This window comes from Lacerta agilis, chromosome 14, assembly GCF_009819535.1.
Source record: "Lacerta agilis isolate rLacAgi1 chromosome 14, rLacAgi1.pri, whole genome shotgun sequence".
NCBI lineage: Eukaryota > Metazoa > Chordata > Lepidosauria > Squamata > Lacertidae > Lacerta > Lacerta agilis.
This window is the reverse complement of record NC_046325.1, coordinates 35502100-35778108: the sequence shown is the minus strand read 5'-3', so window position 1 is coordinate 35778108 and position 276009 is coordinate 35502100. Positions and strand designations below refer to the sequence as shown.

The 276009-nt window shown below is 47.2% G+C and overlaps 10 protein-coding genes across 24 annotated transcripts; 4 read left to right on the top strand and 6 right to left on the bottom strand.

Moving 5' to 3' along the window:
* Positions 1-8154: 8154 nt before the first annotated feature.
* Positions 8155-26604, bottom strand: SPIB (Spi-B transcription factor). The gene is made up of 6 exons (XM_033170850.1): positions 26567-26604; positions 20710-20737; positions 20188-20275; positions 11980-12182; positions 9653-9800; positions 8155-8582 (listed from the first exon to the last, which is right to left on the bottom strand). The coding sequence occupies exons 1-6, from the start codon at positions 26587-26589 to the stop codon at positions 8284-8286; spliced, it is 789 nt and encodes a 262-aa protein (XP_033026741.1). The 5' UTR covers positions 26590-26604; the 3' UTR covers positions 8155-8283.
* Positions 26605-32575: 5971 nt separating this feature from the next.
* POLD1 (DNA polymerase delta 1, catalytic subunit) lies at positions 32576-65592 on the bottom strand. The gene is made up of 27 exons (XM_033169344.1): positions 65495-65592; positions 63443-63642; positions 62757-62870; positions 61984-62124; positions 61749-61874; positions 60978-61146; positions 59505-59619; positions 59104-59233; positions 57901-58067; positions 55629-55733; positions 54894-55034; positions 54633-54743; positions 53110-53301; positions 51498-51586; positions 50398-50514; positions 49219-49332; positions 47333-47480; positions 45494-45589; positions 42702-42839; positions 41501-41676; positions 41078-41230; positions 37547-37649; positions 36579-36711; positions 35487-35600; positions 34344-34396; positions 33770-33867; positions 32576-32914 (listed from the first exon to the last, which is right to left on the bottom strand). The coding sequence occupies exons 2-27, from the start codon at positions 63630-63632 to the stop codon at positions 32818-32820; spliced, it is 3330 nt and encodes a 1109-aa protein (XP_033025235.1). The 5' UTR covers positions 63633-63642; positions 65495-65592; the 3' UTR covers positions 32576-32817.
* A 20282-nt stretch (positions 65593-85874) lies between these two features.
* Positions 85875-106241, bottom strand: NR1H2 (nuclear receptor subfamily 1 group H member 2). 2 transcript variants are annotated; one of them, XM_033169943.1, is made up of 10 exons: positions 106094-106241; positions 103827-103958; positions 101915-101992; positions 101591-101710; positions 100460-100729; positions 97456-97700; positions 93254-93433; positions 90275-90374; positions 87434-87642; positions 85875-86499 (listed from the first exon to the last, which is right to left on the bottom strand). In XM_033169943.1, exons 3-10 carry the CDS (start codon positions 101952-101954, stop codon positions 86353-86355), a joined length of 1311 nt encoding a protein of 436 aa, XP_033025834.1. In that variant the 5' UTR covers positions 101955-101992; positions 103827-103958; positions 106094-106241; the 3' UTR covers positions 85875-86352. The 2 variants fall into 2 exon arrangements, with proteins under 2 accessions (XP_033025834.1, XP_033025833.1); XM_033169942.1 differs by having other exon boundaries at positions 85876-86499; positions 101591-101713; positions 106094-106240.
* Positions 106242-108825: 2584 nt separating this feature from the next.
* BCL2L12 (BCL2 like 12) lies at positions 108826-122385 on the top strand. Its single transcript, XM_033170728.1, has 7 exons — positions 108826-108993; positions 109995-110224; positions 113439-113815; positions 115398-115562; positions 117184-117290; positions 119465-119716; positions 121360-122385. The coding sequence occupies exons 2-7, from the start codon at positions 110070-110072 to the stop codon at positions 121405-121407; spliced, it is 1104 nt and encodes a 367-aa protein (XP_033026619.1). The 5' UTR covers positions 108826-108993; positions 109995-110069; the 3' UTR covers positions 121408-122385.
* A 1896-nt stretch (positions 122386-124281) lies between these two features.
* On the top strand, positions 124282-139554 carry RUVBL2 (RuvB like AAA ATPase 2). Its single transcript, XM_033169883.1, has 15 exons — positions 124282-124391; positions 125860-125908; positions 126748-126803; positions 127542-127683; positions 128767-128896; positions 129314-129380; positions 129518-129624; positions 130160-130253; positions 131243-131366; positions 132147-132241; positions 132371-132489; positions 135283-135402; positions 135562-135691; positions 136734-136848; positions 139437-139554. Exons 1-15 carry the CDS (start codon positions 124377-124379, stop codon positions 139460-139462), a joined length of 1389 nt encoding a protein of 462 aa, XP_033025774.1. The 5' UTR covers positions 124282-124376; the 3' UTR covers positions 139463-139554.
* A 465-nt stretch (positions 139555-140019) lies between these two features.
* On the bottom strand, positions 140020-157436 carry PNKP (polynucleotide kinase 3'-phosphatase). Of its 2 annotated transcripts, none has more exons than XM_033169194.1 (17): positions 157378-157436; positions 156541-156680; positions 154257-154303; positions 153653-154102; positions 152889-152968; positions 151822-151879; positions 151582-151689; positions 150018-150089; positions 149317-149365; positions 148560-148630; positions 146156-146248; positions 145045-145141; positions 142693-142754; positions 142454-142563; positions 142264-142351; positions 141193-141254; positions 140020-140379 (listed from the first exon to the last, which is right to left on the bottom strand). In XM_033169194.1, coding segments are annotated over exons 1-17 (1710 nt in total). In that variant the 5' UTR covers positions 157380-157436; the 3' UTR covers positions 140020-140258. The 2 variants fall into 2 exon arrangements, with proteins under 2 accessions (XP_033025085.1, XP_033025087.1); XM_033169196.1 differs by lacking the exon at positions 157378-157436 and adding an exon at positions 157195-157371.
* A 3425-nt stretch (positions 157437-160861) lies between these two features.
* Positions 160862-193767, bottom strand: TRPM4 (transient receptor potential cation channel subfamily M member 4). Its single transcript, XM_033169193.1, has 25 exons — positions 193559-193767; positions 193382-193449; positions 187804-187981; positions 187529-187709; positions 183502-183668; positions 182053-182230; positions 180423-180487; positions 179226-179408; positions 178912-179011; positions 176937-177052; positions 174943-175281; positions 173508-173636; positions 172771-172900; positions 171406-171551; positions 170944-171056; positions 170533-170616; positions 169442-169798; positions 167059-167191; positions 166045-166219; positions 165394-165562; positions 164997-165178; positions 163821-163953; positions 162899-162971; positions 162047-162143; positions 160862-160950 (listed from the first exon to the last, which is right to left on the bottom strand). The coding sequence occupies exons 1-25, from the start codon at positions 193583-193585 to the stop codon at positions 160946-160948; spliced, it is 3528 nt and encodes a 1175-aa protein (XP_033025084.1). The 5' UTR covers positions 193586-193767; the 3' UTR covers positions 160862-160945.
* LOC117058193 (40S ribosomal protein S26-like) lies at positions 191337-191768 on the top strand. The gene has a single exon (XM_033169197.1). The coding sequence runs from the start codon at positions 191360-191362 to the stop codon at positions 191705-191707; it is 348 nt and encodes a 115-aa protein (XP_033025088.1). The 5' UTR covers positions 191337-191359; the 3' UTR covers positions 191708-191768.
* A 9841-nt stretch (positions 193768-203608) lies between the features above and the next one.
* Positions 203609-211413, top strand: HRC (histidine rich calcium binding protein). 3 transcript variants are annotated; one of them, XM_033170638.1, is made up of 7 exons: positions 203609-204615; positions 204703-205018; positions 205396-205472; positions 208637-208705; positions 208840-208891; positions 210117-210153; positions 210586-211413. In XM_033170638.1, exons 1-7 carry the CDS (start codon positions 203812-203814, stop codon positions 210620-210622), a joined length of 1392 nt encoding a protein of 463 aa, XP_033026529.1. In that variant the 5' UTR covers positions 203609-203811; the 3' UTR covers positions 210623-211413. The 3 variants fall into 3 exon arrangements, with proteins under 3 accessions (XP_033026529.1, XP_033026530.1, XP_033026528.1); XM_033170639.1 differs by having other exon boundaries at positions 203610-204612; positions 204721-205018; positions 205393-205472; XM_033170637.1 differs by having other exon boundaries at positions 203610-204615; positions 205393-205472.
* Positions 211414-218611: 7198 nt separating this feature from the next.
* Positions 218612-273384, bottom strand: PPFIA3 (PTPRF interacting protein alpha 3). Of its 11 annotated transcripts, none has more exons than XM_033169080.1 (30): positions 273151-273384; positions 258614-258933; positions 249452-249553; positions 247009-247173; positions 245879-245953; positions 244965-245045; positions 244568-244780; positions 242541-242687; positions 241955-242089; positions 241728-241811; positions 240626-240757; positions 239456-239518; positions 237913-237992; positions 237136-237280; positions 235575-235774; positions 233361-233583; positions 232506-232669; positions 231912-232057; positions 229993-230086; positions 228991-229072; positions 227598-227798; positions 227398-227460; positions 225692-225718; positions 224149-224324; positions 223288-223385; positions 222965-223140; positions 221968-222036; positions 221696-221867; positions 219942-220016; positions 218612-218792 (listed from the first exon to the last, which is right to left on the bottom strand). In XM_033169080.1, exons 2-29 carry the CDS (start codon positions 258848-258850, stop codon positions 219958-219960), a joined length of 3609 nt encoding a protein of 1202 aa, XP_033024971.1. In that variant the 5' UTR covers positions 258851-258933; positions 273151-273384; the 3' UTR covers positions 218612-218792; positions 219942-219957. The 11 variants fall into 11 exon arrangements, with proteins under 11 accessions (XP_033024971.1, XP_033024974.1, XP_033024970.1 ...); XM_033169083.1 differs by having other exon boundaries at positions 235575-235759; positions 273151-273383; XM_033169079.1 differs by having other exon boundaries at positions 218613-218792; positions 232506-232672; positions 273151-273383.
* Positions 273385-276009: the final 2625 nt, after the last annotated feature.

Genomic DNA, 276009 nt, shown 5'->3' with positions numbered 1-276009 from the left:
TGACACAAAACTAAGGAAACCATATTGGCCACAAGAAAATCCTTTAAAAATAATAATCATAAATATTTTTTTCCTAATAAAAGAAAGAAATTCCTTTAAAAATCCACTGCTTACATACCCACCAACATTTCTCCAGTGAAAATAGGGACGACGACGACGACGACGATTATTATTATTATTATTATTATTGACACAAAACTAAGGAAACCATATTGGCCACAAGAAAATCCTTTAAAAATAATAATCATTAAAAAAAATTCCTAATAAAAGAAAGAAATTCCTTTAAAAATCCACTGTTTACATACCCACCAACATTTCTCCAATGAAAACAGGGACTTCCTTATTTATATTATTATTATTATTATTATTATTATTATTAAAACCCCACCCATCTTACCGGGTTGCTCCAACCACTCTGGGCAGCTTCCAGCATATACAAAAACGTAATATAACATTAAACATTTAAAAAACTTCCCATGCAGGGCTGCCTTCAGGTGTTTTCTAAGGTTGTACTATCCTTGGCTCAGGGGTCGCATAACTTCATATCCTCCAACATTTCTCTGATGAAAATAGGGACATTCCAGGCTGAAATCAGAAACCAGGACGGCTTCTGCAAATCCGGAACCGCCTCTGGAAAATACTGTTGTGTATTGATTCAAGGGTTATAATATCTGTATTACTATTGTCTGTATTCACATTAGGGGAAAGTAACTGCCTTCCTGTTCCAGAAGGAACAGCTACTATTGGTTCATTCAAGTTGCTGCATTTGGATCCTCAGTCTTATTGGTTTCCACCAAAAGGCAGCTTTGTGATTGCTTGAGATTGTTCCCTCCAAAATGTATCCTTTCTAGCCAGTCTTTCTGTCCCTATAAATGTAGCATCCCTCTCCTCAGTTCCCCAGTCTTGTTTGTCTGAATAAAGAGTGTTACATGAAGAAACTTTCTCCTGCCTGCTATGTCAGAGCTGAAATCACTTGCTGAATCATGATCCCCACATTACAACAAATACACTTGGAGGGTCTGTTTATCATAAAATAGCAAGCAAGCTAGGAGCGAATCAATATGAATAGCCATTGAATTCTAGGCCCAAATTAACAGGGCAGCATTTGAAATACCGTACATGTATAATAATGATGGTGCTGGGCAAGTGCAGTTATTAGGGCAAGAGTTTACTCTCTAGGGCGTCACCACAGAGAAGGCCTTACCTTAAGCAGCCAAATATCTGATCTCTAGGCAAGTAGGACACGTAACCTCCATGGAAGATCTTCCTTCTGGTACAAAGGTCGTAGACGTAGTTGGGCTCTGACACCTGTCAGTCACAGGCAGTCTTGCCAATAGACAAGAACGATGGCAAATGGGGTTCTCAGTCCCCATGGCCTGAAAAACTATCATGTTCCTTTCTTCTTCAAATGGCATTCGATGGTGCATTAGCCCTGGTAAAGAAAAGGTCACTCACATCCACGCCAGACAAAGCACTCTTATACCACTTGGACAGTCACGGCTCTCCCTCCCGGAATTATCTTGGGGACTGTAGTTTGTCACGGAGCTACAAACTCCATTTCCCAGGATTCTTTGGGGGAAGCATGACAGTGATCTGTTTTTATAAGACACTGCAAGCTTAGCGATTTCCATTAAAACAATGCATTTTTGTGCGTTGTATGCGCTTTCAGGCACACTTCTGCCTATTAAACACATTTTTGGACACACTGGTTGCAGACCCTCCAAGTGTCCCTTTTTCCAGGGACAGTCCTGGATTATCAGAGGCTGTCCTGGTTTCTGATTTGATCCTGAAATGTCCTGCTTTTCTTTAGGACGTCCCTATTTTCCCCACAGAAATGTTGGAGTATGGAGTTATGAGACCTCCGAATCAAGGAACTATACAACTTTCAGAAGATATCTGAAGGCAGTCCTATATAGGGAAGGTTTTTATGTTTAATGTTTTATTATGTCTTTCTATACGTTGAAAACAACCCAGAGATCCTGGGGCAACCCAGTCAGATGGATGGAGTATAAACTAATAATAATAATAATAATAATAATAATAATAATAATAATAATAATAATGGAATAGGATAGGATAGGACGTCCCTATTTTCATCAGAGAAATGTTGGAGGGTATGTGGTTGGGGAACAGCATCACACAATTCAGAGATGTGCAGATTTCAAAGGCTGGCTGTGTTTTTGGTCCTCATTCCGGTTTGAGAAGTGCACAATAGGTAGTTTCCCTTTAAAATTTAATTTGCTCCCACAAGGAGGCAGTGGTGGCCGCCATCTTGGATGGCTAAAGAGGATTAGATGAATTACCGGTAATGGAGTTAAAGGCTCTCAGTGGCTCCTAGCCATGATGACTATGCTGTGCCTCCATAGTTGAAGGCATGTTTGTGAACATCAGCTGCTAGAAACCACAGGAGGGGCTCTCTCACTTGGTTCCTCTTTGTGGGCTTCCCATAGGCATCTAGTTGGCTGCTGTGAGAACAGGATGCTGGACCAGATGAGCTGTTAACCTGATCCAGCAAGGCTCTTATTAAGTTCTTAAAATGAAAACAAAAATAAATTTCTCCCCTTCTCCCTACTCCCAGCCATAGGCTCAGACCCTCTGAGTGTCCCTATTTTCCAGAGACAGCCCCGGATTTACAGAAACCATCCCTGCATCATGGACTACTGCCATGAAGTCTTGCAATGATAATGATAATAACAATAACAATTTATATGCCACCAGCCACTCTGGGCGGCTTGCAACAATTTATTAAAAAAGGAAAAAAAAACCACAGCAAAACATTCAAACATTAAAAACAGGCTTCCTCAAACTCTACCCTCCAGATGTTTTTGGCCTACAACTCCCATGATCCTTATTTTGCAGGACCAGTGGTTAGGGATGATGGGAATTGTAGTCTCAAAACATCCGGAGGGCCAAGTTTGAGGAAGCCTGATTAAAATCCTCCCTAAACAGGACTGCCTTCTAAAAGTCAGATAGTTGTTTATTTCTTTGACATCTGATGGGAGGGCGTTCCACAGGGCGGGCGCCACTACCAAGAAGGCCCTGTGCCTGATTCCCTGTAATTTCACTTCTCACAGTGAGGGAACCACCAAAAGGCCCTCAGAGCTGGACTTCAGTATCTGGGCTGGACGATGGGATGGAGATGCTCCTTCAGGTATGCAGGGCCGAAGCCCTGTATAATGGTCCTAGTACTCATCCCCTTCTCTGCCTGAGATCCCACTGTTGTAAGAATTTCAAGGTCTTTCATATATATAATAATTGTTATTAATTTACCAAACAAATAAGGCCACATGTCCGAAAACAGCACAGAAAGACAGGCCTCACTCCATTTTGTCTCCTAGCTGGCCAAGTGTTTTCATCTGCAGGGAGGAGGTGAGAAGTCTCTGCCTGAGGATGGGCCATTTCCCTCACAATGGACAGCCATTAGCCCTACTGGCCAGGGAGGAGGAAACCTTTTGTTTTGCAGAAATTTGTGTCTGGGAGGGTCAAGGAGAGATGGCACAGGTGTGGAAAATTCCCCAGTTACCTCCTCTGACCCTCCCCAATTTGTGATGCAGCTCTGATGTATCTGGGGGGTGGGGGTGGTCTTGGGTTACACCTGTGATTGGATGCTGTTTCTGGGGGTGGGCTAGACTCCAGGAGGGATTTTGAAACAAAATAAAAAAAAAAATCTTTCCAGTAGCACCTTAGAGACCAACTACTGTTGGTCTCTAAGGTGCTACTGGAAAGAATTTTTTATTTTGTTTTGACTATGGCAGACCAACACGGCTACCCACCTGTAACAGGAGGGATTTTGAAATGTCTTTAAAAGAGCATGCCTGCTTTGTTCAGGGTCTTTCCCCCTGAAAAACACCGTTGTTGCAACAGCTTCAATAAAGATCAAGCTTACTAGCTGCTTTGCTTCTCAATCTTCTCTGGTTAGCCTCTGTTTTTTACTCCTACCAATGGAGAACCTGCAAAGGACTTTGCAAGGGCTCTTGTGTACCCCATAAGGGAATAAGGGCAGATTTTTTTTCTTATTACACCACAAATGCCACAGCCAGTCAATACAAGACAGTTTGGGGGCAAGACAGGTCCATGGAGTGACAAGGTAGAAGTCAGCTTCGTTCGCAGCCCAGCTCATCTCCTTCACCTGCATGAACAGCAACGCCAGGTAAGCCTTACAAACGCGCCAGGTAAGCCTTACAAACGCGACAGGCAAGGCCAAGAATGTAACACCATTACAGAGAAAGGGCTTGTCTGTTTCAACAGAGGCCAGGAATAGCCGGCATTCTCGCTCGCGCTGCCAAATTATGGGACAAGGATTTGAAGCTTCCTCTTGGAGAAGATAAACATATGGAAGGTGGAAGCAGGGAAGGAGGGAGGGAGTGGGGCAGAACAGCCACATTTACCCACTCCCATTCCCTGCCAGGATCCTGTTAGACCGCCATCAAAAGAAGGGATTCTGGTTGTGGAAATAATCCTTCTTGGTAGACATAGTTTTTTGGAATCCAGACTTCTGCGAGGGATTGCATCAGGTTAGGATTTAGTGCCCCCGTGTGGCCACAGGAGAGCATCTTGCTGGGAAGCCACGAGTAAGCGCATGCAAAACCAAAGGCCAGTTTCTTGTACATATAGCAGAATAATCAAGTGGCAAGAAGTTTCCTAGGTTCCTGGTGTATATGCTCCAGCTGTTCCTATTTACCAGGCATGGACCCTGCTTTCTAGCAGCTACCCCTGATTTACAGCTGACTTTACCCACTTTACAGAAGACAATAATCCTCTTGTGGAAGGGCTCGCGGATTTAAGTCCGCTTTGAACCAGGAGCACAAAGTTAGAACCTAGAGAACAGGCCAACTCGCCTGGTCTCCGTTTTCTGCCACAACGGTAACATGGATTGTATTCCTGTTTAACCGATGCCCATCGTGTCTATGTTTGCATCTATCGGTTGTTGTTGTTCAGTCGTTCAGTCGTGTCCGACTCTTCGTGACCCCATGGACCAGAGTACGCCAGGCACGCCTATCCTTCACTGCCTCTCGCAGTTTGGCCAAACTCATGTTAGTAGCTTCAAGAACACTGTCCAACCATCTCATCCTCTGTCGTCCCCTTCTCCTTGTGCCCTCCATCTTTCCCAACATCAGGGTCTTTTCTAGGGATTCTTCTCTTCTCATGAGGTGGCCAAAGTACTGGAGCCTCAACTTCAGGATCTGTCCTTCTAGTGAGTACTCAGGGCTGATTTCTTTGAGAATGGATAGGTTTGATCTTCTTGCAGTCCACGGGACTCTCAAGAGTCTCCTCCAGCACCATAATTCAAAAGCATCAATTCTACGGCGATCAGCCTTCTTTATGGTCCAGCTCTCACTTCCGTACATTACTACTGGGAAAACCATAGCTTTAACTATACGGACTTTGGTCGGCAAGGTGATGTCTTTGCTTTTTAAGATGCTGTCTAGGTTTGTCTATCGGTACCAATTAGCATATGCAAATTGGTGTTCTCTTCTCTATGTTGGGGGCCATGCCTTCACAGAGCCGTCTTTTCCATTGGGTATCCTGGCGCATTGCGCCAGGCGCCGGCCTCTCAGGGGCACACCAGTGAGTGGGGGAGCTGCGTGGCTTTGCTGCCGGCCTCCCCTTTCCCTCCTGCACGCCCGCCAGCTGCGCCCCGTCAACCATATGACTGGCGGGCGTGCATCTTGCCTCCCAAGCCTCCGTGGGAGGAGAGCGATCCCCACAGAGGCTTAGGATGGAAGCTGCACCCCGCCAACTATACGGCTGTCAGGTGTGCAGCTTCCTTCCCAAGCCCCCGCGGGAGGAAAGCAATCCCCGCAGAGGCTTGGGAAAAGGTCGAAGAAGAAGAAGAAGAGTTTGGATTTGATATCCCGCTTTATCACTACCCGAAGGAGTCTCAAAGCGGCTAACATTCTCCTTTCCCTTCCTCCCCCACAACAAACACTCTGTGAGGTGAGTGGAGCTGAGAGACTTCAGGGAAGTGTGACTAGCCCAAGGTCACCCAGCAGCTGCATGTGGAGGAGCAAACCAGGTTCACCAGATTACAAGTCCACCACTCTTAACCACTACACCACACTGGCAACAACTCTGGGAAATGTGGGATGGGGGCACCGGAGGGATCTTTGCACCACGGCTCTGGATATGCTTAAGACGGCCCTGTGCCTTCATTTTATAAACCGCTGCTCCTACTTTGCCTTTTTGGAAAGACTGCCAAAGTCCTCCTCTACATGCCAGATAAATCTCTGCCTCGTCACTGCATATGCACTATATATTTAAAGCATATGGATTCACTCAAAGAATTGTGGGAACTGTAGTTTGCCCCTCACAAAGCTACAATTTCCAGTACCCTTAAGATTCTAAAGTTCCCAGAATTATATTTTTTGGGGGTGGGGGGGGGATGTGTGTATGGTGTGTATGCAAGGTAATAGTTCAGCTTTTTCGGCCAGGGGGCCACACTGCCCTGTTGCAATGCCTCCAGGGAGCTGTGTGACCCGAGTGAGTGCAGTCACACACACACACACACACACACACACACACACACAACATGCACATGCACACATGCTATGTTTCCCCTCCCAGCTCATCCTCAGCTGATTTGTACAAATCCGTAGCATGGGGGGAGGGATTCTTCCCCCACTGCAGTGCTAGCCTGGTTGCAAGAGGTTCTTCTCCATTCAGCCCAGCGTCATAGAGAGAAGGGGAAAGTGCCGTCTCTGCTTTTCAGATCAATCTGAAAAGCAGAGAGGACGATATTTCCTCCTCGCTATGACAATGTGTTGGGAGGGAGACAGTAACTTCTCTGCCCAACCCGCTGTGTAGATGCTAAGTCTCAGGATATCTCCCAAGGGACAGTGGGAAAAGCTCGTGGTCATGCAAGGATGCCAAAAAGCCTTTGCACAATCCGCTCTGGAGCACTGAAAGCATATCTAAAGACAAGTTAATCCATAAGAATATTTTTGTAGTCTCGCTCAGCAAAAGATCTGGAATTAGATGTAAGCCGGGATGGAGTGCAATGTTTAAAAAAAGAGCCCCCAAAATAGAATCCCTTACATGCAATGGTGTAGTCTTGAGCTACTAAGCATCTCGTTCAAAGCTCGCCTCTGCCATGAGTGTACGAACCAATTCCTAGAGGCCGAGGAGGTCCCTCCACCCCCACCCCCACCCCACAAAATATTTGAGGGAGCTCACCCCCCTCCAAAGTTGATGGACACTGCAATTCACAGCCTCCCACTCCCCATCGCTCCAGAACAAGGTTTTAACGACCCCCTCCAAATTAGCCAAACCCCTTAAAAATTTATTTGCAAATTTTACAATTTATACAGAAGAGATCCATTTAAAAAATAACAATCAGATTTTGTACAAAAACAAACAAACTCTTCAGGAGATTGAAATCCAACCAAACCCCCAGACCTTATAGCATTAAATAAACATCTTGCCTACATATATTTATATATATATATACAGAGAGAGAGAGAGAGAGAGAGAGAGAGAGAGAGAGAGAGAGAGAGAGAGAGAGAGAGAGAGAGAGAATGAACTCCTGGACAATAATTTTTGGTTCTTCTGCCCCACCTAAGCAAAACAATATGCTGCTTCTAGAAATCCCAGCACCTTGGATAAATACTCACAAAAGCTCCTTCTGTTTTAAAACTACCTGTTTTAAACTGCTAGCCAGGGTGGAGGAGGGGGCAGAGAGTGACCTCAGTGACACCCCTCTGACCAAACTTTGGCCCCAGCCCAGCAGAGCAAATCCACCAACCCACACAGAGTACCACCACCCACCTGGTTCCTATTTCACAGCTTAGCCCCCCACCACCTCATCAGAAGGCAACCACATGGACCCCTTTGCTTCCCTGTACTGTGATTAACCTCCCCACACACCCTTTTTTCCCCGTACTCCACCAAGGAAAAATATGGCCCCCGAAAGAGCCCTCCCTCCCAATCAACCCAGGCAAAGCCAATAGCCTCCTAAGGATCCCAGAATGCTTCACTCCATCTCTGCTGTATCATACTTTACCCTCACCCTACCATAACAGTCCAAGTAGCCCGATTCCCACTAAAGTGCATATCCCCCACCCCTCTGGTGGAGGATCTCGGTGCCTTCACACCTGGCCTCTCTGAATGCAACCTGCTGGAGACCACCCCACCCTGATTTGGGTCTTCACATCTCTTCCCACCCAATCTAGATCCTTTGGTTGAAGGCACCAGAAAGCGGGTGGTCTGGAGAAGGCAAAGAATGGAGGTCCAGTCATTATTAATGGCCCCAGCCCAATATTCTTGCAGCGGGTTGGTGGGGGGAGTTTAGGAGGTGGCCGACTGCGCCAGCAGAGTGGTCCCAAACTGGTAGGTGAGCTTCTTCTTGACCTTGCGAATTTCGCCTGTCTTGCTGTAGTTGCGTAGCGCCCGAGCCATTTTCTGGTAGGTCATCTTCTTGCGGTTGCCCTTCTGCTGTCCCCAGCGATGCGCCAGGAGCTCCTTGTGCTTCGAGGAGAACTGGAAGATCCCTGCGTCGCGGTGAACCCACCACACGCATTCCTTCATGTCGCCGCGCTCGAGGAGCTCCAGCAGGAACTGGTAGAGGCGTAACTTCCGTCGGGAGCCTGCGGAGGGCGACAGACAAACAAAAATCGTGAGCGCAATGCTCTCCATGCCCAACAACTGGCGTTCAGTGGAGTAAGAAAATAGCCATCACTGAGGGTACCTGAAGGAGCGTCTCCAACCCTGTCATTCAGCCCAGACACCGAGATCTAGCTCTGAGGGCCTTCTGGCGGTTCCCTCACTGTGAGAAGTGAAGTTACAAGGAACCAGGCAGAGGGCCTTCTTGGTAGTGGTGCCCGCCCTGTGGAATGCCCTCCCGTCAGATGTCAAGGAAATAAACAACTATCTGACTTTTAGAAGACATTTGAAGGCAGCCCTGTATAGGGAAGTTTTTAATGTTTATGGTTTTATTATGTTTTTATATGCTGGTATGCTGGTATGGTAAAGGTAAAGGTAAAAGGGTGACTGTGGAGTTTTGGCACTCATCTTGCTTTCAGGCTGAGGTAGCCGGCGTTTGTCCACAAACAGCTTTCTGCGTCATGTGGCTAGCATGACTAAACCGCTTCTGGCGCAACAGAACACCATGAAGGAAACCAGAGCAGCGCATGGAAACGCCATTTACCTTCCCGTCACAGAGGTACCTATTTATCTACTTGCACTGGCCTGCTTTCAAACTGCTAGGTTGGCAGGAACTGAGCAGAGCAACGGGAGCTCACCCCATCGCGGGAATTCCAACCGCCGACCTTCTGATCGGCAAGCCCAAGAGGCTCAGTGGTTTAGACCACAGCGCCACCCACATCCTTTTTTGGTATAGTAAACAAAGTGTTGACTCCAGGAGTTGGTGGGATGTTCAGACAAGGCACCCTCTCTGGGCCCATTTTAGCTGGGAGATCAGAGACTGCAAACTCAAGGACTCTTTCAGGCGAAACACCATTTTCTTGGCAGTACCCTAAAAGTGGTGGCTCTTTTGAGGGCAGGGGTCAACGCACAAGCCTTGGGCAGCAGCATTCTCTCATCTTCACTGATTTACTTCTTTGACACACAGTGAGTATTTCTGCATTTGTGTGAAGACACATACACACAAGATGCACTGTCTCGCTGGGTGCTAAAAACATGGGATGGAGGCACCCACCTGAATCAAAACCAGGCGAGAGATTCTCATCCAAGTCGCTGTCGGAGGACACCTCCAGGTTCCGACTCTCCCCGTGGAATTCCTCTTCTTCCGACGAGGGGCTAGGCACTTCCCTGGGAAGAGGGTACTGCTCGTAGGGGAGGTAGATCTGTAGATGTCCATAGGATGGAGGGGTAAAAAAAAACATACCAGTCATTAGCCAAAGAGGAATGTCCTTGCCCAGGAAGTGAGGACGACCAAACTACATGTTACACAGGAAAGCTGTAGTGGGATTCCCCTACTGTTCTCATTCATTCATTTAATGTCTATAGTGCCCAGATCACAGGGTGGTTTACACTATAAAAACACAAAAATACACAACACAGTAACAATCAGAAACAACCCCCCCTCCACCTGAGCCTTTGGGTGATACAGGAGGGGAAGAAAAAGGGGTTATTTTTTTCTTCCCCATACAAGACTCCTGATCTAGGCCGGCCGGAGGCCTAACTGAGTCCTCTCATTAGGGACTAGGAACATTTTGCTTGAGTGTCACTACGTGTTAGGACCAAAATGACACATCACGCAGGAGAACCGTGATAGGATCTTCTTGGTGCTTCGTTTACTTTTTAACAAACAGTAGCAGGGGCTGGGGAGAATGGGAGATAAGGCGATTGTGGAGGATAACACTATCAGTTGCTGCTAGCCATGATGGCTATGCTCTGTCTCCACCGTCAGAGTCAGTAATGCTCCTGAATACCAGTTCCCGGTATTCTCTGGAGGGCAGGATGTTTATTGAGCTTGGGTCATAGCTGTCAACTTTTCCCTTTTCTTGCGAGGAATCCTATTCGGAATAAGGGAATTTCCCTTTAAAAAAGGGAAAAGTTGACAGCTATGGCTTGGGTCCTGCATCTCAGTTTACCGCAAACATCTGACTGGCCACTGGGAGGAACCATTGGCCTGATCTAGAATGTTCTTCTTGAATGTTCTGATGAGAGGGCCTACCAATTTGATCAGAGCAGTGGTGCCTGAGGGGAGAGAGTAGTTAATCTTTCCCCTCAGATGCAATTTTCTTCTTATCAAAACCACTGACCCCCATGGCTACAGCTTTGGACTACAGCTACAGAACCCAGATAAGGCAAAACAGATAACCCCTTTTTTCTGTTTCAAATTAATCTGGCGCCACATCTACACACCAATATACATTTAATGCATGCCTATACCGCTTTAAACAGTTTTTTTTTTTTTTTTATAGCACCCTCATACCACTTTAACAGCCATGGAGAATCCTGGGAACTGTCGGTTTGCTAGAGGTGCTGATCTCGCAGAGTCGCAATCCCCAGCAACAAGAGCAAACTACAGTTCCCAGGATTCTCCATGGCTGTTAAAGCAATATGAGAGGGCTATAAATGTGTGGTCTGGGTTAGGGCTGGGCAATAGAGCAATATTATTGTCCAAAGCCGGTTTGGAAGTCCATATCGTGCTATCGGTTTCATAATTTCTGATGTGGCAATATATTGTGAATCGTGATGTGTGTGCGTGCACTATGCAAAAAAAATCATAATGTGAGGAAAACCGTGAAGCTGGCCAACGCTTCATCTCGATTCCTGCAGCCTCTGTTAACTCTGTCAGCTTAGCTCTCCCTTGCCTAATGCAGGGGGCAGTGAATCGCTGGTGATATATCACAATGTTGAAAACTAGATATTGCCCAGCCCTAGTCTGGGTGTGACCAAGAACTCATTGGCACCCTGTTTATGTACGCTACAACAGCTGCAAGGATACTGCTTGCCCAGAGTTGGAAAGACGACAAGATACCAGCTAGGGCGGACTGGAGGATGAAATTACTGGACTATGCAGAGATGGCAAGATTAACTGGGAAAAGCAGAAATCAGGAGGATCAAAACTTCAACAGAGAATGGGATAAATATAGATTGCATTTGAAGGACCACTGTAAAAACTTGAACTCTTTGGCAGGTTTTAAACAACTCTTTCAATGATACACAGACTCTGGATACAATGGAGGGTTGTAAATTAGATGGACTTATAATATGCAGTTGAAAAAAGTTACTTAAAGAACCCACGGAGGGGAAGAGGGAAGCCCTAGGATTCGGAAGAATCTTGTGTAAAATTTTAATATTTGCAAGAACATTATCTGTTTGAATGAATTTGTAAAATCAAACCAATACTTTAAGATAAAAAGGACTCATTGCCACCCAGCAGCACTTTGCTTTACCCACCAAGCTCAATTCCCAGATCTAAGAACCCAGGTCTCCTGGCTTCCCATTCCCAAAACCCACAGACCCCACTCCCTTCCCAGGTCCTGGCTCTCTCTCGCCCCGTCCCGCCTTCACCTGGGTGCTGTAGTCTTCCTTGGGTGCGAGGCACATGTTCTGCGTGGGTACCACTCCCTCCTGGCTGTAGACAGAATCCATGGAGAGCTGCGGGTAAGAACTATGCAGGTAGGAGACTTGGACATTCTGCAGCTGGGCTAGCTGCCCCACCTCATAGCCTTCGTAGCCAGGCTCCTGCATCTCCAGCCAGTTCATGCAAGACTCTGTAAAGAAAGGCCGTGACGTCAGAAAGGAAACCCAAGAGAACAAGCCAATGAGTCGGGAGCAGGGAACCTTTCATAGCCCAGAGGCCACCTTCCCTGGGCTCAGCAAGCTTTCAGGGGCTGCATGCTAGCGGTGGGCAAATGCCAGCGCCAAATGTGGGTAGGGCAATGGATGTAAACGTTGTACAGTGGGCTAGTTTACATGTACACAAACAAGCACTCCTCTAACCCAGGCAAGCAAGAGATATATTCTCAGAGGACCTATTCCAGCCAGGCAAAAAACCACCTGGAATACTGTGTCCAATTCTGGGCACCACAATTTAGGAATGATGGAACTTGTGCAACTAAGACGATCAAGGGTCAAGAAGCCAAGCCTTATGAGGAATGGTTGAAGGAGCAGGGTATGTTTAGCCTGCGAGAAAGGAGACACAACAGCCATCGCCAAGTATCTCGACAGCTGTCGCATGGAAGATGGAGCAAGTCTTGTTTCCTCCTGCTCCGGAGGGCAGGACTTTCATTTCATTTACTGAATATATATATATATATATATATATATATATATATATATGAATGACCTGGACTTTCTCTTTCAAGGGCTTCAAGATACTAGAAAGGTGATTCCGACTAAACATCAGGAGGAACTTTCGGACAGTAAGAGCTGTTTGGCAGTGGAACGGTCTCCTTCAGGAGGGTGTGGGCTCTCCTTCCTTGGAGGTTTTTAAAGCAGAGGTTGAATGGGGCCATCTGTCATGGATGCTTTAGCTAAGATTCCTGCATTGCAGGGGTTGAACTAGATCAGTGTTTTTCAACCTTTTTTGGGCAAAGGCACACTTGTTTCATGAAAAAAATCACGAGGCACACCACCATTAGAAAATGTTAAAAAAATTAACTCTGTGCCTATATTGACTATATATAAAGTAATTTTCCCACGGCACACCAGGCAACATCTCGCGGCACACTAGTGTCCCGCGGAACAGTGGTTGAAAAACACTGAACTAGATGACCGTCGGGGGTCCCTTTCCAACTCTACAGTTCTATGATTTTACTCTAGGAGGGTGTGAAGCAGGGTGAGTGGCCAGTGCCCCATCTGTTGTAATAGACCAGTCTCTGCCTTTCAAAAGGTTGCCTTGGTAGCTTTCGATCCTCCTGTTTCCCCTTCTCTGCTTTGTGAATCCTGGAGCCTTTGCTCCCAACATCCACTTGGATCTCTTGGGCATAAGAGCAGGAGGGTTGAGGGTTGTGTTACTCAACTCAGGCTACAATGGCTTTTTTTTCCCTGTGTGCAAATGCCTTAAGCCATAGATTTTGCATAGGGAACAGCAGGTACATACAGTACCGGCTGCATGCCCGAAATCTCTCCTCTCATAGAATCATCGAGTTGGAAGAGACCAGAAGGGCCATCCAGTCCAACCCCCTGCCAAGCAGGAAACACCATCAAAGCATTCCTGACAGATGGCTGTCAAGCCTCTGCTTAAAGACCTCCAAAGAAGGAGACTCCACCACACTCCCTGGCAGCAAATTCCACTGTCGAACAGCTCTTACTGTCAGGAAGTTCTTCCTAATGTTTAGGTGGAATCTTCTTTCTTGTAGTTTGAATCCATTGCCCCGTGTCCGCTTCTCTGGAGCAGCAGAAAACAACCTTTCACCCTCCTCTATATGACATCCTTTGATATATTTGAACATGGCTATCATATCACCCCTTAACCTTCTCTTCTCCAGGCTAAACATACCCAGCTCCCTAAGCCGTTCCTCATAAGGCATCGTTTCCAGGCCTTTGATCATTTTGGTTGCCCTCCTCTGGACACGTTCCAGCTTGTCAGTATCCTTCTTGAACTGTGGTGCCCAGAACTGGACACAGTATTCCAGGTGAGGTCTGACCAGAGCAGAATATAGTGGTACTATTACTTCCCTTGATCTAGATGCTATACTCCTATTGATGCAGCCCAGAATTGCATTGGCTTTTTTAGCTGCTGCATCACACTGTTGACTCATGTCAAGTTTATGGTCTACCAAGACTCCTAGATCCTTTTCACATGTACTGCTCTCAAGCCTTTTCACATGTACTGCTCTCCCTATTAGAGGGCACAGTTTTTGAAACCAATATCCAGGCCCTATTTCCAAAGAGTGAACTCAGTTCTCTGAACGTGAATTCTTATCCAATCAAAATGCCATACAGAAGAAAAAGATATTAGAAGGCTCAGAAGATCCCCAGGGTTTGTAGAATACATTTGGGGCTGTATTACCGGTACCTTGAAGAAACAGGAGAACAGAGAATGAAAGGTGAGGGGTAGAGGCCAAAGCCTTGGGAGAAGATGTACCTTTGTCAAAAGCTTTTGGTTTTGTTTTGTTTTTGTTTTGTTTGTTTTTAATGCTGCGTTAAGAGGGGCAGTAAAGCCTAGAGCAGCAAGCAAAAGAGGAACCTGAAACAGAGTAGGGCAAAGTTTAGGCCCCAATCCTAATCCCATTAACCGGGGAATAAAAGCCCCATTTAATTTACTAGGAGCCTAGGGCTTGCTGATCAGAAGGTCGGTGTTTCGAATCCCCGCGACGGGGTGAGCTCCCGTTGCTCGGCTCCAGCTCCTGCCCACCTAGCAGTTCAAAAGCACGTCAAAAGTGCAAGTAGATAAATAGGTACCGCTCCGGCGGGAAGGCAAACGGCGTTTCTTTGTGCTGCAATGGTTTGCCAGAAGCAGCTTAGTCATGCTGGCCACATGACCCAGAAGCTGTACGCCGGCTCCCTCGGCCAGTAACGCGAGATAAGCGCCAAATACGGTCTGAAGCTCAACATCAAAAAAACTAAGATCATGGCCACTGGTCTCATCACCTCCTGGCAAATAGAAGGGGAAGAAATGGAGGCAGTGAGAGATTTCACTTTCTTGGGTTCCATGATCACTGCAGATGGTGACAGCAGTCACGAAATTAGAAGACGCCTGCTTCTTGGGAGAAAAGCAATGACAAACCTAGACAGCATCTTAAAAAGCAAAGACATCACCTTGCCAACAAAGGTCCGTATAGTTAAAAAGCTATGGTTTTCCCAGTAGTAATGTACGGAAGTGAGAGCTGGACCATCAAGAAGGCTGATCGCCGAAGAATTGATGCTTTTGAATTATGGCGCTGGAGGAGACTCTTGAGAGTCCCATGGACTGCAAAAAGATCAAAACTATCCATTCTTAAAGAAATCAGCCCTGAGTGCTCACTAGAAGGACAGATCCTGAAGTTGAGGCTCCAGTACTTTGGCCACCACATGAGAAGAGAAGACTCCCTGGAAAAGACCCTGATGTTGGGAAAGATGGAGGGCACAAGGAGAAGGGGACGACAGAGGATGAGATGGTTGGACAGTGTTCTCGAAGCTACTAACATGAGTTTGGCCAAACTACGAGAGGCAGTGAAGGATAGGCGTGCCTGGCATGCTCTGGTCCATGGGGTCACGAAGAGTCGGACACAACTGAACGACTGAACAACAACAACAAGAATTGCTCTGTTAGCCGTGATGAAAGTATCATTTACTTAGAATACTTATGTCTCACTTTATATAGCCCAAACAGGCTCTGAAAAGCGGCATTGCAAAAAAAAAAAAAGTCTCGAAATAAAATTGCACTAAAGACGGATGTGACAGCTGTACTTGAAGGTTGGCAGGATGAAGACCCACCATCCATTGCTGAGTAGTCTGAAGATCTTACTCCCCCTTTCTGCAGTTGAACGTATAGCTTATCAGCTTATCGTTGTCAGTCTACATTAGATATCTATTTGGGGACACACACACACACACACAATTTGTGTTGCAGGATGGATTATTCTTAACGTGAGCCAATGCTGTTTCATAGAATCATAGAACTGTAGAGTTGGAAGAGACCCCAAGGATCATCTAGTTCAACCCTCTGCAATGCAGGAATATGGAGCTGTTCTTTCTGGGTTATGCCAGCAATAAAAAAAATAGGGGAGGAGAAGACGGAAATGAGAATTTCCTGCCCTCATCCTCAGTCTTCCCTGGTGTCATCGCAGAAAGCAGCTTCCCGCCAAAATCTGAGGTAAGGGAGTAGGGCTGAATTAAGAGAATGATAGAAGGCAAATAAAAGAGAGATAAAGAAGGAGCCACAAAGCGAAGGGTTTGAAAAAAAACAAAAAACAAAAAGGAAGAGTAGCAGATTAAACCCGGATCAGATAAGAGAACGGATGCCTTAGAAAATGGTGAGAAGGATGAGCAGAAAATGGTAGCAAGTCAAACTGGGAGAGAATATTTATTTATTATTACAGCTGTATTCCACCTTTCCTCTGAGGAGCTCAAGGTGGCTGGCTCAAAGTCACCCAGCAGGCTTCATCGCTGAGCGGAAATTCGAACCCGGGTCTCCCAGGTCCGAGTCCAGCACTCTAGCCGCTACTGTTAAAAGGAAGACAATCAACCAGTGCCACCGCAGTGCCCGTCTTTATGAGCCTCCTCTGCGATACGTCTGGAAGGTAGCAACCCCCGAGAACAGGGCCTTTTCCGCATTGGCTCCCTATTTGTGAAATGCTCTCCCCAGTGAGGCTCTCCTGGCACCTTCATTACATACTTTAGGCACCAGGGGAATACATTTCTCTATAACCAGACCTTTGACTGATGAAACATTCTACGGCCTTTTAACTGTTATTGTGGTGGTGGTGGTGGTGGGGATATCGGTTCGTTTTTGTTTGTTTTGTGTTCTCATTTTGTACTTTTATGTTGTGATCTTCGGGTGAAGGGCGATGTAGACGTTTAATTATAATTAATAATTATAATTTAATTATTTAAATTAATAATCACATTTCCGGAGCAGGGGCTGGTGGGGGTGGGGTGGAGAACTGTCATTTTTACGTTTTGCAGTTGCTTGAACAGAAAAGGGAAGGTTCGGGGGGAAGGAAGGACTGAATGCGAGCCCCCAGCATGAGAGAAAAGGAGAACGAGGAAGAGCTATTTTCTGGACAGATTAAGCTTAAGATGACGAGGGGGCATCCAGTCAGAAATGGTAGTGAGGAAGGTGTAGAGTTGCAGGCCATCAGCATAAAACAAGTACATTGTGGGTGTATTTGCCCCTTAAGGAGGGCAAGACTAAAGGAAGTCTTAGGGCATGGCTGGGAGGCATGTGATGAGGCCAAATTGCCTGAAGCTAAAGCAAGTCCAAGCCTGGTCAACGCCTGGAGCGGAGAATGAGTTGTGTGTTAACTTTGAATCCCGCAACAGAAGAAAGGCAAAGTAAATTTTTTAAAAACAACAACTCATAGGTGTGTGTGTGTGTGTGTGTGTGTGGAAAACCACAAGAGACACATTCTGGAGCGGTTTGATCGCTTCAGTCCACTCTCTGCTTTTGGAAAAGATCTTGCAAGTTCGCTCCCTGTATGGGACAGCTGCATATTCCTGCATCGCAAGGAGTCGGACTCGACGATCCTCCCAACGCTCCAATTCTGCGGTGCCATATATTTTTTTCCTCTGACTGCATTCATACGCCTCGCCTTCCCATCCAAGGAGCTCGAGGCAGCGTAAATGGTTCTCACTCCCTCCTGGCGCAGCCCCAACAACAACAACCCTGTGAGGTAGCGACTGGCTTAAGGGCACCCAGTGAGCAGGGCCGTCTTGCCCATAGGCGCTAGGGGTGCGGGGCGTCAGGCCGAGAGTCCGGGGCCTGAGAGTTGAATCCGGGGAAGAGCCCGCCCGTTGGTCAGAGCACCACGGCGGGCTCTTCTGCTGCAGGCGGCTCTGTGGCGCGAGTTCGGGGTCAACCGAGCCAAGGAGACGCTGAGGCGGCTGGCCGGCTCCGCCCTCCTGTGCGCCTGGGACTCGGAAACTGGGGGGGGGGGCGCCGGGCGGATCTTTGCACCCCGGTGCCGCATATGCTTAAGACAGCCCTGCCAGTGAGCTCCGTAGCCAAGTGGGGATTTGAGCCCCGACCTCCCCAGGCCCTAATCCTGGCACTCTTAAGAACCTGACACACTGGCTCACTTATGCAGAGGACAGCCCTGGGTTGGTGTGTGGAGGGTGTTGCTTGAAAGGCAGACGGGTTCAGCCCAAACGCTGAGATCTGGCTCCGAGGGCCTTCTGGCAAATAGCAAAATTATTAATATTATTAATGTTATTAAGGAATAGGATGCCCCTATTTTCATTGAAGAAATGTCGGAGAGTATGCAAGTTTGAGGATCTTGCCAACCTCTATAGCAGGCATAGGCAAACTCGGCCCTCCAGGTGTTTTGGGACTACATTTCCCATCATCCCTGACCACTGGTCCTGCTAGCTAGGGATCATGGGAGTTGTAGGCCAAAAACATCTGGAGGGCCGAGTTTGCCTATGCCTGGATTACAGGGAACCAGGCAGAGGGCCTTCTTGGTAGTGGCACCCACCATGTGGAACGCCCTCTCATCAGAGGTCAAGGAGACATCTGAAGGCACCCGTGTATGGGGAAGTTTTTAATGCTTAATGTTTTATTATGTTTTGTATGTGCTGGAAACTGCCCAGAGTGGCTGTTGCAACAAATAAAACAACAAACAACAACAACAACTATTATTATTATTATTATTATTATTATTATTATTATTATTATTATTATGCACTGCTGGCCAGGAGTGGGAAGGCCCATAAAATTAACCAGGTTGTGAGCTTCTTGGGTGAAAGGCAGAATAAAAAACCAAACAAATAACACATACTGATAAGCTGCCAGACCTACACACCAGCTCTGCCTTGCCACCCAATGCAGCAAAACTACACTGCAGATGTGGCAGGAAGCAGAGGCTGGGTGGGAGGTCGGTCGGTCGCTGGATTAGAATAATTTTATTATGTATACCCTGCCCATCTGGCTGAGATGCACATACCAGAGTAGATTGGCAACTTGGTGGCAGATATCAAAAGTGGCCGGCCAGCCCCAGATTGGATTATCATGATGTTCACGCAACTTCCAGCCTCCCTGAGACTACAAAGCCCGAATGCGGTATCTCTCTCTCTCTGCAAATAATACAGAGTGCCTATCTGTGGCAGGCTCCCACCAAGGCCTGTATAGATGCAAGCACATCCCAGAAATCAGATGGCAGCCGCAGATTAAATGCAGATTGCGCAAGCGAGCGGGGCAGGCAGGGAGGGGGGAGGAAGAGAGAGGGAGAGAGACTCTTCTGTTCTAAACAGGAAAGCCACGCACAGCTCTTCTCCAGGCCGTCTTAACGGCTAGGCAAAAGAGGGTCACATGCAAATCAGCAAGGGAGAGAACAAGAACTTACATTTGTTCATTCAGTATGTCAAGGAAGGGTAGCCAACGTGGTGCCCTCGCAACGTTGGGACTCCCTATTCCAGGCTTCCTCAACCTCGGCCCTCCAGGTGTTTTGAGACTACAATTCCCATCATCCCTGACCACTGCTCCTGCTAGCTAGGGATCATGGGAGTTGTAGGCCAAAAACATCTGGAGGGCTGAGGGTGAGGAAGCCTGCCCTGTTCCCACCAACCCCCCCACCCACCCAGCCAACATGGTCAATGATCAGGGATGAGGGCTACCCCAATATAATATGCCTCCTAGAATTAGTTTGCATGGGGCTGTGCGCACATCATACATTTAGAGCGATCCCCAAATAATTCTGAGAACTGTAGTTTGTAAGGGTGCTGGGAATTGTAGTTCTGCGAGAAGTAAACTACAGTTCTTCCCAGGATTCTTGAAGCTGGGGGCATGGGCGTCATATGCTTTAAATGTATACTGTGTGTGCAACCCTGGTCTCCTGGCTCCTGTAATAGTAGTAATAGTAGTAGTAGTAGTAGTAGTAGTAGTAGTAGTAGTAATAATAATAATAATAATAATAATAATAACAATAATGGTGGTTTTTTTTAGCCAGAACTCAGCTCCAGCACCTCTCAGGTAAGAGAACAAGGGAGACGTTCATGGTGAGCTCCGGCACCTCCTTTTCTAGAAAAATAACACTGATAATAATAATAATAATCTATTACTTATGCCCCGCCCATCTGCTCGAGTTGCCCAAGCCATTCTGAGCAGCAACTACCCACCACTAAGACATGCCTTACCTGGGGAGCTCTCGGGGTCTCCAAGGCAGGAAGGAAACGTGGGTTCTTGTTTGCAAGAGTCCAGGTCATAGATGCAGCCGCTGGGAAACTGGGAAGACGACAGACAGGCCTGTGAGCAACATTAAAACCCCTTCGCTCCACACCCTCAAATGCAGCAGGGACCTAGGAAGACTCCCAGCCTCTAGTCTAAACCCACCCCGGTCTGCTAAACTGACTTTCTTCCACTTAGAAAACAAAAGGAAAGGCTGTGGTTAAGAGCACATGCGAATGCCCCTGGGTTCAACCCCCCTGTATCTCTGGGTAGGGCTGGGAATGCCTCCTGTTTGGAGCCCTGGAAAGCTGCTGCCAGCCAGTGTAGGCCATATGAGCTAGATGAGCCAATGGTCCGACTCAGTGCAAGGCCGTTTCATTGATTTTCCATCTTGGCTTGTGAGCCACACAGCTCCCAACAAAATCCCACTTTAAAATCCTCTTCTCTCACCCAGACCTGTAAAATGCAAGTATTCTGGGACACATACTTACCATATAGCCATATTGGGACCCTTCAAACCTGCCAAGATAGAAGGGAAATTGGTTAGCAGATTTTATCATCATCATCATCATCATCATTAACAGACACGTTTACAGCACCATCCTATATATGCTTGTTCAGAAGTTAATCCCTCTGTGTCCAATGCGTTGTCTCCCAAGCAAGACTTAATTAATCCAATCTACCAACAGCAACTGATGATCAAGATTTGAGTGGCAGCCCTAGTCGCTACTAAACTAGCAATTAAACAAATTAAGGCTTGCTGTTCTGCCAGTTACGTACTATCTGAGTGTCACTTCTTTCTTGCAAAGAGATTTATTGCATTTATCGGGTTTGAATATTTCATCCCGCAGAAGAGGAAAGAAACAAGGAAACGTTGTTCCCATTTTACAGACGGAGGCAGGTATATTGAGGTTTGTAGCACAGGGGGCAGCTTGGTCAAACTGCGCTGCACATTATTTTTCTTGGAAATGCGTAATTATTTCTTCAGGGATGCGTTCTCAATAATACAGCCTCAAAAAGAGGGCACCACCTACGCAGTAAAGCTCAGGAACCTGGAAGGGGAAAAAAGCTTGTAGACCAGGTGTGGGAAACCTCCAAATGTTGCTGAACTACAACTCCCATCATCAAGGAAGGTCAATGGCCAGGGATGATGGGAGTTGTAGTTTAGCAAGAGCTCCCCAGATATGGCATATAGACCTACCCTGTCACCCAAAATTGAGACTCAGGTCAGAGCAGGGAACTGGGTATGCATGTGTGAATTATAAGCGCTCCTGTCAATAAGACAGGTGGGGAACCTGTGGCCTCTAATCAGAGGCCATGTTGCTTGGGGGCACTGTGCAGGTTTCCCATCCCTGCAACCGACAATGTTGAGTGCCCAAATGTTAACTGAGCCAAAACAACTTTCCCTTCTTTGTTTTCCAAGTGAGACATTTGAGCATCTAGGACAAGGGTGGCCAATTTTATAAGAAGAAGAAGAAGAAGAAGAAGAAGAAGAAGAAGAAGAAGAAGAAGAAGAAGAAGAAGAAGAAGGAGGAGGAGGAGGAGGAGGAGGCTGGGTCTCCCCAGCCACTCTGGGCGGCTTCCACCAAACATTAAAATACATTTAAAATATCACAGTTTAAAAACTTCCCTAAACAGGGCTGCCTTCAGGTATTTTCTGAATGTCAGGTAGTTGTTTATTCCCTTGACTTCTGATGGGAGGGCGTTCCACAGGGTGGGCGCCACTACCGAGAAGGCCCTCTGCCTGGTTCCCTGTAGTTTTGCTTCTCGCAGTGAGGGAACTGACAGAAGGCCCTCGGAGCTGGATCTCAGTGTCCGGGCTGAATGATGGGGGTGGAGACGCTCCTTCAGGTATACTGGACCAAGGCCGTTTAGGGCTTTAAAGGTCAGCACCAACACTTTGAATTGTGCTCGGAAACGTTCCCAAGAGACTGCGATCTACTCACAGAGTTAAAAACTGGCAGTGATCTACCCCCTTTTGGGGGGTTCAGGGTCAAAGTTGTTGATCTTTATTTAGGGGAGCCAGTGATCTACCAGTTGGACGTGCCTGATCTAGGAGATAGAAAACTGAGCCTTCACAGCAGATGTGGATCTCTCCCATAGCCAAACGCACTGCCTTGGCCACTGGAAATTTCTCTTTGGCATGTTCTGTTTTGTTCAGGAGCCACGCCTGAAAACATTGTGGAAACCAGTGTGTGTGTGTGTGCAAATACTGATATTTCCTGGAATGTATCTGAAAGCACAACACTTGTCTCAGAGCCCAAAGGTAAAAACCTCAACAGTTCCCATTAAATTATACCTACATACTCATTAAATTATATCTACCCCTTATATTATATATTAAATTATATCTACATTCTCAGTTTGTGCAGCAGCCTAAAAGTTGGCCTAGGGCCCAGTTTCAAACCCCTGATTGCGAAAATATTGTTACCTGTCCCAGGAATATGGTGGGCTTCTCTGGCTTAATGATAACTCGTATCCTGTGCCAAGTACCCAGAAGGCCTCATATCCTCTTCCCTACACTGCAGTAGGGACAGAGAACCCGACACACGCTGTGCATTTTTATAGTTGTGTGTGTTAAACCAAAGTCAAATGCATCTAGAAGGGCAGCCTTGAACTTGTCACCCTCTCTCAGCCTCAGTTTCCACCATAAATCTGCAAAATGGGCGTAGTAAGTGACCTGCCTCGTTGGGCCACTTTTGGAAGATTTCTCACAAAGCGCTTTTTTGGAGCCCTGAAAGTACTAGAGAAACAAAAGCGCCAAGTGATAAAAGTCAGACCGCTTCAAAATGTCTCTGATGGGAAATAGAGATACACAGCAAGAGAGGGAGGGGACTTTAGAAAAAAGATTAAAAAAGGGAAACAGACGGGGAGGGGAGGACAGATAAAGGGAGAGCACAGTCAGAGGTTAAACTGGCAAATACAGTGAAGGCAAGACGTGTCAGGCAACTTTCATGCAGCACACATTTAAAGTGCCCCCTCACTCCCCCCCTGCACAAAAAAAAGAATCCTAGGAATTTTAGTTTTAAGCGCATAAGAAATTTGCACATCTCTGAAGTGTGTAATGCTGTTCTCCAACCACATACCCTCCAACATTTCTCTAATGAAAATAGGGACGTCCCATTCCATAATGATAATTTTACTTATTTATACCCCACACATCTGACTGGGTTGCCCCAGCCTCTCTGGACAGCTTCCAACAGAAATAATATGTTGTTTTCCAGGGACAGTCCCGGATTTGCAGAAGCCGTCCCGGTTCCTGATTTGATCCTGGCATGTCCCGCTTTTCCTTGGGACTGTCCCTATTTTCATCAGATAGATATTGGATGGTGTGGAGTTAGGCAACCACCGAGCCAAGGAGATAAGTAAGTTTATGTTTATATATATATGTGTGTGTGTGTGTGTGTGTATACACATAATAAAACATTTTTAAAACTTCCCTCTGCAGGGCTGCCTTCAGATGTATTCCAAAAGTTGTCAACTTACTTATCTCTTTGGTTCAAGGGGTCGAATAACTCCATACCCTCCAACATTTATCTGATGGAAAAAGGGATGGTCCCAAGGAAAAGCGGGACATGCCGGGATCAAATCAGAAACCGGGACGGCTCTGTGAGGGGCAAATTAATGTCATGGAAATGCAGCTAATTGTTATTTATTTATGCTATTTTTTCCCTACTTCCAGAGAAAAGGTAGGGTTTTTTCTGCCTCAGGTGCCAAAATAGCTCAGCTGGCCTTTATGCACCTTTAATCACAGAGCGTGGGTGGGTGGAGACCATTTCCTGTTCTACCTCAAGCTGCAAAATGTCTTGGGCCAGCGCTGGAGAAAGGGGTGGCGGAGATGTCGGCGGAAATGGGGTATTATTGGTTATGGAGAAATGGGACAGAGAGGTAGGATAAAATATACCAGATGGGGAAATTGGGGCCATGGGTGCTTATCCCTTGTGTAATTCAATTGCTGCAGCAAGAGGAGACCCTAAACAAGAAATAAACAGGGTTTATTTACCTTGAGGGGCTCTCTAACGGGAAGGCACGCTGTCCCTCTCAGTTATTTCACAGGATGCTTAAAAACAGATCAGTGTTTGGTGGCCCATCCATTTAGATCAGTATTGTCTACACTGACTGGCAGCCACTCTCCAGTGTTTCAAATAGGATTCGCTCCCGGCGCTGATGGGGATTGAACCCTGGGACCTCTGGCAGACCCCTGTTCCCTTTCCAGAGCTCCGATTCCCAGCGAAGAAGAACCGATTGTTAAACCACTCTGAAAACTGTAGGTTTGCGAGGAGGTCTCCTAACAACTCTCAGAACCCTTGACAAACTACAGTTCCCAGAATTTTCTGAGGGAAACCATGGCTGTTTATAAAGGGGTCTCGGTCGCACTTTGAAACATACGGTGTCAATGTGGGCCTAAGCTGGCATGTATTAAAACTGGCTCAATCAATGCTTAGGGCAGGAGGGCTGTGGATTATACTGTATACCAGTGTTTTTCAACCACTGTTCCGCGGCACACTAGTGTGCCGCGAGATGTTGCCTGGTGTGCCGTGGGAAAATTACTTTATATATAGTCAATATAGGCACAGAGTTAATTTTTTTAACATTTTCTAATGGTGGTGTGCCTCGTGATTTTTTTCATGAAACAAGTGTGCCTTTGCCCAAAAAAGGTTGAAAAACACTGCTGTATACTATACCCAACATTTGGGATGGAAAAAGCTGGACAAGGAAGCTCCACACCCTCCCCTCATGCAAGGCGCCACCCCACCCCCCTCACAGTCACACTCTTGTGAGCTGAGGGAAATATTCAAATCTAGCTTTCCCCACCTCAGCATTTGCATAACAGGCAAGAGGAGGGGAAGGAAAGTGAGAGGAGAAAGTTGAGGATGGGGTACACTTGGGGTGGGTGAGTGGGTTCAAAAGCACCCAATATTAGATTGCAAATAAATTGGGGCGGAAAGGGGCTGCAAAATTTGGAGTAGGGTTGCCGTATTTATGGCGGCAAAGTCTCTGTGCCTTTCCACAGTGGTGCAAAAAAAAGGGGGGGGGGGGAGTTGGAATTCAGCAACTGAAGTTTTGCCCAGCATAGAAATGCCATGGTGGGAAAAGTTATAACACAGAACTTTTCTCTTTACACCAGATCCTGCCTTGCAAAGGAGCCCTGTTTGAAAATGTTGGCAGCAACCTGCCTTAGAGACAAGCAACAGCCCTAAATACTGGCGTTTCCAGCAACATTCCAGGCATAAGACATGGATCCTGTCCACAAAGTGACCAAGGATAAAGCCCCCCTCCCTCACACTTCCCGCTGCGTGTTCTTTCTCCTCCGGCCCCCTACTTTTCGCAACTGACATTGAATTAGAGAGACCATGTGGTGAGTCGTATTGGGCTTAGTTAGGCAGGAGACGTCCTGGGTTCGTATCCCAAGTTAGAGAATCATTGAATTGTTAAGAGGTGGAAGGGACCCCGAGGGTCATCTAGTCCAACCCCCTGCAATGCAGGAATCTTTTGCCCAACGTGGGGCTCGAACTCAAGACCCTGAGATGAGCAGTCTCATGTTAACACTGACTGAGCTATCCCAACTATCCCATGGGTGATCTTGGGCAAAAAAGCTAACACTCAGCCTCGCCTTCACCGCAGGGCTGTTGTGTGGAGAAGGAGGAGAAAAAGCTTATGGACTGCCCTGAAGTGCTAGGAGGGTGGGATCCAAGCGTAACAATAATATGAAGCGATAGAAGCCTGGCTGTCTTTATACAAAACTGCTCCCCCAGCCCAGAAACGCCAGAAATCCAAAATTCTGGCTCTCGAGCCTTTTTGTGGACTCACAACGTGTACGCAGTACGCTTGATGCAGTTAGTTTTCAGTTGTTCCTATTTGGAGAATTCCCGGGTCCGAACAGGCACCCCGCTTCCCCTGGCAGATTTCCCTCCCACAGAGAACCCAGGAGTTCGGGAACGCAGCCAGCTTGCCCCGACCTTACAGGAGTCCTCTGCTCCTCTCGGGCGCCGCTCCCTCCACCCCTTGAATGAGCTGCGCCTGCGGGGCAAAGACTTTTTGTCCAACTTTCGCAGCCGGCAAGCAACCACCGACGGAGAAGCGAGTTGAGAGAAGAAGAGCAACTCCCAGACCCAGGGATCAAAGTTTTAAAAATGAAATAAGCGCTTGCTTCAAACGCCCTATCCCCAAATGCGGGAGGCGTAGGGAAATGGGTGCTTTGAGGAAGAAAAAAATACTCTGCACATGCTTGGGGACCACTTTAAAGAATTAAAAACAAAAAACAGGGGAGATGATTCCATATATTTGTGTGTGCGCCCCTTTCTCCACAATCGAAAACACTTTCCCCCCCCTCTCCGGTTCACTCACTGCGCGTAGTCTACGTCCAGCATCCTCAGTCCGCCACGATAGCCACCGACCCTAAACTCTCCGTCTCCGTCTGCAGATTGCAACTTGGCGGGGGGTGGGAATTATATAGCATCTCGCGGGCGGCGGAGGGAGTGATCTCACAACCGCGAAATTCCCCCCCGGTGGGCGTGGCCGGCCCGGGACTCTTACGCAATGTGAGGTTTCCAGCCCGGTGCGAGGAAAGGGGCGCGAGCGAGGGAGGGGAGGAGGAGGAAGAAAAGAGAGAGAGAGAGAGAGAGAGAGAGAGAGAGAGAGAGAGAGGGGCTAGGCTGGCAGCGAAGAGGGCACGCGCTTCCCCCTGCGCGCTCCTTGCCCAGCAAAAGATTACCAAGCACATTAGTGCATTTTTTTTTCGCCGCCCATTAAAAAACCGTGTCCGCGCGCCCAGGGATTTGCTGACCATTGGTGTTTTTAGAGAGCAACCTGACGATTGTACTGTACTTTCTGTGTGTGTTGCATTTAGTGTTTTATTGGATTTTTAAGGAACGCCCGGTATAACTTTATACTGGTGTTGCAAACTGTGTGCCTACTCTTTTTTGTTTTGTTTTTTGTTAGTAAGGGTTTTATTTATTTCATTTTATAATGTACTGTGTTATAAAGCAGAGAGAACCATTATAAGAATACAGGAAAGGGGACGACGACCCCCAAAACTTATAGTGTGCTGAAATAACAAAGGGCAGGTAATAGCTGGCGGTGTTATCAGATTATTGGCCCAGATTGTGATGGGGGTGGCCTTGAAAAATATAGTTCTGCTGTATATGTCGAAAAGAAAAGCCTATTAAACGTGCCTGGAGGTTCTAGCCCTTGTCAAAATCCTATACAGTGGTATCTCAGGTTAGGGACGCTTCAGGTTACAGACTCCGCTAACCCAGAAATAACGCTTCAGGTTAAGAACTTTGCTTCAGGATAAGAACAGAAATCGTGCTCTGGCGGCGCAGCGGCAGCGGGAGGCCTCGTTAGCTAAAGTGGTGCTTCAGGTTAAGAACAGTTTCAGGTTAAGAACGGACCTCCAGAATTAATTAAGTTCTTAATCCGGGGTAACACTGTATATACTCTTTAGAAAGTTTGGGGGGGCAGCGCATAAATACTAAAATAAAATTAAATAAGCTCCCCCAGATGTGTGATGAAGTTCACACGGAAAGATTGTTGTTGTTGTTGTTGTTGTTGTTCAGTCGTGTCCAACTCTTCGTGACCCCATGGACCAGAGCACGCCAGGCACACACACTGCCTCTCGCAGTTTGGCCAAACTCATGTTAGTAGCTTCGAGAACACTGTCCAACCATCTCATCCTCTGTCGTCCCCTTCTCCTTGTGCCCTCCATCTTTCCCAACATCAGGGTCTTTTCCAGGGAGTCTTCTCTTCTCATGAGGTGGCCAAAGTACTGGAGCCTCAACTTCAGGATCTGTCCTTCCAGTGAGCACTCAGGGCTGATTTCTTTAAGAATGGATAGGTTTGACCTTCTTGCAGTCCATGGGACTCTCAAGAGTCTCCTCCAGCACCATAATTCAAAAGCATCAATTCTTCGGCGATTAGCCTTCTTTATGGTCCAGCTCTCACTTCCGTACATTACTACTGGGAAAACCAGTAAGAAAGAAAACCACGGAAAGATGCCCCCAGTCAAATACCCCAAGCAAAGTTTGCTTCTTGCTATGCAACAGGCGGTCAAGGACTGGATCCAGACCATCAACACTATTCCTAAACATGCCTTACTTCAAGAAGTAATTTGCCAGCGAGTTCAGCGGGGCTTGCTCCCAGAGTTCAGTGGGCTGCACTCCTGTCAGCAATCGTTCTGCAGCATTCTGCACTGACTGCAGCTTCTGGATCAAGCATGAGGGGAGCCACGCATAGAGCACATTGCAGCAATCCAGTCTTGAAGTAACCAGTGCACGAAACTACTGTGGAAAGGCTTTTTGGGTCCAGGAATGGCTGCAGCTGCCAAACCAGCCGCAGTTGGTAACAGCCACTTTTCGCCACTACCTGAGCCTACAGCGACAGAGCTGGATTCAGCTTTCCCCTTTTTTTAATGGAAATTCCCTTATTCCGAATAGGATTCCTCGCAAGAAAAGGGAAAAGCTGACAGCTATGTTCAGAAGCACTTCCAAACCGCAAACCTGCTCCTTCAAGAAGAGTGCAGCACAATTCAGCAGTGCCGGATTACCAAATAGGTAGAGTAGCCACCAGCCTACGGGCCTTTTAGGGCCCCCGCGACAACGGATCAAAACAGTATTGATTTGATCTTGAAATAAAATTGCAAAAAACGTATAAAGGAGACCATTTGCAAGGTGGCCCCCGAGATTTCGACTTCCTTGGGGCCTCCACAGGGTTTAATCCAGCACTGCCATCCAGGGTTGGCAACTGACCAATTGCTTGGACACGGGAGCTACTCACCCCACAGTGCCAGGATTCAACCTCAGCTTCGTTTTTCACCATCCATTTCACCACTGCATCCAGGCAACAGCCCCAAGGACTGACTGCACACACAGTCTCTCCTCATTCGGATGTTATGGAGAAATAGAACCGAGTGTTTCTTTTTGGTTTTCACGGCTTGTTGTTACCGTTGTTTAGTAATAATGGTGGTTGCTTTTTCAAACTGTTAGCCGCATTGAGACTTTTGGTAGGAAGACAGGGTAAATTCTCATGGGGGAGGGGGGCAATTAACTTTAACTAACGAAGTGTACTTCTTTTACAGAGCGAAGGTCTGGTGTGTGGTCAACTGACCCAATGCCACAAAAGTGACTTTGCATCAGTTGTCAAGTGGGTAGGGAAGCATTAAAGCTGAAATGCACTTGCATTTTCTGTCTTGCGTCATTGTGTGGCTTTCACATATTGCACATGCGGGAAAGAAGAAAAATGCGAGGGCACTCTCGCTCACCAAGTGACAAAGCGGCTAACCTGAGCCAAGGATGGAAGGGGAACACGCATGCCACCACGCCTAAGTCAGACACGAAGGATAAAGCTTAATGCAACGAAGCAAGAAAGTTTACGTAGCCGCGAATCTGCTCTCTTTAAGGTGCTCCCGGACTCACAAAACTTTCTAATGGGTAGGCGAAGGAGCTTTGCAAAATTCACTGAGCGCCACCAGTGCCGAGTTCGGATTCCAGCACAGAATCCCAGAATTGTAGAGCTGACCTCAAGGATGATCTAATTCTAGTGCAATGCAGGGATATGCAGCCGGCAATCTTGGCATTATCAGCACCATGCTCTGATCAACTGAGCTATCGAGTCTGAGTAGTGTCTGTATACCAGTTTCTGGAAACCGGAGAGAATCGTTGCACTGAGGATCTGCTTGTGGGATCTGCTCGGCCACTGCGAGAACATGATGCAGGACTAGATGGGCTGCTGGCCTGACCCAGCAGAGCTCTTCCCTTGCGGGTGCAACCTGGCACCATTCTGCGCCCTCCCTACCTCATGAGGGATGCTCACGTGAACGGCTAGGGAGTCGGGACTTGCGAAAGAATCTGAAAGGCGGCTTATCTCCTTGAGACACCTTTCCCCATTATCTCCGCTGCTCTGACTCCTCCATCTGGATTGGGGGAAGGCCCTGACTCAATAGAAGATGGGGAGGGGGAGTGTGTGGGGGGGGGGAGAGAGCCTGCACCAGCCCCAATTTACTGCCTCCTTTAATCTCTCCCCTCCCCACTCCTTGCTCAAGTTTCTAACTAACTGGTGACATCCCATCTTCAAGGGAGTAGGGCAGGAAGGTGTTACCACCAGCCGCCAGCTGCGGTCAGGCCAAGTTATAAGGAAGGGTCAAAGGTCACTGCCGGAAGCTCCAGTTACTAGCTGAAGTGTGCAACACGGCATTTCATCACATTTTTCACGCCCGGTGAAGTGCCACGGGGCCATTCCCCCACCTTCCCCGTCACAATCCTGCAAGCCCGAGACCCGGTTGGTTCACCCAGGAAGGTCACCAAGTGACCTTGAGCCTGTTGGCATCTCCCAGCATGCACTACCTCGCAGGGTTGTGGTGGATTAAGCAGGCAGAGAACATCCCATGCATGCACCCCTAATTCAACGGCGGACCTGGGGGGTCTCAAGTTTCAGCGGCACCCTGTGTGACGCCAAAATTTGGCACCCATCTCTCCTGCTCCATTCTTTTTTTCTTTTTCGTTTTAGCAAAGGGAAGGAAACCTTTTATTTTCACCCCTAATTCAACAGCGGACCTGGGGGTCTCAAGTTTCAGCGGCACCCTGTGTGACGCCAAAATTTGGCACCCATCTTCTCCTGTTCCATTCTAAATAACAGAATCATAGAATTGCAGAGGTGGGAGGGACCACAAATCATCTAGTCCAACCCTCTGCGTTGCAGGAATCTTTCGCCCAACATGGGGCTCGAACCTATGACCCTGAGGTTCAGAATCTCATGCTCCACCGACTGAGCTACCTATTATTGTTGCGGTTTCCCCAAGGCCAGTATGACCAAACTGGTTGTGCTCCCCTAAATCCGCCTCTGCCTGATTCTCTTGGTGGAAGGGTAGGATAAAATTAGATTTTACAGCTAGGAAACTGAAGCCGAGAGGAAGGCAACTGGGTGTGGGGAGGGGAGGACTGTAGGTCAGCAGCTGAAGACATACGTTGCTAACCTTTGGTCCTCCAGATGTTGCTCCCATCAGGCCTGGCCACTGGCTGTTTGCTGGGGCCGATGAGAGTTTTGTAGAAACATCTGGAGGACCAAAGCTCCCCCACTCCCAAGTTAGAACAGGGTAGCAGCAGGTACTATACCCAAGACTCTGGACTGCTATCCTCAGCTTCAGTATACAATATTGGGCTAGAATAAACAGACTGACCTGGTAGAACAGAGCTTCTTCCTATCTTCTAACTTGCCCCAGAATGACACGTCCTGGCTAAGGTGGGATTTGAAGCTTGGCACTCCTGCGTGCTTTAAAAACAAAAAAAAAGCAACTCTCTAGCCACCCGAGTTAACTGCTTTTATTTGCGTTATTTTGGTCACACACTAAGGTTGACTGCAACCACCTGGTCATGGAGTGCAAGCGGGCAACACCATGCACTCAGCCGGCGCTAAATAAATGTTTAGGAGTAATTTATGGTCCTCCTTATCTCGTTTGGCGAATGACCGTGGCGGTGGAGGAGGGGATCATGAGAACTGGGATGTGCAGAACATGGCGAGGGCAACGCAATGTGCCATCTCGAAATGCCGTCAGGAGATTGCCTTTGATGCTCAAATTTCCATGTTTACCCCCATCATATAAGACAATAAAGTTGCATGCACAAATCTGATTTCATCCTGCTAGGGCATGGAAAGTGGGAGAGGGCCATTGCCCTCTTTTGTTTTGCTTGTGGGCTTCTCACAAGTCTCTGACCGCTGTGGGAAACTAGATAGGTCTTTTGCATGATGCAGAAGGACCCCTTTTATTTACAGGTAGGTAGCTGTGTTGGGCTGTCATAGTCAAAACAAAACAAAACAAAAAAAAATCCTTCCAGTAGCACCTTAGAGACCAACTAAGTTCTTGGTATGAGCTTTTGTGTGCATGCACACTTCTTCAGACGAAAGCTCATACCAAGAACTAACTTAGTTGGTCTCTAAGGTGCTACTGGAAGGATTTTTTTTGTTTTGTTTTGGAACCCTTTTATGTTTGCTTGTTGAATGCATTCTGATCATAGAATCGTAGAGTCAGAGGGGGCCACCGGGGTCATCTAGTCCAACCCCCTGCAATGCAGGAACCTTTTACCTAATGTGAGGCTCAAACCCATGACCCTCAGGTTAAGAGTCTCAGGTACAGGTCTCCTAGGAATAAAACAAAAGCAAACCCCAAAACGTTAATGCAACACCTGGCAATACAGGTCCACGGTGCCACCTTTATAGCTTCCATATGGCAGGTGTTTCTTGAGCCTAGTGGTCCCTGCAGTCACCTGTTCCTAAAACGCATCTGGCCTTCTGCTGTCCTTTAGTCCTCCTCCTGTAGAACTCAGGAGCATATCAGGTTACCCCACATAAGCCACTCGCATGTAGAAAAAAAAGAGAAATCTTTATTGGTAGAAATTCATACAAAACGTAGCCCCCACAATTATCTCAAGGGAGCTTTCCTGATGGTATTTGCCATTGATCCTGGCAACAGAAGCGATGCCCAGAGCAGAACTGGGCAAGAGGAGGGAGCCATTTCCCCTGCAGCATAACTGGGCCTTCCTGCGCCTTTAAAAGACGATAATGGGTGGTGGTGGGTTTCAGTCGGATGAACAGAAGGCAAAGAGGTGTCACCACGTGGGAGGGCCAAAGCGTGAGATCAGCACTTCCTGGTCATCAAGGTCCTTCTGTACTTTCTTCCTCATGTAAAAGATGGGGCAGTCGCGGCTGAAAGGAGTTGGGAGAAAAATTCGTTCAGGGGTGGAAGTGACGGGGAACAGACACTTATTTGGCAGCCTGCATTTAGAAGACTAACAGAGGAGCCTGATGATGCTTGGAAACACTAGCTGAAAAAACTGGGTCTCCACTGCAGGAAAAGGAGCCCAACAGAACCCAGAAATCTTGGCTCACACAATCGTCCCCTGTTTCTGTCGACTTGTATGAGGTGGTAGAATGGGCCGTACTGCTTCAGGCTGCAGGTTTGTGGGCGGGGCGGGGATTCTTGTTTTGGAGCGTTCTTCTCTGCAAATACTCTGCAAGGAAACTAGTGCAGCAGGGGGAAAGCGCTGGGCTTGTCATCTATTTGCAAGGAATTTGGGTTTTTTTTGGGGGGGGGAGTTTAAATGGAACATTCCAAAACAGTACCCTATTCATGCAGAAGAAAATAGTGCAGCCCACTCTGCCAACCTCATAACTTGCTGCTTGTACACACCAGACCATGGTGGTCATTGTTTCCTGATTTACACACAAGTATGTCCCACTGGTATATCCAAGCAACCCCAGCTGATATCTCATGTGCCGGAGCAGAAGGCTGTCTCTCTCTCTCTCTCTCCCTCCACACCCTTGGCCGCTGCCAGCATCTGACAGGTGTTATATTTATAAAGGTAATAAACATCATCAGGAGTACCAGCACCCCGCTAGCTCTCTGTGGGAGCCATCTGTTTGCTGTTCTCAAACCAGCCTGATAAGCAGCTGTAAACACCTGGGGGTGGCGTAAAGTCATATTTTAGCCCATTATCCCGTGGGAACGGGCAAGAGCTGGTGGCTGCTCGGCAAAGGCGGGGTGAGCGGCCAGCCCTTCACCTGGTACACAGCACATCCTCGTGCAGGCTCCCTTGGCACCGCTGGCACTGCGTCCACAAGCGCGAGAACTTCTCCTCCAGAGAGCTCAGATGGGTCACCTGAGGGGGAGAGGGAGAAGAAGAGGCAGGTGGCAGGACCAAGGCACTTGGACCCAATTGTTTCTTGGCCCTTTCAAAACCCACTGACCGCTTCATGCAGACTGCGGTTGTGGATCCTCACAATGTCTACAAGTAGTTCAGCACCATTTGTTCCATATTGCAGATGGGGGCAAGAGAGAGGTAGACTTAAGGGCACCCAGTGAGTTCATGGCAAAGTGAACTTCAAGACAGAGACTTCCCAGGTCAGTCCACGTGCTACTGCACCAGGAAACCCCGTTTCCTATCCACTTAAAATTCCCAGTGGCTTTTTCGCAGCCCCATTCCTCTCCCAGTGAAGGGAGGAATTTCCAAGGTACAAGTCTAATTCAGAGGCTTCCGCCTCAGTCCAGTATGCAGGCCACCTGGGCTCCTCTTATGTCCTTGCTGGTGGAGAGTCACTTGCTCTCCCACCCAACCCAGTGGGCCCTACCACTTACCTCCTTCTGGTAAAGCTCAGACTGGCGGCCCAGGCAAAACTTGCACACAGCACCTGAAGGAGGAAAGCACACCAGAAAGCCGTTTTCCTCCCTATCCCATTTCCACTTTGGAGTTCCTTCCCCGCCACCCCATTCCAAAGGAGGGCCACATCGGTGGAATGGCAAGGCAGCCTGTTTACATTCCTGCTGAGACGATGAGGTGGGATGAATTTTTGCTCATGCCCAGGACCTGACCGGCCTCCTCTGCCTTCGGGTCTGGGGAGGGATTTTCGCTGTGTCGGATTGATCTTAAGTTACTCGTTCTGCCATCTCCTTGCTGCTAGGCACCTGCTTTCTGGTGCAACGCGATCAAGTTTGCAGTCAGAGAGGGCCCTTGTCCCAAACACCTCCTGTCTCTTTCTCTAGTGCATGTAAGACTTTCGGGAAATCTCCGGCAAGTGAACCCAGGAATGAATGAATGAATGAATGAATGAATAATTTATTATTTATACCCCGCCCATCTGGCTGGGTTTCCCCAGCCACTCTGGGCGGCCCCCTACAGAATATTAAAAACACAATAAAACATCAAGCATTAGAAACTTCCCTAAACAGGGCTGCCTTCAGATGTCTTCTAAAAGTCAGATAGATGTTTATTTCTTTGACATCTGATGGGAGGGCGTTCCACGGGGAGGGTGCCACTACCGAGAAGGCCCTCTGCTGCCAGCCGTTCTCCAAACTGCTCAAGAAATTACTCCCATCCCAGGGTACTCAGGCATCCTGGCAGAGCCCACCCCCTTTAATAGTGCCACATATCTTCAAACAAACCCAGAAACTTGGGTTTCAGATCCTCCCCCCTCCTCCCATCTGCAAACTTGAGAAAGAGGGAGAACAGGGAAGTAAGCAGAGGTGCCCAGAGGTCAGGGTGTGTGTGTGTGTGTGTGTGTGTGTGTGTGTACAGCAAAGTTTTCCTGCTGGTAACGAAAGCTCAGTAGAGGCACCGTTTTGTGACACACGCTCCACTCTGTGGCAAATTCCGGCAAAAGGAACTTGCAACATGCGCTGCTGGTTAGAAGCGCATGATGGGGGAGGGGGAGGGGGGGCTTGTTTTTGACACAGACTCTGCAAAGCAGAGGCCAGGAAAGACAGGCAGGGACAGGATCTCACCGTGGTGGTTGAGCACAGCCCGGCAACCGATGCAGGTGCTCCGCTTAGTAGCAAAAGCCATGAGCCCTCCAACTTTGGCTGTCAGGACTGTTTTGCAGCGAGTGTGTTCCCCCTCTGCAAAGGGAAGGAAATTAAGGGTCAAGCACGTATGCCACCTCCAACACAATACAGCAGTGGGGAGGGGAGGGGAGGGTAAAGATCCGTATTCCAGCCGTCTCTCGCCCTGGACCGCTCACCATTACCGTCTATGGAAAGGGATTGGTACCCAGATTTCCCCGCCAGCACCTCCCGTAGAATAAGCCACCTGTGCCTGCATACTCATGGAACTGTACCCAGGGGTCATCTAGCCCAACCCCCAGCAATGCAGGAACCTCAGCTAAAGCATCCATGGCAGATGGCCACCCAACCTCTGCTTAAAAACCTCCAAGGAAGGAGAGTCCACAACCTCCGGAGGGAGACCGTTCCACTGTCAAACAGCTCTTACTGTCGCAGGAGGTTTTACCTACAGTTTTATCCCCTTTTCTGTGACAACGTGAGGGAGCACCAAAGCAGCAGAAGGGGGAGCAGGACTGGGTGGTGGGAAACATATAGCTTCTGCCAAAACAGATGAAGAAAGAGTCTGGGGGTAAGAGTCTCTTTCCGAAAGATGGCCCACACTGCTATTTCCTACCAATTCATCCATGATGAATGGATGGTCAGTCAGGGTCTCTAGAACAGCGTTTCCCAAACTTGGGTCTCCAGCTGTTTTTTGGACTACAACTCCCATCATCCCTAGCTAGCAGGACCAGTGGTGAGGGATGATGGGAATTGTAGTCCAAAAGCGGCTTGAGACCCACGTTTGGGAAATCCTGCTCTAGAAGGATAAGTTCACAAAGTGCAAAGAGGGTGGACCAAACGCAGATACACGGCGACAGGGGTTTGGTTACGGATGCCACCAGAAATTAATCCCAACTTAGGATGAGAATCATTTGGGAGTCTGTAGCCTTTTTGCAGGACCACGGGGTCTATTCCTCTCTCTTCTCCAGAAAGCAGAACCCAAGCCGTGCTTCGGTTTTGCTCGGCGTTGGGAGGCCAGCGGCCACACACACTCACTCAGCAAGACGTTTTGCGCCTTGCCCTCTCCCAAGATGGGCTCGAAGATGCGCAGGAGGGGCTTGGCAAGCTGCTGCTCCAGGTAGTACTGCGTGTCGATGGGCAGGTTATTCTCCAGCACGTAGATGGGATCCTGGAGAAACAGGGGAAAGGCATAAAAGCAGGGAAGGGGAGGGTGGGTGTCAGGTTATGATTGCACCTTGGCACCCAGAGCACCCTCCTCCCTGCCTCTGCAGTCTTGCTGCCTAACCACCCTGGAAACCTGAAGGTAGGCAGTATGTATGGGGGTGTCGGGGGGTGTATATGCACAGGCCATAACATGGGAAGTTCATGGTAGCAGCAGTCAGTTTGATTCAATCAGTGCCTAGAGGTTTTGTCCTTCCTTCCCCGGTTCAGCAGGGAGGAAGAGAGGATATGAAAGTGGTAGAAATAGACCTAGTTACACCTTCCCCACCCCCCACAGATTAACTAACCCAAAACAAGATCCGGCAGAAGCATTAAAGCCAACCTAGTGAAAACCGGTGGGGAAGAGGGGCTCCAAAACTCACATAAGAAATTGCTTAGGAAGCTGCCTTGTACAGTCAGACCACTGGTCCATCCAGCTCAGTATTGTCTACACTGACCGGCAGCAGCTCTGTGGGGTTTTCTAGCCCAATCTGGCGGTGCTGGGACTGAACCTGGCGCCCTGCGGGCCTGTGAAAGCAGGTCCTCTTATCACTGAGCTACGGCTTCCTGAGCCCCACTTTGAGTTCCTGCTTCCAAGAACATTTTCCTCCTCGGAGCCTAATGGTGAATGGCCATCTCCCCCCCCCCCCCCCGAACCCCAAGTATTTTGCAGTGCTAACGGTGCACATTTCAATGCAGCTTTGCACCTGAAGAAGCATACATGTACAAGCCTGAATCCTTCCCCCCCCCCACACACAGTTACTGGTTCCTATTGCCCATCGCATCCCTCTCCCCATACTCACCTCAGATTTCATGTAAGCCGCTACGCCTTTGGCAGCGCCGATAATGACGTACGGAACCCGGTCCCCCAGGTTGGGAGCGCTGCCAGGATCCCGTCGACGCATCCTAAGGGGAGAAGACATGAGGAGGTGTCGCACGATGAGCCAGACTGGAGGGTGGCGCGCCAGGATCGAACCAACCCCCGAGGATGTGTTAAGCAAGAGAAGGCACTGCAGATCGAGACTTAGGAATGATTTCAGAGACAGAAGGGATCTGGGGGTGCATGTGTGTGAGAGTAGAATGACTTTAAAAGCAGTAATTTTGTTTGTTTTATGCTTGATGCACAAAAATTGAAAACCAGGCCACCTCAAACACCCAAAAGAATAGCTGGCAAAAATCTGGAAGGTAGCAAAGATATATATACATACAGAACTGATTAGAGTGAGAGATTATATACGACTTTTTATATGGTTTCATGTATTTTTGTTGTGAACTGTTCTGATATATTTTTTATGAAATAGCGCTCTATACATTTTTATAAATAAACTAAAGAAAAAAAGAGAAAATTTTAAGGTTCTATGGAATCCTCCAACTGCATTTATGAAGAATAAGTGTAAGTGTTGACAAATATAACAGCTTTTCTATGTGGCAAAACATGCATCTATGTATATTAAAGGCATTTATAATGTGTACATATTTAGCTTTCTGGATGTTTTTTTGAGATTTAATAAAAGGTGACTTTACTGAAAATAGACGCATACAAAACAGGACGAGTCCCTCAAAAGGAGGTGGAAGAAGTTAAAATGTGAGCTGCCAAAAAGCCCGACATGCGACCCCCAGGTGCGATAATGACGCTATTAACATATTTTCCAACAGCGGAGGCACCGCTGAGAAACATCTCCAAAAAGACAACAGTACAGAACGAAGCACGAGGGCAAACTGGTACCAGCCCTGTCCCGCAAAGGCGGCCCCGCCGGGGACACTTTCACCACCCAAGCTTTTGTTTGTCAAGAGGCAGCGAAGCAAAAGCAGCAGGTCTGTCACACCGGAACGTGTCTGTGCAAGGCAGATGAAGTGGCGGCAAGTCAGACAGGAAGCCCAGAGCAGGAGGGGTGGGCGTTGCAGAAGGTTCCACTTGCAGCTGCGCTGGCCATAACTATTTCTGCCCTTCCCTTCGGTCATGCCTCACCAGCTGCCCCACACCCACCTTTTTCCGCTGTCCTGAGGGCAGACGGGCCTCGATCGCTCAGGGTAAAGAAACTCGAGGGGGAGGGAGGAGGAGGAAGAGGAGAGACAGATGGTCCACAATACCCTCTTGCTCTCAAAACTCAAGAAAGGGGACCACAGAGCGGCCATAGAACGTAAGGACACAAGGAAAGCCTGCAGGATCAGGCCTGTGGCCCATTTAAGCCAGCATCCTTTTCTCACAGGGGCCAACCCCATGGGAAACCCGCACAAGAGCACTCTCCCCTCCTGCAGTTTCCACAAACTGCTATTCAACACAACCTTTGGAAGGTCCAAGCGGGGGTGCCAACTTGAATTAAATATTGGGCGGGGGGCAGGTACGCCCCACCCCACATAAGCCATCACATGACGCAGTGCACACACATCATTTGCATGGCAATGCCCGTCAACTTTGGGGAAGCCCAGCCCCCCTCAAATATTTTATGGGGGAGGAGGGCGAAGACCCCTCAGCCCCTAGGAATTGGCTCCTATGGGTCCAATGCACGGCATCTCCAGTTATGAGGATCTCAGGTGGCAGGGCTGGAGAAGACTCTGCTTGAAAACCTAGAATCATAGAATAGTGTAGTTGGAAGGCACCCCAAGGGTCATCTAGTCCAACCCCCTGCAATGCAGGAATCTCAGCTAAAGCATCCATGACAGATGGCCCCATCCGACCTCTGCTTTAAAACCTCCAAGGTAGGAGAGTCCACAACATCCCAAGTGAGAGAGTTCCACTGTCAGGCAGCCCATACTGTCAGAAAGTTCTTCCTGATATATAGTTACAGGTGGGTAGCCGTGTTGGTCTGCCATAATCAAAACAAAATCGAAAATTCTTTCTAGTAGCACCTTAGAGACCAACTGAGTTTGTTCCTGGTATGAGCTTTCGTGTGCATTTCAGTGTATCTGAAGAAGTGTGCATGCACACGAAAGCTCATACCAGGAACAAACTCAGTTGGTCTCTAAGGTGCTACTAGAAAGAATTTTCGATTTTGTTTTTCCTGATATATAGTTGGAATCTCCTTTCTTGTAACTTGAAGCCATTGGTTCAGGTCCTATCCTCCGGAGCAGGAAAAAACAAGTTTGTTCCATCTTCCATGTGACAGCCCTTCAAATGTTTGAAGATGGCTACCATGTCTCCTTTTTCGCAGGCTAAACATACCCAGTTCCTTCAACTGCTCCTCGTAAGGCTTGGTTTCCAGACCCTTGATCATTTTGGTTGCCCTCCTCTGCACACGTTCCAGCTTATCAACATCCTTCTTAAATTATGCTGCCCTGAACTGGACACAGTATTCCAGGTGTGGACTGACCAGGGCAGAATAGAGTGGTACTATTACTTCCCTTGATCAGGAAACTATAGTTCTGTTGATGCAGCCCGGAATAGCATCACACTGTTGACTCATGTTAAAGCTTGTGATCTACTAAGGCCCCCTAGATCCTTTTTACATGTAAAATGGTACCTTGGTGCTCAAACTTAATCGGTTCCGGAGGTCTGTTCCAAAATCAAAGCGTTCCAAAACCAAGGCATGTTTTCCCATAGAAAGTAAGGCAAAATGGATTAATCCATTCCAGACTTTTCAAAACAACCCCTAAAACAGCAATTTAACATGAATTTTACTACCTAACGAGACCACTGACCCATAAAATGAAAGCAACAATGTACTGCAGTCACACAATCTATCAATTCAGTAGCTGAACTGGGTTCCACACAGTCACGGAAACAAATCAAAAAGCCACAAAAACGCAAAAGAAATAGCAAAAACAGACAGACCTCAGCGTAACACTCAAAACAGAAGTGTGGCACTCAAAACGGAAGTATGGCACTCAAATCGGAAGCATAACACTCAAAACGGAGCATGTTTGGCTTCCGAAAAACGTTCACAAACCGGAATACTTACTTCCGGGTTTGCAGTGTCTGGGTTCCAAGTTGTTTGAGTACCAAGGCGTTTGAGAACCAAGGTACCATGCGCATGCACAAAGTGTGATTTTCAGGTTACGTACTTTTCGGGTTATGAACGGCAACCCGGAACCAATTAAGTACGTAACCCGAGATACCACTGTACTAGTAAGCCAGGTGTCGTCACCCCACCCACATCTTATATTTGTGCATCTGGTTCTGCCTAAGTGCAGAACCTTGAGAGAGATGCTGCCAGTTAGATAAATGATGGTCAGACCCAAAGGGAGTTTCATGTTCGGTCTAAATATGAGGGGTGTCTTGGGGTCAGGGCAACCACCCTTGTTCTCTTCGGAAGTGATGCATTTCCTTCCCCCTGCCCCCCAACCTAATAAGAAAAGGTGGGGGAAAGTGCCGCCTCTTCCTTTGCTCAACTCACCGCTCGGCCAGCTCCACATGTGCCTGGCGACCTGCGTATTCATCTGCTGTACGTGTCAGTTCCTTGGTGATCACCAGCTGTGAGATGTCAACTCTGTTGCAAAGCAGATCGGAGATCACCTCCTTGGCATGGGCCACGGCACCTGTAGGGTCCCTGCAGAGAAGGAAGCGCGGAATAATCTGAGCCCCTCCTCTCTTTCCCGCAGAAGAGAACCGTCCCCGAATGAATCAAGGTTCTGACCCTACAAGCAGGATACAGAAAGCTGGGACGCTATAGACGGGTTTGCTATTTGTAGGAGCCAGTTTCTAAGAGTTTTGTCCCAGCATCCAGGAATTTGAGATAAATATTGCCCAGCCTCGGATCATGCCCACAACTGCTCGGCAGATCAGGACGGGGCCTCGTCTCAAACAAACACCTACAGACCTATCTATGAGCAGCTTCTGTAGGCAGGTGTTGATGAGGTTTGCCACTAGGGGGCAGTTGTCTCGGCGCACGGTCTCGATGCCTTTACAGTCCATCTTGTCGTGCGTGTCAGGGTTGGAAGAGAAATAGAGGCCAGCATAGCGTTTCTTGTTGATCAGGAGATAGGGGAAGTACACCTGGTGCGCGGACAGATTGAGAAAACAGTAAAGGTCCGTGTTATCATATAGAAGACTTCAGGCACTAAAGCTGGAACTTATTTCAGAAGGTTCTTGTTGGGCAGAAGCTGGATAAGCTCAGTCATTAGAGCATGAGACTCTTAAATCTCAGGGTTGTGGGTTCGAGCCCCACATTGAGTGAATTATTCCTGTCTTAGGGGGGGTTGGACTAGATGACCCCGTGGTCCCTTCCAACTCTACAATTCTATGATTTTATGATTCTAGGATGAACAGAGACTTTTTTTTCTTCCAAATTATGATGGGGAGAATATGAGAACACAAGGGTTAAAAACCTCCTCGGGGTGAGACACAGTTGCTTTTTCAGCTGAAACAATGGATGTTTCAAGTACCTGTTTGAGTGCCACGGGAGGCTTGCTTTGAAATTAAAATAGCATTTTTGAAGAGCTCAATTTCCCCCATTAAGCTCACACAACCTCTGCCCATTCCATGTGGTCTCGAGGGTGCTCAGGCTTCCCCTCGGCCGCCTATTTACATTAACGGAAGATGGGTGCATTAATTGGGGTACATTAACGGAAGATAGGTACATTAATCCGTCATGGATACTTTAGTTGAGATTCCTGCACTGCAGGAAGTTGGGCTAGATAACTCTATGATTCTAATTGCACAGCAGATATCATAGATAACTCTATGATTCTAATTGCACAGCAGATATCATAGATAACTCTATGATTCTAATTGCACAGCAGATATCACGTCTAGCTAGGCCCTCACAATCACAGGGAAGATGCTATCAATGTTGACAAACTTCCTCAACATGTACCAGTGCAAAGGGATGTGCGCCCTTGGTCCTCTTCATTTCCCATCTCCTTCCTCCCTGCCCATCCGCTCCAAATGTCACCTCTATTTCCCACATCTTACGTCAAGGAGCTTCCTAGTGTTATATGGTAATCTTATGGCCGAGGGTTTCCAAAGTTACGAACCCAGCGGGTGGCGGAGGGAGATGGAGAGGCCCTTCTGAGACTCACCTTCTCAAACTCCAGCTTGATGGGGGGAATGAAATGGCTGGAGACCCAGGCAGCTGCGTCCCTGCCTATCTCCATGGCCTCGGCGACCGATGGCACGCCCAAGCGGCACATGACGGAGTCTGTGTCCCCGTACACTACCTGTTAGGGGAGAAGGCCGCAATGAAACTCTGGAAACTGCTACCCATCTCTCCGCGTCTCACAGCTTCCCAGCCGCAGGACAGCTATGCCAGCTGCCTCCACCACAAGCCACAGTGTGTCGCTTTCTCTTCCTCTTGCAGTTTCTGTCTGGCTTGTCTTCTGCCCCGTTTCCCTGTCTGTGCCACTTTCCCAGCCACAAGATCTCTTTCCCTTCTGACTGTCCTGTGGCCTCCCTGCTGCTACTCCTCCCCTACCAACGGCCACTGGGAGCGTGATAAATGCAGCCAAACAGACTATAAAAATGACACAATATCCAAATGGAAGACTGGGAAAAATTATGGAAAGTCAATTTAAAATTTACCGATTGTATACAGTGGACCCTCCGGATTAGAGATGTAAAATTTCCGGAAATTTTGAAGCTCAGAAAAAACCCGTTTTTTTGTGGGGGAAAACGGAAATTTTTGGAAAAATTGAAAAAAAAATGCTACATTAGCACTTCTTTTTTCTTTTCCAGACTGAAAGTCATTCTGTTACTTTAGAAACATAAAATATAACTATGGACAATTTTAACGGGCATAAAACTATCACAACTAGCATATTAAAAATATAGTGTATCTAAACAATTACCTGGTATTACAAACAGAATTTACTTTAAAAATAATATTTATTTGTATTTGTAACAAATGGAGCAACAATCTCCTGAACTGTTTACTAGTTTATGTGGAACAAAAAAAAAAAAACCTCCACAAAACAATTTTTAAAAATCCAGAAGTAACAATTATTCATATTTCCTCTCCACAGTATTTAAAAGAAACATTCTCATAAAAAGAACTGAAGAAGGAAGTGGGGCTAAGTTTCAATGAATGGGCATGAAATTTAATCAGAATCATTTTCTGAGCTGTAATTAAGTATATACTTTCAGGCCCTTTTTGCTGCTCTATATTTTCTTCCAGTGCTTTGAGGCCTAGTGAAGAGGAACAGAACCAATGCATACCACACGCATGCAAAAACAAAACTGAAACCTTTTTCTTTTCTGGTGACAACAGCACCTCCTAAAGGAAGAAATGTATCTTGTTCTTGCATTGGAGAGTTCAGTTTGTAACCTAGGACTTGCTTGTCCTCACAGAAATTAGAATAATCTGATATACCATACATATTTTTTAGAAATGATTTATAAAATATTTGAACCCCTTATCTTAACATATTTTATTCATCATGTTAAAATAAAACATCTATTTTTTTCAATTTTTCCGAATTTTTCCGGGCCTTCACATCTCTACTCCGGATATGAACTTAATTAGTTCTGAGGATCCGTTCGCACCCTGAAAATTACGTAAATAGAGGCGCGCTTCTGCACATGTGCGTGCAGCGAAACCAAGAAATATACAATTCCAGGTTCGCCGTGGCTGTAACCTGAAGATTCCATATCCAGAGGGATACATAAGTAGAGGTAAAACTGTATCGTTAAAAGAGAATTATATGAAAATGATGTATCGATGGTACATTACTGCTGCAAAAATGGCAAAAACGTACAGAACAAGCTCCAATAAGTGTTGGAAATGTAAAGAAAAAGAAAGCACTTTTTTTCATATGCGGTGGAATTGTAAAAATAATTTAAAATTATTGGGAAATGATTTATAATTAAATGAAAAGAATGTTTGAGACAACCTTTGTTAAAAGACCAGAAGCTTTTTTGCTAGGCATTTCAGGTCAAGATTTGCCAAAAGAGAAGAAGAAACTTTTTATGTATGCCACAAACGCGGCTAGGATATTGCTAGCCCAAAGATGGAAAAGCGGCAAATTACCAACTAAAAAGAATGGCAAGAAAAACCGATGGAATACAGTGGTACCTCGCAAGACGAATGCCTCGCTAGACGAATGCCTCGCTAGACGAAAAGCATTCGCTAACAAAAGGGTGACTCGCAAGACGAATTTCCCTATGGGCGTGACTCGCAAAACAAAAACATTTTGCGATTTTTTCCCCGTCAAACCGTTTTTTCCTCCAACCGTGCTTCGCAAGACGAAATTTCCGCTATACGACAGCACTCGCGGAACGAATTAATTTCGTCTTGCAAGGCACCACTGTACGCTGAAATGGCAAAGCTAACTGACTTAAGAGAAAAGGAACAGAGACTTTAAAAAAGACTGGGAACCATTTATGTTGTACCTACAGAAGCAATGTAAAGAAATGGACTCACTAGCAGGACTGGAGTTAAACGCTTACAATTAACAAAACAAATACAGTAAGTATAATAAGTATGATGGTAAAATGACAAGAGTATAAAATTATTTAATTTAAAGAATTTAATATTAAGATATAATGAAGCAAGCAGGAGAAGTTATTATGTAAAAAAAAAACAGAAGAGGAAGTTGAGGGAAGTTGTGGGGGGAGGGGGAAGCCTGGGAACTGCATTATTTGTTATTTGATTTGATGTTATTATGATAAAAATGTAAAGTTCAATAAAAAATTATATTTAAAAAAAGATAAATGCCGCCGAAGACAGTGTGTGAGGTGCCAGAACAAGGCCCCCAAACTGAGGTCGGACAGCTTTAGTACTGGCCATCTTTAACACTACCGCGGATGTCCTTCAAGGGCTTTCCCCAATCTGCACCACCCCAAAAGGAGACAGGTTATCCTGCATCCCCCCTCCAACCTTGGCGTCAGAACTGTAACCGTTGGCGATTGTGTACTTGGATTCCACCAGCTGCTTCGTCTTCTCAATCATCTGACGCCCAAACCCAGTCACGCTCTGGAAAAAGAAGGGTTAAAGCGATGTTATTTCAGAGGACAGACAAAAGGGCTGAAGGAGACTTTTGCTTACCGCTGTCTTAAAAGCTTAACCTAAAACCCCAGCCATACTTTGCTTAGCTATAGGGTTTTCCCTGAGCCTCAGGGATGCTACCGAGTTGCATTGCTTCAGAAACAAGAAGCAGCGCTCCCAACACCCGAGGACCACGGACAAACATCCCTTCCTGTCTCCAGAGTGCTCGAGGGCACCCTAATCTGCATGGAGCCGCATGCCATTTGCCCCAGATGCTGCAGATTGGATCGGAAGCGGGCAAGTCACCAGAAAATACTTTTGTGAGCTGGATCAGGCCTGGTTTAGACACTGCATTGTTGGAGATGCTGTACCCATTACACCCAAACATTTTCCTGCTGACGAAGCTTGTTGTTGTTGTTGTTCAGTCGTTCAGTCGTGTCCGACTCTTCGTGACCCCATGGACCAGAGCACGCCAGGCACCCCTATCCTCCACTGCCTCCCGCAGTTTGGCCAAACTCAGGCCAGTCGCTTCGAGAACACTGTCCAACCATGTCATCCTCTGTCGTCCCCTTCTCCTTGTGCCCTCCATCTTTCCCAACATCAGGGTCTTTTCTAGGGAGTCTTCCCTTCTCATGAGGTGGCCAAAGTACTGGAGCCTCAACTTCAGGATCTGTCCTTCTAGTGAGCACTCAGGGCTGATTTCTTTAAGAATGGATAGGTTTGATCATTTTGCAGTCCATGGGACTCTCAAGAGTCTCCTCCAGCACCATAATTCAAAAGCATCAATTCTTCGGCGATCAGCCTTCTTTATGGTCCAGCTCTCACTTCCGTACATTACTACTGGGAAGCTACCCTACAGAAATAAAACTAGGAAAGCGAAAAGCCATGAAGTTCAGTATTCCGCTTCCAAAAGCGGCCAACAAGATACCTCTGAGCTGCGACCAGCAGGTAACAAACGGGCAGTGGGCTTACCCTGCTGTTTGTTCCCAGCATCTGGGCACTCACGAGGTCTAGGATATGTTGCTTCCATTTATCTGTCACAGTTGATAGCTAACCTGTAGATAGCAGCTCTCTGCCCTGCATGGGTTTATCTAATCTTTCCAAAAACTAATCTAAGCGACTGGCAAGCAATGCCTCTTGTAGCGGTGGATTCCATGAAGTTTAAATTGGGCTTTTTGCAAGCAGTACTTCCTTTTGATTTCCCTGAACTCGCCGCCCATTAACTGCAGAACCTTGTTTCGTTTTCAAAGGTTCAGAAAGTTTGCTTCATAAATTATAGCAGGCCACAAGGATCGACACAACAAGGATGCCTATAGAAATTCAGTCCAGTCAGCTCGCGATAGCAAATGAGGGATAACTTAATAACCAACTGATTTACCAGCCGATCTGGTAAACAGGGAATCTGTAATAGGTGCTTCCCCTGTGTTTCGTTGACACTTGTGCATTGTACAGTCATACCTCGGGTTACGGCCGCTTCAGGTTGCGCGTTTTCAGGTTGCACACCGCACCAAACTTGGAAGTACTAGAACGGGTTACTTCCAGGTTTCGGCGCTTTGCGCATGCGCAGAAGCACCGAATCGCAACTCACGCGTGCGCAGACGCGGCGCTGCGGACGCTGCAGGTTGCAAATGCACCTCCTGCACGGATCGCGTTCGCAACCCGGGCGTCCACTGTACTATAAAACCATAACCTGACAAATCCCCTGAGTTTGAAGGGGGCGGGCAGGCTTACCTGAGAGATCTCAAGGCAAGGCAGCTTGCCCACTTGGGCTCCAGTGAAGCCGTACACAGAGTTGGCGCTGACCTTGAGCGCCAACTGCCGTCCGTCCAGCACTTGGCGCTTGAATGGGTCGGTCTCCTGCTTCAGTTCTCCCTTGGCCCTGAGCCAAAAATGGGAAAGAACAAAGAAAGAGTGAAGAATGACCACAACAGTTCTGTACTGGCCCCTCCCTACCTGCCACCAATGGGCAGGGAAATAATGCGACACCTGAGAAACTCAAATGCACATCCGTTAAGTGAAACTCTTTTTAACGGCCTTCTAAGCCCTCTGGATGGTGGTGATGTATATACCACCCTTCGTCAAAAGATCTCAGGGCGGTTCACGATATAAAAAGACAAGATACCGTTTCCATTAAAGTTTTCAACTATACATTTCCACCGTTAAATATCTATCATTGTAATAACTTTAATAAAACTTTTTTTTAAAAAAAATTACAAGATACTGTATTGCATCTGCCACACTTACGTTAAAAGAATGTAAAAAGAGTACAGTGGTATCTTGGTATTTGAATGTAATCCGTTCCGGGAGAATGTTCGATTTCCGAAACGTTCGAAAACCAAAAAAGCTTCAATACAGAAAACTCAAAACGGAAGACGCGTGGCATGTTCAACTTCTGAGGCACGTTCGAAAACCGAAGCATTTACTTCCAGGTTTACGGCGTTTGAAAACAGAAATGTTTGTCAACGGAGATATTCGAAAACCACTGTATTTGAATTTGAAATGCGGCATTCTTAATCAATGGGCATATGATAAGGAATTAAGGAGTCGCACCCAAAGTGCTTCAAGCTGTGTGTGTGTGGTGTGTGTGTGTGTGTGTGTGTTAATATTATTATAGCAAATTAGAACAATAGGTTGTATGACTTGGTTTTGCATTCCTAATTTGATGAAAAATAAAAACTCTCTTCCCCCAAAGCAACAGAAGTCCAACGTGAAATATTCTCATTGGAGGATGCAAAAATAAGAGGTTCCCTTCTTCCAGTGGTTTGCTTTCCCCCTCATAATAGGGCTATATCCTACCTTCCTTCCCCAATCCCCAGCACTGCCTCGTTTATTAAAGTGCCACTGCCAAATTCTAGATGACATATGCCTTTGCTATAAACGCCCTTCGCTTGCCACCTGCAAAACCAAGCTATACTCACTTCCATACCAGATCTCTAAATACCTTCAGCGCCAGGATTCAAAGTATTTAAGGTATCTCTCCTTCCTGCCATGCATCCCAGACATCCTTTCCTTAGAGCACCCTTGCAAATAAGCCTACAAAAGTTACCAGCCTGAAACGAAACATCACTAGCAAGGAGAGCTCCACTCCTCGGCCAGCATGGGAGCCTTTTGCATTTCTATGCTCTGTGAGGAGGAGAGGGCCTTCTTTCCTCTGGCATCTCCCACGTGGGTAAAGTGGGCAGGCAACAAGAGTGCTTGGTCCCTCCTCCACCAGCCTGATCACTCACCAACGTACACTTCCATGCACTCGCCTGCATCCAATTCCTTGTCGCCTGTGGCTACCAGGTGAGTTCTTTAAATACAAGGCTGCTTAAACCTTATTTCCCAGTCAGGGAAACCAGAACTCCTTCTCCAGAAGCCCAGTCTTGCACAGGAAGATGTCTTCCTATGAGCTGGATTATCGGCCCTTCTAAGTCAGGTATTGTCTACTAGGACTGCCAACAGCTGCCCAAGGTCCTGGTTCTGCTATCAGCTGGAGGTGCTGGGGATTGACCCAGGAACACTCTGTGTGCAAGGAAGGTGCTCAAACAGCAAGTTTTGGGCCTGCCCTCCCTTCTTCCAATTATCTTACACCCAAAAACTTCCCCAGTGCTCTACACATGTGCCTCCTACTTCACCTCTTGCGGGCAGCCAGGAGGTTCTCCAAGATTTCAGGCAGCAGCCCTTTGCGGACGGATTCCTTCACAAAATGGTCCCCAGTTGGGGTGCGGATGAACTGCTCTGCTGAAAGCCTAGTAGGAAGAAGCGACAATCTATCAGAGCCTAGCCACCCCCTTTATGCACAAAGCCACCCCAGTCTCCAGTCCCTCCTGCTATATGCCACATGACCCGGAAGCTATACACCAGCTCCCTCAGCCAGTAAAGCGAGATGAGCGCCGCAACCCCAGAGTCGTCCGCAACTGGACCTGATGGTCAGGGGTCCCTTTACCTTTAATATATGCCATTTGCATAGCTTCCATGGTCAGTCACCCCAATTCCCTGCTCCCTTAATTTTATCTCCCATAAGACCATGCCAGGAAAGAGAATAGCTCTCCCCCTTCTTCTGGGACATCAGTGATACAGCCAAGGTGGTCTCACACATTATTATTATTATTATTATTATTATTATTATTATTATTATTATTATTATTTGTATAGCGCCCTATACCCGCAGATCTCAGAGTGGTTCACAACATAAAATCGCAATATAAAAAACACCAATTACATAATAAAAACAAAAACAAAGACAACTTAACTTGACTTTCCTTCTTACTTAGGATCCCCCAAGTAAAAAAAAGTAAAGGTAAAGGACCCCTGGACAGTTAGGTCCAGTCAAAGGCAACTATGGGGTTGCGTCACTCATACTGCTTTCAGGCCGAAGGAGCTGGCGTTCGTCTGCAGACAGCTTTCCGGGTCATGTGGCCAGCATGACTAAACCGCTTCTGGTGCAACGGAACACCGTGACGGAAACCAGAGCGCATGGAAACGCCGTTTACCTTCCCGCTGGAGCGGTGCCTATTTATCTACCTGTGCTGGCGTGCTTTCAAAATGCTAGGTTGGCAGGAGCTGGGACCGAGCAACGGGAGCTCACTCCATCGCGGGGATTCGATCCGCCGACCTTCCGATCGGCAAGCCCAAGAGGCTCAGTGGTTTAGACCACAGCGCCACCCACATCCCCCATGTCAGACACCAGGGAGGAGCACTTCTCTCCCACCCCAGGGCTGCAAAGCTGGTCCCCTGACTCCTCCCTGCAGTTTAGGCTGTTGTTCCCTTCAATTAACTCTGCAGCCCTTTGTTTCAGATCCTTTCCCACTCACCCATAGCGCTCAACCGCCCCCTGTTGCAGCAGCGTGGTATAGCACAGGTTGTGAGCCATCATGATGGATGGGTACAAGGAGGAGAAGTCCAAGGTCGCTATGGGCACGTCATAATAGCTAGAAGAGAACAGTGTTATGCTCTTCCACCCCACCTTCGTACACAGAAACACAGGAAGCTGCCTCCTAACAATGAGTCGGGTCACTGGTCCATCAAGCTCAGTACTGCCTAAAGTGACCAGCAATGGCTCTCCAGGACCTTAACCAAGGGTCTCTCCCGGTCCTATCTGCAGATGCCAGGGATTGGGCCTGGGTCCTTCTGCAAGCTGTGAGCCATGGCCCTTTCCTGGCTCCAATAAAGTGTACACCTTACCCTAGGCCCCAATCCTTGGTTCCATCTCTCCCACTACCAGCCCCAGGACTCATTCTCATCAGAATCCTTCTCCCAAGGTAGAGCTTATAATAATAATTTGTTCTTTTTACCCCGCTCATCTAACTGGGTTTGCCCCAGCCGCTCTGGGCAACTTGCAGCAAATTAAAACGTTAAGGCACAGTAAAACATCAAACATTAACAGGGCTGCCTTCATATATCCTTTAAAAGTCAGGTGGTTATTTCCTTGACATCTGGTGGGAGGGCGTTCCACAGGGCGGGTGCCACTACTGAGAAGGCCCTGTCTGCCTGATTCCCTGGTTCCCCCTAAGGGAACTGCTAGAAGGCCCTGGGAGCTGGACCTCCGTGTCTGGGCTGAATGATGGGGGTGAAGAAGCTCCTTCAGATATACTGGCCAAAGCCGCTTAGGGCTTTAAAAGTCAGCACCAACATTGTGCTCCTAAAACATTCTGAGAGACAGTGTAGATCTTTTCTCCTCCATTGCTCCCAAAGTGGAATAACGTGGGCTCCAGCTGCCTTATCCTCAGCCCTACTCCTTCCTCCCCCCCCCCCCCCCCGGCTTTCATCCCTGCTCCCAAGATGTCACCCCCAGTGCTTTCCTGCACCAACTCACAACAGCCTGGGGGGGGGGGACCACGGCAACCTAAACCCTCACTCTTGATCCGGGGTTGGGGCAGCACATTTCCCCGCCTTCAGGTCCTGCCGGCCTTACCCTTTCAGAGGTTCAATGACAGTAGCCCCAGCGTAGTCTTCCCCACCTTCTGATTTCACCACCGGCATAACCAGATTCTGCTTCATGGCCTTTGGACAGGAGAGAAGTTGTCAGTTTGGGGTTTGCCTCGGCACTCACCCATCAGTCACAATGGTGGGTCTGTCCCACTTGCCTAATGTGCTGCCTGCCAATCCCTGCACTTCTTATTACTGTCGTACCTTGGAAGTTGAACAGAATCCGTTTTGGAAGTCCGTTCAACTTCCAAAACGTTCGACTTCCAAAAGCGCGGCTTCTGATTGGCTGAAGGAAGCTCCTGCAGCCAATCGGAAGCCCCAGCGGACACTCATTTCCAGTTTTCGATCGTTCGGGAGCTGGAACATTTGACTCCCAAGGCGTTCAGGAGCCGAGGTACGACTCTATATCAACAGAAACATAACATAATGGGGGTGGGGGGGTGGCCTGTTACCTTTCCGCTTTGGTAAGGTGCAGATGGCAAGTGGACATCACAAAGCTATTTCCAGTGAGGCTAGATAGCCCTAGTCAGACCTATAGCTCAGTGTTAAAATTATCCAGTCATCTGGTCACTCAGATTTGTTACATTACAAATACTGATACCACTATGGCCTCCTATTATACATGGCACTCCGTGTGGTTTTCTACACACAGTATTCAAGCACTTTCCTCCAGGTGACTGGGGCTAGCAGACCCAGAAATAAGCTGGCATTTCTTCCTTTAAAATCGGGCGAGGGAGAACCTTTGGCCTTCCAAATATTGTTGAACTGCAACTTCCACCATTGACTATGCTGGCTGGGGCTGATGGGAGTTGTAGTTTAGCAGCGTCTGGAGGGCCCAAATTTCCCACTCCATGCTTTAGAAGGCAGGAGCAGACATGCTTGCTAAAGACCTGAAGCTGCCTAGAGCAAAATGTGACAATGGGAAGTAGAGAAAGGACAAAAGGAAGGAGAGTTATCAGTATTTACTTTTTATTCATTCGCTTGTATCCTGCCCTTCCTCCCAAAGAAGCCCAGGGCAGTAGAAGGAAGAGCCTCCCCAAGCCCGCTTTATTTAAAGAAAAAGAAAAGCAGTGTGGTGTAGGGGTTAGAGTCGGGAAATTAAAAATCACTGCTCAAATGTGAATAAGGTGAATAGGCCCTAGTAAAATGTCTGGGTGGAAGGAAAGAGGAGCCGATCCAATAGGGTTTTTGTGAAGAGTGAGAGTTACAGTGCAATATTATCCACGACTACTCAAAAGTAAGCCCCACCAAGTTCAATGGGACTTGCTCCGAGGTGAGTGAATATAAGACTGCTGCCTTGGAATGCAAAGTGCGTTGCATTTTAGAACAAACATGTGCATGTTTATTAATGGAAAGCTTCCAAAACTCAAATGATTTCTGTGAACCCCTCTCTGACTAATATTTTTTATTATTATTATACCAATGTACATACACTGTCAGAAGAATTGGTCTTACATATATGATCTTAGCAGCCTGAATAATAATTGCAACTCCATGGAAAACAGCCCCGAATCCAAAACTGGATGCTTGGTACCACTCACTCTGGAATATAGCTTTCCCTATCGTCCAACTAAAGAGAAAAAGCCAGGAGCTCTCACCTGCCGGAGGAGCTGGGAGACAACCTTGATTTGCTGGCCACGCGACAAGAGATAGCTGAGAGGGACACCTGTCACTCTGGCCATCTCCATGTAGTTGATGACACACATGAGCTTCTCCAAAAGCCGCAGGGGCAGGTATGCGTCCTTGAGACAGTACACAGCCAGTCGTCGACGGGACTGGTCTGAACCATTCTGCAAGAGGATAGGGGAGAGAAAAGGCTTTTGGATTTGGAAAAAGCAGGAAAGAGACCTTTCCTTCTGAATGAACAGAAACAAAGGGGAGGTTCAGTGGGAGAGAACAGGTTCAGACATCTCCAGGCAGGGCTGAGAAAGACCTGAGAAATCTGCAGAGCTGCCACCACTCCGAATTGACAACACAGAGTGAGAAGGATCTATGGGCTGACATGGTATCCATGGTCAGCTTCCTCTGAAGAGACAAAGGTTATTTGCTTGAGGGATATGGAGAGCAAAAGCTTGCAAATTCAGAAAAAAGCAAATACTTTTGGATAAACGGGAACAGAAGGTGGATAAAGTTATTGGTTGTTCCATACTTTCCCCCACACTTTAAGAGCTATAAGCAGATAGGGTGTTGACAATTCCATTATCTAGTACAGTGTTTCCCAAACTTGGGTCTCCAGCTTTTTTTGGAACTACAACTCCCATCATCCCTAGCTAGCAAGACCAGTGGTCAGGGATGATGGGAATAGTAGTCCAAAAACAACCGGAGACTCGAGTTTAGGAAACACTGATCTAGTAGATTAACGGCCACCAAGAGAGAGTACCCTTGGTGGCGGGCCTCAACATTATGAACCAGTTGCTTGTTAAGTATCACAGGATTCAGAATCTTGGGCTAAAAAACCCTACCTTTTGGACAACCCATTTCTTGTTGTTTATATGCCTTTTGGTTTTACTTGATCTTATTGGCTGACATTTAGAGTTTCACCCCCCCTTATTGCTCCTCTTGAAAAAAAAACATTTAAAAAAATGTTTTAAATGTGCATTTTGGTTGGAAAGTCAGGTTAGAAATTTTCTACGTTAGTGGAGAAAGCACGGGAAAGAACAGATGGCTACAAGAACACCATTCCATAAACAAGAGGGCCTTCTGATGATCAGTGTACACAATTAAATGAATTTCTACAACCGTGAGAGTATAAAATCTGCCTTTTAAAAAAGTTAAGTTTCCCTAAAATCTAAATTATTGCTTGCAAAGATGATGGCTTTTCCAAGAGTCTCCCACGGACCAGGCACTAAACTCTAGGTACTTACCCTGCCTCAGACAAAACCAATATGAACCTAGTTTGTGCATTAATAAGAATCTCAATAAAGAAGCAGTTCTCAAATTCTGTCACACAGTGCTTTGTAAAGACCCTAAACAGATACAGCTTCATGCCAGCTCTTGAGCCCAGGAAACCTCAGAAAATGTTGTTCTGGGAGGCTAAGTGTGTTGAATTGGCACTAGTCACCAGGCGTTTGTTCTACGGAGGAAAGCTGCTAGGCCACAAGGTCTGGCTGCTCACTGTCACCTGCAAATCTGTGATGATAGAGTGTTGTACATCCTCCTTCTGCTCTTGCAAAAAGTGATAGCTGACAGCATTCAGCGTGTAGGAGCGCAGTTTGTAATCCCGCAGCAAAATCTAGTGAGGAAGGAAGAGAAGAAATGGGAGAGTGAGCATGCTCCAGTGGGCAGAATGCTGCTGGCCTCGTATTGGGGGGGCGGAGGGCTTAACATCTCTCACCATCTCTCAGCCCTTCATCTGCAAAATGGGTCTATCAGCCTTGCTCACCTGAAGCAGATCAAACTGGATTCTGCCTTCCATGTTAATGACTTTATTCTCTCGCCGGCCCATCTGCTTGGACTGGAAGGAAGAGTCACGGATGACGGACTTACGTGCAGGAATACGGCCCAGAAAGGGAAAGGTGGTGACCTGGGGTGCGGGTGGGAAGAGATGCAGAAAGGGAAGCTGTGAGCCATGGCAGGAAGATAAAAGCAGTGCAAGGACACTTATACGTAAGGCTGCAACGTTCAATCACTTAACTGGGTTCGATTCATTGAAAGTCCACCTGATTAACCGGGAATCAGATTTTCAAAACCGTTTTAAGTAAAAGGTAAAGGGACCCCTGACCGTTAGGTCCAGTCGCGGACGACTCTGGGTTTGCGGCGCTCATCTCGTTTTACTGCCGAAGGAGCTGGCGTACAGCTTCCGGGTCATGTGGCCAGCATGACTAAGCCGCTTCTGGCGAACAAAGCATTTGTAAAAAGTTCAGAGGGCAAACGCCATCTCATGTACGCATAGAAAAACCTATCAAGGGGTGCAGATAAGCCTTTGCGAGTGTGACAGTTCAGGCATTTACGGTGGGGGGCAGTGGCCAGCACCCACTGTTTCAAAAGATTCCACACTCCTGGCCTGGAACCTGTCCGACAAAGCAAAGTGTGGCCTGTTTTAATGCAGGAATAGCCACAGAACTGCACCTGCAGTGGCAGGCAAAACATGTACAGGGTCAGGGAAAGCTGGGCTCACCTTGAGGGTCTGGGCACGGGTGATGAGGTATGGGAGGTCAAAGTTCTGGATGTTGTAACCAGTGATGATGTCCGGGTCCACTGTTCGTATGAATTCTGCCCAGGCCTGGAAGAAAGTTGTGATATTTGGCTATATGGAGCTGTTGTATGCAGAACCTGTAATTGGGTCTGTCTAGCCCACTATTGTTTTCTCTGTCTGGCAGAGGCTTTCAGCAATCCAGGATCTCAGGCTGAGGCCCTTCCAAGCTTTGCCACTTGTTTGCAGGGGAATTGACCTGTGCATCCATGGACAGCTGTGAATCCAGAATGACTCCCAGGCTGTGCACCTGGTCCTTCAGGGGCACAGTTACCCTGTTCAGGACCAGGGAGTCCCCCACGCCTGCCTACCCTCTAGAAACAGTACTTCTGTCTTGTCAGGATTCAACTTCAATTCGTTAACCGTCATCCATCCTCCAAACCCCTCCAGATACTCACACAGGAGATTCACCACCGTTACTGGTTCCGATTTAAAAGAGAGGTAGAGTTGGGTATCATCCGGATACTGGTGAACACCCAGCCCAAACCCCCTGATGATCCCCCCCAGGGGCTTCATATAGATGTTAAAAAGCACGGGGGAAGAGGACAGAGCCCTTTAGTTCTAAATTTATTAGTATAGGATAGTATAATATGTTTAATATATTTATAGGAAACCCACTCAGGGCAGCTTCCAGCATGTGATCCACAAGGATATAAAGGATAAGTTTAAAACCATGAAACACCATCAACACCATAACAAATAAAAGAACAAGGGTTGGCAATAATGCAAATTGTAAGGGAAATTCAGCCCAGTAGGAACAATAAAATATAAACCAACACTGACTTGCGTGTTCATCCTCTGAGGCCCTTCTTCATGCACCTCCTCCATGAGGTCTGGAGGGTGGCAACACAAGCACAGGGCCTTTTCTGCGGTGGCTCCCCATCTGAGGAATGCTCTCCCTAGGAAGGTTCATCTGGTGCCTTCATTGTATCTTTTTAGGCACCAGGCAAGAACATTCCCCTTCAACCAGGCCTTTGGCTGATTAATATTCTACAGCCTTTTAAATGTGTTTGTGGAAGTGGGGGGTGTTACTGTTTCGTTGCTTCTACTTTGACCATTTCATTTGTGCTTTTTATCTTGTGTGGTTTTATCTTGTGAACCGCCCTGAGATCTTTTGATGAAGGGCACTATATAAATCTAATTAAATAAAATCAGAAAAACAGTAAGCGGTGCCATGCCAATATACAAAGCCAAGTCGTGTCTGTCTTTGAGAGAAAGCAATTTTAAACAAATGGGGCTTCAGGGCCAGGTGAAAGGCCTATAATGACGAGGGCTGTTATGAATTTCAGCTGCAGCAGAGCTCCATAGACATGGGGCGCCTAGGCTGTGAAAGCCCCATGCCCCATACCTGCCAGTCTAATTGATCTTGTGGGCACACAGGTAGGGACTCTAAAAGCAGGTTTCCAAGCGCAGGAAGAATGATAAATGGGTGGAGAAGTCCTTCAAGTAGCCTAGTCCCAAAATCGCTTACGGCTTTGAAAGGTCGACACCACCAGTGCTTTCAAAACTGAGCTCCTCAAACACATTGGCACAGCAACCACTACAGCCGGTACAACATAGGTGTCACACGTTTCCAATATCCTGGGAAGCACTTTTGTGCCTTTAAAAGCAGCCCAAGCATAAACCACAACAAACGTAACCTGCTGAGAATATTGGATGTAATATCTAATTTTATCTCCACACTGGGATGAACAATATAGTAAAATACAGTGACACTCAACAACTCTGTCACATGAATACATATAAAGATTTGTGACAAATGTACAAAAAGGAACCCAATACGTATGGATCCCATAAAATGAAATAAGAAGTCCAAAAGGTACTGTAAGCAGAACAAGGTTTTCCCGGAATAAAAATCAACCTGTTTCGCCTTTCGGCTTCTTCAGCAGCTTGAGACCTAAATGATATGAAATGATGCAGTTGAAAATCTATTCTTATACTGCAGTCCATCCTGGGGGTGTCAATAGAGCGCGGGGTAAATGACGCAAAATCTATTATCTTTGGATAGGCTCACATTTGTTTTTGTAAGTACATGCTGTTAAAAACAAACAAACATCCCCATGGACTGAGCCAGATAGCTTAGTATGTACATCTCCATAAGCAGCATTCCACTGCAACACCCAGGGGCCTCCACCACTGCTCAGATCCTGCGCACACTTATCAAGGCATTTTCTAGCCCCGATATCGCCCCCATTACCTTGAGCAGCTCCGCCTCCTTTTGGAAGCAGAGCACCTGGGAACCCACGATAGGGGCACAGCTCTGCAAGGTGAAGACATTGCGCACGAAAGGGTCCTTCTCCCCCTGGCGGAGGACCATATTGGCGATCTGGATCACTGGGTCCTTCTCCGGTTCGGGGAAAATACCTTAACGGGGAAACGAAACAAAACGCAGGATGGGATCGTCAATGGAAAAACTGACAGCTCCCCACTGCCTTTCAGGGACTGTGGAATTGGCTATCTGTTCTGGATCGTAGCAATGATGAACCCACTGTTATGGTTTAACCCCTTCACTTATAACACCCGCCCACACCAAATAGTTAATCTCACAAGTTCTTCCGAGTTCATACACTGCCAGGGTATCTTTTGCCAACTCTAAGCCTAGAACCTGCCCTTGATAATACACTAAGACTTAGTTAAGTTATTGTTCGCTCTGAAATCTAAGGAACGGCCACCTGACCAGGGAAAATAACAACCCCCAGCTTGTCAGGCCTACTGCACAAACCAGCACATAACAATACACTATTTCTAGTGGGCTGACTCAGATTGCCTGCAAAAATGACCTCAGGAAGAGCCATTTCAGTGTTGAATGTATGCCTTACTGAAAAGGCCTATTTAGACCGAGATATGTTTTAGATAATGTATGGAAGTGAGAGCTGGACCATAAAGAAGACTGATCGCCGAAGAATTGATGCTTTTGAATTATGGTGCTGGAGGAGACTCTTGAGAGTCCCATGGACTGCAAGAAGATCAAACTTATCCATCCTTAAAGAAATCAGCCCTGAGTGCTCACTGGAAGGACAGATCCTGAAGTTGAGGCTCCAGTACTTTGGCCACCTCATGAGAGGAGAAGACTCCCTAAAAAAGACCCTGATGTTGGGAAAGATGGAGGGCACCAGGAGAAGGGGACGACAGAGGATGAGATGGTTGGACAGTGTTCTCGAAGTTTGGCCAAACTGCAGGAGGCAGTGAAAGATAGGCGTGCCTGGTCCATGGGGTCATGAAGAGTCGGACACGACTGAACGACAACAAAAAGTTTTAGATTTGTAAAACCTTGTCATTTGTTATAAAACTTATGAAGTTACTCAGCAGTGTTCTGGCTAACTAGCCTCCCACCTACCAGGACCTAAAAAAATTATCATCATGTCTTGATCCCACCCCACCCCCCAACTTTCCCCGATACCTTTGCGCCCAGCACATTCAATGTCGAAACTGAGCACACGCAAGGGGGCAATGCGCTGCCACTCTCCCTCGGGCGGGTGGCTCACGAAATCCATCCAGGCGATATCAGCCTCCAGTTGACACAGCGACACCTGGGGGTGAGGAGGAAAAGGGAGAATTAACGAGATATTCCTACAGCCGCTAACATGAAGTTTTCAGCTTTAAAGATTTCCTATCCTAAGACTGCACACACTGTGCTGATATCTTCCAGAAGAAAATATCCCCCACTAGGCACCAAACACCAAACTCTGCTCAGGTCCATCCAACTAAAAGTTATGCCAACTCAGCCATCCCCAAACACACCTTTCTCCACCTGCTCAACTCTACACTTTCAGAAACCAGCCCTCTCCCCAACCCCAGCACCTTGGGTGGGTTATCCTTGCTGGATTCTCCAGCAGGCTGTTCTTGTCGCAGGCGATACTTTCCAGCAGGCAGTTCAATCCAGTTGCAGCCAACAACATCCCGGTCCACCATGAACCTAAGTTAGAAGAGAAATCTTGGGTTTGATGGGAGCTGGGTAGAGAAAGACTGGGGGGGGATCACACCTTTCCCCCATCTGCCTCAGATATAATGCTGGAGAGGAGAAGAGAGGAGAGGAGAGGAGAGGAGAGGAGAGGAGGGAAAGGAGATGGGAGCGTTAAGGGAACTGAGGCAAACAGGATGTTTCAGCAGATGCGTCACACTCAGACTCTATCCAGGTGTGCTTGTAACACACTTCTACCTATGTCCCACACTGCAGGTTCACGGTCATTTGATTCTGATGGGCAAGTAATGGCATCTCTGCAAACATACCTGGAAATGTGTGTTAAGACCAAAACTTCACCCTGTCCTCTCACATAATAAATAATAATAATAATAATAATAATAATAATAATAATAATAATAATAATAATACAGTGGTACCTCGGTTTAAGAACAGCCCTGTTTACGAACTCCGCAAAACTGGAAGTAGTATCCCAGTTTGCAAACTTAACCTCGCTCTAAGAACGGAAACCGAAAGGTGGACGGGCACCGGAGGCAGGAGGCCTCATTAGGGAAAGCGCGCCTCGGTTTTAGAACAGACTTCCAGAATGGATTAAGTTCGTAAACCGAGGTACCACTGTAATAATAATAATTATTATTATTCTGGTTGGGTTTTCCCAGCCACTCTGGGCGGCTCCCAACAAAATATTAAAAACACGATAAAACATCAAACATTAAAAACTTCCCTAAACAGGGCTGCCTTCAGATGTCTTCTTAAAATCAGATAGTTGTTCAAATCAAATCAAATCAAATCAAATTTTATTAAACGGTCACAGACCAAATCGTCCTCTTCAGCTAGTTGTTTATTTCCTTGACATCTGATGGGTGGACATTCCGCAGGGCGGGCGCCACTACCAATAAGGCCCTCAGAGCTGGACCTCAGTGTCCGGGCAGAACGATGGGGGTGGAGACGCTCCTTCAGGAATACTGGGCCGAGGCCGTTTAGGGCTTTAAAGGTCAGCACCAACACTTTGAATTGTGCTCAGAAACTTACTGGGAGCCAATGTCAGTCTTTCAGGACCCATGTTATATGGTCTCAGCAGCCACTCCCAGTCACCAGTCTAGCTGCCGCATTCTGGATTAGTTGTAGTTTCCGGGTCACCTTCAAAGGTAGCCCCACATAGAGCGCATTGCTGTAGTCCAAGCCTATGCAGTCTGAGCCTCTGCATATGCCACACATTCCCAAGCAACCGTGAGGGCTAGAAACTGCATTCTGCTGAAGCTGTTTAGCTCTGATTGGTTGAACAGAGCAGGGTGAAAAGTGCCTGCTTTCTGAGGAGGGAAACATGCAAACATGGGGTTGGACTGTCCTACCTGATTTCAAAGTCAATGTTCGATTCGTAGGCTTGATAGTGAAGCACTCCCAGCGTCCCACAGCGTAGTCCCTGTTCCAGCAACCTCTTGGCTGGTGCAATTAGCCGGGGCATTGCCATAGTGATTTTCAGGAAGGGTGCAAGATGTTGCCCGTGGTAGCCGTACATGTCTAAGTGAGCAGGGGAAGAGTCTTAAGGCCCTGGGGGAATTCAGACCTTACCAGAAATCCCTATCTCCTCCCGTTCCTGACATCTACAGCTTTCAGATCTGCATCTTACTTCTTCCCTACAACCTTGCACATCTAGTGGAGACCGCAAGCGCTCCAAGCAGGAAGTTCATAAACATTAGAGTTGTAATGTTTCATAAAGCTATTTACAAGCATAAGGACTAGGATCGGTCAACGACTTTAGAACTCTTTTGCTCCTATTATACATACAACACAATCTTGCCTATTCAGGCCAGACTCAACCGCTACAAACAGCACGGGGAATTGAGCATGAAAAGGCAACACTGTTCCGGGTGCTAAAAGAACAAGGCTGCTGTGATTTTAATGCTCAGCAGGCATCCCAAATCTGGATCTAACACAGGGTTTCCCAAACTTGGGTCTCCAGCTGCTTTGGGACTACAATTCCCATCATCTCTGACCATTGGTCCTGCTAGCCAGAGATGATGGGAGTTGTAGTCCAAGACCCAAGTTTGGGCAACCCTGGTCTAACCCAACCATCTTTCCAGACACAGGGGATGCCTACACACAAACTCTCTTGTGCTCACTTTGCTTGTTGCAGATCTCCACTGCCAGAACAACTTGGGTCAGGCCATCTTTGTTGGATCGCATGTCCCGGATGACAGCCGCATTCAGTTCCCGCTGAAAGTCAGCCAGATGCTCTGCTTGGAATCCTGGGAGAAAAGTTAACAGGAAGAGGAAGGGGAGCAGGAGACTGACTAAGCTGCAGAAGAAAGGAGGGTGGTTTGGGGAGAGCCCCTCCCCCTGTAGCCGAACACTCACCAGCCTGGGCAGGCACATAGAAATAGGGGGCAAAGCCATGGATGTGGCAGCAGATACTGTTGCCGGCTCCAGTGACTCCAAACATCCGCAGGACAGGAACTGGACCCTGGGTGGATCCTGGGAAGCCAGGGAGGTGAGCGCCTGCCTCAAGAAGAGAGAGAGGCTGGATCAGTTGCTGAATGTTGATAATGTACGATTTGTATTTAACTATTTAAATTACAATTGTCTTTCCACTAAAAAAAACATCTCTAGTGAACCATGTATGATATGAACTGAAAAAATGCTCTAGTCTCTTTTAGACCACCTCTGACTTTTTAATATATATTTTTAGCAGAATCGGCCCACATTATTTTTGTACATTTTCCATTCCACAACCTTTAAGGGCTAGCAACTTAACATTTGTTTTCTTTCAAAACGAAAGACTTCACAAGACTTTGTGCACAGATTTCCAAAGATACCTCCCTACAAGCTTGCCATGATACCTTTCCTCAACCCAACCATCAGAAAAATGGGACTACAACTTATCTGGGGAATTCCAGACTTTACCCGCTCTGTCCGGCAAACACGGCTAAGAATATTATGGGGCTATTGTAGCTATCAAAAGCCCCAGGAAGTATAACAGCTTCAGACTTCCCTTTCTGTAGCAGAGAGTTATTGTTCAGTCAGGCAAAGGGAATACCTAGTTCGGCAAACCCCTTCCCAGGAGGAATGGAATCCATTCTGCAGCACCTTCAGGACCTTTTCGTCAGCATTTTATCTGCTTATGCACTCACCCACATAATAATCTAGTTCCACTTGCTGGAAACACAGAGCTTCCTCCTTCGGGTTTATTTTGGGAGGTGGTGGTCTCTGCCATTTTGGATTCTGCACCGATGAGAAGAGATTACCTGAAGGGAGCAGAGAAACTCACATCAATCACGACCATCAATTCTCTTTCGACCAAGTACAAATTTGGAACGGCTAAAGATCTTGCTCCTCCCAAGTTCAAACTGCAAAGAGTAGGAAGAAGAGAGATGGGGCAGCACCAAAAATAAAAATAAAAAGGAAAGGCAAAGTCTCACAGTGGTTTCAGTTGAACACAATATGCAATGTGCTCAATGTTGCTCAACATTACTCAGTGCCACGTCTAGAAGGCCCATGGTTTTCCACACCTGGTTTATTGCTGTAATTCAGCATTCAGCATTTTGTTTTTATGTGCCACTGAATGCTGAATTACAGCAATAAACCAGGTGTGGAAAACCATGGGCCTTCTAGATGTGGCTGAACTACAATTCCCATCATTCCTGGCCACTAGCCATGCTTGCTGGGGCTGATGGGAGCTGTTCAGCAATATCTGGAAGGCCAAAGGCTCACCATACCACCAACAAACATACGTTTTGCTTTGCCGGTCCCCTGCCCAACCTTTCTGACACATTTGCCTAGGACACTCTGCTCCCTATCTGGTACCCATGTAACTCACCAAAGGGGATGACATCAGGTACCAGCTGTGCTTCCTTCACCTCCAGAGCCATCTCAGCCTCTACCTCATCCAAAAAAGCCAGTTCCTCTTCAAACTGTGAGGGGCCATCCTCCTCCCAATCACCTCCTCGTGACTTCTTCCGCTGGGAAAGAGTAGGCTCCCCCACAGAAGCCTTCCGTTTGCTTTCCATATTGGCATTCCTAGAAGAGAGAAGAGCGTCCCACATCAATAGCCAAACCAGTTCCTCATAAATGTCACAGTCTTCCCCAAAGACTTTCCACAACTCCTGGTTACACGATGAAAGCAGACAGGGATCTGTCAACCAGGGTAACCCATGTGGTGCCCTCCAGATTTTGATTAAGGGTGATGGGAGCTGTAGTCCAACAACACTTGGAGAATTATCCCTCATCGGCTATCCCTGACCTAAACTAGGAATATTCCAAAGCCCCCTTTGCAGCCACTGTTCACATTATACATTGCTAAAAGGTCCAGTACTCTCATGGAATTGTGCTTCCCTGCCACGACACCTAGCCACTGCACCCACCCACAAATGTGGCACCAGCTTTCACCTATTCCCGATAGTGACAACCATAATCTGCACACTTTGCCTATAATGATGCACAGCAAGAATATGTAAATCCTTTCTGCTGCATGCATTCACACTGACAGACTAAGTTCAAAGGCCAGTGATTATAATTAAGGCCTTGCACATGAAATAAATAAAAACAAAATTATGTTTGTTTTACTGAAAGGCAGCCTCAGAGGTTGCAATGAGCAAGCTAAGGGAGTCTATTTAACACTTCCCCTGCCTGTCATTTATCCACTCCAAACTCTTGCCCCAAAATGTTTCCCCACCTGCCAGGTAGAAGTTATTCTGAGCAGATAAACAGCAGGAAGAGAAATAGTAAAGCAACTCTTCCTCTTCCAAATTGATCCTCTGCTCAAAATGACAGCTTCAATCAGCTGTTTTTCCAAAAACCACCCACCCCAAACCTGCAAACATATATGCAAAGCTTCAGAATATATATTTTGTGAGTTTGGCTACGAGTTGTCTTTAAAGCATATAAGGATGGTCATACTGAATCAAAGTAATGGGTCGTGAAGATCAGCATTATTTCGCCAATGACTGGCCAGATGCCCCCAGGGAAATTCACAGGGCGGGTTGACAGAAACAGCCATCATCACCTATGGCTTTGCTCCTTCAAGGCTATCAGAGGTAGGCAGACACAACGAAAGCTGCACTGCATGAATTTTACACAATTCTTTTTAAAGCCATTTCCCAGCAGCTATTGATGAACCATTGGGTTTGATCCAGAAGGGAAGCTCTTTGGAGCAAACACGGAACCAGAATCAACCACGGACAAGAGCAGTTAAGAACCATAGGCCAACCACCCGCACACCACTTCCCCGCTCCCCATGATCAAGTCCACCTATCCTACCCCAGGGGTGCCAGCTTTTATAAAATATTGAGCGAGGGGCGAGGTAAGCCCTGCCCCACATAATCAAATCACAAGACACCCTTTGAAAGGAAAAGCCCATTAACGGGGGGGGGGTGGCCCCCTCAAATATTTTATTGAGGGGGCCAAAACGACCTAAGGCCCTAGGAGCTGGATCCTATGCCCAACCCCCACCTTAACATGCTGCCCTCTTCTTTCACTGTATCCTGGTCTAGTTTAATGATGATAATAATAATAATGTTATTTATACCCCGACCATCTGGCTGCGTTTCCCCAGCCACTCTAATTTCCTTTTCCACATTCGTTTTCCACACAACCCTCCTCCCAAGAGCACCCAGCACCCACACCACTCCCAATTGCTTCCAAGAGTCTCCAAGAGTCCACACTTCCTACTGCCCCTAACCCGGATGGGGGGGGGGGACACACAGCCAAGCGGGCCTGCAGATGTTGCTGGACCCCCAACTACCGTCAGACCCAGGCTCCCTGCCTCAGTCTCTGCCCCCAGGGAACCCCTATGGGCTCGCTCACGTCACCCACCCTCTCCCCATACCGGCAGCCCAACCCGCAAAACCACTTCAAAACCGCACACTCTCACCTCACTACCCCCTATTCCCTCGACCTGTCTCTCCCGCCAACAAGTTCAGGGGAGGAGCCTGCCTCTCCACCCCCTTGTTGCCATGCCTACCCTCTTCCCATTGGCCACCGCCTCTGTGTTTTCTTCATCCGGGTAGCGGCGGGAATCCAAACTCAGCCTTCGGCGAGTGGTCAGATGGAACACGCATGCGTAAGACCTACCCTCCGGTCGGCCGCCGCCGCCATGTTTGGAGTGGCAAAGGGGGGGGGCAGCCATACCTTATTGAGCATGCGTCAATGCTGGTGGCCGGGTTTCGGCGGGTGGGCGGGGTGACTGGACTTGGGCATAGGCGAGTACGCATGCGTAGCCTGATTCATTCATTGTCACTTAATTACGTTTATATCCTTCCCAGGGATATAGTGGCAAATTCAGAAGTGCAGGGTCCCTTCTAATATTACACAATAACCTTCCAACTGCACAGTAGAAATAAACGTGATGCATTGCAACAATATATGCAGATCCCCACGTGCTAGATCTTCTATTTTCTGTGTACATCTGTGGGCATGTTGGATCCATCAACCTCTGATGGATGATTTAGAAGGGTTGAGTCCAGCAACACTTTCGCTGCCGGGTGTCCTTGCATAGACAAAACAATCTCAGGCTTCTGTTACTTCTTGAAACTTCTCTATTCTTCTGTTTCTGGAACAAATTATTCTCTCTCACACAGAGAGAGAATATCCAACAGGGCAAATGATTTTGAGCGCTCCAATGTCTCTTTTTCCAAGCGAGTTAAGGTTACCAGATTTTTTTCAATACACCCGGAGACACTTTTCAATTTCAATGGATTTTGTATGGGGACTGATTTGTAAATCTGGGGACTTTCCCCGGGAAACGGGGACGTCTGGTAACCTGAGGTTATGTTTCCTCCAATCGACACACTGGACGAACCCAGAGTGGTTGAAAGGCTCCCCTGTCATGCTGAGGGCAGGGGGCCTCTAGGAACGCTGGAGACAAGGATCCTGCTGTAGAAATAGCAATGAGCCATTGACCCCTTGCAATGCTGCGCCACCACACCTCTGGTCCTGCCTTTACCCCAACGGGACTCAGGGTGGTGTACATGGATCCCATCCCATTTTATTGTCACAATAAGTAATCCTGTGAGGTATGTTAGGTTGAGATTGGGCCACGGTCACCAGCGTGCTACGTGGCTGAGTGGGGATTTGAACCTGGGTCTCCCCAGCCTAAGTTCACCATTCTAACCACTACACAACATGGCCGTAATTCTTTTCTTTCTTGGATGTGGTTTCGCCTCCTTTTCCCATGTGATGATGTAGTTGGGAAGCTGAGCAAGGGCAGTGGCAGCGAGGAGAACCTGCGATTGGAAGCTTTGGCTGAATGGGGCATTAAAGGTACAGTGTACATCATATCTATTCTTTCTGCATCCAGATAAGCAAGGGGCATTATCACAGTTCAAGGAAACATTCCAACCAGGCAAAAGCACCTGATGAGGATGGTAGGGGGGGCTGCATTTGCCCCCCGCCCCCGACATTGGCGTAGTTGCCCCCCTAAATCAAGTAAATAAATAAAAATACTTAACTAAAGGTATAAATTGTAGAAAGGTTTTAACAGATTTTCCTGAGCACTTGGGGTCAAAAGAAAGTAATTTAAAACAACTGTTGAGACATTTCATTCCAAATCTGCTAGACAGAACCAGGCAGAGGGTGACAATGACATGTGGGTGTGCTGCCGCCACCCCAAACATAAATCCTGGCTATGCCCATGCCCCCCAGGACTGATGTATCCCATCCTGGGTTTAGATAAAGCAGCCTCAAGGAAGCTAGCCTTTCCACTTCCTCTCTAGCAGTCTTCCCCCTTTCCTGCTCTCCCCTGCCCCCAACTGAGTGGTTAAAATGACAGCACTTAGGTAGGAAGTTGAGCAATTTCAAAGCACATTTTGTCTCTTCTCTCCCCCCCCCCCAGTACTGTACTGTAGTAGCATTGCAACTCAGTTGGAAATGTTGAATGAATTGCTTCACATAAAGTGGGAGTCAGCAACTTAGCAGCCCTTCGGCTGCATTTGGCCCAGCCTAACTCTCTGCTTCCCACTTGACAGCCCACATTCCTCAACTTATGCACAAATCTTTCGCTTTAAGGCTAAGATACAAAAACGCTTGCGTGTGTAAGCACACAGTACTCCCTGATTTCCCCCATCAGTTGTGATAGTTTTCATACCAAACCTTCAGCTTTATGCACAGTTACTGGGCATAAGCAAGACCTTGCACAGATCTCAAGCAGGCAAAATGGAGACGTAGTGTTGGGGAGAACACGTGGCTGAGCATCTCCAGAAAGCTGGGATCGGGACTCTTTTTTGCACTCATGCAAGGCTGCCCTTCAGAAGCGGAAGCGGTGAAGCACAAGACCAGTGCCAGCAAAGAACTTGCTGGACAAAAGACACACTCCGTCAATTATAAACAATAATTTTTCATGTCTATACATACTTGATTGTCGAACTTAATCCGTTCCGGGAGTCCGTTCGACTCCCGGAACAGTTCAAAAACCAAGGCGCGGCTTCCAATTGGGTGCAGGAGCTTCCTGCACCCAATCGGAAGCTGCATCAGACGTTCGGCTTCCAAAAAATGTTTGCAGTCTGGAACACTCACATCCAGGTTTCCGGTGTTTGGGAGCCAAAACGTCCGAGTACCAAGGCATTAGACAACCAAGGTATGACTGTATTGGATATGGGCAAGCCTCTCTACACAGCTTAGGCATCAACTCCTAGGGGTGAGGCAGTTTTGGCCCCCTGGATATTTTTTCTGAGAGGGTCGTGCCCCCTCAATATTCAGATGACATTACATCAGCCCCCCCCCCAATCCTGTGGAGAAGCAGGCACCTCTGTTACGCACTACCACAAGAATTGATTCTTGCAATGCATTCTGTGTGGGGCAGCCATGCCTCCAGAGATTCCAACTGGATCAAAATGCTGCAGCAAGACTGCTGATGGGGACAGAACATTGCCAGCACATGACTCAAAAGGTTGCATTGGCTTCCCAGATGCTACTGGGGACCAGGTTCAAGATTCTTGTGTCAGATTCCATTGCCCTTAACAACACGGGGCCCCAGGTTACCTCAAGGGCCAACTGATTCCTTATATCCCTACCCTATCACCAAGGCTTTGGGGGGGGGGGAGTTTTTGTTAGCTGGTTGCCTGTGGCTTGGACCACAGAGCTCATAAGTTCTAGAAGTCCTGTGCTCAGTATTGAGGGCCCACTTCTGTGAAACACCCTCATAGCTGAGACTGGTGTAGACCACTGAACTTCCAGTACCTACCAAAAACTTATAAAAATATATATTTTAAAAATCCAGCAGGTATTTTAACTCATTTCTGATTTTGTAATTAGTTTTTAACATGATTAAAAAAAATAGTAATACTTTATTGCATTTGTTGGGCTTGATCTACACCACTTAAAAGCAGAGCTTTCCAAACTTTTCATGCTGGTGACACACTTTTTAGACGTGCATCATTTTGCAACATGTTAATTCAGTTTTACTACCAAACCGGGAGGTTAAACTAACCCCTTATAAGAGATATGGACACATAGCGTGCGACACACCTAAACACCGCAACCGACACACTAACGTGTCGCGACACACAGTTTGGAAAGCTCTGACTTAGATACAGTGGAACCTCGGTTCCCGGACACCTCCGTTGTCGTACATTTCAGTTCCCGAACGCCAAAAACCCGGAGGGAAATGCTTCCGTTTCCATACGTTTTTCGGAACCTGAATGTGCGACACGAATTCTGCCTAGTGCAAGAAGCTCTTGCAACCAATGGGAAGCCGTGCCTCGGTTTTTGAACGTTTCGGAAGCCGAACGGAATTCTGGAACGGATTTCGTTCAAGAACCGAGGTACCACTGTATTATTGTAATTAAGCAGTACGATAAATTGCTGGAATAAACAAACAAGGTTAATGACGTGACCTGTTTTGATAAATGGTGTCAATTTTTGGAAAGACTTGCCTACGCAATACATTTGTGTGTGTGTTTTTTTTCGTGTAAACCCCTAAATTGTGCAAAAGGTTTTTCTTTATTTATTTCCCACTTCAAGTAAAAGCACTTCCTTTTTTCCCCCTTTCTTTTTTTTGTTTTGTTTTTTTGGTGTACTTATGTGAAAAGCTTTACAGTACTCCGAGTGAGGGTGGGGCCTAACTGGTAAGAATTACGTGTAGGAAGGTTATGGGTTCACGTGCTCCCTGTTGCTGAGCGATTGCCAGTATGGCGCAGTAACTTCTTGGGAAATCAGATTCCCCTTCCAATCATAAACCTCACAGGGTTGTCGTCATAAACCTCACAGGGTTGTCGTCAGGATAAAGTGGGGTAGCTCCTATCAATGCATGCCACCCAAACATCTCTGAAAGAAGGCTGAAATACAAATGAGGTTAAGAGTCATAATATAAAGGGTGATGCATGTGATCAATTTTTGTATCTATTCAGCTTTAAAAATGCGGCGAGTGTCCTTGGACAAGGCATTCTCTCATCCACACCATACAATGAAACCATGCAAGCTGGGGCAACCCAGTCAGATGGGCCAATAAAATCATCATCATCATCATGATTTCCAGCAAAAAAATTATAGGAACTGTAGTTCGTTAAGGATGCTGAGAGTCCTTAGAAGTCCTCTAATGGAGCTACAATTCCCAGAATTCTTTGGATGATGACATGATGGTTAAAGCAGTATAAAAAGGTAAAGGGACCCCTGACCATTAGGTCCAGTCGTGTCCGACTCTGGGGTTGCGGCGCTCATCTCACGTTACTGGCCGAGGGAGCCAGCGTACAGCTTCCGGGTCATGTGGGCAGCATGACAAAGCCGCTTCTGGTGAACCAGAGCAGCGCACAGAAACGCCGTTTACCTTCCCGCTGGAGCGGTACCTATTTATCTACTTGCACTTTGACGTGCTTTCAGACTGCTAGGTGGGCAGGAGCTGGGACCGAGCAACGGGAGCTCACCCCGTCGTGGGGATTCGAACCGCTGACCTTCTGATTGACAAGCCCTAGGCTCTGTGGTTTAACCCACAGCGCCACCCGCAGTATGAGTGATTTAAATACATTTAGGCAGGCGTATACACGCTGGTGGCGCTGTGGGTTAAACCACAGAGCCTAGGGCTTGACGATCAGAAGGTTGGTGGTTCGGTCCCTGCTCCTGCCAACCTAGCAAGTAGATAAATAGGTATGCCGGCTCCCTCAACCAATAAAGCGAGATGAGCACCGCAACTCCAGAGTCATCCGCGACTGGGCCTAATGGTCGGGGTCCCTTTACCTTTATACTCTTTATATTTCTGTTGGACTATTAGCAACTGGGAAGCAAGGGAAACAAGGATGCTAACTCTTAATTCTTCCCTTTTTTCATTTTATTTGGAAAGTCTTGTGTGTCTACTTGCCTGGAAAATATGGCAATTGTCTTCAGAATAAAACATCACATGGTTTTGTCATAATTTACAAGTTTTAATTAAAATGAAGAAGGGGGGGAGTGTTTTAAATGTACGGTGTGGAGCTGACCTGATGGTTGTGAGGGAAGCTCATGCTGCAATCCTTTCCCTCAGAGAACTTGGGATAAGTCCTACGCATACTAACCTTTGTGTAAACATTTATCCTGCCAGGCTATATATCACCCTGCTTACTTAGCTAACCGAGGAAAGGCAGGACACCCTGGTAATTAAAAAAAAAAAAAAGTAGCTCTGAAAACCCACTTTTCAATTTATTTATTTTTAGAAAGAGGTATAGTTCTGGGGGGTTCTGAGGGAGTTTTTTTGTTACAGGGGAAAAGGTTCCCCACAAATGTTTAGGGCCTTTGTTAATCCGTCTGCTTAATTTAGGGAATTAACAGGGAACAGATGATGCAATGGGCACTGGCTTAAATGACTTGAGAAGGCATTAGATAAATTCATGCAGGAGAGGTTTAGCAATGGCAAAATGGACCCTCTAGATGCAGAGGCAGTATATCTCTGAATACCAGTTGCTGGGGAGGGGGCAACTATGGGGGAAAGGATGCTGGACTAGATGGACCTGTGTTCTGTTCCAGCAAGTTTCTTCCTATGCTCTTTATTAATGCAACTTGCAAGTGTTTTTCAGTGGGTGGGTGGTATCCACTGTTGTGTATTGATTCAAGGGTTATCATATCTGATTAATATTGTCTGTATTCACATTAGGGGAAAGTAACTGCCTTCCTGTTCCAGAAGGAACAGTTACTATTGGTTCATTCAAGTTGCTGCATTTGGATCCTCAGTCTTATTGGTTCCCACCAAAAGGCAGCTTTGTGATTGCTTGAGATTGTTCCCTCCAAAATGTATCCTCTACTGTCCCTATAAATGTAGCTTCCCTCTCCTCAGTTCCCCAGTCTTGTTTGTCTGAATAAAGAGTGTTACATGAAGAAACTGTCTCCCGCCTGCTCTGTCAGAGCTGAAATCACTTGCTGAATCAGGATCCCCACGTTACAACATCCACTGAATGACATTTACGGACTGAGCCACAGGATGCGTTTAAACCACATGACTTCCCCAAGAGAATCCTGGGAAGGGTCATTTGTTAAGACTGCAGGGAACTGTAGTCCTCTGAGAGCAAACTACACTTCCCAGGATTCTTTGCTGCCCTATACTCCTGTGGGAGCAGGGCACAAATGAAATGAATATATAAACTCACGTGCTTTAAGCGTGCATGGTGCATTGAATGTGGTTTAAATATTCCCCCAGGCCTTTTCAAATGTCCTACCCATTTTATTCCCTCTGTGTTTCTCTCCATCATTCCTCCAACCCTATCCCACAATATCTAGGCTGTATTCGAGTAGACCTATTGAAATTAATTGACCTAACAGAAAACGTGGGTGGGTGGAAAATATTACTACATTATTATAGGCTTCACTGCAGGTGACATGTTCTTTTTTTACAACGATGAATATCGGCGGGGGTAGGATTTTTGTTGAGTGAGTCATAGTCATTACTTTCAATGGGTCTACTTTGAGTAAAGCTTAGTTGAATGCCATATTATGTGCTCCCCTTCCCCAGCAGCCAAGCCCATAGATGATTTGTTTTTCTAAAAGACTGGCACCCAGCGGAAGCCCCTGTCCTACATTTCCCTCTTCCACGGTACATAGTGTGTATATGGCGCTAATTATTATTGGATAATTATTATTTGATAAAGCAATTGCCAGCAAAGTGTCCTTGCCACAGGCTTTGTTTGCAGAAGCTCTTAGGTCACATTTACGCAACACATTTAAGCCAGTTTCGAAGCAAGTTAACTGTCACCGTTTCCTCCAACGAACAAACCGAGGAAACTGACGTTTTGGGAAATTTCTAGTTGCATTCGAAAGGTGTACACCTGACCTTTTTATATAGATTTTACAGTTCCAATGGCTCCTTTTAAAAAAGTTTTTATCTATACTTTTCAAATTTATACATTTCATTAATTTTACAATCGTTTTAACACTTCGAAGTTTTACTTTCTCCCCACCCCCTTCTGCGGTTCCTGAAATTTATTTTTTAATATCTTCTGCATAACCAAATTCATTTAATTTCCTCATTTAATTATCTACTTTAAATATGCTGTATACTGTATCCTCTTATGAAACTGCAGGTTATTACAATAATCCTGCCAATGTTTTTATCTGTTTGCAATTTATCTGTAAATATTCAATAAGCCATTTCCATTCTTTTATATATATATATATATATATATATATATATATATATATATATATATAGTTTGTTATCTGGCTTTGGAATTCTGACAGTTACAACCATTTGACAGTCTGGGACGTAGAGGAAAAGCATTTGCTTTGTGTGCAGAAGATCACAGGTTCAGTCCCCAGCATTTCCCAGGTAGAATTGAGAGACTCTGGAAACCTGTTTGGAGAGTTGTTGCTGCTAGTTAGTGCAGCCAATATTAAGTTAAATAGACCAATGGTCGGACTCAGCATAAGGCAGCTTCCTGTGTTCCTCTGGTTTGCAGTTGTGGCATGTAGACCAAGGCCGGGAAGAGGAAAGAGGAAGCCTAAAGGGTCCTTTCCTCAGCTTCCACACCCACTTACGGTATTTGTGTTCTGCTGGCTTTGTTGTGGTTTAGATGTGCATAATTCGTGTGGATTGCGGCATTTGATGGTCAAAGGAGCTTAACACAGTGGAAAATTCCGTTGAATTTTTCCTCCCCGTTTTATCCTGTGTGGAGTGGGCGATACCTGGTTTAAAAAATCGCGATAGATGACCAGCTAAAACATTGTGATATACCAATATAGCACGGTGTCTGAAATAAGGATGGAGCTATGTAGAGACACTGGTTGCCTCCAAGGTTTTCCCCACTTCGTGATTTTTGCATAGCGCACAAACAAGATTCACAACATATTGCCAGGTCAAAAAGTGATGAAACCGATATCACGTAATGGACTTCAGACAGGTTTTGGATGATAGCTCAGTTGGTTAGAGCATATCCATTGCTTTTCTTCTGGGGGACGACGACGTGGGGGTACGCATACCCCTTAACATTTTGTGAATCTAAGTTTGGCCTCATTTCAATATGAGTAGGAAAATGAGAGTACCCCTAAACATTTTTTTTAAAGAAAAAATGCACTGAGCATGATGTAATGCAAAGGCAGAAACCGCGGGAGGACGATGTGGGTTGGCGAGTGCGTCCGATGGCGCACAAATGAGCAAGATGTTGAAGACACGGGGGGAATCCTAATGTGGATTGGTCTCCATGGAGGCCGTTGATTAGTTTCGGTTAAACTGACAACTGCTATGCTCTCTCAGATGGAACAAAGCACTTATAATAAAAGCAGAATTAGCAATATAGAATGCACAAAAGGTTGGCTTGTTGTTGCAGAAGAGGGGGATTAAAATACGGTCATAAGACAAGAAAGTCCCTCAAATCTGTGTTTGCCAAGAACAACCTCTTCCTTTCGCCTGGCTTTCTGCCCAATGGGCACCTGCGCTTCTTATCTCGCTTGACCTTGTCATCAGACCCACCTGAGATCCCTTGTTAATCTAGTGTAGCTCTTTTATAGCTTGAACGCCTTTGTTCTTGGTGAAATTCACCTTATCGAAAGATCTTGGCTGTTAACATCGCATTTCCCTTACTATTGAATTCCTTTTTTAAATTATTTTTTTCTCCCTTGCCAACCAGTTGAGACCAGTCTGGTGATTGTGTGTTTAGACCTTTTAACCACCCCCTATATAAAATCACACATGACTCAGATATTTGGTTTGGTTTTTGGCAGAATTTAGGCCACAACTTTATTGATTACAATCAAGCGAGTGGTTGCATAGGCTCTGGTTCGACTAGCTCCCTGCACCCTTGCAGGCAGCGCTGACCCAGAGCTCTATTGTAGGTCAGCCAAAGGTGAACACCAGGGACAGCGGAAGGCGGGAACCCCGCCAGTCTGCCACCCTTATGTCCCCTGGACTCGGGCACGGGCACAACCCCTTTCAGGGTTGACCAAACCATTGAGTCCCTGGATTCCTTTACCGGAATACCTTTCACATAGGGATGGCCAGACCTTTCTGCCACCCCATCACTTGAACCAGAGCCTATCCGCAACCTTACAAGTTGTGACGATTTGCTATGCGGCAGGTGAAACCCAAGTGGCAACAGCCAATCAGCCAAATGGGGGAAATTCCTGCCATGCCCCTCTCCCAACGACGGGCGACACACGACGGCATAGCAAGGTCAAGCACAAGCCCTAAATATAGGGAGAGGTGGGCGGGTTTTTCTGATGCACTAGCCGGAAGAGGAAGCTCAGGTGCACGTGCATGGGCTTAAATAGGTCCTTCAATGTCCTTTTCCTGCGTCCCATTGGTTGGATTGCTCCCAGCATCGAGGGACCTACCAATAGGGTGTTGTGGCTTGTCCAGATACTCCCACCCACAGCACAGGGTTTGGTTGCCAGGTCGTACCGCAACACATGCCCTCTTTGAGGGAGGACCCGATTTATAGCGTTTTGAGTTTGGTCATCACAGACAGACAACCTATTGCATACCAATATGGGATCAGTTGATCTCAGGAATCAGCTCTTCTTAGAGGGAGCTTCTCAAAACTTTGCTCCCCTTCAGAGAGACACCCTTATTGTTGCCCCCACCCATAGCTGTCAACTTTTCCCTTTTTCAAAGGGAAATTCCCTTATTCTGAATAGGATTCCTCGCAAGGAAAGGGAAAAGTTGACAGCTATGCCCCCACCCCCTGACAGAAGTCTGGCCCCAGTTTAATTCAAGATGGAAAAAAATGGTGGTACTATATAAAAGTTTTGAATACATATTTATTTGCATAGTTTTAAATACTGGGTCCTCCGGCTCAGTCACAAGGAAATGCCCCTTTTTACCTGTATACCATTGAATAAGACTTTATGCTGAAATGCATTTGGATATTCAGAACACATCTGGTTGCTGCAGTCAATATTTTCTGATACAGTATTGACATGTGTAAATCTCTTTTACTGTTAATTTTAATTATATTTAAATATTTTATCTTTTTTACTATTTTGATTGGTAATTTTAATATTTCTTGTAAAATGCTTAAAGGTTTTATTACAGTCAAGTGGTATATATATATATATATATATTAAGCAGTTAAATTTGAAACCATGTTTATGGAAGGCAATTTTACTTGACTATGAGTGATCATCAAAGAAGAAGAAATAAAACAAAATAAAATAGTTTTGTGCAATTCTGTACAATTATTGCATTTTAGTAATGTGCCGTAGTTATTCTTTTCAGAACATATCTGGTTGGTGCAGACATTATCTTCAGAATACAATTGTTTTGTGCCGCTACATCCATTCCTTGTATTTTGTTCACGCGAAGCTACATTTTATTGTTTGTTAATGTATGCCTATTTCACTTGTTATTTGGCTATAAGGGTCTCTCTCTGTGTGTGTCCTGTGCAGAAATAAATACTGCATCTATTGAGCTTCTTGGCTTCATTTTTTTGCATTTATCAAGTGGCCAGGGAATATATTATCTAGGTTGGTATTGTTTGCATAGTATATACCAGCATAGCACAGAGTGTTTCTAGCTTTATTAGAAAACAAAAACAATCTTGTACATGCTTGCCTGAGAGTTAGGTCCTGTTGAACTCAGTGGGACTTGTTTCTGAGTAGGCACCCACTGCAAATCCTCAACAGGTTTGGCAATTAGGTACGTTTAGATTAGAAGTTGTGAAACAGCGGAACTAACTTTTTTTAATGGAACGAACCGTTCCAAAAAGTTTGACAAATGTTAGGCGATGTTTCTGCAAACCAGAAACCTCTGGATTGCCAGATGTTTATCATCTATCTATCTATCTTGTTGGACTCCATCTCCCATCATGCCTGACAGCTGGCAATGCTGGCTGAAGCTGATGGGAATTGGAGTTCAGCACCACCTGGAGGACCACAGTTCCCCCATTCCTGCCATAAATACTGCATTAACAATTCACCTGTTCGCTTATATGTCAGGAGCCTCCAGGTCACCATTTTAAAAGAGCATCCCCCCCTGTACAGTAAAGTCCAACCTGGAAGGATTGTAAAGTTTTCCAGGTCAGACCTGTACTTTTACCGGTGGATAGCAACAACAGTATCTTCTCTGTTTGGCCGAGCGTCTTGTGGGCAGCCTGTAGCCCTTCTGAGGTTGTGTTGTACTCCAACTCCCATCAGCCCCAGCTGGCATGGCCAATAGTCTAGGATGATGGCAGCTGAAGAGCCACAGGTTTCCCCATCCCTGTGGCTCTAGGCTTGTAATTTATGGCTTCCAGTTGCCGATTCTCATTTCAACCCTGATGAGATACCAGAAGGAGCAAGTGTACCAGAGAGAAGGCAGCTGCCGATAGGGCAAACTTTTTCTAGCAAAACAAAATCGAAAATTCTTTCTAGTAGCACCTTAGAGACCAAATAGTTCAACAGACATATTGTGCCTGCCAGAATCCAATTCTGGCTCCTGGTCTGTGCTCCACTATGCCCCACTTAATCCCACACCTTTTCCCCAGAATCTAGGAAGCCCCGGCCAACCTCATTCAAGGCCATGAAGTGAAATAACAAGCACAGCAGTTTGGAAAGTCCCAAGTTGCAGAGTTTGGGCAGGGAAGAGGGAGGGATGAGGGGGATCCCCTGCTTTCTTTAATTCCCAGAAAGGGAGAAATTGCTAAGAACGGTAGGAGAGGATTAAAGACGTAGAATTAAAACCGAAACATGGGCACTGCATTAAAAACATGGGAGAGGGGTGGGTGGCCATTGATTAGGTCTTATCAGAGAATCAGTACAATGCCACAATGCTCTACTTCCACGAAAAGGAATCTTAAGTGATTCGAAAGAGATATTTGGGGAAATGAACAAGGGCACTACTTAATATGGGAAAGGTCAGACCCCTTGGGTTGTTGTTTGTTCCTGTCCGTTCCTGAACCTGCAGCAAGCAGGGTTATTTTAATATTGTAAATAAATCAATGGTATAAAACAGGGTGTGGCAACCTCAAGTCGTGAATGCGGCCCTCCAAGCATATCTTGGCCCTGGCACTCGACCCAGAACACCCACACTCCCTAGACCACCCCCTTGTCCACAGACCACACCTCTCGCTGGCTGTGCTTTGCACTCACCCTTAAGCATTTGTTGTATGGCAGGAATGTAGCCCATTATACAAAGTCACATCTTTTGCTCTGCTGCCCACTCTTTGCCACCCGCCTTTTGCCTGTAGCCACTCCCAAGCGCCCCCCCCCCCCGGTTATAAAGCAACTCCATCCTTTCCCCCCAATATTCACGTGAATGCTCATTAAAAGATTTGTATAGCTGCATGCACACTATACCTTTAAAAGACCATCAAAGCACATTTTGCTCCTCAAAATAATTCTGGGCACTGTAGTTTACCCCCTCACAGTTTACAATCCTCAGCAACATCCTTAACAAAATACGGTGCCCAGGATTATTTTGAGGAGCAAAATGTGCTTTGACGTTATGTACGTTATGTAACCAATTTTTGTAACAGCCATAGGGAAGAATGTTATGTTCTTTCCCTTTCGGTCCTCCATCTTCAGTACAGTAGTTGCATTATTTTACAATTTGTGCCATTTTCTGTTTTCTGGAAATTGCGGGTAATGGCAATGAAGTATACTTTGTCTACTCTAGAGGGCTTTCTTTTCAGGGAAACCAAATGAGAATACAGTACTTGGAAGCAACTTTTAACAGTAGGGGAAATTCAATACGCTGTGGTAGTTAAGAGAGTTGTTAGACTAGGGAAACCTAGGTTCAAATCCCCGGCTGACCACAATGCCAGACCCTCCAAGTGTCCCTAATTTCCAAGGACAGTCCTGGATTTACAGAAGCTGTCCCGGTTTCCGATGTGATCCTGGAATGTCCTGCTTTTCCTTCGGACTTCCCTTTTTCCATTGGAGAAATGTTAAGGGGAATGTAATGTTCACTGGGTGATGTTGGGCCAGTTTAAACTACCTAACAGGGTTGCTGTTAGCATTGAACAGAGGCGGAAGGAGAACTATGAATGTTGCCTTGACCACTTTGGGGGGGGGGGAAATACAGGATACAAATGTGGTGAATTAAATGAATACCAACCAAAAAGTCATGAGGAGTTGATATTTTATTAGAAAGACCTGAGAAAATAACAAGTGATCTTTCGGCTGATCCTAATAAAACGGCCTTTGCACCCTCATAATGATAATGGACTGCAACACCCATCAGCAAGTTGTAGTTCAAAACTTCTGTAGGACCCCAGCTACAATAATGGCATTTCATTTCCCTCAGAGTGGCCAATAGAGCGGTCTACAGCTTTGCTCCTGTATGCTACGATGCTGGCTGGATCGACAGACATGGTGTGCATACTATATGCATGTGCGAGTTGCTTATTTTCTTTGTCCGATATGTATTTATAACAGGAGCAGTCCTTCCAGACATTTTAAAGCACAACGCAATACACATTGTACTCAGAAGTTAAGCCCTGGTATGTTCGGTGGGGCTTATTCCTTGTACAGTAAGTATGTACTGTATAGGATCCCGGCCTTAGAAGATGGAAAATAATGGATTGGGTGTTTCACTTTCATGCCCCAAGAAGAGAGTAGAAGACGAGAGACCAAAGTCCAAATGGATGAATGCCTTCTCCTCCACCCCATAATATCTGTGCTTTCTTTCCCCTTACAGCTGGAACAATGAGGTTCTGCTTGGCTATAGATGTTGTTGGTGAGCTCACAGCTGGCCCGCAAAACTGTGGACTTTCCCTAACTAGGCCCTTGTCCTCTTGTTTCCCTCTTCCTGGTTAAACAAAGCCCTTTTTCTAACTGATCCCTCTCTCCGCTTCCTCTATCCATCCCTGGGCCAGGTCTTCCTCTTCTCACACACCGTGTGTGCCGCACTCACGGTCCGGCTGCTGCATACACATTATATACATTGGAAGCACATTTCCCCTTCCTGCCCCACAGAGTCCTGGGGAAAACTTGTCGTTTATCCTTCGCACAGCTACAGTTCCCAGCATCCTTAACAAACTATAGTACACAGGATTCGGATGGGGTGGGGAGGCATGTGCGTTAAATGTATTGTGGTATGCAGCTTTTCTCTTGGGCAGGGTTTTTTTTCCTCCTCATTGCCCCATTCACTGTCTTGGCATTAAATTTTGCATAGTTCTTCTATCTACAGCAACCAGAGCTGGCCAAAGACATTTTGCTGCCCAAGGCAGAGAGCAATTTGAAGCTCTGTGGGTGAAATATACTTGGAGTCAAGTGTGGATTTCATGCTCTTTGTTCAGCTCATAGTAGTGAGGAATGCAGTTCCCCCAAAATGTTTGCTTTATATACACTATTTACACAATGGGCCCCACGTGATTGGCTAATTCCAGGATACTCTTGTATGCCAATCGGAGTGCGGATTCACTTCCATCTGGAGCTGGATTGGGTGGCTTCTGCGGACCAATCAGACTGCTGCAATCTCAATCCTATTGTTCTGGGACCAGTCAGACTGCTGCAATCTCAATCCTATTGTTCTAGGACCAATCAGACTGCTGCAGTTTGGATCCTATTCAACTCAGTACACAACAGTGGGTGAGCAGATTTTTTTTTTTCTTATCCTGGCATTTCCCTCATTTTCCAATTTTGCGGTAAAACACAAGTTTTCCCGGGAGAAGCGTTGGAACAAACAAAAAACCAAAACGCTCAGAGCTTTAAGGCCTGGCTCTGTGGCCTAGAAATTCAGCACAAAATGATGTTTGGATGATCCCCAAGAGCTGGAGTCCAACATCAACTGAATGGCCACAGGTTCCCCACTCCTGTTATGCGGTGCTAGAGTGGGGTGGGAGGGGGGAATGCCCTCCCCAAGGAACTCACTGCCCCATTTGCTCAAACCCTTTTTTTCTGAATTCCTGTCAGAAGCAGCGTTCACTTCATCAATTCCGTTGTGGGGGGCCAGATCCATTGGGCACCTCCTGCCCCCTGAACTGTGCCAGCTGCTCATTATAGGAACCACTGTTTAGAAAGTGGTGTCTGAGTTTTGAGTTTCCTCTTCCCTCCCTGTCCTTTCCCCCTTGTGTGCCGTGTTTGTTTTTAGACTGTAAGTCTGTCGGGGCAGGGACTGTCTTGATTGTATGAGAGCCACTCTGGGACTGGGAGCAGTGGTGTGTGGTCAGTGAACAAGGGGGGCTAGGCTATTTCCCTAAATGTTCCCCTGTTGCCTCCTTCCCCAAAGCTGGGAACCTTCTAGGAGGAAGACGCGATGCTCACATGCAACATCTGTACCCCCCATCACCCTCGCAAGTGGCACCTCTGGCCCTAACTTAGTCATAGGCAAACTCTGGCCCTCCAGATGTTTGGGACTACAATTCTCATCATCCCTGACCACTGGTCCTGTTAGCTAGGGATGATGGGAATTGTAGTCCCAAACATCTGGAGGGCCAGAGTTTGCCTATGCCAGCCCTAACTGTTCCCCTATGAAAAATTCCACTGCACGCCACTGTCTGGGAGGCTTTTTGGCCGAAGAGCAGGGTGCAAATGCTCCAGATAATTTTGTTTAATGTAGTTATTTTTCTTTCTCACCCGCCATTGGGTTCTTATGGTTCCCTCTAGGGCTGCTGGTGCTGAATGAACATAGCAAAGTGTCATCACCAAGTATCACAGTTGTGAATCTCATATGTGGTTCGTCGTATCTACACCTCAGCAGTCGAGGTTGGTCTATGATTGAGAATGGGGCACCAGCCTACTGGCTTGCCTGCGTTCTTCATCACAACCAGTCATGGAACAATTTTCCCTCCTGTTGCTCACCCTGCCAGTCCCAATGCAATGTGTACACCTCTTGCTTCTCGTGTACGCAAGGTTTTTCCCCCCTGCAGCATTCCACACAGAATGCTGCCTTACTTTGAAGATGCCAAATGCTAGTAACCATGTCTGTTGCGAAGAACGCAGAGAGGAAAATGGCTTCACTCCTATGGTAAGAGTGAGAAATCTGTGGGCCTCTGAATGCTGTTAATAGACTCCAGCTCCTATCATCTCTATTTTCTATGCTGGAACTGATAGGAGTTGGAGTCCATCAACATTTTATGCACACACACACACACACACACACCTTGGTTCTCAAACGCCTTGGTTCCCAAATGCCAAAAACCCAGAAGTGTTCTGGTTTTCCAACGTTTTTCAGAAGCCAAACGTCCAATACGGCTGTCGGCTATTTTTCTGGGGCGCCTGCACCAATCAGAAGCTGCGCCTTGGTTTTCGAACATTTCAGAAGCCAAACAGACTTCCAGAACGCATTAAGTTTGGTGCTTTTGTTTTTGCTATTTATTTTGCGTTTTTGTTTTTGAGGCTTTTTCGGTTAATTTGCTTTTGTGACTGCGTGGAACCCAGTTCAGCTACTGATTGACTGACTGATTGATTGATTGACTGTGGAAATGTATAAAAGCCCCCCATCCAAACAATGACCATCATCAGTGCAGGTAAGAATTAAATTAAATAATTAAGAATTATTTTTTTAAAAAAATAAAATTTTAATTATCTACAATACTGTCATATTTATTTTATAGTATGGTACATTGATTATTGCTTTCATTTTATGGATCAATGGTCTTGTTAGATAGTAAAATTCATGTTAAAAGGGGTTGTTTTTAAAAGGCTGGAACGGATTAATCTGTTTTGCATTACTTACTATGGGAAAGCGTGCCTTGGTTTTGAAACACTTTAGCTTTGCAACCGACTCCTGGAACGGATTAAGTTTGAGAACCAAGGTACCACTGTATCTGCTTCTTTTTAAAAGTTTTTTTTTAAATGAATACTGTATATTATGTTATGAAAGCTGTTTACAGCTCAAGTGTGAGACCCCTGACCAGGAAGGTCCTACTCCTCATGTTCTTAACCAGGGGCAGCTTAACCAGGGGTAGCTAACCAAACATTGTTGGACCATACCAGCATGGTCAATGGCCCGTGGCATTGGAAGCTGTAGTCTAGCAATTTCTGGAGGATCGCAAGTGAACCACCCCCGTTTTAAACCCTGAAGGCAAAAGTTTGCAAAATGAAATGAAATAACTAAACCCACCACTAACAGAGAAAACCAAATATTCCCTGTGTGCAACAAATTGTCCCCTTTCCCCCAAATATTAATTCCATATTCTGCAGAAAACTTTCTCAAAAGGTTCTAAATAATTGAGCAACTTTAGGGGAAAAACTGGTATTTTACTTGCATAAATTGCTGAGCCTAGAAGCCTGATCTCATTTTTTCAGAAGAACAGATTGCTCCCTGCCTGAAATTTTAGGGGTATTTCTTTTCCATTTACATTGGCAACAGCTGTAAATTATTAGCACAAAATAGAGAGTTGGGGGAAATCCCAGCTGATTCCTGCATGTGAACCCAATAGACTTGGTAGAAAACTGTGGAGTTTGAGTGCCTTCTAGTGGTCACTGTTAGAGCCAGGAAGAGGAATTCCCCAAACTCCCAGGCCGTGCTTGGTTTTCCACACCCATTGCCAGCTGGGGAGTTCCAGGATGGAAACAGCAGGGGTGATTTGAGAGCCTGGAGATTTGGAGAACACTTAAAACAGTGATTGAGTGATTCTGGTTTGGATTTAGCTTAGCTTTGGGGTGTGGGGAAAGTACGTCCCACTGAAACGAAGGCAGTATGAAAGGCTACAACTGCACCATACATTTGTGGGTTAAACCAAAGAGCCTAGGGCTTGCCGATCAGAAGGTCGGCGGTTCGAATCCCCGCGATGGGGTGAGCTTCCGTTGTTCAGTCCCTGCTCCTGCCAACCTAGCAGTTCGAAAGCACGGCAATGTGCAAGTAGATAAATAGGTACCGCTCCGGCGGGAAGGTAAACGGCGTTTCCGTGCGCTGCTCTGATTTGCCAGAAGCGGCTTAGTCATGCTAGCCACATGACCCGGAAGCTGTATGCTGGCTCCCTCGGCCAGTAAAGTGAGATGAGCGCCGCAACCCCAGTCATCCGCGACTGGACCTAATGGTCAGGGGTCCCTTTACCTTTACCCCACATTAACAGTCATGACACTTCTCCACTCCCTCCCTTGAATCCTGGGAACTATAGTTTGAAAGGGAGCTGAGAGTTGTTAGGAGACTCCCCTATTCCCTCTCTGCAATTACCAGAGTGGTTTTAACAATCAATCCCTATCCTCAGGGAACTCTGGGAACTGTAGTACTGTGCAGGGAATAGGGGTCTCCTAACAACTCCCAGCGCCCTTAACAAACTCTCCCATAATTCTTTGGGGGGGAAGCCATTGCTGTTAAAGTGGCCTACTAGTGGTTTAAATGCATGGTGCAGATGTGGCCTTAGTCAAGACATAAACTTGAGTTCCATGGAAATCAGTAGGGCTCAAATAAATTACAGTCGTACCTTGGTTGCCAAACGCCTTGTAACTCAGACGTTTCGGCTCCCGAACAATCGAAAACTGGAGGTGAGTATTCTGGTTTTTGAATGATTTTTGGAAGCCGAACATTCGGCATGGCTTCCAATTGGCTGCAGGAACTTCCTACAGCCAATCAGAAGCCGCATTTTGGTTTCTGAACGTTTTGGAGGTCAAACAGACTTCTGGAACGGATTCCGTTCGACTTCCAAGGTATGACTGTAATGCAATCTTAAACATGTTTACTCAGGAAAATCTTACTGAATTCAATGGGACTTACTCCCTAGTAAGTTTAAGGAAGGATCATTAACCTGGCTCAAACCCACTGGTTCCAGGGCCATTCCAATAAGCTAAGAGCTTTATCACTCTAGTTTTTTGGGTTTGTTTGTTTGTTTGTTTTTGGAGAAATCTAGGACTTTTGGATCCCATTTCAGTTTTTATCTTCGCCTCTTCTCCGAAGAACTCAAGAGTTGGAGGTATTCCTCTATCTCCCTCAATCTATTGCAACTTCGCAACAAACTTGTGAGGAAGCTCACGCTGAGAGAAATTACTGGCCCACGTGTCACCAAGTGAGCTTCATAACTGAGTGAGGATTTCAACCAGAATCTCACCTGTCCAAGACTCCACTCTGACATTTCCCTTTTCTGCATCAACTAGATCTCTTATAGCTGCCAGAAAACCTGCTACTGCTCTGGAGGACGTACACCCACCACCACCAAGGCATGCTCCAATCCTCTTTGGCCTACAAGTCTCAAATATTTCTTAATAACAACACAGGGAGAGCCCTGTTGGATCAGACCAAAGGCCAATCTAGCCCAGCATCCTGTTCTCACACTGACCAACCAGATTCAAAGTCTGCAAAGAAGACCTAAGTTCAACAATGCTCTCTCCTGGCTTGTGGTTCCCAGATACTGGTATTCAGAGGCATACCGTGTCCAATAGTGGAGGTAGAACTTAAGCTTTCTCCTCCACAAATTGATCTAATTTTCTCTTAAAGCCATTAGTAATGTCTCCCATCCCTACCCTCTGAATTAGTCTGGGCTTCTGCTCTCAACCCATCCCTCAAAGCTGTAGGCCAAACCTTTAAAGCCCTAAATGGCCTCAGCCCTGTATACCTGAAGGTGCACCTCCAATCCAGTTGTTCAGCCCAGACACTGAGGTCCAGCTCTGAGGGCCTTATGGCTGCTCCCTCACTGCAAGAAGTGAAGTTTCAGGGGACCAGGCAGAGGGCCTTCTCGGTAGTGGCACCCACCCTGTTGAAACACCCTTCCATCAGATGTCAAGGAGATAAAGAACTACACAAGCTTTAGAAGACACCTGAAGGCAGCCCTGTATCGGGAAGTTTTTAATGTTTGTGGTTACATTTTTATATGTGTTGGAAGCTGCCTAGATTGGCTGGGGCAACTCAGCCAGGTGGGTGGGGTGCAAATAGTGAAATAATAATAATAATAATAATAATAATAATAATAATAATAATTCATCACTTTCCATTCAGGCATATCGTCAACACCAGGCCAGATGCTTGGTTTGTCATGATTCGGTTTATTTTTTATTTTTTTGTGGGCATAGCCCCCCACACCAGGCCACCCCCTCCCCAGTGGGGCCCACCTAGAATGTCACGTAGGGCGGGGGGTGTGTGTGTTCATTCTTCATGAGCAGGAGAAATTAGTCTTTGTGGGGAGGGGGCAGCCCCCTTGCATCTTTCCCCTACGCACCCCAAAAGCACAAATGTGACTGACACCTCCCCAAAACCAGAAGCGGGGGAGGCAAGCTCTGTAGGAAGTACAAGTAGATGGGGGTTGGGGAGGGGGCGAGGTGGGGAAAAAGTGCTTAGTAACCCCCTTGATGCAGTTCCTCTGGTGGGATGAGTCCATCAGTTACAAGTCCTAATGCTGAGGTTCAAAAGAGTCTGTAGAAGGATTCCAAGCCCTCTCGGGGCTTGGAGAGAAAAGGAGTACGTGCGTTAAGAGAGAAAAAGAGAAACGAGACAGAGAGAGAGAGAAGGAGAGACGTCTGTACCCCCATCTGCCCCCCCCCAAATGTCTACTCGTGTACATCCCAGATCTCAGAGAGAAGCGGCGGAAGTTTCTTGTCTTGAAGACGCAAAGCGAAGACCTGCTCAGAGTGCACGCTGCTCAAGGTCCGTAGGCTGACCAGTTTCATCAACATGCGCGGAAACATCAGGTGGTCCTGGAAGAGCGAGAGGAGGGGAAAACACGAGGGTTGGTCAGGCACCCCGCCACTCACGTTTGCTATTGGAAGGGCTAACTAAGACACCTAGCAGCTGTAGATGTAATAGAGACACTGAGGTCCAGCTCCGAGGGCCTTCTGGCGGTTCCCTCACTGTGAGAAGTGAAGCTATAGGGAACCAGGCAGAGGGCATTCTCAGTAGTGGCGCCCGCCCTCTGGAACGCCCTCCCACCACATCAAGGAAATAAACAACTATCTGACTTTTAGAAGACATCTGAAGGCACCCTGTTTAGGGAAGTTTTTAAAGCTTAATGTGTTTTTAATATTCTGCTGAAAGCCGCCCAGAGTTTTATTGTTTTATTGTGTTTTTAATATTCTGCTGTTTTACTTAACCCAGAGTAAGTAATAAATAATAATAATAATAATAATAATAATAATAATAATAATAATAATAATAATAATGGTTTCAGGTTCATTCCCCCCTCAGGCAGAGCTGAGAAAAGCTCCCTTCTGAAACCCTGAAGAGCTGATGCCAGTCAGAGTGGACAATACTCAGCTAAATGGACCATTGCTTCAAGGCAGCTCCTCCTCCTATTCTTCAGTAACCTCGATTTAGGGCCCACTGCCATTTTCCATTCCTTGCTCTTCCCTTCTCTGCAGCCCAAGGGGAGGAGGTGACTTGAGTTAGGGTTTTTTTCTCCCCACCGTGCAGGAGACGTAAAGGTTTCAAGCTTAGGAGCCTCTCTTGAACCCAGCAGGGGAACCAGCAGATGTCTCGGCGGCGCTTGGCCACAGCCCAAGAGCAAATTCTGTCAGGCGTCCAAATATTTTTTGCTTCTTCGCCTGCTCAAATGATTTCCCATCACATCAACTTCACCACCCGCCCTGCGGATTCATTGCCCCACTCTTCCACGCCCGCCTGCCCCCCGGACACCTGTGGGCGGTGGAGGCGGATATAAGAGCTGAGGGCCTCGATGTAGGGCTGTTGTAGAGCTTCCACCAGGCCGTGGTCCTGCACGTTGGGCCGGTCGGCTGAGAAGATGTTGATAGCGATGAGGAGGGCGTATTCGGCATCGTCCAGCTGCAGCTGCCGCATGGCCCGAGAGAACTCGAAGATGGGGTTGATGAACTCTACCTGCAGACCTGATGGTAAAAGGAGGAGGAAGGAAACGGAAGCCGGAGCGTCAGGGAAAGAGAACGCATCTTACTCATGGCCACACAGTGATATATATATTGTCCTTTGGTTTCACCAGGACAAATTAGGCCCACCATTCGTCTCCAATTGGTCTGCAAAGCCATTTTGACAGAGTCATAGCCCCCTGGTCTATAGCTGATGTCACTGTCAGGTGTGAGGCAGGTAGACATGGCTGGGACTAAAGACGGTGTTGTTGTTGTTGATTAAATTTTTTACACTGCCCTTCATCCGTAGATCTCAGGGCAGTTCACCACATAAAATTACAATATAAAAAACACAAAATATATACAAAAACAAACATAACAAAAACAAACATAATCCGTTCCGGAAATCTGTTTGACTTCCGAAACATTCGAAAACTGAGGATCAAAGGCTGTCAGCAAGTTCAATGGGTAAAATTGAGAAATGCGACTTGGAAGCTGTTCAACTTCCGAGGCGCATTAAAAAATGGAAGCATTCACTTCAGGGTTTTCGGCCTTCGGCTTCCAAAACGTTCGGCAGCCGAGATGTTCGAAAACTGAAGGAGCATCTCTATTCCCATCGTTCAGTCTGGACACAGAGATCTAGCTCTGGGCCTGGCTGAAGAGGAATGTTTTTGCCTGGCACCTTAAGGTGTACAGCCGTACCTTGGAGGTCGAATGGAATCCATTCCGGAAGCCTGTTTGACTTCTAAAATGTTTGGAAACCAAAGCGCGGCTTCCGATTGGCTGCAGGAAGCTCCTGCAGCCAATCGGAAGCTGCGGAAGCCCCGTCGGACATTTGGCTTCCAAAAATAGTTTGCAAACCGGAACTATCACTTCTGGATTTGCGGTGTTCGGGAGCCAAAACGTTCGACTTGCAAGGTATTCGGGATCCAAGGTACGACTGTATAATGATGGTGCCAGCTGAACCTCCCTGGGGAGAGCATTCCACAAATGGGAGCCGCTGCAGAAAAGGCACTGCTGATCAGCAGCACCTGAAAAGCGCTGCACAGAGTCCTGAGCATGGCACTTTGCTAGCTCTGGGATAAAGAAAAGCAATAATAAAGGAAGCCCCCCACAGAGCTGCAATTCCTAGAGTTCCCTGGGATTGGTGGTTAAACCACTCTAGGAATTGTAGCTCTCTGAGGGGAGTAGAGGGTCTCCTAACAACTCTCAGGACTCTTAACAAGCTAGACTTCCCAGGATTCCTTGGGGAGAGGCGGCATGACTGTTTAAAGTGGTATGATACTGCTTTAAATGTATAGTGCAGACGAAGCCAGACTCGTGCCTGGGAAACATCTGTGAAAGCATTGCAAGCAAATCCTCGCCAGAAACAAACTACAAGCAGAGACAGGAAACGTGGAGATTGTGATGCCATATTTACATATTTGTTTCCCCCTGGCCTCCCCAGAGTGTGATGCATAACTAACTGCAGGCTGAACAGGCAGAACAAAGGCAGGTAGAGAGAAGCCAAGCCAGAGGGTCTGAGATAGACACACCCTTTATTTGCTTTTTAAAAAATCCAGAATACAAGATGAACTCAAATCAACCCTATTAAGGAAACCAACTGGATTCCAGATCTCTTAGTGGTACTGCCCCCTTGTCAGGCCCACTGCTGCAGAAAGAAAGAAGGCTAAAAAGGAATGCAAACTCTTGTCAAACATGCCATGGCAAACACAGCCATCCTTAGGATGTCCTTTCACCTGACTTGTAAGTAGATAATTGTTGATACACAAAGGGATTAATGGTGTGAATCACCTGAAAAGCAGACAAAGACCCAGTTTCTTGATGCTCCGGGCCAAAAAAGTTGTGACCTTGAATGCATACGGAAATACTCAAACTGCCTTCTTAAAAAGGACAAAAGAAGTCCTACTGCCCCCCCCCACAAAAAACCCTTCAACTTTCAAATCTACCCCAAAAAATTGGAAGAAGAAAAAATGCACCTGCTACCTTTCCATTGGCCAAACTGCGGGAGGCAGTGGAGGATAGGGGTGCCTGGCGTGCTCTAGTCCATGGGGTCACGAAGAGTCGGACACGACTGAACGACTGAACAACAACAACAACCTTTCCATTCAAGATACAACTTCTGTACTTGGCCAGAGTCTGCCAAAGCTTTGCTAATCTCACTGCAAAATCAGTGCTAGCAAGAAGATTCTTTTGGGCAGGGAATTGCAACTCTGTTCAGACATGCTGGGTGCCGCGATGCCCTGTCATTTCCACATCCAGCGAAAGGAATGAGCTTTGTGTGTGGCAAGAGCCTGGATGAGGCAACTGCTGGGGGCCCCCCAACCCCTCACTATGCTTATTTATGACCCCATGGCAAAGTAGAAACAAGGGCAAAAACGCAAAAGGTGTAACATACTTTTCTTTAGTAAGAAGCTATTTCTTGAGCAGAGGCAGCTGTTCTGGAGAGAGCTTGATACAACACACAAAAACAGAATTTGTCGGTGTGAGCTTAATCTGACCTGAGGTCTGGGTGTGTCCTTTATCTATGAAATCGGACAGAAACGCTCACATACACCCTCAAGAGGTATTGATCTTCCTTCCTGGTTCTTGGTATTCTTCTGGCCTGCCACTCACAGCCCACACATACTTTCTCTCCTCTCCTCTCCCACCTCACCTGCACGGTGAAAGTCGTCCTTGCTGTAGGTGAAATCCTTAAGAAAGGTGATGCACTGGGTCTCATGGTTGTAGCGTCTTGCCGTCTCCAGAAGCATGATCTGTGGAGGCAGGGCAGGCAGTGAAGTTGTATCCCTCTCTTGGAAAAAATTGTCCAGCATACATGGCACAGACTAACTGACTATGGACTAACTGACTAGGCCACATAATTTCCAGGCGCCTTTTTCCCCCTTTCCTGCCCGAAGTTAAACCCATTCTCTTCCTTCCTTCATCGTTTTCCACAGAAAGCCAGTGTGATGAAGTGGCGAGAGCAGCCTTTCTTGGGTCCTCAGATGTTCTTGAACTACAACACCCATCATCCATGACCACTGGTCTTCCCAGCTAGGGATGATGGGAGTTGTAGTCCAACAACCATCTGGGATCCCAAGGTGGTGTCAGTTCCCTGGTAAGTGGGATTGATTGTTAAACTGCTCTTGAGAACTGTAGCTCTGTGAGGGGAATGGAGGTCTCCTAACAACCCTCAGCACCCTTTACAAACTACAGCTCCCGGAATCCTATGTGGGAAGCCATGACTGTTGCAAGTGGTATCATAGACCTTTCAAGGTAAGGCGTGAAGGTGGCTTGAGTTAGTGAAACTTTGGTCCCATTTATTTCAGTGGGAACTACATTAGTAATGACTTGATTTTAATTCATTCAATGGGACCTGTGTTCCACCATCTGTCTGGAATCAACACAATAAGAACAGTGGAAATATATATACAGTGGTACCTTGGGTTGTGGACATGATCCGTTCCGGGGTGCCATTCGCACCCCGAAAAGTCCGCAACACAAGCGGTGATATCGTGCATGTGCGGAAGCGCGATACTGAACTTCTGCGCATGCGCGACCTGCGCAGAATGCTTCTGTGCGTGTGGCGAAACCCGGAATTAAAGACTTCCGGGTTTGCCACGTTCGTAACCCACGCCGTTCGCAACCCTCAGCGAACGCAACACGAGGTACGACTGTAAAACACAAACAATGGTTCACATTGGCGGCGTTAGGCCATTGTTTATCATGGCAATCCTCTAGTGCGGCTGCAAGGAGTAGGGAAGCTCCTGTTTTTCACAGCTACGGTTTATGGTGCCATCCTAACCCTAACGCGGGTGGTGCTGTGGTCTAAACCACTGAGCCTAGGGCATCATACATTTGTGGGTTAAACCACGGAGCCTAAGGCTTGCCGATCAGAAGGTCGGCGGTTCGAATCCGGTTGCTCGGTCCCTGCTCCTGCCAACCTAGCAGTTCAAAAGCACGTCAAAGTGCAAGTAGATAAATAGGTACCGCTCTGGCGGGAAGGTAAACGGCGTTTCCGTGCGCTGCTCTGGTTTGCCAGAAGCGGCTTAGTCATGCTGGCCACATGACCCGGAAGCTGTATGCCAGCTCCCTCGGCCAGTAAAGCGAGATGAGCGCCGCAACCCCAGAGTCGTCCGCGACTGGACTTAACAGTCAGGGGTCCCTTTACCTTTTTTTAACCCTATATTGCGGTTAATGTTAACTAAGGTTTGAATCTGGCTTCTTTCAAACAAATGGAAATTAATATTCATTACAGTTTGTGTGGGATGTGTCAGTCAACTCCAAAATTCCAAGAAGGACCAACTGCCATCTCTGTGTCAGTTTTTTGGACCGTTGAACAGTTAAGCTGCAGCTGCTGATAGATGCTATGATGGAGTTGTTAAGACTCACTAACATGTAACGTATATTTTATTTTGTAACCCAAGTATGAATCTGACAGTAAACTAGTTTGTTTTATTATAACACAGATTCATGTGTTTTGTTCTTAAGAGGGATAAAAGGGATTCGCAACTAAGAAAGACTCTTAACGAGTCAGCAAGCCGTTTTGCTGCTGTGCAGATCTCAGTAAGGAAACGTTTGACTCTGCAACTAAACTAGATTATAAACGTCCCTACAGCTTGGACCAGCATGACACTGTGGTTTAGCAAAAGCAGAAGCAATGGCTTCCATACTCCTCTTTGTGGCTGTGCCGGAGGAGGATGGGTGCAAGGGGAGCTCCTAGGTTCCAGACGCAGTGAAGTTCATCCTTGTCATGCAAAACTATGATTTAGTGCAAAGCTAGATCCAGGCATTCTGTTCCCACAATAACTTTTAGACATTCACTGAGCTGGTAAACACGTGAGGTGGGGGCTGTACCACTTCAGATTCACTGGACTGAATTGTGCTCCACCAAAATAATATATATAAAAAATATCAATGCATTCGGAAAGCTAACATTTTAGCGCTAAAACACAACCATTCTCCCTGAAATGCTGGCTTTCGATGCCCCCCCCCACCCCCGGATTCAATCACGTGAGCATCCCAACCTACAACATGCCAAATCTAAAACCATCACCAGTGAGAAATCCAGCCTCTTGTCTTGTGCTCATTTTTCCTCCCACACACTGCAATTACCCTCAAGTTGCTTTCACAGTAGAATTTCAGGCCTTTGTTTGTCCCTGGAAGCAGCAGGCCTGCTGCCACCGGATTAGGAATAAAGGAAACCGCTGCATATTAAAAACAGAAGACCTGTCCCCATGGCATCTCGTCGGATTGCAGTGACTCTCCAGGGTCAGGAAACCCACTCGCACCATCGATTAAGCCGCCCTTTTTACCGGCAAATGCCGGGAACGGAAGCTTCAGGCTTTAGCATTAAAATCACTGGCTCCCCTACCAAGAGTCTGCTTCCTGGTTCTTCCCTGCTGTGGGATCTGCCGGTTCTTCCAAGCCTCTTCAGCTATGTAAAGAGAACCAAAACTTCCGGGACCGGAAGCAATGTTTCTAGCCGGCTTAAGATGCTAACGCTGCAGTCCTAACACCACTTACCTGGGAGCAGACCCCAGTGAGTTCAGCGGGACTTACTTCTGAGCAGATACGGTTAGGGTCGCGGCCATATAATTCGTAAGCGGCGAGTCGGGAGAAGCAGGAGACGCTCTACCCCGCTCTTGCTCACCTCGATGGTGGAGGCTTTGAGCAGCGCGATCTGGTCCTCCCGCGACAGCTGCAGGAAGCCAGGAACCTGCTTGGCAAAGTCCACAATCTCCTGCACCGAGATGATGGCCAGCTCTGTGAAATGGGCGAAGCGCTGTTGCCGTGCTTCCCGGCTGTTGGGGTCGCTGCCCATAGGCCAGGGCTGGTGAGCGGCAAGCAGGCAGGGGCAGAAGAAACATGGAAGGAGAGAGAAAGAGAGAAATGAGGTTGGTCTAGGACAGGGGTCCCCTAACTAAGGCCCGGGGGCCAGATGCAGCCCAATCGCCTTCTAAATCCGGCCCGCGGACGGTCCGGGAATCAGCGTGTTTTTACATGAGTAGAATGTGTGCTTTTATTTAAAATGCATCTCTGGGTTATTTGTGGGGCCTGGCTGGTGTTTTTACATGAGTAGAATGTGTGCTTTCATTTAAAATGCATCTCTGGGTTATTTGTGGGGCCTAGGAATTCGTTCATATTTTATTTTCAAAATATAGTCCGGCCCCTCCACAAGGTCTGAGGGACAGTGGACCGGCCCCCTGCTGAAAAAGTTTGCTGACCCCTGGTCTAGGACAGGAGTCCCTTAACAATGCACAGGCTTCGTCGATGCAGTCCTAAGTCTTACCCCCAAACTGCTCTCCAAATCTAACAATCTCTCACCCACCCTCTATGATCGACAAGGGGGGGGGGTGGGAATCAAGAAGACAAGGGCCTGGGATCCCCTCCAAACAAGATCCAGGAACCCGTGTTCTCCCACTCCCCTGGTTATTCTTCTTAACCACCAAGATTACTGTGACACTCCAAACACGCCCAGCAAAATGTACTCATTCTGAGTACATTGAACAGGGCCTGGATAGCTCAGCTGGTTAGAGCGTGGTGCTGATAACGCTAAGGTTGCATGTTCGATCCCCATAAGGAACAGCTGCATATTCCTGCATTGCAGAGGGTTGGACGAGATGATCTAGAGTTCTATGATTTTATGATTCTTGAGCCAAGAAAACATCCTTTGTGATCGGGGGGGGGGGGGGGCAGGGGAAGAGGAATGAAATGGGAGGGAAATCAGGGGTAAAAATAGATTAAACATGATCCTGGCTCCAAGGACCCCCAAAATTATACGAGGTGTTCTATACATCTAGTAAGCTCAGGTGTGAGTCAATGTTAAGCACAGCACTTGCTGTGAACACCACTTGTTTAACTAACCTATAAAGGAAGATTGAGCAAGTCAGGCCAATTCAAGGTTTGTTTGTTTGTTTCTTATTATCAGGATAGATAAGCAAGATAGGAAATGGGGATACTGGTCTGGTTCAGAAGTCTGGCCAGTCTCTGAAGGACATGCCTTTTATTCCCATTTGAACAAGTTTATTTGTGTTGCGTTGGGGCAAGGAAGATCAGCTACAGAGCCCATTCCGATGATTCTAGAACCAGCAAAAAATGGGTGCAGAAGTCGACGTGTTTGCCACATGCTCCTGCGCCCATCATTTAACAAAGGATGACGTCTTCCTGAGAGAGCCCAGATGTCTGTCTTCTCACTAGTGCAGCACCAGCAGGATGAACCCTGTCCCCACACCTTCTGGGAACAACACCCCCCCACCTTGAAACTCACATCCCTGATTTGTTGCCAGAAGGTTCCCCCCCCCCAACATCGCTCTCCACTTTCTTTGCAAAAGTAAGGGACAGAAAGGGCTGCTGGGAAACAGGGAAGTGTCTGCTTCTCATTCTCTCTCCCGCCCTCCACCCAAAAAAATATCTTTTATAACCTTGCTTTGGTGCAGGCAATTTAAAAGCACCAGCCATCATGTGCCAGTGAGCAATGAGGGGGCGGGAGTCTGCCCTGGGACAGGCGACTGGATTTGCAGGGAAGAATGCATTGTAGCAGGAGCTGGAAAAGGAAAAAATGACTGGGGAAAGGGGGACATTCCACGGACAGGGTGTATGGGAGTATCTGGGAGATGGGTGGCAGCCTTAGAAATAAAACCACAGAAGTTACAAGCCGGCAATGTATATATGTTTGTTGCTGCACTTCTACCCTGTTTCTCCTAAAATAAGACATAGCCATAAAATAAGCCATAGCAGGATTTCTATGCATTTGCGAAATATAAGCCGTTCCCCAAAAATAAGCCATACCCCAAAAATAAGCCATAGTGACGTGGTACCTCCCATTAAAACAGCCTGGAGAGGCGTGGCTATGCAGCATACCGATGCGACACGGTTAAAATAAGACATCCCCTGAAAATAAGCCATACTGTGTTTTGTTGAGCGAAAAAAAATATAAGACGGTGTCTTATTTTAGGAGAAACACAGTATGCTGACTGTGGAGAAGAAGAAACTGCCAGCTCAGCAGCCGGCATGGAAATGCAGGCTACTAGTCTCTTAGCAGGCAGGTTTTTTAAAAAAATGCCTTCTACCAAGCTGACTAGCGGAGCAGGAAGGGATAGAGTGATTCATCACCTTTTTTCAGCCTGCTAAATTTCTTTTTTATAATTTTTTAATTTATACTCTTCAGGTTTATACATTTCACTGATTTTGCAATCATTTTGACATTTCCAAACTTGACTTCCTTCCCCCTCTTTCTGCGGTTCCTTAAATGTATTTTTAATATCTCCTTCATATCGAAATTAACTTAATTTGCTCGTTTATTCATCTTCTTTAAATATATACTCTTATGAAACAGCAGGTTATCACAATAATCATGCCAGTGTTCTTATCTGTTTACAATTTATCTGAAAATGTTCAATAAACCATTTCCATTCTTTTATAAAAAGTTTGTTGTCTTGATTTCTTATTCTTCCGGTAAGTTTCGCCATTTCTGCATATTCTATAAGTTTTTGTATCCATTCTTCCTTTGCTGGGACCAGCCTGCTAAATTTCTGGGCAGGCTGGGGAGGAAGAGACTGGCCTTGTGCTGCAACAAGCACGGAAACAATGAGCTGATGGGAGTCCTTCTCATGCACCTGCATGGAAATTTTGGTCGCCTGTGGCGACCAGGCAAGTTGTAAAATACAAGACTGATCTATGGAGATGGCACATGAATATGAAGAGATAAAAGGATCCTTATAGCCAGGGATCATAGAATCATAGAGTTGGAAGAGACCACAAGGGCCATCCAGTCCAACCCCCTGCCAAGCAGGAAACACCATCAGCGTGGGCATGTATGCGTGACAGCAAATGTGAAATGCAGCTTTGAGTGCTTATACTGCCCCTGCCCTATCAACTTATGAAGGCTTCTGAACTACCTCAATCTTCCCCTGACTAGTTGCATATAAGTCATGATCCTGTCCCAGACTGGCACAGAGGTTGCATTTGCAAGTTATGGGGATAAGCCACGATGAGCCTCGAGTTTGCATGCTCCCCCATTTTGTCCAGAGTAGCCACAAGGAATCATTTGTAAGCTTTTGCCCCCCATTGTAGATTAACTGCAGCTTGCAGCAATGTCCAAACAAAGATAAGCCGTGGTTAGCCGTAACTATGGTTAGTGGAAACAAAATCTGCTGCAAACCACGGTTTATGAAGTTGGGTTGTTTTCAGAGACTATAGTTAAGGCTAACCAGTTTAGGGTTTAAATACAACACTAAACGGTGGTTAATCTCCTCGTGGATGTCCCAGAGGATGGTGTGTGTGTGTGTGTGTGTGTGCGCGCACACACACACAACTTCAAGTCTTGTTGCAGCTAGTCCTTAAAACCCCAACTCCTACCCAGGCTTGCTCTTAGCCAAAAGGCTGAGAAGCAACCATGGTTTAGTGCTGCACTCAAGCTATTGGAAGAAGCCCCTGGAACAGCATACAGCTGCCTCCACTTTCTCAGGACTCTGTAGAAGATGCAGTGGGGCTTAGTGGTGTACCTTATAAGGCTTACATGAAGGAGTCAAGTGCAACGTTCAAGGTTTCAAGAGCAGAACCAGGCTAGAAATAATAAAGTAAGGCATTTCTGGAGCATCTGAGCTGGGACGAGATACAAACGAGAGCTGAACTTCACATACCATATTTTTCCGTCTATAAGACACCCAAATGTATAAGATGCCCCCTATTTTTGGGGACTCAGATTTAAGAAAATGGGGGGAGATAGCCCCGTGGATAAGACACCCCCTAATTTTTAACATTATTTTAAAGGGGGAAAACCTAGTCTTATACATGGAAAAATACGGTAATTTGCACACATTTACTCCCATTGCTAATATCGTCTTCGATTACCGTGACTTTGGGCTGGTCACTGAAGCTCCTCTTGTTGCACTGCTGTTGCGCTGCTACCAGCTGCCGGATCATGCCCTCCTGCTGGGGCGTGAGGGGAGCTGGTTCGGGCTGGGGCAAAGAGGGGTCGCAGGGCAGAGGCGGCACTCGGAGGACCTCGCCTCCGCCCCCCTCGCCCCCCGATGCCCCTTCTCCCTCCTGCTGTTTGCGGATCTTCTTCTTACGGATCTGCTCTTCCGACAAAACACCTAGAGAGAAGAAGAGGGGAGGAGTTATTGAGATCGCGTGGGATCACAGAGAAACATCTGAGTTGTTCCTGCTACATCAGCATCCCCGATCCTCTGACTCACCCTCTGACTCATTCTCCGAAGTCCCTGGCTGTGAAATGACTCCCTGAACTCTGCCTCCTGCAACCATTACTAACGTTTAGACACGATGACACATCTTCCCTATTTGTCCAACTTTCTAATTAACATGAACTGCTTTTAGAAGTGCGTTGTTTTGGTAACCACATTGCTGGTTTCTGTGTGGCTCAGACTCCAGATCCCATGTGCCCCAGCCAGCATGGCCAATGGTCAAGGATGATGGGAATTATAGTCGCCATCTATGTGGGGCCATGGGCAAATTTTCAAAGAAGGGGACAGGCACCCACAAAGTTCCATGTAGCACGTCGTGCAGCCCTGGGCACCCGCTACTGCGGGGGCAAGCCAGCGCATCTGATGGGAATTGTATTTTAGCGACATACAGGTGAAACTCAAAAAATTAGAATATCGTGGAAAGGTTCATTTCTTTCAGTAATTCAACTTAAAAGGTGAAACTAATATATGAGATAGACTCATGACATGCAAAGCGAGATCTGTCAAGCCTTTATTTGTTATAATTGTGATGATTATGGCGTACAGCTGATGAGAACCCCAAATTCACAATTTCAACATGTCATGAGTCTATCTCATATATTAAACTCCAGTAGCTAATGAAAACAATTGCTTACATAAATGGACTTTTCCACGATATTCTAATTTTTCGAGTTTCACCTGGAGGGTTACAGATTCCCCCCTCCCTGCTCCGTATTATTTTAAACCTTTTTTTGTTTGTCCCCAGCAATTTATAGTTTATTGCTGGGATCAAGAATCTACACTTGCCCTTTCGCTCTGGTGAGAGTGCAGGATTGAGGGTAGCCCCACCCCTTCCCCTGGGCTTGGAGAAGGGAGAGTCAGCGAGGACTGGCTGGTTTCAGAACCACAAGAGAACGGCAGCAGTTCTCCCTTGTGTTGCACTGATCTTCGGAGAGGTGTGGGACTTCTTCCTGCTTTTTTGGAGCATCTGAGATGTAGAACAAGGAAGATGAGCTCCCATCTCTCTCCTCAGCTGCGGAGGAGGTCAAGGGCTCACCGAACCCCCATCCCACCCCCCCCAGTTATGTTGGGTGACAGCATTGCATAATGCCACAAACCCCTGTCTCCCTCTCTCTGAAGGGAACATAAGCAGGGGAGGGTCAGAACAAGAACAAGAGTTGCCAAGAGCCAGTGTGGTGTAGTGGTTAAGAGTGGTAGACTCGTAATCTGGGGAACCGGGTTCGCGTCTCTGCTCCTCCACATGCAGCTGCTGGGTGACCTTGGGCTAGTCACACTTCTTTGAAGTCTCTCAGCCCCACTCACCTCACAGAGTGTTTGTTGTGGGGGAGGAAGGGAAAGGAGAATGTTAGCTGCTTTGAGACTCCTTCAGGTAGTGAAAAGCGGGATATCAAATCCAAACTCTTCAAGAGTTATTGACAACCAGTGCTTGCAATCTTAGTGTTGTATCGAACCAAGTTCTACTCAGAGCAGAAACTACTGAAGTTAATGGGCCTAAGTTTGTCACGTGGGCCTTGTAGGCTGTGCTGCCACTGGGGCTGCCCAACTGGCGCGGATGCACAACAGGGCCTTTCAATGGTGGCCCCCTGCTTGTGGAATGCCCTCTCTGGTGAGTTGCGCCTGTCTCCATCGTTATTCACTTTCAGGAGGAATCTGAAAACATTCCTGTTTACCCAGGCGTTTGGTGGCTGAGGAATACTGTTCCTAGCAACCCCAAGATTGTTGGACGGAAGCACATTTTTAACCATTAACTGCTTTTGGATGTTTTCTAATTGTGATTGCTTTTAGAATGTTTAAATTGTTTTGCAGTTGTGTATCTGTTTGCCGCCCCGGACTCCTTGGGGAGGAAAGGTGGGGTGCAAACCTAATAATAACGCTGAATGGCTCTGATAATGGCTAAGCTTGGATACAGCCCTTAACCTTAAGGATACCTTTAAGTATCACCACTTCCCATACAAACTGAACCGGACCTTGGGCCTGTCATCTGAGGCCCTTCTCTATGTCCCCCATCGCAGAGAGGTTCGGAGGGTGGCAACAAGAGAACAGGCCTTTTCTGTGGTGGCTCCCTGACTATGGAATGCTCTCCACAGAGAAGCTCGCCTGGCACCAGAATTACAAGTCCTCTTTGCCCAGGCCTATGGCTATTAAATAATCTGATGGCCTGTGAAAGTGTGGGGGAAGAGGACTGTTATTAACTATTTTATTATTTGTCTGTCTGCCATAATGGTTTTTTTTAATGTTTTTATTACTGATGTTCTGTAATGTGTTTTTAATGTTGTACATCACCCTGGGATCTTTTGATGAAAGGCGGTATATAAATTGTAATAATAATAATAATAATCTGGAATCTGTAAACTACGCTGAAGCCTACAGTAGTGGAAAGGTGGGATATAAGGTTTTTAAAACAGGGCTAGGGAACCTCTGGCCCTCCAGATTTTGCCAGACTCCAACTCCCATCATCCATCACCATTATCCATGCTGGCTGGGGCTGATGGGAGTCGGAGTCCGGCAATGCCTGCAGTGCCACAGGCTTCCTCCCTGGGCCTGCTTGAAAAAGAAAACAAAGCGAGCAAAACGAATTCCATTTTTGCCCCTTTCCCCCCAAGCCTTTGTCATCCAAATCTGAGCCCCGCCTCTTCTCGCCAACTACTCACATTCCTCTCGCATGCCTGCCTGCCGGCACTTCTTCAAACGGCACTCCTGGCACTTCCGGCGCATGTACATGTCCATGTGGCACTGCCCACTGCCCTTGCAGGTATACTGCGCCCCCTTGATGACGCTGCGCCGGAAGAAGCCCTTGCAGCCCTCGCAGCTGAGGACGTTGTAGTGGAACCCCGAGGCTTTGTCCCCACACACGCTGCACACTTCATCACCCAGCATCTTGGGGGCAGGGCCCTTCTTGCGTTTGCGGGTCGGCTCCTCAGCTGCAGGGGGAAGAATAAGTAGCTTATGCTAAACTATGATCTGGCACAGGAGCAGGGAACCTGTGGCCTTGCAGATGTTGCCAAACTTCTGCTCCCATAAGACCCTGCCGGCATGGCCAGGGATGATGATGACAGCTGTAGCCTGGCGCCAACTGGAGGGCTCCCGGCTCCCCATTCTTGGTTTATTTATGGAGTTGTGAGCCAGCCTCACCTCCTCACAGGCTCACCTGTTGCCTTCCTCCTCCCACTTGGCTGGAGGGTGGATTTTGGGGTCTTTCACTTCCGTGTTTGGCTAACCACAGTTTTGTTGTGCTGTCTGACCCAGGAAACAGTGGTCAACATTAAACAGGCAGAGGGCCTTCTCGGTAGTGGTGCCCACCCTATGGAACACCCTCCCTTGAGATGTCAAGGAAATAAACAACCATCTGACTTTTAGGAGACATCTGAAGGCAGCCCTCTTTAGGGAAGTCTTTTAATGTTTTGATGTTTTATCCTGTTTTTATTATTCCGCTGGGAGCTGCCCAGATTGGCTGGAGAAACCCATGCAGATGGGCGGGTTATAAATAATAAAATTATTATCATTAATTATTATTATTGTTATGTTTGGTTCCAAAAAGCCAACTTCAGAACCGGAGGCTGAAGTAAAAAGCTGCGGGCGTTATTATTTGCTGACACTGAGCGATTTTTAAACTCACATTTGTAAAGGCCTTAAGGAATAGCAGCGCCACAGAATCATTAAAAAATGTATAGCTGGAAGGGTAATCTATTACAACCCCCTGCAATGCAATGCAGGAATCAACAGCCAAAAAAAAAAATTCAATTCAATAAATACAAAGCCGTCTACACTCTTCTCAAACTCACCCGCACTGTGCGTAGAGCTCTCTCCATCGTCTGTGCAAACCACCTCGATTTTCACAGTGTTCTGAGACTCTGGCTTTTCCTTTGACCACTCGTCTTTGACCTGTGAAGCGGGCTCTCCATCTTCTGTGGGGGGGGGGTTGCGGGGGGGGGGAGAGAGAAAGAATAGCAATGGAGAATGAGGCAAGGAAGTGAAGAAAAACCAAAGAGTTATATTGTTTTGTTTAAAAAGCCCGCTTCTGTTGTCCATTCAGTAGTAGTAGGCTGTTTGGCAGGGGGGGGGGTTAGGGTAGGCAAGTAGTGAGTAGGTTTCAGTAGGTGGCTTACCCAGTGGTAACTGAAGTTCATTGGTGCCCGTTTTGGCCATCTCAGGGAGTCAGCCACAGCAGCATTGCATAGCCAGCCCTGGAATCAGACAGACAAACAGAGGCAGCTCAGCCAATTTAAGAAACGGCCTTATACCAAGTTAGACCACAGGTCCATCTACCTCAGTGTTTTCTGCTCTGACCGGCAGCAGCTCTCTGGGCTTTCAAGTAGGGGAAATTTGGGGGTGCTGCAATTTGGTCCTGCCATTTATTTCTGAAGGGGTGGCAGCAAAAGAGCCATCCAAATACAGCACCTGCTTCCCGTTATCTTCCTACGATCAAGGAGGGAACGAAGGGCCTCTTCTGGCCTACACCTGCTAGCTCCTACGAAGGCCAGCCCAAGGCATTTTGCTGCCTGAAGCGGCACAGGAAATTAAACCAACTTCCATCTCTGAGTCAAAGGCCACAGCACCCCAAGGATGGCCAAATTATTACATACCTGAGGCAGAAAATCCCACAGGGGCTTCTGCCTCGCAGCAAAAAGTACAACAACAATACATTTGCTACCTTTACATGACACCCAAAAGAAGCCACCTGAGGCCATATTTCTCTGCCCAATGGTAGGGCCGGGCCTATCTCCTGCCATGCTGATGTCCATCACCCATAAATTAAAACTCTGGGTCACCCTACACACTTGAAAAACCACTGATTAAAGAGGGATTAAATAAGGTGCTTCAGCATTCAACTTCTCCTAAAATTAAGGCAGGGAGGCTGCTGTGTCAAGATGCAAAGACGGCTACTAGTTTAGACAGCTCTAAAAGAGGATTTGTACAAATTAATGGCAAACAAATTTACATCTCTGAGCTGTGATGGTTGAATGGAGCCTCCATGCTCCATATATATTTATGGAGCTCCAGTTGCTGGGAGGCAACAATCGGAGAGGGCTGTTGCCTGCAATACCTAACATGGGCTTCTCAGAGGCAAAGCTCTCCTTACGCTCTTATTTTCTACTCCAGAAGATTTTTAGGGGGCTCTGAGTCTTCTTCACACACTTCTGGGGCCTTGTCCCCAAAATGGTCAGCACAACATCAGAATGTATGTTATTTATAAGGGAAGAGGGATGATTCATTTTGGCCTCTCTATACCCAGCAACTATGCAACTTGCCCATCCTTTTGTTCCGCTTCTCTTTTCTTAGTAAAGGGCAGCTGAGATTAAACGAGTTTGGATTCGGCAAACCTTGGGCTTTTCCAGCTGAGCTGGAGTCCAGCTCACTCCACTGCAGCTTACGTCTGCGTGAGTCCCTGAAAAGGGGTGTTCCAGGGGCGTTGTGGGGGGTGAGACAATCCAAGGAGAGACTTTTAACGCCTGTTCAACTTGGCCATGCAACCTAAAAGTAACCAATCCTCAACACTTGGGTCCACACTCGCCTGCTGGCTCAGCTGGCAGCAGCCTCCCCCCCCCCCGAGGTTTCTGAACAGAATTTGCATCAGGGTAACTCATACAGGCCTAAGATACATCACCTTCCTATGGTTAGGATTGCTCTGACTGCCTTTTGGTTCCACATTTGCCTGCCCATGATGTTTCCTCTCTCCTACTGCTTCACTCGCATCTTTTACAGCTTTTCACTGATATATACACAGACATACAACGGTATGTGTTCTCTCTCTCTCTCTGTGTGTGACACACACATTGAAACATTTCCCACCCACTTTTTCAAACGTACAGTGGGAAAATACAGATGATGATAATAATAATAATAATAATAATAATAATAATAATAATAATAATTTATACCCCGCCCTCCCTAGCCAAGACCGGGCTCAGGGCAGCTAATACCAGGTATAAAAACAATTTATTAAAATACAACTTAAAAACAAGATTAAAATACAACATTAAAGTGCAGTGATGAGGGTCACTTGCCCTTAAAACCCACCTTTCTCCCCACGGTGGGGAAGAGACTCAGCTATTTGACAGCCACATGGCAGGGCTTACGGGGCAGAAGCACGGCAGTGGGGAGGGAGGAGGGGCAGTCGGCCAGACAACAGACCTGGGGGCACGATGCAACCTGAAAGGGAAAGAGGAGACCGGTATCATCATATCCCCGCCATTCTCCCATGCGTTCTATACATGATGGATGAAATAGTGACATTCCCCCTTCCTCCAGTTTGACACACTAGCCCAGGCATATAGGCAAACTCGGCCCTCCAGATGTTTTGGAACTACAACTCCCATCATCCATGACCACTGGTCCTGTTAGCAAGGGGTGATGGGAGTTGTAGTCCCAAAACATCTGGAGGGCCGAGTTTGCCTATGCCTGCACTAGCCATTTACATTTTCCGAAGTGTAGAATTGGAAGGGTCATCTGGTCCAACTCCCTGCGATGCAGCAATCTTTTTGCCCAATGTAGGGCTCAAACCCACAACCCTGGGATTGAGAGCCTCACGCTCTACCAACTGGGCTATGTTAAACGACATACACAAAGTTCTGAGCTAGCTATGGAGATCCCGAGAATCTCGAGAAACATGCTCGTGCACAGAAACATGCAAATATGGTACACGCCAGTTGTTTCTGGACTACAACTCCCATCATCCCTGGCCATTGGTCACGCCGGCTGGGGCTGATGGGAGCTGGAGTCCGCCATCTGGAGCGTTAGGGCAGTGTTTTTCAACCACTGTTCCGCGGCACACTAGTGTGCCGTGGGAAAATTACTTTATAGATAGTCAATATAGGCACAGAGTTAAAATTTTTAACATTTTCTAATGGTGGTGTGCCTTGTGATTTTTTTCATGAAACAAGTGTGCCTTTGCCCAAAAAAGGTTGAAAAACACTGTGTTAGGGTATACCAGCTGTAAGGAAACTCAGCAATACTGTCACCATCCCCTGTGAGTTCAGAGGTGAGTCAAAATGGCGCCATCCATGCAGAAGAAGGAGGTATGAGTAAACTTAAGAGAATTCCAAGGTTTGCAGAACTTTGCAGAAACATCTTTAGAAGGGGGGGGGGGAATCACAACAGGCCAACGAAGACTGAGCGTGCTCAGTGGCTGTGAAATGCTGACTGGCTGGGGTGTTTTGGAGGGACAAAAGTGGTGGTGGTGGGGCATTCAATTTATTATCCTGGAAGAAGGCATGGCTGGCTGACATCTTGGACAGAAGTTGCCCTTCACACTGCAACATGGTGTTGCAGTTCCCAGCTTATTCCTCCCAACCCACACCCAGTATCCCAGATGGTGGGGGCTTGCGTAAAGCGGCTTTGTGGCAGAGGCGAGATTCGAACCAGGAACTCCCAGATTCATAGCTCAGCCTCTTCACCACTGAGCTGCTACTCAGCAGGGCATTTCATTCCAACGGCTGCCACAAACCGGAGCAGGTTCCAATTGCCTACGACCCTGGGCATAACTTTCAAAGGCTCTGCCATTCCCCACAGAAACTCTCTCTGTTTCTCTCCCGGGCCCTTGAGGACTTATTTGGGGCTTGTTGATGTCTCTTCTTTCCACTTCCTCAGTGTGCTTGCCGGTGGGAGGTGGGGGGGGTCTCAAACAGGGGCAGGTGGTCTCTTCCGGATCAAACTGAAAAGGCGAAGGCTATTCTTCCCCCAGCTGAATTGCCCTCTGTGGAAGTGAGGAATACTTGGGGGGGGGAGGCGGTAAATCAAGTAAATAAAAAGTAGAAACTGTAGAAAGGTTATGACAGATTTTTTTCTGAGCACTTGGGGTCAAAAGAAAGTAATTCAAAACAACTGTTGTTGTTGAGACATTTCATTCCGAGCCAGGCAGAGGATGGTGATGACAGGTGGGTGTCCTGCCGCCCCCTAACACAAATCCCGGCCACGCACATGCCCCCCGCCCGAGATCCTTGCTGTGCAAGTGCCATAATTGGGGACCGTCGGTGCTCGCCCCTCTCAGCGAGTCTGCGATCCTAAGTATAAAGCCCCTCTGGACACGGCGGAAGTTGTCTCCGAGCAAACCTTGAAAGCGATGGCGCAGCAAACCGCTGAGATCGACTGCCCGCGCTGAGCCCCCGGGGTGCGGGGGTGGGTGAAAAGGGGGGTTCTCTCTTCGCCAGATGTTGGCACTTTCTCGCGGGGGGAGACCCACGCACTTGCGGGTGTGCGTGCCCGGAGGCCCCGATCCCAGCCCCCTCCCCACGGATCCGTCCCGGACCTCGCGGCCAAGTCTCGTGCGTCGCAGTCCCTACTTTTACCTCTCTTTTCTCGTTCTCCTGCAACCTCTCCGCTTGGGTATATAAAAAAAAGTGAAAACACTGTCTCGCACACAGGATCAAGGCGCTTCCGGGAACCCTTGCTAGGCGTCACTTCCCTTTCCAGCCTGGGAAACCACCCCTTCTCCAGCAGGCGCCTCCCCACCTTCCCGGTCCGCGCAAGGAGCCTTGGTCTGCGCGCATTGGAATATCCCGGAGAGGGAGAGGAGAGCGCCTCCGTCGCCTCGGGTGCGCAGTAGTATTGGGAGCAAGTCGCAATCCTGAAGGGCCATGGCATATTCCCCCCCCCTCAGTCGCTTAGTCACGCAGGAAAGCGGCGATTCGGTCGATCCCTATGATAATGTCGAGGATTTCACGTGGGTCCGTCTCCAAAAAACGCTGGCTGTGTAACTGCGCACACAACATAACACTGCAAGCGAACGGCTTGATCCCAAAGAATCCTGGGAAATGTAGTTTGAAGGTGTTGGGAGTTGTAGCTCTGTGGCGGGGGGCTAAACTACAGTTCTCAGGATTCTTTGGGAGAGAAGCAGTGTGTTTTAAATGTGTGCGTGTCCTTGTTTGTGTAACTGCTTTTTATCCTCGTAAACTGCCTACAAGCCTGTTTTGGCATTAAATGGTATGAAAATAATAGTAGTAATAATAATAATAATAATAATAATAATAATAATAATAATAATAATAATAATAGCAATTCGCCCTATTCAAGAATGGGCACCATGATGGGGAGGGGGGAAATTATTATGGACTCTCACGGGTTATGCTGCTGAAATTTCAACTTCATAGTTCCTGTTCAGAAGCTACAGTACTGTATTGTGCAAAAACAGCTAAGTCCCCTGACACTCACAGGGTTGCTGTGTGGATAAAATGGGGTGGGGAAGAGCGACGCATGCAAAGAAGAAAAGCAGGATTAAAATGTAGTAAATAAATATAAAACATCATTGCTGTGGAGTGCCTCTAGCACACCCCATTGTTAGACCAGTGTTTTTCAACCTTTTTTGGGCAAAGGCACATTTGTTTCATGTAAAAAATCACGAGGCACACCACCATTAGAAAATGTTAAAAAATTTAACTCTGTGCCTATATTGACTATATATAAAGTAATTTTTCAGTTTTCCCCACGGCACACCAGGCAACATCTCGCGGCACACTAGTGTGCCACGGAACAGTGGTTGAAAAACACTGTGTTAGACAACCAGCCCACAACCCTCCAATTTCATTTATTTATTGCATCTACATCCCACCTTTTTCTGCAAGTGCTCCCCCTCCACAATCTCTTCACAACAAGCCTGTGAGGTAGGTTAGGCGGAGAGATGGTGACTGGCTCAGGGTCAACCCAGTGAACTTCATGGCTGAGCCCTGGTCTCCCGGGTCCGGCACTTTACCCACTACACCACACTGCCTTTAATTTATTAAAAATCAGAACTCTCTTCTCCAGTTCAATTCTGTCTTTCACACTCACGTAATGGTGCAAAAAGTCTTCCAGTTCCAGAAGCTCTTAATATTATTACAATCCTTTCTCTTACTAAGCCAGTGTTTTTCAACCACTGTTCCGTGGCACACTAGTGTGCCGCGAGATGTTGCCTGGTGTGCCGTGGGAAAAATTGTGTTTATTTGATTCCTATTCAAGAGAATTACTTTATATATAGTCAATATAGGCACAGAGTTAATTTTTTTAACATTTTCTAATGGTGGTGTGCCTCGTGATTTTTTTCATGAAACAAGTGTGCCTTTGCCCAAAAAAGGTTGAAAAACACTGTACTAAGCCCTCGGTGAGCAACATCAGATTTTATCTTATGGCCGGTTGTTCTATGCACAGAAATGGAAAGATGAAAAAGTTCCCACCAAAGAAGAATGGGGAAGCAAAGTGACGGATTGTGCTGAATCAGCAAAGCTAACAGCTGAAATAGGAGAACTTAATGATGTTTTAGGGAAGAATGGAAACCTTTTTCGGACTATTTAAAGAAATATAATATGATGAATTCGCGAGCGGGATTTGAGCTACAGGTATGAGCAACAGAAATAATGAGAGATTATTGTATTATGGTTATGATATAAAAAAGTGAAGATAGGGTGTGTGAGATAGAATAAAAAAACGGGGAAAGGGATGGGAAGTCGATAATACAAAATAAAAAAATGTATTGTGTATTGGAATTCTATGTGAAATTTGTGGAAGTAAAACTGTATCACTGCCGGTTGTTCTAAATGCCAGTGTTTCTTCTTCGATTGAGATGGATGAGAAGTCTCAATCGGCAGACAAATTACGTCATTTTGTCAAGGCCACCCAGTGCTTTTTGTTTCGTTTTGCTTTGTTTTCGTCATTTTGGACTTCGCCGGGCATTGATCTCTGGATACCCAACCAGCTCAGCCCCATGGGTTTTATATTCTGATTTTGTTCTGTGAACCGTTCTGAGACCTTCGGGTATAGGGCGGCATATAAACTCAATAAATAAAAATAAATAAACAAATAAATTCCTCCCTACCCTCTCCTCCAAGCTTTCTCCCTCCGCTTTCGCGCATTCCTTTTCGCGCACAACTCATTCTGTTGATTCCCGCTTTGATTCCAGAACGTTACACGTCATCGCATCGCCCAGCAGGGGTTAAATCCCATGGGCGGGGCGTCCTCGAAGCCGCGCCCCCTACAACACACACACACACACTCTCTCTCTCCCCCCTCCCCCCGCCACTATCGACGAAAGCCGGACCGAAACTGAACTTAAGGTGGCGAGGGCGCATGCGCAAATCTTTCCTGCTGCAGAAGTAGCTAGGAAGTTTGCTGGAGGAGCATCAAACTTTTCTCCGGCTTTTACCGGGCTTTCTCCCTTCTGTTCCAGGTGCGGACCAAGCGAGCCTCCGCCAGAGAGACGCGACCGTGGGATTCTAAGGTAGTGGGGGAGTCTCCCATACGCAGCCCCCAAATTCTGGGGAGATGTGATGGGGGAAAGTGATGGGAGAATTGGAGTAGGCAGAGAGGGTGGGAGCACACACAGAGTAGGCTAATTCAGGCTTACCTCCGAGTAAACATGTCTAGGAATGTACTACCAAGCTGAAAAAACCGGGGTGTCTGGTGGTAAGGGGGCAGAGGCGGTGGGCTGGTGTTTGTGTGGGGCATAGGAGCCAATTCCTAGCGGCTGCCCCCATAAAATATTTGAGGGGTCCGGGGCCCCAAAGTTGATGGGGCATTGCCATTCAAAAGCTGTCTGTGTGCCAAGTCTTGCGATACCTGTCCCACCCTCAATATTTTATTCAAGTTGGCACCCCTGGTGTGTGTGTTTGGGGGCGGGGAATGGCTGGTGCTTCTATGGCTCGGACAGGAATGATATTATTGGTTTATTTTGATTTCTTTCATAAAAACTATATGCCGCTTGAGTGTAAAAAAAAAAAACCCAAGACACCAGTTGAGGTTAGCAAGGTCAGAAATTGCAAGCTGGCTTTAAAGAAAGTGTTAGGTGGAGGAGGAAGAAGAACACCTGTTTTTTGCAGGAGTAAGGTACTTTCCCACAGGATGTACCAAGAGTGACCTGGAGCTTGTTTACCCTTCTTGGCCTACTTAGCTTGAAATGTCTGGGGTTATTTTGCGCTCTGCGGTGGCATGATTTGGGTCTGGATTGTATGGGCTAAATCCGTGAGGAGCTGGCTGGTGAACAGATCGCCTTGTGTTTGAGCAGGCAGCTGAAATGGACGGCCTCTGAAATAAATCATATGATTCCAGTGGAGACAGAAGAACGTGAATGAAAGATCCTTGGTGTATATACAATGGGCATGTGTTGGGGCGGTGGGGGGGGGGGAAGGTATGGCAATCAATAATATGAATGAATAGGAGCAGGATAGAAGGGGCGGTGAGAAAAAGGGAGGGAAGGCTAATGTGTTGTTGTTCTTCTTCCAGGGCTGCTGGTAGGTGTGGCGAGAAACTTGTCTCCTCCCTTTGAACGCCAGCCTGTCTTTGCAGCACTATAGACACATGGCAGGGAGCCCGCTGCCGCCAAAACGGCAGGTGGAAAAAGAGACCCAGAGGGTGCTGGAAGCATTCCTGCAAAGGGCGCTAAGAAATGGAGAGGCGGAGTCCCTAGGTCACGTGGGCGGGAGTTATCATGATCCTACAAGTTACATGCACAGGTAAAGGAGTCTTCGGGGGAGCGATGTTGTGGTTCAGCTGAGAGGAAATGAAATGCGGAAAAATTCAGGGGCGAGTCCAGGCAGAGGTTCTGGGTTTCCTGGAAGGGGACAAGGTCTTCTGTTGTGACCGAGAATCAAGGCAGAAGTAAATCACAAACGCTTTCCCCCCCCCAAAAGAAATCGCAGCCATAGCAACACGGATCACACACGCTGAGACTTAGCAATTCCCCATAGTTACTTCCCATCTCGTTTTATACACCGACTCCCTTCAGCCGAATGTTACTCCCAGCTGTCTTAAAACAAGGCTTAAAAGAAAACTCCATACTAAACCACCATATCTTCCAGTGTCAGATTCTGAGTTGGGATCTGGGCTGGATTCCTGGGAGAAACAATTACATCAAATTCTCCTGGGTGGGGGAGATCTGGGAAGAAAGTTGTGGTTTTAAATCTGGGAGGTAAGAAAAGTGGGAGGTAGAATAAAACAAGATGTATCACCTTCAAAAGCTCTTCTTTGGGTCACCTTTGAGGTAAGGCAGGTGATGTCTTAAGTATGTCAGGGCTGGCCCAGGACTGTTTGTTCTTTAGCAAAATGCCCTGGGCTAGGCCTGGCTTCGAGACACCACTTGCCTCAGGTACTTAATAATCATGTGTTTCCTCCCTATACCATAGGTATGAAAATATTCTAAAACTTTATAAAGAACAAGTCTATGGCAAATGGACTGTACAATCATGACCAAACCATCTTATGTGGCTTCGCAACACTGAAATGCGGACACAGTGTATAATAAGCACACCAATGTAGTCTGCCCCAAACCTTGATATCTTGATTATGAAGACTGTTTACAATGGAGGTGTTTCATGTTCCGATTTACAAAATCTCCTCTGGCATTCGGCTGGAAAAGGGCTTCTCCTTGTGTGTGGGCTAAGAGAGCAAATTAATATAATATTATGCTGATGCAGACTTTCGTAGTTTTAGGCTGTGTTGCAGTACAATGACTCTCAGCTTTCACATTTTGTACGAAAAATCCTAAACTGTGTATCTTTATGACTAGAGTGGAAACATTTTTTTCTGTCTGAGGAAAATGGCATGATGGTGGTGAACCCACCCAATCCAAGTGCAGATAGTAAGTGGACTGAGAGTTGAAATTTACTTCTCTTGTGATGGGACAGCATCCCTCTGCTGTATCTGAGGGGTAGCAGGCTAATTTAGCTCCTACTCTCTGCTCCTCAGAATGTGCCGCCAGAGGTGACTGTCTCACTCTGTCTAATGTTGGGCCAGCCTTGCTTGAAGTAGGACCTTTTCAGTGTTGGCACCCTATCGTTGAAATCCCTCTGCTTGAAGAGTCCTCTCTGGTGCCAAATTTGTTGTCTTTTCGGTGCCAAAGGAACCAAGTTTCATTTGCACAAAACTTCTGGATGCTGTTGATATATGTTTTTATCTTACTGTTATTTATTTTTTGTGTGCAGCAGGTGGCGGGGAAATATTATAACTGCTGCTGCTCCTCTTATTGTTTTGCTGTTTCAATGTGTAGACTTAACTGCCTTAGTTTGATTTTAAAAAGTATAAACTGCCTTAGTTTAATTGTTAGCTATCCTGGAAAACACATGTTGGCGAGGAAATAAATATACCGGTATGAAAAAAGGAAAGTACTTGGTTGTTGGTGGTGGGTCAAGGGTCCAAAGCTAGAGTCCTGGATCCACTGACCTTGGAGTAAATCCCATTGAAGAAAGTGGGATTTACTTCTGAGTAGATGTGCTTAGGGACATGGGTGGCACTGTGGGTTAAACCACTGAGCCCAGGGCTTGCTGATCAGAAGGTCGGCGGTTCGAATCCCTGTGATGGGGTGAGCTTCCGTTGCTCGGTCCCTGCTCCTGCCAACCTAGCAGTTCGAAAGCACGTCAAAGAGCAAGTAGATAAATAGGTACTGCTCCAGCGGGAAGGTAAACGGCGTTTCCATGCGCTACATTGGTTCGCCAGAAGCGGCTTAGTCATGCTGGCCACATGACCCAGAAGCTGTACGCTGGCTCCCTCTGCCAGTAAAGCGAGATGAGTGCCGCAACCCCAGAGTTGTCCGTGACTGGATCTAATGGTCAGAAGTCCCTAGATGTGCTTAAGATAACACATAGATGTGCTTAAGGTACCACATTTTCTTTCTTTCGTTTTCAGGATACGAACGTGCTGAACCTGAAAGTGTCAGAACGGGTTACTTCCGGGTTTTGGTGTTCGCGCATGTGCAGAAGCACTAAATCACGCTTTGGACATGTGTACCGAATTGCGTCACACACATGCACAGACGCAGCGGCACGGATTGTGTTCCTTACCCGAGCGTCCACTGTATAATTTTTTTATTTGATTTTAAAAAGTATAAACATACAACTAAAAACAGTTCCGAATCCAAATATTGAGATCTCCTGACTTTCTCATCCCTTCCATGGGTCCCAATGGTATTGTTTACAACTGCATATCAATACTTATCCAAATTTTTAATCCTTCTGAATTATCCATACTTTACAAGTGTGGTTCAAATCCAGCTAATGTTTTAACCTGCTTACAGTGGTCTTGTAAATAAATTATAAACTTTTCCCATTCCTAATTAAAGTTCCTGTCTTCTTGATTTCTGAGCTTCCCAGTTAATTTTGCCATTTTTGGCATAGTCCAAACTTGGTTTGCCATTCTTCTCTGTTTGGGGTAGTTTCTTCCTTCCACCTCTGGGCTAGTAGCATCCGTGCGGCTGTTGTCGCATACATAAACAATATTTTCTGGTCCTTTGGTATCTCATTACCTATAATTCCTAGTAAAAAAAAGCTTCTGGTTTTTTAACAAAAAATATTTTAAACATTTTTTTCCATTTCATTATATATCATCTCCCAGAATTTTTCCGTTACTTTACATGTCCACCACATATGATAAAAGGTACCTTCTTTTTCTTTACATTTCCAGCAAATATTTGAACTTGTTCTGTACATTTTTGCTAACTTGACAGATGTCAAATGCCACCCATACATCATTTTCATCTAATTTTCTTTCAGTGAACAACATGCCGTGAATTTCAGTTCTGTTTTCCACAGCCTCTCCCAACCTACCATTTGTATATTATGTCCCAAGTCTTTTGTATCATTGCAGATTTAACCTGTTCATCTTTTGTATGCTGCTCCAAGAGCAAATTATACATTTTAAGATACCACATTTTCTATCGCTGTTCACTCCCTACAGCTCCCCAACAGAACACTCCCAGGATTGTCCAGCCTGGAGCTCTGTCCATGAGGAAAATAACTGCACCGATGAAAAAAAGCATAGCTTCCGCACCAGCATCAAGCGTCTACTGCATCGGCGGCCTAGTCCGCGGACCCCACCGGACAACGGGCCTTCTTCTACGGGCTCCTTAAAGAGGTCCAAGGCAGGAGGGGAGGTTGGGGAAGGGGGCCGCCAGAAGCGTTCCTTCTCCCTCAAGAAAATCCTGCGGAAAAAGGGGTCTTCCTCAGGGGAGACAACAAGCCCCGGTGGGACTCTCCAGCGCCCCGACTCCCTGCCTGTTGTCAACTGCTACTGTCAGAAACACCCGTCTGAGCAACTGGTGCCCCAAGGGAGTGGTAAGAAAATGCCACCTCTCTGGCCTTTATTTCTTATCTAGATTTCTTCTTGCTTCAGAGACGGATGTTCTGGCTCCATGCCTCACCCAGTTGTAAACATTTTTAAAGGGCAGGTGCCTTGGACTTCTTGAAGGAACAATTGCTTGGGTAAAGCGGTGTTTTCGATTGCCAAAGTCCATATTGAGCAAAGATTTGATTCTGGGATGTCGAGCCTTCAACGAAGTTGCTTTCACTTGCTTTTTGAAGCTGTGCTAGTTTGTTTGTTTGTTAGTTTTGAAAAAAAACAAACAGACAAAAGCATCCATCTTTATTGCCTATTTGTGAGTTGTTGTTGTTGTTGTTGTTGTTGTTCAGTCGTTCAGTCGTGTCCGACTCTTCGTGACCCCATGGACCAGAGCACGCCAGGCACGCCTATCTTTCACTGCCTCCCGCAGTTTGGCCAAACTCATGCTAGTCGCTTCGAGAACACTGTCCAACCATCTCATCCTCTCTCGTCCCCTTCTCCTTGTGCCCTCCATCTTTCCCAACATCAGGGTCTTTTCCAGGGAGTCTTCTCTTCTCATAAGGTGGCCAAAGTACTGGAGCCCCAACTTCAGGATCTGTCCTTTGTGGGTAGCGCCATCAAACCTAGTGGAAATTGCTTTGAATGAGTCTTTCATGAGTGGAATCGCTGTATCGCTGGGCTCCCAATTTCCAAAACTGATCCAGCAAGATACCATGGTATCAATGATATCAAAAATTGCAGAGAGATCAAGCAAAATTAACAGGTTCACAGTCCTCCTATCCCTCTCCCAATAAATATCCCTGGTCAGGGCAACCCAGGCTGATTTGGTCTCAGAGCCAGGCCTGAAACCAGACTGGAATGGATTCAGATAATCAGTTTTATTCAACAGCAACTGAAGCTGAGCACCTTCCCTAAAAAGCGGGTAGGTAGCAGTTGTCATAATAATCATAATTTTATTATTTGTACCTTGCCCAGCTGACTGGGTTGCCCCAGTCACTCTGGGCAGTTTCTAGCATATGCAAAAACATCATTAAGCATTTAAAACTTCCCTATACAGGGCTGCCTTCAGGTGTCTTCTAAAGGTTGTATAGTTACTTATCTCCTTGACATCTGATGGGAGGGGATTCCACAGGAAGGACGCCACTGCCGAGAAGGCCCTGTGCCTTGTTCCCTTTAACTTCATTTCTTGCAATGAGGGAACCGCCAAAAGGCCCTCGGCGCTGGACCTCAGTGTCCAGATTGAACAACGGGGGTCATACACTTCCAGGTCCAGTGTGGGTTTTTGGTCAAATGTCCACCAGGGGTGTGGGTGTGGACATGTCTTCACTAATAGCAGCTACTTGGTTCTGTGGGTGAGAATTGACTTGCCTTTCTTTTTCTGCCTGTTGAAGACTCCTGTGCAACTCAGAAGCTTGCCTATCCTTTTACCAATAGAAGTTAGCCTTGTTGCAGATAATCAGCATTTGCTAGCATGTCACATTATATATCCTTTGTCGCCTTGCTAACCGGTGCCTCTCTCTGCAGTGCAGAAGTTGCCTTTCCTCTGCTCCTTAACAGCTTTCTGATCTTTTGTTGCAGGTGGGGAGGCTGAGAATGCTGAGTTGTATACCTTGGTGGCCCAGAAACTGGACCACTTGGTCAAGCAGCAACAGCTGACCAGCCCTTCGGTGGCCAGAAGCTTGCCTTTTCCCACAGATGAAATCGGCATACTCCCCACGGGCGGCACGATACCCAGCACTCCAGGTATGGGATCGACTTCCTTGTGATTGTAGCCCTCGCCGCTGGGTAATAGGGATTGCATCTTAATAGACTCATAATCTGGTGAACCAGGTTCGCGTCCCTGCTCCTCCACAAGCAGCTGCTGGGTGACCTTGGGCTAGTCACACTTCTTTGAAGTCTCTCAGCCCCACTCACCTCACAGAGTGTTTGTTGTGGGGGAGGAAGGGAAAGGAGAATGTTAGCCACTTTGAGACTCCTTCGGGTAGTGATAAAGCGGGATATCAGTTCCAAACTCCTCTCTCTCTCTCTCTCTCTTGCCAGTGTGGTGTAGTGGTTAAGAGCGGTAGACTCGTAATCTGGTGAACCGGGTTCGCGTCCCCGCTCCTCCACATGCAGCTGCTGGGTGACCTTGGGCTAGTCACACTTCCTTGAAGTCTCTCAACCCCACTCACCTCACAGAGTGTTTGTTGTGGGGGAGGAAGGGAAAGGAGAATATTAGCTGCTTTGAGACTCCTTCGGGTAGTGATAAAGCGGGATATCAAATCCAAACTCTTCTTCTTCTTCTTCTTCTTCTTCTTCTTCTTCTTCTTCTTCTTCTTCTTCTTCTTCTTCTTCTTTCCTGGCCAAATATGTTATAAGAATTAGAACCCACAAGCATCCTCTTAGATTGTGCTGTGCTCCTTGTGTTGGGACAGTGCTGCAACACAGGGGGAGGGGCAGGGAAGGAAGTAACAAGGGGAATCCATCAGGGTGGATTTGATTTAAGTCAAATCGATTTAAATCACAATTTAAATCACTAGTCAGTAAGACTTGATTGAAATATATATATATATATATATTACAGAAAGACTCATTCTTGCTGGCATAATCTTAATATTTACAACCAGATAGAAGGTTTTGTTTTTGGAATAATAAATTTTCAGAGTAGTTTTTACAGTTATATCAAAAATTACCGATTTGGTTATAGTATTAGAAATACAGAGGCAGGTGATTATGAAATTACTGTTTATATTTGGACAACTTTTCTGCTGTACTTCATTGGAAGGAGAAAAATAATCATTTCCTTAATAACAATTTAAACAATTTATTTAACTAAAACCATAACATTATAGTATATGTATCCATGTTTGTTAACTGATGTGGTTAAACAATTTAAAAAAAAAAAAAAAACTTAGACTGAGTTTTAGCACACATGAAAAACTTAAAACAAATCCTTATTTCCTGATGAGTAGCATTTGGACTAAAATGTAAGTAGAAAGCTATATTTAGAAAGATTTTTCCACCAAAAACATTTTATTTAAAAAATCCAATTAAAATTTTAAAAAATCCAATTTAAGTAATTTATTTATTTTTAATTTAAAAAATAATAATTGATTTTTATCAGCCATGGAATCCATAGTCCCACCACTTCAGAGAGAGGCTCCAATGAATAATGATCCTCCAAATACATTATCTAGGCCCAAAGCCATCTTCAGATCCCTCTTTCCTCGGAACGATTTGTTTTGTCACGCCCACGTTGCATCATAGCTGTCAACCTTTCCCTTTTTTTGCACGAAATTCCCTTATTATAGCATTGGGAAACAGCAGGGAGGGTTGACCGCTATGCGTTGCATCTCTGAATTGGACTATTCTTTTCTGCTCACAGTTATTTCGGAGGAGCTGCCAGGAGACTTGGAGGAGAAACAGAAAGAGCAAATCCTCCAGAAACTGGTTGCCCTTCTGGAAGAGAAGGCCGGAATCATCAATAAGGAGGTATAAGCCAGGCCTGTAACAAAACTGTTGCAATGGGGAATGTTCCTGTTTGCCGTCTCGGCCCTTTTTCACACTATGCCATTCTACAGTGGTGCCCCGCTAGACGAAAATAATTCGTCCCGCGAAAATTTTCGTCTAGCGGGGTTTTCGTTTTGCGGAGCGGCAATGGGAGCCGCGCTCCGCAAAACGGAAAAAAAAGACGAAATTTTTTCGTCTTGCGAGGCAGCCCCATAGACTTTTTCGTCTAGCGGGGCAGCCTCCCGCTAGACGAATGCTTTCGTCTAGCGAGTTTTTCGTCTAGCGAAGCATTCGTCTAGCGGGGTACCACTGTATTCTGTTCCTCTGCCTTGCATCCCAGTTTTCTCCCTACAACACTAAAGAATTATTCAAAAATTTGTGGCCACTGAACCCTCATTAGGCTTTTTGGGGAATCCCCCCCTCAGGCTTTTTCCTAAACTTTTTTTGTACTTCTACAAATCTTGGGGTTGGCTACGGATGGCTACTGAAGGACCAGCACTTAGAGAGGAAACATGTTGTTAGTTTATAAGGTTAGCAAGTGAAAGCACGTGTTGGCCCTGCTCTCTACCTACCAGTGTGGTGTAGTGGTTAAGAGTGGTAGACTCATAATCTGGTGAACTGGGTTCGCGTCTCCTCTCCTCCACATGCAGCTGCTGGGTGACCTTGGGCTAGTCACACTTCTCTGAAGTCTCTCAGCCCCACTCACCTCACAGAGTGTTTGTTGTGGGGGAGGAAGGGAAAGGAGAATATTAGCTGCTTTCAGACTCCTTCGAGTAGTGATAAAGCGGGATATCAAATCCAAAGTATTCTTCTTCTTCTCCTCTTCTTTTAGCATACCTTCTTCCTATTCTTCCAAGCAAACTCACCCCTTGTGTTTTCTTCCCTTCCTCTTCCCATGTTTACTTAGAGGTGTGTTTTGGGCTTACTATTAAGTGAAGTGTGCATACGATTGCAGCCTAAGAAACACCCTGTTGTCATATGTAGCGCTGTGGCTTAAACCACTGAGCCTCTTGGGCTTGCCGATCGGAAGGTCAGCGGTTCAAATCTGCACCACGTGGTGAGCTCCCGTCGCTCTGTCCCAGCTTTTGCCAACCTAGCAGTTCAATAACACACCAGTGCAAGTAGATAAATAGGTACCCCTGTGGTGGGAAGGTAAACGGCGTTTCTGTGCGCTCTGGCTTCCATCACCGTGTTCTGTTGCGGCAGAAGCGGTTTAGTCATGCTGGCCACGTGACCGGGAAAGCTGTCTGTGGACAAACACTGGGTCCCTCGCAAGGCCTGATGTGAGATGAGCGCCACAACCCCATTGTCGCCTTTGACTGGACTTCACCGTCCAGGGTTCCTTTACCTAAGGCGAAGACAATCTCCTATGTACATTTACTTGGGAATAAGCCCCACTGAACATCGTAGCCACAGGCTTCTGAGTAGCCACAGTTCAAATTGCTCTGCACATGGCTTTTGCGTTGCTGACTTTATAAGCCCCAGTCTGCTTTTGGAAAGCTTCTCTTGCTCACGTTGGTGAGCTAAACTTTTATTTACCAGTTTGCAAAGGAGCTGTGTTGTTACAAGGGGTAATTTTGTCAATGCCCCTTCTTAGAATGTGCCACCCAGAACTGATAGCCAGCAGCATTGTCTTCTCCCGTTCCTTCTGTCTGTCATATGCACAGCTGCCCTGACTGCATTGATTCCTAAGAAAACAGGACAGGCCATGGGTGTAGCCAAAGCTCCCCCCCCCATTCAATACAAATCAATACAAATCTGAGGTTCTGTCCCTCCTAACAAAAACCTGCCCGGCCCCAACAAAAATCCTGGCTACACCCATGGGGCACAGGCTAGTTCTTCCTTTTCCACTTAAGGCATTTACAAAAACTGTTTGGGTCTGGAAATAGCTCATATGTTCCTGCTTGTACCTCTGTAAGGAAAACCACCTCCCACTTTATTTGGCTGGGTGAGCATCTTGCAAGTAGCACATGAAATTTTGCAAAGTAGCAGAAGTGCAAATCAGCCCTATGGCGGGCCTGCGCACCTTATCTAAGCACATTATTGGTGCTCAATGAATGCTTAGGAGCGTCTTTCTGATTGGGATTCGCAGCTGTCCTTCAGACGAGTCACCCAGGCAACTCTTAATGGCTCTTCCCCCTTTCTGTGATTGGCAGATTGAGGCCGACCCATTGCTACGCAACACCTTATCTCGCTTGTCCTACCGCAGCTTCTCTCGCCTGGCCGAGGCCTTCACCTCACGTGCCCCCCCTGGTCTCCCCAGCCCCCAGCTGGCTAAGCTGGCACTCACCATGGAGCTCACGCGAAAAGTGGCTGGTATCAACAGCCATGCAGTACACACCCTCATGGGCTACAGTCTCCAGTATATGGACATGTTCGTGCCCTGGCTACAGCAGCAAGGTGGCTGGGTAAGTGTCATGGCGTGTGTGGCTATGGATTCTACTTGGGCTGGGCTGGAGCCCCCGTTGACATTGCATTTAAAAGTATTAAACCATTAAAAATGCAAAAGAAACAGTCCAAATGCTGCCCATGAGGCAACTTGAATCAAGACTGACATGGGGCTCTGGAAGAATGCTTGGCTATGATCTCGCCATAGGTGGCAAGATGTAGCTTTCTCTTCACAAAAAGACGCACTTTGTAGCTTAGCCATTTCCCTCTTTATCCTTCGGTTCCACATCTGTAAAATGGGACTAAGTGATCTACTGAACAGGAGCGTCGCAAGTGTTCAGCATAATAATTATAATTTATAATGATTATTTATTGAATTTATATACTGCCCTATACCCGGAGGTCTCAGGGCGGTTCACAGAATAAAATCAAAATATAAAACCACAAAATCCATAATCACGATAAAAACAACAACCCAATAACACACCCCTCCCCAAAGAGCCACATTTTAAAAGGGTATAGGATGTCAATCTGATCCACCAAAGGCCTGGTTAAATAGGAATGCTTTTACCTGATGCCTAAAGGTGTATCATGAAGGCGCCAGGCAAACTTCCCTGGGGAGAGCATTCCACAGACGGGGAGCCACTGCAGAGAAGGCCCCGTTCTTGTGTTGCCACCCTCCGGACCTCTGGAGGAGGAGGCACACAAAGGAGGGCTTCAGAAGATGATCTCAGGGTTCGAGAGCCTGCCAAGCACAATGGCTTGGGTGCGAGTTGAACCCCACTTACCTGGAAATAAACCCCACTGAACTGAACAGGAATTACTTTTAAATAGACATGGTTAGGATTGCGACTGTTCGTCGATCCAGCAGCAAGTAAGATCAGTACAGTACTTTGGATAGCTCCAACAGGCAACCTCTTCCAACAAAGCCTGGAGCATAAGGCTTTCAATTCCTCTAGACCAGGTGGCCCCACAATGTTCTGAACTACAGTTCCCATCAGCCCCAGCAAGCATGGCCAGAATTGACGGGAGTTGCAGCTCAGCAACATCTAGAGAGCCAATGGCTGCCTGTTTCTCCTTGGCTCTGCCCCCCAATCGGAGAGCCTTAAATCTGTAGTCATTTGGCCTGGAGCCTATAGCTCTGTTGCCTCTCAGTCAGCTCTTGCCTTACACACTGCCTGTGCTGGAAGGCAGGTACTAAGGAACACCATATAAAAGGGTCCAGTTATGGCTCAGGGGATGCTTCTCTGGGCGTCCCAGTTTGGAGGTGTGAGGTGCTCCTGGCTGAGAACTGTGATGTTTAAGTCTGGGCAATATGGTGATAGATCATTGAACACCAGTTTTAAATCCACATCTTGATAACCGGTTCAAGATATTTGCCCTGATGATAAACTGAGCAGCCGTAGACTGGGAAAATCCCTCTGGTGACGATGCGGCTTGCTCAACTGAGGCACAGAAAGGCTGAGGCCATGCGATGTGGGAGGAAGAAGCAGCCGAGCTGCGTTCCAGACATCGCAATATATTAGCATATCACGGTATTTAGCTGCTGATATATCACGATGCTGAAAACCAGATATCACACAGCCCTAGTAAAAAGATGCAAAATGCATTATAGTAAAGGTACTATGGAAGCAACTGATAATTTTTATTTCTTTCTCTGTAGGAAAGCATTGTGGCCCAGGAAGAGATATTTGATCTGCAGCTTGACTAGCCATTCTCCATTACCATGAGCCAATGCCACTGCTCTTAAAACTGTGATGAAGTAGAGAATATGCTCTTGAGACTTGTCTGGGCAAAGCTGACTAATGGGTGGGCATTCCCCCCCCCCCAAAGGTCTGTCAGGAAAGTCCCATCTTCTCTCTCTAGCAGGGTAAATGCCACTCAAGGAAAGTTATGTCCTTGCAGCAATGATCAGAATGTGACTTTTAAGCTAGCCTGGGGATCTAGAAATCCACACTAATGAATCCCAAACTTCTGGGCTTGGAATAAATGGCAGAAATTGGTTTTATTTTTATTTTTTTGCACTAATTGTTGCTGATCTGTTCCTGCGGGATTTGGAGTCCTGTTTTTAAAACTTGCCAAAGGAAAATAAGAGTCAGAGAAAAATAAGATAGTTGAAATAAGTTGGCATTGGTAGGGAATAGAGACTATAATGCAGATGCTGCTCATTGGAGGTGAGGTTGGTGGAGATTCAAGGGTGGGGCCTTATCACTGGTGACCCCTTATCTTTGAAACGGCCTTCTAAAGGAAGCTTACCTGGTTCTGACTCTGTTATCTTTTCAGCACCAGGTGAAAACATTTTTTTTAAAGAAGGCTATTTAGATACTGTTTTTGTTCTGGTTTTGATATTTAATGTTACTGTTCTGCCATTTTGTTATTATTTATTGTATTGGGGGGGTTGCTTGTTTTTTTAATTTTCTTGATTTGTGAGCTCCTCTGAGGGGTTGAAGAGTAGGATATACAAAATAAATAAATCCTATGCAAAACTTGCTTGCAGATGAGTTCATATGAAAACTCAGTGGCATCATCTTTCAAGACTGAGTTGCAAGGCTCTGAGAATATTGTAACCCTCAACTCAGGGATTTGAGTATGTTTACGTAGAGTACCAATAGCTTAACGGAAGTATTTCAATGACTGAGAAACACAGTATTTTTTAAATAAATATTTTCAATGAAAATACATATTTCAATACCAAGTACTTTGGTTGGTGTCTGCATTTTTGTTTGCTTGGTGTTCCCTTTTGTCCCGTCAACCTTCTGCCATACCCATCTCTTTAAATAATCTGTTGCAGGTAGCATCCTGAATCTGAACATCCACTGAGGAGTTGTGTTCCCCCCCCCCACTACTCCTGCAGCAAAATCCTTCATACAAGCTCCTGCCTGCATAACTCTGGCGGCGATCCTATACCCACTAACGCATTAGGACTTCCAATATGTAGGGTTGAGCTATCAAAAAGGGACCACATATAGCTTGTCTATTTATTACATTTTACATGCCACCTTTCACTTAAGGAGCTCAAAGTGGCCTACATCCTTTCCCCCCTCCCAGTACTATCACATCAACCCTGTGAGGTTTGACTGAGGCAGTTGGTGACTGGCCCAAGGTCACCCACTGAACTTCATGGCCGAGAGGGGATTTGAACCTTAGTCTCCCACACCCTAGTCTGACAGTAACCACTACACCAGACTTGCTCTCACTACACAACACTGTTGTTGATTAAACGCCATCACATGCTAAAGCCACTATGTTAATATAGGTTATGTATATGGTATATATGAACACACACAAAGGATGGGGGGACCAGACAAGATGGCCTACAAGTGGACGTGTTCCCAGGTAGGAGCAGTTAGCTGCTGCATCCAACTGACAGCTATTCTAAGAGTGCCCATGTTTTTGAGCTGGGAACCAAACTACCTAAAATAAATCACCCCCTACTCCAGTTTTTGTTTCGTCGTCGTGTTCAACAAAACCAATATGAGCCCTGAATCAATGGTGTGATGTTCTTACGGGCAGTGTGGCTAAAACTTTCTGAGGCCTGGAAGAACGAACTGTGTCCCTGGCACAGGATATGCATGGCAGGAGTTCTAGGGAACTTCTAGGTTAGATTACTGCAATATGTTCTATGTGGGGCTACCTCTGAAGTCGCTTTGGAAACTTCAGCATGTACAGGTTGCTTGCTGGGGCAAGAAGATTTGAGCATATAAGGCTGATCCTTGAATGCATGGTGCACATATGATGCTTTTAGGGTGGCCTTTGGCTAAGGGATTGGGGGATGTGTCAAGTCTTTAAAGGTTCCTGCACACTTTGTTCGTGGTCTCTCACCTCCTTGCAAGGAGGTGGTTGGGGGGACGGGACACTTAGTTGCAACAGAAAAATAAAGATCATCCACCTTGCTTTCACAAGATCCTGCCTCCATTCTTCTCTGGCTGATAATGGGCTTAGGGGACACTGAGTCCCTTGGGGAGGTGGGCAGAAAAAGCCAACCCCCCATTTTTCTACGTAGGGTTGCCAGGTCTGCTTCCAAAAAATAGCGGACAAGCGGGGGGGGGGGTTAAATTAAATTAAATATTTTCTTACAAACATTTTAACACGTATTAAAATACCATTTCATCATAAAGCTTTTGAATAAAAAAAGTCCACTATTTTGTGTGTGTGTGGGGGGGGGAAATAGTGAACATAATGTGAAAAAGTGGACTGTCCACTCAAATAGTGGACACCTGGCAACCCTATTTCTACGACAGGTTGATTGGGCAAGATAAAGTGAAGTGACTAACACATTTTAATAATAATAATAAGTCTCTAGAGACAGGCGGACGCCAAGCAAAAAAATAATAAACTGATCTCTGGACCAGTGTGAGGAGATGGCGAGAACGTTTAAACTCATCCCTCAAAACCTTCCCTCTATCTCCCCCGTTTCGGACTACAACTCCCATCAGCCCCAGCGCGGCTGCGGGGGCCTCGTAATCCGTCGGGAAGGCTGGAGTTAAGGGCCCCTCTATAGGGAGGAATGAGCTGGAGGACCGGGGCGACCATCGATGTCAGCTAGAGCGGCACCCTCCGTGAGGACCGTTTCCTGTTTCCAGCTTCCGCTCCCGGGCTGCTGGAGCTGTTGGGGCGGGCGGAGCGGGCTGGTGCTTAGAGACGGCGCGAGACTGAAGCAGCAGCAGGAGCAGCAGCAGCATGGCAACCGCCGCGGTGAGCGACAAGCCTCTTTCCCTTCCAGGAAAGAGACCCGGATTAATCGGAACTTTTTTGGGTGGGGAGGAAGGGAGGCCCGGGGCGCCCACCTGCCCTCCGCTTGCCTCCGTGCGTCTGCCTAGGGCTGCCCCCGGAGCCTCACCGGCCACATCTGAGGGGAGTGGGGGTGGGGAATCTCGTGTGGGACTCCCGATCGCAACCTGGGACAGCTCAGTTTGCCAGAACAGGAGATTCTGAATTTCAGGGTCGTGAGTTCGAGTCCCACGTGGGGGGGCAAAAATGGTCCTGGTTTTGCAGGGGGTCGGGCCAGATGACCCTCGTGGTCCCTCCCAACCCCTACAATGCTGTGGATGATTCCCATCAGCCCAGGCCACCCATGGCCAGCAGTCAGGGATGATTCAAGTTGCAAGAAAGGAGATTCCGACTAAAGATGAGGAAGAACTTTCCGACAGTGGAATGGAGTCTCCCTTGGGAGGTCATGGGCTCCTTTGGAGGTTTTTAAGCAGAGGTTGGATGGCCGCCTGTCATGAATCCTTTAGCTGAGATTCCTGCATTGCGGTGGGGGGGGGGGGTTGGACTAGATCAGGCTTCCTCAAACTCGGCCCTCCAGATGTTTTGAGACAATAATTCCAATCATCCCTGACCACTGGTCCTGCTAGCTAGGGATCATGGGAGTTATAGGCCAAAAACATCTGTTTGAGGAAGCCTGGACTAGATGACCTATGGGGGTCCCTTCCAAATCTACAATTCTATGATGGAGCAGGAGGAAACAAGCTTGCTCCATCTTCTATGTGACAGCCCTTTAGATATTGGAAGATATCCCCTCAGTCTCCTCTTATCCATGGTTAACTTTAGTCCCCCTGCATCAGTTAATTTGAGGCTGATTTAATTAGTGAATTTCAAGGCTGAGCTGGATGGTGATGGTCGTTGAATGGCTGAGTAAGGGGTTTTCTGTCACGCCCAACCACTGCACCCCTCCACACGGGCTCTCATAAGCTTTGCAGATATAGCCTGCAAACGTTAATGTTTAGTGGTTATACCTTGTAAACCTTGAGGCCCTGTCAAGGAAAAAGGCAAGGTTTTCTCTCCTCCGTCATGCCCCGTCGTCCTTCTTCTTTGCCCTTTCTATATCCATGACTGATGTTTTAATGTATTTTTATTTTTTTGTTGGAAGCCGCCCAGAGTGGCCGGGGAAACCCAGCCAGATGGGCGAGGTAATAATAATAATAATAATAATAATAATAATAATAATAATAATATCCATCACTCGATTGTTTCAGAAACTGGGTATTCAGTAGTTGCGGAAAGTCACATCCAAATACGTGAAAGGATTTTGTGGGGAAATGTCTTGTGTTTAGAATGCTTTGTGGTGATGAGGTATGAAATGCAGTGTAACTCTTCCTCTGAAACGTGTCCACTGATATCTGGATTTTGGCAGGCCTCATTAAATCATTTTCTCTTTCAGGCTACCAAGGTCCCTGAAGTTCGGGATGTCACCCGGATTGAACGGATTGGTGAGTTTCCATTGCTCCTTGACTTGGGATTGTCTCCCATTTTAGCCTGGCGTTCCAATTTATTATAACTCTCTTCAGGTATTTGTCTAAACACATGGGGGTTAAAAGTGTATAAAGAACCGGGGGCATGCACATGAAAGGGGACTTCGCATGCCTGACCAAACATGCTGAGGAGCCTTTGTGCAATTGGGAACTCTGCGTTATTTGGATTCTAAATTGCACAAGAATCTTCTATGCATGTTCAGTTGAATGTGCATAGGTGCTCCTGGGCTCAGCGGACAGGCACTGCCATGCCAAGGGACATTGGGGCAGGTCTTCCATCACTGTGCACTTTTAACCCTTGGATGGCATCTTGTACACCTTCTTTTGGCAACTCTGGCAGCCAAGCTGGTGCCAAATAGATTGCTCTGCTTGCTTTTGGACCACATCAGTGAGGCCAAGAAAGGGGTCGTGTCATCTGGGCGGCCCAGGACCTCCATGCACACTATGTGCACCCTGGAGGGGTCACTTTGGTGCTGTTAATGCAGCAAAAACAGTGTGGAAGGCAGCAATATAAGTTACCAGTCTCTGCAGCCACAGCAGGCGCTGTGATTATCCAGTGTTTTGACTTCACCCCTGGAGGCACACTCCATTGTCTCTTGAGATAGACAGATGACAACAGAAAGAGTTCAAGCAAATGCCTGAATAGGACATGTCAAGTTCCTCAGTGAAGATTCTGCTGCTTTCTCCATGGAAGTAAATGCTTTTAAAAAAGCATATTTGATCAAGGGGCAGCACAAGGACAGATGGGTTTGTGGGTCACTGACCATCTAATAATAGTCTGCATGTCTCTCACACAGGTGCCCACTCCCACATTAGAGGACTTGGCTTAGATGATACGTTGGAACCCAGACAGGTACCTGGAAAAAGAGCTCTCAGAGAGTTGCTAGATTGGGGTGTGTGTGTGTGTGTGTGTGTGTGTGTAATTGGTAAAATCTAATCAAATGAGAGAAAGTGGAATACTAGGAGCTTTCAGAATATATAATGACAGATGAGTGGTACAGAGGTTGTTGCTATGCATTGTGGATGTAGAGGCACTTGTATCTGGGGCCACGTATGTGGTATGATCATGTTTTTTTCTATGCACATAACTTTGAAAGTGCTAAAGCTTCCTGGGTTTTAATGCTGACGCTCTCACCCTGCTCCGCCTCTGGTTATCTTTGTCCAGCCAATTGCAGTGGAAAGTAAGAGATTTGCCAACATCATAAAAATATAGATTAGCCCCTTTCCTACCATTTTCTATGCAAGAGGGGGATGCGAGTGGGTTGCTGGAGAGTAATGAAATGGGTGAATGCAAGTGGCTCGAATGAAAGTTATACGTGTTGCCATTGGGATCATAAACCTTTATGTAGCTTTTTGATGTTTGTGGGTGTATTAATGGACTTACAGGGGGCAGGGTGAAATAAAAAGGAATACATAAGGGATAGTACAGAGTGGGAATGAGGAGGAAGTGAGGAAGGTAGGGTGCTGTGTATGTGTTTTGAGAGGAATACAGATCTGTGATTGTGGAAACGAGGGAATAAATGAAGTGTGGCGCCTTTTGGTTTTCCTGCTCCTTCACTGTTTTCTCTCCCTCTCCCCACCGCCTGGCTAGGTGTCCCAGGGCATGGTAGGCCAACTAGCTGCCCGTCGAGCTGCTGGTGTGATCTTGGAGATGATCAAGGAGGGGAAGATTGCTGGTCGGGCCGTCCTGATCGCTGGCCAACCAGGCACGGGAAAGACCGCCATTGCTATGGGTAAGGTCCAGACACAAAAACTACTTCTGCTGACACTTGAAGTAGGGATAGTGCCAGAGGTAGCATTATTATCAATTTACAACAGAGTGGAAGGTTCACAGGCTATGAAAGACTTGCTCACAAATTTATTGACAGCTGCACAAATTTTTATACGGTGGTACCTCTAGTTACGGACTTGATCCGTTCTGGGGTGCCGTTCGCACCCCGAAAAGTTCGCAAGTAGAGCGCCGCTTCTGCAATAGAGCGCTTCTGCGCATGTGCGTCACGCACAGAATGCTTCTGCGCATGTGCGCATGGCAAAACCCGGAAGTATACACTTCCGGGTTTGCTGCATTTGTATCCTGAAAAAACGCAACCGGAGACTGACGTAACGAGGTACGGCTGTAGCCAGGAAGTAGAAGGGGCAAGCAGAATATAAAATGGAAGAATGGTAGAAAGAGGTGTGGGATATAGCTGTTAATGATAAATGAACATGTGGCATTAAGGTAAGACAGGGAATATGCAGGACAAATGATTTTGTGGAGATATGGAGGATGTTTGTGGAATTTTTACTGTTAAAACGGAAAGGGGTCAAACCATCGCAAGAGGTGTTGAAATTTTGGGAGGTTGGATAGTTACAATGGAATGGTCTCGATAGCAGGGTGCACATTTTAATTCTTCTTCTTATTATTATTACTGTGTTGGTCTGCCATAGTCAAAACAAAATAAAAAATAAAAATAAAAAAAATTCCTTCCAGTAGCACCTTAGAGGCCAACTAAGTTTGCAGAAGCTCATACCAAGAACAAACTTAGTTGGTCTCTAAGGTGCTACTGGAAGGAATATTTTTATTTTATTTTAATTCTTATTTATTTATGAATCTTACTTTGTGAAAATATTTTTTGAACGTATAAAAGAACGTATAAAATGTAAACAAACGTATAAAATATAAATGAAAATGAAAAGAAAGAAAGAAGTAGGGATGATTCTACAAAATGGGACACACTCCCCCCTGCCCTTTGAGGCTCCTTCTCTTTGAATGTAAGTGCTCCTGTGTCAATGGGCTAAGTCATGTGTTGTAACCAACCTGCCATTTCTTCTCTCAGGAATGGCGCAGGCCCTGGGCCTCGACACCCCTTTCACAGCCATTGCTGGCAGCGAGATCTTCTCCTTGGAGATGAGCAAGACCGAGGCGCTGACTCAAGCCTTCCGGCGCTCCATTGGCGTCCGTATCAAGTGAGGAACAGCCGCGAGGTCTTTTTCCCCCCCTCTGGGGGTAGCTTGGGAGTTTAAAACAGGACGTGAGGGGAGTCAACAAGGAGGATTCTAGGAAACTTTGAAAAAACTTGTTGAGCATGAGAGCTGGGCAGCAACATGTTTGGTGGTTGATTTTGGCTTTTGTAGCATTTTGCTTGGTGCGTTTCATGCCATCTTAGTTGCTAATGGGATAAAAAAAAATAAACTAGGATCCAGAGTCTTAAATTCTCTGGCTGGAGAGTGGGACACACAGTGAAGCAAGGCCTGTTGGATTCCTCAACTGCCTCTGAAATTATATTTACAGCTCTTCTGAGACGGGCATTTGATGAAAGTGAGGTACTCTGCAGTCTACCCTCTTTGCCTGCTGAGATCAGTTTTATCCCCTTATTCTTGCAGGGAGGAAACAGAAATCATTGAAGGCGAAGTGGTTGAGATCCAAATAGATCGCCCGGCGACTGGCACTGTGAGTTGAGGTCGGAGTATAATGCAGGGGAGGTGGCAGGCTAGCTATTACCCAGTAATGGCAGCACTGCACACAGCAACCCATTTATGAAGGTAACAAGCGCTGGAGGGATGTTGACTGTTTCCTTCTCATTGCAGGGTGCTAAGGTGGGGAAGCTGACACTGAAGACAACCGAGATGGAGACCATCTATGACTTGGGCACCAAGATGATTGAGTCCCTGACCAAGGAGAAAGTGCAGGCTGGGTGAGCCAGGGCTGAGCGTGGAGGTGGGGCACAGGTGGGCACAGGTGTGAAGAGCCATTGGGGGAGGGTTCCTGAACTGTCTGGTATCCATGAAGAACGTCAGGATTTCTGGTTTCTGTGGACAACTGGGAAGCACACTTGAGTGACAGATCGAAACAGGAAAGGATGGGGTGGGGAATGTCTAACACTGAAGGAGCAATGAAGGTGAACACAATTTGTAAATACCACACGGAAGTATTGAATACGTTACCTGGAAATGAGAGGACATTACCTGTGAAGGCCTGAAGTTCAGCAGTCTTTATACTTTGCCCCTAAAGGCCCACATAAATTAATAATAATAACAGTAATAGTGAGGGGGGAAAGTAAAGGACCCCTGGATAAGTCCAGGCAAAGGCAACTATGGGGTTGCGGCGCTCATCTCGCTTTCAGGCCCTCCTGAAGCAATGGCGGATGGGTCCTTTGCGAGGTGTCTTCTACCCAGAGCCAAAAGGCAGGGCCCAGTCCTCATATTTCCTCCTCCTTTTTGTGTCTGCAGGGATGTCATAACCATTGACAAAGCCACGGGGAAGATCACCAAACTCGGACGCTCCTTTACCCGGGCAAGGGACTATGATGCTATGGGTTCACAGGTATTTGCAGTTGGGGGGTGAGAAGTGCAAATTGATGTGAGGTGATGGAGATCCCAAGGGTCCGTTGATGGTGGCTGCCTGTGAGGGGTGACCTTTGCATGCCATAGTTAGACGCCATAGCTCTGTGGAACACCTGCTTCGCACACAGAAAGTGCCCAGCTCATTCCTTGACACCTCCAGGTCAAAGGATCTTGGGAAGATGGGCCTGAGACCCTATGGCAGGGATGAGGAACCTGTGGTCCTCCAGATGTTCTTAGACTACAACTCCCACCATCCTTTACCATCAGCCATGCTGGCCAGGGCCAATGCAAGTTGTAGTCCAGCGACATCCCGAGGGCTGCAGGTTCCCCATCCCTGCCTTAAGATAGTTGCTGGATGTTAGAGCAAATAGATGGACCTACAGTTTAATTTCACCTTTTTATAATTAATTTTTATTGTTTTTTTCTGTTAAATCAAAACTGGAATATCCATCTTACCATATTACATACAGTGATATTAGTACTCCACCGAGTTAAGACTTCCCTCCCTCCCTTCAAGTGGTTTTTTTAATTTCAATTAAGCTTAACGCCTTTTACTGTTCATTTCTGACCCTTTTCATATTTCCATCTTCTTCAGGTTCTGGTCAAAGATTGCTAAAGTCTCACGTTATAGGAATTGTATCAATCCTGTTAGTGTCTTTAAATTTGTACAGTTTTCTTTTAAATATTCCATAAATTTACTCCAATCATTCTGGAACTTCTGATCGTCTTGGTTCCTAATCTTGCCCATCATCTTCGCCAATTCGGCGTACTCCATCATTTTTAGCTGCCAGTCCTCTAGTGTTGGTACATCTTGAAGTTTCCATTTCAGTTTAATTTCACATAAGTTAGCTTCATATGTGCCCGTCTTGCAAGAGTTTTACGCCCCTGGGCTCGAGCGTGAATGGGCTCAGGTGCTAGGCACGAGAAGCATTCAGGTCTTCCAACTGCCTATATTACTCCCTGTCCCAGACCAAGTTTGTCCAGTGCCCTGACGGGGAGCTGCAGAAGCGGAAGGAAGTGGTACACACAGTCTCGCTGCACGAAATTGATGTCATCAACAGCCGCACGCAGGGCTTCCTCGCACTCTTCTCTGGTATGACAATATGGATGAACTGGAGGGAGTGGGGTGGAAGTAGTTCATTGGAAACCTGGAGTTGGAGCATGGGTAGGCAAACTAAGGCCCGGGGGCTGGATCCGGTCCAATCGCCTTCTAAATCCGGCACAGGGACGGTTTGAGGATCAGCGTGTTTCTACATGAGTAGTATGTGCCCTTTTATTTAAAATGCACCTCTGGGTTATTTGTGGGGCATAGGAATTCGTTCATTTCCCCCCCCCAAAAAAAATAGTCTGGCCCCCCACAAGGTCTGAGGGACAGTGGACTGGCCCCCTGCTGAAAACGTTTGCTGACCCCTTACTTGGAGAGTTTTGCAGAAATTTAGGCTGCTGCATCATTGTATCTGGACTGGGAGTGGCCGCCGAGACCACATAACACCAGTTCTGAAAGAACTACATTGGCTTCCAGTATGTTTCTGGGCACAATTCAAAGTGTTGGTGCTGATCTTTAAAGGCCTAAACGGCCTTGGCCCAGTATTCCTGAAGGAGCGTCTCCACCCCCGTCGTTCAGCCCGGACACTGAGGTCCAGTGCCGAGGGCCTTCTGGCGGTTCCCTCTCTGCGAGAAGTGAGGTTACAGGGAACCAGGTAGAGGGCCTTCTTGGTAGTGGCGCCAGCCCTGTGGAACGCCCCCCCCATCAGATGTCAAAGAAATAAACAACTCTCTGACTTTTCGAAGACATCTGATGGCAGCCCTGTTTTTGAAGAAGCAGCTCTTCATGCCTCTACCTTCCCCTCCCTCATCTTGTGTATGCTCCTAGGTGACACAGGGGAGATAAAATCCGAGGTGCGAGAACAGATCAACGCCAAGGTCGCCGAGTGGCGAGAGGAGGGCAAGGCCGAGGTGATCCCAGGGGTGAGTCCTGTTTTAGAGAGCATGCTGCACCCTCCACTGCTCTCTTCCATGCTTCCCTCTGGTTTGAGTGTTTTGCGGGTGGGCAATGCTGTTCTCCTCCTTAACCCCCCCCCCCCATTTCCCTTCTAGGTATTGTTCATTGACGAGGTCCACATGCTGGACATTGAATGCTTCTCCTTCCTGAACCGGGCCCTGGAGAGTGACATGGCACCTGTCCTCATCATGGCTACCAATCGAGGCATCACCAGGTTGGCAGGGTTCACCGTAGGGAGGGGGAATGGCACCATATCGTCGGGCACCGGGCGTGGTGGTGTTTTGGCGGCTGACTAGTCGCTGATCAGAATCCCGTTTCTCAGTGACCAAGGCAATGACGTAATGATTCCTTTTTTTTTATGAAGAATTTATTGGCATTTTTCGTAACAAAACATACACCCAAACCCACACCCACAAATACAAAACAAATACAAATATTGCCAGGATTCTTCTTCTTGTTTGCATACGTAAAGAAAAAATTTCTATTTCCGAATCTTGACAGTTGACTTCCCCTGCCTTTTCACCTTCGGTTTTAAATCCATAATCTTCTTTTTTTTAACAACTTTTCTCTAAAAATTAACTTCAGTTAGAAATAAAACAATCATCTTAATCCTCTTACTTTATCATAAATCTTAACAAAATATTCTCAAAAAATCTATACTAACTTCTTCTGTCCTTTATCTTGCTGCTAATAACATAAAACCTCGAATATCTCCTTACTTATTCAAAATAAACTTAAAACTAACCACCTTCGCCCTCCGATTTCAGAATACCATGACAAACCATTTAAATTTTACATTTAGTACTTTATCCCACTCCCCCTCTGTCCATTGTCCTTCTCTGTCTATCGCCGGAACCAATCTTCCAATTGTCCTCTTTTCCCATATGTCCACAGATCCAGGCACAGTTCATATCAATCCTTGCATCGAGCATCAGAGTACCCATCTCCTCCTCTTTCGGCTCCTCCGCTTCTTTGTAACATTCTTCTTCTTTTTGTAGATATCTTAATTCCTTGTCCCTTGCCCCCGAGCTCACACCTCGGGGTCTGGATATAGCAAATCTTACCGTCCCGGGGCTGCCACCCCCAAAGAACGAATCATTTACTCGGAGTCGCCCTGTCATCTCTCTCCATCCTTCAAGCATCCCTTTCAACTCTTTGACAAGGTTTCCTTCCATTGAATAAAACATTTGGAAAGCCTCCTCTGTGGGAAATGGATTTTTTTTATTTATTACCCCACTCAAGACTTTCAGTTTCCGATTAAGCAGTTCCAGCTCCAAGACAGTAAGCCTTTCTTCATCCGTTAGTTCAGAGTTCAAAATAAGTTCAAACACAAAGTCCAACATATTGGGGGAGGGGGTGAGTGTCAAATTTCAGTTCCTGTCTCTATGTTCCTCCCTTTGTTACAATTGTTTCCCACGTCAATCCAAATTTTCCATCGCCATTTTTCCTGAAGCCAGAGCGCAAAGACCAAAACTTTAAACGGAGATATTTTCTACAGACTTACTCCCCAAAGGGAGATCTCAACAGTCTCACTTTTCAAAGTTCGAATACTTTGTATCCATTACTGTAGCAGCAGTCAGTTAAACTGGTTATTTTCTTTCGCCCGAAGGGAGGGAGGCAGGCTTCCTTTCCTCTTCCCCCCGGATCGTCCGAAAAACATAAAGTCAAGCCATTCGAATACTCACGACCACCGGGTTCTTTAATTCCATTAAGCACAGGTAGAACTTTGACGCTCGTCGCGGGGGTGACCGCCGCATTTGCGTCCCGGTTGGGGCATGTCCCCTATAGCCCGGCTCCGTTGTCCCTTCACCCCCACTCCCCCTTTACAGGGGGAGCGAGGGAAGGGTTCAGAGCACTAATGGGCACAGCCGGGGAGCCCAGGGTGCGGGACGCTCTTCCCGCACCCCACCGGAGCCCCGCTTTGCGGTAGCGGGGCTCCAACCCCCGGGACGGACTGGGTCGCCTCGCAGCCGAGGCAACCCACGACCGCTCCGCAATGGCGTCGCCGCCGGAAGTCCAATGACGTAATGATTCCATGCCTCCTGTAACTAACTTTGCACCTGGGCAGAACACCAAAACCTCTTCCTTTGCTTCTGAAAGTCCTGGCCAGCTCCTTATTCACTGGGCTTTTTCTCTGCAGTCAAGAAGGCAGGCAGGGTGGTGGTAGACAAGGGCACAGTGGGAGGATGCCTTGTGGTTGGGATGGGGAGACTGTGAGCGACATCTGCAGAGGCACCGGCACCCCACTTCCAGAGGGGAGGTGATGTAGATGCCAGCCACTGCTGATGAAGTCACAGCTAGATTGCCAGAAAGCTGTTGGTGTTAAGTAAGTGGCTTTTGAAGGCATGGCTCTACGTCGCTGGACTGAATGCAGCAGCGATATGGAGGACCTGCCCCTGCATACCGGGAGAGGCTCTGAGGAATATGCCTGCTGCCTAGAGGAGATTCCTTGCCACCAGGTGTCAGGGAGTGGTCTGAATCAGAGGACTGGGGAATGCATTCTCCGGCAGATAAGCTCCTCTTTGAAGAGGAGGGGGAAGATTTGCTCCCCTTGTTTCCAGCGGTTTCCAGAGCAGACACACACACACACACACACAGCAGCTTCAGCAGGAGTTGCCTAGTTATGAGATAATGGAAAGAGAAACAAGGGAGGGAGCAGCCATAAGAGACTTTATTAGAGAGTGTGGGAGACCCTCCCTCCCCAAGAACGAGGAGGTTTGCCCGTATTAGAGAACAAAGATTGCAGAGGAGGAGGAACTTCCCATTGGCGCCCAGGATGTTGCAGGAGACGGAAGGGGAAGGATTTAGAGTAGCCAACTGCTCTCCTTGTGGAGAGATGTAGATTTTTGCTTGCAACCAAAAAGGACTGTAAAATATAAACTGCTCGTTAATGCTTGTCTGTGAAGTTACCAAAGGGAGGGGAGGACTCTCCACGCCCGACACCAGGCTGGCAGGAACGGAGGTCCTGAAGCCGCCTCTCATTCTGGGTTTGTCCTCTCCGATGCAGGATTCGTGGCACCAACTACCAGAGCCCCCACGGCATCCCCATTGACCTCCTGGATCGTATGCTCATCATCTCGACCTCCCCCTACAGCGACAAGGAGACCAAGCAGATCCTTAAAATCCGGTGAGCGGGAGGGAGCTTGAGGGCGCAGCAGTTCCTGCCTCGGAGGGCTGCTTCCGCCCTGCCTGTCTTACCGCATCACAGTTTTGCTGTTGCTGTTCCGGTGTCTCGCCCTGCGCTGTGGAAGCTTTCCTTTATTCTGAGCTGGAATATCTCTTGCAGGTGTGAGGAGGAGGATGTCGAGATGAATGAAGACGCCTACACCGTGCTGACGCGCATCGGCTTGGAGACCTCCCTGCGCTATGCCATCCAGCTCATCACAGCCGCCAGCTTGGTGTGTCGCAAGAGGAAGGTGAGCTCTGGCACTCTGTAGAGTCCGGTGACTTCCAACGGGGTAGCACCATTCCAGTGCTGCCATTCTTCAAAAGGCCAATAAATCCTTACTTTTTCTCCCTCTCCTCTCAGTCTGACCCGCAGCTTGCAAGAACACCCTACTTGTGCCCTAGTGTGTGTGTGCATATCAGGAGCTTCATTTTCCATTAATAATAATAATAATAATAATAATAATAATAATAATAATAAATTTATTACTTATACTCCACCCATCTAGCCGGGCCTCCCCAGCCACTCTGGGCGGCTCCCAACAGAATATTAAAAACACGTTAAAACATCATACATTAAAAACTTCCCTAAACAGGGCTGCCTTCAGGTGTCTTCTAAAGGTCAGGTGGATGTTTATTTCATTGACTTCTGAAGGGAGGGTGTTCCACAGGGCGGGGGCCACCACTGAGAAGGCCCTCTGCCTGGTTCCCTGTAGCCTCACTTCTTGCAAGGAGGGAACCGCCAGAAGGCCCTCGGAGCTGGACCTCGGTGTCCGGGCTGAATGATGGGGGTGGAGATGCTCCTTCAGGCAGGCCCAATGAATGTCTTTATTTGTTCTAAAAAGGTCTATCCCATCCTAGTGCCTGTGTGCTGTGCTTACAACCTTTTAAAATCCCCGCTGTCGTAAAAAGCAATCAGAAGCGGAGGGTCACAGATTACCAACTGCATCTGCTCCTGGATTGGAGTTGGGAGCAAGAAAGTTTCAGTGCCATTAGGGCAGCATTTGCCAACGTGGCTCCCTCCAGATGTCTTGGACTGCCAACTCCCATGATGGGGTGTGTGGTGGGAGCTTAGAGAGGCAGTGGGATCTCTTTATCAAGACCCCTAAGCTCTTGGAGAGGAGTTGAGGGGGAGGCATAAAACTAGAAGTGTTTGGAAGCCCAGAGAAGTCCTCAGCTCTCATTTCCAGGACTACTTGGAAGGAGTTGTCTGGAGTGGTGAAACTTTGCTGGAGTTTGTGCTGTGCTCTTCTCCTGCTGGGAGCCCTGATCTCTCTCCCTCCCCATTCACAGGGCACAGAGGTTCAGGTGGACGACATCAAGCGCGTGTACTCGCTGTTCCTGGACGAGTCACGCTCCACTCAGTACATGAAAGAGTACCAGGATGCCTTCATGTTCAATGAACTCAGTGAGTAACAATTTGAGGTGAAGGGATGTATGAGGGTTGAAAACCTCCGCCAGCCGGGGGGCTAGGCCTGGCCACCCTCGCTAGAGCTTTTGAAGTGTATGTAGGACTTTTGCAGCAGAGAAACGCAGGAGGCACTTGGAAAAAATTGAGAGCTCTGCTTTGGTCAAGGCCAGTAAAGGACAAGAACAGAGCAGTTGAATTCCTTTAGATCAGCTTGGGGAACTTCAAGCCCAGGGCCAAATAAAGAAGCCCTCTCTATCTCTGATGGGAGTCGGGAGCAGGTCAGCAATAACTCACAAGGTGTCAGTGAAGTTAACAGCAACCCTTCCCAGTAGGCCTTTCCGCAACGAGGCATCTGTAGAGACTCGAAGGTCCCTGCTTTCCCACAGCTCCCTAAGTCTCTTCCTCCCCCCGGGTCCTTCCCAAGCAACCTGAGACTTCTCCGCCTTCTCTGTCTCTGCTCTGTCCTCTTCATCCCTCTTCGGGTTCTAGGAGACCAGGTGGAGGGGAGCTTGTCGCAGCAGGAGGGAGAGACACCATGGCTCTGGTTACGTACTTAATTCGTTCAGGAGGTCCGTTCTTAACCTGAAACTGTTCTTAACCTGAAGCACCACTTTAGCTAATGGGACCTCCCGCTGCCGCTGCGCCGCCAGAGCACGATTTCTGTTCTTATCCTGAAGCAAAGTTCTTAACCTGAAGCGTTATTTCTGGGTTAGCGGAGTATGTAACCTGAAGCGTATGTAACCCGAGGTACCAGTGTATCAGCTTCTTGGCCCACCCCTCCTCTCCTGCCTCCACTTCTGCTTCTGGACTTCTCTCTGCCACAGACTCTCTCTACTCACTAAGCTGTGTTACCGCTTCAGCTTCCAACGGCTCCTCTTCCCAGTCTTCTTCAACCACTCATCGTTGTCTCGCCACCAGTCCCTGGGCTCTGAGCCTTCTTCTCTTAGGGGTTCCCCAGCTGGTGCCTTCCACCACTCCTCTGCACCCAGCCAGTCTATGACACTGACCCTCAGGAGTCTCCCAGGGCCAGTCCCTTCACAAGCCCTTCATCCAGTGATCTTTGCTTCCCTTGAATACATTATGCAACTGTGATATTGCCTCTTGCCTGACCAATTTCCCCTCTGGCTTTGACCACCAAGTGGCATGTGGCCCCCATAAGGTTGTGCTTCTCAGGCACAAAAGCGTTCCCATCCCCTGCTTTAGATCCTTGTTTTGAGATGATCATCAAATGCGCATTCAGGTTTGTTAAGACGCAACTTCGAAACACCTGGTGCAGCGCTTCTGTCAAAAATGGCAGGCGTGGGCTGAGTTCTCTTCTTCCTCTTCCACCTCCTTCCCAGAATGGTTGGGCAGACTTCTTAGTGTTGCTGCCTCTCGGTCTGCCAATAACGCAGTGCAGGGTTGAGAAAACTTCCCAGGCAAGGCTGACTTGAAAGAACAGGCGAGGAAGGATACTTGACGTGGGAATGCTGTTCTTGGCAGTGGGTAGCACTGAGCATATGATTCTGCCTTCAATCCATGCTGAGTAATCTTCAAAGGATGTCGAGCCCCCGTCGCAGCGTACAAAGTCATTCACAGGACGGATTCAGTACTGTAGCTGCAAATCCACTGAGAAGTCAGTTGCACAACAGCAAGGATCATGATGGTTCTCATAATTGAAAGGGGGCAAGAAGACTAGGCCTGGTTTTTGCTTTTTGTTCCGTGGTTATTGGTGCAGCGTTCACCGACAACATATGCTAATGGCTTGGGAGCCAGAAAGTTGGTTCTTCTGGGGATGGGTGGCGATGACACCGGGCGACTTTCATAGGATCGGAATTACGAAGAACCTGTGGGGCGGGTAGAGGATAATCCTCAACTGTTCGATTGTTGTGCACTACAGAGGGTAGGCCTTCCTGCTCTTAACCCCCTCCTATTCCTCCCAATCCTCTGTTCTCAGTACCTGCAAGAGACGCATGCAAGTAGGAAAATAATGAAAGTGTGAGTAAAGCAGCGTTTGCTTTTAGTTTGAAAGCACGGAGGTCACGGCGCAACAGTTGCTCCCCCGGTAGCCTAGCGAGTGACCCAATTTGGGCTGGGGGTGGCAGAGAGGTAGCAAGAACTTCCAAAAATTGTGGTGGTGCGTTGTCGTCCCCGGCATTTCAATACACTTCCCACCTGCTCTGACAGCTTTGCAGTTGTACTTTGCCCTTGAGGGCTCTCTGCTCCCTCTCCTCGCCCAGAGGTCCCCCATTTGTGCCCTACAGCTTTCTAAGCCAGAGTGGAGTACCAAGCTAGCAGCATTCAGTCAGCTAACCATCCCACTCACATGTTGACCACCTTGTGATCAATGCTGTTAGCTGCCTTTGCCAGGAAGGCAGTTCAGCCTGCAGCACGGGCTTGCAGAGAGATTGTTTCACGTCCTCTGGTACTTCTGTGCGGGGTCTATGTCAGCTTGAAAGGTTACAACTGGGGACTCTTAAAATTCACGAGTGGCAGGGATGATGTTCTTTGTTTTACTGAGGAAGACCTCTGCGATCCTCTTTTTCGGGGAAGCGGGGAGTGTGTTCTTCCATCTCGAACTCTTGCACCTGCTTTTTGTTTTCCAGAGGGAGAGACCATGGACACGTCTTGATGGGCGTCCTCGTAATGCCTGCCTCAGGTTGTGTGTGTGAATGGATGTTCTTGTATTATTATTATTTTGTAAAATAAACCTTTTGGAGAATTCCTGCCGTGATTACAGTGGTAGGGCTAGAAGCAGCTGATTGAGGGGCGGCCTGGTGTTTCAGCAAACTTTTTAGCCTTCTTTGCCTTGTGCAGTAAATGGAAAGGGCCTCTTTGGAGTTGCCTACTCTGTGGCTCATACAAAAAAAGTGATGCTTTCAAGTACATTTCAGTTCTCAACTTCACATTTAATTTCATCACCCTTCCTTATCTGGTGTGCAACTTCAGCTCTGCTGAGGGGCAGGGAATAGGTATAACCAGACTAGAACTTCTCCAGCAGGAAGAGCTAATTTGTCACCAGTCTTTTATCCTTCTCTAACTGTTGTTCCCCGTAGTTCTAGGCACGCTAGCCCAATAGAAGAATTGTTTCCAAAAACAAGTCTTAATGTAAATTTCCCATTCTGGCTTTATTTTGGTGACAGAGAGGCCTATAGCTCTCACCTGAAAAAGAAGAGGACAACCGTTTGTGTTCCAAAACTTTTATTTCTCATGGTTTCTAAAATGCCTTTTCACAAGGGAAAAGGGAATCCTATTATACAGTCTCCACTCCCATTTTCAAACAGCCTGAGGACGTTCTCCAGCCCAAAGCGAGGTTCCCCTTTGACCAGCAGGGGGAGCCGTCACACTTCATAAGTATACCTTTCTTTGGCAGCAGAGAGGTACATTAAAAAAGGCTCTGGCAGATGGGTGCAAATCGCAGGACATTGTCATCCCTCAGAAAATTGCCGGTAAAGTGACTCTAGTTGAGAATCCGCGAACTGAGGCACAAAGTGAATCTTGAGGATTTCAGAGAAACCCTCGTCCAACGATGGTTCCACAAACTTATTCCTAGCAAAGAGAGAGAGAGAGAGAGCCAGTTTTAAGTGATGTTTCAGAGAGGTAACCTATTCATTCCTCAGCCTATTTTCTGGAACTAAGTTAGTGTTAAGTGCATATATTTTCACTTGGGTGAGAAGTGTCTAATCCCCCACAGTTCATCTCAGAGTTGAAGTTCAAAACAGGCCATTTCCCCTTTGTTTCCACACAAACCACCTTGAGAGCTAGTAGTTTGCTTGTTTTTATCAAGTGAGATCTGGGTGACGGGAATGTGCAATATTTGTGCATAACAAACACAACAAAATATAGTTTGTTCATCGCAAGTGTCCAATTCTGCTTTCTGCATTCTTTAGAGGGTGCCGGCTAGGTGCCAAAGAAATCAGGGTGGCGGTACAGGAACAGCCTTCCCCATCAGTGGCCGGACCTACATTTGGGGCCCCCGGAGCTTTAACTGTTATGGGGGAGGGGGCGGCCTCGCAACCAACAACGAGGTCTGGGCAACCACCACTATCTTCTTCAATGGGGTTGTTCCACAACAGATCACCACACCTTTACAGCATCTGTGCTACTGACTCTCAAAACTTTGGGATTGCTTAAGTATATAGAGTACTGTACAACAAAAAATCAATTTGAGTTGTGCGACTCAGATTGGGTCTACTAGACCCAAAAAAATTAAGCAGCATGGCCCACAGTTGCTTCTGGGGCCACTGTGGGATTAGGGCACCTGAAGCTTAAGATTCATTAGTTTCGTGGTATCTGCACCCTTTTCCCCTCCCCATTTCACCGCACGCTCCCCTCCCTCCTATAAGTAATTCAGAAACTCACTTATAACTGTTCAGGACAATATCATTCACGGGTACATGCCCCTTTTCCGTCATTTCCCGGAACTGAAATGAAAAAGAAAAGAGGTTGCTCTCTAGTCATTCTGGAGGCTGCTGATTTGAACAGGACATGGGGATGTTCCCCTTTGGGGCAAGCTGGCTGGTGTCAGACCATGAAGAAACAAGGAGGATCCACTTCAGAAGTGCTTCCCACAGCACACAGTTAATCTACGCTGGCCCACAGCCTACACAGCTATCAAAGAGGACTGGGTAAGTTCATGAAGGATGTGCTTTGATTATTAGGCACAACAGAAAGACAGAAGAAAACAAAGCAAAACACAGGGAAGGCAGCACTAACTGGAAAGAGACAAAAGGAAACTCCAGGAGCTTGGGGGCACATGTCAAGTAGCAACCTATTTAAAATGTGTCCCACAACACATCAGAGTAAACAGAAATCCAGACTTCACTTTCAGAGTAGTTTGGACTATAAGATACTGCAGGTTAATAATGCTGTACATCACTTCTGAGAGAGGCCAAAAGAGGTACACGTCACAGTCTTAGGTTGTTGAGTTAGAGCAGGGATGAAGTAATTTTTGGCAGTGGACCATATGCCAGTGATGTGCCACAAATGGGTGCTCCCTCCATGTCACATGACATTAGGCTGAGGGTCACAGATGCCTCAACCCTTAACAATTTGGAAATGCAGGGGCTAAAATCCAACCATCTCGCCTAAATCCCAGGGCTCTCATTTATTAAACTATTGATTCTGTCCATCAGGGCACTTCTCCAAAGACAGGTGGCTCGCTTCAGGGCTCCCTAAGAAACCAAGGTCTCCCATGGGTCACCCTGTGGTACAGTTCTCAGAGAAGAAGGCATCAGGGCAGCCTGACAGTTTGGCTAATGATAAGTCTGACTATACGAGAGAGAGAAATCCTTTTGCAGTCTTGATTTATTTCTCCAGAACTGGGGTGAAAGCAGAAGAGTGGGGAACATGAGTTCAAACAGGTGATCTGGTCCCTCCTCTGGAGAAAAAGAGCAGGAAGCTTTTTGATAACTTTCCTAGCAAGCTACTCACTCTGTTGTTATGCTTGGCTTGTTCCAATGAAGCAGTGAAAAGGAAACAGCGGCAGGGAACACCGGCTTCCTTGGCGCACTCAATATACCTGGTGGCGGGAAAGGGCACAATGGTTTTTGGGAGAATTTTGGAAGCCTCCAGCCTGCTGGAGGAGCAACATCACCGCATCTGCTGACCAGAGAAGCCTCACCTGCATCTGGATTCCAAATCCGGATTAGTGTTGTCCACTATTGCGCTCTTCCCTGCCTGCAGTGCTGCTTGGCACGCAGCCACACACTTCTGCCACGAGCCAAGTGTGTCCTGTAAAGAGTGGGAGAGGATGGGTTACAAGAGGAGGGAGGAGGAGGAGGAGAAAGAAGAAGACAACAGGCAGGGCTATCCTTGAATTCAGCAGGGCTTACTCCCATGCAGCCGCCGTCTCCTACTTACCCGGTTGACGTAGGTGTAACCAGCAGAGGCCAAATGTCGCTTCAAAAAAGTTGACTTGCCAGCTGGAGCGAGAGAATAAGACAGTGGTGTTAAAAAAGTGTTAGAATCTGAGATATGAAAGATAGGAGCTAAATGGCACCTTAAGCCTAGGTTGTGGCCACAACAGCGGAATGTCCAGGCACACTTTTTTTGTAACAAGAATACGTAAAGATAAAGGTACCCCTGACCGTTAGGTCCAGTTGCGGACGACTCTGGGGTTGCGGCGCTCATCTCGCTTTACTGGCCAAGGGAGCCGGCATTTGTCCGCAAACAGCTTCCGGGTCATGTGGCCAGCATGACTAAGCTGCTTCTGGTTAACCAGAGCAGCACACGGAAACACCGTTTACCTTCCCGCTGGAGCGGTACCTATTTATCTACTTGCACTTTGATGTGCTTTCAAACTGCTAGGTGGGCAGGAGCAGAGACCGAACAACGGGAGCTCACTCCGTCGCAGGGATTCAAACCGCCGACCTTCTGATCGGCAAGTCCTAGGCTCTGTGGTTTAGACCACAGTGCCACCACCGTCCCTATAACAAGAATACATAGCTGAAAATGAATGAACTGCAACTAAAACATCATGTTCATTTTTCACGTGCTCTAGTCCTTCCCCTGCCCACCCCCCCTAATATTCTTAAGAGGGTCTCTTCTCCAGTCTTCAGAGAGAAGCTGGAAGTAGGGGAGGCAGAAAAAGGTCCTCCTTTCCTTCCAATCTGCAGTTTTAATCTGAAATCTTAGTGCTGCTCAGAAACTGCTCACGCTAATGAAATTCCCTGTTGCAAAGTGTGTTGAGAACAATGGGAGTTTCAAACACTGGTTAAAAGATAAAACAGGGTAGAGCAGCGTTTCCCAGGCATTTTGACCCAACGTCAGTTGTGGCACCGTACACTTTGCTAGAAATATTTGCATCCATCTCAAAGGTCCCTGATGCAGACACAGCTTTCATACTCTGCTCCCTTCATTGTCCTCGCAACATCCCTGACTATCACAAGGCCCTCCTTTTCTTTCTGAACTAGCCGATTTCTCTGCCTTACGACTACTGGAAGTGCCCGCCAGAGAAAAGAGAAACTGCTTCAGCCTTAAGCTACCTTGCTCTTTTCAGAGAAGTGCATACTTGAACGGCTTTAAAATATGAATTTGTGGAAGATAAGGCTACAGAATTTTAGAATTGTATAGTTGGAAGGTAACCCTGAGGGTCATCAACCACTTGCAATTCAAGAATCCTGCTGAAAGCTGTCCTTGGCTAGGCTCGAACCACCAACCTTCTGGTTAGCAGCCAGACGCCAATGGCTACTAACCCAGTGTTCTGCTTCCGTTGTCAGGGGAAGTTTGCTTCTGAATACCAGTAACTAGAAACCACAGAGGGGAGAGTGCTGCTCTTGTGCTCAGGTCCTGTTTGTGGGTTTCCTGCAGGCACCTGGTTGGCCACTGTGAGAGCAGGATGCTGTACTAAATGGGCCACTGGCCCGATCCAATGTCAGAGACCATGCTGCGGAGAGTTGCACTGAGAAGGAAGGTGGGAGCCTCCCCCTCCCCCTGCTCCATATCCTGAATCTTCCCAGGAGCAGGACAGTATAAATTTGGAACAGTGGTTTGCAGAGGGACATAGTTCAGAAGGCAGAAGCTGGGAAATACTGGATAGGGAGCAGCTGGGAGAATAAACACTGGAAGGGAGAGGGTTAACAGATTCACAGTCTCTGGACAGCATTCCTCCACCGCCCTCCCCAAAGTCGAAAAGGGCTCAGAAAGTGGCAGAACAGAAAGCACAGAGGGAACAAGCTCAGATTACGAGATGCAGAAGTGACATAGTTTCATAGAGACCGAAGGGGGTGGGCTCTTTAATTGGGAGCACCGCCATGACTAGGAGATGTGTTCTTTGTTCTCTCGCTGTGATTATTAAAGTTTCTAACTGGTAAGAAGACTCCTTTTCCTTTGTTCTGCTTGTCTGCAGTCATTGGGGGGGGGGGGGAGGAAGCCGATCCCCTGAAGCCTGACATCCAATTGGGCTGTTGGGAAAGGTGCCTTATTTCCCAATTCTACTGCTCTGTAGCAGAAGCCTTTCTAGCGAAAGCACAGCCCCATCATCCTGAGCCTAATTCCCCCAGCCTTTTGACTAACTGAGGGAGGAAAAAGCCTGACAAACAGTTCTGGGTTTACCTAGCAAAAAGCTAAACTCCAGTTGGAAACTGAAGCGCATGGAAACTCCCCAGGGAAGGGCATCATGTTCCCCATGCACACTTTTGAGACTGGAGGAACCTTTCTCACAAAGTTTTGGAAAACGAGGCTTGGATAAGGAAGGTGTGAATGGCCACTCACCAGCAGGGAAGCCAACAGCTACAACCACCTCTGGGGAGGACGAGGTCAGGCAAGCGTCTGGGGGATCATACAGCCGTGCCTTGGGGTCCAGCGTTCGCTGTGTAAGAGGAGACGATAATGGCAAATGTATGAATATAACAGACACAGAGACTCTGACATTGTATGTAATAGTGTTAGGCAAGTCTGTCAGCTGCGCCTATTAAACACTCTGCTTTTGCAGATCTTGCTGGGCCCAATTTCAGTGGGGGAAGAGAAAGGGGGGAATCCACACTCTAAATTGGAATTAAGGTGCTAAAATGATGCAAATGTAAAACTCTGCAAGAATAGCCAGGTGACTACGTGCAGGTTTTCTGAGCAAAAATAAATAAATCACAGTTGCTGACTCAAAAGCTGCTTAACTGACTAGCAGGCAAGCCCACTGCTCAGCCACAGTTTAGTTCTGGTCCTGCCACCCACATGGCTTTCCTTTTTTAAACGGTAGGCAGAGAACATGCTGGCATGCAACACTTTTTTTGCCTTCAGCTTCCCACAAATCTTGGAAGTGGGGAACCACAAGCAGCTACAGGCAAACCTTTCCAGTAACTTTCTTTGGAGGTTTATTAAAGGTGTTCTTTTGTTCAGCAATCATTCTCCCTGCCCCGGCACTTGTCCCCAATAAAGAGGACCTGGGTTCGGCCATATCTTTGAACAAAGATTTCCTACAGCAGGAGCAAGGAACCCGTAGCCCTCCAGATGTTGATGAACTAAATTGCTAGCGTCCCTGACCATTGATCGGCCCTGCTAGATGGGTCTGATGGGAGTTGGAGTCCAATAATATGTGGAGGGCCAGAGGTTTCCCCATCCCAGGGCTAAGAGACTGCTGGCGAGAATCCAACCCCCCCCCCCCCAATTTGACTCTCGCCCTCTGCCATGAGCTCATTAGGTAGTCCTAGGGAAACCCGTTCTTTCTCAGACTCAAAAGCCCCCTCTCACCCTTCAAATATCAACCTGCAAAGATCGTTTTGCCAGATTTTGCAAAATACGGCACGCAAAAAGGCAGCACCCGATTTCTATATGAACGGAAACCAAAAGCGAGCCCGGCTCTAAAAGGAATTAAAGAGAAATCATTCACCGGATCAAAGCTGGGGAGTACGAACGGTGGCTCTTTCCAGCCCAGGAAATACACTTCGGGGGTGCGGAAGGGAAGCCCGGCGTTCAGAGCGAACTGTGAGGACAGGCAGAAGGGAGAGCTGTTAACGTGGGGGAAGGAGCCAGGGAAAAGCGTGAGCAGATGAGGACGGTTTGTACTCTTGGCAGCCGGAATGCACAACACTCCGTGGCCACAACAAAAGTACACAGAGTACGTGCAATTTGCATCTCGGCCTGCTCATCCTGTGTCATTTGCTTCCAGACTTGCCGAAGGGTTTGAAATCCTCTGTCTAGGATCGAGAGAACGAGGAGACCGGTAATAAAATACTCCAGATAGGTACGCCACCAGGAAGGGATAAGGGGCACTGAAGCTCTGCCTTCACTTCCCTTCTTAGTCCCCCGTTTACTTCTAAGATTTCTCTGCCTACATATTTTCAGGTCTGCCCCCCCCCCCAACTCTGCACCGTGAGGGCTAGCAACTCGTTTCAAAAAGAGAAAGAGGAAATTCTCAGGCCCATGAGTTCCATACCATACACAAACACATCTTTTTGTGTTTCTAAAACATCTGGTGCACAACTGGTTAGTGAAGGCAGCAATAGCGCATGTATGGTGGTTGGCTAGTAGGTGGCTGCTAGGTGCTCGATGTGGGCTGCCGATACCAGCCCAGACTTTTGTGTAGAAAGCACATCAGTACAACTTTTTTTCCTTTTTCCAGCTCAAACGCTTCACTGCAAGTGTGAGAATATTCTCTGATAGAAAATTCTCCAGAGAATATTCTCCACAAACTGTAAATTCTAATGAAAGAACCCCTTATTTTCTGGAAGCAATAGCATTTATTTTAAACTTTATATTGATTTTATTAGTGTTGCACTGAAAATACTGTACCATGTAGATATGCTTGTTAGAGAACGTACTCAGGTAATGGACCTGAGTTTTTTTATATATTCCTTTTACTTTAAAAGCTACATTGTATATATACACAACATAATTAGAATTCAAAGTTGATGGGAAATATATGGTTAGTGGCAGGTTTAGTGATTAACGTGAGTCATTCACGCTGAATTTTCAATTTCAAGTTTGGTGCAAAAAATCAAAGAATGTGAATTCACTGCATTGCCCCATTGAATAAAAGTATCTGTACAGTTTTTGGTTGCCGTTTGAACAAGTTTACCCATGAAATAAACATGTATATTAACTAATTATATCATTTTCAAGGCATTAAATTTATATCACTGTCAATGCATTAAAATGAATATTCTCCTATTTTAAATGAAAATTCTCTAATATTCTTATTAATCGAGAATATTCTCCAAAAGATTATTCTTGAGAATTTAACATCACTACCTAAGACCTCCAACTACCTCCCACCTTCGCCAATTTTAAAACTGGAAAAGAACATGCAAACTAGCTGTGTAACTAGGTGGGTGGATATACAACTTGCCTAACACGGAGGATAGAATTGGGGCAAAATCCAAGCTAGAACTGCATTCTGGGTCTACCTTCAGGTTTCCAAATTATCTGTGGGATTTGAGGACATCAAGAAAGGTGGTAGAGGGAGAAAATGATATGAAAGGCATCCCCCCCCCCCCGATTTCAGTGAAGGACTATTAAAACCTGCCACCTTGAACTTTTGAAGGAGAGGTGGGGTAGAAAGGTTTTTAATACAGTGGTATCTCTGGTTGTGAACGGGATCCATTCTGGAGTCCCATTCGCAACCTGAAAGGTCTGCAACCTGAAGCGCCGCGTCTGCGCATGTGCGGGGCACGATCCGGCGCTTCTGCGCATGCGTGTGATGTCATTTTGCACGTCTGCGCATGCGTGAATTGCCGAACCCGGAAGTAACCCGTTCTGGTACTTCTGGGTTTGGCGCATTCCTATCCCGTGATGAACGCAACCTGAAGCAATCGTAACCAGCGGGGAAAAAATAAAGGAGGAATTCCATGAGTGCTAGAAACTTGGCTTTGGGCTGAATGCTGATATCCTAAGGATGATACAAGGCAAGTTCTGTGTATCTAGTAGTTCCCTGGGCACAAAATACAGTCCTGAACAGCATTTCCATGACAGCAATCGCATCTTTCATAAGTAAAAACAAGAGGGCAACGCATACGACCAGGTTGATGGCAATGACTGCTCTGCACTGTTTCATGATTACACACTTGTTTCAATGTTTTATTTCTGTACGCCGCCCTGATATTGCAGAATATAAATGGCAGTACGTAAATTCTTTTTGAAATAAATTTTTAAAAAAACCTGGCGGAAGAGAAGAGGGGAAATAGTGGATGCTAAACCAGGGCAGTTGTTCTTTAATCCAGGGTGGCCAAATTTTCCGTTTCGTGGTTATGGGAAACTGAAGGAGATGACAGGAAAGAGAAGAATTGATCCCATACCAAGCGGTCACTGCATGAGAAATCCTTCTTCTTGTGTCCCGGGGCCCAGTTTGGTGGTCGCCCAGCTGCATCTATTGGGGGGGGGAGGAGGAGCTATGAAAACACATCCAGCAGCACAAGGTGGAAAACTCAACAGATCACTGCTAACGCTCACAACTGGGGCATGTAAATTCGGAGTAGGGGAAGCACAGAAACAACACCTCTGCCTGCAGTGGAGATACACAAGCTTGAAATTGTTCCTTGCTCCCACCAAATGAAGGTACTAAGCCAGTTGCACCCGTCATCTCATTATACAGAGAATGGCATCCCATAGCGCTGGGGTGGGGAGTGTGGCCCTCGGCCTAATTTCATGCGGCCCTCTGCGTGTTCTTGCTCTCCGGGCTGCCTACGAATCACCAGTGTGGCGAAATGGTTAAGGAGCGTTGGACTAGGGCCTGGGAGACCCGGATTCGAATCCCCGCTCCCCCATGGGTGACCTCGGGGCAGCCACCATCTCTTAGCCTAACAACCTACCTCGCAGGGTTGTTTGTTGTGATGGGGAGGAGGGGGGGGACCAGGCACACCACCTTGAGATCCTTGCAAGGTGAAGACGGTATATAAATGTAATAAATAAAACGAGCTCAAGAGGTAGAGAAAGGGTGGGCTTGTGCAGAGAGTAAGAAAAGGAACTGTGCAACACTGCAGCCTCTGTGCTCTATTTCCCTGTGGGTGCCACTAGCTCTTAGGATTCCCAGTTCAGCCTGAGTGTTTGACTCACCTCCAACGTAGACGCTTTCCTGCAAAGATACTTCTAGGCCACCGTTTGCCTTGGAAGAGAGTATGGGAATGAAGGGTGGGAAGTCAAGACATGTGGTTATATAGAGGTCTCTCTCTCTTTCTCTCTCTTTTTCTCTCTTTCTCTCTCCTTCCCACACCTCTGCACCCTTGTACCTTCTTACTTTCCTTTCAAATTTGTATGCTACCTTTCTACATACACAAGGCGGACGACAAAATCAACAACACAGACGACCCACTACCCACCCCCGTAACAATCTGAACCAGCCACACTGGGGAAAAATGCAACCTAACCGATTAAAGTAACCTTCAGCAACCTACAGTGGTACCTTGGTTGTCGAACTTAATCCGTTCTGGGAGACCGTTTGCAAACCAAGGACCGGCTTCCGATTGGCTGCAGGAGCTTCCTGCGCTCAATCGGAAGCCGCGGAAGCCCCGTCGGGTGTTCGGCTTCCAAAAAACATTCGCAAACCGGAATGCTCACTTCTGGGTTTGCGGCATTTGGGAGCCGATTTGTTCAGGAGCCAAGCCGTTCGACAACCAATGTATTTGAAATATGAGGCACGGTGGAACCAAAATAAGTGGATGGCGGAAAATTCGCTCCCAACCAATTACAATGCAAAATGACTAGAGTACGGAAAATGAAACTAACAGCGAAGTCACAATACATAAGTCTCAAGTCACCTTCTTGCACAGGTGCTCCCACATGCCGAGGACAGGTTTGCGGTAAACGCCAGAACCAGTCGCCACGAAGACCTGGGAGGGAAAGGATGTTAGCAGGGTGACATTGTCCCATCCTTGTCCAGATGAAAAACATCCTGCCATTTTAATTTTATACTGTTTTCAACCTCTCCTTCCCTTCCTTGGCCAAACATCTCTGGGCCAAAGTCTGGGGTGTCTCTACTGACACCCGGCAACTTTGGCTGAGCCCCATCCTGTGCCCAATGGGTGACGAGGAGAGATATATAAAAGTTGCTGGGAAATGGGAACAGATCACCATTTCGATTTCTGCATCGCCTTGATCTTTGCACGTGGCTGCAAATCCCTGGAAACTACAGCAGAACAGCAACTGAGGGACTTAGGTTTGGGAATGAGATCTCCCCCCCCCCATTGCAAATTTGTGGGGGCTGGGATGGGGAGAGAAGAGAAAGAGAGATTAGGGAGGAGAGAGAGTGAGAGAGAGAGAAAGAAAGAAAGAGAGAGTGCTGGGGGAGAGGAGGTGTAAATGGATAGCTCAGCTGGTAGAGCATGAGACTCCTAATCTCAGGGTCGTGGGTTCAAGCCCCATGCTGGGCCAAAGATTCCTGCATCGCAGGGAGTTGGACCAGATGACCCTCATGGTCTCCTCCAACTCTACGATTCTATGGCTGTCTGTGAATGTCGGGGAGAGCATGTGGATGCATGTATGCGTGTGGATTATCTGTTTATGTCACTTCGTCCCTGTCCACTGCTAGGACGTGGCCCCTGGGCAGTTACCCACAAGGCCCTTGGAGCCCCCAAAGCCCATCACCTGTTTTTAACTCTTTCGGCTTTATTTCCTCTTTCTCTCTCTCTTTTAAAAAAGTTTTTATTTATAATTTTCAAGTTCATACGTTTCATTAGTTTTACAAACAATTTAACATTTCAAAATTTGACTTCCTTCCACCCCCCCTTTCTGCGGTTCCTAAAAAATTTTTAAAATATTTTCTGCATATCCAAATTCATTTAATTTGCTCAATTAATTATCTACTTTAAATATATGCTCTTATGAAACTGCAGGTTATTACAATAATCCTGCTAATGTTTCTATCTGTTTGCAATTTATCTGTAAACCATTTCCATTCTTCCTCTTCCAGTGTGGTGTAGTGGTTAAGAGTGGTAGACTCGTAATCTGGGGAACCGGGTTCTCTTCCCCGCTCCTCCACATGCAGCTGCTGGGTGACCTTGGGCTAGTCCCACTTCTTTGAAGTCTCTCAGCCCCACTCACCTCACAGAGTGTTTGTTGTGGGGGAGGAAGGGAAAGGAGAATGTTAGCTGCTTTGAGACTCCTTCGGGTAGTGAAAAGCGGTATATCAAATCCAAACTCTTCTTCTTCTTCTTCTCTTCCTCTCTCACACACATACACAAACCCACCCTTTTCTATTCCGCAGGCGGCACTTATACCATAAAACGTTTGCTTCCAAAGCCCACCCCACTCCCCCTGCTCAATGTATAGCTTCTCTTTGCAAAGCATTCTGGGAGATACACAGTCCTCCCTGCTCCAACTCACCTGCAGGGGGATGCCAAGCCGCTCCACCACTGCTTCCACCTTGGCTTTGAAAACTTCGGGCCTGAGGCGCCCACGGCTGATGCCCATCTGGTTGGTAAAGATCACAACCTGCCCGGTTAGAGGGGTGAGGAAGAGAGGGCAGAGATGCAGGAGAGAAGAACACAGAGGTGAGGTGGGGTGAGGAGAGGAGAGGAGAGGAGAAGCTAGAGCGAGTAACGTGGTTTGGGGAAGGTGCATTACCTTGTACCCCTCGCTCTGAAGCTGCTTCAGCTTGCGGGGAACCTCAGGGTACAGGATTCTGCAAAACAGAAAGGGGTGACGGGCAATGATTGAGTGCTGCTTTCCCTAACCCAGGCAGGCTGTGATGCCCCAGGGGTTGCTGGATACCAACTCCCATCAGCCTCAGCCAACCTGGCCATTCAGGGATGATGGGAGTTGTAGTCCAACTTCATCTAGAGCAGGGCTTCCCAAACTTGGGTCTCCAGCTGTTTTTGGATTACAGTTGACCATCATCCCTTACCACTTGTCCTGCTAGCTAGGGATGATGGGAGTTGTAGTCCAAAAAAAGCAGCTGGAGGCCCACGTTTGATCCCAGTGCCGATGGCACGTTGCGATAGATGACATTAGGGTGAGAGTGCAAAGCACAACGCAGAAACACCAGCACAAGCCCCTGTTTTAGTGCCTTCGCCCTACAAAAGAAGCCTGATGTCACTCTTTTAGAATCACAGGATTGTAGAGTTAGAAGGGACCCCCCAAGGACCATCCAGTCCAACCCCCTGCAATGCAGGAATCACAACCACAACCAGGGAGTTCTTCTCACTTTCCCCATATGAGTAGGAATATTCTTCCTTCTATTTATTACATTCCTTAGCTTGCCCTTCCTCCAAGGAGATTAAGGCAGTGTCCTCAGCTTCTTTTCATAAACCACTTTGAGGTTTTATTACAATAAAGTGGTATATACATGTTGTGAAATGGAATAAAAGAAGGAAATGAACACAGGTCTCCCTTGTCCGAGCCTGGTGCTCTAACCACTAGGTCACAGTCTCACTTTTATTACCCCCCCCCACTATCTTTCCTCCAAGCAGTCCATGGTGGCATATGTGGTGACTCTCCCCCCCTCCCATGCCTGTCCCACACATTAACTGTTGGGAGGTGCACTGGGCTGACAGAATGAGCTTCATGGTTGTGGGGGATTTGAACTCGGGCCTCTCTGCACCTAGATCAACAAAGGTTTTGCCATGGACCATGCTAGCCGCCCATAATCCACTCCCCTCCCCTGCCTCCCTGGTATTCCGCCCCACACTCACCTCCAGTCATCAGGGCTCGTAGGAAACACCTTCCCAGACTGTGTGGTGATTATGGTCCCGTCCAGATCGAAACCTGCAACCTAGGCAAAGAGGCAGCAAGAGGGTCAAGCCTCAACTTCCATCTATCCCGCAAAGCAACACTGCTTCCCCACTTCCTGGTTTAGAGTACCCCTACCAAGATCTCTAAGGTGAGCCTGCACAGGACACAGGACAACACGTTTTAAAAGGCTGCAGAATATTATTTAGCCAAAGGCCTGGTTGAAGAGTATATTGCCCAACCTGCCCAGATGATGTCCTGTAGATGTTTTACTTAAGACATTTGCATCACGTCTTTCTAAAAATAAAAAAAAAGTACCCGAAGAATCTTGTGGCAAAAATAAGCTACAAAATACAACAAACAGACCTCAACGTTAACAATTAGAGAGTTAATTTGACAGAGAGTTGAGTTTTATTCAGCGCTGGTTATTTGCCCCGTGTTACAATTTTACCATTTTATGATGTTTTAGTTATTTCAAGCTGACTTTCTGCTTACGGTTCCAGACAAGTGATGCAAAAAAATTGCCCTTCTTACATTAAAAAAGGGGACAGGGTGGGGGCGCAAGATGGAACCAGAACGTTTCCCCAAAGCAGCCTCCTGCCACCTGTGTTCTCCTGGTGTTTTGGACTACAATTCCCATCAGCCTCAGCTAAGACATGGCCCTAAACAACTCTAACACAGCCCACAAGAAGCAATGCCAGCTCCCGCTGAGAGCTGAAGTCCTTACTTTGGCACTGGGCACCACCCCTTTCTTTGTGAAGACCAGGAGCTTGCCATGGTCCTCCCAGGAGTCCTGAGGCTGGGGGGCCAGCTGTGAGAGGTGCAGCTGCCGGGGAGACCGGACCTGCGCCCGCTCCGCTTGTGCAGCTGTCTCCTGCAGCTGCCTCAATTTCTCGACCACCGAGGGGTCGACGTCGTCGTCTTCCTCGTCCTCAGAAGGAGAGGAGGTCTTGGGCCGCTTGGCTGGCTTTGCCTTGCCGTCCTCCTCTTTTTTCAGGGGGCGCCGGGGACTGAAGAACTCCACCAGGGTTTTCTTTGGGGAGCAGGAAACTTCCTCGAAGCGGATGCGATAGGGATACAGCCCGTTCACCAAGCACAGAGTCTCTCCCTCTTGGAGCGTGGTGCTGTCCCCACAACGCAGGTGTATCTCCTCCACCGATGTGGGGTTCACCCCTCGCTGCCAACACACCAATACATTAGGGGGCCCACCTGCATCCAGACACCCAGAAGCAGCTGCTTCACCCTCCTAGGGAAACAAGGCTCCCATACGAAGCAGAGCCGCACACACAAAAGGCTCGGAACTGGGACAATCTGAACTCTCCCCGTCTTACCTGCGTGACTCGGACGGATCTATAGGCATAACTGGCCAGCAACTCCACTGCGAGGAAACAGGAAGAGAAAACAGGGCTGGTTAAACCCGCAAGGCATGTCCAGAAAACCCAGATTTCACACATGGAATCAATCAGGCTGGGTACATTAATTCATAACACTAAATCAGAACTGGAAGTGGTGCTGCTGGTCTTATTTCTCTTTTTCCTTTAAAGGAATTATGGGTGGGTGGGGAGGGAGAGGAAGAAAGGCAAAAGGAGGAAAGAGAAAATGGAGGAAGTAATTTTAAAAAAAAAGCAGTATCAAGAAACCAGAGGGAAATGAAAATGGGTAGAAAGGAGAAATAATTCGAGATTATTGTATTCTATCTCACTGCTGAATCCTATCTTCACTCTTTTATATCATAACCATAATACGATAATCTCTAATTATTCAACAGAAATAAGTACCACGGAATTTTTTTAAAAAAAACAACACCACGGATAATGGGATGGGGAGTCGACAAAAGAAAAAAATATATTATGCACTGGGATTTTATGTGAAATTTGTGGAAATTTAATAAAACATGTTATCTACAAAATGGAAAATGGGTAGAAAAATGGGTAGAAAGCAGTGGAAAGGAAAAGTAAAGAAAGATGAAAGCCTCCCACTGGCAAAGCAGGCGAAGGGAAGGCATGCAGAGTTCCACTGGCAAAGGTACTGCCTGCTCTCCATCCCATCGTAGCGATCATTCCATTTCCTACAATGTGTGTTGTCAGGGTGGAGCAGCTAAGAATTTGGATCACCAGCTCAGAAGCAATAAGGTGGTGAAGTGTGTGTGTGTGTGTGTGTGCGTGTTGACAGGATTGTGGTTGGGAAAGTGCTATTGCTGCTTCTCCCGCTTCTGCCTCGCTTTGCCCAATGACAGGGCCGGCCCCAGTGGCTGGAAAGGCATGCACAAGCATCAGGGAAGGTAGCATTTCTAGAAGCTGGTATTGAAAGGGCAGGTATTGATCTCACTTGCATCCCGTTTTTCCTTCAAGGGGGCTCAAAGTAGAATATGTGGATTTCACATCTCCACCACCTCCATTTTAATCTCACAACCACCCTGCAGGGCAAGTTCTAGGCGGGTAAGTTAATGACTGGCCCAGCAGGGATTTGAGCCCAAGTCTCCTTGACCTGTCCAGCATGGCGGACATTTACACCGCACTGGCTCTCTGTAGTTCCTGATGCATGGGAACTTTTGCAACTACCTTCTCCCCCCGGGAAGTTCTCAGATTTGTCATCCGTATCTGCACTTAGTTCTGTTTTCGTTCTGTGGCTCCCGCAGAGCAGCAGACATTAAACTCGTGGGGTGCAGTTAGGCAGAACAAAAAGAAAAAAACCACATAACTTCACTTGGAGGAGTTCCAGGAAAGTAGAGCATTACTAATAAAGGAGTGTAGGCCAGGCCCATCCAATTCCCAAGAGACTGCGATCTACTCCCAGTGTAAAAAAACTGGCAGTGATCTACCAATTGTCACTGAGGATTGACCAGAATTGTTGAGCTTTCTTTGGGGAGACTAGAGTTCTTGAGCTTTTGTGGGGGAGATGAGAGTTGTTGAGTTTTTGTTTTTTTTAAGGGAGAATGAAATACTTCACTCATCTCACACTCCACCCATAACAAACGCACGCACCACTAAAGTCAATCACCGTATTGCACACCGTAATGATAAAACACTGAACTCCGCCCACTTGGCGCAACAGAGGGACAGAGTGAGGGGGGCGGGGGCGGAAACATTCATTCTGAAGTTTTTCTAAGCTCGCGATCGATAAGGATCCGACGATCGACCAGGATCACCAGGGGATCCACCTGTCTATCGTGGTCGACCAGTTGAACATGTCTGGTGTAGGCTATAGGGTCACTTGAGTTAGTCATATACCAGAAGCCTAAATATTTTTACTCTTCAGGCCACACATCTCACCAGGCCTACTGCTGTTTGCCTGGCTGGAATGTATCCTTCAACTCTCGACAAGACCTCTTGCTTGCCTGCATTGAGGAGTGTGAGCCTGCATGGAAACCAGCCTATTATACCTATATTATATTTGTTGCTGCATCTGCTTTTGCATCTGGCCCTGCCCACTGCTGACATGCGGAACGTGGAAGGTTGTGACCCCAAGAGTGACCCAATCAAAGGGATGAACAGGAAGGAGAAATCTGTCAAATGCTGTACAAAGAATCCCAGAAAGCTCAACATTAGCACAATGATTGGAGGGGATTGTATTAGCAGGAAAACAAAAATTCCTAACGAAAGAAAAATTACTCACCTTGTGTCCGGGAGCATTTTTTATCAGTGACGAGTGTCTCAGGTCCCCTGCCCAGAACCACAGTCACACCATCAGGCAGAAGAACTGGATCATGTCGCTTGTCTTGGCTGACGAGGAGGCACCGCATGGCACTGGGCAGCCTGCGGATGAAAAAAAATGGTTTGGGGTTTGTTTGGTTAAAAAAAAAAACTTTGATGATTCTCACAAATCTTCCCAATTCTCAATGGTTTATCCATAATTGGGGGAGGTGGGGCTAGAATTTTCCTATTTTCCAAGAGACAGTAGATACCACCAGAAACGTGTTCTACTGAGAAAACTTGGCTCCTGAACTCTAGACAGGAGGGCTGTGTTAGAAATCATGTATTGTTCTGAGAAGGTGAGAGAGATTGGTGAAATGAAAACAAGGGTTGGCATGTGAGAACTACCCTAAAAGTGCCAATAAGGAGAGGAAATCAAATATCTGAATCCCAGAGTTATCATGAGCGAACCTATATTTAACTTTGGGTAGTGGCAAGAGTTTAGAGGAGAGGAACATAAACCACACCCTCTCTACTGGGTTGTCTGTCTGTATGGGATGTTTGCTGAGGAAGGAGACCACTTCTCACAAGGAGCAAAAATTGCGCCCCACTGAAATGCACCTGAAACAGCAGGTACCTCAAAATGCCTGGTCTCTTTTAACAAATATAAGCTGGCACAAAAAAAGAAAGGAAGGAGAATTTAGGTTTGTATTTCTCAGGGGGTCCTCCTGTCCAGACAGAGGAGCTGGCCCTCCTGCACTGAAAGAGGAAGACCACCCCACTGTTGTTGCTACGCCCTGCAGAAGAAACGAGGACCCACATTCAGCAAGTTCGTCCCTAAGCAGGAAGTCTGAAGGAGGGCTATGACGCCTTTTCCGGTCGTATAACCGGAAGTGTATCCAAGCCCGGCCAGCTGAAGTCGAGGCAGAACGTTGCCCTGATCCGCAAAGCACGCGCTACGGGGAATAGAGACAGGAAAGGGAAGAGTCACACGAAGCGTAAACTTTCGGGTTTCGTTTTGAGTTTTGGGTTTTTGGTTTTTTTTAAAAGCCACCATTGGTCGGGATTCTCTCTTGGGCGCAAAGCGGCGCCGCTCTATCGTCTGTCATCTCTAAGGGTGGAATTGGAAATGAGAATGATATTCACTGCTAGAACGGCGGTGCATGGCTCCATGAGGCTGCTATCTTTCCTTGGTACCGTTGTGGTGGGCTGGTTTCCTTTTTTTTCGTCAAGAATTACCCACCCCTCCAAAAGCACAACTTAAGTTAGCCAGCAGCAAAGGTCAGTTTAGCGAGGCAACGGGGAAATATTCCAAACCAATCCGACAGCTCTCTGGCGGTGCGCATTACTCTACACTTTTTCTATCTCTATGATTTTGGAACGCGAGATGATGCTTCCAAGCGAGCGCTCTGCCGAAAGAAGTCCGACGCTGAGCGCTGATCATTGCGAATGCGTTCCGAGGACGAGTCTAGGGCAGCCTCTCTCCTCTCTTCTCCCCAGCGGGCGCCCAGTTGGAATCTGCTCCGGTGGAAGTGGCTGTGTGGCAAAATAGCATCCGTTGGTTGTTACTGTTATTATGCTTATTTAGTCCAGTTTGCTGTGCCTTGCTTCCTATACACTCCTCAGAAAGACCAATGGAAGTGTCAGAATGCAAAAGCAGCCTCTTAATAGGATCCCTAATGTTATGAGACCAAGAAAGCACCCCCTGGGAAACAAGAAAAGGAGTTATTCTGTATGGAGCCAACAAAAATGCTGCAAAAGCACAGGGCAAAGCAGGACCACGCCTCCCCCCCCCCTTTTTTTTGCTACCCAAGGCAAAAAGGTGCCCTCCCTCAGTGTCACATGCAGAAGCCAGCTGGACTATCTGCAGTTGACATTCACACTTCCCAGCAGGACAGCCAACTCCATCAAGCCATGTAACCCACACAGCTCCATCCTCACAAGGCCTTGATGTCATGCAAACTCGCTGCTCTGCCTGGCACCTACTCGGCTCACGGAAATGCTGTAATAATGCGGCAGCGGCTGGCAAGTGCCCCCATGAGCACTGCAACATGTGTGTTTGTGTGCAAGATGGCTGCTGGAGTATGTGGCCTGGGCTGACTGGTCTGACCCTGATGGCACTGCTGCCGGTGGTGTGTTGGGAGAATATTATTATTATTATTATTATTATTATTATTATTATTATTATACCCTGCCTAGCTGGCTGGCTTTCCCCAGCCACTCTGGGTGGCTTCCAACATAATATTAAAAACATGATAAAACATCAAACATTGAAAACTTCCCTAAAAAGGGCTGCCTTCAGATGTCTTCTAAAAGTCATAGTTGTTTATTTCCTTGACATCTGATGGGAGGGCGTTCCACAGGGCGGGTGCCACTACCGAGAAGGCCCTCTGCCTGGTTCCCTGTAAACAGCCAGAAGGCCCTCAGTGTCTGGGTTGAACGATGGGGGTGGAGATGCTCTTTAAGGTATACTGGGCCGGGGCCGTTTAGGGCTTTAAAGGTCAGCACCAGCACTTTGAATTGTGCCCAGAAACGTATACTGGGAGCCAATGCAACTAGGCAAGATAGCACAGCAACAACTAGCCATCATCACCCTGGTATGAGCGCAGGAGAATGTAAGTCAGCAAGGGGCTTCGGGGGCACAGTTTTGGGGGCTGCTGCTTCATTCTGCCTAACGGCGGGGCCAGCCATAGGGTAAATTTCCCTTTCAGGTTCATGGACCCTCCAAAAGTCATTTCCAAAGTATATTTCAACATAATTTCCCCAGTGTAATATTACCAGCATGACATGGTTTGGGGGAGAGGGAGGGGAGTCTTATGCTTAAAATGTACAGCGGTGTACACAGTCTCCAATGTGCTAGTACTGTATTGTAATACCTCAGGATTTAATTCCCTCTCCAGCATTTCTGGAAGTGAAATCTTCTTGAGTGGGTGAGTGAATCTTGTTTCTAGGGCACACAGTGTAAACATGCACCCAACATGAAGTGCATATGGCGCCTAAGGCTGCCTACAGTAGATCAGACTTATTTTTCTTTAACAAAAGAAAAACGACAGATTAATAGAGCATATGACAGGGTGCAAAGAGACACCAGCAGTCTCTTAACAGCAGAGGAGGGTGCGGTTCACAAACTGAGAATTCTGACGGTAGAAGCAGACTTTATTTCTCTCTTTTCACTGATTTTGCCCCATGTTCGAAAAGCTAAAGCCCTTTCTTTTTAGACTTCGGGGAAGTTTACCATGATGATTTTCAAGAACTCTAGTTCTAACATAGGCTTCTAGAACATGTTTTATTAACACTATTATTATTATTTTATCAAATGCATTTTAATCTATTACAAAATATCAAAATCTATGAAAGAGCACAGCAGTTTCCTTCTGTTATTTGCTGCAGTCCTGAGAACGATCAAACACCACTGCATAATACTTCTCTAGCAGCACTAGACAAAGTAGTAATTCTTGGACAATGAAAGCTGCATTTTTGATGGGGTTTGGGAGGAAATCTGGCTCTTGTTTAGGGTGTTTTAATGTGTAAATATCCTTCCTCCATTAACAGTTTTCGTTCAGGGAGGAAGGCCATTCACAAATCAAAACATACAAGAAAACATTCTTTTCTTTTAATCTGAAGGACACATTGCCATAATCATTCTTTCTGAAAGGGAGCTTGTCTTCCAGAAGCATAATGCAAGTATTTTATTTTATTTTTTTAATAATGAAAACAACAACCCAATTGTCCTACCCACCCTTGTTAATTACACACAAGGATAAAGAGCATGTCATTTAAAAAAAATCTAACAAAAGGAGTCAGCAGCTGATTGATGTTCTGGCCTGCATGTAAAATATAATTATAATATTGCACTTCCATCTTGCAGAGGTTTCTTTATACTGTCCATGTATCATTCATTCTCACAGCAACCCTGAGAGGTAGGTCATTCTTTTCCCCATTTGCAGAAATAGAAATTAAAGACTGAAACAGGCCAAGTTCATGACCAACTTGAAATCTGAACCATCTCTCTCTCTCTCCATAGTCTCCTAGTTAAGTTCTTCAGCCTGAGTGGAAGAAGTCCTGAATGGTTCAACAGAAACAAGAATTGTTGATTCAAGAACCTTAGCACGTCTGAGAAGTTACAGGTGTGTAGATAGTCTATAGCAATGTTTTCAAGTGAAAGTGGGTGTTGGTTCTGGGCTATCTTCTATTCCACTGTAAACATTGACAGGCAGACTGCCCAGGACAATGGGAAATTCCAATTTTCCCCATCATCTGTGGCAAAGCGTCTGGTACCCAAGGCTCTGCCCACTTCACCTGGAGTTCTGTGAGTGGCAATTGTTCAGAGCAATTCACCTCTCTTCAGGAAAAAGGGCTGATTCTTCTCGGAGGTTCCATGGAGAATTTTAGGCTGCAAGGAAAGAAAGCAGCATGTGAATTTCTAATTGTGATGGCTGCAGGTTCCCCACCCCAACCCCGTTGCACGGTTAGAATAGCTCCCAGCTGTCTTCAGTTTCAAATGGCAGATAGTGGTTTAAACACTGATTCCATTAAGTCTTGCTACCGTCCAGCAAGCTGTTCTGTTTCGCTTTTCTAAGCACCAGAAATGTTCACCTTGGTGCATCTAAAAAATAAAAAAATGCACAAACAAGTCCTAAAATGTTGTAACACCACTCAAGGGATAGAAGGATGGGTGGGACTGTGACATCACAGCCGCCAGGCAATCAGTGCTGTGCACAACTGGATTTTGCTGCAAAACAGCAGGACTAGGCTTCTTCCCTGAGCTCGCTTCTGAAGAACAATAGGATAATCTGATTAGAACATAGTTGATGTGCTTCCAGGGCACAACAACTACTGACTGAGCGTACATAGTGTGGATACAAATTTATATTTAAGCAGCAGTTGTTTTCTGCGTCTGCTGGGCAAAGTGTCTGCTTTGGCCTTTGGCATAGAAAGTCTTAACCCTCCAAGACTGTCCATATTTAAAAGAGAGAGAGAGAGAGAGAGAGATGCTTCTATGCATATGTGTAGTTATCCTTCCACTTGCAACAAAAAGTATTAAGAGCATTTTAAACCAGCTGCAAAACTCCACGGCAGCTGGGGGGATGGTAATGGTAATCGTTGGAGAGATGTGTTCGTAATGTCACGAGTGCTAGCCAATAGGCACCAAGCACAAGTCTACTTTTCCCCAACTGAATCTAAACCACATTGAAAATTTACTGAAATATGCAGAACCTTCCCAGAGTATTTCCCCCCACAGGACAGAAAAACATGTACATCTGTTTTAAGGGTGGTAACTTGGCTGGGAAGGGAAAAGAAAAAGGAAACGGTTCAGGCAATGTGGAAGCCATGTAAGTATGAGCGATAACAGAATGCCTACCAAGAACTTTGGAGGAGTTATCCAGCACTAAAGCCCAAATTACTTTCCCTCTACACCCCCAGCCACCCTCCCACATATAGAGATAGAATCGGGCTTTAGTGTACTGGCAGGATCATTGCATACTTACCCTTTTTCTGAGTGGGAGGAGCCTGCCTCCCTTTCGCAATGTCACTCTGGGCCAAGACATCCACCATCCACGACAGAGCATTGGTGCAGTACTCCATCTAGTGGAAGCAAGTGGAGAAATGGTGGGAAGATGATGTCACAGGGGGTGGGACAAATCAGAAAGCTGCTGTCTTAGGCCCTCAACACAAATACAGACACACCCAATCTCCCCCCTCCCTTTGCCTCAACTCCCCACCTTTTGGCTCCTCCCATTTAGAACAGCTGTGTGTCTCATCATCTCCTAGTGGCTTCCCATTTCCTTCCTCCTGTCAGGGACCGTGCTGAGGAGGACTGCACTGAAGAAGAATGGTGGGAGCCTCTCCCTCCCCTTGCTCCTGCTCCGGATCCTGAATCTTCCCAGGAGCAGGGGGGACGGTATAGATTTGGAACAGTGGTTTGCAGAGGGGCATGGTTCAGAAGGCAGAAGCTGGGAAATACTGGATAGGGAGCAGCTGGGAGAAGAAACACTGGAAGAGAGAGACTCAACAGATTCACAGTCTATGGAAAGCATTCACACACACCCTTCTCCAAAATCACAGAGAGCTCAGAAAGTGGCGGAACAGAAAGCACAGAGGGTACAAACTCAGATTACAAGACTAGGAGAGACATAGATTAATAGGGCCAGAAGGGGGTGGATTCCTTAACTGGGAGCACCACCATTTTTAGGGGATGTGTTCTTTGTTCTCTCACTGTGATTATTAATGTTTCTAACTGGAAAGAAGACTCCCTTTCCTTTGTTCTGCTTATCTGCTGCCATGGGGTAGGAAGCCCTGAAGCCTGAGACCTCCCAACCTTTCAGCTCCACTCTTCATACCTGCGTCTCGAGGGTCCTTAGCCGCCGCTCCGATTCCTTGATCTCCGAAAGCTGCTTCAAAGCCTGATCCACCCTGCAGGGTTAGAGGAGGGAGGGAGTTACAAGAGGGGTGTTTTTCGCCTGCCCGCCTGGAGCCTCTCTAACCGCCTCTCTCCCACCTTCTCTGACTGCTGCCTAGATCCAGTTCCCGCGCTGGTCTCTTCACCAGCACAAGAATGCCCAAAGTGCATTGGGATCATCTCTCCAAAAAGTCATAATGAAAACTCTTCAATAGCCATGCACAAAGTTGCATGTTCGGAATGTCCGGAGTGGAGGTATTGGTGGGAACCCACCAGAAGACAGGCAGAGTTCTTTCTGAGTTCCTCCTGGACCCTGCAGTCTTCATCAGAAGCTCTTCTTTGTGTGCCCACCATCGCGAAAGGTCCCGAGGGTGGCAACATGAGAACAGGGTCTTTTCTGTGGGAGTTCCCCATCTGCGGAATGCTCTTCCCAGGGAGGCCTGCCTGGTGCCTTCATTACATATATTTAGGCACCAGGCATAAACTTTCCTCTTCACGGAGGCCTTTAGCTAATTAAACAAGCATAGAATCATAGAATTGTAGAGTGGGGAGGGACCCTGTGGGTCATCTAGTCCAACCCCCTGCAATGCAGGAATCTCAACTAGATCATGCATGACAGATGGACATCGAACCTCTGCCATGCTATGGCTTTTTAAACTGTTTTTTTTTTTGCGGGGAGGTTTTGTTTCGTTTATTATATAAATTTAATAAACAATAATAAATAAATTTAATACACAATAAATAATAATAATAATAATAATAATAATAATAGTTGTACTAGAGCCTCCATCCCAACCTGACTGCCCTTTCTCTTCAGTTCCCTCCCACATTTCTTCCTCGCCTCCACTCCCCACAAGCCTTACTTTTGGGAGGTTCGCCGGAGCCTCTCTGTGTCACAATCGCGTTTCTGCCGGGCCTGAGCAACCAAGTAGTTTTCTTTCTGCACCGACTCCCACGTGAGCAGCTGTTCGTCTTGGATTTCGGAGAGATCCAGCACTGCCCAAAAGATAATTGAAAAAACAAGAGGAGAAGCGGGGAGACCTGCGTGAGAAAGCTGTGGATTGGGACGACTGGTACTTGTCAGCATTCATAAATAACCTAGCCCAAGAGCCAGGGGACTGAACAGGGAGTCTGGCTATCCAGCAACCAGCTACTGCTTCAAATGCAGGAGTGTCAGGTACCGTGCTGAGGAGGGCTGCATTGAGGAGGAATGGTGGGAGCCACCCCCTTCCCCTGATCCAGATCCTGAATCTTCCCAGAGGAAGGAGGACAGTATAGATTTGGAACAGTGGTTTGCAGAGGGGCATGGCTCAGAAGGCAGAAGCTGGGAAATTCTGGATGGGGAACAGCTAAGAGAAGAAACACTGGGGGAGAGAGAGTTAACAAATTCACAGTCTCTGGACAGCATTCAACCCCCTTCTCCAAGGACACGGAGAGCTCAGAAAGTGTTAGAACAGAAATCGCAGAGAGTACAAGCTCAGGTTACAAGATGTAGGAGTGACGTAGATTAATAGGGATGGGGGGTGGAGTAACTCTTAATTGGGAGCACCGCCATTTCTAGGAGATGTGTTCTTTGTTCCCTCACTGTGATTATTAAAACCGAAACCGTTCGAAAACCAAGGCACGGCTTCCGATTGACTGCAGCTTCCGAGAAATGGTTGCAAACCGGATCACTTACTTCCGGGTTTGTGGTGTTCGAGAGCCAAAACGTATGAGTACCAAACCGCCCGAGAACCAAGGTACGACTGTATTGCAATTTTATGTCATGGACTGCCCTATGGGTATAGGGCGGTATACAAACTTTAATAATAATAATAATAATAATAATAATAATAATAATAATAATAATTTGCTTAAGCAGCTGAGGCTTTTAAGCCAGCGGCATGAACGTGGCATGGTTTTTGTGGGAGTGCAAAAAAACAGACACCAAAAGGTGTGAGAGTGGGAACAAGGAAGAGGGTAACTGTGAACTCTTTGATTCTGGAGAAGAATGTCCCTTCTACCTTCCCCTTTCCCCTGCCTCCCATCCCAGCACTCACAGAAGTGTTTTCCCTTTGCCGACTGCACTTTACGGACGTGCCGCTTGAAGAAGAGGTGCAGGTGGCTGATCAGGATGAACGGCGGGGCCAGGGCAGGGCGACTGTGATACTCCAGGATCAGGTTGTAGCGCTGGGATTTCCAATAAATGTCGCTGTTGCCTTGCACTTTGGAGAACGTGTAGCTGTTGGCGGGGTGCAGGAGGGACACAAATATCACAGGTGAAATTGTAAGCCACAAACAGACAAACCTCAGCTTCCCCCTGCCTGAAATCCAGTAGAGGAGGCAATGCTGGATTGGACTTGGTATACAGGCATTTGCACGCAATCAATTTTGAACCTCATCTGCCCACTCTGTATGCGCCGATTCATGACAGGTGCCGGCGACCGCGGTAGGTACCTGAACATAGCGATGAGCAAGTTGAGAAGCAGAATATTGGCTACCAGCAGGAAGATCACGAGGAGAATGAGCACCAGCCAATTGGCATAGGTGTTGGTGCAAGGCTCTGCGTTCTCCATCAAGATGGCCACGGGATCGTAGGTGCAGTTTGACGCTCTGATCAGGGCAGCTGGAGACGGAAGGGAAGAACGAGGTGGGAGTTCCTTAGATACAGCTCTCTGCAGCCCCTAAAAGCAGGGGCATAGTGTGGGGAGGGCCGGGGGGGGGGCTCATTGTCCAAGCATTCTTTTTTTTCTGTGCAACCTGCACTTTCCCAGCAAACGCCTACTCTTTGCAGCTGAATCGGAGCAAATGACAAGGTGCGGGAGACCTAAATTGCTGTTCTGATTTAGCCTTAAAGAGTAAGTTTTCTTTGAGAAAGCAGCAGTGCAAATAGGAAAAAAGCTCTTGGATACAGAGGTTGGACTTGCGCCTAGAAAGCATGGAATGAAAAGTGAATCTGGATGAGCCCAAAGCCTCGGCAGTCTCTGACTCCTTGGTTATTTTGGTTGCGCCCTCCTGTGTTTCCTCTATTGCTTCCCTATCCCTTCTGAGTTGGCAAAGGTGGGGTGCCAGTCTAGAATGGAAGCCAGAGCCCCCTAGGACACCCACCGTCAATCTCATCCAGTGGGATCTGCCCAAAGATTTGCAAGTAAGGGCGGTAGAAGACACGGCGGAAGATCCAGGGGAGACGTCGGTCGTGGGGGAGCAGCAGCCCCTCGGTGGTGACCCCGTAGGCCACTAGCCACACCGCAAGGAAGAACAGGAAGAGGAAGACATCCTTCATCTAAAGAGAGACAAAGGAGAGAGCAAAAATCACCCTTTTGACAGAAGAGATGAAAGAAAAGAGGAGGCTGGTTTTTAAAAAATAAAATCTTCTAACACGAATCATTTTTAATTTCTCATCTGTATTTTGCAATGCACTCTGTTAATCAAAGGGAACCAATCTGTCCATGTGGTGAAGTGTACAGGGAAAAAGAAGCCGCCAGGGGGAAGCAATCTTTGCAACACACAAATGTGCGTAAAACAAAACGCATCTCCAAAGAACCTCAGAGATTTATCTCTCTTGCTCCTCCTTTCAACTTTCTAGTCCTTTGCACATTCGCTGCCTTTTGCATATTACATTCACGGCTAAGCCCAGAATCCTTTGCACATTCATTTGCGTTGCATCCTAATCAGGGCCGGATTTAGGTTTGATGAGGCCCTAAGAGGCTGAAGGTAATGGGGTCTTTTATATGTCCAGCTGTCGTTTGTCAACGACAAATTGTCGCTGTTTTTTGTCTTGAATATATGCTATATGGTAATTTACGGACCTAATAGGTATTAATAGGTATGTAAAGCCATTTGCACATAACAAAGAGGAGCCTACACATCACAAAACACTGTTGCTGCATGTAGGTTTTATTTTGTTTTTTATCTTATATTTTGGAAATGTACATCCATGGTTTTTTTCCTTTAAATTTTTTTGGGGCCCCCAAGAGAGTGAGGCCATAAGCTATAGCTTGTTTAGCTTATACGTAAATCCAGCACTGATCCTAATATCCCAAATGGGGGCAGCTGATCTTGCACACTCGAAAGGCACGCTGTTTGCAACATCCCACAAAAATCGCACGTGTGTCTGCTCACCATCTTGCCAACGATGATCATCTTGGGCCCCAGCTGCTTGTTGACAGCAAAGATGTGGATGAGACGAAGGGTGAATACCATGAAGTCCAGGCAGAGAATGGTGCGTCCAGATTCATATGACTTTGGAAACAGTCTGAGAGGCGTACAGTGGTTTAAGAAACTGATGAAAAAATGTTTCCTTCCCTGCAGACAAACAATCCCGTTTCCCTTCTCCAGAGCCAGTCAATTCCCAACCTCACAATCGGTGATGTAGCAGTGGTAGAACCACAGCAGCAGTTCACGGGGCGGGGGGGGGGCACACAAATTTTCAAAAGGGAAAAACATCACCATCTGCCCTTTCCAGAAACAACTGAAAATATTATAGTTCTGACAGGCTTTCTCGGCTGGATAAACAGGTCTTCATGGCACGCATCTACTTTGTATGGCTTTTGCATTGCTTTAAATATGTTTGGGGTTTTTAGGGGTTTTAACGGTTATTGTTATTATTGTTATTATTATTTTATTTTGACAAAGTAATAATCATACATAAATACGAATCAAAATGTGCACCCCATTCACCAAGACCATTCCATTGTAACAATCCAACTTCCTAAAATTTCAACACCTCTTGCGATGGTTTGACCCCCTTTCCATTTTAACAGTACAAATTCTACAAACACCCTCCATATCTCCTCAAAATCATTTCTCCTGCATATTCCCTGTCTTACCTTAATGACACATGTTCATTTATCATTAATAGCTATATCCCACACCTCTTTGTACCATTATTCCATTTCATATTCTGATTGTCCCCTTCCACTCCCTAGCTATCATAATTCGTGCAGCTGTCAATAAATTTGTGAGCAAGTCCTTCCTAGCCTGTGAACCTTCCACCCCATTGTAAATTGATAATAATGCTACCTCTGGACTTTTGGCCAGCTTTAACCTAGTGATTTCTGTTATCTCCTTAAACATCCTTTGCCAGAAAAACTGTACATATTTACACCCCCACGGTTTTTAATGAACTTCAGTGCAAACCGCCTTGAGGTGGTTGTTTAGAAGGCGATTAATAGAATGTATAAAAGGAAGGTTTACTCTACCTGGTTATTTTGTGGATAGGCTACAATAAAATATAACAGTCTTAGCAGAAATTGGCACTCATACAGCTGATGTGCAGGGAGAATGGAAGGAATATTATTGCAAATATAAATATGTTTAACTATGTTGAATACTGAAATGGAATGAAAGTTGGGATAGCTAATGTATTAATTTCACTGCACACAGGTGGTATAGTGACAGTAAAGGATTATTATTATTGTTGTTGTTGTTGTTATTACTACAGTATTTGGAGCTGCAGTGGGGGAAGGGAAGAAGGAGGAACATCTGGGGGATGGGTGGGAAGTCAGCTTTGAAATTTATATTCCATTTGTATTAATTTGGCAACAATTTGTTAAAAGTTACGGAAAATCAATAAAGATAATTGGCAAGCCGAAAAGAGAGAAGGCAATGAATAAACCGATTGTGATGATGATGATGATGATCATCATCATCATTTCTGTTTAATTCTAAGAGTATTGGGGAATGATATATAATGAATAGAAAAATATGTTTAAAGGTACCTTCCCAAAAAAAAAAACAGAGTCCTTTTTGTTGGGGATAATTCAGAGGGAAATTCCCAGGTGTCAAAATAGACTATTTATGTGTGTTACTACTGCAGCCTGTGTTTTGTTAGCCACAAAGTGGAAAACGAGCGAGGTTCCAACCAAAGAAGAATGGCAACTTAAACTGATGGAATACACACAGCTTACAGATTAACATATAGAATAAGAGAAAAAAGAAGAATGTACGTTTAAAGAAGACTGGAAAATGTTTACTGAATATATGGGTGAAAATTGTGTTCATTTAAAAACTCTGGTAGCATTAAGATAAATTCAACAGTGTAAATAAGTTTAGATGGATGTAACAATGGATTACTGAATGGTTTAGTTCATGTAAAATATGCAGGGGTGTATGGCATGCAAAATGAACCACAGAAAGAAAAGAAGGGAAGTCATTGATTTAAGGTTGTTTAAATGAATACAGTCGTACCTTGGAAGCCGTTCCGGAAGTCTGTTTGACTTCCAAAATGTTCGGTAACCAAGGCACGGCGTCCGATTGGCTGCAGGAAGCTCCTGCAGCCAATAGGAAGCCACGGAAGCTACGCCGGACATTTGGGTTCCAAAATAACTTTTGCAAACCGGAACATTCACTTTCAGGTTTGTGGTGTTCGGGAGCCAAAAAGTTTGGCTCGCAAGGCGTTCGTTAACCAAGGTACGACTGTATTTTGAAATGCAAATTAGAAAATTTAATTAAAAAATTATATGTATATATAATAATTTCTGCCCAGTGCAGAAATTCCTCTGACCTGCAGACGAGCCCCAGCATGAAAAGCAGAAGAGCCGTGATGTCAAGCTGGTTCCAAGTGTCCTGGAAGTACCGCCGTACCCTCAGCGGCAGGGGGAGGGAGCCCACGAAACAGCCTTGGCGCACCTCCTCGCAGACCAGCGTGAAGACCCAGATGTACAAAGCGATCTCTGTGCCGGAAGGGCCCTTGGGAGGCGGGGGGTCAAAATCCAGAAGCAAGACGTAGGAGAAGAGGAAGAGGAAGAGCAGGTACATCACGACGTTGCCCAGGAAGGCCGTCACGGGAGCCACCCAGAACTGACGCCACCGTCGTAGCCAGGAAGGGCGAGTGGAAAGAGGGAAGGGAGGATCTGGATTGCTAGGAGAGGGCAAGGAGCGGAAAGGACGAGAGGAGGTAATGAGTGGGATAGAATCGAATTAGGGCTGCCACCCAAATCCAGTGGTTCTCAAACTTAATCTGTTCTGGGAGTCCGTCCGACTCCCAAAACAGTTCAAAAACTAAGGCACAGCTTCTGATTGGCTGCAGGAGCTTCCTGCAGTCAAATGGAAGCCGTGTTGGATATTTGGCTTCTGAAAAACGTTCGCAAACCAGAACACTTACTTCCGGGCTTGTGGCGTTCAGAAGCCGATCTGTTCGGCAACTGAGCCATTTGGGAACCAATGTTTGACTGTAAAGGAATCTTAGTTGATTCACCATATGGGTTCTGGTCAACTAATCAATTCATCTATCAATTAAGCTGGCATGCCTGCAGCTGTGTTTAAAAGCCCCGGGTCAGTGTTTGCTAAAAAGTAATAATAATTTAAAAATGCACCAAGCCCCAGAGAAATCCTTTGGCTATGGCAGACTATGCTGGACACTCAAAGAGTTGACCTGGAATATCGCTAAATCAGAGACGGGGAACCCTCTCAACATCCCTGACCACGGATGATGCTGGCAGGGCCTGAGGAAACCTATAGACCAACAGCATATGGAGGGCCGCAGGTTATGCAAGGAATCCAGCCTTCAGGCTCCTTTGTGGCAGCAGCGCTGAAAGTTAGGGTCTCCCCTCCCCGCTCCCCACACCTTCCCAAGGACATGACCATTCCCCCTACTCAGATAGCATGTCTCCGATGGTACTTTTCACATCCGTGTCAAGGCTGTCCACCTCAGCTTGGCGCAGGTCCTCATCCAGGGCTCTGTCGAAAGAGGAAGTCACGCTCAGGTTCAGAGCAAGCATGTTTAGCATCAAGGCATGGTCCTGACGTCTGCTTGAATCCAAGTCTGCGGCTCCCAGAATGTTAATGCTGTGAGCTCCTCCATCGTAGGCTCACATTGTGTGTATGTGTAAATAGACCATATATAATAAAGACACCACAGTCTCTGCTGTCCCTCATTCCAGAGGAAACCGAGCCTTGAGTAATAGCCTGGAACCCCGAGAATCTCGCACTGCTCGGAGATTGGGGTGGCATGCAAAAACAACAATCTTTTGGGAACAATTTTAGTTTCAGACGGGGTTCACCCACCTGTACTGGATGAGGTCGGTAAAGATGAGGGGCGGGCAGAAGAAAGTCAGGAGGAGCTTCCAGACAGCGGTGCCTCGGTCCATCTCTCCCCACCAATTCTGGGTGAGCAGGGACTGTGGGGAGAGCACGGAAGAGAATTAGCAGGGAACTTGGGACCCCTCAACCTCCCAAGCCTTAACAACGTGGGACCAGTTTACCTACGAGATCATCGTACCCCACATGTGCCCACTCAGCTTTGATTGGCAGAACTGGCACAGCTACAGCTGCCACCAAACACCCGTTCCGCATTTGTAAGGACACGGCGACACAGCTTCCCGCACTACAGGGGTCGCTGTTGATCCTGCTAAACGTTATAGATGCTTCACAAAACTCTTAAAGGGAAAGAGGATTCAGCAGCGCTGCAGCGGACGCTCGAGCAAGAAGCAACCTTGCAGCGATCCAATGTTCTGGACACAACCATACCTGCACACCATCATGCGCAAAAAACAGGCGGGCGTCGGCCTGGTGAGCAAGCTGGAGGACAGTGGCTCCTCCCCAGAGTTCGGAGCGGCGCACCAGCAGTTTGTAGGCCCGGGGCTCCCCGTTTCGGTAACATTCCCCAAATACACCTGGAGTTGGGGGGGGGGGAGAGGAGAAAGTGAGGAGGAGAGGCTTACTTAAAATGTTGGTGGAAATGTCAAAAGATTTATGAATTTTGGAATATTATATATGAAAATTTGAAAAAAAATGTTGAAAATTACATTTGGGAAAAAACCTGAAATATTTCTATTAAGTATGACCCCTGAGAATATTCCTGAAGACAGAAAAAAAAACTTTTGTACGCATGTGCCGCAGCTAGGATACTTATAGCTAAAACTTGGAAAGGAGAAAAAATACCAACAGTCCAAGAATGGCAAATTAAGTTAATAGAATATATGAATTTAGCAAGGATGACAGCAGCAATAAGAGATATACAAAAACAGAAAACAAAAGCAGAATGGAAATATGTGGAAGAATATTTTAAAAAAGGTTTGAAAACGGAACTAATGATTTGCTTAGATTAAGTTACGCACGTGGGAGATTTTAATTATATACACATATATATTGTTGCCGTTTTTTTGTTCATTTGTAAGAATGAGAGTAACTAAATTATTAGTTAGAGTAATGAAATGAGTATTATACAGTACTAAGAAAACCGTTGTAGAAGCAATATGAAGTCATATTTTAAATTTGATGTATAATTTGAAAGAAAGTATTGTTAATTTAGGTTTATTATTTGTGCGATGCAAGATTTAATGTTTTGTTGTGTTTTATGTTTGAAATCCTTTTTTTAAAGAAACATAAATTTATGGTAATAAAGACTTATTTTAATAAAAAAAATGTCAAGAAATTTCCAACACATCCCACAAACAGCGCTCATTTATAATAGCCGTTATCGAGGCAGTAGACTTAACACTGGCATATCACTCTTGTGACAGTGCAAAAAAATGCTTTCCTCCATTCCCTCTGCTATCAAAATGGCGACGTTCAAGTGTGGGCAGCCTTTTGCCCACCAGATGTCGCTGAACTACAACTCCCATCAGCCACAGAAAGCATGGCAAACGGCGAGGGATGATGGGAGCTGCAGTTCATCAGTACCTGGAGGGCTCCTTGGTTCGTAACTAACAAACAGGGAGCGACCTAAATGCTCTTTAGAAATCAAGTTTCCCCGGAGTCTGAACCGGAAAGAATTGAGGCAGCTTCGCAGTCGTTGACTGCAAACGGCTAGCCTTCCCTTCCTGACCGTTCCTCTCAGGTCCCTCTTTCCCACCGCCCACCCCAGCCTCCATGTCCTCATCGCGTCCGCACCAATGGCCAAGTTCTCAAAGCGCATGGCGAGGTCCTTCATGGCTGCCTCTTCCTCGGCCTCCTGCTCCTGGTGCGAAAGCTCTCGGAGAATCCGTGCCGCTGCCAAAGCCCCAGCGACGGCATCGGGTGCCTAAGGGGGAGAGGAAAGGGTGGCCATCAGTGGAGACAGAGGCAAGGAAATAGCCCTCCAAAAAAGCTGCATGCAGCTGAGAGCCAGGAGGAGAATATACTGTTATCGTATGTGGCAAAAAGCGCTGCCTGGTTGCCCTGCATTTCCAGCCGGTTCCTTCTTATTTCAACTCTGGCTCCTTGGTTTCTCCCATTATGAACCCCATGCAGGAACCTATCTATTCGTTTGTTAGCTCTGTCACATTGAGGTTGCTATATAATAATATATTAATAAAAATGACACTTTTAAAATTTACATCCCACCCATATGGTTGGGTTTCCCCAGCTACTCTGGGTGGCTCCCAACAGAATATTAAAAACGCGATAAAACACCAAGCATTAAAAACTTCCCTAAATAGGGCTGCCTTCAGATGTCTTCTAAAAGTCAGACAGTTTTTTTTATCTCCTTGACATCTGGTGGGAGGGCATTCCACAGGGCAGGCGCCGCCACCGAGAAGGCCCTCTGCCTGCTTCCCTGTAGCTTCACTTATCGCAGTGAGGGAACCGCCCGAAGGCCCTCGGAGCTGGACCTCAGTGTTAACTATATTAATAACAGTCATCATACACACCATTTCCCAGAAATACATGGCCATCTCTCTGCGGTTCAGCAACACAGCCCATATGAAGAGGTCAGTCCAAGGGTTTGGCGAACGTTTGGAACGGTACATGGGATCTCCGTTGAGCAATGATCCTTTGCTCTTGGGAGAGGAGAGAGAGGCACAATTAGCAGGAGACAGAAAATGCTCACACTTAGCTTAGCTCCTCGGTTGATATTCAACAGCTGCCCAGAATCTATCACCCCACAACTTTAGCCTCAGCAGCTTTCCAAAATTTTACAGAGGACAAGGAAATCCGAAACAAATCATTTTGGTTGACAGGTGCCTTAATGTGTATACAGTATGTTGCTTCTGGTAAATGAGATACTGTAGCCGCTAGAGGACTGTGAACATTTGTGTCCCATGCTTTTTAGACTCATCTACCCATGTCTTATCTGAAACCAAAGGGGTGCATCAGTTGCCAGATGTGAACTCCCCCCACCCCGCCAGCTCTCCTACCCCGCTACAGAGACCCTCAGGGCCAGAAAATGGGGGAAACCACTGCCTGGGGTGAGGGATAGTTAGCAGAGACAAAAAAAGGCCAGAGTTTCAGGAGGGTGGGGCAGAATTGCGGGGGGCGATGAGGTATGCGAACAGGAAAAGGGTGCCCCCTTTGCAAGCTGGAAGGTGGGGGCAGAGAACGAGGCAGACAGTTTGTTTTATGCTGCAGAGATGGTCAGACATTATGCCTGGGGTCTCTTGGAATCTGAGGATGCAGCAATGGAAGGAACGGAAATCTCTTGGGATGTGAATGCTGTGGACTCTCTCCATCCTAGCTCAGGTTGTATATATGTGTAAATAAACTACATTTCATAAAGATATAGGGTTGCCACCTGTCCTGTATAAAACAGGATTGTCCTGCATTTCAGTGTAAAATACTACGTCCTGTTGTGTTTGTGTGTGTGTGTGTGTGTGTGTGTTAGGGATCTTCTCCAAATACATATGCTTGAAAGGGGTTGTGAAAAATCATGTATTTAAGCTCTGGATAGCCAAGCACAGACAGATTTACAAGTGTGTTTGTGTGTGTGACAAATTCAAGAGGGATATTCTGTTAGGCTGCAATAGATTGTAATGGATTGCTTTGAAGTCACTTCAGCAGAAGATTGGGGGGGGGGGAACCCAGCCCTGCCCTGCCTTATATTTTGCCAGAACAAAGGTAACAACCCTATAAAGATCCCACACTATCCACTGTGCCTCTTTGTTCCAAAAGGAAAGGCAGTCCCTGATAAGCGCACCTGGCAACCTGGAGGTTGGGATGGTGTGTATCAATATATTAAGGCAAAGCATGCATAAAATGCACACATTAGGAAAAACAGCATCCAAAAAAAGAAATTATGTCAGTTTGCAAAATGTGCACATTAGAAGGGGCACTTCATTGCAAGATGGGCCTTAGGCCTGGTTCACCTACCCCTGTCCCTTTGGCGGGGTGCAATCCGTCATAAAAGGGAGCACAGACATCCCCCAGCACATCATGGAGGATGTGAGCCACCTGGGGCAACTGGTACTCAGGCAGCGACCGATCCAGCAGCAAGTATTCAGCAGGTGAGGAGGGCTCGGGGCCTGAGGCTTGGCGCCGCTCCAGCAGCTGATGCAGAAGCGTGCCGCTCGGGGTCCCCGCGTAGAGCTGCTCCAGCTTCCCCCACGTCAGGAACTGCCCGATGTCCAGTCCGTTCTCCACAAAGAGGCGCACCAAGGCGGGACGGTCGCCCACCAAAGCGTCGTGCATCGGGCCAATCAGCAGGCTAGGCTGCAGAAGAGAGAAGAGAGAAGGGATGGCGGTAAAAGGGGGTGGGAAGATAAGCCCCATGAGCATAACTGATGGGAGACTCCTGTCGGTCATGTGCAACCTGCTATTCATATGTATGTATGTATGTATGTATGTATGTATGTATACCGTATTTTCCGGCGTATAAGACGACTGGGCGTATAAGACGACCCCGACTTTTCCAGTTAAAATATAGAGTTTGAGATATACTCGACTGCAGATTCTCCACCCGGCATATAAGACGACCCCCGACTTTTGAGAAGATTTTCCTGGATTAAAAAGTAGTCTTATACACCAGAATATACAGTACACACACACACACACACACACACACACACACACACACACACCGTTCTTATCCTGAGGTACCACTTTAGCTAATGGGGCCTCCTGCTGCCACCACCGCCGGCATGCTATTTCTGTTCTCATCCTGAGGTAAAGTTCTTAACCCGAGGTACTACTTCCGGCTTAGCGGAGTCTGTAACCCAAAGTGTTTGTAACCCGAGGTGCTTGTAACCTGAGGTACCACTCTCTCTCTCTCTCTCTCTCTGTGTGTGTGTGTGTGTGTGTGTGTGACAATATCTCCCACACATTGTCATTTGCCATTGTCCTTTACACAGCATAATTCACAATATATTGCCAGGTCAAAAATTATGCAACCCGATATCATGATACGGACTTCAAACTGGTTTTGGATGATATAATTGTTATAGGAACTCTAAGGTCTTATATATATATAAAATAAATGTTCATAAATGTACAAGGGAAACACACACACAAGTATATAAACCACGTGTCTGAAATAGTACAGGAGAACAATCCTGAAGCCATTTTGACTCTCCCAAATTTACCTCAAATGTTTCTCTGCAAGGAGGAAGGAAATGGGAAAAGCTTTCCAATTGTCTTTGGACTGTAGGGGCTTAAACCTCCCTGTAAATACAGTCTGGCAAGTATCTGTTAAGCTGAGCACACTATTAATATGGGTAAGAGATTCAGGAACTAAGTATTTAACATCTCAAAGGTATGGCTACCCAGAAAAGGCAATCAGAGAAGGCATTATCAGGTATCCTGGAAGACAGGAGAGAAGCAACACACTCAAATTTCTGCTGGGCACCACCTCTTTCTGTGATGTATGTATGATGTTTTGGGGGGTAGTCTTGAGCTACAGGGTAGGCAATTTCAAAAGTTTATATAAGAGCTTGCACAACAATGTTCTGGGTTCCTCTCCTCTCTCCCTGCGTGGGGTGAGTGGGGGACCCTGTTGCATAGCTGTCAACTTTTCCCTATTTTTAAGGGAAATTCCCTTATTTTGAATAGGATTCCTCACAAGAAAAGGGAAAAGTTGACAGCTATGCCCTGTTGCAACAGTTTAATAAAGATCCAGCTTACTAGCTGCTTTGCTTCTCAATATTCTCTGGCTGGCGTCTGTTATTCTCTCCTACCAATAGAGAACCTACTTAAGGACTCTATACGGGCTCTCAGACAAGGAAAAGGGAGCAATATTTTTTTTATAACATATTGATATATCACCCAGCCCTAGTCTGCACCCGGCCTCCTTGCTGCTCCCCAAAAGTCCCCTCGTCCACGTCTTCTCCGCCTTTGCTTTCATCCTCTCGCCTCTTCCCCTGCTGACTCACCTCCCAGTCAACATCCCCACGGAACAGCTCGGTGCTGGCAATGTCCACACGGTTCCAGGCCACGGCCAGGTGCAGCTCATCCAGGTAGCAGGTGGCCTCGCGCGATTGTTTACAGGCTGAAATGAGGGGAGAAGGAGAGGCCGCCTTAGCCTTGGCTCCCTCTGCAGCACCGTAAGTGGGGAGAGGGTGGCGGGTGCGAAGAGAAGGGTAGCCTTGTAAGGGAGAGGATAAATTCTCAGAAAAGGGAGATGAGATCTTTGCAAGGAGGAGATGTCTATGGGAAAGACTTGGTTTCGAAATGAAACGACAGGGTTACTTTGCTTGGATTAGCTACAGAAATCGAACCCCAAACTATATAATATGAAATAATAAGATAGGAAGAAAAGAAAAATTAGAAACCTTAAAAAAAAAGAACTGGGATGCATTCTTAAACTGTTTTAACAAATCTGATTAAAATGTGTATATATGGGACATTTTGGGTACTTTTGTGACTTAAAAAGGTAAAGGGACCCCTGACCATTAGGTCCAGTTGTGTCTGACTCTGGGGTTGCGGCGCTCATCTCGCTTTACTGGCCGAGGGAGCCGACGTACAGCTTCCGGGTCATATGGCCAGCATGACAAAGCCACTTCTGGAGAACCAGAGCAGCGCACGGAAACGCCATTTACCTTCCCGCTGGAGCGGTACCTATTTATCTACTTGCACTTTGGCAGGGGGACCGAGCAACAGGAGCTCACACTGTCGTGGGGATTCGAACCGCTGACCTTCTGATCTGCAAGCCTTAGGCTCTGTGGTTTAACCCACAGCGCCACCCGTGTCCCTGATCTTTTGTGAATTACATTGATATAATAATCGATGCTATGCCAATATAATGTTGCTTTGCAATGCATCAACCTATTTTTGTATTCATTTTAATTATTTTATTTCTGTATTGAAAGCAACATTTAGGGTTGGCTTGTCATCAGTGCTAGTCCAACTCAGAGTAAACCTATTGCAGCTTATGGACACGATCAACTTAGGTTCATTAATTTCAGTGGGCTAACTCTAAGTAGAACTTAGCTGGATACAACTCTCAAACAATTAAATGCAAGTTGGGAATCTTCAGCAAATCTCAGTCCTGGTTGACTTCCTTTGGTGATTCATATCCAGCCCTTTCCCCCTTAATGTTAATACAACTGGATTGTGGTCTGAAATTGTTTTTGGTTGCATTTCTGTCTTTTCAACTATTGTCAATAATTCTTTAGTAATCCATATCCCATCCAGCCTGCTAGCTGTCTGGTTGGGATGTGAAAAGTACATAAAGTCTCTTTCCACAAGATGTTTGTATCTCCATACGTCTATCAAATCAAAGTTTCCTGTTAGTTCAAAAAAACTTCTTGGTAGTTTCCCTTCCTTCCCTCCTCCTTTCTTGGAGGTCTTGCCAATCTCCAGATTTATTATACCATTCAAATCCACCAATAATATAATTATTTGATCTATGTATTCCAACATCTTCTCTTCAAGCATTTTATAGAAGTCAGCTTTTTTCCTCATTTGGTGCATACATTTCTACTATTATAATTTCCTCCCCTTGTAATGTTATTTTGATTATCACTATTCTTCCATTTGTATCCTTATACTGTATAATAATTTAGGTTCTAAATTCTTTTTTTACATAAACTACTATGTTAACTTTTAAGATATTGCAAGGGCACCACATCTGGAGGTTCCTTCTTTATGATGTTGGTGCCTCCCCAGAATTTCTCTCAACCATTGAGAGAAGGACTTTCTGGAATGTTAGCTAACTTCCATGATTGGGTTATTTTTCAGAGCTCAAGACTGAAGGTTAGTAGGAACCATTGACTGGAAAGGAGTTTGTATAAAACTTCTACAGCCCACTTTTCTGTTTAAGAAATATCCAACACGAGAAGAGGTTGATTGGGGTGGTAAACCCCAAAGGCAAGGATCAGCCAGAGATATCTGCGGTAGGGTATTCACCTTTAACCAACGCTTGGAGAAGGACAGTCTCAAACTCCTCGAGACCCTCCTGGTCTGAATAGACAGTGACCAGTTCCCTTAGAGCCCCAATTTGCTCCACCTGCGGAGGGGGAAAAAAAGAAGAAGCATTGTCTTGGAGATCTATGAGAGAAAACGAGATTCCCTTCCCCAGTGAGAGATTTTCAAGTGCCCACGACCCTGAGGACTGGTAATGGGAAGTCTCAAAACCCCATAGGAAGGAATGTGAGCTCTGGGAAGCCCATGGAGAAAGAATAATTTGTGAAGGGGCGGGGAGTTGCAGTTCTGGATCCTACCTCCTCTGCCAACTCCTCCAGTTCATCGGCGGGGAACTTCCCCTGCATCTTTTTCATCGCCAGGGCCTTCATGGGCTCTCCAGGCTGTGTCTCCTGCAGCAAACCAGCTAAGCAGTCAGCTGCTCCTCCCGATCCTGCCAAGAGCAGGCATGGGATGGAGGCATGTACCGCATCAGAGACGCGCTGGGGGAAAGAACAAGACCGAAGATGAGCCACTCGGGAACCTACGAAACCAGGGGCCGCCAAATGGTTTGGGCCAGTGGGCACTAGGGATATTTCAGGTTCTCTACGTTTTTCATTTTCTATGCTCTTGTTTTGTTTTTATTACCGTACTGGCCCAAATATAAGCCACACTTCCCCCCCCCCTGCGCAAATTCCGACCGTGAAAAGTTAAAGTGTAACTTATATCCACGACCTTACAGTATGCAGCCATTGCACAGAAAACAAATTCTTAAGGCCAGAATGTGCTCAGAGGCACACTGGTTTGTTTGTTTTTAAATTTCAGCTATGTCTTTTGCTCCTGGCTTGCAGATCCTGAGGTTCTAGTAAAAAAATTTTAAAAAATACAATGGAACCTCTGTTTTCGAGCATCTCGGAAGCTGAACATTTTGGTTTTCGAACCCCGAAACCCCATAAGTAATCGCTTCCGTTTTTGAACACGCCTCAGAGGTCAAGCGGCTTCCGCGGCGTGTTTTTCCATTTTCACCATTGAACTTGACATTCTCCCTTTGCGCCTCGGTTGTCGAACATTTCGGAAGCCGAACGGTCTTCCGGAACGGATTACATCCCACAACCGAGGTTCCAATGTAGATCTGGCAAACCTCGAGTTTGTCCACCTCACTTCCTATAGCCCCTTTTACCATGTTCACAGCGACCACATCATTTGCGTCTCTCCTTCCCAACAGCTCCTTCTTCAGGGCTGTGTGTCTCCTGCAAGCCCATACCCTCCAACAGGTCCAGTCCAATAGGCAGGATGCAGCTTGCGGGCCACGCTCCCGGGCGAGTCATGTGACCCCATGTGAGATTGCGGTCCTCCGCAAAAGGGTTCCTCCCCCCCCCAGGCAATATCACGGCGCCCAAAATGGCTGCCGTTCTCTCACACAAAAAAGCAGGGTGTCTTGGTTTTCCCAGGACAGTTGAGGGGCACGCAACCTTCCTCCCGCCCCACTTCCCTTCACAAGCTCTCACGCCCATTACCTTGAACATAGCCGAGTCCCCGCTGATGAGCAGCAGCAACACAGGAATCTCAATACTCCCAGCACCTGCGGGCGGCAGCAGTGAGATAAGGAAAGTAAGAGAAACCTAATGATGCAGGGCCCAATACTTGGGAACAACACTTTGGGATACCAGAACAGAAATATATCATGAGGGAAGTTGACCAGAGGTCTGGAAGTGTGGCAGCCACAGAATTCAGGGTAAACGCGTACAGTGGTACCTCGGTTTTCGAGCGTCTCAGAAGCCAAACATTTCGATTTCCGAATGCCGGAAACCCGGAAGTGAATGCTTCCGTTTTCAAACGCGCCTCACTCAGAAGTCGAACGGCTTCTAAGGCGCGTGTCTCAATTTTCTCCATTCGCTTTGCCGACCGCCCATTGCGCCTCAGTTGTCGAACATTTCGGAAGTCGAACAATCTTCCGGAACGGATCACATTCGACAACCGAGGTACCACTGTGTTAGTTAATGAGGCAGCAAATTCTGGCCTCGCTAAGATGGCAATACTGTGCCTGAGCCCTGCTATTTCAAACAACGGATGGGGGGGGCGGGGAGCACAAAATGAATATTCCTCCAATACAAACAACAACAACATCCTCCATGCAGAAACTTTTGATGTTAGAGAGTAAGGTCCTTCTAATCTTCAGACTTCTCCTGAGCTGACAAAGTAGTTTGCTCAAGAAAACATTCCATCATTTATGGGCTGAAGTAATACAGTCGGAGAGAAATCAGGCCTTACCCCCAGGGATGTGGGAGACAGGCCTTTTTCCTAAGGGGGGCACTGCACCAAACCCTCCCACCACCAGGTCTGGCATCGCTTGGCTCATTTAAGTGATACGAGGGCTGTCACTCTGTGAAGGACCGTGTTGCTAGGCTAGCATCAAACAGAAGCGGCAATAATAAGTGGTGCAGCTGAGGACACCTGGGGCAGGAACCTGAATAAACAGAATTTCAATTGGTCTACTCTGAGTAGGACCAGCTGTGCACGCAACCCATTGGCTTCCCCAATGTATTGCATTTGAATTTAAATTACAGAAACCACCTCTAAATCTGCAACCAAAAGGTATACAGCATCATATGCAAATGTTAACTGCCTTTAAAAAAAGAATTAAACTTGGCCTCATTTTTCCTTTCCCTCCCAGATGCAAGTCCTCTTTGGAGGCGGTGTAAGGTATAAGGTAAAAAAGGTAAAGGACCCCTGGACGGTTAAGTCCAGTCAAAGGCGACTATGGGGTTTCAGCGCTCATCTCGCTTTTCAGTCCAAGGGAGCCGGCGTTTGTCCACAGACAGCTTTCCGGGTCATGTGGCCGACAGGACTGAACCGCTTCTAGCGCAACAGGACACCGTGACGGAAACCAGAGCGCACGGAAACGCCGTTTACCTTCCAGCCACAGTGGTACCCACTTATCTACTTGCACTAGTGTGCTTTTGAACTGCTAGGTTGCCAGGAGCTGGGACAGAACAACAGCAGCTCACTCTGTTGCGGGGATTCGAACCGCTGGCCTGCTGATCAACGAGCCCAAGAGGCTCAGTGGTTTAGACCACAGCACCACCTGTGTAAGTTGCCACCCGCCCCAAGGAAATGCAATCCCTGCATATGGGGAAAGTGTCTTACCGCCAGCTCCCACTTTCTGCTGGGCAATGTAGCGTTCCAGGCGGGCACGGAAGGAGGCCTCGCCACCCACCCTACCCTGCGTCCCGTTGTCCACCAGGAAGAAGGCAGAGTGGTTGGAATCCAAAGGGCAGTAAGGGGCAGAAGGGACTGTCCTGGGATAAAGTGCTGGGAACAAACCCTGCAGAAGGAGGGAAAAACAAGGAGCAAATGAAGGAAGGTGCCAGGGTCTTTGAAGGTGACCCGGAAACTACAATTAATCCAGAATGTGGCAGCTAGACTGGTGACTGGGAGCAGCCGCCGAGACCACATAACACTGGTCCTGAAACACCCTACATTGGCTCCCAGTATGTTTCCGGGCATAATTCAAAGTGTTGGTGCTGACCTTTAAAGCCCGAAACCAGGCATAGGCAAACTCTGGCCCTCCAGATGTTTGGGACTACAATTCCCATCATCCCTAACCACTGGTCCTGTTAGCTAGTGATGATGGGAATAGTAGTCCCAAACATCTGGAGGGCCAGAGTTTGCCTATGCCTGCAAATGGTCTCGGCCCAGTATACCTGAAGGAGCGTCTCCACCCCCATCGTTCAGCCCAGACACTGAGGTCCAGCGCCGAGGGCCTTCTGGTGGTTCCCTCGCTGCGAGAAGCCAAGTTACAGGGAACCAGGCAGAGGGCCTTCTCAGTAGTGGCACCCGCCCTGTGGAACGCCCTCCCACCAGATGTCAAAGAGAAAAACAACAACTAGGCTTTTAGAAGACATCTGAAGGCAGCCCTGTTTAGGGAAGTTTTTAATGTTTAATAGACTGTTGTATTCTAATGTTCTGTTGGAAGCCACCCAGAGTGGCTGGGGAAACCCAGCCAGATGGGCGGGAAACAAACAAACAAACAAACAAACAAACAAACAAATAATAATAATAATAATAATAATAATAATAATAATTATTATTATTATTATTATTATTATTATTATTATTATTATCCTCCCGAGCTGTTTTCGCTGAAGGTGGGGGGGGAGCCGTGGAAGATGAGGGCCTAAGGCACGCCCCCTATCGGTGGCCCCAGGGCGAGTTCCAAGCTGCATCAGCAGGGCTCCCCTATCGGTGGCTAACCCTTCCTGGACTGCCAGCACAACGGACTGGAGTCAGATATAGTCGGTTAGGTCCAATGCCTAAGCCAATACCGCTCAGCATCAATAACCAATAAAGTTGTGGCCTTTTTATGCCCATTAACCTTACATATTGTGTCTTGTGTCTTTATTTCACCACGGGAGGCGTTGGGATATCGCCACGCAAAGGAGAGTTCTCTGACACCATGTGAGTCATGGCTGACCTGCTCTTGACCCCCCCCACCGCCCTGACAGAAGGACCAAAATAACCTGCTGTGTCTTCCACGCCCATCCCACCACCTCTGTACCCCTTTGCGGTCTTTTCTGTCAACCCCCCCCCCAATACCTTGGGGTTCACAAGACATTGGCGCTGCTCGATGATGCCCCATGGAGCAATGCCCATCGCCACCACATGGGTGCTGGGGTTAGAACTAGCGGTTGTGTGGTCCCTCACAGCTTCTCCAACATAGCGTCCGATGCCAGCCTGGAGCCCACCTGTCATGATCCAGGCACCTGTGTAGGAGCAGCAAAGCGTGTGTGCATTACGAAAGTGGTGTGTTTAACCAAGAAAATAAAAATAAAGCATGGTCTTGGAAATAAAACATTATTATTATTATTATTATTAGTAGTAGTAGTAGTAGCAGTATTTTTCATTTTGCAATTTTACAAATAATTTTACACAAAGTTACATATCCAAAATTGCCTATCTGTCCCTATAATTGGGGAATTATAGGGACAAAAATGTACAGTAACTTACTCATGTTTGCTACTACTGTACAGTGGCAAGAATGTTAAAGGTAAAGGGACCCCTGACTGTTAGGTCCAGTCGCAGACGACTCTGGGGTTGCGGCGCTCATCTCGCTTTATTGGCTGAGGGAGCCAGCGTATAGCTTCCGGGTCATGTGGCCAGCATGACTAAGCCGCTTCTGGCGAAACCAGAGCAACGCACGGAAACGCTGTTTACCTTCCCGCTGGAGTGGTACCTATTTATCTACTTGCACTTTGACGTGCTTTCGAAGGTGATGTGCTTGACTGGGACCGTTGAAAGCAGCCGTCACGCTGCCTGCTCCTAGGCCACCCCCTTGCTAACAGGTGTAACCTGTTGTTATATTTGACAAATGACCACAAAAGACAGAGGATGCCAATCATTTCACTTGAGACACACCTATTGGACAAAGATCAACCCCGGGACCCATACATAAACTGATTATCTCACAAAGTACACGAACACACAAGCCAGGCTTGTAATATCCCACTGTGTACCCAGGCCCTCTCTCAATAACCCACACCCATGCAGAGTGCCTGCAGTACGCTCACAACTGCTGCTATAAACACACCCCAAAACAGCACTCCTTCTCAAACATAAACACTGGCAGGAAGAAGAATAAGAAAAGCACACGAAACACCCTTCTGGAAGCAGCAGCTGTTGCTTCCTTCTCCTTCAGTCATGCAGGAAAGCTTTCTTTGCAATAATCACACCTTCCACAATGCAGACAGGTCTCCCCTCCTTGTGAAATGTACAAAAACAACCTCCTGTTTGAGAGCACTTCTGCAGCCGCAGAAACACATACTACCGCCTCCAAAGTACATCCCAAGTACAGTGGTACCTTGGTTCTCAAACGCCTTGGGACTCAAACAACTTGGAACCCAAACACTGCAAACCCGGAAGTAAGTGCTCCGGTTCGCGAACTTTTATTGGAAGCCGAACATGCTCCAATTTGAGTGCCACACTTCCGTTTTGAGCGTTATGCTAAGGTGTGTCTGTTTTTGCTACAGCGGTACCTCAGGTTGTCTTTGTCCCTGCTTATTTAACTTATATGCAGAATTCATCATGCGAAAGGCTGGGCTGGATGAATCCCAAACCGGAATTAAGATTGCCGGAAAAAATATCAACAACCTCAGATATGCTGATGACAACCTTGATGGCAGAAAGTGAGGAGGAATTAAAGAACCTTTTAATGAGGGTGAAAGAGGAGAGCGCAAAATATGGTCTGAAGCTCAACGTCAAAAAAACTAAGATCATGGCCACTGGTCCCATCACCTCCTGGTAAATAGAAGGGGAAGAAATGGAGGCAGTGAGAGATCTAACTCTCTTGGGCTCCATGATCACTGCAGATGGTGACAGCAGTCACGAAATTAAAAGATGCCTGCTTCTTGGGAGAAAAGCAATGACAAACCTAGATAGCATCTTATAAAGCAGAGACATCACCTTGCCGACAAAGGTCCGTATAGTTAAAGCTATGGTTTTCCAGTAATCGTGAAAGAAGTTGGAGTTCTTATTGCCAAATAAATTGTAATGAAACCAAATAAGAACTCTGGCCAAAGTTTTAACAAAAAAACATGCGTTTACTCATAAGTAATTCCAAACGTATTATCAATTCTGTAAAGAATTACAGTCTTAAACAACAAATAGTTTCATATGAAAGTTTTCTTTAAAGTCTTTTAGAGATGGCTGTCAGGGCTTCTCCAATGCGTGTCAGGTGTAAACCAGGGAGACCAGGACAGGGCCCCGTTTCGGCATGGATGCCTTCTTCAGCTTGTTTTTTATGGTAGAAGTATGTGAAAAATAAAAATGGTGTGTTTCTTTGATTCCTAAGAGGATATAGCGTCTTAGAAGTTTTGCTGTATTTTTCTCTGTTTTTTTCGGGCGTTTCCTTCCAATCGCACAGGCGCGTGATCAGGTCGTGACTGTCCGCAATGCCACCTCCTGCGCATGCGCGGAAGTGGTCTAAGTAACTTTCCCTTTCCTTTTGCCACTCCCCAACAATTACTTTATATAAAAAGTAAACTTTGCAGCCTGATCTAGGCTGAATCTCAACACAAGAGGGGAAAGCCGCTATAAATAAGTCAGAAATTAGATTGTTAAGTGCTTAAAAAAATGTTTAGGGGTACTCTCATTTTGACTCAAGAAAACCACAATTTTATAGTTCAAATCGGGAAAAATAAATGCAGCAAATGGACAAAAGTACAAAGGACATGCATTACCTCATAGTACACAGCCGACAGCTCACATATAACACGTGCAGGCCCGCAGCTGTCGAAACACTAATAAGACCCACGTGCAAAAACGGCATGAGCACCTTGCCTTTTTTTACAACGTTTTGCTGCATGCACAGGAGGGGGGAACTGTGTGGGAAACTGGCGCTGCATCTTTCAAGCTATCTTTTAAAAATACGTCTATAGCTGCAGCTACACGGTGCTTCCAGGACAGCCCCACAGAGTTTTCCAAGCACGAATGGGCCTTGAGGGAAGGGGGGGGGGAGCTAGCGGCACACGGCTGGGAAGGCTCTGCTTTGCAATTGGTTCCCGTAGCGGCAAGGAAGCCCGGGCTGCAATTCCCCCCTCCCTCCTGCCTTTGCTGTTGCTGCTGGAGGAGGCAACGAAAATGGCATAGACGAGCGCACCGGGTCCTAAGAAGCCTGCTCCTGCGACTGAAAGCGGCTTTGCTTCTTCGCAGAAAGCATGTCGACGAAAATGTTTAGGGGTATGCGTGCCGCAGTGTCAGATTCACAAAATGTTTAGGGATACGCGTACCCCTGCATTCCCCCACTGGATTGATATAGCAAAAGAAAGAAACCCCTATGGAAAAGCGTGTTTTAAAATTTCCTGCCCTCTGGCGCCACCTGGTGTTGCATGTTTATAGCGCATCCAACTCGCTGTTTCTTTACTAACGTCGACGATTCCCTTAACATTTTTTTAGTTTTATATGCAGTACAGAGCAGGGGGCAGCAAACTTTTTCAGCAGGGGGCAGGTCCAATGTCCCTCAGACCTTGTGGGGGGCCAGACTATATTTTGAAGAAAAAATGAACGAATTCCTATGCCCCACAAATAACCCAGAGATGCATTTTAAATAAAAGGACACATTCTACTCATGTAAAAGCACCAGGCAGGCCCCACAAATAACCCAGAGATGCATTTTAAATAAAAGGACACATTCTACTCATGTAAAAACACCAGGCAGGCCCCACAAATAACCCAGAGATGCATTTTAAATAAAAGGACACATTCTACTCATGTAAAAACACCAGGCAGGCCCCACAAATAACCCAGAGATGCATTTTAAATAAAAGGACACATTCTACTCATGTAAAAACACCAGGCAGGCCCCACAAATAACCCAGAGACGCATTTTAAATAAAAGCACACATTCTACTCATGTAAAAACACGCTGATTCCCGGACCATCCGCGGGCCGGATTTAGAAGGGGATTGGGCCAGATCCGGCCCCTAGTTTGCCTGCTCATGGTACAGAGTATCAGCAGGACCAGGAATCACAGTGGCCCCAGTGCAGTGTTTTGATCACACGAGTCTGAAACACCAGCAATGAAAGCGCAAAGGTGTGCAATGAAAACGGGCCACAGGGTGGTCCTTACCTGTGCTCTGGGCGGCTTTTACGAGTCCTTTCCTCAGCACATCCTTAAGCCAGGCCCTGACCCGTACCTCACCTTCGCCCCCTACCACTGATACCACCAGGTTGGGGCGCGGAATTTTCCAATGGTGCATTACCAGGCCGTAAGCAGCAGCGGGGTCAGACGTGTCTGAAAGGCGTATGAACTGCAGTGGGAAGAAGAGTGAGAATGTCGGCCTCGAGATCTTCGCCCACAGCTCTGCCACCTCTGCAATCTATCCCCTTCCAGGACAACCTTACCTTGCTGGGTCTGCGGCCGGTGCCCACAAACTTCACCTCGCCATAGGCATCGGTAGGCCCCTCTGTTGTGTGTTGGGCCGAGTCCCATTTGCTGACAATGGCTGCTCCAAAGGCGTCTTCCGTGGCTACGGAGATGTGCTTGCTGCGAGGGCTCCCACACTGGCACAAGCAAGAGCCCCTGCGGAACGGAAAAGCACAGAGAGATCTGAAAAACTTTTACAGGTTTTGTGCAAAATCTGAGGAGAGCATTCCATAAGCAGGAAGCCACTGCAGAAAGGCCCTGCTCCCATGTTGCCTCTGAATTCTGCACCAGCTGAAGTTTCCAAATTGTCTCTCGTGTGTGTGTGTGTGTGTGTGTGTGTGTGTGTTCTGTTTTACAATTTAAAATGCTCATTTTACATCCTTAAGATATCAAAATGACTTCCCTTTTTCTCTTTCCATTGTTCATTTTACATATCATAAATCCCTGCATATTTTACAAAAACTATACCATTGAGTATTCCATTATTGCAGCCATCAAAATTTATTTACACTGTTGAATTTATCTTAAAGCTGCCAGCGTTTTCAGCTGTACACAAATATTTCCTATAGACTCAATAAACATTTTCCAATCTTCTTTAAACGTATGCTCTTCTTATTCTATACAGTCATACCTCGGGTTGCGCTCGTCACCGGATACGAATGCGCCGAACCCGGAAGTACCGGAACGGGTTACTTCATTGTTTGTCGCTCCGTGCATGCACAATCGCAACCCGCACGTTTACAGACGGGTTATGGACGAAAACCAAGGCGCGGCTTCCGATCAGCTGCCGTGTAAGCCACTTCCAACGTTCGGCTTCCGAATGCCGTTCGCAAAGCGGAACACTCACTTCCGAGTTTGCGGTGTTCAGGAGCCGACTTGTTTGGGAGCCAAGCCATTCAAGAACCAAGGTACCACTGTATTCTGTCAACTTAAGTTTCCACACTGTCTTCAGAGGCAGCCCCACATGTAATGTGGTGCAGTAATCTAGCCTAGAGGCTATCAGAGCATAGATGACAGAGGTTAGGCTATTCCAGTCCAGATAGGGGTGAAGCTGGGCCACCAGCCAAAGCTGATGAAAGGCACCTCGCACCACCAAGGCCAGGGGTCAGCAAACTTTTTCAGCAGGGGGCCGGTCCAATGTCCCTCAGACCTTGTGGGGGGCCGGACTATATTTTGAAAAAAATAATAATGAACGAATTCCTATGCCCTACAAATAACCCAGAGATGCATTTTAAATAAAAGGGCACATTCTACTCATGTAAAAACACGCTGATTCCCAGACTGTCCGTGGGCCGGATTTAGAAGGTGACTTGGCCAGATCCGGCCCCCGGGCCTTAGTTTGCCTACCGATGACCAAGGCCTTCTGGACAGGAATGGATTCAGAAGTACCCCAAGCTGCATACCTGCTCCTTCAGTGGGAATGTAACGCCATCAATAGCAGGCAACATTCCTATTCATCTGATCTAGGGAACCACCCACTAACAGTGCCTCCCGTCTTATCTGGATTGAGCTTCAGTTTATTGGCTCTCATCCATTACCAAGGAAATGCCTCTAGGACTTAGGTATCTTGTGCGGGGACCTGATATATCTTGTCTTTAGCGCACACATGCATTTTCGTGTACACGAACACTAAGTATGTACTCTCCAGTCATGTGCAGCCTTTCCTTCTCACCCATTGGCGAGATTCACATTGAACTGTTAGCTATAACAACACTGTAGGAGAAGTTTGCTTGTTTAATGCTTTGGAGTGCAATTAGTATCAGATCTAGGCTGTGTGCCTAGGCAAATTATTTCCTAGCTTAAGTGCACAGTGCTCGCCTGTACCACTTCCCCTCAAGTCAGCTCATAGCGTACTGAGACACTGAACGTAGAAAAATGTGTTTTGAGTTGATACAATTCTGCAGTGGATGCAAACAGAGCCAACAACGTAACTGGTGAAAAATGGAAACTCTTGCGATCAAATTACTTGCACCAGTAGTGCAAGTCGGTCATTTTAGACTATGGACTTAATAGTCTTAGGTCACATCCGCAGCATATATTTAAAGTGCTCTGATGCCCACCTTGACTGCCATGGCTCCATCTGCCAAGAATCCTGGGAACTGTAGTATGCTGAGGGTTATTAGGAGACGTGCTGCAGAGGGAAGCGAGGGGGAGATGGAGCTCGTCCACCTAGGAAGGTACCCCATCGAGGAGAAGGAATACTCTGATCCTAAACCTTCACTTCCTTGCAGGATAATCGTTTGGAGAAGAAAAGGCAAAGGAGTAAACCCTACCCAAATCTACAGGTGAAACTCGAAAAATTAGAATATTGTGGAAAGGTTCATTTCTTTCAGTAATTCAACTTAAAAGGTGAAACTAATATATGACATAGACTCTTGACACGCAAAGTGAGCTATGTCAAGCCTTTATTTGTTATAATTGTGATGATTATGGCGTACAGCTGATGAGAACCCCAAATTAACAATCTCAACTTGGGGGTTTTCATCAGCTGCGCGCCATAATCATCACAATTATAACAAATAAAGGCTTGACATATCTCGCTTTGCATGTCATGAGTCTATCTCATATATTAAACTCCAGCATCACCTTGCCGACAAAGGTCCGTATAGTTAAAGCTATGGTTTTCCCAGTAGTAATGTACGGAAGTGAGAGCTGGACCATAAAGAAGGCTGAACGCCGAAGAATTGATGCTTTTGAATTATGGTGCTGGAGGAGACTCTTGAGAGTCCCATGGACTGCAAGAAGATCAAACCTATCCATTCTCAAAGAAATCAGCCCTGAGTGCTCACTAGAAGGACAGATCCTGAAGTTGAGGCTCCAATACTTTGGCCACTTCATGAGAAGAGAAGACTCCCTAGAAAAGACCCTGATGTTGGGAAAGATGGAGGGCACAAGGAGAAGGGGACGGCAGAGGATGAGATGGTTGGACAGTGTTCTCGAAGCTACTAACATGAGTTTGGCCAAACTGCGAGAGGCAGTGAAGGATAGGTGTGCCTGGCGTGCTCTGGTCCATGGGGTCACGAAGAGTCGGACACGACTGAACAACAAGCTAATGAAAACAATTGCTTACATAAATGAACTTTTCCACTATATTCTAATTTTTCGAGTTTCACCTGTAAAGTGGAGTCCCTAAGATGATTGGGTGGTGCCTTGTAACTAAGCTGGTGCCAAACGTATTGCGCTGCTTTCCTTTGGACCACACCAGCGAGGCTGAGAGGGGGGGGGGTCTTGTCATCTGGGCAGCCCAGACTTCCCAGCCTTACGTCCCAGGGAGGTCACTTGGGTCCTGCTCATGCCGCTGTTTGACTTCACCCCCCGGAGGCGCACTCCATTGTCTCTCGAGACAGACAGATGCCAACAAAAAATTACATGGAGCTACGATTCCCAGCATGCTTAACAAACTGCATTTCCTATTATTATTATTATTATTATTATTATTATTATTATTAGGCAGCTGTTTGTGTGAGCCATGACAGCTAAAATGACATTAAGAATGCTTTAAATGTCCTCTTTCGCCTCTTCTTGAGCGCCGAAATGACTAAGAAGAGAAGGAATAATGGCCGTGCCAAGAAGGGCCAGGGACATGTCCAGCCTATTCGCTGTACCAACTGTGCCCGCTGCGTCCCAAAGGACAAGGCCATTAAGAAGTTCGTCATCCAAAACATAGTAGAAGCAGCTGCAGTCCGACATATCTCAGAAGCAAGTGTGTTTGACTCATACGTGCTGCCCAAACTCTATGTGAAGCTTCACTATTGTGTTAGCTGTGCCATCCACAGCAAGGTGGTGAGGAACCATTCCCGTGAAGCCCGGAAGGACTGTACCCCTCCACCCCGGTTCAGGCCTGCTGGTGCTGCACCAAGACCACCCCCTAAGCCTATGTAAAGAGATGGTTTGAATGATGCCAGTTTCTACTATTGACACAATAAAATTACAGCTGGTCTTTCTTTTTTTTTAAAGAATGCTTTAAATGTGCAATGTGGGTGTGACTCTAGGCACTCATCACAACCTTTAGAAGGTAATGTCACCTCCTGGCCTCCTGCTCCAAAGTCCTGCCCTGGTGGCACCAAGGAGTCTACTAATCCGTTTGCTAACACACGCCCTTCTTCAGGAATCAATACCAGCACTATTACAGAGGAGGCTACATTTTTAAGCAAGCTGTTAACGGGCTGTGTGTGGGAACGGTGTGCAGCACAGCCACAGTTCCTTGGTATGAGAGTTGCAGCGTTGCAAGCATAGACAAGTTCCCCAGTTTTCGTTTGTAAAATGTAGGAAAGGGGTGCGACATGTGTAAAGGGGAGAGATGATGGAAATTGGTGTATGCATACATATACACTGGTCCGTGGGGTCACGAAGAGTTGGACACAACTAAACAACAACATACGTATTACACACACATATGTGTGTACAGTGGGGTTGCCATGTGTCCCACTTTACAGGAAGCAATCCTCTCTTGGAAAGGCTACCTGATCCAAGTCTGAATTAAAAACAAAGAACTATAAAAAGGAAGAGAAGGAGCCTTGAAGCTAACCATCATTAGTTATCAGCACTTAGATAGCGCAACAAGCAAGCACTCAGGTCACCTGGTCCCATTCCCCCTCACCCTCCGCATCCTGTGAAATGCCCTGCATTTGTATTTAAATTGTAGCAATTATTTCCAAATTTGCATCTAAACCTAAAAACCCAGCCTGCACAAATTATGTGCTGATTTAATACAGATTTGTGTCCTTTTTAGATGCATTTCCTCTCTGGTTGTTGTTGTTTGGCGATGTGTAACCGGTCATCCTAACACAGAGAAACCACTGGAGGAAACTGGTGCCGAGAGCTGTTAGGCAGAGAACGCAATGGATTGGGAACAGGATGTGAACAGGAGGAATCGCAGAGATGCTGCTAATATCTGGCAGTGCTTGGAGGAAGCAGAAAATAAGCTAGGAGTGCAATATAGGAGTGAACAAGGAGTAGGTAAAGTAAATATGTCTGTTTCAGTTTCTCATCTTTCTAGTCTTAGGTTTGAACATCAGTTTTGGGGGAAAGAAGTTTTCAAAAGTTTCCACGTCAGTTTTTAAAAGCCCTTATCGGCATTTTAGAGCAAATATTCAATTCATCAGAATTTTAGTGCAATTTTCTCCCAAGCTACACATGCTTGCATGCAACTTCCCCTAAATATTCATTTTTGCAAAGCAGTTTTTTTAGTATGTCATTTTCACTAACATAGGCATTCACGTGTGTGTGTGTGTGTGTGTGTGTGTGTGTGTGTGCGCGCACACACACACACACACACTTTGTATGTGCCGGAAAACTGCATTGCAAAATTCGGAGAAGTGAAAATTCTGAATGACAGCTGTGCTGTGGTTCCTACTATATTGTTTTAGAAAGTGCGAACCGGCTAAGTTTGCCACTTAAAAGAGAACAGAATCAGATCCCTCTCCCACCTGTAGCAGAGGCACAGGAGAAGGGGAGGGTTATGATAACACAAACCCTAGGAGCTAGAAGTTGGGGTTTCACACCCTTGCCTATTCTGAATCTTGCGGAGGGCGATAAAATCACGGCTTCACTCACCCAAGTTCCCCCGGTTGCTCGATAAACGTGGTGCAGACTTTCTTCTTGAAGAGTTTGGGGATCCATGCCTACGGAGAAATTGGGAGTTATGGACACAACAGTCCTGGGAAACCAACAGCCCAGGCCCATAACTTGGATCGCCCACAAAACCGGCACGGTCTGAAGAGGGATCTGTACCTGGTCTTTCTTGATAGAATTGGCCATGGAGCGGAAGAACGGGGCACGGCCGCTGCCAGGTTGCAGCCGGCGTTTCTCCAGGCACTTTCTCTGGTGTCTCACCCGGAATGAGTAATTGAAAGACCGAGCAAGGTAGAGACAGCTTCAGATCCCACCCACAGGCGGCGGCAGAACCCCACCCTACCTTGGAACTTGCCTGACCGGAAAAACGCTTCAGAGAGAAGTGTGGAGTTCACTGGGGCAGATATTGATCACAGTTACTTTCACAGCAGTGCTTGAATTATTGGGGTGTGCGTGTGTGCTTACAGTGAAAGCCGCTCCTTTAGTCCTCTTTGTTTTCGTCACAATCATATCTCCCCTCCTGCTGGCCATGTTCGGTTCAACACATTCAGCCAGGTTTTGAGAAACGGAGATAAATAATAATTGTGTGAGCCAGTGTTCTTTCATAATTAAGTTTGATGTGCACTTTCCTACTTTTCCACCACCAAACCCCATAATTTGCTTTAATTTGACGTGGTGTGTTGTGTTGAGAAGTGGCCGAGTTTCTAATTCTTTGAATATATCTCAAAGCCTCTGGCCGTTGGAAGGCTACTCCTCTTCCAACCAGGAAGAATATAATGGCATGGTAAAGACGAGGCTGGCCCCATCCACTGGCTATATAAAGAACAGCTCGCTTTCCTCTTCCCTCCCCAATCCTTTTTCCTTTTGTACTGTATTCACAATGATGCCATACATTTGAAGCACATGACTTCTCCCAAATAATCCTGGGAATGAGAGTTACAATTCCTAGCACACTTAACAAACTACAGTTACCGGGATTCTTTGGGGAAAGCTATGCAGATGGTGTAAAGCAGTCCCTTGTCTCACCTTCTTTCACAATCCTATTAGCCTATTGCCTTTTCCACTCTGCTGATAACTTAAAGGTAACCCCTGACCATTAGGTCCAGTCATGTCCGACTCTGGGGTTGTGGCGCTCATCTTGCGTTACTGGCCGAGGGAGCCGGCGTATAGCTTCCGGGTCATGTGGCCAGCATGACTAAGCCGCTTCTGGTGAACCAGAGCAGCGCACAAAAATACCGTTTACCTTCCCGCTGGAGCGGTACCTATTTATCTACTTGCACTTTGACGTGTTTTCGAACTGCTAGGTGGGCAGGAGCTGGGACCGAGCAATGGAAGCTCACCCCATCGCGGGTATTCGAACCGCCAACCTTCTGATCGCCAAGCCCATGGCTCTGTGGTTTAACCCACAGCGCCACCTGCTGATAACTTAGGGTTGCCGTATTTCAGGAAGTATAAATCAAAAGTTGTTGAGCTTCTCCCCATACCCTTTTCAGGGGGCAAAGTTGTTGAGTCCCCACCCCCAAAATGAGCTTTTTTTGAAAAATCTCTCCCCCCCCAAAAAAGGTTGTTGAGCCGTTTTTAAACATTTCCAGCATAAAACCCAACTTCCACAATGGGTTGCAGGACATTTAATTCAGCTGACGAAAATTCTGCCTGGACGTGACTCTTGGCAGCCAATCCAAAGAACTTTATCGTACTTAGCCATTGGCCATGACAAATTTGAATCAAAAATAAACACAAACAAAAGTGGTGTCGCTCCACAAATAATGGTCTCTATTTAGATATCTGCGCCTCCCTTACAGTTCACCGCTATATTGTCCAGGGTCTTCTTTCAGATCTTTTTGGCCACCAAAGCAAAAAAGGGCAGCTTTATGAGTCACTGAAACACTTACATTGCTGAAAAACCATAGGAACTTCTCTGCCGGGGAAAGACATCTTTCCTGTACAGACAGCAAGGTGAGAAATTGCCTGCTGGGTCCAATGTATAGTGTGCAATATAGTAAAAAGTGCAAGAAGTCTTCCACCTGCGGTTGCCCACATATACAGAGTCTGTCTTCGTACAGCACCCTGTTATATCGTCCGTCTAGGATGGCGGAAGGCATAGCTTCAAAAAGCAGCTCAGTAAAAGCAAATCTAAGTGAGGCTAGCTGGAGATTTGACAGGGAACTTGTGGGGATAACCAACTTCCGGGATAAGCCAGTAATTCTGGAGTGCCTGCTCCCACTGGTTATGATTATGTCCGTTGGTTATGAAGCTGAAGGTCGTGAGGAGTTGTTTGGAGTTCTGAAGGTTTCTGAAGGTTCCGGAAAGGAAAAGATAGGCAGAGCAAAAAGGCGCGGCCAAAAACAAGGCGGCCGCCAAATAAGAATAAAGAAATAAAAGAATTAAGAGACTAAGAGACTGCAGTCAATGGTGGAGTTGCGCTCTCCCAACTACTGCTCTGTGCGTTGGTTTCTCTTTCGCTTTCTTTCTCTCTTGCTTGTCTCGCACGGTTGTTCTCTCTTGCTTGTCTCGCGTACTCTACACCAGTGTTTTTCAACCTTTTTTGGGCAAGGGCACACTTGTTTTATGAAAAAAATCACGAGGCACACCACCATTAGAAAATGTTAAAAAATGTAACTCTGTGCCTATATTGACTATATATAAAGTAATTCTCTTGAATAGGAATCAAATAAACACAATTTTTCCCACGGCACACCAGGCAACATCTCGTGGTACACTAGTGTGCGCCGGAACAGTGGTTGAAAAACACTGCTCTACACAACGCTACAGAGAGCAGGGGCCATTTATTGATAAACTGAACAACGTCACAACATTAACATAGACCAATCACAACACTGTATTTGGCTGAGTTTCCGGGCGGGAAACTGCTTTCCGACAGTTACTAAAGGCTTTTCTGGCGCGCTTTGTTGCAAGCGCGGAGGGATCCAGGCAATAAACCTTGGCCGGATCTCTTTGCCTTCCGTGCATAGCGCGGAAGGTTTCTGTGCTGCGGCAAAGTGCAGGAAGCACCACAAACGTATTCCCACAGGAACTGGCTCTAAAATGGGCTGTTTTTAGAAGGGGAAGCCAAGGAGCATTTAGAGGATTCGATTGTTTGCATATCACATAGTGATTCTGTCCACTTTCAGCAGCCAAATCCCGGCATTGTGAGGGAAATTCCAGACGTATGGCAGCCCTATGACTTCTTCCGTCTTCACTTTACCTTCTCACACATTTCAAGTCGTTCAAAGAAGCAAAGAGAAGGTAGAAGGTGAGAAGTAAAGATTCAAACAAGCCCCGAGCCAAACAGCATATTTGGAAGGCCTTGGGCCTTTGTTGAGTTGGGTACACACAGCCACAAACTGATGTGATTCTGGTTTGATTGGCCCAGAGAGATCCATGGCTGTAAGGGGGCTGTAAGGGGGAAAGGAAGGAAGGAAGGAAGGAAGGAAGGAAGGAAGGAAGGAAGGAAGGAAGGAAGGAAGGAAGGAAGGAAGGAAGGAGAGAGAGAGAGAGAGAGAGAGGCAGGCAGGCAGAGCAAGAAAACCACACAAAAAGACCAAGACTTACCTGACCAGCTGTTGCATCTTCCTGGAAGGTAGGCCCAATATTGCAGCTCTCATTCCTTATCTGATTCGTTGCCCTGCAGGTTCAGTGCCTCTGCTTGTGGAAAAGCACCACATAGGGTCATATTCTCCTGCTTAACTCATAATAAATCTTGGTTTGAAGTGCAAGAATAATAACATTTGTTAGATAGAAAACCAGGCCCAGCAAACATGTGGGCATTTGTGAACCTGATAGATTGACATATGGGCCTCCTAATTTTGAGGTCCGGTGACATCACTAATAATTGTAAGAAGTAATTTTAAAAAAATACCATTCTCCTCCAGGAGATAAAGCCAGGCTGGTAGATGCTTAGTTTAAAAGAAGCTCGCTTGTGTCTCAAAGTAAAAGGTAAAAGGTAAAGGGACCCCTGACCATCAGGTCCAGTCGTGTCCGACTCTGGGGTTGCAGCGCTCATCTCGCTCTATAGGCCGAGGGAGCCGGCGTTTGTCCGCAGACAGCTTCCGGGTCATGTGGCCAGCATGACAAAGCCGCCTCTGGCGAACCAGAGCAGCGCACGGAAACGCCATTTACCTTCCCGCCGGAGCGGTCCCTATTTATCTACTTGCACTTTGACGTGCTTTCGAACTGCTAGGTGGGCAGGAGCCGGGACCGAGCAACGGGAGCTCACCCCATGGCAGGGATTCGAACCACCGACCTTCTGATCAGCAAGTCCTAGACTCTGTGGTTTAACCCACAGCGCCACCTGGATCCCGTGTCTCAAAGTAGTTGGGATCAAATACAACAAAAGGCAAATGGATACCTGACCCGGATGTAAAATACCAGAGAGGCTGCTAAGAACATGCATTGACCTGGTCACAAACATCCTTTCAGCATGTTGCCCACTCAAAAAGGCTGATCAAGTTAAACTTCAGAGCACAGCTGAAGAAATCTGCACAGCCAAGTCAACGCCTGCTTGCAGAATGTAGTGGGAATGAGGTGAACTGGACTGCGCCACATCAGATTGCAGGTTGGCAAACTGCATTTTTTAATGCTCCCCCCTACATTAGAAGCTTAAATAAAAATGTAGAGAAGAGAAGGCTAGAGCAGAACCATTCTCCTTGGTGGGCTCGTTTTCCACTTGCAGGGAGCTCTACCATGAGGGAACATTAAAAAAAAAAAAAACCTACCTTCTGCTTGCAAGTCTGAAGTGGTGCAGCCCATTTCCCTACCCCTTACATGTGTAGACTGGGTCTTAGTGGATGAATCATACGGGTTTTAGTTGATTGATCCATTAAACCTGCATAAATATGCATGTACATTTTTAAAAAGCCATCATTGTAGGTGACACAATGCTTCCTGTGCGAAGAGAGAAAGGAGCACGTCTCTTTCTTTTTAAGAATCCCTTGTTGTTGTTTTTAATCTGCTTCTGCTCAGTCAAAAAGCCTTTAAAGGATTAACCGAGTCATTGACTTGCATGCCGCCTCCCTAATTCAAAGGCGTTGTATCGGTATAGTAAAGTGTTCTGGGCAGAGTACATTTCCGCCGTTACTGTTTTCAAGAGCGACAAGCCACTGAGGCAAGGCAGCGGCCAGTGCTGAGGTACCTTTAAAATACATGGGAGCGATTCGTTGCAATTAAATGGTCGCTTCCTTCTGCTGCGCAGGGTGCCCTGGACTTCTTTTGAAAACCAGCAGTGACACTCCTCTCTTGAAAAGAAGACTCACAGTGCAATCTTATACAGGGAGGAGTAAGTAGGGTCCTGTTCTGTAGGAGCCTGCTCGGCCATTAACCCCATAGCACTTGCTCCCAGGTAGGTGTCCGAAGGTGCCATCCTTTTTGGTAGCCCACTAGCCCCTATCCTCATTGTAGCGCGGGTCTCCTATCAGATAATCACTCTAGGGATCAACGTGGAGTCTGTAAGTTTGGTGTGAATTTGTAAGGCCGGGTGTGCGAGAGGGCAGAGTGCTGTGGACCTGCATGTGTGCTTGTGAATCGGTGTGCGCAGGGCCGGATTTAGGTTTGGTGAGTGTTATGTACTGAGTTGAATAGGATCCAAACTGCAGCAGTCTGATTGGTCCTAGAACAATAGGATTGAGATTGCAGCAGTCTGAATGGTCCCAGAACAATAGGATTGAGATTGCAGCAGTCTGATTGGTCCCAGAACAATAGGATTGAGATTGCAGCAGTCTGATTGGTCCACAGGAGCCACCCAATCCAGCTCCAGGTGGAAGTGAATCCGCACTGCGATTGGCATACAGGAGTATCCCGGAATTAGCCAATCACGTGGGGCCCATTGTGTAAATAGTGTATATAAAGCAAACGTTTTGGGGAAACTGCATTCCTCACTACTATGAGCTGAATAAAGAGCATGAAATTCACACTTGACTCCAAGTATATTTCAGTGAGGCCCTAAGCTACTGAAGGTAACGGGGCCTTTTATATGTCCAGCTGTCCTTTATTGTGTTGAATGTATGCTATATGGTAATTTGTGGACCTAATAGGTATCTAAAGCCATTTGCGCATAGCAAAATATCTATTTTATCAAAGTAATTGTTGAACTAAAATACAATTAATACAGTCTTTTCCCCTTGAATTTTTTTTGGGGGCCCCCCAAGAGAGTGGGGCCCTAAGCTGTGAATGCCTATGTTAGTGAAAATGACATACGGTACTAAAAAAAACTGCTTTGCAAAAATGAATATTTAGGGGAAATTGCATGCAAGCATGTGTAGCTTGGGAGAAAATTGCACTAAAATTCTGATGAATTGAATATTTGCTCTAAAATGCCGATAAGGACTTTTAAAAACTGATGTGGAAACTTTTAAAAACTTCTTTCCCCCAAAACTGATGTTCAAACCTAAGACTAGAAAGATGAGAAACTGAAACAGACATATTTACTTTACCTACTCCTTGTTCACTCCTGTATTGCACTCCTAGCTTATTTTCTGCTTCCTCCCAGCACTGCCAGATATTAGCAGCATCTCTGTGATTCCTCCTGTTCACATCCTGTTCCCAATCCATTGCGTTCTCCGCCTAACAGCTCTCGGCACCAGTTTCCTCCAGTGGTTTCTCTGTGTTAGGATGACCGGTTACACACTGTGGTGGTGAATGAGCGAAATGTGAGAGTGCATTTACATTTTGCCATTTCGACAATGATGATCATCCTTGTGGATCGAGAAAGGTACGCAACTTCTGTTTCATTGTGCAACATCGCAGCCTTCACTTCCTAGAAGCGTTTAGCACACAGCTCAAATAAAACACTTGGGTCTAGCTCAGTTCTAACACTCTAAGCCTTAATTAAATTCTAACACTAGCTTGATCCGGAATTCAGGGTCTCCTGTGCACCCCACAAACACTTAACAGTGGGTAACCTTTGTCTCTGCCTTCACTTCCTAAGCTCTGTTTCCTTTCCTTGTATCGCTTGATTCCTCATCATACAATAGGGTGGCCTGGTGCAAAGGAGAGATGGGGCTCCTACACCTTTAAGAATTTTGCAGAAGAGAGATTTTTCGAGGGGATTTAGGTGGTCACGCAAAATAACACCTGCTGAAATTCCCTCCTCTGCACAGCTGTGAAAGGTGCAGGAGCTCATCCCTGTTTTGCACGTGATGATTCCTGGGTGTCTCCCAGATAAAGGTGCAAACCGATTCTGTTGGAAAGCGTTGCCATTCGAGATCATACGGAGGTGTAAATAAAGTTGCAATTCCCCCTTTTCCCCTCAACCACACACACACACACACACACACAATTTTATTTATACTTTTCAGATATATACATTTCACTGATTTTACAATCATTTTGACATTTTAAAACTTGACTTCCTTCCCCCTCTTTCTGTGGTTCCTTAAATTTATTTTCAATATCTTCTGCATATCCAAATTCACTTACTCATTTATTTATCTTCTTTAAATATATACTCTTACGTAACTGCAGGTTATTACTATAATCCTGCCAGTGTTTTTATATGTTTGCAATTTATCTGTAAATATCCAATAAACCATTTCCATTCTTTTGTAAAAAGTTTGTTATCTTGATTTCTTATTATTCCTGTAAGTTTTGCCATTTCTGCATATTCCAAAAGTTTTTGTTGTATCCATTCTTCCTTTGCTGGAACAACTTCTTCTTCTTCTTCTTCTTCTTCTTCTTCTTCTTCTTCTTCTTCTTCTTCTTCTTCTTCTTTCCATTTTTGGGCAAGTAACATTCTTGCCGCTGTAGTTGCATTCATGAATAAATTTCTATACAATTTAGCTAGTACTGTCCCTTAAATTTCCAAGAGGAAAGCTTCTGGGTTTTTTTTTTTTAAACAAACGTTATTTTAAACGTCCTTTTCATTTCATTGTATATCGTTTCCCTAAACCCTTTATCAACCCTTTTGACTTATTTATTATTTTTACGTTTATGTCTTACCCGCACGCACACACACACACACACAGCTGCAAGTTAAGGCAGGATGGCCTGTATGACGCCTGAGACCAGAGGTGCCATTTTCTCCAGAAGATTGAGCACTGAGGGGGCTCTTCACCTCCCTGCCCTTCAACCAAGGCCAATCCAGGGGGCCTGGGAGGTGAGAACAATCTGAGAGTCTCGGGCATCCTAGTTTTCCTTTGCTCCCATGTGGGGACCTCGTCTCCTGATGGCTTCTTGGTGTGAAGGGAAAGAGGAGGGCCTTTGCCAGGTCTCCAGTTCCTTAGCACCCTCCTTCGTCCCCTCACACACTTCTGGCTGAGTCTCTCAATATTGTGGTTGTGTGAGTGCAGCATCCCCGACTGAACAGTTCCCAGAACTTGACGTGCCTCCAAGAGTCCCGTTCGGTTCGGCCTGATTGTTTGCGGCGATCACGATGGACAAATCTGTCAATTTTGGTTCTCTTCTATATCAATCTTCAGTTACCCATGTTTGTGCATTGGATTGCATTAAAGAGGGAGGATAAATCCTCTTAAAAATTAGTCAGCATTTTAGCACTCATTTCTCTCAAGTGTGTGTGTGTGTGTGTGTGTGTGTGTGGAATTTCACCTCATGTGCATATTTTTGCAAGCCATATTCTCTAATATAACTCCGTTTAGTACATGCCCCCCCCCGAATATACCGTATTTTTCTGTGTATAAACTAGGTTGTTGTTTTTAAAGTTATGCTAAAAATTTGGGCTCATCTTATACGCAGGGCAATCTCCCCCCATTTTCTCAATTTTTAGTCCCCAAAAAGAGGGGGTGTCTTATACACGGGGGCGTTCTATACATGGAAAAATATGGTATATGCACCTGTAGATACACTTTCCCCTAATATTCATACATATTTTTTGCGCACACAGTTGGAGTAGTGCAGATTTCTGGTTTGGGAGTGCATGCTGTTTCTAGATAGGTTCACGTTAAAAGTTTGACAAAACCAGGTCTCACACCCCCCCCATCCTCCTCCTGGGGGGATTGTGACCTGTTCAGGGGCAGTTCCTGCACTGTCATCCAGAGAACAGGACACCAGCAGGAATGATCCAGGTCACTGCAGGGCTGCGCAGGTATTTATAGATCTCGGCCAGCTCTGTGGATTCGGTTTCAACCGCTGGGACCCATCAGCACATTCCTGACGCTGCAAGGAACTCTGCCTCTTAAAAAAATGCTCTGGAGCATCACCTTGGTTCCTGAGTCGCTCCTTTTCCTCTTAAAAAGCAGGAGTCTGTCTTTCCTCGTCCTATCGCCATATCCTTGGGCTTTCTTTTAAAATTGATTGGGCTGCTGCCTTTCGTAAAACCCAGAGATGGCATCTTTCGTGGTGGTGGGGAGTTCGGCCTAACTCCACTTTAACCATCCAAAATCAGACGGGATAGATAATAGACTGTCTGTCTGTCTGTCTGTCTGTCTGTCTGTCTGTCTGTCTGTCTGTCTATTCATAGCAGCCAACTCCTAGGGGTCAAGTGATCTTCACACACACACACCCAAGTTGATGGGCACTGAGATTTAAATGGTGTGTGTGCACTGCATCCACACAATTATGCGTGGCAGGGCTTACCTGGGCCTCCCAATATTTTATTCAAGTTGGCACCCCTGCATCTGTCTGTCTGTCTGTCTATCTATCTATCTATCTATCTATCTATCTATCTATCTACAGGTATATGCTGATTTGTTTCAGTGTATGCACAAGATAAAATTGCTCACTTCCCAGAGTTTATACTGAACGAAACAAACAAATGAACATTGCAAAGCAGTTTCCACCAGCAAATAATAAACCACGTGGATTAAAATGCACATTTTCTGTCCTCCCCCTGCTGTTCTCCCGCCACACCTCTGGTCTGCCTGATTCAATAATATCCGGATATCAACCCTCAACCCGTTAGGCCTTCCTCTCCTTTCAGGAAACAGGGTCTTAGGCCTGTTGCTCTAGCTCCTAGGTGCCAGATAAACCAAGATTCTGAGCTTCCAGTTTCTCTAGTGCACTAAACTACACGTGTACACATGCATATGTACCCTCTCTCTCAGAGAACCCAGGAGTTCTGGCTCTTATTTCTCCCTCCTCTGAACTGAAACCCTGCTGGCTTCCCTGTCACATTGAGGGAGTGAGGCACAGTTGCTCCTAACGGCTAAGAATAGCCTGGCACTGTGGCAAGCAGCTTAGATACCTCTCCTTTCTTCCCCACCCCCTCCAGCCCAGCCACTTCATATAAGGGCACAGCAGGGCCCATGACTTGGTGCTCTCATCTATCTTGGAGGCTGGGCTGGGCAGCCATTGGCTGTTGGCTGAAGGGCTAATCTAGGCCAGCTGTAGACGTCGCTCATACAAACGGTGGGCTGGAAACTGTATATTTCTACCCCTTAGCTCTCCTTGCGGGCTGACGGCCTTTCCGAGTTGCTTGCCTCTGAGTCTTCTGAGTGTGTTGCTTCCACCCACCCCCTTCTTCCATGGCTTCCTGGAAGGCCCTGACAATGGGCCTCCTTCTGGTCCTGCTCTGCTCATTCAGGCTCCCTAGAGCCCTGGGAGAGGATCAGCACCACCATCATGACCACCACCACGGAAGCCAGCATGAGGACGAACACCATCACCACCACGGACAGCATGATGCTGATGACGAAGATGACGACCATTATCACCATGCCAGCCACCTTCACGAACCAGGGCATCACCAAGGAGGCCACCATCCTCACCATGATGATGATGATGATGATGACGATGATGATGATGAGGAACACCATCACCACCATGGTGGACATCACCATGCAGAGCACCATCATCACCACAGTTCCCACCACGATGATGATGACGATGATGATGATGACGATGACCACCACCATGACAAGCATCATCATCACCATGAACATCATAGTAACCATCACCATGACGATGACGATGATGACGATGATGACGATGATGATGACCACCATGACCATCATGGCAAGCATCATCACCATGAACACCATGGTAACCATCACCATGATGATGACGACGACGACGATGATGATGATGATGACCACCATGGCAAACATCACCATGAAGACCACCTTCACCATGATGACGATGATGATGATGATGACGATGATGACCACCATGGCAAGCATCACCACCATCACGAACACCATGGTGACCATCACCACCATCACAAGAATGATGATGATGATGAGGAAGATGACGATGATGATGATGAACACGACCACCACCATCAGAAACATCATGGTGGCCACCACCACCATGATGATGATGATGATGACGATGACGATGACAAACATGAACATGATCACCAACGTGAACATCATGGTGGTCACCACCACCACCACGGTGATGATGATGATGATGATGATGATGATGATGATGACGACGATGACGACAGTGATGAAGAGGAACACCATCATCATGAACATCATGCTCACCACCATCACCATGAGGATGATGACGACAGTGAAGAAGAAGAAGAGCATGTCAGTCATCACCATCACCATCTCCATAAGGAAGCTGACGAGGGCAAAGAGCACCGCCACCATCACCATGGTGATGAGGAAGACGAGTCCGATGAAACGGCATCCAAGGAAGAAGATGAGGATGAAAGGCACAAACACAAGCACCCCAGGCATGAAGGCCATGACAAGGCCAAGAAGCACCACAAAGAGGGAGAAGGTGAGAGAAGCTTAGTGGGTGGGGTGGGATAAGGAGGGGGGAATGAGTCCATGTTGGCTTTCGTTAGGGGTAACCGACCCCTGGCTTTCACAAATGTCCCCAAGGGCCCATAAATTGTGGCTGTCCTCCTTTCCTCTCGAAGGACCCTGTGCTTTTTGCCATCTAGGCCGCACAGAGAAGCTCTTGGCTTTTCCGGCACACTTGACGTCCCTCTTTGCTTATCTCAGGAGCCCAACTTTCTCTCCTCTAGCACCAACATGCTGGGCCCCCAGAACCACCTGGGGGCTCCCAGCTGCCCTCTAGAACCTCCTCCCTCCTCCACCGGGAGGGACCCTTCTGGACATCAGTATCTATGTCTTTCTTTTCCATTGAAGAAGAGGAAGACGACGAGGATGACGAGGACGACGAGGAGTACGAGGCAGGCTCTCTGTGCCATTACTGTGCCTTCTGCAAGGTAACGAAGGAGAGACATTCGCCCGCAATCCTCCAGGGTGGGATTTGACCACCCAAACTGTTTGTGGTCGAGCCTTAAGGGTCTCCTCTTGCATGCCTCACATCTTTGCCCGTTCCTGCTTTAGTCCGGTCGCCCATTAATCCACAGCATGACTGCTTTCCCTGCTCCCCCTGAAGCAGGCATAAGCTTCCTTCTCATTGTCCTCTGATGAGACACCCTGTCGGCCGGTGTGTGGATTTTGCAATATGTCTCTACACTTTTCCTTTCCTTTGGATCTCTGAAAGAGGAAGGGGAAACTCTTGCCTTCATCTCTCCATGGAAGCAGCCTGAGCTCAGCTCTGCCATGGCTTTTCCCTCTTCCTGTCCTTGTTTGCCGTTGATGAGAGTCTGCCTTATTTTGGCACATCCTATTACAGTGCAGCGCATGCTTGTTCTGAAGGTCTGGCTCAGAAATGGGTTGTTGTTCCTGTGTTCTTCTTTGCCTGGTCCCTGCCTGCAACCCCCTCTTCCTCCCCAGATTTATGGATACAGTGCTAAAACTATACATGAGATAGAGATCCATGATCTAGGGAGTCCACATCTTCTACTTTACAGTCTTCTCCTTGAAGGTATCCTCTGTTTGAAGGGCTGCCTGGTCCAGGTCTGTTTTAAATATACAGAGCTACAGGGCCTTGGAATTGCCCATCAGTAGTTAGTACAGCTAACCTGGGCCTTCCCCACCATGTTAAGATAGAATCCTAGAATTGTAGTGTGGGAAGGGAATCATCTAGTTTAACCCCCCTGCAATGCAGGAATATTCAGCCGTCCCACAGAGGGATGGAAAAGAAGTTGGAAAAGAAGATTACGAGCTACAGTATGGGAAATTTAACCGGGAACTCTGAGCCTCCAGAATAAAGGGCATGAGCATTTGCAAGGGGCATGTGCAGAGTGCACCTCCCTTGTAACTCTGTATTTAATATGACAATTTGGCAATACAACAGTATTCCTTCGGGTAGAGGGGGACGAAATATTTTATGATTCCTCCTGGTATTGGGTGCACGATTAATAAATGCTGATTATATATCAATATTTCTTGACTCTGTTTGCAATCCCTCTGAGTTTGGCTCCGATGACAATTTATCTGCTCACCAAGGGGTCAATGAACTCAAAAAGCCTGCGCGAGCATGGGCGCGATTGGGCTAGTGGTGTGACAGTTTCGTATGTACGGCTGTAATATAGTTTCATAGCCTGTTGACAAGGTGACGGAAAGAAACCTAACCCACGGGTTTTCTGCTTTGTTGCGCCTGTTAAAGACACAGGAGGCTTCATGCGGGATGGGGAAGGTGCCAGGCGTATCTTGAAGACTAGGCAGTTGGGGAGCAGGGAAGAACTAGGAAAGGGAGCGTACGTTTTGCGAATCACAGCCTGTCTCTAAAAAAAATTAGAATTGCACCTCCGTGTCACTTTCTCCTGGAACTTCATGTGACTGCAGGAATTCTACATACAGTACAAGTCTGTGCCCACCTGACGCTGATGAACTTCAACTCCCATCAGACCCAGAAAACAGGGCCAGTGGGCAGGGCTGATGGGAGCTGTAGTTCAGCAACACCTGGAAGGCCGGAAGTTATCCCATAGAGAGGGAGAAGCAAAAAAGGATGGATGCAGAACTCAGTGCAGGAAAGTGAGCTGTTTTGATTGAGCAGCCAACTGAAAGCAGCTGAGGAACCTGTGATTTGGCAATTTCAGATCTTTTTCGCAGGGACAAACAGGCTCAGAATCCAGAAACTGAAATATAGACTGAACTGCAAAATAATATTTTCAGTGGGGTTCCGGTGATGGTGGTTTCCTATGTGGTGATGAGATGGATAACTATAGTGTTGAGGGACCAGGATGAATCGGGAAATTGCCACAGAACTTCTTGGCATGCAGATGGTTCATTCTCCCAATAGGGTTGGCAAAGACCCCTTGCTGACACCCGGAAGAGTCACTGCTAGTCAGGGTAGACCATACCAATCGAAATGGACCAACAGCTCCTTGTGTTTCTTATTGGGACCCTCCAGGGTTATTGTTCATTCACGATTAGTTGTGCCCATTATGATATCGGGGCAGTTATACGTGGCCCTGCCTTCAGTACTGTTTACCTCTGCAAAAGTTTTGGAGAGGTCATACTGCATACCCCGCAAATGTCCTGGGAAAACTGGGACATCCCATTTTTCCCCCCATGCAAGTGCATGAGGGCCATTTTGGGCGCCGAGATCTTGCCACGAGAAAAGTGCTTTTTTTGGGGCCACGAATCTTGCGCAGAGCCCCAAAACGTGCATTTTGGAAGAAGCGCATCTTTTGGGCTCTGTGATCTCGCACGAGTCGCATGACTCATGCACAGCCATGAAGATGCACATCTCAGTTTGGGGATTCAACATGTTGGAGGGTGTGATACTGCTTAATTGATTTCCCCCTTTTTTGGCATAAACTTTATTGAGGTTTATCAATAAAAATACAAAACTTAATATCAAATATATTTTCTTCTCCCTTTCTGTCCAAACTAAGGCTGTATTCTAAATACCATAAAAAACCATAAAGATACTGCTTCATTTCTTTTCTTTTTTAAAATTTATTAAACAAATTTACTGCTTCATTTCCAACCAGTGCATGCCCTGTAACTTTTCATACTGCAAATGTACTTGTTTGGAGTTGTTGAAGTAGTTGTTTTTGGTCCTTCTTTTGTTGTGCTATTGCCAGCGCTTTTTCTGGGGGGGACGGGTACCCCTAAACATTTTGTGAATCTTTGTACTTTTGCCCATTTACTGTATTTATTTTTCTCGATTTGAACTATAAAATGGTGGTTTTCTTGCGTCAAAATGAGAGTACCCCTAAACATCTTTTTAGGGGGGGGAAGCACTGCCTGTAGCGCAAGGTTGCACCTTCCAGAATGCAAGAATGTCAGGGAAGCATAACGGAACAACTAATAAAGGGAAATGTTGTATGAATTTACCACTAAGGCACTAACGTATTGCAACCATGACATGCTGCCAAATAATGCCTGCAAAAAAGAAAAGAAATCCACCACTCTGAAGGTGTCACGTGGGCAGAGTGGTTTGGTGTTGGCATGCAGGACAAGGAGAGCTGTGCTGAGGACTAGCCACCCAAACAGACCCAGCTAAGTTTTCCTGAATTTCCACCCCCAGGATTGCGACAAGTGTGACAAGTGCCCCTGCAAAGAAGGTGACAGCAGCGAATACTGCGCAAGCTGCCAGGTCGGTGCCGCGATCTTACCCCTCCCTCCTCCCCACCCCTTCCTTTGCCCCGGACTTGCTACTCTGGTTTCATGAACCTTAACCACAGCAGTGCCCTGCTGGCGGTAACTCCTTCTATCTCTCTCTCTCTGCAGTATTGCCATTTCTGTTACGTTTGCCCTGTGTGCGAGACAGCCTGTGCACCCGGTGAGTTGATTTCCCGCTTTGCGGCTTTAGCGTTGGCGTGGGCAGGTGGGATCTACCGGTAGACCTCTTGCATGGTTTGTAGGAGATCCTGCAAGTTAGCAGTGAGGAAAAGCCTCTTTTCTAAGTTCGGCTGCTGAGGTGAAGAAATATATGGGTAGGGAGGAAGCAGGAGCGGATTTTTGTATGGTAAGTCAGTGGCCAGTACAGAAAACAAAGTCCTTGGCTAAGAATATGTTCAGAGGTGGCGCTGTGGGTTAAACCACAGAGCCTAGGGCCTGCCAATCAGAAGGTCGGCGGTTCGATTCTCCGCGATGGAGTGAGCTCCCGTTGCTCGGCCCCTGCTCCTGCCAACCTAGCAGTTCGAAAGCACGTCAAAATGCAAGTAGATAAATAGGTACCGCTCCAGCGGGAAGGTAAACGGCGTCTTCATGTGCTGCTCTGGTTCGCTAGAAGCGGCTTAGTCATGCTGGCCACATGACCCGGAAGCTGTACGCCGGCTCCCTCTGCCAGTAAAGCGAGATGAGCACCGCAACCCCAGAGTCGTCCGCAACCGGACCTAATGGTCAGGGGTCCCTTTACCTTTACCCTGTTCCTTAAATTTAGGCTACATGCACACACTGTACATTTAAAGTACATTCCCCCTCTCCCCACAAAAAGAATAATGGAAACTGTTGTTTGTGAAGGGTGCTGGGAACTGTAGCTCTGTGTAATTTGAGAGAAAGTAATTTAAATGTGCTCTAAATGTATGGTGTGTACTCAGCCTAAGGGTATGTTTGCACCTAGCTCCAGTTTGTGGGTCTTGGGTTTTTGAGTAAAAATTGAAGTAGATCCCAGAAGCCTGCTGTCTGACCACCTCTGGGTTAGCGGATCGAGTTTCAGACTTGGACTGGGTGGTTGGGGGTGCGGGTGGCAGTGGCTAGGAAGGACCTGGGTTCGAATCTCAGCTGAGCCATCTAGCTCACTGTGTCGTCTCGGCCGAGCCACCACGTCGCCACATATTCCACTCGGCCGTTCTCCACCCCCAGAATGATTGTGAGAAAATAGGCTGAACGGTCTATGTCCCTCATGCTCCTTGAAGGACGGCTGCCAAGAAATAAGCAATAAACGCAGCAATAAACAACTTCATAAAGCTTGTTTTAATGGGGAGACATAACCTCAAGATGAGCAGATGGTTAGTGCCCCAGGAACAGCAAAATCCTGATTTGTTCTGTTTTGTGTTTTGCAGGCAGCATCGTAGATGAATTATCTGGAGCCTTATTTCAGTAAGTAACAGCCCTTCGTCCCATTCGAATCCTACAGAGAGGCAGCAGCTGAGCTCCAAAATCTATTTCCTCCCCTTTCCTTGTGTTGCAGCCTCTCTATCCCTGGAGAGAGGACAGCTAGGATCCAGCGGAGATCCTGCAGCTTTAACTTCCAGTCTTGTCTCGGCTTGCCACATAAAGCTGGGGAAACTCTTTTCTTTCGGCCCTCAGTTTTCTTCGTCTGTGAAATGGGAACAATATGAGCCCCCCCCCTCTCTCTCAAGGCATGCAGATCTAGGACAGGCATCTGTTTGGAAAGGAGAGTGCCTGCTCATTCCATGTAGGCAGCTATGGCCTCCTTGGAGAAAGGATAGATGACTGTTGACCAGAAATAAGCAAAAAGATTGTAATGAAAGACCCTAATTTAAACCCTTTCTTCTCTTTTTCTTTCAGGACATTTGCCACCATCTTTGAGCAGCAGGAGCATTGAAGCGCCCCCTGGTGGAGAAACCAAAGTTAGGAGGGGGAGGGGGAATCAGGTGCCCCTTGATTTTCTAATTTTTATTTTTATTTTTTGAGCCAAACTGCGTGTGATGGAAGATTCCACGATTCTTTCTTCCGGCGGTTGTTTCCCCACCCATCATTGTCCTCTCAAAAACGTACCCCTGTTGTTTTTCTCCCATGGCGTCCTATTTATCCCCCACATCTGTAAAATCTGCTGGGAGTTGGTTTTGAGAGGATATCCGATAGCATGAAGGGAGAGGGTTAAGCAGCTCGACTTTACCCAACCCCCTACTTCCAACTTCTGCCTCTCACGGGACTTTTGATTCTTAAAAAAGCAGCTGTTGGAAGACACACAATTCCAGAACTGGCAGTCTTGTGTAGTCTGGCTTTTATAATTAGCCAGGAAGCCATCCCAGGTAGGCTGCGGCCTGTTGAGCAAGAAGGGTGACCGGCATTTACTGAGCAAATCCACCCTGGGGCAAGGGGATTACCAACGCCTCAGTGATGCACGTTTCCCCAGCCTTTGAATAAGTTTGAGCTGGGTCATACCGGAAGCCTTCTCCTGAGCAATAGGTTTCCTGCTCTTGCCTCAGCCCCTAGGCAGGGAATCTGTGGTTCTCTGGATGTTATTGGACTCCCAACTCCCATGATCCCTCAAATTGACTCTGCTGGCTTGGCGTTGATGGCAACTGGAGTCCAGCAATAACAGTGGGGCAGCTGCAATTTCTCCCTCTCGGCCTCAACTGAACAGGCAACGGGGCAACTCACACTGCGCAATTTTGCTGCAGAATTGCAAACTGACCACGCTTCTAGATGTTTTCCTTTGGAATGTCTCTTCGGAAACGTTTGTTTCAGAAACCTTTGAAAGCTTGATCTGTGGTGATGGTGTCGCATTGCTTGTTCACAGATGGGTGTTGCATACCCTGCAACATTTCTCTGATGAAAATAGGGATGTATTAATTAAATAATAATAATAATAATAATAATAATAATAATAATAATAATAATAATAATAAATTCATTATTTATACCCCACCCATCTGACTGAGTTGCCCCAGCCACTCTGGGTGGCTTCCAACATATATAAAAACGTAATAAAACATTAAAAACTTCCCTATATAGGGTTCAGATGTCTTCTAAAGCTTGTACAGTTACTCATCTCCTCTGCTCAGGGATCATTTAACTCCATACCCTCCAACATTTCTCCAATGAAAACAGGGATGTCCTAAGGAAAAGCAGGGCATTCCAGGATCAAATCAGAAACCGGGACGGCTTCTGTAAACCCGGGACCGTCCCTGGAAAATAGGGGCACTTGGAGAGTCTGGTGTTGATAACTTGAGTCATCAAGGAATAAACGCAGCTGGGTGAACCAGCTTCTTTACAACAGCCTCATCACTCGCTTCACTGCCATTTTCTCCCCAAGGAATTCTGGGCATTGTGGTTTTTATGAAGATGCCAAAGAGTCTGTGGAGCGTCGCATTGTCGCCATAGCATTACCACAGTCCCTTTCTGATAAACCACGGGTGGGAAACCTTTGGCCCCCTCCCCCCCAATTTTACTCAACTACAATTCCCATCATCCTTGGCCATGGGCTATGCTTGCCGGGGCTGATGGAAGCTGGAGTTCAGCCACATCTGGAAGGCCAAAGGTTCCCAATTCATGCAATAAGCCATACCGTGGCTCAGGCTACACTGGACTTTGCTAGAAACCCCAAAGCTGGTTTTTTTTAATGATGTTAAGGGCTCCTGTGTATTTAATAAATTCTCTAAAGCAGGGAATTTTTAATAGGCGTATGATAAATTGCCCTGCCTTTCGAATGTTGTTGGATTTTGGCTTCCATTGGTCCCAGCCAGCATAGCCAATGATCAAAGAGGATGGGAGTTGTAGTCCTTCGATATCTGGAGTGCCGCATCTTCCCCATCCCTGCTGTCTTGGCCATCTGTCTTGAATGCTTTAGTTGAGATTCCAGCATGACAAGGTGGGGTTGGACTAGTTGACCTTTGGGGGTCCCTTCAAACTATGTGATTCTGTGGTTCTATTCTGCACTGGCCCCTTTTCTCCTTGCACGTCAAACTGTGCCTGGCGAATTTCCTCCGTCCACACCAACTGCTAGAGATACAGAAACATTCTCTGCTTTCAAATCTGCAGTTTTGTACAGATGCAGAACATTTTGCCAATCTTCTCCTAGGGCAGAGTAAGGCAACGTGAAGGTGCCCCCCCCTCAGCTCTCTCATCTGACCAGCATGGCCAACAGTCAGGGATTTTGGGAGTTGGGATGCCAGCAACTTCTGGACGGAGCTCTGCTGACTTACACTAGGGCTGTGGTCTAAACCACGAAGCCTCTTGGGCTTGCCGATCAGAAGGTTGGCGGTTCGAATCCCTGCAACGGGGTGAGCTCCCGTTGCTCTGTCCCAGCTCCTGCCAACCTACAACCTAGCAGTTTGAAAGCATGCCAGCACAAGTAGATAAATAGGTACCACTGCGGCGGGAAGATAAACAGCATTTCTGTGTGCTCTGGCTTCTGTCACGGTGTCCCATTGCACCAGAAGCGGTTTAGTCCTGCTGGCCACATGACCCGGAAAGCTGTCTGTGGACAAACGCCGGCTCCCTCGGCCTGAAAGCGAGATGAGCGCCGCAACCCCATAGTCGCCTTTGACTGGACTTAACAGTCCAGGGGTCCTTTACCTTTTTACCTTATTAAACCATTATGGGAAATCCCAACTGAAATCTGGGTTATTATTGCTGTGCAGAGGAGGATGGAATGCAAGTAAGAATCTGCTAAGCGATGCACGTTTGGCAGCCTCTTTTAGGAGTTCAGAAGCAAAAGATGAAGGGCACTTTCCAGACAACCTGTTTATTGAGTTTATTTGCTCAGATTTGTCTGTGGGAAGGTTAGACGATGTCATCGCCTTGAAGTGTGCGTTATCCCACGCTTTGCATTGCAGTTTCCCTTCATCACGAAAGGCCGTTTTGTTTTGTTTTTGTGGGGAAGCAGGTTTGTTGCACAACACCTTCCGATCAGCGGAAATTGTGCAACCCGAGTTTGCCATTATGTGGTTGAGTCCCACCTGGAACTTGTGAGAGAGTCTGGAAGTGCCCTAAAGGTACAAGCAGGATACTACCTGGCTGCTTATTTTTTCCAAGAAGCAAATTCTGTGTACACGAAGCCTGAAGACAAAACTGCATGTGGAAAAACACTGATTTCGTATTTTGGGACTATCCTGCTTTGGCTCAGTCCAAAATCCCATCTCTCCCCCTCTCCTGTCACGGATACTCCACCTCACCTGCCTTTTTTATTCTTAATTTATAGCCATTGCTTTGTCTTGTTTCCATGGAAAATAAAAACACTTCTTTTTTTTTGCTTCCGACATAGTTGCTGTTTTCTCCAAAGTCTCTACCTATGGTAGAGTGAGAAACTGGGGTGAATGGGAGGATATTTATCCGGGTTTTAGAAAGGTTGTAATTAGCCCACCTCCCCCTGGCTCTTCCCCTCCGTGTGTCCCCTGCTCCAGTTTTTATCTCTTTGCTTCTTTACCCCAGATCTGCCAGCATGAACCCTGTCCACCCTAGAGCCTTTTAGTCGTGTTCAGACACTGCTATCCCACAATAACCCGGAGTAGAATTCTGAACACCATGCACTCAACACATTCTTATGCCACTCCCTAAAGAATCCTAGGATCTTTAAGTTAAGGGTGCTAAGCACCGTTAGGAGACCCTCCTAAATCCCCTAAAACAAAACAAAAAAACACCTACAATTCCCTGGGAAGAGGGATTCATTGCTAAACCATTCCGGTAAATGCAGGTTTCCTAGCACCCTTAACAAACTACAGCTCCCAGAATTCTTTGGGGGGAAGCCATAACTGTTAGAAGTGGTACAAGCATGCCTTAAATGAAATGGTGCAGTTGTAGTTCCAGCAGTGCTTTTTTCCCCCCTGGGGGTACGCATACCCCTAATATTTTGTGAATCTAAGTTTGGTCTCACTGGGGGGCAGTATGTCAGTAGTATGAGTAGGAAAATGAGAGTGCCCCCTAAATATTTTTTTAAGAAAAAAAGCACACACTTGAGTTCCAGACATACAATGCTATATCCTTGTTAAAATCTCAATATCCTCATTCACACGTCAAAGGCAATAGTAGGCAGTGCTTTGCTGACTGGGACATTTAACGGTTTCCCAAAACATTTTCTTCTGCTAGATCCCCCTCACCCCCTTTTAATGGCTTGATTCCAATGTCTCTGCACTCCCCCCCCCAAAAAAAAAACACAACAGGAGATGATAAAAAAGGTCAGCCTTTTATAATGGAGACATACAGAATGCCTCCACACTGGTATGTGCCTGGTGGGTCAATTGCTGGGTGCGATCCTAATCGCTGTCTCTCTGGCTCACTCTTAACCAGGAGTTCAATAATAAATGGAGTACTGCAAGATTCATTGGTGGATATACTGCTCTTTGAAAGAGGCAGGGCAAAGAATTCAGGAACAACAGCACCATTCCTGTCCCACCACTGACAAAAATTGCCAAATTGAATGTCTTTTTCGAAGGCAGACAAATTCTTTCCTCAAGCAAGGTAGGAGAATATGGGAGAGCCTCAACTTTTCTCCTTCATGTGGTGGGGGGAAAGCAGACAGGGGGCTCATCCAGACTTCCTCTTGTGTTGCCTTTCTAGGCACGGGTTTGCCCTTGAAAGAGTTGTGCCTGAGCGCTTTTATTTATTTGGTCCTGGCCCCTTCCCTGTGGTCATTCGCTCTATACCACTGAATCAGAGCAAACCGCATGCCACGGGAAACCCAAATTGCCATTCGTTCCAATTCAGAGGTAAGGAGAGGGTGTTTTCGTGGGGAAAGCCTCGGGGTTGGGGGGAAAGTGCTCAGACATAGAGCTTTAAAAAGTGGGCTGGGAAAATATAACTGTGGATGAGCCCAGGAAGTGCCGTAGTTTAGTCCCCTTAGTGTAAATAGTACAGAAGTGAGGTACTTTACCACTGAAGTTAACACAGGAGTAAACTACCACTGTTGGAAGTGGCGAATGTGAACACACCTTCCTCTTGGTAATTTAATTTAGGTTCTGCGGGATGCGAGCTCATTCACCTTTGCAACTTGTGTCAGATCAAATAGGTTCCCAGGTGCTGATGTTTCCCCAGAGGGAAAGAGCCGGAGCAAGTCTCAAAATCTGGGCTGATTTTGGCTTCAAGTCACCTCCCTCTCCCTCCTTCCTTCGTTTATTCTCCATAGGATCTTGAATCCGTGCAAGGCCCTGGCAGGGGGATGGGGACACGCTGCAATGGGTTGTTGCCCCAAGTATCCTGCAAATGTTCCCTAACTAAGCAGACCACATGTCCTTGATGCTACATGGACCCAGAAGACTCGCTGTGGATTGGGCAGACACAATCCCAGTAACTTCTCTTTATAGAAAACCTGGCAAAACGCTCAACTTCCTTATGGACAGAGGAGTGGTTGCAAAGGGAGGGGCCTTTAAGGTGCAAAAAGCCTGGGGCGGATTTTTATTTTTATTTTTGCAAAGCATTATCTGTGTACCTTGGCAGTGGAGGCTATTTTCTGCTCCTGTGGTGATGCGGTTTCCAAGGGCACAATTTTATTTTCATTTGTTTAAATCCAAATAGGAAGGAAAAGCAGCTGTTCATTAACAGGGGAGGAAATAAAGGTGTTTGTTCGGGAACACAGCGAGGAAAAGTTCAACCCAGTTTCCTGGGTGTTGTTGTTGTGGTTGTTTTGCACCCTCAGCTGTGTCCTAAAATGGAACCCGTTCCTATAGACTCCAATGGGAGCTGCTGAGAACTGAACCAAACTCCCGGCCACAAAGCCCCATCTCAGGTACTTCTTGTTATAATGCAATCCTGTGGCCCAGTTATGGCAGCTGGAGGTAGGATACCAATCAAATGAAGTTCATTAGGCAACCAAATGCAAGTTGTAGCCAGGAGTTGGGATACCCCCAAACGAGGGCAATATTGCACCAATGACAGGATCGCACCGTTAAAAATCACAATGCTGGCGCTGTCATAAGAGCGACATTGGTGGTATTGCTGGGGGCCCAAATGTGGTTGCTACCAGGACTCACTTCCAAGTAGACAAATAGTTAGGGCTGCACTGAATCCACTGGTCTGACTCTCAGGCAAGTAGGGTTAGGATCGCAGTCTCGACATTGTAATTTCCCTCAGACTTTAGCTGGTCTCGCTAGAATATAGAAGATTTGGGGGCTTATAAAGACGGTGACAGAGAATGAGATTTTGGGGGTGTTGCCCAGTAAGAGAGAGAGATACACCAGGCAGTGTTCCTTGTTGTTCAGACGTGAGTGCTTGCTGTCGAATTAAACAAAAATCTGGAGATCCTAGAAAATCTTTTCAAACTTTTTTTTCTTTTTCTTTTTTGAAACATTTCCTATCACTCGCTCCACTGTGGCCCCGCCATCCTCTCCCCTTCACCTTGAGGTAAACTGGAGTTGAGGCGAGCAGGAGAGTTCTCCTGCACCACCTCCTCTTCCTGTTTGCCCCTCACAATCTCCCTGATAAGAATTATTTTTTTAATTATTATTTTTTTGTCAAGGTTGTATTTTTTCTTCTTCTTCTTCTCCCCCACCCTCCCCACTTTCATGCAAAACAACCCCCTTTGGTTTGCCCCTCACCCCCGCACACCCTCCCCAGGAAAAAAAAACAAAAACAGAAGGCAGAAAATATAAACATCAAATGAAAATTATGGGCGTGCAGGGGGGAGGGGGTGGGGGGGAGAGAAGGGCACATTATTAAATTAACAGAGAACTTGTAACGGCGGTCGAAAAAGAAATTCAATTTACACAAGATTCCACAGCACAGATATACACAGAAAATACAACTCTTATATTACAGTAGTCTTGGAGGGAGGGGTAGGGGGGGTCTGTGTGCCATATTGTAAAAGTCCAGAGTTCAATTGCCCACCCCAGGCTGAGATCTCCCTCTTCCGGTTTGAGCATCTCAAACCTGAAATCCTGACTCCCTGCTCCTCTTAGAGAAAGAAAGAAAAGAGCTCATTATTGGCCAGGATACTGTTTTGTCCTGCCACTGAGCCGGGATTATAGTGCGGATGGTGTGTGTTTTTTTTTGGGGGGGGGGTCCCCACCGCCCTCTCCATCTCACATCAAAATCTCAGGCCCTTCCTCTTGGAGGGAAAGGGAGCTGCATCTTGGTGGCGGGGTGAGAAAAAGAGGGAAGCTGTTTTTAAAAGGGATTCGCCTGTGCCAAGATGCAGCCGCTTCTGGGGAAAGGCAGCGGCAAAGTATACAAGCGTCCCCAGCTCAGAGCTCTGCGATTCAAGTAGCTGCTGCGGGTGGGTCCTGGCTCTTTATCCACCAGTGCTTCTCTTCACATTTCGCGTCGTGAGTCCGGAGCGGAGGGAGGGAAACCAGGCACCCCTCGTACCTGTGCCACCACCCACCCTCCACCCTATTCGCCCCCCTCTTGTTGAGAAGAGGCACGGCGAGGGGCAGGAGAATTAATGTGAGCAGCAACCTCCTCCCGGCAGCCGCGAGTGGGACCAGGTACACCTTTGTAGCAGCAATGCAGAGGAAAAAAACCCAAAAGTAAAAAAAAGTGCCAATTGACGTTTAGCACCCTTAGGAGGGCAGGGAAAGGAGACGGGTCCCCAGGGCAGGTGGGCCGGTCAGTCCGATCCGTGGCAACAGGAGGGCGATGCAAGATGCCCCCCTCCGCTCCCCCTGGACCTACTGGGAATCAGGACAGGGAGAAGCTCAGGCTGCCGTGGAGGAGTGGGGTGGGGAGGGGTGGGCGTATATTTTCATTCACATTCTTATGCCCCTGCCTGGAACGACAACAACAATAAATAGACACCAGAGGCGGAGGCCCACAGCCCCTGCAGACTTGGGGGAGGGCCCCCTCCTCAGCTTAAGTCCCTCGAGAGTTTGCCAGAGAGCACAAGCCACTGCTGCTAGGAGGAAGGGGTGGGGTGGGGTGCGGGGGGAGCTCGTTCGTTGCCTCTCCTCCTCTCTCTCCAGCCTCCCCGCGTGGTCCCATTTTCTCCTTCTTTACAACAGCAGCGGCGTCGACTCCTCGCAGTCTGGATTGGCGCACACGATGAGGAAGGGGCAGCGGTGGCGGGGAGTCCTCCTGTCCAAGGCGTGGTGGCGGCCAGATGCACTCGGGGGCGGCATCTGTGCGGAAGGAGAAGCAGCGTTATTGCCTCGGGGGCGGAGCGCATGGGCGTCCACGCTACAGAAACAAAACGGCAAGTTTCCTTTTCCTAAAGTAGCAACGGGGAGCCTCTGGCCTGCAGGCCTAAGCCAACCTGCCCGCCCTCTCGATCTGGCCCCCCACCAACACGCTCCCGACGCTACTTCGCCCTTGCTGACTCTGGGCTCGACATCGCCAGCCTGTTCCTCTCCTTTAATGTTCACCCCAGCAGCTGCGAAATGGCCCCTGGAGACGGTTCTGGAAGAGGGGTGTTTTGTTAATTTATCAGATTTGCTTTTAGCGCTCCTCCAAAGGACTTGTGGCACCACAGAATCATAGAATTGTAGAACTGTACAGTTGGAAGGTTCATCAAATCACAACCCTGCAATGCAGGAATCTCAACTAAAGCGTCCCTGACAGATGGCCATCCAACCTCTGCTTAAAAACCTCCAAGGAAGGAGAGTCCACAATGGTCCCCTAGGGAGACCATTCCACTGTCTAACAGCTCTCGCTGTCAGAAAGTTCTTCCTGATGTTTAGTCGGAATCTCCTTTCTTGTAACCATATATGGACCTGTCCTCCACCCCCTTTATTCTCACATCAAACCTCCAAGGCAGGTTAGGCTGGCCCAAGGCAGCCCTGAGTGCTCTGGGACTGAGGAGAGACTTGAATCCAGGTCTCCCTGGTCTACATCGGATACGCTAAGTCAGGAATCAGCAAACTTTTTCAGCAGCGGCCTGTCCAATGTCCCTCAGACCTTGCGGCAGGCTGGACTATATTGGGGGGGGGGTGAACGAATTCCTATGTCCCACAAATAACCCAGAGATGCATTTTAAATTAAGCACACATTCTACCCATGTAAAAACACCGGGCAGGCCCCACAAATAACCCAGAGATACATTTTAAATAAAAGGGCACATTCTACTCATGTAAAAACACGCTGATTCCCGGACCGTCCGCGGGCCAGATTTAGAAGGCGATTGGGCCAGATCCGGCCCCCGGGCCTTAGTTTGCCTACCCATGCGCTAAGTGCTACACCACATTAGCTCTCGAGCACGAGACTCTGGTTTGGCACGTGTTGCTTTCACTGTACCCTGCAGCCAGCGTCAAAGAGCAATAGCGCATACTGACCTTAGTCATCTTGGCGTTAACAGGAGTACGTTCGCACTGACATACTGTCTGCCCGTTGGCTACCTAATGAGTTCCCTGTGAAAAGGACCAGGGTGGGGAGATGAAGGAAACAAAAAGCAAGAGATCAAACAAAACGGCCCTCACGCTCCTGAGCTTTCAACGATCACTCACTGGCTGGCCACATGTGCAGTACCTGGGTGTTTTGGCACAGGAAACTGTCCCCACCCATCTCTTCTCCTACCACCCCACCCTGCATCTCTGAAAGGTACACCCTCCAACAGGTTTCCCATATGTAGGTTCGCCATATTCTGAAGAGCAAAAAAGAGGGTGCTATGACAAACTCTCATTCCAAAAACCCCTACTCCAGGCATAGGCAACCTTCGGGCCTCCAGGTGTTTTGGGACTACAACTCCCATGATCCCTAGCTAACAGGAACAGTGGTCAGGGATGATGGGAATTGTAGTCCAAAACATCTGGAAGGCCAAAGGCTGCCTATGCCTGCCCTACTCTATGTAGGCTATAGAAGCTGTGATATATTGCTGAGGGAGGCAGGAGAAGAGAAGAAGAAGGAAGCAAGTCTTCAGCCACCAGTTATGTCTATGTCTCATCCAGAAAGTATAGCCAGAGACATTTTGGCAAATTTAACAAATCCACCTGGACGGAAATTTTACCCCTGGAAAAGAGGACGTGTCCTGGAAAAAGAGGACACATGGCAACCCTACGAGCACCAGTGACCTTGGTGACTCCAGTGCAGCCTCCTGTTTTACACTTTGGTCCCTTTAAAATCAACATGAAATCAAAGTCTCTGCGATTCCAGTGGGAATGAAGAATGGACTGGCAACAATTGGGATGTGGCTGTCTTGGAGCAGCTAACTGGGCTTGGAAGGGTATCAAAAGGTGTTGCAAGGAGAGAAACCTCGTCTCCTTTCATTTCATATGTAAGGGAAGGAGTTAACAATTCTCTGCCACCAACTACTCAAATTTGCCTGCGGAGAGGCTATATTAACCACTAACGTCTTAAGAATATGCTTGAAATGACACTAAAAACTCAGTGTAGTTTTTGTGTGGAGATTATATAACTGGACTTGTATCCCGTCACTGTTAAAAGTTCTGTTACAGTAAAAATTTCATTGCAGAAAAGAAGAAGAAGAATGGGCCAACTTACTCAGTGCTCAGCCCAGTGGTTAAAACTGTAAGGTGCTAAATGCACAAGCCAGCTTTGCAAGTTGGGGTTATGGAGCAAGGATTAGGGGGTACAGGGATAACGGTTTAGTAGTGAGGGAAGCATTTTACACATGCTCACAAGCGTTCTTCTCGCCTGGTGGCAGCCTGAAGATGCAAGGGGTGGGGTGGGGGTGGGGACAGCAAGTGCTTAATTTTGTCACTGTTTTTCTAATGTTCTTTTTTATTTCTATCATGTAAACCTGAGGAGATTTATACTGAAAGTGCAGGCATTTTAATATGCAGATAGATAGATAGATAGATAGATAGATAGATAGATAGATAGATAGGTAGATAGATGGATAGATAGATAGATAGATAGATAGATAGATAGATGGATGGATGGATGGATGGATAGATAGATAGATAGATAGATAGATAGATAGATAGATAGATAGATAGATAGATAGATAGTTGGGAAAGAAGCACAAGGCCTGCTCCTGCCATTTTGCTCTCTGGCTCATAACCCAGCTCTGCCCACACAAGGCCCCTGCGCAGGGGAAGCGGGTTTCTCCACACAGCGGCTCATGTACCCTCTGGCTGCATCTTACGAAGCTGCACCCCGGGTGAGGTAATGGAGGCCACGGAGGCTGTGCGGAAATTGGCCGGCAGCATCTCGGCCGAGTCGGGGCTGACACCGCGGAGGTCTTTCTCCCGGAACATCTTCCGCCAAGATGGGGAACGACTGAAGGTCTTGGCACTGTCCTGTGAAGCAGAGGAGATAGAAGACGGCATGGGTGGGTGCACACAGTGAAGGTTGGAATACCTCGCCAAGCCAGAGGCTCTGGAAGAAGGAGATGCTCACCTCATCCAGCCGCCGGTCGGTTCCCATAGTGATGAGGTTCCCAAATTCCTTTTCCAACATCTGCCGAGCCTAAATCGAGAGGGGAAAAAAGAAGGAAGTCCTTTCAGGCTTGACCCCTTGCAACTGCTCCACAAGGTACTAGTCTCCTTTGGCCCTTCTCTGCTCGCAAAGCATCAAAGGAGAGGAGAAACAGAGTCTGGGGATCTAGTTAGCCAGGGCATTATGGTCCCATAGAGAAGGTGTGGTGAAGCTTTCACCCTCCAGGTGTTGCTGAACTCCAGTTCCATCAGCCCCAGCAAGCACGGCCAAAAGACCAAGGATTATGGGAGTTGTAGTTCAGCAACGGAAGAAGAACAGGGTGGGTGCCACTACCGAAAAGGCCCTTTGCCTGGTTCCCTGATACCAGAAGGCTGTCCAGGCTGGACGATGGGGGTGGAGACACTCCTTCAGGTATACTGTGCCTAGGCAGTTTAGGCCTTTAAAGGTCAGCACCAAGACTCTGAATTTTTTTATATATAATTTTAAAATTTGCTTTTCTGTTATATCTTGCCATCAGTATGCACTCTGTTACATTCATGCATAAAATGTATAACATAAATGTAAACATGGACATATAATAACAATGGCAACATATCCAAATTCCTCCAGGTTGTTTAATCCCTATATATCTTTACTTGTACTTCCACTCTTTCCAAGACTTTGAATTGTGCTCGGAAACGTATTGGAAGCCTGTGTGGATCCTTTAGGACTGGTGTTCCCCATATCTGCCACAGAGACTGATGAAGAGGGACCGTGTGTGTGTGTGTCTCTGTTAAGTCAGGGGGTCAGGGGAACCCACTTGCCACACTGAAGGCATCTAAGTGAGGTCCAAGGCCATGTAAAGCCAAGGCTCCAGGATTTGTCCCCTGCTTGAGACACCCTTCATTTTGCCTCGTCCCTCAGTCTCCCCCTCAGTCCTCCCCTTCCCTCATCCGGCCTTCCCAGGCCTGCTCCTCACCTGTGTGTTCTGGGTAGGGATCTGCAGCAGCAGGGCCAAATCGTTGCAATCAAAGGTGTCGTCCAGGGCCAGGAGGGCCCCGTGCACCCCGCTTTCGATCAGGTTGTTGGCGAACTCCTTCAGCCCAATCATTTGCACCCAGCACATCACGCGCTCGTTGGACCACACCATCACATCTGGAAGGAGGGGGGAAGAGGAGGCAGGCTTAGCAGCAAGCTCAGTCCCGCACACCCCACAATCCGTTTGTCGCTGTCCCAATTTACACTATTTGCAGACACTGCCTGAGGATGACCCTGGGCCTTTGCTTCCTGCTACATGCCTACCTTTGATTAGGTTCTGGCTCTCTTCCCGTCTTCTCTCCAGTTCCTTCCGGTCATAGTTCAGCCGCTTCAGGCACATGATCCCATAATGGAGGCTCACCCTTAGACAGATAGAAGCAGAGGTTACACCTGAGATGTAAGTGGAGTGGAGTGGCTAAGACAGGGCTGGCTCCGGGTTTGAGGGGCCCCCTTTACTGGACTCCTTCCTGTGTTGGTGGGTGATGGTGGGTTTATTTGGTGGCAGCGGCAGCAACATTCTGTTCAGTACTGGGTACAACGGAACAGGGAGTTGCCATTTAAATTTCCCACAATGCCCCTGGCACATCATTGCTCTAGGGCATTGTGGGAAATGAAAATGGCGGCTCCCACACCTGGCCGCCCAGTACAGTTTGGGGTGCTGAAGTGCCACAGGCATCAGCGATGGGATGTGCTGATTGCTGGGGCCTTGGTAGCCACCCGTGGGTGCCACATGCCAATTCCAGCTCTGGACTACGAGTGGACAAATTCTTGGTTCAAATCTAGCCTCTTGTCAAATGCTCAGAGAACCCCATTGAAAGCTTCCAAGCTTTAGGTTTTAATGCAGAAGACAGAAAACGATTTGGGAGGTGGGCACTTTGGTGCTTGCTTATCGCTATTCTCAGCACCCTCGCTCTTCCCAGAATCCCCTGCAGCGGGTGTGTGGAGCCATTACAGGAAGCTTTATTCGCAGCAAAGGCTGCAATCCTTTGCTCTCTCGTGCAGGAGTAGGCCCTTGCTCCTGAGCAAACAGGTGCAGGACTGCTCTGTAAAACTACATTTTCAATGAGGATGCACACGTCTTAGCTGCAGAAGGTTCAATCAAGCCTTTGAGTTTCCCTTCTTCACCTGTGGAAGCTGTCCACCATTTTGAGTTGGCCCCGCAGTTCCTTCTTGTTGAGGTGGTCTAGCATTCGGGCATCGACGAGCGACTCCATGAAATAGCTGCGGTACTGGGGCAAGCCCAAGCTGGGCAGCCAGTCGTTCCCCACCCACTCGTGATTCATGTCACCATATGCCAGGATCTTTGGAAACAGAGAAGGGAGGAAGACAGTGTGAGTGAGAGGCAGGTGCGCACAGACAAACACACCATGTATGTTTTGGGCTTTGAGCAATTAGCGATGCTTGTTTAATTAACACAGTTACAAACCTTTCCCCAATCCCCCTCACCTCTCTCAGGACAACCCTTACTTCTGAATTCTGTGCATCTACTGTATTGTATTTATTTAGTTAGTTACTGCATTTATAATCTGCCTTTCTTTCATGGAACCAATAAGCTGAGATCTTTGGATGAAGGGTGGTATATCATCATCATCATCATGTTGTTGTTGTTGTTGTTGCTGCTGCTGCTGCTACTGTAAATAATGTCCCTTAGGGAGCCTCCCAAGCCAGATACTGTACTGGACCTAGACCTGCCCAGCTTCAGCAAAGTTGCTGCGCATGTCCTGAGCATTAGTTTTCCCATTTCAGGACAAAATGGAACCAGTAATTTAAAAAGTGCAAATTTGGAGGGGGGGTAGGAAAGCAGCAAAAAGCCCATCAGGCCCTCCACTCTCCATCCTAAAAATGAGAAAACTAAAATTTCTGCCCACTCGCTCTTCAAATCAATTGGTTCTCTAATCCCCTTTCTTTTGCACCTTATAGATTTAGTGGACATTACGGTGCAACGATGGTGGCAGATCCCTGAGCAACAGACATTAGTGCTTTCCCTAAATTCTAGTGTGATTCCCGGAGAGCAGAACGTGCCCCTCTCTTTTGCGACAAATGGCATGGGTTCTGGGCACTGTTGGAACTTCCGCATCTCAGCCAAGGGCAGATAGGCAAGTTCCCCTTTCACCCATTCCCCAAAGCAGATTATTATATGTCTTGGACCCCACAACCGTTTCCCCTATCCCTGGTGATGTGTGAAGCAGCTCTCGCGCCATCTCATCACAGATGGCCTCTTCCAAAAAGCATAGAAAGAGCAGGCGGATGCTCTACAATGAGAGGGACAAAAGAAAGAAAAGAGTGCAAACAGATCTCTAAAGCTCTTTCTCTGTCCCAAAACACAGCCATCCCAGATTAAAGAGACATGGAACACAGGGCACCTGTGCTAATAATTTTGTTCAAATAAAACATCATACAGAACTTCCTTAAACGCGTTGTACAATGGGAAGTCCTTTTGGTTTAAGGGGAGATGGCCATTGAATTCAGTGGAACTGTTGGTTCTGCCACAGACTGAAACAGGAGAATCTACACAATGGGGAAACCACCCATTCTCTTGAAGTTTTGCAGATTCCCCCAGCCCTATGCTCTCCAATAACAACAAAAAACAACCCGCACCCCCCCCCTCTTCCACAGACAAGTAGGCATGCAAGGACAGAGAGGGCTATTGTGCAGATCCCTCTCATACCTGCTCCCAGCTGATTTCCTTTGTCTCCTGGATAGAGGTTAAATGGAAAGCAGGAAGGAAAGCAGAAAGGAATTGTTAAGGCAGGGTTAGACACAGTTTGCTTGCACATGTGACCACTGACAGCTCCGAGTTAGGAATTTCTCACTTGATCTCTGATCAGGCGTACTCTGCACATGCAGCAGAATAAACTGGAGTCCTCATTTGGCAGAATAGGTTGCATCACTTAAAATACAGCTTGGATAATATTTTGAGATTATTCTGTTTGTTCACAACACACATACATGCCACCAGCTCCCTACAAGCAGAAACCTAGCACATGGTGCGCTAACCTGTGACCTGCAAGCTGTCTTTATTTAAAAAGCACACCCAAGCATTAAAAGTGGCGCCCCGCAACACGAAATGACTGTGGACTTTTCTGATCTGTCCACCCGCCTGGATCTGTACCAGAAATAAGCTAGAGTGCCATCGTCAAGCGCCCTCCACATGCCTCTGTATGCATGAAGGAAGCACAGAACCCATCTTGCAAAAGCAACAGAAGGAGAGAAAGGGATAAAAAGTGCCAGCTTTCAAGAAGGACCCAGTAAGTCTCCAGAAAAATAGGCAAGTGCCATCTTCTGACCTCCCAGGTGCATACAAATGCCATCATATGCACACATAGGGCCGGCCCACCTATTAGTTGGGGTGAGCCTCTTGCCTCAGGCAGCAGGTGGAAGAGGCAGCAGATTGGTGCCCCCAGCTAACCTGTCTGCTTCTACAGCCTGCCCAGCTGCCTACCACCTTTTTTGCTGGCTGGCTAGCCAGCTGACCACCAACACCACTGGCAAAGCAGCCACCATCTCCAGCTCCGCAGCTGCTCTCCTTAGGACTCTTAGAGTGTTGCCGCTGCCCTGCCACTGCAGCAAAACAGCTGCCAGGCTCCTAAAGTGCCTTCCATATCACTCAGCTGCATCTTAACATGCGGAAGGGGCCTTCCTCAGAGCGAGGCATGTGTGGGCAAGGTGGCCTTGGGGAGCGCCTGTTCAAAAGTTTATCTCTCTGAAGCTTTTCAACAGTATCTGCTGCCGCAAACGTGGCAGCGGTGCAGGCGTTCTCCCAAGGCCACCTTACTCACAATGCCCCACTCGGAGGAAGGGTCTGCAGAGTTCCTTGGAGCAAGATGACCCCAAAGGCAGCAGGCAGCAGAGGAAGCTGCATGGGAGGACCTTGGTGATACAACACCACCCTGTACAAGGCCAACATTTGATGCCCTCCCCACGGCCCTCATGGCACTGGCTTAAGCCCGGTAAACATATTCCAGGCTTTGGGGAGGAGGCGCAAGGCTCTGGCGGGATCCTAGAGCCCTTCTTCATCCTTCCCAAAGCACGCTTTCTCGACTTTGGGAGGGAGGTAGGAGGGCTGTAGGATCCTGTCAGAGCCCTCACGCCTTCTTCCCAAAGCCGGGCGAGCATTTACCGGGCTTTGAGAAGGTGCCCGCCTCAGCTTCATATCCAGTGCCACCACAATGCCCTAAAAACCACCTCTGGAAGGAGGAGGAGGAAGAGGCAACTGCAGGAAAGAGAAGAGGAAGCAGTTTTGGTGGCTAAGGTCAGTGCAGAGGAAGAAGGCCGCTGCTAGTCTTGCCTGCTGCTCAGGAACAGCAAGGTAAGATCCTGGAACAGGGAAACAAGTGGGCACAAGGGCAACATGCACACAGCTGCGCCACTTACTGGCTTTGTTGTGGCGGTGAGAGATTCCATCTCTTCATGCGTCATCCACACGTTCCCAGTAGACTAGCAAGAGCAGCAGCAAAAGAAAGGAGATGGCTATCAGTGTTATTATTATTATTTAATGAAGGAAACTGTTCCAAGCTCACTGGTCTCAGCTCCTCCAGCAGAAGGGGCGACGGAAGAAACAGGCCCTCACTCACCGTGCGGGAAGTGGCGGGGGCCGAGGGGCTGGTCAGCGACACCATCTCCTGAATGGCCAGTCGCAGCTTGAGCCGGTGCAACGGGTTGCTGATGCCAATTTCCCGCTGAATTTCTGTGTCCGACAGGTTGGCCATTATGGCACCGCTCTTCACATTGGCGCGGCAGGCGGCCACGTACCAGGCCGGCATGCCAACCCACAGCTGTCGAGAGCAAATGGGAGAGAAAGGTGGTTAAGAAGAGGCCATGCTTGTGAAGCTCTGGGGAAAGCAGAACCTCTAAAATCTCTCTTCTTTTGCTGTGTTTGAGATCCCCACACCTCCCCTTCTAGCAAATGTCTGCCTTAAAAAAAAAAAGTTAAGAAAATAACTGACCTACTAAGGACTAAAACTAGCAATGGCATCATCATCATCATCATCATCATCATCATCATCAAAATGGCAGGTGCATTTTGGCCCTACCAGGGTCTCAGTCTGAATTGTGCTCAACACATCTACTGTTTGCTCTAAAATTGCTAATCATGTGAAGAGAACACTCAGCTTGGCCCTACTGAAAAATACAGGTGGCAACCATTTGGGGTGTGACCAATTGATGCGCCATCACCGCATTAATTTTGGACCCGAAAGAATGCAGAGCGGGGAGTGGGGCGGAACGGGGAGTGCTCATACATGCACTACCAACACACGTGGGGGCTGGGAACAGAACCCCCATGCGAAATGGTCACAGCCTGTACAATACTTGGAAGTTGCAAGTGATCTTTTTAAAAACGTAAATACTGTGCGCTGGAGGAGAAGAGAGAGGGAAATCAGGAATGGGACTGGAGGCAGGCGAGCATCCAGAATTTCCTTATGTGCTGCTGTCCCGACAACCGCCCCCCACCTACTGGCGGAGTTTTATGTTCTGGCTCCAGAGGGGCGGAGAGCAGGCGGGGGTGGGGGTGGTACGCATCCCGGGGGCGTGGTGCCCCGCCTGCAAGGGCGTGGCTCGTGTCCTGGGGGCATGGTGCGCCGCCTGCAGGGGCATGGTGCCCAGCGCGGGCGGGGGGCCAGCCATGATGGCACCCCACTGGGATCGCGCTGCCAGGGTTGATGCGCTCCCCCCGCACTCCTCTTCCTTCACCAGTGCCCTCACCCCACCCCCAGCAGTTATTTGGCTGTATCTCTTTGTGGAGTGTATCTGTTCAGTGGCAAAGCAGGGTTTGCCGCCATGCATTATGGGAATAAGGCCTTAAGCCATGCTTTAACTGGTGCCCAAAAGATTCTGCTGGGACTGGGGCTGGTGCCGTTTTTCACTTCTGCGTCCCATGATTAAACAGCTGACTTCTCTGCCCCATCCGCATAGCTCTGTCTTTAAACTCTCCTTGCTGAAGCCTGCATTCCCTTCCCTCCTCATTACCTCCAGCCACGAGACAACAGTGGGCCCGTCCCAGGCAGCGAAGGGCAGGCCTTGCCGGCAAGCTTCTTCTAGCAGCTCATGCCTGCGAGAAAGAGAAATGAAGAGATCTGAAAATCCAAGGGGTGTCTACATCCGATCACATATTCTCTATTGGTTGTCCCACATGGCTCAGACCTACAGCCTGTATGTACCTGGAGCTGTGTGTTCGATATTGTGTGAACTTCTGTTGCTTGATAAAGACTTTTAAAATTATTTTACCAGGCATTTTAAGGACCTTTTTCTGCTTCTATTATGATTTTTAACTGGATTTTCTCTACAGTATTATTATTATTATTATTTAATATGATTGTGCGCCGCTTCAAAACCATGGTCTTAAGAGAGAGAGATACACATTGTTGAAATAAACAATAAAAATAATTAATTACACATTCCCCCTTTTCCCAAATCCAGCCATCAATGCAAATGTACTTGGAGGCTCCAAGCGTTCCTTTTGGAATTTTAAAAGTTCAATATTACAGTCGTACCTTGGATCTCAAACACCTTGGCTCCTGAACAAATCGGCTCCTAGACTATTGAAACCCGGAAGTGAGCGTTTTGGTTTTCGTATGATTTTTGGAAGCTGAATGTCTGATGGGGCTTCCGCAGCTTCTGAATGGCTGCAGGAGCTTCCTGCAGCCAATCAGAAGCCGTGCTTTGGTTTTTGAACGTTTTGGGAGTCGAACGGACTTCCGGAACGGATTCCGTTCAACTTCTGAGGTATGACTGTACAGTCCTTGTTCATCAGCACAACAAGCCCAAGTGAAAACTTACACTCATGCTCAATTCACAGGCAGGAAGCTGAGGTTAGCAGGAGTGTGGTGTGTGTGTGACTTGACTCATCCGCAAACCAGTGCAACCAGGTCTCGCAAGCCCACGTTCTGAGAAGCTCTTCACCCTGCTAATCTCCCACCCCTTTGCCCCACCCCTGCCACCTACACCCAGTTACCCCTGCCCGCTTCTCACTTCTTTTTGTTCCTACGGTCTTTGTCCACTGGTCCCGACAGCTTGGAAAGGCCCAGGGGATCTGCAGGCGACATCTCGTCTGACGGTGTCCCAGCTAGGGAGAAAGATGGGCAAGTTACGAACAGAGAATGGCACGGGAACCCTAGACCATCCGCTGTGGTAATCTCCTCCATCATGAGGGTAGTAGCCCCATTCAGGCATTCCCAATGAATCATGCGAGAGAGCTGGGGTGGCAAAGGTGAATGTGCTAGTTCTGCCTATACCCCAAACTGCTGTTGTTGCCCCCAAGTTGGAGGGATGACATCTGTCACAGGGAGCCTTTCCAGCTCATGTGGGTTCCCAAGGGTTCTATATGGCATGGGGGCAGTGGCATAGCATGGGAGCACAGAGGTGGTTGCACCAGGTGCAAAATGTCAACGCTCGGTACTGTTGGGAGATTCATTCCCCGTGTGCAGTCATGGGTTTTTTTGTCTATCACATGACTGGGTATGTGTTTTGATTCCACAGGAATGGGATGTTCGGACTGAGGAATGCTTTTGAAGCTCCCGAACGATCGCCCAGGAAGGAGGGAACATGCTAGTCGGGCATGTGTCTCTGCCAAGCTCCTACTCGTATGTAGGACATCCTGACAGTACTGCCTCAATGCAGCTGTGTGCTTCTGTCGCTGGGCTCCGTTGAGAACAGCTTCTCCATGTGAACCAGGAAGTGACCTCTCCAGAAAATGGAATAACTCTTCTTTTCTTACCCCTGCGGCTGTGATGTCCCGGGCGATGTGGACGCTGTTAGGCAGTTGAATGCACATGCGTATTCCATCCATTTCCCTCCAATCTCTGTGCAGCCCTGGGGCACTGGCAACCCACGCTACGCCACTGCACAGGGGGTGGAACTACAGGAATGTTCTTCACTTAAGAAGTTATCCCTCCAACTTAGGGACAGGGATGGTGAAGCACATGCTGAACTAGCATGCTCATCTCTGCTCCCTCTCACTGCCTGAGAGATTTAGAAGACCTGAACAGGGCTAGTATTTCTGAGTGTTCTGGCACAAGCACCATCAAAGGCCAGAGGGAGCTGCAACTATGGGACAGAGGATCCCTGGACATTTTTGCTATCATCAGTGCCAAGGTTTTTTGGGCTCCAGAGGCAAGAGATGCATCAGCGGGCAGAATGGGGTTGCTATGAACAAGCAGTTCCCTCCACCTGCTGTCCACCGAGTCCTCTTGTGTTGCTCTAGGACCCTTTGCATGACACAGAGGTTGTGTGCGAGTATGGTCCCTTATGACATGGAAGACTCTTGAAGAGTTCATAGACAGTGTGAATCTCTCCTGAGCTCCTCCAGAAGCCTTGTGCAAAGGAACAACATTCTTCTCCTCCTATCTGTGATGAACTGATTATTTGGAAAGGGCCTCAGGGACTGGGATTGAGACCTACAGAACAGCGGCGCTCACAAGTGAAGCCCAGCTCAGAAGGCCACAGTGGTTATCCGAGGCCTGGCATGTGCTGAAAAAACTGCGGAATTTTTGGTGCCAGGCCCAACACTGGAGTAAAAAAATATTGAGGGCTAGAAACTTATAGGATTCTATAATAAGTGCACAAGTGGAGGTTACTGAGGAGCAGGATTCTTGCAGGGAGGCGGAGGGGCAAGAGGTCTCTTTGTGATTTCCTAATACTGAATGTTGGTGGAACAGCCAGGTTCCACAGCAGGCAAGGCTGCAATCAGCCTTAGCTAGCTAGCATGGTCAGTGTTTAGTTATGATGGGAGACGCAACCCAGCAACACTGGGAAGGCCACAGGTTCCTGATGCCTGGTTCCACAGGGACATGTCACATAATTCTTTTTTGAAGGGAAAGGCAGGAAGTGGATGTGGACGGCGGGGGGATGGGGGACAACAGAACCGAGGCTCTGGGTTGGGAAAGGCATACCAAGTGAGGGGGACTCACGGCCCAACTGCCCCAGCCTCCCTTTCTCCTTCTTGCCAAAGAGACGCCCGATGGAAGATTTGATGCTCTTCTTCTTGGTGGATTTGTGCAAGGAGTCCTGGCTGCTGTTGGTGACATCGGACCCCATGCTGTGACAATGGAAGGAGGTGGGTGGAGAGAGAGAGAGAGAGAGAGGTGGGGGGGAGGATAAGAAAGGGATTATTTCTAAATAAGAAAGGCTGCTCCTCCAGAGAGACTCCTATCCTAAAAGGAGATCTTCCTCCATGTCAACTGGCCTCATCACTCCAACCCCTGCTAAGCATAATCCACCAAAAGAGGTGTGCTTTTACCTGGCGCCAAAACCACATTAATGATGGTGCCAGGTGGACCTCACTGGGAAGAGCATTCCACAAGCAAGAGAGCCACAACTGAAAAGGCTCTCTCCTTCGTTCCCCCCCCCCAAAAAAAAAACTCCATGAGAGGGGGGGGAACCTGGAGGAAGACGAAAGGCTCCAGTTATGTTCATACTGGGAGAAGTGGCCTGAATAATATATGTTCAAAGATACCTATTGTCCTGTCCCACCCCTTGCAACCTACCTGGTCCTCAGGTCCCTCCCGTCTTCCAGGGAGCTAGCCTGCAGGGCTAAGGCTTGGGTCATGCGCTCAAGACGCATCGTGCGGGGGGTGGAAGGAGCCGGGGGCTCGCACAGGGCCAGGGCTTTCTCCTCGGACACTCGCCCGTCTTCCTTGGCAACGTGGTTCTGCTGGGAGGGGAAAGAGGCAGGAAAAAAAGAGACTTGCACGGCTCTGCTAGGGAAGAGGGAAGGCCGCAACTCTGGGAATCTCTCAAGCCAAGAGAGGCTGTTGTGGAAACCCAGACAACTTTATGACCCTCCCAACCTGAGAACTCCAGCAACCAACCAAAGCACTCGAGGAACCTGTGTGCGCCCCAGACTACCTGAGCACCTGATTGTGCCTCAGCGGACTGCTGCAAACATTGTGGAACCCACTCATCCACTCACCCTCACTTTGCTAATCTTCTTCCTACTCATGTCCATAATGAATGAGCAGGCCCACTGGACCACCCTGTTTCCTACACTGACCACCCAGATACCTCCAAGAAGCCCACAAGTCGTTAAGTCAGCCGCCACCCCGGCTTCTATTATTCTGAGGCACACAACCCCTGAGCGGGCTTCATTTTCTGACACCTTTAATTGAAGGATTACTGGCAGAAAGGCCCAGAAGACCCTCGATCTGAGGCCTTGAAGGGCTGCTCTGCTGACACCATACTGGACTAGAAGAGCCAATCATTTGCGAAAGAGGGGCTTTCATGTGTTCATTTAAGAATAAACACACACAACACAATGATTCCTGAGGGGAAATCTTTCAAAAACGAAAGCGCAGAGGAAGCGGACAAGGCCCACCGTGTCCCTGGCCCACCTCCCAACACACCATTTTTTCTCCATCGCGAGCAGGGCTGTGGGGCGCCAAGCGGGGAGTAGAATGGCCGCTGCTGGGGGGAGACGGGCTGGCCAGAGTGGAACTGGTGACAGAGGGAGGGATGGAAGTGCCCGAGCGGTAGCGTCCCAGGGACCCGTCCAAGCTGGCGCTGGTCACCCGGCTCTCAATTTCCTCTGCCCGCTGTTCTGTGGATTCCTTTTCCTCCTGGATCAGCCTTGCAAGGAGAGCAGAGGGGGAAAGCATGAGCAATTTCAGGATAATCACAGCCATCTGTTCTCTCTCTTTGTACCTTGCCCTTGTCGAAATCTTCACTCAGTAAACAAAGTGGATCTGAATACCTTTTGCTTCATTTATTGTGCTTTCCTAATCCAGGTTCCCAAATAAATTTGCAATCATGAGGTCTAGAAACTTACTGCTTGCTCAGCCTTTGCTGGTGTGTGTGTATAGTGCTTGCCAAATTCAGCACCGGATAGGAAATTCAATGCTTGCCAACAATGCGCAGGTACAGAAGAAGCACGCGAAACCAGCCACAACTGGACAAGTAAACAAGGCTCTTATTAACTGTCCATAAAGAACAGAACAGCTTACAGTGTATCAGTAATCTACGCTAAAATGACCTGAATAATGTGCATTTTAAACAAAAATCAAAACTTCTAGGTTGTATCCAGACTAAGTTAGTTGCACTGAGGTCCCACTGAAATCAATATGAAAAGTTAGTCGTCATGACTAACAAGCCCCATCAATTTCCTGAACACCAAATTAACACTGTCTGAATCAAATACCCCAAATTTAGGAATAAACAAGGCATTATCACAGACACCCCCCAAGTGTCCCTATTTCCCAGGGAAAGTAGCAGATTTACAGAAGCCATCCCAGTTTCTGAATTGATCCCAGAATATCCCACTTTACCTTAGGACATCCTTATCTTCATCAGAGAAATGTTGGAGGGTATCTCCCCAAGCCAAGGAGATAAGTAACTATACAAGCTTTAGAAGAAAGACATCTGAAAGCAGCCCTGACTAGGGAAGTTTTTAAATGTTTAATGTTTTATTATGTTTTTATACAGGGGTAGGCATACTAAGGCCCGGGGGCCGGATGCGGCCCAATCGCCTTCTCAATCCGGCCCACGGACGGTCTGGGAATCAGCGTGTTTTTACATGAGTAGAATGTGTCCTTTTATTTGAAATGCATCTCTGGGTTGTGTGGCCCATGTGGTGTTTTTACATGAGTAGAATGTGTGCTTTTATTTAAAATATATCTTTGTGGGGCATAGGAATTCGTTCATTATTATTTCCCCCCTCAAAATATAGTCCGGCCCACCACAAGGTCTGAGGGACAGTGGACCGGCCCCCTGCTGAAAAGGTTTGCTGACCCCTGTTTTTATATATGTTGGAAGCAACCCAGAGTGGCTGGGGCAACCCAGTCAGATGGGCAGGGTATAAATAATAACATTATTATGTTTGTTATTGTTATTATTATTATGGAATAGGACTTCCCTATTTTCATCAGAGAAATGTTGGAGGGTATGCAATTACCGTATTTTTCGCTCCATAAGACGCACCTTTTCCCTCCTAAAAAGTGAGGGGAAATGTCTGTGCGTCTTAGGGAGCGAATGCATGGTCCCTGGAGCCGAATTGCCTAGGGGCCAAAAGCAGATCGTGCTCTTTTTTTTTTTTTACAAAGAAAGAAGGGGATGTTGAAAGGAAGCCGCTGAACAGATGTTCAGCAAGTGATCGGGAGAGAGATAAGGCTCCCTTTCCAGCCCCGCCCCCTTGCCCAGGCCTCCATTGTTGAATGTAGAGTGAGGCTGTTTGTTTCCCCAGGGACATGTGACTGGCTGATTAGATTATCTGTCTGGAAACTGTAGAAATGGCCGTAGGACTAGAAGCTGCAGAACTGTGAGTTGAACTCCATAAAAACGGGGCTTTTCCTCTTTGCAAAAAAAGCTGCACCACTTTTAGCTGATCCTCAAAAAAAGCAGGGCTTTTCCCTTTGCAAAAAAAGCTGCACCACTTTCAGCTAATCCTCAAAAAAACAGGGCTTTCCCCCTTTCCTCCTCTAAAAACTAGGTGCTTCTTATGTTCAGGTGCGTCTTATGGAGCGAAAAATACGGTATCAGTGTTCAATGGCAGCAATGCAAAGAGGTGCATCATGGGAAAATACTTGCGCAGGCTTGCTGCAAAGGGCTGGGCCGAGAAAACTCACTTGATTTCTTTGTTGATGGCTTCCAGCTGCTCCTGTAGCATAATGGCCAAGGTTTGCACATCAGCCTGCCCACTGGGGGAGAGCAGGTCGGCTGAGCTGAAGAGAGGATCACGCTCATCTTCATCCGAGCCGTCCAAGCCGCCTTCGAAAGGGCCTCCAGCTGCCTGTTGAGCGCGTTCCCACTCCTGAGGGGGTTCCACCTGCAGAAGAAGAGCAAGAAGAAGTGAAATTGGGGGTGGTGGTGGTCCATTTGGATATCCACCAGAGAGAACAGCAAAACCCCTCAAAGGCAGCACAGATTTCAGTTGGGTAGTGATGGGACCATGGTTGCTATGGAAACCAAGGCCCTCGCATCACCTTACCCCCTGCCCTGATCCCTGGGCATTGCACTGCTGTGAGCTCAGCCTTTGCCACAAAAACGATGTCAAGTGTGAGACTCACCAAGCGGGTGTCCAGTAGAAATTGAGGTTGAAAAGAGAGAGAGAGAGAGAGAGAGAGAGAGAGAGAGAGAACAAATATGAGGGGAGAAAGTAAAGTAATGTAACTACTGCTCTATACCATTTGCCCTACCACAAGCAACAGTTCCTCCTGACAGGCCCCATTAAAAGCCATGCATCCACAAGAGTGTCTAGTTCTGGCATTTTTCTTTATTTCTGCCCCACTTTTCTGTTTAGATCATGCACACACATACACAAAGAAGCTTATAAAAACACGACATAAAGAATAGCGACATGGACAAACGTTAAAAAATAATGTTTTGACGTATGTTAAAAAGCACACCAGAATAAGAATGTCCTTAACGGATGTCTAAAAGCTAAAATAGAAAGAGTTTGGTGGGCCTCCACATTTGGAGATGGCATTCCACATTCTCAGTGCCACCAGTGAAAAGGCATAGATGAGGAATGGAAAATCACAGGCTCAAGAAGGAATGGAAATTAATTGTCGAGATGCAGGGAGGGTGGTAGGCCCTGGAAGAGTTTACGGCAGCAATAGCTTTGTTGCTCTGGAAATCTCCTTTGCCACCATTGCCAATTGTGGCTCCCACTGCAATGCAACTGGAATGTGTTAAGTGTTCTAATCCAGTGATACAAGCACTAGACCTTTGCTGGTAGCATCCCAGCACTCCAAACCAACACATTTCTTTCTTTTTTGGGGTGCCCCCGGGGCCAGCCCACCCATGAGGCAAGGTGAGGCAACTGTCTCGGGCAGCAGGATTCGCAGGGGCAGCAGATCCAAACTCCAAGGAATGCATCACCCACAGCCACTGCCAGTGGCAGCAACAGCTGCGGCACACTGCTTGGAGGTTGGATCTGCCACCCCCTTGGCAGCCCCTTCTCCCAATGCAGCCTCTACAGCGGCCTCTTGGTGAATCAGAGGCGCTGATGGCCTCTTCCCACACTTGTTCCTGATGTTGATCTTCTGCCACCCCCTTCTTCCCGGCTGGGTGGGGGCTACCATTTTGTGATTTGCCCCACGTGCCAAAATGTATGGGGCCAGCTCTGAGTGCCCCCTCCCGCCCTCTTCAGAGCTCATGCCCAGCCCTACACAGCAAACCCCGTACCTTGGTAGCCTCGTCCTTGACGGTCCAGCGGCCCTTCTTTGAACGTCTTGCCACACCAGCACTGCTGTAATGGTCCACGTGAGACCCCACGGGCAGCGTGGGCGCCTGGGAGTAGCGTAGCTCCAACGCGCTGCCCGGCAGGGACCTCCGTGGAGCAGGAAAAATGAGAAGAATGAGCAAGGATGGTCAGGAAGAGAAGAGGGTCTCTACCTCGGTCCTGTATACCTGAAGGAGCGTCTCCACCCCCATCGTTCAGCCCGGACACTGAGATCCAGCGCCAAGGGCCTTCTGGCGGTTCCCTCACTGCGAGAAGCAAAGCTACAGGGAACCAGGCAGAGGGCCTTCTTGGTAGTGGCGCCCGCCCTGTGGAACACCCTCCCAGCAGAGGTCAAAGAGATAAATAACTATCTGACATTCAGAAAATACCTGAAGGCAGCCCTGTTTAGGGAAGTTTTTAACCTGTGATATTTTAAATGTATTTAATATCTGTTGGAGGCCGCCCAGAGTGGCTGGGGGGACCCAGCCAGATGGGCAGGGTACAAATAAATTATTATTATTATTATTATTATTATTATTATTATTATTATTATTATTATTATTATTGCCATGCAAGTAAATGGGCTTTATCCCACCAGTCCCCCCTGAACCAAATAAGACTTTCCGGTACTCAGCTCGTTGGGAGCCATGTAACAAGATTTTCTTGAAATCCTGACATTTTGCGGGTAGGGCTGCACTAAACCGGTTAATGTAATTTGAGAGGGGGAGGGGGCTTCTTACCGGGAGTAGGTAGAGACAGGTCGCCCGCGTAACTGGTCTATCTCCATGTGCATCCTCTCAATTTCAGTTAAGAGTTGTTCCTGTAGGACATGTGCAAAGAAGGCCATCAATACTTGGAAGCAACCTATTGGCTCTGCCCAAAGCATGATGGAGAACAGCAACAACCAGGAAAAGATAGACATAATATTTTACAAGGAAAAGAAGAAACATCATGGGCAGAATAATTACCACACACAGGAAGAACAACGATATCATGCATGTACGTTTATAAATCATTTAATGTGTCAATACAAATGGAAGTCATTAGAATTGCAGTTGTTGTATAAGGGATTGTTATTTTGACTGGAGTGTAATTGACATTAATAAGATTTTGGAACGCAGAAATAAAGTAAATCATCAAACCATCAATTCTTGCACGTGGGGGGCCACCTAAATTATATAATTTGGCATCTGAATGATTGGTATTAGTAATTGTATTATAATTTGGCATTGTTATAATGAGGCTATTATTGGATTATTGTAATTGAAAACTAATAAAAATTATTATTAAAAAAACCAAAAACCTGGAAGCAACCTAGCAGACTTCAAAGCCCTCCATCATATTTTTTTAAGATATAGTATTTCTAAAATATATTTTAGAAATCATATTTTTTTAAGATATAGTATTTCTAAAATATATTATTTTATTCCTCTCTATGCAGCATATAGCAGCTGAACACAGAAGAGTGTAATAAAAGGCTAAGGGGTGAAACTCTACAGGAATCCCGAGTCCCTAAGATCGCTGGACAGTGCCTTGTACGCCTCCTTCCGTCAACACCTGCAGCCAAGCTGGTACCAAAGGTATTGCTCTGCTTTCTTTTGGACCACATCGCTGAGGCCGAGAGGTGGGTCTTGTCGTCTGGGCAGCCCAGAACCTCCATACACACTGCCCAGGGAGGTTACTTCAGTGCCACTGACGCAGAAGTTTGACTTCACCCCCCGAGGTGCACTCCACTGCCCCTCAAGAGAGATGGATGCCAACAACATATGGCAGAGGAAAGGGCATTACACAGAGTGTGGGCAATAGTGGGAAATGGCCATTTGAGTCTCAAGGGAAGCCCCACAAAGAGTGCATTACAGTAGATCAATCGTGAGGTTACCAAAACGTGAGTCGCAGTGGCCAAGCTATTCATGTTCAGGAAAAGGTGTAGTTGGCATACCAACTTAAACTGATAATAGGGGCTCCTTGCCACGGAGGTTACCTGAGCCTTCAATGAAAGAGATGGATCTAGGAGCACCCCAAAAACGATGCACCTGTTTCTTCTGTATGCAAACTGATAAAACTATCCAGCTTGCAAACATGCAAACCACTCACCCACAACGCCTCCATCTTAGCAGGACTCTGCCTCAGTTTGTTAGCCCTCAGGCACTCCCAGAAGATTCCCTTCCTCTTTCTCTAGCCCTTAGCTCACCCCGCAAATTCAGGACATTCTCCTCCCTTCTGGATTTCGTGACTAGTGACTTTCACCCTCTCTGATAGTAATTCCGCCACCATTAGCCTCACCTTGTTTGCCAGTAGTTCATCCTGAACCTTCTTCATGTTGGCTATTTCTTCACTCAGTGTGTTCTTGATGGGGTGGGGGGGAGGAGGAAGAAGGAAAGGGTTTAGTGAGAGCAAGAGAATGAAAGTAGAGCCCCTTGACAGAATGTTCCTCCCTCCCTCCCTTCCTGCATGCCCCATATTCTCCATCACCCCACATAGAAGGCTCAACCCAGGTGGGTTTTCTGCATCAGGTGACTCAAGCGGCGCTGAAGGGCCGCTGCCTCTTCTCTGCAGTTGCCTCTGCTGTTAAGACCAACCCCAACAGCAGCCAAAACCACCACAGCAATTGCCTAACATCAAGAGTCCTAAGTGTCCTTCACATGAGGGCCCTTGGTGGAGAACCTCCTGGGCTCCCTTCTGGCTTGGCACCTGGGTGGGTGGTTGCCATGATGGTAACTAGCCGTTATTTTCCTGAAGTACATGGGAACGGAACTTTTTGGTGCATTGTGGCTAAAAACACATGGCTGCCATCATGTTGTGTGTTTTTTTGTGATGGTGGCCATGCTTCTTTACTCACAGTAATCCAAAAACCAGAGTTCCCAGTAAAAGGACCCCTAGATGGCTAAGACCGGTCAAAGGCAACTATAGGGTTGCAGCGCTCATCTTGCTTTCAGGCGGAGGGAGCCGGTGTTTGTCCACAGACAGCTTTCCAGGTCATGTGGTCAGCATGACTAAACTGCTTCTGGCACAACGGAACTCCGTGAGGGAAATCAGAGCGCACGGAAAGGCCGTTTACCTTCCTGCCGCAGCAGTACCTATTTATCTACTTGCCAGTGAACTGTATTTCAGAAAACCAACATGGCTGCCATAGCTGTGGTTGCTGAGGGAACATGAATAGGGCTGGCTGGCTGTTGGCCTTTCACCTGGTCAAATTGTTAGGGCAAGGCTTCAGATAGTACCACCTTTCAAGACCTCAAGGGGTTCGAACAGGTGAAGTCTGTGCTCCAGAGACACCTTATCTTCTTGCCTTCCGGAGGGCCAATCCTTATCTCCCCGCCACATTTCCTGGCTCTGACAGTTCCTCCCTTTGATTTCCACCCACCTGTTGAGCACAGGGACAGCAGACACATGGCTGCTCCAGCTCTCCCCAAACCACGTTCCTACCTCTCACCACAAGCCCATAAACCCTACCTTCTCCTCCAGGGCCCCCATCCGTTCCTTGAGGTGCAACTGGAGACGTTCGTTGGATTCCGAGAGCAGCTTGTCTACAGTTTCCGAGAGGCGTTTGTTGTGTTCGTCGTTCATTTTCTCCCTTTGGCGTGCCTGTTTGTTTGTTTGTTTTTAACAAAGGAGGCAGCAGACATTGGAGACAGTGCAACAACCCCTGCCTCCGTCTTTCTCACTCACCTCCCAGAAACCTTCACCTCTGATTCCACCTCTCACTGTCTTGCCTTGCTCACATCCAACAGCCCCCTCTTCCTTACTTGTTTTTACAATGTTTTATTGCCTCTGTATCCACAAAAGCTCTCTAAAATTGGATTCCAGGAAGCTGTCTTATACTGAGTCAGACCACTGGTCCATCTAGTTTGGTGTTGTCTACACTGTGTGGCACCAGCCCTCCAGCATTTTAGGTAGGGGCTTTTTCCAGCCCTACCTGGAGATGCCGGGGGTTGCACCTCGGCAGGGGCGCCAATTTGAACAAAATATTGGGGGGCCCAACCCTGCCGGAAGGTTGCTGGAAGGAGGGAGGGAGGCAGGCCGGAGCCAGGTGAGCGTAGCCCAGAGTGAGGGCCCCCAGCCTGGCAGAGGCTGTACTGCTTTCCTCCGTCCCTTGCCCAGCACTTCTGAAGCCCAGGCAGCTGGGCTCCGGGCATGGGAGTTAACGTTGCCTGGGCTGGGGATGGCGCTGAGAGGCTGAGCCAGGGGACTCACCGGGGAACGATGGCAGACACAAGCCCAATCCCTTCTGTGATGGGGCCCCGTAGGGTGAAGGGTTCTGGCTAAGGCCATCAGAGGGGAGGAGAGGAGGGAGCACACCCTGGGAGAAAGGGAGTCAGGTGATGATCGGGCAGTTTACCTGCACTCTTATGCGGTGGTGACAGAGAAGGAGGCTGGGGCATCCCATCACAGTCAATTGGGGAGGGGGGCTGAAGGGGGCTGGGCCCCTTCGAGTTGGTGCCTATGCACCTGGGCTGTTTTGCACACAGAGCAACATGTTCCACCAATGAGCTACTGTATAGTCTTTCTTCCAGTTCCTGGTACCCCACCTTCCCATCAAACTCCATGGCCTCACCCGTTGGAGCTCCTGGTTTTTCTCCTCCAGCTGGGCCTCAAGCTGACGCAGGCGCTCCTCAAAATTCCCGTGGCGCTCCTCTGCCTAAAGAAGAGAGTGAAGGGGAGTGTTAAGCCATGGCTCCCATTTGATCCCTTTTTCCTGATTCCAGCAGGTGTGCCTCATTGGCCACTTCCTCCACCAGCCATGTGGCGCGCTGGCCCACTTCCTCCCTGTCGCGCAAGTACCTTGTTGAGGGCTGCCACTCGCTGGGCCAGCTGGGCCTCTATCTCAGGTAAGGTCTCGGCCTTCTGGAGGGTCTGCTGGAGCTTCTGCTTGGCATCCTCCAGCCAGTCTTGTAGCTGCCTGTTCTTCTCTTCACTCTGCGCAGGGTAAAAGGTTACGTCCAATGGCCTAGTCAATGAATGACTTCCAGGCAGTGACCCCAAACAAACTGTGATGCTTTGGACAAGGGAAGGGCAGGGAGAGAACCAGGGAATCTGGGTGCATTATGCACCAGGGGGAAAACTCAAGCCAGCCTCAGACGCCTGTGCAGCTATGGAAGGTGATAAAACAGCCCGAAAATGAGATTTTCCAAGTCCACCAAAGGTGGGCTAGAGGAGGAAGCTGTAATGAATCTCCATAATTTGGAACCGCATACACCAGCAAGGACTCGCTGGAAAGAGATAGGGGCAACTTCACAACCACCTGCATGCATAGGAAGAGTAGAGAGAGGATGCCTGGGACAACCAGGTTTAAGGAGGGAGGTGCTGGGAACAGCCAAGTTTACTCAGCCAGGAGAGGACACAGAGAGACAGGAAGTAAGGGACTCACTTGTCTGTACAGGGATTCCTTACTGGCCAACTCGTTCTCCAGCTTGTCGTTGACATCGTGGAGAGAGGTCGCCTCCCTCTGAGCACTCAGGTAGCGTTTCTCCAGAGTAGTGATCCGCTCTTCCATGTCCTCCCGCTGGGCTAGAGCCTGTCACCCCCCACCAGACAAGAGAAGGGAATGATGGAGAAGTCACACTGGGAACTCCCACACATCTCCTTTAGTTGCCAGTTGTGGAAGAAATGAAGGCTCTTGGTGCCTTGCATGCACTAAATAACATGTGGGGATCTCTCTCTCTCTCTCTCTCTCTCTCTCTCTCTCTCTCTCTGTGTGTGTGTGTGTGTATTGTCTACTTGAGGGAGCAGCAGTTTGCTGCATTCCTTTGTTAACCCCACCCAGCAATCTTATTTCTGGAAGCTGGAGGTTTTAGTGTAGGGATGGGGAATCTTTGGCTTCCCAGAAGTTACTGGGGTACATCTCCCATCATTCCTGGCCATCAGCCATGCTAGCAGGGGCTGATGGGAGTTGGAGTCCCACAACATCTGCAAGGCCATAGGTTCCTCATCTCTGCTTTAGTGAAACATAGGTTTTAGTAGCTTTGAGAGGGAGTACTTATTCGCTTTCCCTACACTGTTCATAATTTCACCGACTTCTGCATTCCCCACCTTTGTGGTCTTTTTTTTTCTTCTAAATCAAAAAGTCCAGATCTGTGAAGCAAGGGATGACCAAACCTTGTGCTCTTAGGAGTCTGCCCTGTTTATTTAGGCAGTGGTTTGGGGTCCAGAGTTGTATTCTGCTGCAAAAACAGATCCCCCTCTGTGATTTTCCCTGATCTTGTTACTGTTGTTTTTAAGCTGCCATGACAAGCTCCTCTTTCAGTGGTATTGGGGGCAAAACAGTGGGCAATGTGAAATGCTCCCCCACCCCCCATTCCAATTCACTAGTTGACAACAGGGTGGCAAATTGAAAGAGGGAATTCTGAGCCAGTAGCTCCCAGAAAAAGGACTTTTTAAGTAATAGCATGCAAGTTGGGCACTGGCTTCCCCAGAAAGGCTTGCCTGGCCCCTAAGTTGTGGCATTTTTTGGCACTGGGTGAAGACTTTTCTTATCTTCTCCGGCTTGACGCTTTTAAAATCACATTGTAGAGCTTTCAGACCTTGGACATCACTTTCCCCACTCTTTCACTGAACTTATTGTGTTGGACCTCAGAGTCTGGGCTGAATGATGGGGGTGGAGATGCTCCTTCAGGTATACTGGGCCGAGGCTGGTTAGGGTTTTAAAGGTCAGCACCAACACTTTGAATTGTGCCCAGACATGTACTGGGAGCCAATGTAGGTCTTTCAGGACCGGTGTTATATGGCCTCGGCGGCCACTCCCAGTCAGCAGTCTAGCTGCCACATTCTGGATTACTTGTAGTTTCCGGGTCACCTTCAAAGGTAGCCCCACGTAGAGCGCATTGCAGTAGTCCAAGCAGGAGATAACTAGAGCATACACCACTCTGGCGAGACAGTCCGCGGGCTGGCAGGGTCTCAGCCTGCGTATCAGATGGAGCTGGTAGACAGCTTCCCTGAACACAGAATTAACCTGCACCTCCATAGACAGCTGTGAGTCCAAAATGACTCCCAGGCTGCGCACCTGGCCCTTCAGAGGCACACAGTTACCCCATTCAGGACCAGGGAGTCCTCCACACCTGCCCGCCCCCCTGTGAGTTACAATGGCTATTCCCCCCAATTAGGGTGGTTTTTAGATAATCAACAATACATTCTGAGCGGTGTTGTAGTGGTTAGAGTGCTGGACTAGGACCTGGGAGAGCAGGGTTCAAATCCCACCCACTCAGCCATGAAGCTCACCTTGGGCCAGTCACCATCTCTTAGCCTAACCTACCTCACAGGGTTGTTGTGAGGATGAAATGGGGAGGAGGAGAACCATGTAAACCACTTTTGAGATCCTTGGAAGATAGCCGGTATATAAATGTAATTTAATAATTATTATAATAATATGTATGGAGTGTTCCAGCTGCAGCCGTCTACCTCCTTGAGGTCCCGTTGCAGCTTGGCGTTGATCTCTTCAGACTTGATGAGGTCCCGCTGGGCTGTAGCCAGCTCTTCCTCCAGCTCTGCCATCTGCCGGCAAAGCATGGTCAGTCGCTCCTTCAGCTGAGAGAGCTCTCCTCGCTGGCGCTCCAACACCTCCTCTAGCTCGGATTCCCGGCCACCGCGCCCCAACTCCAGGGATCCATTGGCCTGAGAAACAGAAGGAAGGGAAAGGGATTATAATATGGCATGCCACAAACACTGTCCCTGCTGACCTCACTGAAACAAGCAAGCATCTATATCCACCACCCACAGGCAAACAAACCCCTCACACAAGAGAAGAGCTGGCGATAGCCCATGCGCTTTGCCCATATTTCCCTTCCGCACCACTTACACAAATCTGGGAGTCTCCCTCTTTGCTGGGGTCGTCCAGGCCAGATCGGCGTCGGGCAAGCTGCTCTCGAAGGGAAAGAGACTGCAGACAGAAAGAGGAGGAAGAAAAGGAAGGAGAAAAACAAGAAGATGCACTAGTGTTTAAAATGAAAAATAAAAAGCCGTTTTTATTTTATACGACTATTTATGTATGCGACGACAGCAGCGCGGATACTACTGGCCCACAGATGGAAAGACGACAAAGTTCCGACCAGAGGCGAATAGCTGATGAAGATGATGGACTACGCCGAAATGGCAAAATTGACCAGGAAAATCAGAAACCAGGAAGAGAAGAACTTTAAGAATGAATGGGAAAAATTTATAATGTATTTAAGCCACAAGGACTCTCCAGCTCTCTCCCATCATTTTCGGGTTTGAATTTAGGTATTTCCTGGCACTGTGCATATATGCGATTGCGCTCGAGTAGAATGCATGTAAATGGGGGGTGGGGAATGCCTGCATCTACTTTGGACCTCCATCAGCATTTGTAGAGAGTCTGCGTGCAAGTCAGTAAAGGACCATCAGGTATGAGAGGCAGGGCCTGCTTGGTGGTGGTGCCTGAACAGCAGGACTCTCTTCCAAGACAGACTCGCCTATCTCCTTCATGAATGAGGCAAGGAATTTTGTTCCAAGACCAATCCCCCACATCGACTTGCAAGTTGCATCCAGTTATACCCCCTCCCTGCTTATCTCTGGAGGCTGCCGTGTCAGTTACACACACCAGCATCCACAAACCCACGGTACCCTTGTGGGGAATCTCAACTCGCCAACCTCTGGGAATCGCCGGCTGAGTCTGGTTCACGGTAGTGCCTGAGGGTCACAGCACACATCTCAACCAACCTCCCGCTGCAGGCGGGAGCAGAATCTCCTTCCTACCTCCTGATTGGACATCTCCAGCTCCTCCTCCAATACTGCAACCCGCTCTAAGGCCACTCGCAGCCGTTCTCGAACCTGCCGTGCACCAGAGAGAGAGTCCAAGAGGCGTTAGTCAGGCAGGAGAGAAACAGCCAATTTCCTTTAACCCCAAAGTCCCTGCCTCCCCCAGTATGCAAGTCTGCTAACCCTCCACCCATGGCATTTTCACACCTTTGGCAACAGACCAGATTTCCCCCTAACTACGTAATGCTTCCCCCATGGTCTCGTGCTGGCTCCTGCACATTGTTCAAGCCAGCAGAAATAGTGGCTGGCAGCAGAATAGCTGCAGTTATGATTTAAATATGTCACAAGTGACACTTCCCCTAAAGCAGGGATGGGGAAGCCTTGCCACTGCTGTTCAAATACAACTCCCATCATTCCTGGCTATTGGGTCATGCTGGCTGGGGCTGATGGGAGTTGAAGTCCAACAGCATCAGCAGGCCGCAGGTACCCAGTGTTCAAAATGAGCCAGGTGCCAAGCACATTTTGCACCTGGCTTTCGACCACCTGCAACCAAGTGAAGATGCCTGGGCACCGGGATGGCGGCTGACATCTCCACCATCAGGGGATCATTGGATCTGGTCTGTTTTCACACACTAACACCCCATCCTGTGGAATTCTATCCATTATATTTTATCTGTACAATCGGAAGGAATTTCTGGAACCAAATTGTTTTTTCTGTGCAGCCTGAGCAGGAGCAGTGGCTATTAAGGAAGAGAAGTCGGAATAGGCCAGTATATATGTGGACTTTCCCAGAATCAAGTGACTTTTCTTCTTTAAGTTCTCAAAGCTCTTAACCTAGCTCAAGGTTGTCGTCTGATCTAGCCAGATGTTTAACTGAGAATCCAATCACAGTCAGTCCATCGTTTGAAAAGCAAGACTTTAGAGCCGTTTTACCCCAAAATGGCAACTTGACCTTATGTTTTGGCAACTGCAACCTTGGTTTAAGGAGCCATTGTTGACACCTGGCTTATATATCTGAGTTTCTAACACTGCAGGTACCCAAGCTTGGCACCTGGGACAAATTCCGAGAACACCCCCACCAGCCCAGCTCCACTGCCTTGTCAAGAGTTGCTCTGCCCTCTCTTCACCTTCTCATCCAGGGCCTTGTGATGCTCAAAGAGAGACTTGAGGGCCTTCAGCACTTCCACCTCGCTGGAGACACCAGCCGGCGACTGGGCCTGCCGCTTCACCACCGTCATGCGGAGGGAGCGTTCGTGTCGCGATACAAGGCATTCCAGGTGTTCTAGCAGCAACTAGGGAGAAGAGACAGACAGACATAGCGTTGCTTGAGGATTGATGGAGATATAGTGAGGCTGCAGGTACATAGCTAGGGATGGACAGGGACACAAATCTCAACAGCCACAGATTGTAACGCAGATCCTTCTCTGCTTTTCTAAAATGGCCTCGTCTGCCAAATGGCCACTTTTGTGCCAAACAGGGGTGCAGGGAGTGAGTTCTCAACAAGCAGAGATGGGGAGAAGCAGTCTTGCTATCAGCGAAAATAATAACAGAAGGGGGAATGAAAGAGCGCTCCTACCCTAATGGGGGGAGGGAGAACCAGACCTTGCAGAGAGAGAGAGAGAGAGAGAGAGAGAGAGCGAGAGAGAGAGAGAGCACCCCATAAGGAACATAAAAATAACAGGCCTCTAATTTAATGTAACAGACCAAAAAACAACAACCCCAGAATGCTTAGTACACAAATTATGAATCTGTCAGAACATTCAATAAGCAGTGACAAACACTCAAGTGTGCTGTGAAAACCAATCTGAATGTGACTGCACACATGATCCAAGTTCATTAAACACAAATGCATCACAGAAGAAGCAAACAAAAGAATACGCAGCTGGAAGAAGGTTGCAACTGGAAATTGCGACAAACTTCACATGCTCCAATTACAGAGGTAACTTAAAAATTCTCATAGGCAAACCAGAACTCAAGAGTAGTGAATCAGGGGAACACTAAGGGACCAGAACAATGAAAATCTTCTCAAAGCAGTGCCCTTCAAAGTAAGTGCAAGAAAACCTATTTTGCTTGTCCCTTTGAATGAATCAGAGAGATCAAGCAATCACCTATGGTCAGGTTCTGACTGACAATATGGCCTGACTAACACTCAGCCACAGTTTAGTCAACTATGGTTTATTAAACAATGGCTTAGTGTTATGAGTGAGCCCTGCCTAGTAGCTTAACTGAAACCATGGTTTACAGTTGGCTTATGAAACTTGATTCAATACAATACAATACAATACAATACAACACAACACAACACAATACAAATACCTTTATTGGCATTACAAGTTAAGACATTTCAAATCACTGGGATAAATTTAAAAGGGACAGGAGTGAGGCTGTTGAGGGCCACAAGGCACTCAATTGTTCTCCTTCACCCTAGAGGGATGATTCATTAAGAACCCTTTTGGGTAAGATGGAGATTAAAAAGGAAGCCACTGAGGCAGCAACATTCTCGTCCCTATCCACGGCTAGGAGGAACCTCATTTGGCTTTCTCTCAGAGCCATGGGTCACAGGTCCAACATCTTGCTCAGCATCTGTTTGCAGAGTCTGCTGTGCAAAGGGCAGTCCAAAAGAATATGGCCCAGTGAATCTGGTACTCCCTGATTGCAGGCACACAGGAGGGCTTGATAAGGAATTTGCGAGTATCTAGCTGTGGTGACTGTGGAGGGGAAAGCATTTAGTCTTGCGAGCATAAAACCTCTTCGTTGGGAAGGAAGTAGTAGGTATTTTAGGTAATTCATTTAAACTGTGTTTAGGAAGATCCCAAAATTGTAGGCAGCCCTACGTTGCATGTGAACTCACCGGACTGCAAAGGCACAAGGCAAGAGAAGCTGGAAATCAAAACAAGCTTCGAATAAACAAGTCATTTTTTTGTTTGATCATCGTGGGACAACTCATGCTTAACTCATCCCTTACATGTTATCTGTGAACCAAGCCTATGCACAGGTGGATCTACTGTAAAGTACCTTTATGGTTTCATTAGCAGCTTCCTTAGAATGATTTCTTCCCTAGTAAGCTTTCCACAGCTTTGCTGCAGAAGAAGAACTTACCAGTGAGGGGTGGTGGCGGAAGTACTGTACTAGGCTCCACTCAATTAAAGTTGCCTGGTTGGCCTTGAAAACAGGCCAGGTAAGTGAAATTGGTAAATCCACAGCACACTTATTCCTATTCCATCTGAGTTTTGGGCCCAAGCCTTCTGTTTCCTGCTGCAGCAAACAGTTGAGCAGGAGATACCTCATCTCTACATTTCTACAGCCATCTGTCCAAAAAGGATGCTTAACTGTTGCCCAAACATCAAGATCCCACCATCCTCCCACGTCCACCTCTTAAAAATCTCACATGGACCAGTCTTCCCCAACCTGGTACCCTCTGGATGTTTTGGGGTGAGGCAAATGGGAGTTGTATATCAAAATGTCTGGGTATGGCCAGGTTGGGGGCTCTGTAATATGAACACACAAAATGCGACACTGTCAGGCAAGTTCTGGATGTCAAAGCAAAGTTGAGAGCCTTCCCCAGCTCACCCGTGTGTTGTTCCGTTCTGCCTTCAGCTCCGAGATCTCCTCCTCTCGCTCTGACAGCTGTTCCCGGCATAAGTTCAGCTCCTTGGTAAGCGCTGCAAATTCCTGGTGGGGAGAACAAGTGGTTGTGAGGTGGAGAGACAATGGGAGGAGAATGTAAGGTTCTCTGGCCTCTATTTGCTGCATTAATCTGGAGTGTGGCTTCCCCCTTTCTTCCTTTAAAGCATTCTGAGAACACTGGCACCACTGGAATTTCCATTTTGGACAATTACGGTATACTGTTCAACCGCTAGATGGAGCCAGCCATATGGACCAAGTACTGCGTGCCATATCAAAGCTCAGACTTGGCAACTTTACCTGAAAGCAGTGGTATTTATTAATATTTTCAGGGTCTCCTTTCAATCCCAGTAACACACCACACACTTCAAATTTGGTTGTTTTGCTTTAAATCTCTAAGGCTGAAACAGATGTGACACAGGAGATTCAAGTACCGGCCTTCTCATGTTTTTTTAAAAACTTAACAGCCAGTGGAGGAGAATGAAAAGACAAGAGGACAAGTCAGATTAGGGCAGTGGTGAGGTGGTGGGTAAGACAGCCCCTCCAAGTGTCCCTATTTTCCAGAGACGGTCACAGATTTTCGGAAGCCATCCCGGTTTCTGATTTGATTCTGGAGTGTTCCACTTTTCCTTATGACGTCCCTATTTTCATTGGAGAAATGTTGTAGGGTATGGAATAGGACACCCCTATTTTCATCTGAGAAATGTTGGAGAGTGTGGAATAGCACAGGCATAGGCAAACATGGCCCTCCAGATGTTTTGAGACTACAATTCCCATCATCCCTGACCACTGGTCCTGTTAGCTATGGATGACAGGAGTTGTAGTCCCAAAACAGCTGGAGGGCCGAGTTTGCCTATGCCTGGAATAGGATGCCACTATTTTCATCAAAGAAATGTTGGAGGGCAAGGGAAGGTGATATTTAACCATTTCCCAGTTGACAGAGGGCAGGTGAGAACCCCTAAATAAACTAATAAATGAGGACAGAGACAAAGTGCTAGTCTACCCTGTCCCAAACTGAGGCAGAAATATTGCCATCAAAGCTGGGCTATCATCTCCTATTGGGCCATCTTCATAAAATTAGTTATCCAGTCCAATCCACTGGTCTAACACAAGGCATCACTATCCCTAACCCCACAATACACCCTTCTAACACCTCCAACGTTTTCCTTTAAATCCCCCAGGACAGTGAATCTTCATACTACCTAGGCAGCTCCTTGCTTGCACTGCTGAAAACCTTAAGGTGTGTGTACAAATATACCTTAAAGTGAGACTCTCTCCATCCTCACTTCATCTCCACAAACAAAATCTGGGGAATAGGTTAGGACTGAGAGACAGCGGCTGGACCAAGGTCACCCAGAGAGCTTCATGGCTGAGTGGAGATTAGAACCCTGGTCTCCCAGGTCCCCATCCGACACTAACCACTAGGCCACCCTGGCTCTTTGTGCAAAACAGATTTCTACTTCAAACATCCAGAGCTAGTTTTACCGGAGCTTGATTGTGTTAATCTTTTCTAGCCTTCCTGACTCCACTGTTTAACCACACGGGCATCCTCCCAGGCTTGCTTGTACCTCTTCTAATCCACATATGCATTCTGAGGCTCTGTTACAGCGGTTTTAAATTGCCTCCAAGCTTCCTGAAGAGATATGAGCCTCCTAATTGCAGTTCCAGTTCCCTTTAACCAATTCCCTCTCTTGATAAAAATTTCTCCTTTCGAAATTAAGTGACTGTTGGGACACTCTGGGCAATTTCCCACTCCCCTGCGTTCAATTTTATAGCATTGTGGTCACCAAGCAATTCAACAACACTTGCGACTCGTGCTAGACCTGACACCACCAAGACTCAATCATTGCCCCTTCTCTTGTCTGCTTCATGACTAACTGTTCCAAAATACAATAACTCGTTGTATCTAGAAATAGTCTTTTGTCACTATGTGAATTTACATTTATCCAGTCAATTTGAGGGTAGCTGGAAGTCATCCATTATCACACTTCAGCTGTCTCCCTGATATTCTTACTTCATCTGAGAAACAATGCTCCTGTTTTTTTGAGTCCAGTGAGTCCTTTGTAAAAAAAACCCACACACTAGACTGACTTAGATTCAGTTCACATAACTATCTATTATAGGTAACATTTGCTTCTGTTGTTCTCTGGTTGGCATCCTTGATGAATCACTTAAAGGAGGGATGGAGAACCTGTGGTCTTCAGGTGTCGTTGGACTCCAATACCCAACAACGCAAACCACCAAGCACGATGGGAGTTGTAGTTCAACAACACCTACAGGGCTGCAGGTCCCCCACCCCTGGCCTAACGTTTCAGAGGCCCTGTATAAAGAATGAATAAATACCTGCAGGATTGCTATAACTAATCTTCCTGCCTACTGTTCCTCGAAAACACAATAGTCCAGAGGTAATTTTATAGTATTCAACTATTTTATCTGTGCTGCAGAAAAAAACCACACCCAAATTCTGCACATGGAACGAGGGAAACATATGAAGATAATTAATGTGAAATATCTACCTATGCTGAAACAGCTATCTGAACACGCCCATCCGCAAAATAAAGTTAAGTGCTTTATACTTTCCTTTGTATTTTTAAATTATATACATTGATAAATATTGGGCTGTTTTTAAAAGCCCGCAAACTTGTGTTTTAAGTCATATCACCCCAGCTATCCAGATTTCCCCCCTAATGCTTCTCCCTGCCCTTTTCAGCTAGAACTGCCAATAAATACATTTTCAGGATCTTCTTTGCTTCTCTGAGATTTAGGACTTACTTTGAAGGCAGGCAAGGGAGGTGGGTGGGTGGGGGATAGGCAAGTAGACATTCTCTGAATTCTAATAGAGTCATTGGGTTCCATGCAGATTTTCAGGGCCCTTGGAGTTAATAAGGTCTTCCATTCCCTATGTAATCCTTAAATTAAGGTTCTGGGGACATTCGAAAAGTTCAGGCAGATGATTAGCCCATCCTAACTTATTATGTTTCTATTGCTATTTTACTGCTGGTCATCTCTGCTTCCCGATTTAGTTTCAAAGTGCCGAAGTAAATTGCAAATGTGTTCACTTTTGTAACGTACTGGTGATTTTATAACCTCCCATCATATCACCCCTCAGTCTTCTGACCTGAATAAAAAAGCCCCTCACTTATTATTATTATTTTTTAAAGAAAGAATAGGAGCAACATTTTCTTAATCGATTAACCTGGCTGCAATCCTATACAACAGGGGTGGCCAACTCCCAAGAGACTGCGATCTACTCACAGAGTTTAAAACTGGCAGTGATCTACCCCCTTTTGGGGGATTCAAGTCAAGGTAGTTGAGCTTTTTTTTTTAGGAAGGAAAGCCCTGCTTTGGGGGGTTCAGGTCGAAATTGTTGAGCTTCTTAGGGAGCAGGAAAGCCCTGTTTTTTAGGAGTTCAGGTCACAGTTGTTGAGCTTCTTTTCGGGAGGAGGAAAGCCACATTTTTGGGGGTGCAGGGCAAAAATGTTGAGTTTTTTTTAGGGGAGCCAAAGTTGTTGAGCTTCTTTGGGGGGAGCCAGTGATCTACCACAGATGTCCAGTGATCTACCGGTAGATCACAATCTACCTGTTGGACATGCCTGCTATACAACTTACCTGGGAGAAAATTCCATTGAATTCAATGGGACTTACTTCTGAGCAGAAATTCATCAGATCGCACTTCAAATATTTAGATGAGAGTCAATCGTTATATTACCAAAGCCTCAATACAGTGGTACCTCGGTTTGCGAACTTAATCCGTTCCAGAAGTCCGTTCTTAAACCAAAACCTATCTTAAACCGAGGCACGCTTTCCCTAATGAGGCCTCCTGCCGCCGGTGCCCTTCCACCGTTCGGATTCCGTTCTTAGACCAAGGTAAAGTTCTCAAACCAAGACACTATCTCCGGTTATGCGGAGTTTGTAAACCAAATCGTTCTTAAACCGGACTGTTCTTAAACCGAGGTACCACTGTACAGGTGTTTTTATAATATACTGAAGGAAGAGTGAGGTTACTAATTTTTATATAAGCAAAAGCTACTGCTCCTTCAGTATCTTCCTCTTCATTCCCTATTACACTTGTACCAGAACCAAGAATGGTTCTCAAATAAGTATACCCTTATTTCTTAGCTATGACCCCATACCCCAATGCTATGACCCTTTGCTATGACCCTATCCCCAATCCTACCCCAGTTGTCCTTTTGGATTAGTCAACCATGGCTTTTGTTGGCTAATCTAAAGTTTAGAATTCTAGCTAAATACCTTTTTTAAAAAGGTTCCAAAAATGCATGGACAAGTAATATGTACAGTGGTACTTTGGTTCTCAAACGCCTTGGTTCCCAAACACCGAAAACCTGGAAGTGTTCCAGTTTTCGAACGTTTTCCGAAAGCCGAACGTCCGATGTGGCTGTCAGCTATTGTTTCTGGGGAGCCTGCACCAATCAGAAGCTGCGCCTTGGTTTTCCAACATTTCGGAAGTCAAACGGACTTCCAGAACAGATTAAGTTTGGCGCTTTTGTTTTTGCTATTTGTTTGTTTGTTTGTTTGTTTGTTTTTGAGGCTTTTTCGATTAATTTGTTTTTGTGACTGTGTGGAAGCCAGTTCAGCTACTGATTGATTGACTGTGTGACTGTTGAAATGGATAAAAGCCCCCCCCCTCCAAACAATGACTATCATCAGTGCAGGTAAAGAAAAATAATAATTTGAATTTTTATCATCTACAATATTGTCTTATTTATTTTATAGCACAGTACATTTATTATTGCTTTCCTTTTATGGATCAATGGTCTTGTTAGTTAGTAAAATTCATGTTGAACTGCTGTTTTAGGGGTTGTTTTTAAAAGTCTGGAACGGATTAATCTGTTTAGCATTACTTTCTATGGGAAAGTGTGCCTTGGTTTGGAACGCTTTTGTTTTAGAATGGACTTCCGGAGCGGATTAAGTTTGAGAACCAAGGTACCACTGTATTAGTAGTGACATTGTTGTTACTATCTAATATTTGCCTGCGGCTGACAGAATCACATCTCTGCCATAGACGTACTGGCTGTGCATATGAGTGGAGGTTTTGGCTTTTAGCAGGTACTTACTACACAGAGAGCTGGACCATAAAGAAGGCTGATCGCCGTAGAATTGATGCTTTTGAATTATGGTGCTGGAGGAGACTCTTGAGAGTCCCGTGGACTGCAAGAAGATCAAACCTATCCATTCTCAAAGAAATCAGCCCTGAGTACTCACTAGAAGGACAGATCCTGAAGTTGAGGCTCCAGTACTTTGGCCACCTCATGAGAAGAGAAGAATCCCTAGAAAAGACCCTGATGTTGGGAAAGATTGAGGGCACAAGGAGAAGGGGACGACAGAGGATGAGATGGTTGGACAGTGTTCTTGAAGCTACTAACATGAGTTTGGCCAAACTGCGAGAGGCAGTGAAGGATAGGCGTGCCTGGCGTGCTCTGGTCCATGGGGTCACGAAGAGTCGGACACGACTGAACGACTGAACAACAATACTACACAAAATCCTAGAAAAATAATATACATTCCACACAATAAGAGGTAGTCAAGAGCACTTCTGTACTGTACTTCTCAGAATACGTCATCAATATCAGGGATGGGGAAATCTTTCTGTCCCAGGGGGTCAGATATTTATCTCCCCACCCCAACCCCATGAGCCAACTTTGACAGTGGGCGGGATAACCAACCTGTCATTTACCTGAACTCATAATGAAACCAGGCGATTGACAGGGAGTTATCTCACCAACCTGTCAAAGTTGGCCGACGAGGGTTGCAGGAGTAACCAAGCAGAATTGAATTCTCTGACCACCAGCTGATGGCCAGTGAACTCAGTCCTGCTTTCTGAGAAGACCATGCTAGCACATTCCCCGTGCAGAACTAGTTTGTGTAGCTATACTGAACAGGATTGACCTCTGCACGCATCAGTTGGGTAAATTGTTTTCTGCAGGCCTCGACTCAGCAAGCAGTCAATTCAGTCGTGTTTTTACCTGCACCACACTGGACATCACATAAGGAATCAGGTGTGAGGTTGATGGCCATGATTTGGGGGGAAAGCGCCTCATGGACCAAATGTGAATACCTGGTGGGCCAAATTTTGACCCCGGCCCAAAGACTCCCTATAACCTAACTGTGATTCATCCCTGATTTCCACCCATCCCTACCCCCTACTGCCTATGCTCCTAACAAGGCAAAACATGACTTTTCTGTGTTCCTTTACATCAGTTTCCCCTGGCACCCTGAAATAATAATAAGCAGCTACTTCTAAGATGGAACTACAGCACCTAAAAAGTCATCCAGGACTCTACCCAACCCCATCTCCTACATCTGTAGCTTACATCTGAGTTTCCAGAAGGCACCAGCATCGAAATCACATTAAAAAGTCAAACTTGCTACCTATGAGTAATGAGTTGGTGGTTTAACATCTGCGAGCAGGAACACCGAAGGGGTGTGGTGGTAGAAGGGAATTTAGCAAAAGAAAAAAAAGCTGCAGCTGCTGTAACCCTCCTACAGTTTCTTGTGTATGTCGTGTCTTTTAAGATTGTAGGCCTGAGGGCAGAGACTGTATTTTTATTCTTGGTGATCTGTAAGCCGCTCTTGGAGCCTTTTTTTTTTTTTTTTGGGCTGAAGAGTGGGTTCCTTAAATAAATGAATATAGCCCCATCTGCACTTTAGCGTAACGGTAATGATGCAGAATGAACAAGGCTGGATCCTTCATTGCTCCTCAGAACAAATCTATACACCTGAGGCAGGACTCAATCTGTCTGAACCATGAAGAATGTCCCAGACTCTCTCACGTCCAGGACACCCCCTTTCCAACACTACAACTATGCCTGGTGTGGGGAACCTATAGCCCTCTAGATCAGACCCAAAAAGCACGGCCAATGGCCAGGGATGATGGAAGTTGTAGTTCAGCAAGATCTGGAAGGTCAAAGGTTCCCCACACTTAAAACTATACCATTCCTTTCTGGGATGCAGAGTACAGGTGTGTGTGTCCCCCCACCCACGTAGGTGAGGGTAACGTTCTGGGGCCCCGCACACATAAGCGAAATCACATAAAGTGGGGAACATCCTCCAAAAAGCCTCTAAATGCCAATTTCCTCCTGCTCTCTCCCCACACTCTCTCCAATCCAGACCATAATATCTAGAGTTAAAGCTCTGAGGCTGGCTGGAGGACACGCGCCAATGCAACTGCTGTTGCTGCTGCGCTACCCTGCACATCAGCTGTTAGGCGGGGAGGCTGAGAATCCTAAATAGGTCTCTTCAGGGCTTCCTCCACCATCAATGACACTCTCTTCGGCCTCCGGGGAGTGTCTCCTCACAAGTCCAGAGGACTCTCCAGCTCTCCCCTGCAATTTCCTGGTGTGATTCTATCTATCTATCTATCTATCTATCTATCTATCTATTTTCCTGCTGCCGTGCATATATGCGGTCACACCTATAAGTGGCTGCTGATTTCCTGACTCAGTCTGCTTTCTGGCTTGCCCACGTGGGGTCAGCTGCTTGTGATTGCTATGGACTGAGAAATCTGCACCAGTGCTCAACTAACGGAGGACACTTAATGAAATTCATGAGCTAACCCTCCAATTCCCATCCTAAGGAAAAGTGGGACATTCTGGTATCAAATCAGAAACCAGGATGGCTTCTGTAAATCTGGGACTGTCCTTGGAAAATAGGGACACTTGGGAGGCTCTGCCAGTCCTCTGCTTCTGATATAGTGTCATCTCCCATTTTGCACACTTGTGGTTTGTCCAGTTCTAAAGCAAACCAAGTTATACAGAACCAAAAAAGAACAAAAACAGGAACTTCTGGGGTCACCACAGAAGAACTAAGAACCCTTCTAACCACCCCACTTGCAAATTAAACATTGGTGCACACTATTCAGTGAACATGGCCTCCTCTTGCTAAAGTTACACCAGAACAGCAGGCATTCCCCCTTGGAAGCCATGTCCTCAGCACAACCCATCTGCATGCCAGACCTTCGCAAGCCACATTCGCACCGTTCCTTTAAATTACTACAATGCCACGTTGAACAGTCACGGCTTCCCCCAAGGAATTATGGGAGCTGTAGTTTGTGAAGGGTGCTGAGAGCTGTTAGGAGACCCATATTACCCCCCCTCCCCAGAACTACAATTCCCAGAGTAACTTAACAATCAATTTCTCTTCACAGGCAACTCTGAGAACTTTAGCTCTGTAAGGGGAGCTGGGGTCTCCTAATAACTCTTCAGCACCAGCGTTCAAAATTAGCCAGGCCCATTTTATGATTGGCGCGGGTCCCATTTCAACCATGTGGAAATCTCTGGATGCCAGGTTGGTGAAACCTGGGGAAAGCAAAATGTCGCTCAGAGAAGGATCTGAAATATTTTCATTGTAGCTTTAATTACCATACTTTACTGTGTATAAGACTAGGTTATTTTCCTTAAAAATCATGCTAAAAAGTGGGGGGGGTCACCTTATACATGGGTAGTGCATAGGGTGGCCGTTTGATTGGTTGCTGTGGGCAATTGGCAGCTTCTACTGGCGAGGGGACAGATGGGAGGAGGATTTTGTGATTTGGTGTGGATGAGCGATTTTCGGTACTCCCCCCCCCCAAAAAAGCTCAACAATTCTGGGCAACCCTCCGTGCATCTTATACATGGGGGTGTCTTATAGATGGAAAAATACGGTAGTTTTCTCCTGGGATTTTTTTTTTGGGGGGGATGTTTTACTGTGTTGTAATCTGCTTTGAGATTTGTTCTTTAAAATATAAAGTGGTATGGAAATAACATATGCATACATACATACCATGGAGTGGGGAAACAGCACCTAGACATTCCATTGTAGTGACCTCAGTTTAGGTTTAAGGTGCCATTTGGAGATTAGATTATTTATCTGAGTTTCTAACACTGCTCAGCACTCTTAGCGGACTACAGCTCCCATAATTCCTTGGGGGAAGCCATGACTGTTCAAAGTGGTATCGTAGCGCTTTAAATGGATGGTGTGACCCTGGCCACAGCCAACAACGCTTTGAACTTCCAAACCAGTGACTCCTCTTCCCAGATCTCCCAGCAAGCCCAGCAGTCTCCCCCCGCTGTCCTTCACACACGCAAACACCCCCCCAAACCCATTCCTGACCTGCGGGAGGGCAATGTTGAGCTGGCGCTGCAGGGACTCCTTCTCGTGGCCCAGTTCGCGCAGCCGCAGCTGGGAGGTGGCCAGGCTTTCTTGCGTGTCGCGCAGGGTCTCCAGCAGCCGCTCGCGCTCATTCAGCATGTTGACCATGAGCTGCTCAAAGTTGGCGTCATCGGCCCCGTAGGCCGAGCCGCGGCGGTTGTCCTCGTTGATGGTCGGCATCACCTCGCACATCATCATGCCAAGTGGGGTGGGGAGGGCAGCCCCCGGGGGGGCTCCTCAGGGAAAGACTGGCGGCTCTCAGGGACGCTTAGCCCCAGATCCTGGAGAGAGAAAGAGAAAGAGAGGAGGAAAGTCCTTTAAAAAATCATTTTATTTGGATGCCACCTTTCCAAAGTCAAAACCACATAAGGCATCTTACAACATACACAAAAATTACAGTTACAGGTAGGTAGCCGTGTTGGTCTGCCGTAGTCGAAACAAAATAAAAAAAATCCTTCCAGTAGCATCTTAGAGACCAACTAAGTTTGTTATTGGTATGAGCTTTCGTGTTCATGCACACGAAAGCTCATACCAATAACAAACTTAGTTGGTCTCTAAGGTGCTACTGGAAGGAGTTTTTTTATTTTGTTACAAAAATTACAGAACTACAAATATAACAAAGGTAGTCATAAACAGTGTTCAGAATCTATCAAGTGCCGGGAATGTTTTGTGTTCCCGTTTCGAGCACGTGGAGCAAAATGTCTCTTAGAGAAGGATCTGAAATATTTTCCTAGGAGTTTTAGTTTTATTTTGGATTGTCTCCTTTGATGTTTTAATGTGCTGTAAACCACTTTGGAGATTTGTTTCATTAAACTATAAAGCAGTATGGAAATTGAATTGAATCAAATTTATAATAAATAAATCTCACTGGGGTGGGGGAACGCTACACAGACATTCCATTGTGGTGTCTGCAGCTTAGGTTTAAGGTCCCATTTGACAATTAAATTATATATATCTATCATTGGTCCTAAACCAACAAGCAAAACATCAAAAAGTACACAAACAATTTCCACATAAATCATAAAGGTAAAGGTAAAGGGACCCCTGACCATCAGGTCCAGTCGTGTCCGACTCTGGGGTTGCGGCGCTCATCTCGCTCTATAGGCCGAGGGAGCCGGCGTTTGTCCGCAGACAGCTTCCGGGTCATGTGGCCAGCATGACAAAGCTGCTTCTGGCTAACCAGAGCAGCACACGGAAACACCGTTTACCTTCCCGCTGGAGCGGTCCCTATTTATCTACTTGCACTTTTGATGTGCTTTCGAACTGCTAGGTGGGCAGGAGCTAGGACCGAACAACAGGAGCTCACTCCGTCGCAGGGATTCGAACCGCCGACCTTCTGATCGGCAAGCCCTAGACTCTGTGGTTTAACCCACAGCGCCACCTCCGCCAAATTGACATCATCGCCAACAACAGCAAAACCCTCCAAACAATACCCCTGACCTCTGGAATTCTATAGCTGAAAAGTAAGGAAATGTGTGTCTGGGAAACCAGAGTATTTCATGCCAAGATGTTTCAGAGCTAAAGGACACACTGTGCATGTCGAAGACCCCAAGTTCAGTTCCCGACATCTCCCAAGGTAGGTGATGGACGACACCCGAGAACCTGGACAGCACCTGTCAGTCTGAGAAGACGATACTCAATACTAGATAGAGAAACAGTCTGACCTAGCATACAGCAGCTTCCCATGTCCCAAGGCTCCATGAATTCCAGAAGTGGTGTGTTGTCTGGCTTTGGGAAGAGCAGGCTAATCTAAAAGCCGAGGGCTGGAACCGTGAAACTGGACCCACCTGAGTTTCAAGCACTCAGCTATATGGCAGGAGAAATATATGCTTATGAACATGGGACTACTGTGATCTCTAGCACAGAAGATCTGCACTGCCCTCGTGGGGAGGGGACAGGAAGGAGAGGCTGGGAGCCAGGAGTCTGGGAAACAGCCAACAAGATGACACACCGGCTAACTTATTATGAATGGAGATAATGGGAGACTGGAGATGTTACTATAGCAAGTGTGAGGTTCTTGTCGCCACCTCCCGAGCAAAAGCATTGGTTCTGGGGAGCAGCGCTGGGTTGGCCGGGGGGAAGGAAGAGCTTGCGATTTAACTCTGTGGGCGGATGGGGAGAGATCAAGTGTAATCACGGGGCAGGCATGAGGCTCAGCCGGTTGGGGAACTGGAGTTGCCAGAAAAGCAACCCTGCCCCACCCTAACATTTATTTTCTTTCCCATATGGGGCAACTAGTTCCCTAGAGCAGTGTTTTTCAACCTTTTTGGGGCAAAGGCACACTTGTTTCATGAAAAAAATCACGAGGCACACCACCATTAGAAAATGTTAAAAAATTTAACTCTGTGCCTATATTGATTATATATAAAGTAATTCTCTTGAATAGGAATCAAATAAACACAAAGAAAGTATTTTATAATTCTTGGACTTAAGAGCAGGGGTCCCCAAACTAAGACCCGGGGGTCGGATGTGGCCCAATCACCTTCTAAATGCTGCCCGCGGATGGTCCAGGAATCAGCGTGTTTTTACAGAATTGGAACCTGTCCTTTTATTTAAAATGCATCTCTGGGTTATTTGTGGGACATAGGAATTTGTTCATATTTTTTTCAAAATATAGTCCAGCCACAAGTAAGGTCTGAGGGACTCTAGTCTTGTACCTGAGTGACTTTTTGTGACAAAGACATGAGTGGAGAAGCTCCTGAGACATCCTGACATGATATAATTAACTTTCATGCCACACTTGAGAGCCCAGCCAATGTGGTGTTTCCCTTTTTTGTGATGATCTTGTGCTTTGGGAAGTTCAAAGAGGTTGAACCAGCAAGTGCAAAATAAATGCAAAAGGAAACCTACACATCCTAATTATTCATCATTTATTAGCAAAGTGCTCTCACCCAGCTGAAAGGAGCCAGGCTTGTTATTTCCTCCAAACAGCAAAAGAATTCTTAATTTATGTAGGTTGGAGATGACTACTCTTTGGGAAACGTTTCCCTTGAGAGGTTATAGATGCGGTTTTGCATCCGATTTGGTACTGAATCCTCTCTCTATTTCCCCCCCCCCCCGGCCTCCGCCTCGCGTGCGCCATTTCCAAGCCCCCACCCACGCCCACCGCCGGCTCCCTCCTCCTCATCTCCGGCCCGCTCTTTCCACCCCCTCCCACTTCTAAGATGCGCGCACCTACATTGGCCTCAGAACCCCACTCACGACAAGGGGCGCGCGGCGCGCGGCGCGCAGCGCGCAGGACCCCTTCAGGGCCACGCCGACAGCCGAGGAGGCGGGGAACTCCGGCAGGCCGGAGGGCGCTGACGATTGGCCGGCGGGAGGGCGAAGGAGGGAGGGAGGCGCTTTTGAGGCGGCCGGCCCGGCTGCCGCGTCCAGGGCCGTGCAATGCAGTGCAGTGTAGCCTCGGCGCTGCTGGGGCAAGGCGGGCGTCTCTTTTCGGCTCTCTGTACAAACGCGCGGGCTGACCCTGATTGGCTAAAAGGAAGGCAACAACAACGGCCGGGACGTTTTTCCCACGGCACACCAGGCAACATCTCGCGGCACACTAGTGTGCCGCGGAACAGTGGTTGAAAAACACTGCCCTAGAGCAACACCCTCCATCCTGTCTCAGCTAGGATTTATGGCCAATTCAGCCTGACTTTGGTGCCAAAACGACCCCTGCCACTAGTCCAGTGTTTTTCAACCTTTTTTGGGCAAAGGCACACTTGTTTCATGAAAAAAATCACGAGGCACACCACCATTAGAAAATGTTAAAAAATTTAACTCTGTGCCTATATTGACTATATATAAAGTAATTTTCCCACGGCACACCAGGCAACATCTCGCGGCACACTAGTGTGCCGCGGAACAGTGGTTGAAAAACACTGCACTAGTCCTCCTCCCCCCCCCCAACAGCCGTCAGCTGAAGGAAACAACAGTCCATGCAGACTATGCCCTGTGCTGCTTCTTTCTTCCCACTCCCCAAACAGTAAGGCCTAGTGGTCACGGATCTGCATTGCCTAGATTCAAAGCGTTGAAGAAATTGGAGTTCTTGGTAATACCCTGAAGTCAATAATTAAAGAATCCAAGAACTCTGGCCAGGCGGGAGATCAATTTTAAAGTCTTCAAACAGTTTTATTAATATAGAAGCAAATTCCAGTCGAAATAAATTCCAGGACAAGGCCCTGTTTCGCTAATTCTTCCTCAGCTAGATTTTCATGGTCAAGGTGTATCAATTCTCTGTATGCCTACGAGTTCTTGGATTCTTTAATTTTTGACTTCTAGATTCAAAGCGTAGCTCAGTTCACAACAGAAGCCGTCAGGCGACCTTGGGCAATCAACTTCTCTGCCTCGCTTTTCCCAATCTGTAAAATTGGCACAACACTCAGCATTCGCATGGCTGTCTTTGAACGTTCACAACACTTCACACAGATTATGCAAGGAATAAATGGGCCCTTCTTACAGTCTAGGAGGGCAAATGAGATGAAGAAAGGTTGGTGGTGGTGTTGTGTTGAAAGTAAGTAAAAGTTCCCCCCCCCAAAAAAAATATGCTGAGTTATGAATTATGCAAGTCTGCTTAACTTGGAGCCAGGGAGGCTGTTTCCACACTCTTCTTGACTCAGCATTAATTTCACTAGGATGTGCTAGGTGCTGTACAGAAACATAGCAGCTGTGCATTCTTATATGCAAGGTGGAGAATTGAGGTTCACCTCCACACCACATTCAGACCCTCCAAGTGTCCCTGTTTTCCAGGAACAGTCCTGGATTTACAGAAACCATCCTGGAATGTCCCACTTTCCCTTTGGATGTCCCTGTTTTCATTGGGAAAATGTTGGAGGGTATGGAATAGGACATCCTCGGAGCCTTTTTTCAGGCAGAACTTGCCGGAACTCACTTCTGGAACCTCTCAAGTGGCCATCACTGCCATTCTAAGAGAATGAGAGAGGTGTTTGTGGCAAGTTCTGGCACCTCTTTTCTAGAAAAAAGCACTGGACACCCCTATTTTCACTGGAGAAATGTTGGAGGGTTTGCATATATATATCACTTTTAAAGTACGCAGCTTCCCGCAAATAATCCTGGGAATGGTAATTTGTTACGGGAACTGTGGCTCTGTGAGGGGTTAAACTACACTTCCCAGGATTCTTTGGGGGAAAGTCATGTGCTTTAAAGGCATTGTTGTGGGTGTGACCTGATGAGTCGTGGGGATGGAATTGAACCAGAAGCAACAGCAAGGGCACTAAAACTGGGGAAAGGCACTTCCGTCGATCACAAAGGAATAGAGGGAGACAGAACATCTTTAGACACTCCCTCATGGGTGCAGCAGTTGTAGGAGCAGTGTAACATCTCATTGATGCGACTGACTTCCAGTTTGTGTGCAATTTAATACAGTTCCATTGATTACCTCACCCCTTCAAGCCTGTGATGCACTATGACCAGTGTTCTCGGCGCATTTTGCGACAGGGAATTTCATTAGCGCAAGCAGTTTCTGAGCACTAAGATTTCGGATTAAAACTGCAGATTGGAAGGAAAGGAGGACCCTTTTCTGCCTCCCCTACTTCCAGCTACTCTCTGAAGACTGGAGAAGAGACCCTCTTAAGAATATTAGGGGGGTGGGAAGGGGAAGGACTAGAGCACGTGAAAAATGAACACGATGTTTTAGTTGCAGTTCATTCAGCTTTGTATTCTTCTTTTAAAAAAGGCACGCCTAGACATTTCTTAAGCAGGTCTCTTCTCCAGTCTTCAGAAAGTAGCTGGAAGTGGGGAAGCAGAAAAAGGTCCCCCTGGTCCTTCCACTCTGCAGTTTTAATCTGAAGTCTTTTGCACCTAGTCTTTGACCATTTACGACCAAGTGAAGATGCCTGGGCACCAGGATTGCGCCTGACATCTCCACCATCTGGGGATCATTGGATCTGGACTGTTTTCACACACTATTACTGTACATAGAATTCTATCCGTTATATTTTATCTGCACAATCAGAATCAATTTCTGGAACCAAATTGCTTTTTTTTCTGTGCAGCCTGAGCAGGAGCGGTGAACAACATTATAGTTAATTGTTGTCACTTGTCTTCACTTAACCAACCACCACCCCATACTGCACTGCTGCTCACAGTTGTGAAGAATATTCCTATGTTATGAGTGGTCCATGTCAACATTAAGAAAAAGAGGTTGGAATAGGCCAGTATATATGTGGACTGTCTCTGAATCAAGTGACTTTTCTTCTTTAGGTTCTCAATGTTCTTAACCTAGCTCAAGGTTGTCATCGGAACTAGCCAGATGTTTAATGGAGAATCAATCACAGTTATTCCATCATTTGAAAAAACAAGACTTTATAGCTGCCTTGCCCCAAAATGGCAACGAGACATTCTGTTTTGGCGACTGCAACCTCAGTTTAAGGAGCTATTTGGCACCCAGCTTATATATCTGAGTTTCTAACAATGCCCTCGCCCCCATTTTCCCAATGCAACTAGGGATAAGAAGAGTCCTTCTGGATCAGGCATCTAGTCTATCTTCTTGTCCTTATAGTGGTCAATCGGATGCCTAAGGGCAGCCCACAAGCAGGACCTGAGTGCGACAGCGGTTTCCAGCCACTGGGATTCAGAGGCATGCTGCCTCTAACAATGGGGGTAGAAGCTAGCCATCGTGGCCTGGAGTAGCCACTGCTAACCTTATCCACTGCGAAATGAAACACTGCCGCTGAACACCTTTCCGAAGCAGCGATGGAGAGCCTGCCTGCCAGTGTTGCCAATGGTCAGGGATGAAGGACCGCAGATTCCTCACCCCCATTGCAAACTCTGTGCTCTCACTGAACCACATTGCCTCCTCTTCTTGCACTGCTTTGCACTCCAGACAGAGAACTTAACTTGGCGTGGGAAGCAGCAGTAGCAGCAGCGCTTTGAACAAACTGCAGCCACCTCTGCTCGCTCGGAATCAAGTCCGTGTCCTAAAATGTTACCCCGTTTTAATCAAGTCACACGCTTTCCCTGCCGTCACAGCCGCCGTCCCTCTGTTGCCTCTTCACACCTGCCTCTTTACCTTCTGCCAGGCTGCTCCCTCTGCCTGGAACAACCTCCATATTCCAAGCTCTTCCTCAAAACCTTGTTTTTCCTCTCAGAATAATCGTTCCTGGGCCAATGCAGATATACTCTTCCTCCGTGATCTCTCCTGCCTTTTCCCTGTTCCCTTGCAAGACAACCCTGGTTCACATTTTACCTCAGCCATTACCTTACTAGGTAGCCTAAGGCAAGGCCCTGTGGTTAGCTATGGACAACCAGGGTCTCAGTCAGACAGGCAAACCACTACAGGGGAACATAGCATGGTCTCCCAAGGGCTTGATGCTGACCCCAAGTCTCATCTCTGATCCTTGTGAGTTTGCTGGAGAGCAGATTTTTTTTTATATAAAAAAATAAACACTAAGCAGCTGCCTCAGAGGGAGCAGAGCGAACCCCTGTGTTTCCACAGCTCAGGTCTAGCTTGGGCATCCTCCAAGTCTCAGGCATCTGGCTTATAGTTGGGCCCCTTGTTACTTTTATAAATCAAGAAATCTTTAATAAAAATATTTTTTTAAAAAAATACTTGGGCCCCTTGTTTAAAGGTCCATTGCGTATTATATACTAGAGGGTTGGCAATGGAAAACTATCGTTTAAAGTGTTTGCTGACTCCCCTGTTGTTTCTAGGCATAGGACCCAACTCCGTGGGGCTGAGGGGTCTTCGCCCCCCCCCCCAAGAGTCAATGGGAATTGCCATTAAAATGGTGCCTGTGCACCGAGTCATGTGATCGATTATGAAGGGAAGGGCTTACTCCCCGCCCCAATAGTTTATTCAAGTTGGCACCCATGTTGCTAGGGCAGAAGAAAGAATGTCCCAGAGTTTGACAGCTATGTCAAGGTGTGGGGCTGGCTCATCACTCCTTACTCTTCTCAAACAGGTCCTCTTGGAAAAACAGGGATTTATATTGACATTTCACTCATTCATTCTCACAAACACCCACCGAGGCCACTCATAACTCTTCCCTCTAGCATGGCTAATAGTCAGGGGTGGTGGGTGTTGTAGTCCAACAGTATTTGGGGGGCCACAGGTTTCCCAAGCAGAATAATTGTTTCAGGATAGGAATCTATACCTATAGGACTCCCAGTAGGTTCCTATGGAATCTATTTTTTGGAGCACCTCCAAGGAAGGAGATTCTACAAGCTCCATAAACACTCTGTTCCATTGCTGAACTCCCCTTAGCAATAGTTCTTGCTAATGTTTAACCCCTGGAATTTGAAGCCCTGCCCTAGACCCAATATTCCCTCCTTCCGCACAGAGGTGTTCAAATTTAACACACCCATACACAGGCCCTCCACGTGTCCCTGTTTTCCAGGGACAGTCCCGGATTTACGGAAGCCATCCAGGTTTCTGATTTGATCCAGGAATGTCCCGCTTTTCTTTAGGACGTCCCTATTTTCATCAGAGAAATGTGGGACAAGCTAAGAATTACAAAGGACACGGGTGGCGCTGTGGGTTAAACCACAGAGTCTAGGGCTTGCTGATCAGAAGGTGGGCGGTTTGAATCCCCGTGACAGGGTGAGCTCCCGTTGCTCAGTCCCAGCTCCTGCCCACCTAGCAGTTCGAAAGCACGTCAAAGTGCAAGTAGATAAATAGGTACCGCTCCGGCGGGAAGGTAAATGGCGTTTCTGTGCGCTGCTCTGGTTCGCCAGAAGCAGCTTAGTCATGCTGGCCACATGACCCAGAAGCTGTACGCCGGCTCCCTCGGCCAGTAACGCGAGATGAGCACCGCAACCCCAGAGTCGGACACGACTGGACCTAATGGTCAGGGGTCCCTTTACCTTTACGAATTACAACTCTACTGTGGCAGACAAGGTTTTATGCTCACCTCCTCTGGAACAATAACACAAGAACAGATTTTTTTTATTTTTTAAGAAGATGGGAGCTGGGGGAATCCAACCTACATAGAAGTGGTTCCAGACTTGACTGAGAGGTCCTCCCCATTAAGTCCAACGTGCAGTGGTACCAACAGGGCAGGACACCGCAGCAAATGTTCCTAGCCCCCCACAGCAAAACAAGCGTGGGGTGGGGGCGGCCAAACACCGCAGAGCTGGTTTGCCACATTTTTAAGTAAGTGAAGCAGTTCATGCTAACATCTAAAGAGCCATTTCCCACTAAGTCCAGAGGTTAAAATTACCTAACTGCATCAGAGGTACATGGAAGTGCCTCACTGCTTAGGGAAAGATGCTCTGTATACGGTATGTCCAAAGGGGCAGTCTCCTGCCAGGCAGGCAGAAGGTGCAGGATGAGGCTTTGGCTTCAGGTATTCGATAACGGTGCTGGAGGAGACTCTTGAGAGTCCCATGGACTGCAAGAAGATCAAACCTATCCATTCTCAAAGAAATCGGCCCTGAGTGCTCACTAGAAGGACAGATCCTGAAGTTGAGGCTCCAGTACTTTGGCCACCTCATGAGAAGAGAAGACTCCCTAGAAAAGACCCTGATGTTGGAAAAGATGGAGGGCACAAGGAGAAGGGGACGACAGAGGATGAGATGGTTGGACAGTGTCCTTGAAGCTACTAACATGAGTTTGGCCAAATTGCGAGAGGCAGTGAAGGATAGGCGTTCCTGGCGTGCTCTGGTCTATGGGGTCACGAAGAGTCGGACACGACTGAACGACTGAACAACAACAACATTCGATAACGACTGCTCAAACTAGTCGGAAGCCCATTGTCTATGATGGACTCAGCACTTAAAAGCATCTCTCTCTCTCTCTCTCTCTCTCTCTCTCTCTCTGCCCATATTCCATCTCCAGTTGGAGAGGTTCAGTTTCCCTGGAACAACAAGATAAACAGATTCCCTCAGAAGTGCCTATAAAAGATGCGAGCGGGGCTCGTAAGATAGAAATGCTTTGGAATGGATAAAAAGGAAAGAGCTCTCACCTATTCAAGGGCCAAACCTTGTCACTGATAAGTTCTAGGGTTGAGCACCGTGAAATCCTGGCCAAAATCAAACAGCCATGCAAGAAAATACTCAACAGAGACGTGCCATAGGTCACTCTCGTTACCTAATATACCCTCTTTCTCCACCAAGCCAAACAAATGGAAGCAAACAGCCCATCAAATGGGGGTGGCGAAATCTGAGTACCCCCAGAATCTTACAGAACCTGAAAAAATATACAGTTTTCGAGGCCAAGACAGGCCCACACGTGCACAGTCCCTCTCATGCTTTCAGAAGACATTAAGAGCACATATTAGCAGCTGGTCAGGGGAACAGACACACAAAGTCTAGGATGCAGCACAAATACACACAAAATGGTCAGAGGCTTGTGGATGGCATTAAGAGTGCTCTGTTCTTTTATGTGCAACCACAGACCGCAGACAGTATTTCCGGCACATGGATTTACACAGCTTTTACACCTGAGAAGTGGAGAGAGATTGAGACTTTTATGCATACATCTATGGATATTGAGGCTGCTATGAAAGAGATGCCAAGGACTGAACATTCACATTTCCCCGCCCCTCTCTCACATACACACACACACTCATAGACAGCATGAGCAAAGGAGCTATATATGAACACATGCATTGGAGATACATAAAACAAGATCAGAATCCGGATTCTGGCACAGTAGTAGACATTCTGAGCGTCTCCTGCACCTTTTATTTATTTGTTGAAAACCGGTAAATTTCTAACCTTCATGACTAGTGTCTAGTGAACACTCAGAAATCAAGGGAGGGAGAAGCCACATTCCCCTCCACAATAACCACCACGTCCTTTTCTGCTTGTCATCTCCCCCCTCGCTGTCAAACATTGTAGGTTATTTCAAGAAACTCTTCTCCCATGGAAGCAACATTTTGGCCTACAAATCCCATGATCCCTAGCTAGCAGGACCAGTGGTCAGGGATGATGGGAACTGTAGTCTCAAAACATCTGGAGGCCCGAGGTTGAGGAAGCCTGGCCTAAACTATGCTAACGTAACTTAACAGTAGCATAACCTGAGTTTAGTTTGCTTTAAGGATTTGCATCTCTGAGGAGCAGAATATAGAATTTCACCAACACTGCACTAGTGTTTAGGCGTTTGTACATTCACAGCCCCTGAACGCAGTTGCACACTGCTAAGATTGGGACATGGGTGATGGTGCTCATATAGCACAACGGGTTCAGACTTCTGTGCGTGCACACGGACATCTGTGCATGCAACAGCACAGGATGCACTCACAGCAGGCCTTGCCAAACCCATGGGCAGTGTACAAACTTATTTGCAGGTCTATGACTAGCAAAGGTGAGCGTGTGCATGCAAACCAAAACAGTGCACCACTGCACATGCGCAGCACAAGCACCACCTCTGGTGCTCCAATCCTCTTTGTATGCAGCTATGAGACACCTAAGATTTCATGCTCATCCAGAAGGTGCAAAGAAACAAATATAACAATGGGCACATGTTGGCACAAGCGGAACCACGTCTGTACAAAAACCATTGTACAAAATCCAACACATGTGCTGTAACTTCTATGTAGCACAGCTGGGCTTAGAAAAAAGACTGGTTTTTCCCTGCCACACTTCAATCTATTTAGAATCTCACCACATTCATCTATGTTCATCTTGACACACTGATTACATACACCCCACACCTAGTGCAGCTATACTTCGCTCCACACTACAAGCCACCTGCAACATACATATTCCCGTATAACTGCGCATGCGCACACACACAAAAAAGCTTGTATCGCCTACATAATTGCCCTAACACTTTGGTATTTCCCCATGCTTCTGCACATACAACACTTGTTGTCACAGCTGCCTAAACCAGCATGTCATCTCTGGCATTTTTGCGAGTGGTCATGCGCATGTCGCATGTGTGACTAACCCTCCTGTTTGCACGGCTGCCCTGCATGCAAACCTTTGTGCAGTATTACAACACCTTTGTACTGCAATGCATATGCAGACAAATATGCACATAAGAATGGATCTCGGTCAATGAACGTGCATTATCTCCTGCCCCCGGGAAGCGGAAAGTGCAGCACTTACTGTTGCTTGTGCAAATGGGTTGTACATCACAGCTTGGAGCATGCTTGTGAAACAGTGATGGCGCGTGTTGATTGTTATGAGCCTGCCTAACATGTGTCTGACCACAGCATCACACACACTCACATACACACACACACACACACACAGGGAAAGGCAGTCTATGTTTTTCACCTTCTTTTACACACCTGCACCTGAGCTGTATTAAATATAGCAATGGGTGATCGCTGAATTTGGGAGAATGAAGGTGGGAATCACACAAATTATAATCTTATCAATAACTCCTCCAATAGACAGCTTTACTTCAGGTGTAATACAATAGCTGCTTGCAGATAGGAAATGTAGGCCTGGAAATACATAATAAAGGAACCCCAATTTTTAATCAACATATTAATAACTCTCCACCTTTGGGAGATATATAATGTGATTATGCCTTATAGCCTGATACTTTCTTTGTCTATAGGCACCTCCATTTTTAACTGAACCAATGTCCTGCCTCATTTTTCTTAGCCATCATGTATTTCCATCTCCCAAACACTTGCACTGGATTCTCTTCTGCTATGTCTCCACATTGGTCCTCCACTCTCTGCAACATCTACTTCGAAATCCCATCCCTGCACCGTCAAACTGGCACCTGCCATTCCGATCTCCTGCTTCTGCTAAGACCCCACTCTGCAAAATATTAGGCCACCGTTTCATTGTATTACGAGGTGCAGAAAAGACAACCCATGGGGTGTGTTTATTCCTTGATAACACAATATATTAAGGGTTTTGGTCAGAACCTCAGACTCTTATGCTCATAGGACTGTGTGGTGTAGGGTAATGAAGAAAAACCAGGGAGGGTGCAAGACACGCAGGAAGAAGCTGTTTGGAAAGCGATTTGGTGGCAAGGCAAGGTTCAAAACAGAAGGAATCTAGGAGACCATAGAAATAAGAGTGCTGGGGGCCAACGAGTGGCATGGGCAAGAGGGATGGAATTGTGGGAATGGGCCAATTAAGAAAAAAACTAGAGGGGGCTGTGGGTTTTTTAAAAATCTGATGGAGTAGCATTGGGTGGAGTGGCATATGTTTCTTGGTGGGTATGAGGTGGAACAGGGTGGAGGTTCCCTAAAGGAAAGAGCAGAGGGGTTGCCTAGAGATAGAACGTGGGTTGCTTTAGCCAAGCAGGGGCGAGGAAAGACTGAGCAGAATGATGGAGCTGGAGTGATGTCGGCTGTGCGTGTGAGCAATGTTGAAATTTGACAGCGCTCAGGGAGAACGGGTGTTTGGGGGTCTTTAGGGGGCCCAGATGGGAACAAAGTCGGGGCTGGGTGGGGTGGGGAGAGAGTGCACGCTGTAAAGTACCAGGTGTGCAAAACGGAAAAGGGAACTTGGTGGGGGAAGGGGGTCTGGTGGAGGTGGGTAGATTGCTTGGGTTTTCCTTTAAGTGGGGGCATCCAAGGCTCAAAGGGTAACCAGGGACAGCTGAGCAGAGCTACAAACAAGGTTGGTCAGGGGATCTGGGAAGAAATAGGGGAGGGCCAGAGTGGAGGGGGAAGGCTTCTGTGTTTGGGGAATGGGCAGAAGGAAGGTGATTCTGGAGGAGAGAGGCCCCTGGAGAAACAGAGAGGGCCCTGGGTGAGCTGCTGCTTCCATGAAACAGACGACTGGGGAGGGGGTACAGGCTAGAGGCGCCTCCCCAGCTCTGGCGGTGGGGCACACTGTAGATCCCCAGCGCTGGCCATCACGGCAGGTCGACCTACCTATCTGGAGAGGCTCCAGGGCCCGGGTGGGTGGAGAGACGGAGGGGACGAGAAGGTGGGTCTCTGGGGCTGGGTGGAGATGGCTTGGAAGGTTCCAGGAGAAGGGGAGCCCGGAGCAAGGCTGCAGGGCTTTCAGAGAGGAGCCGGAGAGGAAGGAGGAGGAGGCGGCGGCAGGCAGATGGACTGTGCGCGGCTGGAGGATTTAAGGGCAGAGACGAGGAGGCAGGGCGCGATCTCGTGGGGAAGGCGCCAGGGTGCACCGGCGAGGAGGCTGGGTTGGGCGGAGGAGTTGAGTTGCAAGGGAGCGTGCTGGAGAATCGGGATGGGCGAGGGCGCGGGGTAGGGTGGGGTGGGGGGCGGCGGGTAGGGAAGGAGAGGCTGTGGGTGCCCGGGTGGTGGTAGCGACCGCGGTGGCCGGATCCGTGTAGAGCGCACGGAGGAAGGTGCGGGTGCTTGGAGAGTAGGCAGCGGCGGGTGGCAAGCGCAGTGGGTGCGATCGGGAGCGGGGAGCCCTGGGGATGCGGGAGTCAGAGGCGCATTGGGGAAAGGCCGGCGGGGAGGGAGGGAGGAGGGGAGGGATGCAGAGACGGGTAGAAGCTGCCGGACGATTTTTGGGCAGCTTTGGGGACGATGGAGCAAAGGCTCCGGACGGTCCCCTCGTGGAGAGGTGGCGCCCCGCTGGAGAGGGACGCGGAGATCGGGTGCAGCGGAGCGCAGCGCGGGGCTTCCCGGGAGGAGACGAGGGTTCCTGAGCTCGGCGCTTACCTGCCTTTGCAGCAGGCGGGGGAGGCTGCGGTGCTGCTGCTGCTGCTCCTGGTGGTGCTGATGCAGGAGGGATGCAGGAGGGAGCCTGGATGCTGATGCTGGGCCCCCTCCTCCGGCCTTCAGGGACGATTGCCATCCCTCAGGGGGACCCCACTCCCCAGCCCCGGCATCCCTCCCTCCCGGCCGGCCGGTCGGCCACCGCCTGGCGCCCCCCTCCAGCCCTCCCAGGCAGATCCAGAGAGCGAAAAGAGAAGCAAATCCCGCCCCTTCGCCCAGCGCAGAGCTTGGGCGCGCCTGCCCCTTTAAGAGATCTCTGATTGACAAGCGTTCCGACCAATGAGCTTGCGGCATGGTCCGGGACAGCCCTTTAGGCACCTCCCACTCGTGGAGAAGGGAGGGGAAGCCGAGCTCCGAGTGGCAAGGCGGCAGAGCCAATGGGGTGGGCGAGCTGGTGGGCGGGGGGGCTGTGAGAAGCCAATTGGGGAAGCCTATGGGCGGGGCTCAGTTTTAGGATGATGTCATCCGGTGGTTCTTTAGGAAAAAGGAGGGGGGAAGGAACAGGAGGAGGAGAAAATCAGATGCATCGCAGGTTTAAAAAAAAAAAAAAAAGCGGGGGGGGGGGGGGGAGTAACAAAAATGCACGAAATCCGTGCAATGACCCAAGGAACCGTCCCAGCCCGTGTTAAATAACGCAACAGTCCGTTGAGAAGAATGAGACGTTGCACCACGGGCGGAAAATGCACCAAATGCGTGCAAAGAGAAAAATCGAGACAGTGAAATGCACCGATTCATGCAGCTCAAAGAGGATATTTATGCATGTACCACCTGGAGATACACCTACAGCTGAGAAAATGCAGCAACCCGGCGGAAACCACCAAGAGGAGACACTACAGCCCCATCGCCCCCGAGATGCAGAAACTCTCTGCGAAAGGAGCCCGTGGGTTACAGAGGAGTGAAAATGCACCGGCCCATGCGACATAAAGAGAAATAAATCACGGCGCCCCGTTATGAGGAAATGCACCAGTTCATTTCACCCAGGGGGGAAACAGCAAACTATGAACCTCAAGAGAACCTGGAAGGGGAGGAAAGGGGTGACGCGACACGCCAAACCACGTGCTGCTGAGAAATGCACCACTTCATGCAAGTCGGTGTAAAAAAAAATAAAAAAATGCATCAATCCAAAAATGAGTGCCAATCGGCATAGCCTAGAGAAATCCATCCACCGCCCTAAGGAAATGGTCATGCAACAACCTAGGAAAACTCATTTGTGCGAAAGAGAAACGTGAAACAATGCCCAGCAAGGTAAGGAAGGGGTTTGGTTGCCGAGCTCTCGGGATGAGATGTGCTAGCTTAAGAGAACCCAGGAAAGACAAGGAAATATATCAAGACGTGGAGCAGTAGGGGAAGGTGCAAAAAAATAAAAATCAATGCATGAAGCCAAATCAGAACAGCAAATCATTGCAAGACAGAAGACAGTCCAAGGAGGGAGCAGCAACCTTGCATCAATAAGGGCCTTTCCAGATGGCAGGGGAGGGAAGTAACACATTTTATTCTTGGTCCTCTGTCAATGCTAGCTCTGAATAAACTCTGGGATATGCTATTTTGTCCTCGCTGGTAACCTTTCTGATGTTTTCTTTAATTATTATTATTTTTTTGCACTGCCTTGGCTGGAGAGGGAAGGAGGAACCAGAACCTTCAAAGAACACAATCTTTTTTTAAAAAAAGTTTAAAGAGAAAAAGGAATAGAAAAAGATTCATGAATGGCAAGACTGCAGGAGGATGGTATATGTCCTGGGGTTTGTCAGTTACATTGGTAAGCACGCAGTCTGTTAAAAAAGAAGAAAGGAAAGCTTGGCATTAAATGACTTACAAAAATATAGTGATGCACAGGCACTAGCCAATAGGTCCTTGTGCAACCACAGTCCTTGACTATAGTTGGGAGAGGAGTTGTGGGTCATCTTTGCCCAGTGACGTAGTATTTTGCTTTTAGTACTGGCAAAATGCTGTTGCCCTGAACGGAGTGAGTTGCAACTCAGCACTTGAAAAATATTTTCTGGAAAGGCCCAAAGAAATGTGTCAAATGTGACGAAGATGTGTCAAATGCATGCATACGGTAGGTAATATTTCTGATCATAACAGAGAGCAGTGGTGAACTTCCGTCGGCACTGACTGCCTGCCAAGGGCAAGGAGATAAAACTAAGGAAGTTCATCGCAGTGAGGGCGCAAGAAACATCAGATTCCATGAAAATGCCCCTATTTGGTAATTCAGAGACTGTGGCTCTGTGAAAAGAGGCAGTGACCAAAGGACGTGGGGCCCTGTGTAGCCTTACAGAGATGTGGAAGAAGAACCAAGGAACTACACACATCTGTGTTAGCTGCTCGTCTTCAGCAAGGCTGTAGCACCCATTCATGTGGCCAGTGAAGAATGAACTGCTAGGAAGGAAACACAGCCCAGTTTTCTGATCCAGCAGTGACATGTTAGCCAGTTCTTGCGCACAGGAGAGAGTGGGGAACCTGATGAATTCTACTACACTGTGCAGTCCATTGCAAAGTACATGCTGTATCATAATTAGGCATCCCAGGGAGAAGTGTACCAGTATGTAGACATACAATCTATAGGAGCATCTGACCAGGGGTCCCAACTAGTTCAGCATCATTTCCAGTAGCAGACTCTAGGGCACTTACAGAGCATAAAGATCATGGCTGTTCCCTCTCCCAGGGCCTTCGTTATTACATAGTATAATGGGAGTTGATTAAGCTATCGTAGAATTGTAGAGTTGGAAGGTACCTTGGGGATCACCTAGTTCAAGTCCCTGTAATGCTGGAATATGCAGCTGTCCCATACAGGGATCGAACCTG

Bases quoted from the DNA above. Each gene is read 5' to 3' on its own strand.
- SPIB (XM_033170850.1), bottom strand. From the start codon at position 26,589: ATGCTGGACGTAGACTACGCGCA. The intron at 20,738-26,566 runs GTGAGTGAACCG...CTATCTTGGCAG, and splicing joins CTGGACGTAGACTACGCGCA to GTTTGAAGGGTCCCAATATG. The intron at 12,183-20,187 runs GTAAGGCATGTC...CTTTCTTTACAG, and splicing joins AGACCCCGAGAGCTCCCCAG to AGTCTTGCATGAACTGGCTG.
- POLD1 (XM_033169344.1), bottom strand. From the start codon at position 63,632: ATGGAAAGCAAACGGAAGGCTTCTGTGGGGGAGCCTACTCTTTCCCAG. The intron at 55,734-57,900 runs GTAATGGGGGCG...ACTTTCTTCCAG, and splicing joins AGGAGGCGGAGCTGCTCAAG to GCCTGGGCAGAATTCATACG. The intron at 41,677-42,701 runs GTGAGTCTCAGA...TCCGCGCACCAG, and splicing joins TCAAGCTGGAGTTTGAGAAG to GTGTACTTCCCCTATCTCCT.
- NR1H2 (XM_033169942.1), bottom strand. From the start codon at position 101,954: ATGGCCAAAACGGGCACCAATGAACTTCAGTTACCACTGG. The intron at 101,714-101,914 runs GTAAGCCACCTA...CCCCCCCCACAG, and splicing joins TGAACTTCAGTTACCACTGG to AAGATGGAGAGCCCGCTTCA. The intron at 90,375-93,253 runs GTGAGCAAGAGC...CTGCCTCCACAG, and splicing joins TCAAAGCCTCCACCATCGAG to ATCATGCTTCTGGAGACGGC.
- BCL2L12 (XM_033170728.1), top strand. From the start codon at position 110,070: ATGGCAGGGAGCCCGCTGCCGCCAAAACGGCAGGTGGAAAAAGAGACC. The intron at 113,816-115,397 runs GTAAGAAAATGC...CTTTTGTTGCAG, and splicing joins ACTGGTGCCCCAAGGGAGTG to GTGGGGAGGCTGAGAATGCT. The intron at 119,717-121,359 runs GTAAGTGTCATG...CTTTCTCTGTAG, and splicing joins TACAGCAGCAAGGTGGCTGG to GAAAGCATTGTGGCCCAGGA.
- RUVBL2 (XM_033169883.1), top strand. The intron at 125,909-126,747 runs GTGAGTTTCCAT...TCTCTCACACAG, and splicing joins CACCCGGATTGAACGGATTG to GTGCCCACTCCCACATTAGA. The intron at 129,381-129,517 runs GTGAGTTGAGGT...TTCTCATTGCAG, and splicing joins ATCGCCCGGCGACTGGCACT to GGTGCTAAGGTGGGGAAGCT.
- PNKP (XM_033169194.1), bottom strand. The intron at 154,103-154,256 runs GTAAGACGGGGA...GTGTGTTGGCAG, and splicing joins GATCCGTCCGAGTCACGCAG to CGAGGGGTGAACCCCACATC. The intron at 151,690-151,821 runs GTAATGCACCTT...CTAACCGGGCAG, and splicing joins TTCAGAGCGAGGGGTACAAG to GTTGTGATCTTTACCAACCA.
- LOC117058193 (XM_033169197.1), top strand. From the start codon at position 191,360: ATGACTAAGAAGAGAAGGAATAATGGCCGTGCCAAGAAGGGCCAGGGA.
- TRPM4 (XM_033169193.1), bottom strand. From the start codon at position 193,585: ATGGCCAATTCTATCAAGAAAGACCAG. The intron at 179,409-180,422 runs GTAATGGGCGTG...TCTTTCCCCCAG, and splicing joins GGGACTCGGCTATGTTCAAG to CGCGTCTCTGATGCGGTACA. The intron at 171,552-172,770 runs GTGCGGACGCGA...CCCCAACTCCAG, and splicing joins CTTTGAGAACTTGGCCATTG to GTGTATTTGGGGAATGTTAC.
- HRC (XM_033170637.1), top strand. From the start codon at position 203,812: ATGGCTTCCTGGAAGGCCCTGACAATGGGCCTCCTTCTGGTCCTGCTC. The intron at 205,473-208,636 runs GTAACGAAGGAG...TTCCACCCCCAG, and splicing joins ATTACTGTGCCTTCTGCAAG to GATTGCGACAAGTGTGACAA. The intron at 208,892-210,116 runs GTGAGTTGATTT...TGTGTTTTGCAG, and splicing joins CGAGACAGCCTGTGCACCCG to GCAGCATCGTAGATGAATTA.
- PPFIA3 (XM_033169079.1), bottom strand. From the start codon at position 258,850: ATGATGATGTGCGAGGTGATGCCGACCATCAACGAGGACAACCGCCGC. The intron at 242,688-244,567 runs GTAGACGGCTGC...GGGGGGTGACAG, and splicing joins TGCAACGGGACCTCAAGGAG to GCTCTAGCCCAGCGGGAGGA. The intron at 232,673-233,360 runs GTGTGTTGGGAG...TTCCCCTCCCAG, and splicing joins CTCGCGATGGAGAAAAAATG to CAGAACCACGTTGCCAAGGA.